The 216,002-nt window shown below is 39.2% G+C and overlaps 2 protein-coding genes and 1 long non-coding RNA gene across 4 annotated transcripts; 2 read left to right on the forward strand and 1 right to left on the reverse strand.

The window, feature by feature from the left end:
• Nucleotides 1–8,283: 8,283 nt before the first annotated feature.
• Nucleotides 8,284–11,840, forward strand: LOC115894822. Its single transcript, XR_004055012.1, has 2 exons — nucleotides 8,284–10,498; nucleotides 11,367–11,840. It is a non-coding gene; the product is annotated as an uncharacterized LOC115894822 (long non-coding RNA).
• An 8,349-nt stretch (nucleotides 11,841–20,189) lies between these two features.
• On the forward strand, nucleotides 20,190–67,283 carry FBXL5 (F-box and leucine rich repeat protein 5). 2 transcript variants are annotated; one of them, XM_030923360.1, is made up of 11 exons: nucleotides 20,190–20,330; nucleotides 35,733–35,948; nucleotides 39,802–39,897; nucleotides 41,994–42,180; nucleotides 44,308–44,490; nucleotides 50,131–50,256; nucleotides 52,850–52,998; nucleotides 53,940–54,022; nucleotides 54,913–55,638; nucleotides 59,464–59,612; nucleotides 66,020–67,283. In XM_030923360.1, the coding sequence occupies exons 2-11, from the start codon at nucleotides 35,814–35,816 to the stop codon at nucleotides 66,094–66,096; spliced, it is 1,911 nt and encodes a 636-aa protein (XP_030779220.1). In that variant the 5' UTR covers nucleotides 20,190–20,330; nucleotides 35,733–35,813; the 3' UTR covers nucleotides 66,097–67,283. The 2 variants fall into 2 exon arrangements, with proteins under 2 accessions (XP_030779220.1, XP_010356421.1); XM_010358119.2 differs by lacking the exon at nucleotides 20,190–20,330 and adding an exon at nucleotides 24,666–24,868.
• A 2,893-nt stretch (nucleotides 67,284–70,176) lies between these two features.
• Nucleotides 70,177–205,021, reverse strand: CC2D2A (coiled-coil and C2 domain containing 2A). The gene is made up of 37 exons (XM_010358116.2): nucleotides 204,861–205,021; nucleotides 198,783–198,839; nucleotides 195,935–196,018; nucleotides 193,840–193,963; nucleotides 167,627–167,715; nucleotides 167,224–167,325; nucleotides 159,611–159,712; nucleotides 158,423–158,599; nucleotides 154,975–155,137; nucleotides 153,821–153,957; nucleotides 153,071–153,202; nucleotides 142,841–143,050; nucleotides 141,778–141,884; nucleotides 137,680–137,820; nucleotides 134,208–134,364; nucleotides 133,149–133,387; nucleotides 129,997–130,174; nucleotides 121,984–122,140; nucleotides 119,604–119,751; nucleotides 117,704–117,842; nucleotides 115,407–115,610; nucleotides 113,580–113,672; nucleotides 112,184–112,275; nucleotides 109,300–109,467; nucleotides 105,009–105,114; nucleotides 104,707–104,816; nucleotides 103,106–103,202; nucleotides 101,992–102,090; nucleotides 98,218–98,394; nucleotides 91,672–91,875; nucleotides 85,540–85,629; nucleotides 83,816–83,929; nucleotides 82,112–82,246; nucleotides 75,581–75,703; nucleotides 74,310–74,368; nucleotides 72,085–72,262; nucleotides 70,177–70,552 (listed from the first exon to the last, which is right to left on the reverse strand). Exons 2-37 carry the CDS (start codon nucleotides 198,819–198,821, stop codon nucleotides 70,364–70,366), a joined length of 4,863 nt encoding a protein of 1,620 aa, XP_010356418.1. The 5' UTR covers nucleotides 198,822–198,839; nucleotides 204,861–205,021; the 3' UTR covers nucleotides 70,177–70,363.
• Between the last annotated feature and the right edge of the window lie 10,981 nt (nucleotides 205,022–216,002).

Here is a 216,002-nt window from a genome sequence, read left to right on the forward strand (position 1 = left end):
AATGCAAAAGATCATTTTTTTGGTCAAAAAGTTGTTGCATTCTTGTTATTTAGCAAATATTTCAGACAAGGACTATTTTGAGACTATATAAATGTGTATTTAGTATACCTATGCATGAAAGTAGCATTGTAGCTTTTCTTAGTTTGCATGAATTGTAGCCCCTTTTGAGTTATTAAAGCCTTCATTCTGAACTTGGGGAAAATCAAGCAGTTGTTATTTATAATGCCACTTGGGAATAAGTTTTCATTTGTTTTTGTGTCAGTACTGCGGTAAACAGCAATGAAGTTTTTGATGTGCCAAATTCTGAGTAAGTTATTGGGAAATAAGCCAGAAAATGCCCAGATTGATAATGTTTTGTGTAAAAAATTAATGAGGCCATTCTTATTAGATTGAAAGATAAAATTGCAAATGAGAGAATCCAGGCAATCCTGCCTCTTTTGAGACTTAAGACCTATGAATAATGACTTGTCCCATAAGTTAAAAAGTATGTGCAACTTCATCGTTTTTTGTTTGATTTTTAAATTCACAGTAGTTGAATTATTCCTATTAAATATGTCATTTATAAGAAAAGAAAGTATGGGCCGGGCGCCGTGGCTCAAGCCTGTAATCCCAGCACTTTGGGAGGCCGAGACGGGCAGATCACGAGGTCAGGAGATCGAGACCATCCTGGCTATCATGGTGAAACCCCGTCTCTACTAAAAAATACAAAAAAACTAGCCGGGCGAGGTGGCGGACGCCTATAGTCCCAGCTACTCGGGAGGCTGAGGCAGGAGAATGGCGTAAACCCAGGAGGCAGAGCTTGCAGTGAGCTGAGATCTGGCCACTGCACTCCATCCAGCCTGGGCGACAGAGCGAGACTCTGTCTCAAAAAAAAAAAAAAAAAAGAAAGTATGTATGAAACACACCCACCCACCCATTTAATGATACATCATTCCAATAGCAATTCCCTGACACCAGCTGGATGTCCTACAATGCAATTCAGTTTTGATACTAATTGCCTGAAGTTAGCACAGATGCCACAGGTTAAGTGCTCAGTCCCACAAGACTGCCTCCATTTCACATGCCCGGCCACAAGTCTCAGGTATTCCCAACGTACTTGGACTTCTTCCAGGCTGACCCCATATTTGGGCATTCCTATGACCTACCCCCCAGGTTTGATAATTTGCTAGAATGACTCACAGAACTTAGGAAAGCACTATTTTACTACTACAGTTTTTGTGTAAAGGATACAACTCGAGAACAGCCAAATGGAAGAGACACATCGGGGAAGGTATGGGGGACAGAGGGTGCAAAACTTTCATGTCCTCTTTATGTGTGCCACCCTCCCAGCACATTAATGTGTTTGGAAGCCCCTTAAGCCAGATGGTTTCAAAGTTTTTATATAGGGTTTCATTGATCAGACATGATTCATTAATCATTAATCACTAGTCACTTATTTGAACTCAGTCTCCAGTTCTTCTCTCCTTGTCAGAGATAGTGAGATGGGCTAAAAATTTCAATCCTATGAATACCTAGTTGGTTTTTCTGGTAACCAGCCTCCATCCTGAAGATACCTAGGGTCCCTCTCTATCTCCCAACCCTTATGAGTCATCTCATTAACATAAACTCAGGTATAACTGAAAGGGATACATTATGAAGTATAAAAGACACCTCCTATCAGGAAATTTTAAGGGTTTTAGGAGTTTCTTCCAGGAACCAAGGACAAAGAATAAATATATTTTTTTATTATACCACAGAAGAGTAATAAGATGAACATATATACCCAGCATCCAAATTAAGAAACATAACATAAAGGTATCTTTTAAGCCTCTTGTGTTCCTTTGTGAATATATTTCCTCTCCTTTCCAGGGGAAACCATCATCTTGAATTTCATGTTATCTATTACCTTGCTTGTCTTCAGAGTTTATTATAGTTTTAAGGCTGTCTAGCGGTATATCCGAAATAAGCCTCTTTTTGACCTTAATATAAATGGAGTTGTATTGCATGTATGCTTTCAGTGGTTTATTTTGTTAATAAATATAGAACGTATCATTTGTTAGATAATTATATTGGGCCATTAGTGACTACATTTTTTGTCTTTTTGTTTTCTTAAGATTTTCTTAGCTTCGAGAATTTCATTTCTTTAACATAGACTAGTGATATATTAGGTAACGTGTACTTAATAGAATTGAAAATCATACTTTAAAATTATTTATTCTGAAAGTGTTCAAATATACACAAAAGTAAAGAATTGTATAATGAACCCAACAACCCAACACCTAGCTTCAACCATTATCAAGTCTTCCCCTCCCCCCACCGTAATACTCATTCACGTATACACGCACTCTACCCTTCTGTCAGCCAGAACTATTTTGAAGGAAATGTATGACACTGCAACATTTTTATCTAATATCTAATATTGAGTGTTAGGATTTTTATAATTATTGCCAAAAAATGTTTTTACACTTGTTTCTTTGAATTAGAAGCTAAACTATGTCCACATATTTCATTTTATTGATATATCTTTGTCTCTCTTATACAGAGTCCCCTTTTTTTTGTTGTTGACATTTATTTGTTGTAGAGGTTAGGTCATTTGTCTGATTGAATTTCCCATATTCAGGATCTGGCTGTTTCCATCCTCATACAATCATTCAACCTATTCTCTCATGTTTATTTTCTGTAAACTAATAGTAAAATTTAGATGCTTGATTAGGTTCAGGTTTGACTACTTGGGCGCAAGGGCAAAAATACTTCTTATGTGGTAGTTTATAAACATCCTATTGCATCATATCAGGAGGTTAAAGGCTTCAATAATATTTTTGAAAGTGTCCTAATATATATGGATTAAGGATTATAGAGCAATAATGCATAATTTCCATAAGCTGTGTTCTGCTATAGTCATATCTCCTCTAACCTCCTTTCTGGTTTAAGATGGAGAAACTAAGGTCCCGAAAGTTAAGTATTTGCCAAAGGTCAGACAGCTAATTTAAGAGTAAAAGTAGGGCTCTTTTTCACCTTTCGCCCTTTTTAAAATTTTGTCTCATAAACCTTTGATATCTGTGGATCAGAAAGAATTCTGTTTGATGTAGTCAGAATAGCATTTCTGCCTATTCAACTAGAATAGAAATAGGAGTTTTGGCCGGGTGTGGTGGCTAATGCCTGTAATCCCAGCACTTTGGGAGGCTGAGGCAGGCGGATCATCTGAGGTCAGAAGTTTGAGACTAGCTTGGTTAACATGGTGAAACCCCATTTCTACTAAAAATACAAAAAATTATTGGGGTGTGGTGGAGGGCGCTGGTAATCCCAGCTACTTGGTAGCCTGAGGCAGGAGAATTGCTCCAACTTGGGAGGCAGAGGTTGCAGTGAGCCGAGATGGCGCCATTGCACTCCAGCTTGGGCAGCAACAGCAAAACTCCGCCTCAAAAACAAACAAACAAACAAAAAACAGAATAGGAGTTTTGTGACTGAGAAGTTAAGACATAGTGAAGGTTCAACTCCTTGAGTGGTTCTGTTTTTGCACTGCCTGTGTGGTAGCTGAGACTTAAGTTTGAAAGCAATAGTTAGAGGGGTTAGATAGGATCTAAGCCTGAAGCCTGGTAAATCCAGGATAGGAACAATGCAAGAAAATCTTTATAGACTATAATAGTAGTAGTTGGTCATTTAGTTCTAAATAAATTTTATTTGTGGTACTTATTCACCTCATTTTTATATACTAGTATGCTTTGCTTCCCATGTTAATTTCTACTAGTCTTATAAATGTTAAGTGTAAATTAATCTTAGTTTGAAGAAAATGAATTATGGAACAAAATATAGGAAGTGAAAACTAGAGGGAGGTAGCTTTCCTTTATAAGTTATGTGACTTAACATAAAAAAATCAACGATGTGGAAAAGTCTTCTACAAGCCTGGTTACACATCACAGAAATACCTTACGGTTGCTTCATCTGTTTGATGCATAAAGTGTTTTGTAGTGGCAGACCCACTGCTTTTTTTTCTCGTGATTCCTAGTGAACTGATGGGAATTTGTGCAAACGATGATTGTAGGTATATGACAAATTAATTTATCATTAAAAGCCATAACTGGCCGGGCATGGTGGCTCATGCCTGTAATCCCAGCACTTTGGGAGGCCAAGGTGACTGATCATGAGGTCAGGAGATCGAGACCATCCTGGCTAACATAGTGAAATCCCGTCTCTACTAAAAATACAAAAAATTAGCTGAGCGTGGCGGCACATGCCTGTAGTCCCAGCTACTCCAGAGGCTAAGGCAGGAGAATAGTGTGAACGCGGGAGGTGGAGCTTGCAGTGAGCCAACATCACACCACTGCACTCCAGTCTGGGCAGGAGAGCGAGACTCTGTCTCAAAAACAACAACAACAAAAAAAATTGATAATCTTCTAAGATGAAAGAAATGAGTTGATAAGGAGAAAAGAAGATTTTATGATTAAAATGAAAGTTTCATGAATAACTTTATTTTGTAAGGAAAAAGGTTATGATTACATATAATTTCACTAATTTTTAAATGTAAAATGGAGAAATAATCCCAGATAAATACAATATAATAAAAATTGGGGAACATTTTATTTAATGTGATGAGTGTGCTATGTATTCATAAGTTTATTTCAGTTTGGGATCTCCAGTGCAATTCTCACATACCTGGTGCAGTGTTAACTCTGTTTCTTTGTTACTACATTCATTCTACTTAGCAATGAACAATCCTGCTTCCTCCAAAAGAATGATACATCATTATGACATAGGGCTAGAAAGTTTAAAAAAAAAAAAAAAAAGATGCATTTGATGTTTCATAATCATTCTTTAATATTTACAAAGAAGTAAGCTACATTATTTCTTATTCTTCAGGCACCAAGTATAAGTCAGTTTTTGATTCAGAGTGGTGGAAAACAAATCTATTCAGTTTTTTTCTTGAATGCATCAATTTTTGTTCTGGCATGTAATGGTTAAAAGTTTGAGACAGGCCAGAAACAATAAAAAATGGACAAAATATATAAAACAATGTTTTCTAAGATATTGGATATCAGGCAATGAAGGACAGTGAAGTTTGATCAACAGGAAACAAAGTGAGTCCTATGTTTGCCTCAGTTTATTGCCTTGGGAGAATTTCTAAGCCATAGTACAAGGAGAGAGGAACATATGGAGCCTGGTGGAATCCCTCTGTTGATAGAGCCCAGAGCCTGGTGAAACTAATGCAGCCAGAGTTTGCTAGAAGGGAGAGAGCTGCATAGAGAGAGAATTCTCGTGGTCTGGAATGAATCTCTCCTGATTCTTCAGGTAAGTATTGACCACTGTATGCATGTGAGGAAATGACCTGAGGCCAAGGAAAGGATCATCCAAAAATATTACAGTACAGTCTTGGATCACATAAAGACATTTTGTTCAATGATGGACTGCATAAGATTATAATGGAGCTGGAAGATTCCTACCACCTACCTAGTGATGTCATAAATCTCAATCATGATGTCTTATGTGTCTGTGGTGATGCTGGTCTACTGTCTTGCTGGTAATATTTATTCTTATTTTATCTTTTTTTTTTTTTTTTAGATGAGGTCTCACTCTGTTGCCCAGGGTGCAGTACAGTAGTGCAATCTTGGCTCACTGCAGCCTCTACCTTCCGGGCTCTGGTGATCCTCCCACCTCAGCCTCCCAAGTAGCTGGGACTACAGGCACATGCCACCATGCCTGGCTAATTTTTTGTATTTTTTGTAGAGACGGGATTTTGCCATGTTGTCCAGGCTGGTTTCAAACTTGTGGGCTGAAGTGATCTGGCTACCTTGGCCTCCCAAAGTGCTGGGGTTACAGGTGTGAGCCATTGCACCTGCCCTCTTGTTATTTTAGAGTATACTTTTTCTACTTATATATTTTTTCAGAAGTTTACCGTAAAACAACTTCAGGCAGATCCTTCAAAGTATTACAGATGAAGGCATTGTTATCATAGATGACAGCTTTGTGCGTGTTATTGCCCTTGAAGACCTTCCCATGGGACAAAATCTGGAAGTGGAAGACAGTGATATTGTTGATTGTGACCCTGTGTAAGTCTAGGCTAATGTGTATGTATTTGTGTCTCGTAAAAATAAAGTTTTTAAATACAGTTTATAAAATAAGGATATAAAAAATATTTTTAGGCTGGGCGCGGTGGCTCAAGCCTGTAATCCCAGCACTTTGGGAGGCCGAGACGGGCGGATCACAAGGTCAGGAGATCGAGACCATCCTGGCTAACACAGTGAAACCCCATCTCTACTAAAAAGTACAAAAAACTAGCCGGGCGAGGTGGCGGGCGCCTGTAGTCCCAGCTACTGGGGAGGCTGAGGCAGGAGAATGGCGTAAACCCGGGAGGCGGAGCTTGCAGTGAGCTGAGATCCAGCCATTGCACTCCAGCTCGGGCAACAGAGCGAGACTCCGACTCAAAAAAAAAAAATAATAAAAATAAAAATAAAAATATTTTTATACAGCTGTACAACATGTATTTTAAGCTAAATGTTATTACAAGAGAGTCAAAAAGTTAATTTAAAAAAATTTTTTTAAGTTTTTAAAATAAAAATTTTCTATTGAAAAACATTTTAAAAATAAATTTAATGTGTTTAAGCCTAAGTGTGCAGTGTTTATAAAGTCTACAGTAGTGTTATAATAATGTCCTAGGCCTTCATATTCACTCACCACTCACTGACTTACCTGGAACAACTTCTAGTCCTGCAAGCTCCATTCATGGTAAGTGCCCTTTACAGGTATACCATTTTATCTTTCATACTGTATTTTTACTCTGCCTTTTCTATGTTTAGATACAAAAATACCATTGTGTGACAAATTCAGTATGGTAACTGAATGCTGTACAGGTTTGTAGCCTAGAAGCTATAGGCAGTGCCATATAGCCTAGGTGTGTAGTAGGCTGTGCCGTCCAGGTTTGTGTAAGTACTCTATCATGGTCACATAATGATGAAATTACCTAAAGGTGCATTCCTCAGAACATATCTCTTCATCAAGCAACACATGACTGTAATTGTGTTGTGTTCAGAGACAGCTGGGAATATTGGCTGTTTCCACAAGACGGAGTGGAAAGCCTCATTTACGGAGCATTGGGTAGAGTACATATAATGGGTCTTGCCTCAGTCGTGGGAAACAGCCCTAGCCTGAACACTGTCCCTGTTCTGCCTAACAAACGTTTAAAGCAAGGCCTGAAAGCATCAAACTATTTCTAAGGAGCTTAACTGAATTCTAGAACAGAGCTCAAGAAGATTTATAGGGATACAAAAACATCCAGCACCTAGAAAGGTAAAATCCACAGTGTCATCTCCAAACTAGCAAGGATGCAAATAAGCAGTCAAATAGGACCCATAATGAGACAAAAAGTGACATGTTAGAATTCAGACAGTATTCCTTATGTTCAAAAAGTTAAGTAGGGGCCTGGAAGATAGATGCCAATCCAACTTTTAGAGATGAAAACTGCAATGTGTGAAATGTAAAACATACTGTATGGGATTAATGATAGATTGCACCTTGTGGAAGAAAAGATTTGTGAGTTTGAAGAAGACATAGCAATAGAAACAAATCAAAATCACACCAAAAAAATAGTCTATCAGTGAGCTGTACACAAGTTTAAGCACCCTAGTGTGTAATGGGAGTAGGGGAAGAGAGCATACAAAGTATTTAAAGAAATGATAGCTTAAAAGTTTGATAGAAACCATAAACCCACAGATTCAAGAAGATATGCTCTCCAACCACAAAAAAAACCCATACTAAAACCCATAAACCGCATAAAAAACCCATACTACCCAGGCATGGTGGCTCATGCTTGTAATTCCAACACTTTGAGAGGCTGAGGCAGGAGGATTGCTTTGAGGCTGGGTGTTTGAGACCAGCCTGGGCAACGTGGAGAGACCCTGTCTCTTACACAAAAACCCAAACCAGAGTACACCATAATCAAATTGTTTAATACCAATGATAAAGATAAAATCTTAAATGGACTAGTGGCAAAAAGGTACTGTTTTCAAGTGACTTGGAAATAGTTACAAAGGTGAGAAGTTAGATTTCTTAAAGGGGACAATTTGAGAAGCCAGTAGAGCAACATATTTCAAGTACAGAACAGAGAAAAACCCTGTCAACCTAAAATTATGTGCCCAGGCCAGGTGCGGTGACTCACGCCTGTATTCCCAGCACTTTGGAAGGCTGAGGCTGGCAAGTCACTTGAGGTCAGGAGTTTGAGACCAGCCTGGCCAACATGGAGAAGCCCCATCTCTACTAAAAATGCAAAAAGTAGCTGGGTGTGGTGGCGGGCACCTGTAATCCCAGCCACTCAGGAGGCTGAGGCAGGAGAATCACTTGAACCCAGAAGGCAGAGATTATAGTGAGCTGAGATCACGCCACTGCATTCCAGCCTGGGCGACAGAGTGAGACTTGGTCTCAAAAAAAAAAAAAAAAAAAAAAAAAGTCTATGCCCAGAGAAAATATCTTTGAAATAAAAAAGCAGCATACTTTTTCAGACAAGAGCTGAAAGGATTCATCAGTAGATGTGTAGTACAAGAAATGTTAAAGGAAGTTAAGTAAGGCAGGTAGAAATACACTAGGGACCAGCAACCCATGGTCTGCAAGCTGCTATTTCACTGCCTGCAGGCTAAGAAAGTTTTTGTTTTTCCCCTTTTTTCAAGGGTTATAAAAGAAAACCAAAAATAACTCCTGACATTGCCCACTGTTTCTTTTGTGGGGGGAGGGAGGAAAGGGGCAGGGGACATAAAACTGCCTTCAGTTGAGAACCACTGGCTATATATGCATCCCAGTTAAAAACTAGAGGTTGTTGCATTGAATAAAACAAGATCCAATTTTATGCCTCTTATAAGGCACACACTTTAAACGTAAAGACCCAAATAGGTTAAAAGGATGAAAAAACATACCGTGGTAATACCAATTAAAGCTGGAATGTCTGTATTATTAGACAAAGCAGATTCTAGAGCAAAGAATATTGCCAAGGATGAAGAATGCAAAACGGAGCAACCACTGGAAAACACTTTGACAGTTTCTTGTAAAGTTAAACATGCATCTATCATACATGTGATCTAGCCATTCTACCTCTAGGTATTTACCCAAGAGAAAATGAAATATTTGTTCATGCAAAGACAAATGTCCATTGTAGCTCTATTTGTAATGACCAAAATTTAGAAACAACCAAAGTGCCTATCAAGTGAATAAACTGGAATACACTGGAACACATATGAGAATACTACTCAGCAATGAAAAGGAATGAACTGTTGATACGCATGTGCAATTCATTTCAAGTACATTTCCATAAAGCTTGTATAAGTTTGAGTCAGGAAGTGAGATATGACAATACAGTAGCTCTGATTTTATTTCAAAATTTCTATAATAATGTCCTTTTCCATATGTTGCAAAATTTTGGGAGCATGTAGTGCCTAGGGTGATTACTGCCTTTAACAATAATGTCTTGGAACCCTTGGATAAGTTGGAATGTTGAAATCCCTGTAATTATAAATATAGTTCATAAAAAATGCTGAAAATATCAGTAAAATATGTGGTATTATTACTTAGATATTGTCTTCGGAAATGTTTGCCAAATAGTAATTGCTTTTCAATAAGAAAACAAGTACTGAACAAGGAGTATTGAGTATTTAATAAAAATAACTTTTCATAATGTAAAATCAGCAGACTGGATGCCAGAGTTTTGTTACATTTTCTGTGGGCTGATGATCATTGAAGCCAGGTATTGGGTAAAAGGGGAGTATTTATTATCATTCTTTCTACTTTTATGTTTGTTTGAAATTTTTTATCATAAAGCTTTTTTTTTTTTTTTTTTTTTTGAGATAAGGTCTCTGTTGCCCAGGCTGGAATGCAGTAGCACAACATTTAAAAAAATTTATATTATCTAGCAATAGATATTCTATTCCTGAAAATACATTTCTGTTGTCTGATATATAATGACATTCTGTTAACAAAACACTGCATATATGATGGTGGTCCCATGAAGTAATACTGTATTTTTACTGTACCTTTCCTAGTTTTGAATACATTTCGATACAGAAATACTTAACCATCGTGTTACAATTGCCTACAGTAAAGTGACATGCTGTACTGGTTTGTAGCCCAGGAGCAAGAGGCTATATACATAGCCAAAGTATGTAGTAGGCTATACCATCTGGGTTTGTGTAAGTATGCTTAGATGTTTGGGCAGTGACAATCGCCTAATGACACATTTCTCAAAATGTATCCCTGTTGTTAAGTAACAAATACTTAACTGTATATCTAATTCAGTTGTGTCTGAGGTTATATTTAAACAACATGGTGTATCCTGTACTAACGGATCTTTCTCTACAAGTGTTATGCAGCTTATTTTCTTTTTTTTTTTTTTTTTGAGACGGAGTCTCGCTCTGCTGCCCAGGCTGGAGTGCAGTGGCCGGATCTCAGCTGACTGCAAATGCAGCTTATTTTCAATGAGGTGGATTATGAAGTCTGTACAGACTTATAGTAAATATTGCTTCCAAATGTTCTGCAGTGGTAAAAAGTAAATAAGCTACTGTGTTGTCACTCTGGATAGTTTTTAATTAATTAGCTGAGATTTAAAGTTGTACATACCATATCCAGACATATTAGAAGAAAATATGTGAGTTGTTTTGTCTCACAGTATGCTTTAATGATGATAATAAGGCTTTATCACTAACAATAGTGCAATAACTAAGAAATTAGTCTAGGAACTTGAATGTATTTTTTTCCTTTGTCAATAAGTTCAGCTTCTTGTGTCCAAATAGCTTTTTTAATTTTGAAGATTTTATGTCTTTATTTCAAGAATACCATTGACACATTTGATAAATGCACATATTAAATTAACTTCATTATAATCTTTTATACTTTCTTTTTTCTTTTTAGAATGTGATTTGTATGATGTTGGCTGTTGGTTTGAAATAAACAAAAGAACAATACAAAAACCAAGTACAAAAAAAATTTTAAAATGTGATATGAATAAAGTCAAAATTTGCTGTTTAAAAACTCAACACCTTTCTCTGTTTTGTCACTTATTTTACATCCCAGATCCAGCAGTTGAACTTGAGCGGTTTTTACTTCATAATTCTTGATTATCTTTATTTTTAAAAATGTGGTTCAAGTGTAATTTGTAGTTGGATTAAAATGTTACAAGTTATAAATTCGAAAATAACATACTAGATAATGTGTTTTGACAAATGAACTGACCATTTACAACTGATACTTTTTTTTGTCTTTATACTTCTGTTAGTAGCAGATGAAATCCTTCACACATGAAGTCACAAATAATTGAATTTTATTAACCAAAATTTTAATTGTTACAATCATTGGCTTTTCAATTAAGTTGATAGTTACATTGACTATCTGTTTTTGTTTGTTTGTTTGTTTTTTAGAGATGGAGTTTTGCTGTTGTTGCCCAGGCTGGAGTGCAATGGCATGATCTTGACTCACCGCAACCTCTACCTCCTGAGTTCAAGCGATTCTCCTGCCACAACCTCCCTAGTAGCTGGGATTACAGGTGCCCGCCACCATGCCTGGCTAATTTTGTATTTTTAGTAGAGATGGGGTTTCTCCATGTTGGTCAGGCTAGTCTTGAACTCCCGACCTCAGGTGATCTGCCCACCTTGGCCTCCCAAAGTGCTGGGATTATAGGCGTGATAAATTGACCATCTTATACCAGGAAATCAAATGAGTAGACATCAGTAAAAATATTCTGGCCAACTCATGTTTTATTTATCATATCCTCTTCATTAATTGCTTCTCATAATGCCACAGTTTGTCATGGTATTTGTGGCAGCAGGCAAAGTCCTTGCTTAGACTTTGATTAAATTGCTGTGGCATTTTTCTATTAAAAAGATATCCTGGTTTCAATCTGTAATTTGCCTGTGATCTACGGGTTAAAAAAAAGCACTATACTATTCCATTTGATTCAGTGTTTTCAGATAATACATCATTTTGCTTAGTCTCATTTGGATGAAATGAATATTTCCAGATCTACATGTCAAATAAGAGGATACTACAACTTAGTATGTAACTCCTAAAAAATAGAAATTATTTAGTATGAGTTAAACTTCAATTTTAACAAATGTTGAGTGCCTATATCATATGCCAAGCATTGGACTAGGTACTTGTACATGTTTTCTCATGGACTGCCATCAAGGTTAAAGAGGTTGCCCATGATCATGTGACTGTTTAGTGAAAGAACCAAGAACCTAAGTACTACGACATGTATTCAGGTGCCCTTTGCACTGTCCCATGTTTCAAATCATTAAAGGTGGGATGCAATTTTCAAGATTATTTAATAGCTGCAATTTGTAATGGGTACAAATATGGTTTATAGTGTTAACATTAAACTAGAAACTATGCAACATTTAGTAATTTTTAAATTATGATTTTGATTGATAATTTATAATTGTATACATTTATAAGATACAATGTGATGTTTTGATATATGTCTACAATGTGGAATGATTACATCAAGCTAATTAACACATCTAGCACTTCATTTGCCTATCTTTTTTTTTTTTTATGGTGGGACATTTGGAATTTACTCTTGGTTTAGTTTGTTGAGACAGGTGGCAGCTCTGTCACCAGGCTGAAGTACATTGTTGGGATCACAGCTCACTGTCGCCTCAACCTCCCAGGCTCAAGCCTCAGCCTCCCAAGTAGCTGGAATCACAAGCACACACCACCATACCTGGCTAGTTTTTTTGATGTTTAGTAGAGACAAGGTCTCACTACGTTTCCCCGGCTTCTCTTAGTTATTTTGAAATATTCATTATTATTGACTGTAGTCACCCTGCTGTCCAATAGATCTCAGAACCTATTCCCCTTGTCTACGGGATACTTCACATCCTTTGATCAACAACTCATTCCCACCCCCACAGCCTCTGGTAACCATCATCCTCTCTTTACTTCTATGAATTTAACTTTTTTAGATTCCACAAATGTGAGATCATGTGGTATGTGTCTTTCTGTGCCTCGTTTATACTAATTTCTTTTTAAATGAAGTTTATTTAATACCATTGAATGAAAACACTACCAGTATTTCAAACCATAATCTAGTCAGCAATTGTATGGGTACTACACTAATACTACATTCCCTAAAAGTCTTCAGTTTCACCAAACCCAACACAGCACAAAGCAACAAAAACTCATATTTATTTTATTTTGTTTTTAGAGGCAGGGTCTTGCTCTGTCTCCCTGGCTGGAGTGCAGTGGTGCCATCATGGCTCATTGCGGGCTGGACCATCCTGGGCTCAAGCAATCTTCCCACCTCAGCCTCCTGAATAGCTGGGACTACAGGCATGCACCACCATACCTGGCTAATTTTTTAACTTTTTTGTGGAGGTGGAGTCTCCTTATGTTGCCCAGGCTGGTTTTGAACTCCTGGGCTCAAGTGATCCTTCTGCCTTGGCCTCCCAAATGCTTGAAGTATAGGTGTGAACCACCATGCCCAGTCCCAAAATTCATATTTTTAAACTGAAAAGCCAAGTCACCCTAAAAGGTTTCTATTACAGGAACAAGATAAGGAAATGGTCATTAAAAAAAAAAAAAGGTGTCAGTAGGAAATTGAGGCAATTCTGTTTGTATGCATTTGGCCTCAAGGAAGTGATTCAGCTTCCTCTTACATTAGCCCAAGGGTGTGGCTTATGGTCTTGGACAATTCACTTGTGATCCAGATTTGGAGGGTGTCAGAACAGGTGCAGGTACACTAGTCATTGGATTCCTACCAATAACCAAATCCATCTCAGTTGAGAACCATGTATTTTACTGGGTTCTTTTTTCCTCTTAAATTGAAGAATTTTGGTGTAGTTTTGGACTTGGGCCAGATACTTTCATCCTAAGTTTCTGTTTCTTTTCTCAGATAAACTAGTTCTGCTCAACTAGCATAGAATTTTATTTTTTATTACATATTAAAAAACACATATTGGGACTCTAGTATGCACAATGCTCTAGGCGAGGCAGTGGAGTTGGGGAGAGGAGTGGGAAAGAGTGAAACAAATATAAGCTTGGTTATATTTGAATATTAGATGTGGATGCTTTAGCATTCAAACAATTTTAGATACATCTCGCAAATTTGTAAGGTAGTCCCAAATTAAGTTTTACTGAATTGGTTGGGGTAACTCCTGCAAGGTAGACCATCCTAAGGGTAGAAGAAATGAGCTGTACTAATAATAAGCCGTTGTTGGAGTGAAGGAGGGATTCTGATTATAATGGTATGGCTGTACCTCAAGTTTGCCTTGACTAAGATCCCTGACACCATATCTGATGCCCAGGGAGGTAGGGGGCTCTAAGTAAATACGGTTGAAAGCTACTTCACATAAACACATGAGTTGAAACAACCCGCCACTGGAACCCCTTTAACAATATGTCACAAGAAAGCCATTCTTTCCTACATTGGCAGCTAAGTTCATAATGGCTACCTGAAAATATAGGGTTCAAGGAAGAATGGGAGAGAGAGAGAGGCTCAGTTTTCATCTGGGGTAGCAATGTAGCTGTAGCGGGAGTGAATTTATGACTGAGGACATGCAAAACATTTCTGATAATTCAGAAGCCCTTTGCATTAAGGGTGGGGAGATTTTGCTGAAGTTTAGGTTCTAAACTTCAACCTTAATGAATCATTAAGATTCACATATTAATGATATTGTGATCTCATTTGTACCTGTAGGCTGTTGGGGACTGCAGAAATAAGGGTTATATAAAGATGAGCAGGCCGGGAGTGGTGGCTCATGCCTGTAATCCCAGCACTTTGGGAGGCTGAGGTGGGCAGGTCCCCTGAGGTCAGGAGTTTAAGACTAGCCTGGGCAACATGGTGAAAACCCGCCTCTACTAAAAAATACAAAAATTAGCCGGGCGTGGTGTCAGGTGCCTGTAATCCCAGCTACTTGGGAGGCTGAGGCAAGAGAATTGTTTGAACTCGGGAGGCAGAGGTTGCAGTGAGCTGAGATTGCACCATTGCACTCCAGCCTGGGTGACAAGAGTGAAACTCTATCTCAGAAAAAAAAAGACGAGCAAAACTGTGTCCCCACCTTCAAAAAGGGCCCACTTTGGTGAGGGGAAAAATATGTTTGTGTCAATAAAATAAAAAGCAGTATATTCAACTTTATAAGTGAGGTACTGTAAATAGGAGTGTCTGAGTCCTGTTCAATAGGAATTAGTATGCCAATATGTTTTTAACTGAGCGAGAGTCATTAGATTTTTTGTTTTAGAAACATTGCTGACTAGTTGGTTTGGTGCAAGGATTGAAATAAGCAGCTAAAAGCAGGGAAACTAGTAGTTCAAGCAGAAGGTAAGTAGGGCCCATACTAGTTCTGTATTAGTGTAAGCAGAGAAGGGATGAATTAGAGATGTTTGAGAGGACTATGTGTCTTATTAAGATACTGAATGATGGAAAAACAAAAGCTTTTAAGATAACTCCAAAATCTCTAGAAGCAGTATTGTGTGTTTACCTAAAAAAATAGAAGCTCTGAAGCCAGACTGCCTAAGTTTGAATCTTGGCTCTGCTATTTCTTTCTCTTTTTTTTTTTTTTTTTTGAGACAGTGTGTCGCTTTGTAGCCCAGGCTGGAGTGCAGTGGCCTGATCTCAGCTCACTGCAAGCTCCGCCTCCCAGATTCATTCCATTCTCCTGCGTCAGCCTCCCAAGTAGCTGGGACTACAGGTGCCTGCTACCACGCCCAGCTAATTTTTTGTATTTTTAGTAGAGACGGGGTTTCACCGTGTTAGCCAGGATGGTCTTGATCTCCTGACTTTGTGATCCACCCGCCTCGGCCTCCCAAAGTGGTGGGATTACAGGTGTGAGCCACCGTGCCCGGCCTCTGCTATTTCTTAATGGGGTAGTCTTGGGCAAATTATGTACCTTCTTTAAGTTTTTCATCTCAAAAATCACGATAAGAGTGCCTACACTTCATGCAGTCATTCTGTGAATATAAATACTCTAAAACCAACAAGTCTTTAGAATGGTGATTTGCACTCAGGTTTGTTTGCTATAATTATATTAGCCAGGGTAACTAAATGAACAGTGATAAAAATGAGATGAGAATACAGAAAGCTTGGCAAACTCAGAGGACAGAAAATGGTGAGTTCACTTTTGGACTTAACTGAATCTGTAGCTTCTGGCAAATGATAGTCACCTAGTAAGTGTTTGTTGAATAGTGACAGAAATAAGCAGATTTTTCTTTAAAAAAAAAAAAAAAAAAAAAAAAAAGGCCGGGCGCGGTGGCGCACGCCTGTAATCCCAGCACTCTGGGAGGTCGAGACGGGTGGACCACGAGGTCAGGAGATTGAGATCATCCTGGCTAACATGGTGAAACCCCGTCTCTACTAAAAAATACAAAAAAACACTAGCCAGGCAAGGTGGCGGGCGCCTGTAGTCCCAGCTACTGGGGAGGCTGAGGCAGGAGAATGGCGTAAACCCAGGAGGCGGAGCTTGCAGTGAGCTGAGATCTGGCCACTGCACTCCAGCCTGGGTGACAGAGTGAGACTCCGTATCAAAAAAAAAAAAAAAAAAGTGACAGGTATTGTTGTAAGCTCTTTGACTACAGAATCTCATTTAATCTCTACCACAATCCAGTAGGATAGGTAGTATTATTTCCATTTCACAGATGAGTGAGCAGAATAGTGAACAGGTTTATGGCTTAATGGTACTGGCAAAATCCTCATTCCCAGAAGGCAAAAGAGGTTCTCTTTTACCCTGCTGGTAGTAAAAAAGTGGACCAGCTGAGATTTGAACCCAATCAATGCAACTCCAGTGTGCTGAACCACTACAACAGGTCAAACCATTTTGAAACCTCTGGCCCCTAATATCTTAATAGAGATACTGAGACTAGAGTCTATTATGGTATGCTGTATCATACAGTGTTAGGTGTCTAATAATAAATATACCTATCATTTATTGAATAGCTACTATGTCCCATGCAGTGAAGTACCTACTGTATTGTTAGTTTTTGAATAATTAATGACTAGTATCTATATATAATATTACCCCTATCTTTGAAGAGGAATATCATAGAAATATTATGGTATATGTAAAGGAAAGGATATCATTTCTAGGAATTTTCAGTAAAAGACTGGCAAGAATAAACATATGTGAACTTGTAATTCTTCATGAATAATAGCATTCCTTTTGACCCATCCGAAAGCTACCCAAATTAGAAAGTTACATTTGGTAAATATTTTACAATCATTTCTTATTTACTCATTGCTTACCCTGCACACTAGGTCAGTATGCCCTACTGTTTTATGGTCAGTTATTCAGTGACAGAAAGATTATTTTGACAAAGATCTGGTAGTAACAATTGTGCACACTTACATTTTTTAAAATCTGGGAATAATGTTTAGCCACAAACTTGTTCACTATTCTGCTGTTCCTTGTCAGCAACAAGAACACCTTTGCAAAGACAAACAGAATTACATCTTACTATAGTATCAGCTACCTAGGAATAGATTACATAAAGATAATGGATTGAATGGATTGATGCAATTTTAACTCCCTCTAGAATGATACTGAAGAAAACAATTTTTATCCTTCACCATTTCTGGGCTGGGAATGGTGATGAGAGGCTTGCTTGAATTATCCAAGTAGAGCTTTTTTATTACCAGTGATTTCTAAGCTTGACCTTTTCAAGGAACAATGCATATCTGATGATCTCTTGGGATATTCTCATTATTTAATGTATATAGCAATATTAAAAGATAGTATTGAGTGCTTAGTATGCCAGGTACTGTGAAAGCCTATTACACTTATTCAGTTAATCTTTACAACAACACTATGAAGTATGTTTTACTCTTTTTCATAATTTATTAAGTGAGGACCCAGAAACTCAGAATACATAATTTGCCCTGGGTCACACAGATGACACCACCTTTGAACTTACATATGAAGACTACCCTCTAGAGTTGGTAGAGCTGTGGAAGGAGCCTATGCCCCTAAATAAAGTAGAGCTGTCAAACCAGTTCTGGACCACTTACATGGTGTATATGTAAGTTTAGTAGCCAGCTTCAAAGATAGCCCTCAATTAATCCCTGCGTTTATTAGGTACACTGTTGTGTAAGTAATCCCCTCCCACACTGTACTGGGGTTGTTCTGTACCACCAATAACATAGGCATGAATGATGGGATGTCTCTTCTGAGATTACATTATAAAAGATTGACTTATCTTGGGTTTGAAATCACTTGCTCTCTCTCTTTCTTGGCCCTCACCTTGAGGAAAGCAAGCTACCATATTATAAGTAACCCTATAGAGAGTACCATGTGGTGAGGACCTGCGGTCCTTATTCTAATAGAATCACCCACTAAGCCACTCTGTAATTCCTGATTCTCAAAAACTGAAATAATAAAGCCATTTAAGTTTTAAAGGGTGCTTAAGCCATTCAAGTTTTGGGTTAATCTGTTATGCAACAACAAGTAACTAACACATGAGAAAAAGGAAAAAAAAGACCCTATCTTGTTTAAGGCACTGTTATTTTCTATTTCCTGTCACTTGCAACTAAATGTAACAAGTCCCTTCTCCAGTTAATTTGTAGAATTAACCTAAAGAAACAGCTTTGAAATACTATTCCTAAGGTTCCCAAACACTGAGAATTGGCAGAGACCAAAGAGAACATCATGTCCAATCTGCTCATTTTACAGGTAAAAGTAATAGCTAACATTTAGTGCTTCCTATGCCAGGCTCTGCTAAATTCCATAAAACAGTTAATTCTCAGGATACTTTGTGAGGTAGAAACTCACTATCCCTTTACAGATGAGGATACTGGTTCCACACTCCAACCCAATTTTGCTTTACTGTCTCTTCACTGTAAAAGCACACTTTTAAAACAGTGCAATTATAAGCACATGCCAAAGTTTTGTTACAACCCCGCACACAGGGGAAACACCTATAGTAGTCCAAAGAATCACCCTGGTAGAGACATTTTAGGGAAAGTGAATGGAACTAATCACAGTTAAATCGGTTACACAAATAAAATAATGATTCATTAAAGGTTACCTCTTTTTTTTTGAAATGGAGTCTTGCTCTGTCACTCAGGCTAGAGTGCAGTGGCTTGATCTAGGCTCACTGCAACCTCCTCCTCTCAGGTTCAAGTGATTCTCCTGCCTCAGCCTTTCCAGTAGCTGGTACTACAGGTGTGTGCCACCATGCCTGGCTAATTTTTGTATTTTTAGTAGAGATGGAGTTTCGCCATGTTGCCCAGGTTGGTCTCAAACTCCTCCTGACCTGAAGTGATCCACCCACCTCGGCCTCCCAGAAATTGTTGGGATTACAGGCGTGAGCCACCGTGCTGGGCCACCTAACTCTTCACTGACTTATCTGGATGACTGGTGACTGATCTCCCATAAAAAGTCAGCCTGAGAGAGTCCTTTTTACACGTGTTGTAGATTAATTAATACGTATTCATAATTTAGCACCTTTTATCACTCAAAAGTGTCCCAGACCAAGTCTGCACAGTTGAGGAAATGAAGGTTCCAGAATGGCCAAGTGATTTGTCCTAGATCTTGTGGGTAGGTAGTGAGAACTGGGATTAGAGTTCAAATCAATGTTTATGTATTAGCCAGGCTATTAGTCAGTGAACACAAATGAGATGTATACATGACATCTCTATTTTTAGGTAGCTCTCAGCATTTAAATTTTTTTTTAGGAGGTGTCTTGTGTAATTGGGGATGTTTTTGTACTCTGTTTTGAGTTTTTAAAACAATGTCAGAGGCTGGGTGTGGCAGCTCATGCCTATAATCCCAGTGCTTTGGGAGGCCAGGTGGCAGGATTGCTTGAGGCTAGGAGTTCAAGATCAGCCTGGGCAACATTATGAGACCGCACCTCTACAAAAAATAAAAATAAAAAATTAGCCTGGTGTGGTGGCACATGCCTGTAGTCTTAGCTATTCTGGAGCTGAGAAAAGAGGATCATTTGAGCCTAGGAGTTTGAGGCTGCAGTAAGCTATGATTGTGCCACTGCACTCCAGCCTGGGTGACAGACTGAAACCCTCCTAAAAAAGAAAAAAAAAAAAGTCAAAGGTAGGGAGGAAGGAAACAGAACTGATACTTTCCTAATACTTCTTTTTTCCTCTCTGTAGGCAGGGATTAAGCAATTGCCTGCCAGATTTCATCATTACAATGAATGTAACTCTGACACTTTACAGGAAACTTATCATTTCTTTCCATTCCAGAAACTTGTGATACTTTCTCACTACATGGTGCAAACAGCTGAGTCAAGTTGTCCTTGAGAGTAGCCACCTTTCCCTCAGGTCATACACATGGAACCATTCTTTCTCCCTACAACTCAGCCCATAATAGAGCCTTTGACTGAAAATCAAGATTTTGGTGTTCACTTGGCAATATTTACTAAGAGGTAAATGACACAAGGTAGGTGACACAAAGGTATATTTGGGAAATGGAAGGCTCATCTCTGTCTGAAAATTTTGCAAGGAAACTTTATGGACCACTATACACATTATATCTCCAGATTTAAAATGAAAGAAACTATGGTTTTAGCATTATTTAAACTTCTCTTCAAAAGGAGATCTAAGGCATGGGACTACTCTATATTTGGACAGTTAACGTAGTTTGTGGTGCAGCTCACATTCTCCTGGTAGAAGGAATCGGAAATTTGAGTAAAGAGGTTCCCAGAGCTGAATCTCACCCAGTACCCAGTTTAGGAATCAAGTTTTGCTTATGAGGTCAAAATGAGAACCCTTTAAAGGAGGGTAACAATTGTTGAAAGTAAGAAGGACGTTAAATACAGCTTGTTTGGGTTAGTTTTCCTTAAAAACCATATATGTATATTACTGAATAACAGGAGTATTTTGGTTTGTAAAAACTTTTTGAATTATCATTCATGCAGCAAGACATATTTTATGCTTGCTATGTATGCCTACTAGTTCAGGGAATGTAGATAAGCATTATTACATAATGTCAGGTACTTAAAATGGCTAAGAAATTATTTTACTGGATACCTTTTCATTTATGACATTCTTCTGATTTTTTGTCATTAAATATATTTAGTTAAAGCACAGGAGGGACTGGAATTAATGAGGAAGAAACATTGATCACTGCAGCTCATTCAGGATGGGGTGGATAGTATGAAACTTTGAATCTAAAAGCTGAGAGATTTCCAAGAACAGTAATCTGGATTTATTCAACTTTATATCTCAAGCTCCTGCTGCATAGTGGGTGTCCAATTTAATGCTGAATATGAGAAAATTAAGTCTCTGGAGTCCCAGATGGATAATTTTTCTGAATATTTAATGCTGAGCTTAAGGGCCATTTCCACCAGAAAGCCCTCTGTCGCAATCTAGAAAGTTGATTAAGACCATCCTATATGTGCCCATCTTAGTCCGTTTTCTGTTGCTTATAACAGAATACCTGAAACTGGGTAATTTATAAAGAAAAAGAATTTATTTCTTACAGCGTGGGGCTGAGAAGTCCATGGTCGAGGGGCTGCATCTGATGAGGGCCTTCTTTCTGGTGGCGACTCTGCAGAGTCCCAAGGCAGTGTAGGACATCACATGGTGAAGGACTGAGCATGCTGGCACAGGTCTTTCTTCCTCTTGTAAAGCCACCAGTCACACTCCTATGATAACCCATGAGTCCTTTAATCCATGAATGAATTAAGCCATTCATGAGGGCAGAACTTTCATGACCCAATCACCCCTTAAAGTCCCCACTTCTTAATACTGCCTTATTGGGGATTAAGTTTCAGCCTGAGTTTTGGAAAGGACAAACATTCAAACCACAGCAATTCCTAAATCATCTTAGCTGACTGCAGCAGTTGTTGACTGACTATTTTAATGGACAGTAAGGATCAACTCTGGTACTGAGAGAGGACTATGATTCCAGCTGGGTCAAAATGGAAACATTCTTTCATTGCTTATTTTCACAACTAATCCGCTATTGGGGAAAGTGCTGTGTCACATACTCAAATAAATGGAGTTAAATGCCTTAGAATTGACCTTCCCTGGCCAGTAACCCTTTCCAGGGTTCCCAAATTAGGCTTGGAAACTACTATAGAAGAGGCCTATTGATAACAGAAGAAGTTATATTTTTAGGTTGCCAGAGAGAGAGTAAGAGTAGGTAAGAGAAATGACCAATTCTACCAGTCATTCTACAATGTGGGTTTTCACTGCTCTGTTCACATGCCTTATTCAGACTTCTTGTGGTGGTCAATTGCTAGATGGTCTGTTGGAATTATCTGCTGTCATATATCCAAAGAGGTCTCAAAGAGAGGTAAAATGACAACCTTAGCCTTTATAAACGTTCCAATCTGCTGTAGTTGCAGTAACCTGTGGTAATGATGCTACATTGATCAATGACCTCTCTAGAGCTAAAGTTCAGTGTAAGTCAGTCATTTATTTTGGATATATCAGGTGATTAATTGCTAACATCATTCAGCGTATGGAGCTAATGTTAACAGCTTTCCATGGGAAAAATTACTCACAGGGCTTATTTTTAAAATCACTTTCTTTCTTTCTTTTTGTCATCTAAAATAAATTCCTTGAAATGGCCAGTGTCCAAAGTGGCTGCTATTACTTTTCAGCTGACTATAGAGCTTCAAATCTGGGTGACAGTGAAACTGTGTGGATGGGCTTTTTTTGTTGTTGTTGCCAAATACCTTTTTAATGTGTCTGGTTCTAGAGATGGATACACTAGTGAACAGCACAAACACAAACAGTTGATTGGAGAAGACAACATATCATATTAAACGTTAGTAAAAATGAGGAAATTACACAGTGCTATGAACTATCCTCATTCTTTTTTCCAACAAGTATTTACTGCATACTCACTTTATGACAGACATCATTCTAAGTGCTGAGGATAAAACAAAGTGCATGTTCTCATGGAGTTCATTTCTCTATATAACTGGTTAACCTGAGGTCTGATTCTTCATTCCAAGATAGCTGTAGTGAAAGATTAGCATGAGGTAAAGAAATAGAGGGTAAATAAGAAAATGCTCTCTGCGGGTTATTAAAAAATACAGAGGCAAAGTTCTGGGGAAAGAACAGAGAAAGAGTGAGAAACAGGGTGAAAGGGAGAAGGAGGAAGAGAGAAATGAGTCAATATCTTTATGAAGGACTTTATTATTCTATTAAGCATTATTTCTGCTTCTTAAGACACACTGTGTATAAACCATCTCTGTATCCCAACTAATGCAGTGCCTGTGGGGGTATTGTCAAATCCAGATTTATATGACCAGATTTTTCACTTACTAATTTCTGGGACCCTAGACAATTACTAGAACGTCTTGAAGACCTAAATTTCCTGCAGCACTACCTCATAGAGTTGCTTTTAAAAAGTATTAATAGCTTACAGACGGTACTATTATAAGTGCTTCAAATATATAAACTCAATGCTCATAAAGATTCTGAGGTAGGTATTACTAGCCTCATTTCATGTAAGAACAAACTGAGGCACAAAGAGGTCATATAGCTTGTTAATGATTGTATAGCTAGTGTCTGGCGAAACCAGGAATCTTAACTTCATTTCCAGAGTCTGTGGTTTAACCACTGTTTACACTGTCTAGAATAGCATATAGTAAGATAAGATTAGAACTAAATAGGGTGCATTCCACTGCAAAGTTCTTTCTCACCTCCTTCTACTCCATTATTTGTTTAATATTTACTGATCCCCATGTTGTCTTGCAACTGTGATAGATAACAGAGAACAAGGGTGAACACAGCATATCTGGTTCTTGCCCTCCTGGAGGTTCTGGCCATTAAGCAAATAACAATTCCTCCCAAGGTTCTCAGGCTTCCCTGTTTTCTCCTGTTTCTCTATCTGCCCAGCAGTACTCCAGCCAACGAATCTAAGACTGACAAGCGTGACAGGGTCTCCAGGAGGTCTGTGGCGAGGGCCAGGCTATTTATGGGGAAGAGACAGACATTTCCCTGGCTTAGTGATCTTGTTTTCTCTCCGAACCTCCGCTTAAAATGGCGGGATTTGTACCAAGGTTCTTCACCGCACTAACCTTCTATTATTCACCCTTATCCCCACCCCCAAGGCCCGTCGGGCCTATCCCTGACCGTTCCAGCACTTGAGGTGCATTTCCGCACCTGGATCCCCAGATACTGTTTTTCCCCGCGTTGAGACTTCCGAATTCCACCAGGTCTCTCTCTCGCGGTCTCTGCCCCGCCCCTCGCACCCAGGCCCCGCGCCCGCGGTGGGCTGCCGCCCGGGACCGAAACTCTCAGAGCCCGCAGCCCTGGTTCACCAACCGCTGGGCAGGAGCCAGGCCCGACCTTTGACTGGCGGGCGGGGTGGTCTGCACTTGTCCCCAGAAAAAGTCTGGCACGGGCCAATCGCAGGGAGGCAAAGGGTAGCTCTGGAGATCCCGGCCAGACGCACTGGTCACCCAGGCCAAGCAGGCATCGGGGCCTGGGCACAGGCAGAGCTCGCGGCCCCGACTGCGGCCATCGTGCTTGGCTGCCTCTCCTCAAGGCCTGGTGGGCTGGGCAGAAATGGGAGAAGCGCCGAGAGCGCCACTGAAACGACTTTCCCCTACTCTCAGATACTGTGCTTTCATGTAGTGAAAGAGACAGGGGAAAGGTTTGGGTTCTTTCTGCTGCATAGGAAGAGGACAAGAAACGAAAAGAATCGGGACGGGAGGCAGAAGCCGCGAGCCTCTGCGCGCGGTCACGTGGGCCGCAGGGACCGCATGGCGGCGGCCTGCGCGTCCCCGCCTCCCCGCGGGCCAGGCTGACTGGGCGCGCGCGCCGACGGGGCGGGCGCATGCGCAAGGGGGCGCGCCGCCTCTGCCCCGCGGCGAGGGTGTCTATGGAGAGGCGGCGGCCGCGGCTGCTGAGGCGGAGGCTGAGGCAGTGGCGATGGCGCCCTTCCCTGAAGAAGTGGACGTCTTCACCGCCCCACACTGGCGGATGAAGCAGCTGGTGGGGCTCTACTGCGACAAGGTAACGGAGCGCCGAGCCTCCTGCTGTGGGCGGTGCGGGCGGCGATGGGGAGCTGGCTGGGTTACTGGGGCGGCCTGGCCTGTGCCGCGCCCGCAGCCCCGTGCCGTCGCCGCACGAGTAGCCGCCTGCGCAGCTGTCAGCGCCGCCCGTTCCCGCAGCCTCCCCGCCCGCTGCGGGGCCCTAGCAGAGCCGGCCTCCCCGCCTGGCCGCCGCCTCGGACGTGCTCTCGGGGCGGGCGGCGTCCCCTGCCGAGGGCCTGGCGCCTGAGGAGGGGCGCTGCCGGGGTCACTGGCCGCCCTCGCGCCGGCCCCACCGCCGCCCTGGGCTTCTCGCTGCTGCCTCTAAGGAGAGCGGCTCTACCTCCCCGAAGCCCTGGGTGCCCCGGCCGGCCACCTGCGGTGGACTCCCATCCGCACCGAGCAGTTGTTCCCGTTCTCCGTCACTCCCCTGAGCCTGTTCGGGGCTCTCCGTGCAGACACCCACCCATCCTCTGAACCTCTCGCTGGCTTCCTGGCTGGAACTGCAGCGTCTCCCAGCTACCGGGTTCCTTTTACCCCCAGCTTTTTTCACTGGTTTGAATTGGGGGAAAAGCCAAGTTTAGAACTGAAGAACCTTCACTCTTCATATGTCGTTATCGTTTTCTTTGCAACTTTTATTGCCTTGATCACTTACTAGATGTAGATTTTGTTATAAGACAGCAATTCTTGGAATTCTTTACATAAGCTCGAATAAAGGGGGCCTCGGGAAAAGTTGGTTTAACTGTGAGAACCATTTTGGGCTCATGGTGCAGCATAAGCTGAAGAGGCACTTTTGTGGAGATGGTTCAGGGCCCTTTGCTAATGATTTTAAAACAATATTTAACATTCCACATATTTGTCAGTTTATGCTGGGGAAAGTCACATGGATATCTGCAAACCTCAGGCAGTCCCGTTTCTTGTGGAAATGATCCAACTACATAAAGCATTCAGATGACTACTGTTTAAGCATAGAAATCAACTTTTAGGAATTCTCAGAAATTGCATAGCATTGTGCAGAACCATTGTCTACAGAAAAGAGGGGTGTTTCATAGTTCAGCCAGGCGATTGGAGAATGCCCAGGGTGTTCACTGCTAGGCCACACTCAAGACCAGCAATTTAAAGCAGTGACGTTGAATTTCAAATCTTAGCACTCCATCTTCTCCCTCCCTCCATTCTGAAAATTTAGAAATACGCTAGTTCACACGTAGTTGGAAACACCAGGACTGTCTAGGACAGTGGTTTGCAACCTCGGATGCTTATTAGCCTTAACCTAAAAACTGTTAGAAATCCTGATGTTTATGTGACTAAAATTAGGATTTCGCCCAGACATCAGGTATAGATGATTAAAGCTCTCAAGTTGAATGCAGTATGCAGCTGAGGGTGAGAACCACTTATCTAGGAGAAGCATGAGGAATGGTTAAGCCATTAATCGAAAGGGTATATCCCTGAATTTTTTAGTTAGCAGTATTGTTGTGTTTTTGAATTTGGTTCATTCAGACACCATTCTTTAATAGCAGGAAAGAAAAAAATTGGTCTCAAAAATCGAAAGTGGAAGTTGAGACTGACAGAATCCAAGTTTTCTCTCCAGTTTAAACTGTGGAGAGGTAGCCTAGGATCAACTGAAATTATATGGAGAATTTTGTGCATGTGCCCATTTTCCTAGGGGGTTTGTAACTTTCATCGATTTCCAGATGATTGTGACCTCCCAAAATAAAGAATCACAATTTAATTTACTTGCAGACTAGGCTAACCAGTCTTATTTTAAAATTTTCAACAAGTTAGTCACTCTTTTTCTGTGTCTCTTCCTGGTGGTTGAGAATATTTGAAAAAATTTTGAAAATGCAGTTGCTGTTTTACAAAATATCTGAGTCAAGTAAGATTCTTTTCAGTAATGTTCCTATTTGCATAACTAGTTTAATAAAGCATTTTCAATTTGACATAGCGTAAGTCAAAATTATTACTAATTCTGAATTGATTAGATATAGTTAATGAGATTGTTGTATATGTTTATGAAGAAGATTAAAAGTCCAATTTTCTGAAATGAGACTGAGGCGATTTAGGGAAAAAAAAACTGCATAGGAATTTTACATCCAGATTTCTTCTTGATACTGATAGCCAGTGGGAATCTCTCTTAGGATGTCCTTTGGGAGCTAGAGTGGAAAATAATTATTTTGTAATGGCTCAGTAATCTTAAAGGAATTAAAGGAAGAGTACTTTGTTTTTATTCATTTATCATCTCACCTTTTGCCATTATCCTTTGGTTGTATAGACCAAGGATATCCCACCGAACACAGTTTACAATAAAACTATACAAAATGAGAACTAGTTTTTATGCTCAAACTAAAAAGGTATAAAATAGTTATTTCACTGTACTGTAGTCCAAATTTGGGCTCTGAATGCCCAGTTATTATAAAGAAGTCAGTTACTATTTTCAGTACTGAACTTCTCAAGTACAGTGTATTTTAGAAGCATCCATTTATTTACTAGGATCAAGTAAACCACTTATATGCTTAAACTAGTTAGTATAATGTATTCCAAAGTTATCTTAGTCTACTTATTTTTTAGGTAGAAAGTTGAATAGGATGAGAAAATAAAACAAATTTTCAAAAGCTGATAGATGTATGTCTTAGACCATTTTAAATATTGCAGTTTAATACCTGATTTAATACTTTGCCCATAGATTTCTTTTTACATTTGTAAAAAGTTTTATGGAAAGGTTTTTCACCTTTGTTATCCAGACAACAGTGCTTTGAGTTATGTAAAGACAAAATATTTATGTTTTATTGCTGGGGACTTACAGGCCTAGATTAGCTAGGCCAAGGTTACATAAGCAGCTAGTGGTAGATCTGGATGGAAACCCAAGTCATTGTTAGGATTCCTAGTTTAATTTTCTTTATATTAAACCATAGTAGTTTATTTTTTGGGGAACAATCTGCTAAGAAATCTGCTAATTCACTGACCTTTCAAAGTGGGATGGTGTTAGTAAATATTTATATTGAATGACATCCTTTTTCCATTTGACTTCAATTTATCAGTCTTTTCTCCAGTTCTCTAAGGTTAACACCATTAATTCTGTCAGTGAGCATTGGAGTTTCTACCGTCTACTCTGTAGTAGCTTGTACTACAGAAAGATGTTGGCAATGTGACATGTGGTCTCTACTCTCAAAAAGTTTACAGTCCAGTATGTAATAACATCTATGCTAGGATGGAAGTCCAAATATGGTATAGTGGGAGCAAAGGGAGTTATATGGTCAGTTCCACATTAAAGTGTCAGGAGTGGTCTCTTTGAATTGATTTCTGAGAGAAGAGTAGGCTGTGGTTGTAAGGATGTGGTTAGTTCAGAGATTCCCAGGCTTATATATAAACCAGTTATTAAAAACTCAAGTAATGGAAACCTTAAGGCGTGCCCAGATTTTTCAGGTAACGGTATTAAAAGTGCTGTTTACTTTTATTAATTAATTTATTATTTATTTATTTATTTTTGAGACAGAGTCTCGCTCTGTCGCCCAGGCTGGAGTGCAGTGGTCGGATCTCAGCTCACTGCAAGCTCCGCCTCCCGGGTTTACGCCATTCTCCTGCCTCAGCCTCCCGAGTAGCTGGGACTACAGGTGCCCGCCACCTCGCCCGGCTAGTTTTTTTTTGTATTGTTAGTAGAGACGGGGTTTCACTGTGTTAGCCAGGATGGTCTCGATCTCCTGACCTCGTGATCCGCCCGTCTCGGCCTCCCAAAGTGCTGGGATTACAGGCTTGAGCCACTGCGCCCGGCCTGTTTACTTTTATTAGAGGATTTAATATATTTATACATTTATTTATACATATAGGACATTTTGTCACCCAAAACTCTTAAGTGGGAAGAAGCGTAGAGTAATTTGGATATATTCTTTTTTAAAAAAATGAGTGAGTATTAACTTTATGGTCAGTTTTCCTTCCCCACCCCCCTGACCCCCCACCCATTTTTCTGCATACCTGTAACAATTTATTGACTGGCATTTGAGAAGATTGGCTTAGTGGAGAAAATATTGAATTGAGACCTGTGGAAGAAGTAAAAGGGAATTTAATGAGTTCTTACTACATGTCTACATTGTTTCTTTTAATCTTCACAAGAACTACGTAAGACAAATATTATCCTTCATTTAAAGTTGAGGAAACAGCCTTAATGGTTAAGTAACTTACCCAACTCATTCAACTAGTAATTAGTAGAGCCTCAATTTTAATCTTAGGATTTTTTTTCCCCTTCAGAAGCCCATGGGTTTTGCATTACCTTACTAGTTCGGCTACTTATTGGGAGCTCTATGATTTTATGCAGAACAGTTTACCTGTGGGTCATTTTTTCCATCTGCAAATTTGATCAGATACTTACTAAGGTTTCTTCACTGAGTATAAGTCTCCCTTGATTAAATTAAAGCATTGTCTGAGTGAGTAGACAAAGTAAAAATGTATTTGGGTGAATAATATTGGTGTTTTTGTTATGCCATTTTCTTATCTATTTTTGAATGTGCTGTATTGTCTTTAAGTGACATACCACTTTTGAGAATCAGTTTGAAACCAGGCTGTAATACTTGATTTATCACTATAGAATGTCTGAGACAGAAAGTCAGTTATAGGTTGGGTGCAGTGGCTCATGCCTGTATCCCAGCACTTTGGGAGGCCAGGGCAGGTGGATCATGAAGTCAGGAGTTCAAGACCAGCCTGGCCAGAATGGTGAAACCTCGTCTCTACAAAAAATACAAAAATTAGCCTGGCGTGGTGGCGGGGTCCTGTAATCCCAGCTACACGGGAGGCTAAGACAGAATTGCTGGAATCCAGGAGGCAGAGATTGCAGCGGGCTGAGATTATGCCATTGCAATCCAACCTGGGCGACAGAGCAAGACGCTGTCTCAAAAAAAAAAAAAGAAAGTCAGTTATAAATCCTTTTAAAATGTGGAAGATACCATGTTACTATTTGTTAATTATGTGTGTCCTTGTATATATATAAGTTCTTTGTTGAATTTGTGAGGCATCAGAGTATATAACTTTATAGGTCATAGGAACCTTTATATTTTACTGTAGAAGAGTGCTCTTCAAAATGTGACCTGTGACCTATTAGTAGTAGGTCATAAATTTCTTCTATGGGTCAGGAACAGCATTAAAAATTTAAATGGAAAAGTAAGTATTAGAGTACATCACAGATTAGAGAGGGAAATACTGTTCCCTGAAATTTGAGTGTTTGTGATGGGTGTGAATCTGGATTGCACTATATTTCATACTAAAGGTCATGGTTAACAGTGTTTGAAAAACAGTTTTCTAGAGCAACATTTCTTAACCAAAGCACTGTTGACATTTTGAGATAGATGCGTCTTTTTTATGGGGGCTGCCCTGTGCGTTGTAGGCTGTTTAGCCACATCCTTGACTTTTATCCACTAGGTGTCAGTAGTACGTTTCCAGTGGTGACAACCAAAACTGCCTCCAGATTTTGCCTTTTATCTCTGGGGGATGGGTAGGGGGGTGGCAAAATTACTGCCTTGGTGAGAACTGTTGCTTTGGAGCAAATGTTCTAACAATTTACTCTCTTGGATCTGAAAAGATAGCTTTATTAATGGGACTAACATTGTATCTGTAGAAAAGTCATAGATGTTAGAGTTTTAGGGACTTGGTCTTGGTTTTGTTGTTTACTAGTTGTATGATGTGGGGTAAATTTTTTTCCTGAGCCTGTTTGTTAGACTGTAAAATGAGGATTTTAATACCTACTCTTTAGATTGTTTTAATAATTAAATATATAACAACACTAGGGTAATTTCTCACACATCTTTGGCTTCAGTATGTCCCAGAAATTATTAGTGTCCAGATTTTTTTCCTCTATAAAGTCTATATGTGAAGGCAAACAATTTTAAAAACTATTCATATAAATAGATGTCAAAAAAGTTAAATTGTGTATATTCTGGTATATTCTGGTTCTTTTTTTTTTTTTTTTTTTTTTTTTTTTTTTTTTGAGACGTAGTCTTGCCCTGTCTCCAGGCTGGAGTGTGGTGGTGTGATCTTGGCTCACTGCAACCTCTGCCTGCCAGGTTCAAGCCATTCTTCTGTCTCAGCCTCTCGAGTACCTGGGACTACAGGCGTGTGCCACCATGCCCAGCTAATTTTTGTAGTTTTAGTAGAGATTAGTAGAGATGGGGTTTCACCATGTTGGCCTAGATCTCTTGACCTCGTGATCCACACGCCTTGGCTTTCCAAAGTGCTGGGATTATAGGTGTTAACCACAGTGCCGGCCCTGGTTATTCTTTTAACTGCTAAATTTACTAACTTTAGGTATCAGGTTAAAAACATTTGCACTTTTCATGTGGAGAAAAACTGAGTTGGGTAATATCTTTAAGGACTTTTCTGTCTGTTTTTTTTTTTTTTTTTGGCTTTGTTTTCACTTCATCAAATCAACAAACATGTTGAGGATTTAATGTAGATAAAAATCTTATTTCCTCAACCTGTTGTACAAAATATTTTATATTCTCCACCAATAATTTAACTTGATCTGTTAATTTGTTGATTATTTTTTCCCAGCTTTATTGAGGTATAATTGACAAATAAAAATTGAAGGCCGGGCGCGGTGGCTCAAGCCTGTAATCCCAGCACTTTGGGAGGCTGAGACGGGCGGATCACGAGGTCAGGAGATCGAGACCATCCTGGCTAACATGGTGAAACCCCGTCTCTACTAAAAAAAATACACAAAAAACTAGCCGGGCGAGGTGGCGGGTGCCTGTAGTCCCAGCTACTCGGGAGGCTGAGGCAGGAGAATGGCGTAAACCCGGGAGGCGGAGCTTGCAGTGAGCTGAGATCCGGCCACTGCACTCCAGCCCGGGTGACAGAGCGAGACTCCGTCTCAAAAAAAAAAAAAAAAAAAAAAAAATTGTATATATTGAAGGTGTACAATGTGATGGTTTGATATACATGTACATCGTATAATGATTACCAAAATCAAATTAACACATCCATCACCACAAATAATTACCCTTTGTATGGGAGTGGTAAGGACACAGAAGATGTACTCTCAGCAGATTTCAAGTACATGATACAGTATTATTAGCTATAGTCATTGTACTGTACCTTATATCCCCAGAATATACTCATCTTAGAACTGAAAGTGTTCTTTGTTCGGCATCCCCCATTTTCTCCATCCCCTGCTCCCTGACAACCACCTTTCATACTCTCTGCTTCTATGAGTTCTACTTTAGATTCCATATATAGTGAGATCATACATTATTTATCTCTCCGTATCTGGCTTATTTCACTTAGCTGTTTTCCAGGTTCATCTATGTTGTTGCAAATGACAGGATTTCCTTTTTTATGACTGAATAATATTTTGTTATATGTATCACATTTTCTTTACCCATTCGTGGTCAAGCACTCCGGTTGGCTCCATATCTTGGCTATTATGAATAATACTGCATTGAACATAGGAGTGCAGATATCTCTTAGAGATCCTGATTTTATTTACTTTGAACATATACTCAGGAATGGGATTGCTGGAACTTATGAAAATTACATTTTTGATTTTTTGAGGAATTTCCATACTGTTTTCCATAATGGCTGTACCAATTTCTTTCTAATGATATTTTATTTTAGTCTGAATACAGAATTAATAACAGAAAAGCCTACTAAGTAAGGCTTGCAGATGCCTAGGTAGTGTTTATATTCTGTGTTCTTTATATTAACTTATTAAATTATCACAGGTAGCCAGGTGCAGTGGCTTGTGCCTATAATTTCAGCAACTCAGGATGCTGAGCCAGGAGGATCACTTAAAGCCAGGACTTTTAAGACCAGCTTGGGCAACATAGTGAGACTCCATCTCTAAAAAATAAAAAAGTAACTGGGTGTGGTGCACACCACACCTGCAGTTCCAGCTATTCGGGAGGCTGAGGCCAGCAGGAGGATCACTTGAGCCCAGGAGTTTGAGGTTGCAGTGAGTTATGATCATACCACTGCACTGCAGCCTGGGCAACAGAGCAAGACCTGTCTCAAAAAAATTCTCACAAGAACTCTGTGAGGTAGTTAATATTATTAGCCCTGTTTTACAGATGAAGAAACTAAGGTACAAAGAAATGTAATGACTTGCTGGCAGAATGGATTTACACCTAGGCAATCTTGCCCCAGAGTCAGTGCTTTTAACTACTGTGCTAGATTAGCTGGATATAGATTCTATATATAATTTAGAATCTCTTTATATAGTTACCATAGTTAATTTGGCTGTCAGTTTGTGGCATGAAACTAATCTTTACCTTAATGTGTTATTAGATCTAAAAGAATTTCTAATAGTCTAATGAGAATATATGCAAAATTCCCTGTATGTCTTTTAAGATATTGTTTTTCTTAACTCATGTTAGGGCCTTACAGTCTTCCTTTGATATCCTCCTATTTTGTGGGAGATTGTTTTCAGGACACCCATGGATACCAAACTCCATGGATGCTCAAGTCCCTTATATAAAATAACATAGTGCTTACATGTAACTTACACATGTCTTCCCGTATGCTTTAAATCATCTTTAGATTACTTATAATACATAATACAGTGAAAATCCTATGTAATATAGTTGTTATATTGTTTTTTATTGTTATTTTTACTTTTTATTTTTTTCAATATTTTCTTTTCTCTTTTTTTTTTGAGAAGGAGTCTTGCTTTGTTGCCTGGGCTGGAGTGCAGTGGCATAATCTCGGTTCACTGCAACCTCTGCCTCCTGGGTTCAAGTGATTCTCCTGTCTCAGCCTCCTGAGTAGCTGGGACTACAGGCATACATCACTACTCCCTGCTAATTTTTGTGTTTTTAGTAGAAACAGGGTTTTACCATGTTGGTCAGGCTGGTCTCGAACTCCTGACCTCAGGAAATCCACTCACCTCAGCCTCTGAAAGTGCTGGGATTACAGGTGTGAGACACCATGCCCCCAGCCTTTTTCAATCCACAGTTGGTTGAACCTGTGGTTTCTGTATCCCCATGGAGGCTGACTGTGTTTACTTTTTGCCATTAAAAAAATAATATCTAGCGTTAATTGTTTCTTTTGATTTGTGTCCTGCTTCTACTAAGGCTATTTTTAAGTTTGCTTTTTTTTCCCCCAAAAAATGATACATGATAATATTTGCAGACATTAGCCACTAATGGATTTTATTGTAATCTTGTGGGGCATTTCTTATGATTTAAAAAAAATCTATAATATATATTTAACCAAATCTGTCTTACCTGTGTTTTTTGTGTGGCTTAAGAACCAAGCATCACTTTTACATTTTTAAATAGTTGGAAAAAAGCAAAAGAAGAGTAGTATTTTGTGACATGTGAAAAACATATAATTTGGAATTTCAGTGTTTACAAAGTTTTATGAAAATACAGCTACAGTCATTCATTTACATATTGTCTATGACTACTTTTGTGCTACAACTGCTGAGTTAAATAATTGCTACAGACCACATGGCTTGCAAAAGTTAAAACATTTGTTATCTGTCCTTTTATAGAAAAGTTGCCAATTCTTGCTCTAGATGATTTACTTATGTATTGCAGTTAACTGTTCATTGTCTTATTTGCCTTCACTGTAATGGAAACTCCATAAAGGCAAGAAATCTTTGTTTTGTTCATTGATATATCCCAAGTACCAAAGAACAGTGCTTACGTCATAATAGCTACTCAGTAAATATTTGTATACAGTAAAAAATGTATGACTTTATAAAAAATGAATATTTAATTTTCAAAATGATAATAGATAATGTTTATTGAGTGCCAACAACCATGTGAAATACAGATGTTTTATTATACCCATTTAACATCAAGGTTAAACTAACACATTAATAAAAGTAGGCTGGGCGTGGTGGCTCCTGCCTGTAATCCAGCACTTTGGGAGGCCGAGGCGCGTGGATCATGGGGTCAGGAGTTCAAGACCAGCCTGGCCAAGATGGTTAAACCCTGTCTCTACTAAAAAATACAAAAATTAGCCAGTCGCGGTGGTGGGCACCTGTAATCCCAGCTACTTGGGAGGCTGAGGCAGGAGAATCGCTTGAACCCAGGAGGCGGAGTCTGCAGTGAGCCGAGAACATACCACTGCATTCTAGCCTGGGCGACAGAGCAAGACTCCGTCTCAAAAAAAAAAAAAAAAAAAAAAAAGAAAGAAAAGTAACTTACCCAGGGTTAGTTACACAGTTAAATAATGGTAGAACCGGTATCCCATCCTAGAGAATCTGACTTTAGAACTGGTTCACTGTAAGTGACTCTTAAAATGCATAATCCACACTACCTTTTATAGAAGATAGTTAATTCTGTTATGTATAGTAGGAATAATTTTGTTTTAGGAGCTTGTATGTCATCTGTTTTGATGCTCTGTCATCAGACTGTCATTCCAGCTGATGACAGGCAATAAGACAGCTTAGATTATGTTCCATTTTAGGAATACTAGATACTTTAGAAAGCAAGTCTAGGAGGTATGGTGTTAGTAGCTTTTCCCCTTTCATCTATCTGTCTGTTGTATTTAACCAAATCAAGTTTCCCTCTTTAAAATTTCTGCCTGCCTGTATTTAGCATACATATAGAGTAATGAAATTTTAGGTTTAGAAGGGGTGTGTTTTAATCTCTTCTATTTAAAGAAACGATGATTTGTGCATGTATCGTTTTTCTGTATCACCAAGCCCTCCAGAATGCAAACCAACATCTTCCTGGCCTAGTGCACTTTTTATTATACTATTATAACTTGTTAATTTATGAATTTCCTTTATTTGTACTTTAACCAAGTGTAAGGGAAGTATCATGCTGTGTGCAAAAGTGAATAGGGATGTATTTGAATATTTTTTATTTGTGCATATTTGCATGTATTTATTATACTTTTCTTTTTAAATTTTTATTCAGCTTTCTAAAACCAATTTTTCCAACAACAACGATTTCCGTGCTCTTCTGCAGTCTTTGTATGCTACTTTCAAGGAGTTCAAAATGCATGAGCAGATTGAAAATGAATACATTATTGGTTTGCTTCAACAACGCAGCCAGACCATTTATAATGTACATTCTGACAATAAACTCTCTGAGATGCTTAGCCTCTTTGAAAAGGGACTGAAGAATGTTAAGGTAAGTTTGCAAAAATGGATATTTAACTGTCAAAACTCGTGCCATCTTCTGGTATGTCATTGGCAAAACTTGTCACTGTTTTATAGTAAATGATGTAATGTTAAAAAAAATTATTGCTGGGCGCGGTGGCTCACGCCTGTAATCCCAGCACTTTGGGAGGCTGAGGTGTGCAGATCACGAGGTCAGGAGATCGCGACCATCCTGGATCCTGGCTAACATGGTGAAACCCCGTCTCTACTAAAAATGCAAAAAATTAGCCGGGCATGGTGGTGGCAGGTGCCTGTAGTCCCAGCTACTCGGGAGGCTGAGGCAGGAGAATGGCGTGAACCCGGGAGGTGGAGCTTGCAATGAGCCAAGATTGCGCCACTGTACTCCAGCCTGGGCGATAGAGCGAGACTCCGTCTCAAAAAAAAAAAAAATATTTTGTCACTTGTTAAAGATGGCAAGGAAGACTATTTAAAAAGAACTACTGCAGTGGGGAGTTTGCAGTAGTGGAGAGAGAGATCAGGCCCAACATTGAATACAGTAAGGACAAGTAGGGATTTATATCCAAGTGGCAAAGTGGGAAGAGTGGGTGGAAAACTACTGAGGAAACATCAAGGCCAAGGGGATTCTTGCTAGACTAACTATAAAATTCTTGTTGAAGGCAGGAGGATAATATATTGAAGGATGAGTAGTTTGATCAGATGTAGAAAGTGATCAGATACTAAGACTGAGAGATTTTCACTAAACCAATTCAGCAGGATTTTTGCTAATACTGGACTAAGCAGGACAAGAACAGAGTATAAGGTCAGGCCTAAGTTGAGAAGAGGGCCCAGAGGAGCCTGATTCAGGTTTGATGAGAGTCTTCATCAGTTACCTCTTTATTACTGTTTAATAAAATTTTATAATGAATACTACTCACCAAGTCTTAAAGCTGTTTTTGTAAGTTGAAGTTTAAATTATAAAATTTTTACATTCTGTTAACATTTGCTGAATTATTAAAGGAAAGCTATCAATCCAGTTAATGGTGACCAAAGGTATAATTATTACTTAGAATGAATAAACACTTTAATTTTATACATTGTACTTGTTTTAGAATTGAATCCCAGCCAGGTGCAGTGTGCAGTGGCTCACACCTGTAGTCCCAGCACTTTGGGAGGCCGAGGCTAGTGGATCACTTGAGGTCAGGAGTTCTAGACCAGCTTGGCCAACATAGTGAAAACCGTTCTCTCCTAAAAATATAAAAATTAGCCAGACATAGTGGCAGGTGCCTGTAATCCCAGCTGAGGCAGGAGAATTGCTTGAACCTGGGAGGTGGAGGTTGCAGTGAGCTAAAGATGTTACTGGGTATAGTTTAGGATAATGATGTAGAGAGACTTTCTTCTTAATTACATTTATATATTATAGGATTTTGAAATTTGATCGTAGTTTATTTCCCTTCTGGCTTGGTGAAGCGTAAGCTTAAGTTACAACTCTTTTAAGCCACCATATACTCTTCGCCTAGAGATTTATGTTCCGGAAAGGCTGTTCTGCACCTTAGGGAGGATGGATTAAAGATAAAAGACTAAAGGAGGAAGACCATTATTAAACATTATTCTAATAGTTTCTGGAAGAATACTCAGTAGCTACTTGGTGGGGAGGTGTGGGAGGTTTGGTAGGCGTAGGGTACTAGATAGTAATATTAATAGAAGGGAGGTTTACTTTTTTATTGAATGTTCTTTTATATTCTTCAAATTTTGTATCATATTATGTATTGCCACATGAATACACCTTCAATAAGATCTGAACTAAAGTCATGACTAGTGGAAATAAAGGGAGGGGATCAGACTTGAGAGTTATGTAGGAAATAAAATTGATAGAATGTAGTGATTTTACTTAAAAGGGAGGAGGAAAGAAAAGAAAAGAAATAAAAATGAGGATTCAGCCTGACTTTCTAGAGTATATAGAAGAGGGTCAGGAAATAAAAAAATTCATTCTTGACATATTAGGTTTGAACTGCTTGTGTATCCAGATGGGCATTTATTAATAGGAGGTGATAAAGATGGATTTCATGGTCAGAAGAGTGACCCAGTATGAAAAATCAAATTTAATAGTTATTATCAACATATAAGTAGGAATGGAAGCCATGTGGAAATGCTTAGGGAAAATGTGTAAAGGCATAAGAGAATAAGACATTGGATTGAATATTGGGAAGCAGTTGAATAAATATTTTCATATTTTAAGTTTTCATAGGCTGGACGTGGTGGCTCATCCCTGTAATTCCAGCACTTTGGGAGGCTGAGGCGTGCAGATCACTTGAGGTCAGGAGTTCGAGACCAGCCTGGCCAACGTGATGAAACCCCATCTCTACTAAAAATACCAAAAAAATTAGCTGGGAGTTGTGCACCTGTAGTCCCAGCCACTCAGGAGGCTAGATGGGAGAATAGGTTGAACCTCAGGTTGCAGCAAACTGAGATTGCGCCACCGCATTCTAGCCTGGGCGACAGAGCAAGACTTGTCCCCCCAAAAAAAGTTTTCATTATTTTGTTAATTTCCTACATGCTTTGAGCGGGCTGATACAGAAGTGGGAAAACGTAATTTTAGGTTATGAGGAAGAACTTTATAGTTCCTTAGAATTGCCCAGAATTAGAATGATTTACTTCAAGATATAGTGAGCACCTTGCCTTTAGAAGTGTTGATATTGATATATATGACCTTACATCAAGTAATTTTTTTTTTTTTTGAGACAGAGTCTTGCTGTGTCACCCATGCTAAGATGCAGTGGTGCAATCTCGGCTCATGGCAACCTTCTCTCAGGTTCAAGCAATTCTCCCTGCCTCAGCCTCCTGGGTAGCTGGGATTACAGGTGCCCATCATTATACCCAGCTAATTTTTGTATTTTTTAGTAGAGATGGGTTTCGCTGCATTGGGCAGGCTGGTCTTGAACTCCTGACATCAGGTGATCCACCTGCCTCTGCCTCCCAAAGTGTTGGGATTACAGGTGTGACCCACCGTGCCCAGCAGTATAATGTTAACAGGTACAGTTGACCGTTGAACAACATGGGGATTAGGGTTGCCAACACCCTGTGCTGTTAAAAATCCATGTATAACTTTTGAATCTCTCAAAACTTGACTTATAGCCTGCTACTGTTGACGGAAGCCTTACCAGTAACATAAAACGATTAACAATTATTTCATATATCGTATGTAATATATATATATATACTGGATTCTTACAATAAGGTAAGCTAGAGAAAAGAAAATGTTACTAAGAACATCATATGAAAGAAAAAAATATATTCACTATTTATTAAGTGGAAGTGGATCATCATAAATGTCTTTATCCTCATTGTCCTCACATTGAGTAGGCTGAGGAGGAAGAAGAGGTGGGGTTGGTCTTGCTGTTGCAGGGGTGGGAGAGGCAGAAGAAAATTGGTATTTAAGTGAACCCGCACAGTTCAAACCTGTGTTGTTGAAGGGTCAACTATATTCTGAATTTTTTAGTGGAGGAGACACTAGATGACCATAAAGAGATTCTGTAATGATACAGTTCATTAGGCTTGGAGATACATTAAGACAACTGACATTTAGAAATTATATAAATATATAATTAGAAATCAGATCAATAGAAGTTATGGGCAGATACTTGCTATTTTTAGACTTTTTATGATATTTTAAAAATATGGGGTTGCATACATTACTAAAGTAATCCAAAGCTTACTGTTTTATGGACATCTTTTATGCTAAAAGTACAGAAACCACTTTGCAATTTCTCTATTTTTTTTTCCGGAGGTTTTATGTCACATTTTAAACTGCCTTCCTGGGACCAAACATAATTAATGAAGCAACACTTTTATAATTATAAAAGTGTATTTTTTTTTTTGGTTTCCAGAATGAATATGAACAGTTAAATTATGCAAAACAGCTGAAAGAGAGATTGGAGGCTTTTACAAGAGATTTTCTTCCTCACATGAAAGAGGAAGAGGAGGTAAGCATACTTTTTCCCTCTTGTGATTTAGATTTATAACATTCTTAAAATACTATTTTGCTTTAGAGCATCTTCAAAATAATGCATAGGAAGATGTGTCTGGTTGATGGAGAGAAGAACCCAGTTCTTTTTGGGAACTGAAGAAAACCCAAGGGAAAAAAAAAAACATTTGTTTTGTTTTCTCAGAAAAGTTGTTGCTTTTCATTGAATAGATGATTTAATTAATTTACTCAGGAAATAATTTTCTTTTTTGTAAATGGCTCTGTCTTAAATGTTAATAACTTATGCTACCCTAATGTCTTTTCGGAATCTTTAGAGGTTTCTTTAAACTTCTAAATTTTTTTTTACATTTTCATGCTGTGTTTAAAGATTTTTTTAAGTTTTTTTTTTTTTTTTCTAGCAGTGTACTTTAGTGTTTAAATGGTGGTTTTAAATTTATTAGCCTTGGCTGGACATGGTGGTTCACATCTATAATCCCAGCACTTTGGGAAGCTGAGGCGGGAGGGAAGATTGCTTGAGCTCATGAGTTCAAGACCAGCCTGGGAAAAATAGCGAGACCTCATCTCTGCTAAAAATTAAAAAAATCAGCTGGGCATGGTGGCATGTGCCTGTCTTCCCAGCTACTTGGGAGCTTGAGGTGAGAGGATTGCTTGAGCCCAGGAGGTTGAGACTGCAATGAGCCGTGATCGCACCATAGTACTTCAGCCTGGGTGATAGAGCAAGACCATGTCTCCAAACAAACAAAGACATTTATTAGTCTTAAGCCTACTATACATGTATTAGGGTATCATTGAATGAATGGGCAAAACGTTTTCCCTTTTTCTTCTATCTCTAATTTGGGATGAATATCAGAGTTAGAAATAGATAAATGATTTTATGAGGAACTGAATACCTGTTCAACTGTAAATCAATTATTGTAGAGATTCTCAACTATAGCTTCACCTTATAATCAAATTGATGTTTAAACAAACAAACAAAAGAAACCCCAACAGTATTTTAAGCCCTTTCCAGACAAATTACATCAGAGTTAGATCAGAGGACATGCATTGACTTGGGTATTTTTCAGGGCCCCCCAACTCATTGTAATATACAGCCAGTGTTGAAACCACTGAATTTTAGTAGACCAGTGTTTTTTAACTGTATGATACCCATCACAATTATCTGTGGAAGTGAAAACAAAACAAAAAAAGCCTTGTTTCCAACCTCTAAAGATTCTAATTCTGTAAATTGGAGGTTGGGACTAAGCATCTGTTTAGCAGAAGAAATCTCCATGGATAATTCTTACAGGAACCACTGTTGTAAAATAATGATTTGAGGGAACATTTCTAAAATCCAGAAACAGTATTGAAAAGTTAAGTGTTTCAGTAGAGTTCTGACTTTTATGGTTCCAATACACTGGGAACCATTCTCATGTGAGGCAGAGGCCCAGTTTGGGTAGAATTCAGTTACTGTAGTACCAGAAGGCAGTTAACTGACCTAAACATCTAACAGAATGATTAAGAGTGTTTGACAGATTCTATAAAGGGAAAGCCTTCTGGTCCTCATGCTTTAAAATTGTTTTGGGATTGATTTATTAACTGGAGAAACCATAACAAGAGGGATTTATTTTATTTATTTATTTTCTTTGAGATGGAGTTTTGCTCTTGTTGCCCAGGCTGGAGTGCAATGGCACGATATCAGCTCGCCGCAACCTCTGCCTCCCGGGTTCAAGCGATTGTCCTGCCTCAGCCTCTTGAGTAGCTGGGATTATAGGCATGCGCCACCACGCCCGGCTAATTTTGTATTTTTAGTAGAGACAGGGTTTCTCTGTGTTGGTCAGGTTGGTCTCGAACTCCTGACCTCAGGGGACCTACCCGCCTTGGCTTCCCAAAGTGCTGGGATTACAGGCGTGAGCCATCGTGCCTGGCCAGGATCTTCTTGATGTACTTTTCTTTGCAGTTTTTAGATAAACTAACTCAGTGGTAACAACTAAAATTTTTATCTTTTTGAGATACATGATCATAATACGACATTCGAGCCGTTAATAATTTAAAAGGGTGTAGAGTGAAACAACACGAATTAAGCATCTTTCCTCATGAATATTTTGTTTAATTTAGGTTTTTCAGCCCATGTTAATGGAATATTTTACCTATGAAGAGCTTAAGGATATTAAAAAGAAAGTGATTGCACAACACTGCTCTCAGAAGGATACTGCAGAACTCCTTAGAGGTCTTAGCCTATGGAATCATGCTGAAGAGCGACAGAAATATTTTAAATATTCCGTGGATGAAAAGTCAGATAAAGGTGAGATTCATATATATAGATAAACAACAATTTATTAGTTATAAGGTCATTGACATCTTACTGATATGAATTGTAGATTTCGGTTGAGGAATAATTTAAGTTAGGCCTGTACTGTGGTCAGTTAAAGGCGTTATTTTCATGTATCAATTTAATTGAAGACAAAGGTTCTCATTTTAGAATTCAGTGTTGTGTATGGTAATTTAACATATACTTGGGACATATTCAGTGTAGTGTTTCTTGAATGAATTTATATATGAGTGAATCAGAATTATTGAAAACTACCAGTACAGAGCACTGGCCTGCTCAAAACTGATCAGTCAAAATTGTTGAAAACTACCATTACACAGAGCACTTTTGTGGTTATCATCCTGCTTCCTGAGCTTTATTGACCATAGTGGCTGCTTTTCTCTTTCCTTGTGTTTTTTTCATTGGTTTTCAAAATCAGTTATATTTATAATTTATTTTCATCCTTTCCTGTGTATCATTTTTTCAGCTTGTATCCAGTAATATTCAGAGGAACAAGTACTAGAGGCAGAGTTTTTCTGTATTGTTACTCTGAGAATACAAATGAGAAATGCAAATAAAACATGCTGCCTTTTTTAAAAAATAAACTACTTCCTCAGTAATTATTTATGTTCACGTCTTCAAGATTGGTGGCAGCAATGGGATTTCTGTTAAAATAGCTTGGAGTTTTTTGAAATTAGTCCTTTTATTTTTATTTAACAAAGTAGATGAAATGCATGTTGAAACAAACTGTTTTACAAGTTAAGCTATAATTAATCCCATAAAGCTTGTATGCCTTACTCTGAAATATAGCTTGTGCTTTAGTTACCAAGCTAAGACTTGTTGTGTCTGGTTTAATTGTAATTATAACATGGGATTTAAAAGCATCACACGACGTTTTATTTTCCCACTCCTTCAAAGCAAATTGTAGCTGTATTATGTTTAAAATATTTGGCCTTTTAAAAGTGGTAGTTTAAAGAATGTGATCATAGCATTTCTATATTTAAGTTGCTTTGTGAAACAAATCAGATATATAAAGTACTCAAATTCTTCATATGACTTTAATGATGAATCTGTTATATTTTTTATGGTAACACCTCATTTTCTTTCTTTCTTTCTTTTTTTTTTTGAGACAGAGTCTCGTTCTGTCACCCAGGCTGGAGTGCAGTGGCCGGATCTTGGCTTACTGCAAGCTCTGCCTCCCGGGTTCACGCCATTCTCCTGCCTCAGCCTCCCGAGTAGCTGGGACTACAGGCGCCCGCCACCTCGCCCGGCTAGTTTATTGTATTTTTTAGTAGAGACGGGGTTTCACTGTGTTAGCCAGGATGGTCTCGATCTCCTGACCTCGTGATCTGCCCATCTCGGCCTCCCAAAGTGCTGGGATTACAGGCTTGAGCCACCGCGCCCGGCTGACACCTCATTTTCATTTTTATTTTGGAAATTATTACTGAAATAATAGGTTTATACATCCATAAGTACTTCCTGCAGTAGTTGCTGATGAAAGATTCCTTATCAATGTGAAACAACATCAGAAATATTTGCATTTTGTCGTTTCACCTGCGACATAAATAATTGAAGTAGTTTAAAGCACCTCTAGGTTAAGGCAGTCAGATTTCACGGACCTCTTGTATGAAATGTGAAAATCAAAGAGGGAATACAAGAAAGATTATTGACAGGAGTCATAATGCATAAATGGAAAAGGTCATGAGATTTGTGTGTGTCATTAAAAATGCCTTGGAGATCTCATAATCTGGCTGACTCTATACTTGTTGATTTAAAGCTGTATAACCTGTTTGGTTCCTTTTTCAAGTGATGCTACTTAATGCTACAAAGTGAATATTGTTTTTTCTGTGATGCCTTTGTAAGAGGAAGTTAATTCTGTGTTCGTTATTGTAGCTCCCACTGATGAAGTATGATTTGGGCCATGATAGTTTAACCCTACTGGTTCTTAACAAGTTTAACATCCCCATGTTACCTCTAATACATGTTATTTCATTTTCACATCTTGCAGGCAGGAAGGAATTGACTTCAGGCACTGGATTTTGTTTATAGAAATGTGATTGTAATTTCTTATTGCATTTGCTCTTTAGCCTTTACTGGTAAAGTTTTTCTTTTTTATTTCAGAAGCTGAAGTGTCAGAACACTCCACAGGTATAACCCATCTTCCTCCTGAGGTAATGCTGTCAATTTTCAGCTATCTTAATCCTCAAGAGTTATGTCGATGCAGTCAAGTAAGCATGAAATGGTCTCAGCTAACAAAAGCTGGATCGCTTTGGAAACATCTGTACCCTGTTCATTGGGCCAGAGGTAGGTAAATGGGTTTTAACAATATTTTCATGTATTTTTGTAGATGAATATTTATTTACATTAATCAGCAACGCCAGGGAGGGAAACTCTGAGAGATTCATCAAAAAGTAGATTTTATAGTTAGATGATGTGTTTTTGGTATATATGTTTTTGGGAAACTAGCAGTGCTGAAATTCATGGCTAAATTATAATGGTGTCTGTAATTAAAAAAAATTAGGAAAATATATTTGTGGCAGGGGATGCAAAAAGATTGACAAAATGATAATTATTGAAGATAGGTGATAGATACAGGGGATTCATTATGCTAGTTCTTTCTGCTTTTGACTGTTTTTCAGAATTAAAAGTTAAAAATAAAATTAGTAAGCTTTCAAAACTGCTTTAAATAATTATGTTTAATAATAATTATATGAATATTTTAAAAATACAGAATAAATTCTATAAAATTTAAGGGTGATATACCATTATGGCTCTATTTTGGTGATGGCTCAAAATAATTGTGAATCTGTTTCTGTCTTTGACCTATCTTTATTTGATTGGTAATGCCACATTCTCTGAATCACGGTTTCATATAATATCATTATAGTAAATTACTTTCACTTGTGAACAGTTAAAGAAAATTTTCTTTTCATCAACATATAATGCAGTTATGGGTTAAATACAACTAATATAGCATACATTTTTTCTGTCACTGAATTACACAATTTCTGCTAGGTGATTTTTTTTTTTTTTTGAGGCAGAGTTTCGCTTGTGTTGCCCAGGCAAGAGTGCAATGGCGCAATCTTGGTTCACTGCAACCTCTGACTCCCAGGTTCAAGCGATTCTCTGCCTCAGCCTTCCAAGTAGCTGGGATTATAGGCATGTACCACCAAACCTGGCTAATTTTGTATTTTTAGTAGAGATGGAGTTTCACCATGTTGATCAGGCTGGTCGCAAACTCCTGACCTCAAGTGATCCACCTGCGTCGGCCTCCCAAAGTGCTGTAATTGCAGACATGAGCCACCGTACCCAGCCCAGGGGAATATTAGCTTCCAAATTCACATAATTTTTAAAAATTGTTTTCTGTTTATGACTTTATGTCTGATTTAAATTATGAGTCTGATTTAAAAGCAATTTTATTCATTACAATAACATATAGCACTTTTTTTTTTTTTGAGACGGAGTTTTACTCTTGCCTGGTGGAACTCAGTGGCACGATCTCGGGATCACTGCAACCTCTACCTCGCAGGTTCAAGCGATTCTCCTGCCTCAGCCTCCCGAGAGCTGCGATTACAGGTGCCCGTCACCATGACTGGCAAATTTTTTTGTATTTTTACTAGAGACGGGGGTTTCACCGTGTTGGTCAGGCTGGTCTTGAACTCCTGACCTCAGGTGATCCACTCTCCCAAAGTGATGGGATTATAGGCTTGAGCCACTGTGCCCAGCCACGTATAGCACTTTTAAAATAAGCTGTCAGATTTTTTTTTGAATGAAGCTATTTGGAATATTAGGTAGACTTATATCATCTAAATAATTTAGAGTTGTTATGTGGGATAATTTTTTCTGTTAGTTGTAAGATAATGAAATATTTAGGAAAACGTCAAGGCAAACATGGATGCAGAAAATATTTTCTCTAGCTATTCTTAATTCTTAAGAATTCTTAAGAATTATGTCATGATTTGATATGAATGTCAAATGTGATAATGCTGTGCTAACTTTCATGAATTCACCTAAATCTCAAATATGCTGCTTTTTTCTGTTTTTAATATGTTTAAACAAAAAATTCCAATAAGCCTGGGCTCTACTAAAAAAATAAAAAAAATGCCTGGGCACAGTGGCTCACACCTGTAATCCCAGCACTTTGGGAGATTGAGGTGGGCGGATCACCTGAGGTCAGGAGTTCGAGACCAGCCTGGCCAACATGGTGAAACCCTGTCTCTCCTAAAAATACAAAAATTAGCCAGGCGTGGTAGCAGGCACCTGTAATCCCAGCAACTCAGGAGGCTGAGGCAGGGAGAATTGCTTGAACCCGGGAGGCAGAGGTTGTGGTGAGCTGAGATGTGCCATTGCACTCCAGCCTGGGCAACAGAGTGAGACTCCGTCTCAAAAAAAAAATTTAACAAAAATAAAAAAAATTCGCCAGACATGGTGGTACATGCCTGTAATCCCAGTTACTTGAGAGGCTGAGGTGGGAGGGAGGATCATTTGAGCATGGGAAGTCAAGGCTGCAGTGAACCATGATCACGCAATCTGGGTGACAGAGGGAAGACTCTGTCTTAAAAAAAAAAAAAAAAACAAACCAGTAGAAATCGGATTTTATTTATTTCTAGTATGTGCTTTGAGTGGTTCTCAATCAAATTGATTTTTCCCCCTTCCAGGGGATATTTAAAATATGTGGAAGCATTTTTGTTTGCCCCATCTTTGGGTATCATACTAGCATCTACTGGGTAGAGGCCAGGGTTGTTGCTAAGCACCCTGTAATCCACAGGACAGCTTCCAAAAACAATTACCCAGCCCAAAATGTCAGTAGTGTCAAGGTTGAGAAACTTTAATTTAGATATAAAGAGTTCAGTAAATTGGCTGGGCATGGTGGCTCATGCCTGTAATCTCCTAGCACTTTGGCAGGCCAAGGCAGGCAGATTGCCTGAGCTCAGGAGTTCGAGACCAACCTGGGCAACAACAAGGTGAAACCCAGTGTCTATTAAAATACAAAAAAAAAAAAACACAGGTGTGGAAGTGTATTCCTGTTATCCCAGCTACTTGGGAGGCTGAGGCACAAGAATCACTTGAGTCCAGTAGGCAGAGGTTGCAGTGAGCCGAGACTGTGCCATTGCACTCCAGCCTGGGCAACAGAGTGAGACTCTGTCTCCAAAAAAATGAGTTCAGTAAATTGATTCTGCATAATCTGTCATTTCATGATCATATAATTTAGTTGCAGTACATTCTCCAGGATCTATAAATTTATAGTTTAGCTTTACATTAATCTTTCCCTTTGCTTCTGTTCCCATCTACTTCTGACTACTGGTTGACTACAGAGTAGACAGTCCTGCTTCCTTTTATTTATTAGCTGTTATCATAATGAGGCTATTGTAGGAACCAGTGTGAAACAACAGCAGGGGAGAGTGTTTGCTCCTTGTGATTTCTAAAATTTTATGCAAGACTTGATAATCATTAAGCTTATTTCTGTAAAAGATAAAATTGAAAAACTTCTGTATAGAGAGTAGGATACATAGCAGGTACATAACAGACTCTATACATTTTTGTAGTTATTGTTCTGTTTCCATAGTTCGAAAGAGAAGGATTTACTTCAGGAAAATATGAACTATTGGTTAATTGATTATTATTGTTAATTGAAGCCACCTGTCATAGTTCTTTTCAGTATGTCTGAAATGGAATCCTTTGCTTATTTCAGTGTAACTTTTTTTTAACCATAATTAAATATTTTTAAAAAATTGCCCATTGCCTGGGCAAAAATTGGAAGCGTTCCCTTTGAAAACCGGCACAAGACAAGGAAGCCCTCTCTCACCACTGCTATTCAACTTAGTGTTGGAAGTTCCGGCCAAGGCAATCAGGCAAGAGAAAGAAATAAAGGGTATTCATTTAGGAAAAGAGGAAGTCAGATTGTCTCTGTTTGTAGGTGACATGATTGTTTATTTAGAAAACCCCATCGCCTCAACCCAAAATCTCCTTAAACAGATAAGCAACTTCAGCAAAATCTCAGGATACAAAATCAATGTGCAGAAATCACAAGCATTCCTGTATACCAATAACGGACAGAGAACCAAATCATGAGTGAACTCTCATTCATAATTGCTACACAGAGAATAAAATACCTAGGAATAAAACTTAAAAGGGCCTCTTCAAGGAGAACTACAAACCACTGCTCAACAAAATAAAAGAGGACACAAACAAATGGAAGAACATTCCATGCCCATGGATGGGAAGAATCAATATTGTGAAAATGGCCATACTGCCCAAGGTAATTTATAGATTCAGTGCCGTTGCCATCAAGCTACCAATGGCTTTCTTCACAGAATTGGAAAAAACTACGTTAAAGTTCATGTGGAACCAAAAAAGAGCCTGCATTGCCAAGACAATCCTAAGCAAAAAGAACAAAGCTGGAGGCATCATGCTACCTGACTTCAAACTATACTACAAGGCTACAATAACCAAAATAACATGGTACTGGCAGCAAAACAGAGATATAGACCAATGGAACAGAACAGAGGCCTCAGAAATAACACTACACATCTACAACCATCTGATCTTTGACAAACCTGAGAAAAACAAGAAACAGGGAAAGGATTCCCTATTTAATAAATGGTGCTGGGAAAACTGGCTAGCCATATGTAGAAAGCTGAAACTGGATCCCCCCTTCCTTACACCTTATGCAAAAATTAATTCAAGATGGATTAAAGATTTAAATGTTAGACCTAAAACCATAAAAACCCTAGAAGAAAACCTAAGCAGTACCATTCAGGACATTGGCATGGGCAAGAACTTCATGTCTAAAACACCGAAAGCAATGGCAACAAAAGCCAAAATAGACAAATGGGATCTAATTAAACTAAAGCCTTCTGCATGGCAAAGAAACTACCATCAGGGTGAACGGGCAACCTACAGAATGGGAGAAAATTTTTGCCATCTACCCATCTGACAAAGGGCTGATATCCAGAATCTACAAAGAACTTAAACAAATGCACAAGAAAAAATCCCGTCAAAAAGTGGGCAAAGGATATGAACAGACACTTCTCAAAAGAAGACATTTATGCAGCCAGCAGACACATGAGAAAATGCTCATCACTGGTCATCAGAGAAATGCAAATCAAAACTTCAATGAGATACCATTTCACACCAGTTAGAATGGCGATCATTAAAAAGTCAGGAAACAACAGATGCTGGAGAGGATGTGGAGAAATAGGAACGCTTTTACACTGTTGGTGGGAGTGTAAATTAGTTCAACTTGTGGAAGATAGTATGGCGATTCCTCAAGGATCTAGAACTAGAAATACCGTTTGACCCAGCGATCCCATTACTGGGTATATACCCAAAAGATTATAAATCATGCTACTATAAAGATGTATGTTTATTGTGGCCCTATTCACAATAGCAAAGACTTGGAACCAATCCAAATGTCTATCAGTGATAGACTGGATTAAGAAACTGTGGCACACATACACCATGGAATACTGTGCAGCCATAGAAAAGGATGAGTTCATATTCTTTGCAGAGACATGGACGAAGCTGGAAACCGTCAGTCTTAGCAAACTATCACAAGGACAGAAAACCAAACAGTGCATGTTCTCACTCATAGGTGGGAATTGAACAAAGAGAACACTTGGACACAGGGCGGGGAATGTCATGTACTAGGTCCTTTTGGGGGGTGGGGGGCTGGGGGAGGGATAGCATTAGGAGAAATACCTAATGTAAATGATGAGTTGATGGGTGCAGCAAACCAGCATGGCACATATATACCTATGTAACAAACCTGCACGTTGTGCACATGTGCTGTAGAACTTAAAGTATTAAAAAAAAAATTGCTTATTGCCTAGGGCTCAGATATTGTCTCTGTGTAGAGATTTTTATTGTAAATAGCTTAGTTTTCCATTATTGCAGGCAATCTGATATTATTTTGATCCTTTTACTTGTTTATTCATCATGTAGGTGACTGGTATAGTGGTCCTGCAACTGAACTTGATACTGAACCTGATGAAGAATGGGTGAAAAATAGGAAAGATGAAAGTCGTGCTTTTCATGAGTGGGATGAAGATGCTGACATAGATGAATCTGGTAAGCTTGTTTGAAATTAAAATTATTACATAGTGTTTTAATAATTATATATTAAGTATTTATAGTTAATAAGTACTAATAATTAGGTATTAGATTTATGTATTTTGTGTTTTCTAAAGAAACTGGTGTTTCTACGCCTACTACTTTTTAAAATTTGAAGGAATAATAATAACATTTTAAATTTAATTGTTTGAAGTACTTTAAAGAGTGCATAGGATTATTTCTCTTGTTTTTATATTAAAATAAAAAACCAGAAGATGGTACCTTTTTTTCTTACAGAAATAATGTACATTTATTATAGTGCTTTATAGTTTACAATGTGATTTTAGCGCCACTTTAAGTGATCAGTTGTGCAGCATTTATTGAGTCATATGTGGCTTGAGGGAAATAGGATGAAACTGTTGAGTTGACTTACTCATTTGTAAATAGTCTTAATATTTGCCTAATAAGGTTATTGTAGAATTAAGAGGTAATATACATAAATATTCTTTGTAAATGGTAAGGGATTACAAAAACTAATGTAGCCGTTCGTTAAACACTGTGGGAGAGTTCAAGGGTGAATAAGACTTAATCGCCACTCCAGAGAATTCACAAAGGAGAGAGGATTTAGAAAACATACAATTTTTAATTTAAGGTACGTGATAGAAAAATGCTGTCATACTTGTGCAGAGAGATGCTATTTGAAAGTGTGAGGAGGAAGACAAATTCTGTCTTGGATATTCTAGATAATAATTACTAAAAGATGGTAAAATAGTAAAAAATGAACAGATGAGACATTCTTCTAGTTGGTAAAACTGAAACTATAGGAAATTTTATTTATAAAGTTACCTGCTTAAAGTAATTTGGTCTGGCAAAAGAACTAAATGTGGAAAAAAGAAACATGGAAAGTAACAGTGTAAGTATAAAGATTGTTATATCAGTAGCTAAAGTAGTTTATTTTTATGAAAAGCAGATGCGCCACATTTTGATATAAAGATTCAGAATGTCCTATATAAGGAAAAGGTCTATTCTAGTTATGATAGATTTGTCGATGTGCTTACCTGTGGCAGGCATTGTTTTAGGTATGAAGGATCTAATGGTGAACAAAATGGAAAAAAAAGAAAAAACTGGCCCTTGTTGAGCTTAAAATTTAGAGACAGGAGGCAGACAATAAATACAGGTAAAATATATTCTGTATTAGATGGTGACAAGTGTTGTGGAGAAAAATAAAACAAGGAAAACATGCCAAGAAGAATTTAAAATTGCAGTTTTACATTGAGTGATTAGTTAAGGTCCTTTGGGAAATTTGAGTAAAGACCTGAAGGAGATGAGATATTTGCTTAGATGTCAACTTAAGGAAGTCTCAGTTTATTCATTCTAGAAAATTAATTCATAATACCTGTGGTAAGAATTTTGAAGGTTCTAACAAATTCAGTATATTTGTCTCAATACTTGAAGACAGAGCAAAGACTGTCGATTTCCTTGATATCAAAAAGGAAAAGTTAAGGGTATAAAGATTGAGCCTTTTTAGATAATATATCTGTTGATTATTAAAGACTAAACTGCTATTTACTTCAGTGCTTTTTTCAGTTTAGCTGCCTTGTCTTTATTTATCCTAAGAAGTTACTGTTTTTCAATGAATGTTTTAACTTTCCTAAAAAAGATTTCACAGTTCCAATTACCTTGATTTGATCATCACACATTGTATACAGGTACCAGAGTATCACATGTACCCCCAAAATATGTATAATTATTGTATATCAATAAAAAATTAAAAATTTAAAAATTTCATAGTAAATAGTGTACATTTAGATAGTGAGGGCCGAAGTAATTTTTATCTCCTTATATTTTATCTTCCTGTGTGTGTGTTTGTGTGTGTCTGTGTCTGGCTAATGGACGAATTTAGGATAATATCTAAACAAGGAACCATGAGTAACAAATTCTTTTAGTTTATATCCTTTTGTCTGCTATACTTAGTTTTGTTTTAAATGAGACTTCCTTAACTTATTCTGTTAAATCATTTTATGTTTAAAGACATTCAAATTGGTCTTTAGGTAAGAATAATAACAATAGGATCCTGAGAAAGGCAATACAATACAGTTATTCATTATTTTTAGTGTAGTGTGTTTTTTCCTTTTTTCGAATTGGAGTTTATAGTGTTTTCATGGTGGATGTTATAGTAGTACATTCTGTTGTAAACATCCAAGCTTTACAGAAGTTAAGTAAAACCAAAAGCCATGTCATTTTTAACTTCTTAGAAATTCTAAACTACCTTCTTTTGCTTGATTCATTATGATCAGGCTAATTGAGTTGAGTTTCAAATCTTTTCTAGCTTTGTGTCCTTTTTAGTTATGTGGAATCAATGATAGTACGTTTTACTATGGATCATTTTTCTTTTGATATCATATTTTCTTTTCTTTTGAAAACTTTTACTGTTCGTTTTGGTTTTCACATTTTTTTCCGAAACTTTCTCATTGCCTAAAAATGGGATTATTTACATAAGAAAGTATAAGGATAGCACAAAGTATTTCATATTTAACAATTTGGTGAGTCCTTGAGTAGCTTAATTATTATCAGTTTATCAAGTTCTTAGACTTTTTAATTCATGTTACAGAAGAGTCTCCGGAGGAATCGATTGCTATCAGCATTGCACAAATGGAAAAACGTTTACTCCATGGCTTAATTCATAACGTTCTACCATATGTTGGTACTTCTGTAAAAACCTTAGTATTAGCATACAGCTCTGCAGTTTCCAGCAAAATGGTATGTTTAAATTAACACTAGTTTGGGTATTAAGAAAAATTGCATGATAAGACTTTGGTTTGCTCATTCCTGAGTTTAATTAAGGACAAACAAACCCCAAAAATGATTATCGAGTGCCTTCCTATGGGTAGGCATACACTGCTAGGTTACTTATTATTTCATTGCGGTTCTCACAACAATCTTTGTAGCATAATTATCATTACCTATATGTTATAGATGAGGAAACCGACCAGAAGAGGTTAAACATTTTATTCAGTTTCACAGATGTTAAGTGATAAAGCCGTTTTATGTGATTTTTTTAAATAATATGTAAAACATGGTAAGATGGGCAAATGAGATGAAATCACTGTTTTATAAAAGTAGATCTTATGACTTCCTACATCAGAATCTTGAGTGTTACTTAAAAATGTAAATTTCTTGGTTTAGTCTCATAACTGCTAAAACAGATTCTTGGGCGGTTGCGGTGGCTCATGCCTGTAATCCTAGCACTTTGGAAGGCTGAGGTGGGCGGATCAAAAGGTCAGGAGTTCAAGACCAGCCTGGCCAATATGGTGAAACCCCATCCCTACTAGAAATACAAAAATTAGCCGGGTGCAGTGGCGCACACCTGTAGTCTCAGCTACTCAGGAGGCTGAGGCAGAAGAATTGCTTGAACCTGGAAGGCAGAGGTTGCAGTGAGCCGAGATCCTGCCGCTGCCCTCTAGCCTGGGCGACAGAGTGAGACTCTGTCTCAAAAAAACAAACAAACAAACAAAAACCAAAAAGATTGTCAGGGATTTGAGCCCAGAATTTTTTTTTGTACTCTTATTCAAGTTTTTTTTTTTTTTTTTTTTTTATATTCACGAAAGTATGTGAACTAGATTATGTTTACTAATAGTCATCTGTTACTTAGCTAATTGAAGTTCTGCAGGTCTTCACGGTGACAATTTTTTCCCTCTTAGGTTAGGCAGATTTTAGAGCTTTGTCCGAACCTGGAGCATCTGGATCTTACCCAGACTGACATTTCAGATTCTGCATTTGACAGGTTAGTTATTTTAAACAATTTAAGTATAATGAAAAACTATTTTATAAAGTTTCATTTATGTAATTGCAGTTTAATCATACTATTATTTTTTACTATCAAATATCAGTCATGTCTGACTATAATTTGATAGCACCCTCCAGTTCTTTACCTCTTGTTCATAGGTCCCAGCTGATCCAAAAATTCCATCTGTATCATCTTGCAATCTGTATAGTCCTATATTTTGTCTAGGCCCTTGAGCCCTGCTGTGCAACCATGTAGATTGGTATTATATGTTTTTAAGACATTTTAGTTTTAGTTGGGCTCTAAGTGCCATTTGGCAAAGCTCCCTGTTAGATTCTTCACAGTTACTCTGAAATAGTATAACTTTCTTCAAGCCACCTCCTTCCCAGAGTATATCTCTTTGACCACCAATTCTCTGTATTCTTGCTCACTCCTTTCCCACCCAACCATTTATATCAGCACCTTTTTTCCTGCTGCAGAGGAAGAGGTATACTCTTCTCTGGTTAAAGCTAATGCTCCATCTTCCTAGAGCTTGTTTCTTAACGGATCTTCCTCATTAACCATTAGTTATTATTCTCTTTCTTTCGTGTGTTTGCACCCTTACTTCTGCTGATTACTTTTAGGGTAATAAACTTAAGTCTTCCCATCCTTACCCCTCTCACATCCTATCCTTCTGTTAAGTTAGGAATACTCTGACTTCCTAATTACTCTCATTGAGGTTTTGTATCCCTAGCATTAAGAATAGTACGTTAACAATAGATATTCAGTAAATACTTAAGTGATTATATTAGATGTAAAATCTTTCTTCTAGTTTTCATCACATACAGATAGTCAAATGCTTTTGAAAAATTTAATAATAATTCATTAATAGTCTTGTCTTTTAATTATAGTTGGTCTTGGCTTGGTTGCTGCCAGAGTCTTCGGCATCTTGATCTGTCTGGTTGTGAGAAAATCACAGATGTGGCCCTAGAGAAGATTTCCAGAGCTCTTGGAATTCTGACATCTCATCAAAGTGGCTTTTTGAAAACATCTACGAGCAAAATTACTTCAACTACATGGAAAAATAAAGACATTACCATGCAGTCCACCAAGCAGTATGCCTGTTTGCACGATTTAACTAACAAGGGCATTGGAGAAGAAATAGATAATGAACACCCCTGGACTAAGCCTGTTTCTTCTGAGAATTTCACTTCTCCTTATGTGTGGATGTTAGATGCTGAAGATTTGGCTGATATTGAAGATACTGTGGAATGGAAACATAGAAATGTTGAAAGTCTTTGTGTAATGGAAACAGCATCCAACTTTAGTTGTTCCACATCTGGTTGTTATAGTAAGGACATTGTTGGACTAAGGACTAGTGTCTGTTGGCAGCAGCATTGTGCTTCTCCAGCTTTTGCGTATTGTGGTCACTCATTTTGTTGTACAGGAACAGCTTTAAGAACTATGTCAGCACTCCCAGAATCTTCTGCAATGTGTAGAAAAGCATCAAGGACTAGATTGCCTAGGGGAAAAGACTTAATTTACTTTGGGAGTGAAAAATCTGATCAAGAGACTGGACGTGTACTTCTGTTTCTCAGTTTATCTGGATGTTATCAGATCACAGACCATGGTCTCAGGTGAGTTATAAATTCCAGAAAATTAAGAAATAGATGTGTTCTCATTTCCAAATGGAATATAAAAATTTTGATCTAAGTCATTCTTTTCAGTTGATTTACTTAAGCAAAAAGGGTTAACCAAGATCTGCCCTACTTCAGTGTTGGACCAATGTAACCTCTGTTATTAGTATGAAGTTTCATTTCTGTCAGTTCAAATCCATTGTGATATATGGAAGAACATAAATTTGAAAGTTTAATAAATAGTAAATGGCTACATCATATTTTAAGGTACTTTAGTGGATGAATAAGGTACAATTTTTACTCTCAAGAACATGTAACAAGAAAATACGCATGTTCTGTTGCTGTGTATTATTTCTGTATGTTATAGTTTTATATCAAGGGTTTTGGAAAATGTAGGCTGTCTATGGAAGTCATTTGGTCCAACTACATGGCTGTCAATTGTTTACAAAAGCCAAAGCTGAGCTACAGTTTCATATGTAGCTAGAGTTTAGAAATTTTGGTCTTTGATCATGATCAACTTACCTTCTGATGCTTTTTAAGTCATAAGGAGAACATGTGGAAGAAGTTCTGCATTTTCTTTTCTGTTTTTTTTGGTAAGCATAATCTTTAGCAGATTAAACCGACTTTCTTTGTTTGTTTTTTAACCTCCTAGAGGAAAGAAGGGCTGGAGGTGACACATATATCAGCCTAGACAGGTAGCTCTTTTCAGCAGCTAGGTTCTATATGTTTTATAGGACCCACTTCAAGATGTGTTAGGTTATGAGTTACTCTTATGCTCTGTTGGAGAAAATACCATGGTGCACTGACTTGGGAGCATGGCAGACTTGATGTAGATTGATCTTGCTTTTTTCTGTATAACTGGCTTTGTGTACAATACTTAACCTTATACTTTGAGACTTATGTAAGAGGAATACATATAAGGCATCTAACAATGATACAGAATAGATTTTCAGTAAGTGGAAGCTGATGTGCAGTAAGCGATTATCTTTGACATGAGCCTTTGGAAATTGGATACATGTTTTTCTTTGATAATGGGATGTCAAATATTTTATAATGAAAAATTCTACCAGCATAAAACTTAATACCCTCTACCATTATAAAATATACTTAATATGAAATTATTATAAAAGTTTTTCATAAGTCATATACAGTAACCAAAAGTGTTTTCCCTGAGGTAACTGGTATAACTGTGCTTTGACTGCTGTGAATCATTTCATTAATTTTCAGTTTTCTCAAATCCAAGTGCATATGTTGTAGTTTTTAAAAAATAAAGATAACTTTATTCTGAGTTTTATTCTTTAAAATAATTTTATTACAAGTATGTATGTATTCCTAACTGTAATATGATTTTGTTTTTGAATGCAACTTGATTTTAGGAAGTAAAAGCAATTTTTAGTTCAATTTAGAACCTAGTAATTCATTTTTCATCGTCATTTTTTCACTACCATCATACCTTGTTAAAATTTATTTATAACTCTGTTCAGTTTGCATTTTCAATATGACCAGTTTTTGTTTTTTTTTTTTTTCAAAGAATGCAGTAATACATGTGACCTCTCAGAGCCGCAATGACTTCTGACCATGTGGCAGTTTTCTTATCTTTTAGTTTTTTAGGATGTTTTAAAAAATAACGCAGAACTTATTAAAATTTTATATAATTAATTGATTTCAAGGTTTTTTTTTTTTGCTTTCAAAGTATTTAGAAACTCTTCTAGTATAAGGTTTTGGAAAACACTAGAAGGGAGCACACTTTTTAAAAGCAGGTGACCCCAGGGCAAACTTGTACCCTCCCTGAAGTACTGCAGCTGATGCTTTCTTGAAAGCAGCACCTCCTGGCTGGAGGCCAACCAACACACTAAACAAAACTACACACAAGGACCTTCACAGAGTCCACTTCACTCCTGTCCTATCTCCACTGGAGCAAGTGCTGGTACTCATGGCTGAGAGACCTGAAGACAGATCACATCACAGGACTTACCACAGACACTCCCCAGTACCAGCCTGGAGTCTAGCAGCTCTGCTGGGTGGCTAGACCCAGAAAAGAAATAACAATTACGGCAGTTTGGCTCTCAGGAAGCCCCATCCCTAGGGGAAGTGGGAAGAGCACCACATCAAGGGAGCACCCTTGTGGGACAAAAGAATCTGAGTAATAGCCCTTGAGCTAGATCTTCCCTCTGACATAGTCTACCCCAATGAGAAGGAACCAGAATAACAATTCTGGTAATATGACAAAACAAGGTTATTTAACACCCTCAAAGGAACACACTAGCTCACCAGCAGTGGATCCAAATGAAGAAGAAATCTCTGAATTGCCACAAAGAGGAAATCAGAAGGTCAATTACTAAGCTACTCAAAGAGGCACCAGAGAAAGGTGAATACAAACTTAAAGAAATAAAAAAAAAAAAAAACAAAAGTTATAGGATATGAATGGAAAAATCTCCAGAGAAATTTATAGCATAAATAAAAAACAATCTCAACATCTGGAAATGAAGGACACACTTAGAGAAATGCAAAATGCACTGGAAAGTCTCAACAATAGAATTGAACAAATGAAAGAACTTCAGAAGTTGAAGAGAAGGTTTTCAAATTAACCCAACCCGACAAAGAAAAAAGAATTAAAAAAAAAAATGAGCGAAGCCTCCAAGAAGTTTGGGATTATGTTAAATGACCAAACCTAAGAATAATTGGTGCTCCCAAGGAAGAAGAGAATTCTGAAAGTTGGGAAACCATATTTGAGGGAATAATCAAGGAAAACTTCTCTGGCCTTCGTAGAGATCTGAACATCCAAATACAAGAAGCCACCTTTTAATTTTATCCTGTTTATGTAAATACTGCTTTTATTCTTTTAGGTGTGCCATTAGGTTTTATTTTTTATTGAAATGTAATTAACATACCATAACATTTACTGCTTTTTAAAAGTATACAATTAATTCAGTGATTTTTTAGTATATTTACAGGGTTGTTCAACCATCCACCACAGACTAATTCAAAACGTTTTCATCATCCCAAAAAGAACCCCATACTTAGTAGTCACTTCTCACTCCCCCTTTCTCCAGCCTCTGATAACCATGAATCGACTTTGTGTCTATGTGGATTTACCTATTCTAGAATGATAATATTAATGGAATCATTCAATATATGGCCTTTAGTATCTGGCTTTTTAAAATTAGGTTTATGTGTTCAAGGTTTAAGCTTGTTATACTATGTGTCAGTACTTTGTGGCTGCAGATTATTTAATTGTATGGATATATCACATTTTATTTATCCATTTATTAATTAATGGACATTTGAGTTGTTTCCACTTTCTAAGTGTTATGAATAATGCTGCTATGAACATTCATGTGCAAGTTTTTGTGTAAACGTATGGTTTTAATTCTCTTGGGTATATACCTAGGACAGGAATTGCTGGGTCATATGCTAGGTGTATCTATACTTTTTTTTTTTTAGAAACTGCCCAACTGCTCATTAGGTTTTAAGCTTCAGTAATTTTCTTGATAATTTTTATTTACTGATACAGTTGGGTAGGAGAATGAACATTACAACTCCAGGGTTCAGTACTTCCTCTAAGAATTAAGTTACCATGATGTTCTTATAAAGAACAGTTTTATAGATTTCTTTATTGAATGTCATTAGAAAAATGTTGAACATTTTCTTAATTAAATGTATTTCTGCTTAAGGATGAGATTAGTTATCAGTGTTTTGCAGGAATTCTTACATTTTCTCATTACCATATTGAAAAGTATGTATAATAGTGGTTCAGTGGACCATAGGAATACAAACGTTTTTTTAGATAAATATCTTTTAACTGTCAAATTATTTTTCTTACAGGGTTTTGACTCTGGGAGGAGGGCTGCCTTATTTGGAGCACCTTAATCTCTCTGGTTGTCTTACTATAACTGGTGCAGGCCTGCAGGATTTGGTTTCAGCATGTCCTTCTCTGAATGATGAATACTTTTACTACTGTGACAACATTAACGGTAATGCCTTTTAACAATGCAATAATTTTGAAGGAATTAATTTAAAATTTTTTAGCAGTTCTAATAATTTTTCCATTTAGTTTTCTAGATTTCTAATTACCAGACTGTCTTACTTTCAGATTTAGTTAAATTTTATAAAATTTCAAAATTACATTTTCATTAATTAATATCTTGAAAGGTAAGTTTTTCTTGCAGATGTATATTCAAAATATCCATTGTGTCAGACTTTTGAGGAGTGTAATAGTGTAATCAAAAATGGTAACTTAATAGAAGTACTAAAATTCTTGTTTAAAAGTTTTGGATATTCCTCTAGAGTTTTGTAGTGCTCACTTAGAATTTAGAACTATTTATGTTCTAGATATACTGCTTTCTTAGGGCTAATAGACTCATTTTTCTTGTAAGACGGCTTTATCAAATGTAGAAAAATGAGGGCTTTAGTAATGTGGACTTCCAGAGTTTCTGGATCTGATGTCAACTCTTACTGAAGATTGAGGGGAGTTGTAGTATTGAGAAGAGGCTGAGATGCTTTAGAATGATTAGAATTCCTATAGTGTTTTGGAAATTGATTCCTGAACCTACTTTCAAAAATCACGAGAACTATTTCTTGATTTTGTTCTTTTAAACATATTCTACCCTACAGTGGGCTTATTGAACATGCTTTTTCAAAGTATGTTCAGTGCCTTTTTGCACATTTGATAGTCACTGATAGAGATTGAATTTCCCAGAAGTATAAAAAGCTGCTCTTCTGTTATTAATAAGCAAATCAACCTCCTGTATTTATAACTGGAGAACATTTTAAGTGGCTCAGACTACTGTGTACCCGTCTTTTTATACTACGCCCTATTGTCTTTGAGTGCCCAATTCACCTTAAGATGACAGGAAAATCAACAAAATTTTTCTCAGGCGGAACAATTGACAGGAGTCAGGAAGACCAGTGGGAGTAATGACATACCAGAAAGTGGAGAAATGAACAAATCTGCTATTTCTCGAGATTAGATTTTCCTTAAAATATATAAGAGGAAACTGAAGATTGCAGCTCTCTTACTTCTGGAATCACATTGTTATACAGGAGATGACCTCCCATGTTCTTGATATATCAACACTAAGTTGGACATTTCTTCTTTTCTGTTGCCTTCTGTGTCTAATCAAGGAATGGCCAAGGGGAATGTTATCGTAGTTGGTTAAAGTGAATGTCACCGTAGTTGCAACATGCTAAGCCTATGAAAACAAAGTGTGATTGATGCAGTGAAGCTGTTACTTTTGGGGATGCTGTGGATTTGAGATGGGAGTTTTGTTAACATAAAGTTATTTCATTGTAGGTTTAGTGCTATACTTTCTGAGACTTACAGGACGTATTATCAAGAGTAATTAATAAGCAATTTTTTTATCAGAAAAAATTTTATTTGTATGTTGCACTTGAATTTTTCATACTGATTTCAGCATAGGTTATGCTTCGGAATAAATCTCAGTATCAAATTCATCATTTATTTTTGGGTACATAGATGTTATTGGGTAGAGGGAGAGGACTGGGTTTCAGTTTGTTTTTATGCTTACTTGTTTTATGTTTGTATGTTTTTAAACTTTGAAATAATTTAGATGATGGGATAAAATGAAATACTTAAAGTCTTCTGCACTTTGTCCTTATGCATTTCCTCTAAACTCGTTTTGAATATGTAGTTTCAGAGGAGCTACTATATTCCTTTTGTTGAATGTAAAAGTTTTTTTGGATAAATGATTGATTTTTTAAAATAAATGAATTGTAATGAAGATATCTGACTTTGAAAGATTTGAAAGGAAATTGCAGTGCTTGTATAATCCAATATTAACTCTCCTTTTATAGCTTATTGAAGCATGATTTGGGGGAATGGAAAGCCTTTAAAATTTACAGGGTGACTTGTTATATAACTTGTGTCTGAGTTCCACATAGGTTGTTCTTAAAGCAATGCTCTCCTATAGTCTTTTCCTTAAAAGGATATGTGGACAGCCTAGAAAGTGTTAGAATGAAGTTGTGTTGTATCCAGTTTTGCAAGATGACACTTGTTCCAGTATCTTTCAAAACAGCTCAGCATGTATAGTAGATATCTAGTGAATGCTCAGGGTCCTCCTTGTTACTATTTTTATTATTTCTGAAAGTAGTCAGTGTGTTTTAATACGTGGTATTAGAGCAATGGAGAAATGTATTTAGGTGACAAATTATATTTCCAATATTTGAAAGTAACATTTAACTAAAAATACATTTTTTAAAAGAAAATGTATATAGTTAACTATCAGATTACTAAATATAAAAGAAGTAAATACTGATAAACATTAGTCATTAAGTAATACATGATAAGTAAAGCAGAATGCACTAGCAGAGATTTTGGAGATGATAAGTTAGTTATCATATATTCAAGCAGTAACTACCTTGAGCAAGACACTGTACATAAAGTGTCTTGATATAAAATGCAAATCTAGATTCTTCTGAATGATTCTTTATGACTTTTAAATTTATTTGATAAGATTTGAATATAAAAGTCTTCTTAGCCATAACATTAAAATTTTTTTTTAACATTTAAGAAGTGTTAAATGGAATAGCATAGTTGTAGAGCTGTGAAGAACATATGAACAATGACACAAACTTTTTTACTGATTTGCATTTCAATGTGTGTATAATTTATAAATTAAGATAGATTAGCTCATAGTTTTGGAGGTGACACAGTTTCAGATGATGTGCTCTTTTATGTTTCTAATTTAAGTTAAAGAGGAATTAAAGGTAAGTGAAGGTAAGTGCAGATATACAGCATAAGTAATATACTTAGAACCCAGTGAAAACAAGTTATTCAGTAATAAAAATCTGGAGAAATAATAGCTAACCTTATACTTCCTATCATCTGATACTTAAAAATGCTTTCTTATAAGATTATTCCTTACCATGCATTTAAATATTTTAATGATTATTCAATTATATTTTTCTATTTTCTTTATTATTCTTTAATGTAATTTAGGCTTTATATATCTTAACCATTTGGGTTCTCTATCCTACAGTGAGATGGAAGTTTGCTGGTGATAAGTCAAATATTTAAAGGGAACTACCTTGTGAATTGTCTTTGTCTATTAAAGCATAGTTGTCTACCTGGCAATCCATCATATCTTAGTCATATTTCTTTCTAATGCTCCCTCACCTTTTCTGTTGTCCATTTATTCTGTTGTCCATTTATTCACTTTTCTGAACAGTCCTGTGTTACTTTAAGGATTTTATTGTTGATGTTGCTTGTACTTCCCATGCTTTGGAAGGTGCTAGTCTCCTGTTTCTACAATGTGATACTGAATTTAAAACAGTACTTGTCTTCATTTTTGTTTTGACTCAGGCCTTCAGCAAATCCTTTAATGGATACAGTCACTTTTACGATTATTGGAATCAAATACCAGTAACTACTCTGTTATTAACCTTATCAAAGGATTGTAGTTTTGAGTCATTTAATATTACAGTTACTGATTAAGTTCCTATAGGCTTCTTTAAACAGATTCCGCTTTCAAATTTGAAAACAATATATTAATTCTCTCTCTTTACTCTGTACACTTAGAATCTCACTGAAACTCAATTCTAGTGAACTTAGAATGTATTCAGAGTTCTTGCTTATATTCATGTAAAATGTGCCTACTCAGTGAGTGGGCACATTTTACATGAATATAAGCAAGAGCTTTGTTTTGTGATAAATAAGGAGATACTGACAGTAGGTTTGTGCTTTTTACCTAATACAGGGTAAGAACTTTTATTCCTACATTTTTCTTCACCCATTATCTCTGCAATCATCCCTTAGACTTCAAGAGCAAAATGACCCAGGTAGCTAGGGTGGAAACTGAGCATGTGGACCCTACATCTTTTGGGGAGGATGGGGAAAAACTGTGTCGTGTCAGGTTAGATCTGAATCTCTAGGAGAATAGCTTTTTTGATCTGTTTGCTCCTTTCAGTCTCCCTTTTACTTTATCCTTTGAAAACCAGTTGCATACTTCACTTCTATTGCTTGCAGGCATGGCGTATGATTTTTCTCAGGCTAGTGTTGAAATTTAGCATAATATTTCTCCTTTACCTTTCTGTCCTTTTTAAAAAAAAATAGGACTATAGTAAGTCCTCAGTGTCGGTGATACGTTTTTGGAAACTGACTTTAAAGAAAACAACATACAGGAAGTCCTCAAATAGTGTCATTTCATTATAATGATGCAAACAAAACAACTAACTTTGTTGTACGTTATTTTGCTTAGTCGCAGTTTCTAAGAATCTATCGATGTTAAGTGAGAACTTAACGTTATAGACATTTTGAAATATTTGAGGGAGTTGCAGTTTGGAAAAATTGTATGAGAGTCTTCATGTCTCTTCTTTAAAAAAATTTAGAATGGAATTTTAATCTGATAAAATGATAATCAGATCCATTTTGGCAAAACCCAGTGAATCTGGCATTTCATGATGGACTATGGGTCAGAGCAGGGGAATGGCAGTGAGGCAGGGCTTGTGTCTTGAGGAGAGGCACTAGGTGATTGGTGGACAAAACAGCAGTATAAGGGTGAGGAAAGACAAGCGAAGAAGGGGAAAGATGGGGATTGGGTGGTGCACAGTAGGTAAAGCTGGCATTATATTCAAAGGAAAAACTTGGTTAAAGATTGGCAGTGGGAGAAGAATTTCAGATCATAGGGTTCCTTCTCAGGGCATTTTAAATAAGTATTCAATATATACTAAAACATTTTATCTTGAGTTTGTGATTAAGATGATTAACATTGTATCTTATTTTAAGGGAAAATAATTTTAACACAGTGCCGCTTTTTGAATTTTAAATATTTGACATATTTCACTTTTCATTTAAAGACTAGAACAGACTGTTATTTTGATTAAATAAAAATTGGCTTTAGTAATTCAACTTTATATTTAAAATAATTTTAAACTTCCTGTTACAGAAAAATTTAACATCGAATAATATAATGAACCCTCATGTACCATCAACTTCAGCAGTTATAAATCTGTGGCCAGTCTCTTTTCATCTATACCATTGTTCATTCCCATATCTGCTCCCTCATTAAGCTAATCACAGGTGTCACATCAACTTAAAAATTTAATATGACCAAAAGCATAAGCTGTGGTAGTTCCACATATGTGTGTAATGTTTATTAGTTTCTTTCCTAAGACTGTATGTCTTAAGAAATTTGCCCTTTGTATTTTGTATGTGCCATTTGGGGAATATAAGGAAAAGTTAAATTTCTGGAAATTAATGTGTTCTGTGTGTTTAGTTGGAAGTAATTATTATGGTGGTATTAGCCTAGTTGCTTTTTTTTTTTTTTTCAATTGAGTGCTGTTTTAGAAAACAAAAAGTAAATTTAAAATGCGTTTTTGAGTTAAACCTAGATATCATCCCAGAGTACTGTGATTTTTCAGTTACAATCCATTTGATATATTCTGTAGTAAAATTATATTTCATGTACAGTTTTCATTTTGTATTGTTCCTTATATCACAATTGCAAGTATTTTGGGTGTTCTTGTTGATATGTAAAGAACTAATTAACTATTCCTTATTTGTTCATGGTGCAGACATACTGAAAGACTTCAATATAGTTGAAAGAATCTTTCCCACATGTGCCTGCTTTTATAAAAATATTCATTCAGAGTACTTGACATTTGAATATGTGCTATGAAACTTCTTCTTTGATACTTTCTAATTCTCAGCTATGTTTCCTAATGGATCTTGTATCTAGTGCCTGGGTAGCATAGTGTGACTGGGATAAAATGTCAGTTATTCCACAAATGTTTTCTTATTCTTTGTAAGTGAATGATAATTTTTACTATGTCTTAGATAAAGTTTAATTGATCACTCATTATATATTTAACTTTGGAAAATAATTTCATTTAACCCTGCCATATATAGATATTTTTGGCTACAAATACTAAATAAAAATATGGCAAATATATTAAGCCTTTGTCCATATAGTTTATTTTGCTTTAAAATTTGAATGTACTATTTATTGTAATTGCTCAATACTGAATTCTTTAGCTGATCAATTAGTTAGGGCTGTTTTTTTGCCTTTATTACATTTCTAGGGAGGATGTTCAGATTATAAGAATCTTTTTATAAGTTAGCTTTGCAATCTTCTGTGGATTGTCTCCTTTCCATTTTGGATTTTTATATTGTAAAGTTGTTGCTAAAAATTATTTTTTTCCCTTCCACTTACCTTTTGGACCGTGAAGGATATATTAATTAAAGTCAAGCTGCTATTGGTTTTTGTGTCTGAATAATTTCTTATACACTCATCATGAGATTTACTTCTGTGATATAAGTACTGCTAGTAAAACCAATGAATATTTTGGCTCCTTCATAAGCAAAATTTTTTTTATGTGATCTCTTAAGAAATTCCTCCTTTCACATTTTTCTGTTTTCATACAGGTCCTCATGCTGATACCGCCAGTGGATGCCAGAATTTGCAGTGTGGTTTTCGAGCCTGCTGCCGCTCTGGCGAATGACCCTTGACTTCTGACCTTTGTCTACTTCATTTAGCTGAGCAGGCTTTCTTTCATGCACTTTACTCATAGCACATTTCTTGTGTTAACCATCCCTTTTTGAGCGTGACTTCTTTTGGCCCCATTTCTTACAACCTCAGAAATCTTAATTTACCAGTGAATTGTAATGTTGTTTCTCTTGCAAATTATACTTTTGTTTTAGAAACGGATTAGGTCTTTTCAAAAGGGTGAGAACAGCCTTACCAGTTTTCTTTTATATGAAATGCTTTAAAGAATGTTGGTAATGCCATGTCATTTAAAGTATTTCATAGATTATTTTGAGTTTTAAAGTCCATGGAGGTGATTGGTTCTCTTTATACATTAACACTGTACCAAGCTTTGCAGATCTTTTCCGACATACATGTCTGAAGAGTTATTTTCAAAGACAGCACATTTTTGGAAACTAATCTGTTTTCTGTAATATTTCCTTTATTTCAGCAATTCTCGGAAGGCCAATTCAAACAAACCCACATTTAAGATTCTTTAGGATTATAGAAAAAATTGGCTTCTGGGTGTTAGCTCAGTGAGCTAGGAAAGCACCAATCCATATTTGTTTCCGTTAAGGATACCTTGTTCTCACCACTGTCCCTATATCATCAAATTTGGGAGAGATTTTTTAAACTACCACAATCATTTGAAGAAATGTATAAATAAAATCTACTTTGAGGACTTTACCAAGTAATACTGTTGTGTTGTGATTTTTATTATAAATCTCAATCCAGGTTTACTTTAGTATAGAATAGGACTAAATACTTTGTCTTTGGAGCTCGCATGAACTCATTACCCTGACAAATAGTTTTAGACAGATACTGAATTTTGTTGAGCTGAATTTTCTTTTTGAAATTAGTCAGTAGTCAAAATTTGAATCTGTAAGTTTATCTACTTTGCTTTGTTAAAACATCATGAGAGTGGAGGCCTGCCACCCAGAAAGGCACATACTAGTGCCTTTTAGTACAATTTTATGTCATGCAGAAGAAAATGGCTATGTTCCTCCTATTGATATAGATGTAGGCATATGTCATTTTATTGCGCTTTGCTTTATTGCACTTGGCAGATAATGCATTTTTTACAAATGGAAGGTTTATGGCAACTCTGTGTTGAGCCTGTCTATTGGTGCCATGTTTCTGATAAAACTTGTCCCTTCACGTCTCGTATATTTTGATAATTCTTGGAGTATTTCATAGTTTTTCACTGTTATTAAATCTGTTATGGTAATCTTTGGCCAGTGATTGTTGTTACTATTGTAATTGCTTTGGAATGCCATGAACTGCGCCCTAATAAGACAGATAACTTAACTGATAAATATTATATATGTTCTGATTGCTCCACCGACCAGCGGTTCCTGTCTCTCTCCTCCTCAGACCTCCCTCTTCCTAGAGACACAACAATATTGAAATTAGGCCCCAGCTAATAACCTTGCAGTGGCCTTAAAGTATTGAAGTGAAAGGAAGAGTCATGTCTCTCACTTTAAATCAAAAGCTAGAATTGATTAGACTTAGTGAGCAAGGCATGTTGAAAACTTAGGCCCAGATCTACACTTCTTGTGCCATACAGCGAAGTTGTGAATGCAACAGGAAAGTTCGTGAAGGAAATTAAAAGTGCTACTCCAGTGAACACCCAATGATAAGAAAGTGAAACAGCTTTATTACTGATATGGAGAAAGTTTTAGTGGTTTGGATAGATGAAACTAGCCATAAAATTCCCTTAAGCCAAAGCCTAGTTCAGAGTAAGACCCTAACTCTCTTCAATTCTATGAAGGGTGAGAGATGTGAGGAAGCTTCAGAAAAGGCTGAAACTAGCAGAGGTTGATTCATGAGGTTTAAGGAAAGAAACCTTCTCTATAACATAAAAATACAAGGTGAAGTACCAAGTGCTAATATAGAAGCTGCAACAAGTTATTCAGAAGATCTAGCTAAGGTCATTGATTTGAAAGTGGCTACACTAAATATCAGATTTTTAGTGCATAGACAAAACAACCTTCTATTGGACGAAGATGCCACCTAAATCTTTCATAGAGAGGAGAAATCAGTGCCTGGCTGAAAAGGGCAGGTGGACTCATGTTAAGAGATTGGTGCAGCTAGTGACTTTGTTGAGAATGCTCATTTGCCATTCTGAAAAACCTAAGGCCCTTAAGAATTAATGCTAAATCTACTCTGTGCTCTATAAATGGAACAAAGCAGCCAGTATGACAGTACATCTGTGTACAGCATGGTTTGCTGAATATTGTAGGCCCACTGTTGAGACCTGCTCAGAAAATTTCTTTCAAAACGTTAACTGCTTATTGACAAGGCTCTTGGTCACCCAAGAGCTCTGATGGAGATGTACAAGGAGATTAATGTTTTCATGCCTGTTAACATCTATTCTGCAGCTCCATGCAGAATTACTCCATGGATCAAGGAATAATTTTGATTTTCAAGTCTTATTAAGAAGTACATTTGGTAAGGCTATAGTTGCCATAGATAGTGATTCCTCTGATGGATCAGGGCAAAGTGAATGAAAATATTCTGGAAAGGATTCAGTTAGAAAGATTCACCATTCTAGATGCCATTAAGAATATTCCTGATTCATTGGAGGAGGTCAGAATATCAACATTAACAAGAGTTTGGATGAAGTTGATTCCAACTCAATGGATGTCTTTGTAGGGTTCCAGACTTTAGTGGAGGAAGTCACTGCAGATGTGGTAAAAATAGTAAGAGGACCAAAATTAGAAATAGAACCTGAAGATGTGATTAAATTGCTGCAATCTCATGATAAAACTTGAATGGATATAGAATTGCTTCTTACAGATAAGTAAAGAACATTTGTTTCTTGGTCAGGCGCGGTGGCTCACTCTTGTAATCCCAGCATTTTGGGAGGCTGAGGCAGGAAGATTGCTTGTGTCCAGGAGCTCAAGACCAGCCTAGACAACATAGTGAGACCCTGTCTCTACAAAAAATAAAAAATTAGCTGGGTGTGGTGGCGTGTACCTGTAGTCCCAGCTACTTGAGAGACTGAAGTGGGAGGATTGCTTGAGCCTAGGAGGTTGAGGCTGCAGTGAGCCATAATCACACCACTGTACTCTGCCTGGATGACAGAGCAAGTACCCTGTCTCAAAAAAGGTTTTTGAGATGGCCTCTACTCCTGGTGAAGATGCTGTGAACATTGTTCAACTGACAACAAAGGATTTAGAATATTACATAAACTTAATTGATAAAGCAGTAAGGGAGTTTGAGAAGATTGACTCCAGTTTTGAAAGACATTCTGTGGGTAAGATGCTGTCAGCATTTCATGCTACAGAGAAATCTTTCATGAAAGGAAGAGTCAGTCAGTGCAACAAACTTGATTGTCTTATTTTAAGAAATTCTCACAGCCACCCCAACCATCGGCAACATCGAGGCAAGACCCTCAATCAGCAAAAAATTACAACTTACTGAAGGCTCAGATGGTCATTAGCACTTTTGAATAGTGAAGTATTTTAAAATTAAGGTATGTACATCTTTGAGATAATGCTTTTGCACAGTGAATACACTATAATATAGTGTAAACATAACTTTGCACTGGGAAACCAAAAAAATCGGTGTGACTCATTTTATTGCAATATTCACTTTATTGCAGTGGTCTGGAACCAAGTGCACAGTATCTCCGAGGTATGCCTGTACATGCAAACCTGTGGAAGATGAAGTAATCTTGCAGTCTTGGATATTTATTTGTTTTATTTATTTGGAGAGAGGAGGAGGAGTAGCAATAAAAATGGGTAAACATTCAGTTCAGGCAAAGTGTCTTAGTGTTGTCTAAAGATAAAGGAAGAATCATTTGATGGAATATAAATAACTCATTACTGCTTTTTATTTCTACTAACATTTGAATTAAACACGTCAAAGGAGGAGGAACTCTAAAGGCTCTAATGATGCTTTCTTTAAAGCTTTACCTTGCTCTGAGGTAAAACTCGGTAAGTTTCTCTCACTTTCATTCCATTGCTGTTAATATTTGCCCAAGCAAAAGGTAAGTAAGTACAAAGGAATAGAGGCAGGAAGCTCATAATGTACTCTACTGTGGGTAGTCTCAATTGAATTTCAGGGTCAAGTAGCAGAGACAAGGCAGACTACTAAACAAAACACTTTGCACAGTTTGAAAACAGATGATAATTTTATTATTTGCCAATAATATGTTCTTCTGATGTGATGCATATAATTTTAAATTTTCTCATATCCTGTGTAGTTTTTACATGATACAAAAAGTACAGTGAAAAAAATTACCTGTTGCATGTAAGAGAGGCAACATAGATCCAAACAGACAAAACATTTTTGGGGTATGGGTGTATGTATACAGCTAAAGCAAATTCAACATTAGGAACATCAATATTATGTACTCCAGTACTATACACAGCGTCAATTAAAGGCTTCACTTCAGAATAAGGCATGTGAAGAGGAAATCCAGAGAACTGAAGGGAAAAAACATTTGTAGTCATTAGTGAAGTCTGAAGATCTAATACATTGTTTCCTATGTAAATGTATGAAATTAATTTAATAAGTCTTCTAGATCTCAGTTATTTGCTTGTGTTTTTCTACTCAGCTATTTATTAGCAATACAGAAAATGGAGAGTTGCTTAATACCCATTTTGTTTTCCTTGCTAGCATATAGGTGTCAGTCACCCCATCAGTGTTCCCTTTTTGAAAGTACCTAGTACGCATAGTAACCATTGTAATTCCAGAAACATAGGTTAAACTAACAAATACATTTCTTTTTTCTTTCTTTCTTTTTTTTTTTTTTTTTTGAGACAGGTCTCACTGTCGTCCATGCTAGAGTGCAGTGGCATGATCATGGCTCACTGCAGCCTTGGCATCCTGCTGGGCTCAGATGGTCCCCCCACTTTAGCCTCCTGAGTAGCTGGGACTGCAGGCAAGTGCCGCCACGCCTGGCTACTTTTTGTATTTTTTGTAGAGATGGGGGTTTGCCATGCTGCCAAGGCTGATCTTGAACTCCAGGGCTCAAGCAATCTGCCCACCTCAGCCTCCCAAAGTGCTGGGTTTACAGGTGTGAGCCATGGTGCCCGACAATAATTTTCGTCCCCTTGGCTACAATGATTGATCCATAGGGATGGGCAAGTGATCAAAGGGAGTCTCAGAGGGGATCTCGGGAAACTTGTTAGGAATAATGGCACACGATGTTCTCCTGCTTTGGGTAGTATGTGAGCAGATGTGAATTCTGTAAGTGTTCCAGCATTTGCTAACATGAGGAAACCCAGTCTCAGGATGATGCCATCATAGAGAGGAGGAGGGCAGAATGGGAGGACTTGAAGGAGAGTGGGAAAACCCTGATAGCTACCCTCTAAGCTTTACTTAAGCTGGTGAATTCTCTATTGCTCAAGCCTGTTTGAGTTTTCTGACACTTGAACTGAAAATATCCTGACTGAGAACCTGCCTTATAAGTTAAAGGATAAATTTTACTCTGTGAGTGATCTAATTTGACCTGTTTAGCTAATAAGGCTTACTGTTAAGTCTTAGTTACAAGTCTGCTTTCTAGGTTTTATTATCCAGCTATAGCATGTGAACACAGTACTACAAGCAGGCAGTAGAGAGGGTATATCGTCTGTTAATAACCACCTTTCTTAGCAATGAAAAGCAATCAGTGTAAAACCTTATATCCTTAAAAAAAACTGTTCTAGAGTGTTTTGATTCTTATGCACAGTTGAGTCTAACATGATTTAGCCAGATGTTTTCATTTTATTTGATACGTAAATGTATTTCATAAAAGGTATTTTTCATGGGATACTTACATGAAAAATGGTGGTATTTTGCTATTTAGTGATTATTGAGGTTTAAAACTTATAATCACAGTTTTTAGTTTATGCTGCTTTAAATATGTACTTCTGGGAGCAATGTGGGTCTTTTGATTCCAGAAACCTGTTATTGGCTAATTTCCAATTTGAAACAAGGAAATCCACAGTCAGTTTAGGATCCATTTGTAACTTACCCTGTAGTCTCCCAGCTGCTTTAGCAGTTCTGCTCTGTGGTCATCTTCTACATCTTCTCCTTGACTTTTTTCTAACAGAGGCAAGAAGTGACGCAGAGTAGAGGTACAATATCTATTCCACCGAGTCAGATGGCGTGGCCTCCAGTCCATGATTTTTTCTTTTAGTATTTTTTCAATCCTGGTCACAAAACATAAACTCCATTTTTTGGTGACTCACTTTTCCCTTGTTAAAAAATGTATGTTGTATGTAGTGGGGATTCAGATGATTGTGTAACTACATTTTTGTTGATGGAGTTGTGATCCTCCAGGCATAATTAATGTCTAATGGCTACTCCCTGGAGGTTCAGAATTAACATACAGTCCTGTCCTTAAGGGTTGTATATGAGTTGAGATGGGAAATAGGCCTATAAATAGAAAGCATGTGTATCCTAAGAGCTATAACAGATGCTTGAAATGTAACACAGAAGCACAGAAGAGGGAGTTCTGAATGACTTGGGGATAGCAAAATTCAATACATGCAGCAAAAGTTTATTATTATTAATTTTTTTTAAAGGCAGGATCTTGCTCTCTTGTAGGCTGGAGTGTAGTGGTACAATCACAGCTCACTGCAGCCTCAACTCTCGGGCTCAAGTGATCCTCCCACCTCAGCCTCCTTGGTAGCTGGGACCACAGGTGCATGCCACTATGCCTGGCTATTTTTTTTCTTTTTTGGTAGAGACATGGTCTTGCTATGTTGCCCAGGCTGGTCTCAAATTCTTGGGCTCAAGCGATCCTCCAGCCTTGGCCTCCCAAAGTGTTGAGATTACAGGTGTGAGCCACTGCACGTGGCCATGAAATGTTTTTTGAAATGTTGTACTGTACGACTATACTTATTGGTAGCATATGTGCAGACAGATGAAGTAGACACAGGCATAAGAAGTAGGGCTTATGTTGAAAGCCTCAAGTGTTTGTGGGGCTGTTAGTGTCTTGTGATTTATTCATATCATGAATAGTGAATTCTATTCATGATGATGGATTTTTTTTTCTAAATTGCCTTAAAACTGCCTTTAAAATACCAACATCATGGAAACTTTATTTGTGATAAGTACAGGTATTGGGTTCATAGGGTGTGAAGTTTAAGCATAGAATGAAGGAAAATAGCTACTATTTATTGAGCCATTATTTACTAGATACTGCACGAAGTGCTCTTTGTAGATTTTTATTTAATCTCACTAATAACCTTATGAGGTAGGGATATTGTCCTGATTTTACAGATGAGAGGACAGTTTGAGGCAGGATAAGTGATTTGACTAAGGCAAAGGAGCTGGGATTCAAAGCCTCTTGTACATTCCCTAACTAATTGCATGGGTTTAGAGACCTAGATAGCTTCTCGTTGTTCAGTAGTCATAGGGATCATTTCTTTTTTGGCACTTAATACATCTTTGTTTTGGGTTTCAAGACGGTCTGCACAAGAAAGTATGGACGAATTGTCAGGCATTTTAATATTGGAGAAATAAATGACTTGGGTCCAATCAATAGCATGTTGAAGCTATCAGAAAAAAACAAAATGTTTGGCGATTAGTTGTCCTAGTTGGGGATCTTGAATAAGGCATTATGGAGAAATTGAGAGTAAATGAGAGTAAACCAATATTTTCTAGTAATAATGCCTCAAGAGGAGTCACACAGCTTCAGTAGAAACAGTACACATGCCTTGAAATCAGAAAGGTTGGGCTGGGCTCAGAAGCCCCCTTTAACACTTAAACAAGTATGTGGACCTCTCTGACCCTCAATTTTCACACTGTGAAACCAGGAGAATAATTTCTATTTTACAGGGTTATAAGAATTATGGAGACTCACATAGGCTCTTACTGATCTTCTCCATGTGTTAGGTCCATAAACTAGCTGCAGTTCAATAGGACCAAAGAGGTATATTTAAGCTAAGGATTATGATGTACCTCAACAACACCTATAACATGATGTTAAACTCATGTTTCACTCAAAGTGAAGTCTCTGTAGAAGTATGTATTACTGGTGTTCCACTCTGGTTGGTTCCACAGCATGGTGATGCTAAAGGTTCCTTTTGAGTCATGGGATTTAGAGATCACATCTGTGTTTGGAATCTATAAACATGAATTAAAGTTAAGTTGCCTAAATTGTTTCACATTCATTCAGGCTGACAGTGGTTTAAAGTTTGGTATTATACTCCTAGTGACAGATTACATGTGGATTTATGGATGTTACGTTACCTGTCTTGTAGCTCAGCTGCAGCCGCTTTGTCTGAGCGCTGGTAAATTAGCTCTTCAGGCTATAGAAGAGAAAATAGTTCAGAAAGTATAAAAATCACCTACAGTTAATTTGAACAGCTGTCCATTTTAAAAATCTTTCAAAAAATCAATGAAATCTCAGACATCAAGATACAGAAAATAATATAATGCATGCTGCTGATGGACACATGAACCACCATAAGTAAAACATCATAATATAGTGCTCTGTAGTTCTTTCTCAGTTTCATTTTTCTTCTCTCTTAACACAGAAGTAGCCATGACCTGAATTTGTTTTAGCACCCCTTCATTCAACAAGTACTGATTACCTGCTGTGTGCTAGGCACTTTCATAGGTGAGAGGGATAGGGATTTGGCTATGAATAAAAATTCCTGTCTTCATTAATACAATGTGTTTATGTTTTTATTACAGATACATGTACCCCTAAACATTTTATTGTTTTGTATGTTTCTAAACTTTATCTAATTGTTTTATGAACATGCAACTTGTGCTTTCTCCCTTAACTTTATATTTAACGGCAGCAACAAACATATTTTTAGAGGGCTTATTACTAAGATTCATTAATGCTGATTGTTCTAACTGCTGTAAAATATTCCATCATGTAACATAATTTTTCTCTTCTGTCATTCCAACTCTTTTGCTATTTCAAGCAATGCTTCTATTTAAAATGTTGTATATATACATCACGTTATACACATACGGGAGAATTTCTCTAGGGTCAAAGCATTTTCTGAAAGGTAGATTCAGAGCATAAAATACATTTTATTACAAACCTAGTACACACGTACATGTATCTATCGAATGAAAAAAAGTTTTAGTAAACTGCTTATGCTTACTACTTACAATCTACTACTGGTCAGGACCCTGTAAGTTAATTTTATGAGCCCCTAGTGGATCACACCCTGCAGTTTAACTTGATGTTTCATTAAAAATCATGAAATCTATTTAGTAAATTGAGATGAGCATTTAAAAAATTTAGATGGAATACATTTTGTGGTACTTTTTATGTCATGAAACTTTTTATATCAAAACTTCCACATATGTGTAAGATGTATATACTGGTCCTTTCACATATATGTACACATATATATACGTTTCTTGTTGTGAGCTGAGCTCAGATGCATTTGATAAATACTGTTCTAGACTACCCAGGAGTAAAAAATATCTTGTAAGCCAGTAAAAGATTTCCTGTCTTTTACTTTGTCTACATTTAATTGTTAATAAAAGATTTATACCTGAACACTGGAAAGGCCAGGATATGGAAGGCTTCTTGAAAAGAAAGATTTCCACAGCTTGGGCTTGGTGACATCAAAATTTATCCTTAGTGGAGAATCATATCGTTGAATATTAAACCAAATCTAAGAAATACAAGACTATATTAGCATATATGTTAGTATATATACATACACATGTATGTGTGCATGGATGTATGTGTGGCAGAGGCAGCAGAGAGACAGCAAGTGTTCATACAGGCTGCACACTTTTTGTCATTTTTTGATTACAAAAATTGTGTGCATTTTATAATCAGTGGCATACAGTTGTCATTGGCCATTTTTCCACATTTTTTATCTGAAGTTGGGGGTGGACCTTAGTGTTGACTATAGATTTGATAAGGTGAGGTGGTTTTTTGTTATAAAAACCAAGGCCACTTCTTTCTTAGGCTAACCTTAACTGACCCTTCTTTTCCTAGCCTCCTAATTGAATTGAGTGTTCATCTCTTTGCATCCACAGCAACCTGCAGTCTCTGAGATAGCCCTTGTCTTGGTGAGGCAGCGTAGCATGTTGGTTCTGGAACCAGACCACTTGCGTTTTAATTTTGGCTCCAACATTTACTAATTGTGTGACCTTGGATGATTTATGTCACTTCTGTATGCCTCAGTTTCCTTCTCTATAACAGTGGGATAATAAATATTATCTACCTCATAAGGTTGAGTTGATTCAGTGAGTTAATCTGTACCTCAGAAAAATGCCTGGTATGTAGTAAATGCTCAATAATTGTTAGCTACTTTTAAATTATTATTAGTTAACATTGTTTATAATTGGCTATTCATGTCCACACTAGGCTGTTAGACTTTTGTCCTGAGGACTTTCACTATGTGCCGTATTTACCATTGTATCTTTAGCACCTAGCATAGCTCCTGGCATACAGTAGTCATACTGAAAAGCTATGTACATGAATCTGTCCATTCAGTATATTTAATCAGCTACCTACTATGTTGAGGCTCAGTTCTAATTACTGGGGATAAAGCAGTGAATGAAATAGATTTTTTACCCTCATGGAGTATCTAGTAAGAGAAGATAGCAAACAAATAAGCAAACAGGCAGGCACTGAGGCTCACACTCATAATCCCAGCAGTTTGGGAGGCCAAAGTGGGAGGATCACTTGAGGCCAGGGGTTCAAGACTAGTTTGGACAACATAGTGAGACCCCCATCTCTAAAAAAATGTTTTTTTTTTTTGTTTTTTTTTTTTTGAGAAGTAGCCAGGTGTGGTGGTGTGTTCCTATAGTTGTAGATGCTTGAGAGGCTGAAGTGGGAGGATTGCTTGAGCCCAAGATTTCGAGGCTCCAGTGAACTGTGGTCACACCACTGCACTCCAGCCTAGATGACAGAGCAAGATCTTGTCTAAAGCAACAACAACAACAAAAACCAAGTAAACACATGGGATATCAGATGATGTTGCATGATGTGGCAAATTGTATCGTTAGCCCCAATTCTGCACTCCTTTCTATATGCGTACCCTTTCTCACGTTACTTTCCAGTTCCTCCCACTAAAAGAGAAGAAGTATACTTTTGCATTCCTTGACTTTTGGCCAGTGGACTGGGACAGAAGTCAGTGCATGGCTTCTGAGTCTACGCTTAAGAAGCTTTGTGTGTTTCTGCTTGTCCTTTTGTGCCTCTGCCATTGTCATTGCACTGCATGCCAGAATAAACACACATGAAGCTGAGCTCTCCCAGTTGACTCACAGATCTACTGTAAGAAGCAGAGCTTGTCTTGCTACCACAACTTGCAGCAGAGTTGCCCAGCCTCAATTAGCAGAACCTCCCCAGCTGACTCAGATCCCTGAGAATAAATGTTTGAAGCCATTTAGTTTGGGGGTGGGTTTTTACTGTCTTTATTGTGGCAATAGTTAATTGTGCAAGGGCTATGGAGGAAACAAAAATGGAACATTTTAAGGCAGGCAGGGAAGTTCTAACTGGAAAAATGACTTTTCATCAGAAATGCAAGAAGTGAGGGAGAAATCTATGACGATATCCAGTAAGGGGGCAGTGGTCATTTATGCCTAGGAAACAGCAAATGTAAAGTGTGCTTTGTTATGTTTGAGGAATAGCAAGGAATATGAAGTGGTTTTAAAGAATGAGCAAGCTGGAGACAGCAAGTAAGAAATGACATTATCAGATGAAGGGGGAGAGAGGTGGGTAGGGTGGGTATCAGATCATGGAGGCCCCGTGGGCCATTTTGAAGATTGAGGCTTTGACTCTTAAGTGAGATAGGAAGTCACTGGAGTATTTGGGTAGAGGAGTGACATAATTTGCCTGTTATTTTAACAGGAATTTTCTTTGCTGTTTTGAGATTAGACAAATGAAGGAGGGTCAAATCGTGAAACCTTAGGATGCTTATTTTGAATAATCTGGGTAAAAGCTACAGTGACTTGAATGAACATGCTAGCAGTAAAAGTGGAGAGATGTGGTTGAACTCTGGGTGTACTGTGAAGGTAGAACCAGCAGGATTTGGTTTGGATGTAGGAGAGAGAGGAATCAAAGATGACTCCAAGGATTTTGGCCTAAATAACTGGACTGATGGAATTGACATTTATTGAGATGGGAAAGACTGCAAAGGGGAATCAGGAGTTCAAGTTTGGGCATCTTAAGTTTGAGTTATCTGTCTGACATCCAAATGAGGATGCTGAGTAGGTGATATTTGAGTCTGAAGTTCTGGGGAGCTAGGTGAGCTGGAGATATAAACTTCGGAATCACTGGCATATAGTGTTTCCTGGGAGGAAGTATAGATAGAAAAGAGGTTTGATGAACTTTGAGGATCTCTAATGTTTCAAGTTTGGAGAATACAGAAAAAGTAGCAAAGGACATAGAGAAGTAGAAGCCAATAAGGTAGGAGGCCTTGACTTGGAATCCAAATCAGAAAATTGGCTTAAGACAAGATCTTTAAGAACTACAATTTGGCTATAGAGTAGGGAATGTTCAGAAAAGTAGTGAGAAATTGCACTGCATACATGGGGCTTTGAAATCCAAGGTGTAAAGTTTACTCTTAAATCTGTATGCAGTGAAGTTCCCCTAGTACTTTCTGAGCCAGAAAGTGATGAAAGCGTAATCAGGTATCAGTGTATCAAAAAGTGAACTCAATTGGGGATACTATTTAGTTAGTCATTTATAGAAATGTAGGGCAAGACCATAATGGCATGACCTTGGAAATAGCAGAGATGGCATCTATAAGATTTGTCCTCTATAATTAGGATTGAAGTAGAATGAAGTAAGGGAGAGGGAAAATCAGGAATAATTCTAGGGTTTGAATCAGGATAAGTGATATCCATAGAAATAGAAAGCCAGGAAGGGACCTGGTTTTGGGGGAAATGATTTGAGTTTTGCATGTGCTGTGTTTGAGATTTTGATAAGGCACCTGGGTATCTAGCAAACAGTTGAAAATTCAAGAGAAAGGTTCTGGGGCTGGTTACAGAATTATGACTTCTCTACCAGGATAAACTAGATAGAGCCACAATTAATAATAATAGGTGTGGTCCTAGAAGAATCTAAATACAGAATCTTTAGGAACTTCTATTTTTAAGGGGTGGGAAGAAAAGCCAGTGAAAGAAACAATTGCAGAGTAATGAAGACCAAACTATCCTTTATTAGTAAACTACGGAGGGGGAAAGTGTTTTTTCATGAAGAAAGTTAGCGATTTTAATGTTAAATGACAGAAAAGGAGAGGAGTGAAAATGAGAAGCAGCTATTGGATTTATTTATTCATTAGTAAGACAATGGTGCTTCTCAGTTTAATTTCTGCAATATGGTCAGGAAGGAAGAGCTAGATTATAGTAAGTTAAGGTCTGAGTGTGCTTATAAAGTGAAAGCAAGGGATATAACTCGTATTTGAAGAACTTGGGGAGGAGAGGAAAGAAAGGCAATGCAGTTTTGGGTGTATAGCCAGGTTGGGAAAAGGGTATTAGAATTGTTGGACCCCTGAGCATATCAATAGATAGAGAAGGAGAGAGAAAAAATAGAGGAGCTAGTTGGATGGAATAGTGGAGCATGGAATGGGAATGGAAACAAGCACAATTGAAAGGGAAGAGACTTATTCCTTGGAAAAGGGATGAAAGGAGGAGAAAGACTGACATCCAAAGAAGTGTGGTGGAGTAGAGGGCAGTTGAGGTTTTAGAGTGTCAGGCCAACAAAGCCAGGAGGAGGTCCTCTGCTGAGTGGCCAAGACTTAGAGCAGGTTTAGAAGAGCTACAATAGGGGATGCATAACATCATAAGCTACTATTACCCATCTCAGAGAAGAGGAGAAAATAACATTCTTTCTTCCTCACAAAACCTTAGCTTTATGAGAATTAGTCAACTATACAATAATTGTTTTGAGAGCTGGTAATAATTTTGACAGATAACAGAGTTATTTGAAGGCTTTTTCAGTGCCTGTTAACCCTGCTTGATTACTAATGACCTTAAAATGATCCCCTAAATGTAGATGAGGCTTAGCAGATCACTTTTGATTATGATAATGGCTTTAATTAAAAATAATAACGTGAGAACAGTGTTCCACTGTGCTCTTTACATTTGTAATTAATGCTGTAGTTGCTATTTGCTGAACACTTATCAAGGACAGATATTTTACTGGGTGCTTGGCATATATTATCTCTAATTTTAGCAGTAACGCTTAAAAAAATAGGCTGATGGGACTGGGCACGGTGGCTCACACCTATAATCCCAGCACTTTGGGAGGCTGAGACAGGCAGATTACCTGAGGTCGGGAGCTCAAGACCAGCCTGACCAACATGGAGAAACCCCGTTTCTATTAAAAATACAAAATTAACTGGGTGTGGTGGTGCATGCCTGTAATCCCAGCTACTCAGAAGGCTGAGGCAGGAGAATTGCTTGAACCCGAGAGACGGAGGTTGCGGTGAGCCGAGATCTCTCCGTTGCACTCCAGCCTGGGCAACAAGAGCGAAACTCCGTCTAAAAAAAGAAAAAAAATAGACTGATGGTCTTCAGAGAAGGGTGCATACCTCAGGAGGATGGGAAGAAAAAATTACATTTTCTAATTATTTCTTTTTATGTTTAAAATAGTTTTTGGTATATTGATCCAAAAATATATATAATTCATAAAAATATGCATGTTGGGATGGATGTGCAAACAGTTTTTATAGACAGAAGCACATAAAAACCATCATTCAATAATTTGCCGGGTGCGGTGGCTCATGCCTGTAATCTTAGCACTTTGGGAGGCTGAGGAGGCCGGGAGTTTGAGATGACCCTGGTCAACATGGTGAGACCTCATGTCCACTAAATTAGCCAGGCAAGGTGGCACATGCCTGTGGTCCCAGCTACTCGGGAGACTGAGGCAGGAGAATCGCTTGAATGCGGGATATGGAGATTGCAGTGAGCTGAGATGGCACCACTGGACTCCAACCTAGGTGACAGAGCGACACTCTGTCTCAGAAAAAAAAAATTAAAAAAAATAATTAAAAGAGTTGTTACTCTGTTAGGTGTTTAATATTAATTGTCTCATTCACTTCTCACAACTACTCTATAAAGTAATGACCATACATTTCTAAAGTAATGACTTTAATATTACCTCCATTTTACCAACCAAGAAGCTGAAGCTATGAGAGATTGACTTTCCCAAGCTCACACAACTAGTAAATGATAAAATTGGAGTTTAAACTGAGGCAGTCTGATCCCATAACTCATTTTTCTTTGAGGCAGAGTCTTGCTCTGTTGCCCAGGATGGAATGCACTGGCTCCATCTCAGCTCATTGCAACCTCCGCCTCCCGGGTTCAAGCAGTTCTCCTGCCTCAGCCTCCCAAGTAGCTGGGATTACAGTGGCACACCACAATGCCGAGCTAATTTTTGTATTTTCATTAGAGACGGGGTTTCACCATGTTGACCAGGCTGGTCTCAAACTCCTGACCTTAGGTGATCCACCCGCCTTGGCCTCCCAAAGTGCTGGGATTACAGGCATGAGCCACAGCGCCCAGCTCTATAACTTATATTTTTAATCGCTACTTTAATACCCTTAACAATAAAATCACGCAGCCCTTAAAACTGGCTGCAACCAGAATTACCTGGGGATATTGCAGGTCAGGTGAGACCTGGGACTCTCCCTTGAAAATAGAAAGAGAGAGAGAGACAGAGAAACCCAATCTGCTCAGGTGACAAATTTGCCTCAGTTCTTAAAACACTGTGAGTTAGAAATTGTAAACTCTGTTTTGGATGAGAAAACTAAGGCAGACCCAACACAAACTCAGGTCCTCTGAATCTAAATCCTGTATTCCTTTGTCATTCTGCTTTGTCATTCTGCTTCTCAGGCAGGTCAGGTGACTAATTGAACCAAAAGTTTTATTCAGCACAGTTCCACCACTGTGTTTGACACTGCATTTCTTTAACTGGTGTGTGTGTGTGTGTGTGTGTGTGTGTGTGTGTGTATATATTCATTTATATAAATATTTTGGTACACAAAATATTTAAATCGATAGGTCAGTTATTTAAAAGAAACAATAGCTAACCATATTTAAGAAGAAATATTAATACTTACATTATCAGGACCTATTAAACAGCCCACATTTTTCAAGGGACAGAATGTATCAAATTGTCCATAAAAATGTCCACTGCAGGGATTCCATATTAAATAATGACCTTGCTCCCAAGTTAGCACATAGGCAGTTGGACCCTGAAAGAAAATGGCCCTTAAAACTAGTTTTCAACTATTTATGCAATGAAGGCCAATAGTAGTTTGCACAGACAATTCAGTATTTTACTTGGACCCCTAATTTCTGAAATTTCATGGTTAATGGTGAAAACTACTTTGAAGTTCTAGGTTATGCTGAATTTAAAAGTAAAGTTGAATGCTTAGTTTTGCAACATTCTTGCATCTGTACTAGTACAATGACCAAAAAAGGATAGTCATCATCTTACTCAACCAATATATCTTAAGATTGGCTGAAGAACTGTCACTAGTGGAAATAAGCAGTCACTGGCGTTTTCTTCCTAGAGTCAGTAAGACTGCCATTTAAGTCTATAGAAGGCTGATTATGTCTGAATAGAAATATTTTTATTTCTAATATAGTAACTTACACTTGGTAAACATTTGTAACTATGTAAATGCATAGTAGATTTTAAAGGATATGTACCACACAGTTAAGAATGACTGTACCTGGGGAGGGGAGTGGAATTGAGGGTTGGGGAAGTAGAAGTCTTGTTAAGGTATTCTGGGTCTTCTGACAAGGGACTTCTACTTTTTACACAGAATACTTATGTATTATTAGATTCTATTTTTACAATGATAATTTATTCATTTATTCCCCGTGTATGATTTCACTTGATGCTTACAACAGTTTTCTGGGGAAGGCAGGGCAGAAATTATCCCAGTTTCCTATAAAACCCAGAGTTGTTGAGTGACCTACTTAGTGTCACACAGCTAATGAGGAATGGGCACAGAATCTTGAACTTCAGCCTCGTGACTTCCAAGCCCAGTGTTCTTTTGGGACCAGACTATCTGGGAGATAATAATGGAGAATGAATTTGAATATGAATATGGTACTACTTTATTACCTGCCTTGCAGCAACTCATGCTATCGAATTTCCAAGGATTCCTAGAGCCTTGTGGCCTCTTTGGATAAACTGCTTTAATCCATGTGAATTTTCTAAACTTACCTATTTGTATCCCAAATGTAGGGATATTTGTGGTGGGCTTGGGAAAAATTCTAATAGTCTCCAATCTAATAAAAATAACAATGTTAATATAAAAATAAAGCTGCTAATGTTCTTTTCATTCCTCCTTATCTGGCTTATTCCTCTTTGCATGCCAGGCTAGCTGCAGATACCTATAGAAGCACTAGGCATGAAAGGAGAGATCTCTAACCTTACTACACACACTCCTTTGGATCCTCTTCATTGCAAAGCATGAAGAATACCATATCATTAAGGGAATCTGAATTCTTGGGAACATAGTTGGGAAGAGGCCCATACTAAAATGACAGAGCTAGGCGGGGGCTTTGGATGGTAAAGGGTTCGGGTTTGCCAAAAAACAATCTGAAGTGTTGCATGGGGCCCTGAGGACCACTGAAAACCATTTCATGTCTTATCACTGGTAGTTCTCTCTGCTTGTTATGGCATCTGTGGGCCACTTTCCTAGCAACCCAAAGGATTGTTATGAAAATATGTCCTGTGTGTGATCTGGAACACACAACTCGATTAGACAAGTATACTCCTCTGTTAAAGGCAGCCTACGTGGTCTTACCTCAGGAATAGCATTGCCCATCAACAGCCAGGCCTTCTTACCCAGAGACAGAAAGTAATTACACAATAGTACTGCATGTTCTTCTTCATCCCCTGCCAGGAGATCAAGAAATTGCTGACAAAAAGAAAAAATATGTCATATGACTAAATGCTTTATTCTGGATTGGTTGTGCAGGATTCTAATATGTCATAGTTGAGATTAGTGCCTTGAAGTGTAAGACCTATAATCTTGCCCCAAATTTTGATACTATGTTGATAATTCATTTTTTTAAAAAACCACTTTTAGTGGACATGGCGTTTTCTCTGACATTGATGATATGGATTTCTAGAATCAATAGTCACTATGATTGTGGTAGGGTCGGGGACACAAATTTCAAAGTTTCATTTTTATTTTTAATGTATATATAGTTCATTATGTGCTAAACAATCTTTAGAGCATATTACTTCATTAAACTTACTTAATTCTAGAACAATCCTTTGAGGGAGGTACTCCTATTTGCCTATTTTACAGACGAGCAAGTTGAAGTACAGATTAATAAGGTGACACTTAGGAAGTAGTACAGTCAGTCTAGCTCTAGAGCAAGGGTCCCCAGCCCCCTGGCTGTGGACTAGTGCCAGTCTGTGGCCTGTTAGGAACTGGGCTGCACAGCAGGAGGTGAGTAGCAGGTGAACAAGACTTACCACCGTGAGCTCTGCCTCTTCTCAGATCAGTGGTGGCATTAGATTCTCATAGGAGTGCAAACCCTATTATGAATTGCACATGCAAGGGATCTAGGTCATGCAATCCTTATGAGAATCTAATGCCTGATGATCTGAGGTGAAACAGTTTCATTCCGAAACCATCATTCCGAAACCATCCCTGAGTCTACCACTGACCCATCCATGGAAAAACTGTATTCCACAAAGCTAGTCCCTGGTGCCAAAAGGGTTGGGGACTGCTGCTCTAGAGTACACGAATTCTAGTCTTTCAGTAACTTCTTATAGATGGCTCACAGTTGTAGAAATTTTATCTCTAAAATTGTCAACATTTATGTTGCCAAAATGTATTGGGGAATAAAAAATGTAAAGTGCACTTAAATTTCTTCAATTTAGGGCTATACTTCAAAGGAAGTTGTATAATGCAGTTCAATTTTTTGCAAAAGCAGTACAACATGAGATCTAGAAGCAGAATTAATACCTGTGATAATATATGCTTGTTTCATACTACCTATGATCTATTTGAAAGATTATGCAGCATATATAGATTGTAAATTCCATGAGGGCAGAGACTATGTTTATTTCACTTATAGCCAGAATTTAGTATAGCATCTGGTATGTGGTGACCAAGAAGTACATACTGAATAAATAATAATATGCCATGCCTTACAAAGCCCACAAATTAAGGAGTATATCATTTCTAATTATAACATAGAATGTAATTTTGGTATTTTCATGAACAAAACCAAGAAATTTTACAGTAATACTGGGAGGGTAAATCAGCATTAAGACACCTGAAGTGTTATTTTTAAATTTTGTTTGAGTAATTAATTTTTTGTTAACTTCTGAACTTTGGGAAAATTGAATCAGGAAGAAAAAATACTTCAAAATTTAGCTCATATTACTAAACAACAGCCAATTAGATTTTTATGGCTAATGAATGTTAGAACTTAAAATTATGCAAGCCAGTTAGCTAATATTTCATTAAGTCAGCTCAAGTTAGTAAATCTGTGAAGAAGAACTACTTACATCAGATGTGCTCCAGAGGTCACAGATACCACCAAATGAGACAGTGTCAGGCAAGAAGGGAATCAAGGACACGTATCGAGCCACCAGTTCCTGTATAATCAAAATGATCTTTACAAAAATAATTTCTAATAAAACAAAATGCTGCATCCCCTACCTCATTTCTTAAATCTCAGGTATTACAAACATTTACATGTACAAAATGAAACGAATGCTCACTAAATGCTTACTAAATACTGTATTAATATCATCTCCATCCTCACCAAACATCCTATATGGAAGGTTATTGTTGTTACCCATCCTTTACAGATGAAGAAACTGTGTCCCTTTGACAAGTCGTTTTTTTTCTCTTTCATTTTGCAGTACTTTACTTTCTGATGTAACAAAACTCTCTAGAATCATCTTGAATTTTCACTTGGCCCAGTCTTGAAAGCAGTCACTTCTCTAAGGAGCCCTGGTTGAGAGGATGATAGTACTTGGGAACCAAGACATGTGGTTCCCAATAGTATTTGGGAACCAAAACAGTGTGACGTTTCAATGCGCTTATACATTCATTGTATAATGTTGAAATCAGGGTAATTGGCATATCCATCACTTTAAACATTTATCATTTCTTTGTGGTGATAATATTCAAAATCCTCTCTTCTAGTTAGCTGGAAATACACTATACATTATTATTAACTATAGTCATCATACTGTGTAATAGAACACCAGAACTCATTCTTCCTAACTGAAACTTTGTACCTGTTGAACATCCTCTCTCCATCCCCACTCCTGCCTTCCCTCCCCAGCCTCCAGTAAACACTATTCTACTCTCTACTTTGAGATTCCACATATGTGTGAGATCATGTTGTGCCTGTCTTTCTGTGCCTGGTTTATTTCACTTAACACACCCACCAGGTTCACCCATGTTGTCGCAAATGACAGAATTTCATTCTGTTTTGTGGATGATTGGCATTCCATTGTGTATATATACCACATTTTCTTTGTTCATTCATCCATAGATGGGTACTTTGCTTGATTCCATATCTTGGCTATTGTGAATAGCACTACAATACACGTGTGAGTGCAGATACTTCTTTGATATACTGATTTCATTTCCTTTGGATATATACCTAGTAATGGGATTGCCAGATCACATTGTCGTTCTGATTTTAATTTGTGAGGACCCTCTATACTATTTATCAGTATTGACTGTATTAATTTGCATTCCTACCAACTGTGTATAAGAGTTCCTCTTTCTTCAGACCCTTGCCAGCATTTGTCATTTTTTGTCTTTCTGAAAAGAGCCATTTTAACTGGAGTGAGGTGGTATCTCATGGTTTTGATTTGCATTTCTCTGATGATTAGTGATATTGAACATTTTTTTCATATGTTTGTTGGACATTTGTATGTCTTCTTTTGAGAAATATCAATTCAGCTCTTTTGCTAATTTGTAAATCAAACTATTTGGGGTTTTCTGCTATTGAGTTGCCTCAGTTCCTTACATTTTCTAGATTTTAACCCCTTGTTAGACACAGTTTGCAAATATTATCTCCTACAGGTTGTCTCTTGACTCTACTGATTGTTTCCTTTGCTGTGCAGAAGCTTTTTAGATTGATGTAATCTCATTTGTCTGTTTTTGCTTTTGTTGCCTGTGCTTTTGAGGTCTTACTAAAAAAATCCTCCCCAGATTTCATGAAGTATTTCCCTTGTTTTGTCTTTTAATAGTTTTGTAGTTTCAGTTCTTACATTTAATTCATTAATCCTTTTAGAGTTGATTTTTGTGTATGGTGAGAGATGGGGGGCTCTCGTTTTATTCTTCTGCCCATGGATATCATTTTTCCAGCACCATTTATTGACCAGACTGTCCTTTTTTTCAATGTGTGTTCTTGGTGCCTGAGTCAAAAAATCAGTTGGCTGTAAATGCATGGATTTATTTCTGGGTTTGCTATCCTCTTCCATTGGCCTATATGTGTTTTTAGACCAGTGCCATGCTGTTTTAATTACTGCAGTAGTATATTTTGAAGTCAGGTAGTGTGATACGTCCAGTTCTTTGTTCTTTTAATCAAGGTTACATTGGCTATTTGGGATCTTTTGTCATTTCCATATGAATTTTAAGATTTTTTTTTTCTATTTCTGTGAAGAATGTCTTGGTATTTTGAATCTGTAGATTGCTTTGGGTAATATGGATATATTAACAATATTAATTATTCCAATCCATGAACACAGGATATCTTTCCATTTATTTGTGCCTTCCTCAATTTCTTTCATCAGTGTTTGTAATTTTCTTTTTTTTTTTTTTTTTGAGACGGAGTCTCGCTCTGTCACCCAGGCTGGAGTGCAGTGGCACGATCCTGGCTCACTGCAAGCTCTGCCTCCCGGGTTCACACCATTCTCCTGCCTCAGCCTCCTGAGTAGCTGGGACTACAGGCGCCCGCCACCAAGCCCGGCTAATTTTTTGTATTTTTAGTAGAGACAGGGTTACACCGTGTTAGCCAGTACGGTCTAGATCTCCTGACCTCGTGATCTGCCCGCCTTGGCCTCCCAAAGTGCTGGGATTACAGGCACGAGCCACCACGCCCGGCCCAGTGTTTGTAATTTTCATTGCAGAGATCTTTCACCTCATAGGTTAAGTGTATCGCTAGGTATCTTACAAATTTTTGTAGCTACTGTATATGGGATTGCTTCTTGATTTTTTAAAGCTAGTTTATTATTGGTGTATAGAAGCACTACTAAATTTTATATGTTGATTTTGTTTCCTGCAACTTTACTAAACTTATTTATTAGTTCTAACAGTTTCTTGATGGGGTCTTTAGGGTTTTCTAAATTTATGATCACGTCACCTGCAAATGAGAGCAACTTGACTTCCTCCTTTCCAATCTGGATGCCCTTTATTTATTTCTCTTGCCTAATTGCTCTAGCTACAGCTTTCAGTACTATGTTGAATAGAGTTGTAGAAAGTGGGCATCCTTGTCTTGTTCCAGATCTTAGAAGAAAACTTTTCAACTTTTCACTGTTCAGTATGATGTTAGCTGTGGGTTTGTCATATATGACCTTTATTGTGTTGAAATATGTTCCTTCTATACACAATTTGTTGAGTTTTTATCATGAGGGATGTTGAATTCCATTGAATTCTTTTTTACCATCTGTTGAAATGATTAAGTGGTTTTTGTCCTTGATTCTATAAATGTGATGCATCACACTTACTGATTTGCCTGTGTTGAACCATCCTTGCATCCCTGGGATGAGTCCCACTTGACCATGTTGCATGATTTTTAAAAATATATTATTGAATTTTGTTTGGCAGTATTTTTAAAAATCATGAGGATTTTTAGAGCTGTGTTTATCCTAGAATATAAGCCTATAGTTTTGTTGTTGTTATGCCTCTGGTTTTGGTATCGGGATAATGTTGCCCCATAAAATGACTTTAACAGAGTTCCCTCTTCTTTAATTTTTTTTTGGAATAGTTTGAGCAGAATTGATGTTAGTCCTTATTTAAATATTTGGTGGAATTCAGCAGTGAAACCATCAGGTCCTAGACTTTTCTTTGATAGGAGACTTTTCATTACTGCTTTAATCTCATTACTTGTTATTGTTCTGTTCAGGTATATTTCTTCATGATTCAGTCTTGTTAAGGTGTATATTTTCATAGATTTACTTGTTTCTTCCAAGTTTTATAATTTGGTGTGTAGTTGTTCAAATAAGTCTCTTATAATCATTTGCATTTCTGTGGTATCAGTTGCAGTGTCTCATTTTTTATTTCTGATTTTATGTAACTCATCTCTCTTTTTTCTTATTCCAGCTAAAGGTTTGTTGATTTTGTTTATCTTTTCTAAAAATCAGCTCTTTGTTGCATTGATCTTTTGCATTTTTACGTCTTTACTTTGTTTATTTCTGCTCTTATTTTTATAATTTCTTCCCTTCTACTTAATTTGGGTTTAGAGTCTCTGTGCTATATTCCAAGTAATTTCTTTGCATGTGTATTCCAGTTCAATAATTCTCTCTGTATTTAACTGTATGTAATTTACCTCTTATTTAACTGTATTCAATGTTTTGTTTAACCTGTTTAATTCCTAATTTTAACTATTATATCTTTTATTGTTATAAGTTCCATTTCGTACTTTAAAAAATCTGCCTGTCAATTACAATGCTCTATTGTTTTTTAATTATACTTTAAATTCCCCAAATTTCTTAAACATATTAAACATGTCTATTTTATATTTTATATCCAATAATTCTCCTGTCTGAAGTTACTAGGGCCTGATTCTTCAGTTTGCTGTTTTTGTGAGTGAACTCTTACCTTCTTTATGGTGACTTACTTCTTCATTGATGATCTTTCATTGTATGTTCATGTTGCTTGGAATTTTTTTCTGTGGAATTTTTTTGAGGCTGAGTTAAAGGGGCATTCTTCTAGGAATATTTGTGGTATTTGTGTTTGCTTTTGACAGGGATCTAGGGGCATTACCAACAGGAAATACTTTCAACTAGATTTTCAGTTGAGGTTTTTTTTGGGTTATACAGGTGGTATAAATTCCAGTCTCAAATGTGAGTAAATACAGAGTGGGGGTTAGAAAATTTTCTTTTTTTCTCTTCCATCCAAAGTCAAGACTGAGACAGGCAGGGTTTCTTCTGAAGACAGGGCATTTCCTAGTTTATCCATTGACAGTATTATCCTGAAGAGTCCCAACTGTGTATTTGAGTCTCTAATTCAATCTTCCAGGCTGCTCTAGCCTCATGCATTATCCCTGTCTTCCACAGTCTTGTGGCTCATTGAAACCCAGCTATAGTCATTAGGAATTATCAGATGACCTGAGAGCAAACACTGTTTAAAGCTTTCATCCTTGTAGAATCTTGCTTTCTTATTTCTTGTCTCTTATATTTTCCCTTTCACTTTACTTTCATTTCAGCCATGACTTATTAGATATTTTATTCATCACTCTTAAGTGTTCTCTACTGGGAGACGTTTTCTGTACGTTTACTATGCTAGGTAGACTAGAAGTTCCTATTATTGTTTTCTATAAAAATTGAGTAATATAAAAAGCAAATGAAATGTAGAACACAAAGTGGGGTTTTTTGATACATCTATATCTACAATATATCATTACCTTGTTTCTAAATTACTATATTAGTGACTATTAGTAGCAATAACTCCCTATATTATCGACTCTCCAAAGGCAGTTATGGGTTATGGTATCCATGTAAAATTAGCCTGGTTAACATATGGCTTCTGATTCACACAAGTTTGTGATGGGTATGGTGCTCTGAAGCCAGAGAATGGTGCATACATATTTAATGGCCCAGTGTGGAAGTACTTTGGAATAATGGTCTAAATGCTGAAAATACTTAAATATTTGAAATAATTTTTGCTTAATTTGAACTCAGTGTATATATAGCATTAGGCATAATACTGAATAGTTATCTTAATACAGTTGAATGTGTATAACTTCTGAAGTCAGAGGTATCAGTTCAAATCGTAACAGAGTTATTGAGACTACACAATGAAAACATGTTTATGTAATACATTTTGGAAATGTGAAGTATTTTCCATATGTTACTTTTCCAACATATGGAAACATAGTTCCAGGGACACAGTAAGCACTCAATAATTTTTTGTTGAAACAGTGAACTAAGGATTATTATCATCCCTGGTACCTTTAGACTTTTTTTTTTTTTTTTTTTTTTTTTTTGAGACAGAGTCTTGCTCTGTCGTCCAGGCTGGAGTGCAATGACGTGATTTTGGCTCACTGAAACCTCTGCCTCCTGGGTTCAAGCTATTTTTAGGCCTCAGCCTCCCAAGGAGGTGGGACTACAGGCATGCACCACCACACCAGGCTAATTTTTGTATTTCCAGTAGAGACGAGGTTTCGCCATGTTGGCCAGGCTAGTGTCAAACTCCTGGCCTCAAGTGATCTGCCTGCCTTGGCCTCCCAAAGTGCTGGGATTATAGGCATGAGCCACTGCCCGGCTGCCTTCAGACTTTTCTAAAGGAAGAAAACCCCATGTTAATAAAAATGTTTTAGTCATTACTTTTATCGTTAATGATCTTGATATAGTTAATATCTTAAGCACTATGAAATATGGTAATTAAAATGGCAATATATTGAAATGTGAAAACAGTTTTAGCACAGCACTTATTGACTATGAAATACTTACTGCAGTTGCCTGTAGATTATTGGGGTAGACATTAAGGAGCTCCTGAGGAGGGTTTAAAGGTTTGAGGTAACGTGTGATAAAAACAGTTTTTCCACTTATATCAATTACTGTTGTAAGACACTGACGATTTGGAAACTTTAAGGCACATTCAGCTTGAAATTTCTCAGTTGCTTGAAGTAATTTCTCATCTTCCTGAGACTCAAACTTCAAAAAGAAAGACTTCATGGAGTTTATATATGATTACAAGAGAGAAAGTACGTGTTCAGATTCCACAGTCAACATGCATGAAATGTATGATTTGGGAATATGATTGACTCCTTACAAAGCTGTCATGTCCTGGTGTCCCTGCAGCTTTATTTAAATTAAATTTGTAGTTTGAAAATTAGACCGACTTATTAAAATACTTAAAATATATTTGACAGGATTGAAAGAAAGTAGTCAACAAGTAAGCAATAATATGGAAACTACTACATTAATGAAATAATCTGTGAAAATTAAACTGTGATGTACTAATTCCGATTGATGAGGCTAGAATTAGGCAATAGAGTTGTGTGTGTATTTTGGTGGTGGTTTTAAGTGTGCAGGCTGGGGGGTGGCCTCAGAAAATCTAACATCTCAAATGCAAATCTTAAGCAACTCACGTTAAATGGGCAGCAAATTTATGGATCTATATTGATGTGTTAAAATGTTTCAAGTTCATAAGCACTGTAATAACTAGTAGTAGTGGATCTCAAAGGAAAAAAGAGGCTCTGAGAACCAAGATGAGCAAATAATTCCCAGACTTTTTTTTTTTTTTTTTGAGACAGGGTCTTATTCTGTCACCTAGGTTGCAGTGCTGTGGCACAAATACAGCTTACTGTACCCTCAAACTCCTGGGCTCAAGTGATTCTCCCACTTTGGCCTCCTAAAGCAGTGGGATTACAGGCGTGAGCCACTACATCTAGCCACCAATTCCCAGACTTTTAAAAAGTAACTCAAAGCAGATAAAACAGAATGAATGTAAATTTCCTTTACACACATATTGTCATTTCCCCTGCTAAAGCTGCTACTGACAAAAATAACATGAAAAGGAGTGGGTATTTAAATATTTTAAAATGATTTTTTTGTATAAAAATATTTGCATAGTTGGTTACATTTTAAGGGATTTCAGAACAAACTGAAAATTTTATTTTAAAAATTAATTTTTGGGGCTGGGCACAGTGTCTCGCACCTGTAATCCCAGCACTTTGAGAGGCCAACACAGGAGGATCACCTGAGCCCAGGGGTTTGAGACCAGCCTGGGCAACATAGTGGGACCCTGTCTCTATAAAACAAACAAACAAACAAAAAAACAGCCAAGTGTAGTGATGCGTGCTTGTAGTTCCAGTTACTTGGTAGGCGAAGGTAGGGGGCTCACTTGAGTCTGGGAGGCGGAGGTTCCAGTGAGCTGAGATTGAGCCATTGCACTCCAACCTGGGCAACAGAGTGAGACTCTGTTAAAAAAAAAATAATGATTTTAAAATAGAATTTAGAGGCAGTGCTTGAAAATGTTTTTGACATTGTGGTATATTTGTTTTCTCAGTCTTTCTCACAAAGTAAGATTCCTGACTTTTAAGGGATTTTGTTTTTTTATCTCCAGTATGGAGAATACTACTTGGCACATAGTAAGTGTTTAACAAATGAGTGAATGAATGAGGCAATGGAAAACATTTCATTACTTTTTATGACCTCAAATAGAATCTAGATTATCCCAATTGTTCTTGTCTGCCCCTTATATTGGGGCTGAACTGTGGCTTCTATTTCAAATTTGATTACTATACCCTAAGAAGTTGGAGTAGTGGTTGTAGGGGTTATTTAGGATGGAGACATCTCCAGAAGCCTCCTATATATTCTCATAAAATGTTCCTTGACATCTAAATCTTAACATCATCACAATCATAACTGCCTACTGCTGAGCATAGTGCCAAGATACAGTAGCTACCTAATAAAAGTTACGACAAATATATAACTAAGTGAAAGAGGTAAGCTCATACGGCTTTGGTGTAGGTGTATCACAGATTTCTAATGTAGAATGGTCAATCCAGAAGTAATTGTAATTGTGGAAATATGGAGAATTATAAAACAAGCATGATGTGCAAGAAAGCACACAGTTGAATTCATCCTTATTCCTCTAACCTATTTCATTTACTCATTCATCCAAGTTTTGAAAAATGTTTGTTGGGAGTCTGAAAAATTCCAGCACTCTGGATAAATGAGTATGAAAGAATCCTCCAAAAGAACTTTTAGTCTACAGGGGAACATTAATAAGCAATCAGGGACTTGAGACCTACAGTGCTGTGGGAGCATTTAAGAGAGGCAGCTATAGGCACTGTCCAAAAGAACAACAACAATCTTGAATCAGTACTGATTATTGGCCTTCCAAGTTAAAAAAAAAAAAAAAAAAAAAAGTGTGTCTAAAGCTTTTTCTGCCACTTTGATTGGAATGTTCTGTTGAGTCACTTGCCTCTATAAGCAGTGCTTCTTGAGGCCTGTATTTGAATATTCCTTATATACACCTAGCATACACATGGTAAGCATTTAGTCTTCAATACTTGTCTAGGTCACCAAGATGCCATTTTATGGTGTGAAACAGGAATTTAAAGATGAGTAGTATGCTATGTTAGTGATCTAAGAAGTGCCAAGAACAAGTTAAATACTGAAAGAATTTGGGTCATTTATGATGAAAAAATTAAGGTGGAGCTGACTATTCAGTTTGATTCAACAGAAAATTGGAAAGGTTCTTGACTGGTTCAATTCTTTGACCTCTAATGTAAACATGTATAAAAAACTGAATGGGTTTATGTTGCCTTTGAAAAGCTACACTGGCCAGGCGCAGTGGCTCGCACCTGTAATCTCAGCACTTTGGGAGGCTGACGCTGGAGGATCACTTGAGCCCAAGAGTTTGAGAGCAGCCTGGGCAACAAAATGAGACCTCAACTCTACAAATAAATAAATAAATAAATAAAATTAGCTGTGCCTGGTGGCACATGCCTGTGGTCCCAGTACTTGCGAGGCTGAGGTAGGAGCATCGCTTGGGCTGAAGAGGTTGAGGCTGCAGCAAGCCGTGATTGTGCCACTGCACTCCAGCTGGGTGGCAGAGCAAGACCCTCTCTCAAAAACAAAACACAAGAACAAAAAAGAAAAGCTGTACTGAGACAGCCCCAACCCACCAGAAATAAATTCCAGAGATATACTGTAAGAAGCAACTTGTGGATTTTATAGATTTGCAAAGAGTGGAGCTAGCTCCCATTATGCAGGTGACATTCAGACTGATGACTTCTTAGATTCAAAGCTAACTAACAATCTTCCTCGTAAAATGAAATGGGCCAAAAGACAAGGCAGGACATTCCTCATGGAGCTGGAGACATCTGTAATTCAATGCCCAGGCATTACAGATACATGAGGACATAACACCTGTCCTTCAGGTGGCAGTGGACAGAAGCAGCTAATTAAAGCCTAATAACTATTGACCAATAAACAGTAAAACAAAATAGTACCTTCTTAAGCATGTTACTCATCTATCAGAGGCAAGAAAGAAAGAAAGAAAAAGAAACAAGAGGCAGGCTTTATTAACAGAAATAATCTTTTTTAAAAAACGTATTTTTAACCAAGATCATGTAAGTGATATTAAAATAAGAGTTTCAGGAGTTTCCACAATGAGATACTATCTCACACCAGTTAGAATGGCAATCATTAAAAAGTCAGGAAACAACAGGTGCTGGAGAGGATGTGGAGAAATAGGAACACTTTTACACTGTTGGTGGGATGGAAACTAGTTCAACCATTGTGGAAAACAGTGTGGCGATTCCTCAAGGATCTAGAACTAGAAACACCATTTGATCCAGCCATCCCATTACTGGGTATATACCCAAAGGATTATAAATCATGCTGCTATAAAGACACATGCACACATATGTTTATTGCAGCACTATTCACAATAGCAAAGACTTGGAATCAAACCAAATATCCATCAGTGACAGACCGGATTAAGAAAATGTGGCACATATACACCATGGAATACTATGCAGCCATAAAAAAAGATGAGTTTATGTCCTTTGTAGGGATATGGATGCAGCTGGAAACCATCATTCTCAGCAAACTATCGCAAGAACAGAAAAATCCAAACACTGCATGTTCTCACTCATAGGTGGGAATTGAACAATGAGATCACTTAGACACTGGAAGGGGAACATCACATACCGGGGCCTATTGTGGGGAGGGGGAGTGGGGAGGGATAGCATTAGGAGATATACCTGATGTAAATGACGAGTTAATGGATGCAGCACAGCAACATGGCACATGTATACATATGTAACAAACCTGCATGTTGTGCACATATACCCTAGAACTTAAAGTATAATAATAAAAAGAACAACAAAACAAAGACAGAGTTTCAGGAGTTTCTACCCATCTTTAAAAATTTTCCATTAGTATATATGTTTAAAATATCCTGTGGAATGGTTCCATATAGCATGGTGGTAGAGGAGAGACTCTAATCTGCTAATCCGGGAAGTATTGCTGTAAGTGGTAAAACAATTCCAGATTGTGGACCCTATAATTTTAGGATGAGAACTTCTCTTTCCTGAATTGTCTGCAAGTGAAACACTGAGTGGTGTTTTCTGCCACTGCGTGTTTTGGACGTAAGGGTTTTGTCAATCAACATGCCTTCCTTATCAAACAGCCACAAAAAATCTGCCTTCCATAGGGGTTTTCTAAACCCTCATTTTAGAGGTCTAACAGTGCAGAGGCAGAATCTGACTGCCATTTAACAGCTTTAGGGAAGGAAGGTTGCAGGACTTGAGGACTGTGGTTCAGAGCCCTGGAAGCCTCTTAAAAGTCCTGCAGTAAGAAGTCAGGGCCCATGAGGGATGCCTAGTGTGGAGGAATCTTGGGCTTTCATCCTTTCTGCCAGGATAGACTGCTTTCACATGTTTTAGAAACACACCCCCAAGGTGGGGTCCTAGCTGACTGCCTGTTCTTCAGTTATATATACTGAATATATATGAAATAGCAAAATCATCTTTTGTCTAGAAGTATTTTTGTATGTAAACATGTTTGTTGGTGTTCATTTGAATTTATATTATACATGAAGACAAACATTCAGAATATATTTTTCCCTTTCTAAAAATATTTTGAAATGCATATATCTAGAGAAGCACTGTTTTACTGACAAAATATACAATTAATTTAAATTTCAGTGCATTGCAGATGGGAGATAGTGATAATATTTTTCTCTGGGAACCAAATTGTAATACTGGAAAAAAAGGAGTATGTTTATTTTTTTCCATCTCTGTCTAAATCTTAATTATAATGGATAGACTAGAGTAAGCACAATGATCTGTACACTATAGGTTAGTAGTTAACAACTTACGCTTACATGTGAATGTAAGCTTGAAGAAATTTTTATCTCCTTTTCTAGCCTACTGTACCCCCAGTGCCTAAGAAATGTCTGTCACATAGAAGATGTGCAGTAAATATATGCTGAATATATACAGTTTAGAGTCAGACAGACTTGTGTTACCTCTGCCTATGTCACCCTGCATAAATCGAACCTTATTTTCCTCTTCTATAAGTTGGAAACCCCTTGTCCAAGACACCTATGCGTATTCAGGTGAGAACATGTATCCAAGGTTTGACATAGTGCTGAGGACAGAGTAAGGATTCAGTACATTATGGTGGTTGTTGTAGATGTTATTACTGTATTTGTTTACATATGAATAAGAGGTCACCATCAATATATTCTCCCAAATCCAATGAGGGTAGTATGTATAAATGCTGTACAGGTATGTTAGAAGAAGACATTTATTTCTTAACACATTTATGCCTGAAGTTGCAATTTTTTGAATTTTTGCAGTCAGACCTTGGCAATGACCTTGAGAAGTAGGCTGTAAATAATTCCCACATGCTTAGCGTTCCAATAATGGAAGACTAGGCATAAATGGGTTTAATGAAAGTTCGGGGACAGTTGCTAACCAGTGAAAGTTCTGGAAACTCTTTTCTAGAGCTGTTTAAAAGCATACTTGTACATATGTTTATTTGTTTCATGAAATGAATTGAGGTGACTCATGAAGGTCATCTAGTCTTGTGATCCTGTGAATTGATTCAATGCATACCATAGCCAAGGATGTAAGATTAGACATGGAAATGTATTCTTGCCAATACTTGTCAAATAAAAGAGCAATCTGATTTTCTAGTTTGTGATATTTTATTTTCTTCACATTGAGAACAGTCTTCTAGAAGTAGAGCATGTTTATATTTGTCTTGCTTTGCCTAAAAGTCTTAAGTTTTAGGCAAAGCAAGACAAATATAAACATACTGCAGATTGACCCAATTACTGGTTCAGTGAAAGTACAAACCCACACATCTATTTTCTTACCACCATTCTGTCTAAACTGAAAGAATAATAAATGGAGATTGGAGTAAGGAAACCTTTGTGGACTACAGTCAAAGTTCATAAAAGCATAGCCTAGCAAGCACTTCTTGCATTTTATCAAGATAGACATGGGTTTCCAAATTATAAGCAGTTACCTTTTCTCGAATGGACTCTCCGGGAACCAGCTGGGGCTCAATGGTAATAAAGAGGGTAATGTAGGAGCCTTCACTTAAGCTTCGGACAGAATCAAAACCCCGCTCAAGAATCATATTTCGCTCCTTACTGTAGCCCAGAAGAACTGGGGGAATATCTATTTTAAATGTTCCATCAATCTGTGGAGAAAATATGACTTGGTAAACATCCTGATGCTCTTTCCAACAGAAGTTCAGAGGCAAGCGTCAGCTCCTCATTGTCTAATAAACTGAATCAAAACTGCTCAGACTGGCATTCAAAGCCACTCCCATCTTTCTGACCTCATCTCTCTAAGCACTGGCCAGAAAGGGCTCTGTACGTCATTGCCTTCTTTTCATTGTTTAGCAGAGGGTGTACTGAATATATAATTTGCTTCAGTTCAAATCTTGGTTTAAATGCAGTTTTGGGTTCAAAACTTGGTTTACAAATGAGGAATCTGAGGCTTCCTCATTAGTAAAAAGAGACAATAATGGTATCTACTTTGTGGGGTTGTTATGAGTAGTGAGTGAATAGATATAAAACACTAAGAAAAACGTCCAGCATACGGTAAGCAATCAATAAATATTGGCTACTGGCCATTCCCCATTTGTAGAATGCTCAGCTTCCCATCTCCATTTTTCAGAATTTTAATTATTTTCCAAAGCTGAGATCAAATGTTATCTAAGGATACAGGAAAACAAGAGTATAAAAACTATGGCAGGCCAGGCACAGTGGCTCACACTGGATATCCCAGCACTTTGGGAGGCCGAGGCAGGTAGAGTACTTGAGGTCACAAGTTTGAGACAAGCCTGGCCAACATGGTGAAACTCCATCTTTACCAAAAATACAAAAATTAGCCAGGTGTGGTGGCACACGCCTGTGGTCCCAGCTACGTGGGAGGCTGAGGCAGAACAATCGCTTGAACCTGGTAGGCAGAGGTTGCAGTGAGCCGAGATGGTGCTACTGCACTCCAGCCTGGACGACAGAACCAGACTCTGTCTCAAAAACAAAAACAAAAAACTATGGCATGGAAAGTACAGCTGCAATAACCGAGCTTGTTTATTCTGTAAAATAGATTACACAGGAGGGAATGTGTGCCATTTTTGAAGATTTGAAGTATAAGGATTTAAGACAAGGTTTCTCAGCTTGGGCACTGTGGTGGTTAAGTGTCAACATGATTGGACTGAAGGATATAAAGTATTGTTCCTGGGTGTGCTGCCAAAGGAGATTAACATTTGAGTCAGTGGACTGGGAGAGGCAGACCCACCCTCAATCGACACCATCTAATCAGCTGCCAGCGTGGGTAGGAGAAGAGTAGGCAGAAGAATGTGGAAGGACTAGACTGGCTGAGCCTTCCCCCCTTCATCTTTCTCCCATGCTGGATGCTTCCTGCCCTCAAACAGACTCCACGTTCTTCAGTTTTTGGACTCTTGGACTTACACCAGTAGTTTGCCAGGGGTTCTAGGGCCTTCAGCTACAGACTGAAGGCTGCACTGTCAGCTTCCCTACTTTTGAGGTTTTGGGACTTGGACCGGCTTCCTTGCTCCTCAGCTTGCAGATGGCCTATTGTGGGACTTCACCTTGTGATTGTGTGAGTCAATTCTCCTAATAAACTCCCTTTCATATATATATCTATCCTATTAGTCCTGTTCCTTTAGAGAACCCTAATACAGGCACTGCAGATATTTGGCCAGATCATTGCTTGGTATGGAGGGCTGTCCTGTCATTGTAGGATATTCAGCAGCATCCCTAGCCTCTGCACACTAGATGCCAGTAGCAGTACCAACTCTTACTAGTTGTGACAGCCAAAAATGTCTTTAGACATTACCAAATGTAGGTACACTTAAGAACACGCGCTTTGGAGTCAAACTTTTTAAATGACAGAAGTAATAAAGTCATTCTCCAAAATGTACTGAAACATAGAAATCAAAAAGTTCAATAGTTTTCTCTGCTTTTACCAACCTTATTTCCCAGGGATAAGCAATGATAGTATATAGAAAGCCAGTACAAGTTGAATCTCACCTCTATTGTAAACTTTGTGATTTGAGCAAGTTCCTTAACCTCTGTAGGCTTCTGTTCCTTCATTTATAAAATGTGAGGTTTAATTGAGGTGATGTATAAACTACCTAGCAATAACATATAATATGCACCCAATAAATATTGTTATTAATATTATTATTGTTGAATCAGGTTTCTACTTGTTATGTGTGGCTCCAGAGAACTGAGCCAGGACCTAAGAATAGGAATTACAGGGAAGTATATAGATTATGGCATAGTTCAAGGAAAACCTTTATGACAGAGCTATTGGGAAGAGAGCAAACTGCCTCAGAAGGTAGTGAGTTTCAGAGACACCTACACAGAGCAAGATATTACCAGAATATAGTGAAGCAAATTCACTTGTCAAGGAGTTTAGAGTAATTCTTTTTGAATACCTTCCCAAATGTGAAATTTAGCAATGCCAAACAACTATCACAGGCAGTGTGATTTGCAAAATAATGTGCTTTTGAATTTTTCTTTTTTCTGTTTAAAATCTATTCAGAGAGGGAAGTATAAATTCTTTTGACAAACATGTCACTGCATAACCTGTAGCCAGTCCCTTTTGCTTAGGGAAGATTGCATTTCCAATTGATCCTTGGAATACAAACCAATTCAAGCCTCTCAGACTTGAGTTTTGGTCTTGGTCTTTTTTTTTTTTTTAGACGGAGTCTCGGTCTGTTGCCCAGGCTGGAGTGCAGTGGCGTGATCTCGGCTCACTGCAAGCTCCGCCTCCCGGGTTCACGCCATTGGTCTTGGTCTTAATGGAGAGTTTGTGGTCCAGACAGCATTTACCCTGTGTGGACATCACAGTGATTCAAAGCCTCCTGTTGCCATGGACTTAATACTGGTATGTTAAAGCGATTTCAGAATCTTTAACTGTCCTAGATTAGAGCTACTAAGTCGTTCAAGAGTTGTCAACTTAATGGATCCCCTTAATCAAAACCATTAACTCTGCAGAAGGGTGTCTTTGTTAAGCATGTCTCTGCACTTTTCATGTTTTAAATAGTGAGTACTTGTAGAAATATTAATGGAAAGCACTTGATTGAATGGGCTTTCAACTGACCTGATTGTTTTCTTCAAGTTACTTTCAGGCATCTATCCATTCCACCTTTGTTGTTTTGACAAGTTTCCACTTTATTCTACCTTATTCTTTACTTGTATTTAATATTTAAAAATTCTCAGATTTGAAAAGTCATACATTTAACTACTAATTCTAAGGAACATAGATACTTAATGCAAATGTGACAGAATATCAGTGGTTTCAGAGGTTTGTTTCTTTTGAGCCTTCTATGGGCTTTGCATGTATATTCTTCCAGTGTTGAGGATGTACCACACAAAGGAAGTTTTTTCTTTTTTTTCTTTTCGACATGGAGTCTTGTTCTCTTGCCCAGGCTGGAGTGCAATGGGGCGATCTCGGCCCTCTGCAACCTCTGCCTCCCTGGTTCAGGCTATTCTCCTGCCTCAGCCTCCCGAGTAGCTGGGATTACAGGTGCACACCACCATGCCCAGCTAATTTTTTGTATCTTTAGTAGAGATGGGGTTTCACCATGTTGGCCAGGCTCGTCTCCAACTCCTGACCTCAGGTGATCTGCCCTCCTTGGCCTCCCAAAGTGCTGGGATTACAGGCCTGAGCCACCGTGCCAGGCCACAAAGAATGTTTTAATAGGAAAAATGGATAGAGAAATTCCGTGCTGTCGTAGACTTCTGACTTTGATACTTACCCTTGCTTGGAAATATATTGTGCTAAATGGAATTTTCACACATCCCAGCCAGTGTCTCTCAATACGGGTATGGATTCCACTTCCTCTTTCACGGTCATCCTAAAGGAAGGGTGGGAAGTAATAGTGGCTTAAGAACTCCAGGAACTCATTTAATTAATCTGGCAGCAGGAAAGCAGCAAGATTTTAGCTGAAAGCATGTGAACTTACATTAGACGGACCTAATCAAATTCTGGTACAGATACGTAATGGCTTTGTGGCCCTAGGAAAGTCATTTGACCTCTCTGAACCTCAGTTTTCTCATCAATAAACTAGAGATTTAACAATCTATAGGATTATTTAGAATAAAATCAGACAATGTGTGTAAAGCACCTAGTACAATTCCTGGCACAGAGCAGATACTCAAGTGAAAATAAAAAATCTACCTCCTTTTCCCTCTCCCCTTTCCTCATTTATACATGTCAAGTTTCAAATATTTCAAACACAAGAAAGATGGAAAATGTTGTCAGAGGTGTTTGAACCAAAGTGACTCCATCTTGAGTAAGGGCTAGGAAACATGAGGCTGGGACTTGCTGGGCTTTCGCAGAAAGTTAGGCATTCCTGGCCTCTAGATATTTACAGTTAAGGGAACAGACTGATAACATTTACTAAACAGGCCCAGACTTAGGAATGTCCTGATATCCTGATATCTTGAGAACAGAAGCATTCCTAATTTTGCTTTAAATATAATAATATAGATTCTTGCAAAATACAGTAATTTAGAAAATTAATACTTTATCACAAACTCTTGTAGCAGAGCACATCTTCCCGTGATCTTTTTTTTATCCTATATCTAAACAAGGGTTCACCCAGGGTGAATGCATTCTTCCTCTTACTTTCGAGACCACCCTATTCTGTCTATGGAGTAGCTGTTCTTTCACCACTTTACTTTCCTAATAAACTTGCTTTTGCTTTGCACTGTGGACTTGCTCTGAATTCTTTCTTGTGTGAGATCCAAGAATCCTCTCTTGGGGTCTAGATCGGGACCCCTTTGTGGTAACAATGTGATTGGAACTTATGTAGTGGGTAGATGATACGAAAATGAATACAAGTGTCTTTCTTAAAACTGAGAACTTACCTCTAAGACATCATGCAGTACTTCATCAAAAATGTTAATGAACACAGTGTCTTTCACTGACTGCAGACTGGCTGTGCTATAATCTCCATTAGGAGCCCTGCAAGACAGCACATGACCAGGGACTGTGAAAATAGGCAACATAGAAATTATGAGCATTCAAATGTCAGCATTTGAAAAATACCCAAATATGAGCATAGATGTTAGAATTAAAAGCATTGCCTTCATTTCTAGGATTTCTCTTGTACAGGGATACTATAATAACTACATTCAAATAGACAGAGCATTAGATTAGAGAGTGCAGAGACAAACCCTCTGCTGGCTTGTCCTGGTGAGTCTCATATTCCCCCACACCCTTGTGGTAAGCTTTTCAAGGAGGCAGCTTGCCAGGACTGAGCTGGCTCAGTGGACAGGCTACAAGGTGTCCAGCTGACACTGGAGCTAGTATATGGACTTTCTAAGCAACTGGACCCCAGAAGGGTGCTTCTCCAGCAAGACCACTCTCCAGTGATAAACCTCCTACTGGCTGGTTAGTTGCATGGTCCCTGCCTCACACTCACTTTTTCTGTATATAAGTAAAGCAATACAGGGGTGAGGTCTCCTGTAACATAACCCAATCTGAGTCTAGCTAAGCCTGGAGCAACCATGCCTCTGCATGGCAGGGCTGGTGACTGGGGTACTAGGTGTATTTTGTTGAACATTTGCCTTTATGTTTTCTTGTTCTTTTTGCTTGTTCTGTGCATAATAGTGGTAGATGTTATGCACAGCTTCTGACTTAACTAGTTCTTATTTATTTATTTATTTGAGACAGAATCTCGCTCTCTCACTAAGGCTGGAGTGCAGTGGCGTGGTCTTGGCTCACTGCAACTTCCACCTCCCGAGTTCCAGTCATTCTCCTGCCTCAGCCTCCAAGTAGCTGGGATTACAGGCATGTGCCCTGGCCTCAAGTGATCTGCCTGCCTTGGCCTCCCAAACTGCTGGGATTACAAGCATGAACCACCATGCTCGGACTGACTTAAGTAGTTCTAATCCTTGCTCTGTCTCTAATTTACTGTGTGGCTTTAAGTAAGTCACCTTCCCTTTTTGGGTTTTAGTTTCTTCTCCATAAAGGTAGAGGTTGGACTAGATAATCTCCAAGCTTGCTTCAAGTAATGAAATAATAAGAACCATTTAAATACCTAAAATCCTTTGACCAAACTTCTGAAATGCCTATTTATTTCTGGTGAGGAAGAAAGTATGACTTATGGGAACTAAGGAGTTTTAGATTTACTTGAGGGGACAGAGGAAGAAAGGAAAGCAGTGTAGGTCATTGGGGTCAAGGGAATGAAAAACTTTGGACTTTAAGAAGTCAGAGCCTGGAGGAGCATAGGATGTCCCAACAATGAACCTGGGGTTTTAAAAGTTGAACATTTTTCCATTTTTATTCTTGAAGGGAGTCAGCTGTGGTACAAGAGGAAAAGCTTGGGACTTGGTGTCAGGACACCTGGATCTTGTTGCCACTCACTAGCTACAAAACCCTTCACCTTAGCTATTTCTCATGAGCCTGCTTTCTTCACATTTCTTCAAAATGTCCTATAGTTCTTTAAAGAGGAAAGTATGCTTACCTAAATGGAAGTTCTAGTTCTTCATTCCAGCTGGGGTTTGGTCCTTCAGCCGTAGTTGTATGGCAAACTGTTCGTTGAAAAGAGACTTCTACAAAGGGACGTACTAAAACCTTAAAATCAAGAGCAAATTCTGAGTTCCCAATGGTTAGTAATTATTTTATTCTTAGCAAAAATATAGTATATTTACTAAATAGTATGTTTCCAAAGAAAATGAAGCAGAAAGCAGACTATCCATGAAGTTTACAGGCATTTTGTAAAAACGTAAGGGACAAGATGGAAAGTTGAAGTCCAGCATCTCTCACCTGGCCAAGGGGGTAGGCAGCATTGTGGGTTGGGCTATGTGTGCTTGGGGAAGCAGCACGCTTTTCACTGAACATCCTTGAAGACTTTGACGGCTGCTGGAATTTGCTAGGAGGGAAAATGTATGAAGTAAATTAATGATGGTGGAAGTCTAATTATATATTGAGAAGACGATTATTTATTTATTGAGACAGGGTCTTGCTCTGTCACCCAAGCTGAAGTGCAGTGGCATGATCTTGGCTAGTGCAATCTCAGCTCACTGTAACCTCTGTCTCCCAAGCTCAGGTGATCCTCCCACCTCAGCCTTCCAAGTAGCTGGGACTACAGGTGTGAGTCACCACACCTAGCTAATTTTTATATTTTTAGTAAATATGTGGTTTTGCCATATTGCTAAGGCTGGTCTCAAACTCCTGAGCTCAAGCAATCTGCCCACCTTGGCCTCCCAAAGTGCTGGAATCACAGGCATGAGTTACTGCACCCAGCCTTATTTTTATTTTTATTTTTTTAATTTTTTGAGATAGAGCCTTGCTCTGTTGGCCAGGCTGGAGTATAGTGGCATGATTATGGCTCACTCCAGCCTCAACCTCCCAGGCTCAAGCAATTCTCCCACTTCAGCCTCCTGAGTGGTTGGGACTACAAACACACTCCACCATGCCCAGGTAATTTTTAAAATTTTTTGTAGGGACCAGAGGTCTCAGTATGTTGCTCAGGGTGGTCTTGAACTCCTGCGTTCAAGTGATCCTCCTGTCTTAGCTGATATTACAGGTGTGAGCCACCATGCCCAGCTTGAGAAGATGCTTTTTTCCAAAGATGTATGGCCCTGGTGGCTGTGGTGACAAACATTCTCCCTTAAGCTTGTTGTCATTGCAGAAGGCTTTAGTATGCTCTGGTGCCCACCAAGTCACCTAGAGATTGCTAGAGCCTTCCCCAACTTCCATTCCCAGGCCTGTGTGCTAAGAACAAAGGAAAATGTCTCCTTTCTCCTCCCCTCTAGGGGGCGCCTGAGTGGGGGGACCTGCCTTTCCCTCCATAGATGAGAGCCTCAATCCCTCACAGGTAGGAGATCTGAGTTTCCTGACCAGCCTGCCCCATCTCCATCCAGTCCAGGTTCTCCCCACTGTATGTTCTTGGTACCTGCACCCTCCAATAACCCCAAGCTACACGTGTCAGGCAAGGAATCTCTTGGGGCCTGCCAAGCCTCATCAGGAAAGGGAGGTGCAGGGGTTCCTAGCTTGAGTTAGGATCAGCGAGTCTTATCCTCTTCTCCCTTCTCAACTGCTGTTCTAAGGAACAAATGAAGGTCAAATCCAGAGAGCCTCTTCTGGATACCTCCACCATCACTGTAACAACATACTTGCATGTTTGTATTGAACCTTATGGTTTGCCAAGTATTTCACATTCATTACTGGGCAAAATACAAATAGTCTCTTTCTATAGACTATCACCTTTCACAGCTAAGGTTTCAGACAAATGTAAGTGGAACATTTAATGCAACAGCTACCATAGAAAAGCTCTTTTCTCTTTGGAAAACCATCAGTTACTTTATTAAACAAACATTTGTGGCTGGATGCAATGGTTCATGCCTGTATTCCCAGCACTTTGGGAGGCCAAAGTGGGAGAACCGCTTAAGCCCGGGAGTTCAAGACCAGCCTGATCAACAGAATGAAACCCCATCTCTAAAAAAATAATAAATTAGCTGGGTTTGGTGGTGGGTACCTGTAGTCTTAGCTACTTGGGAGGTTGAGGCAGGAGGATCTCTTGAGCCCAGGAGTCCCAAGTCTGCAGTAAGTTATGATTGCACCACTGCACTCCAGCCTGGGTGACATAGCAAGACCCTGGCTCTAAGAAGTAAAATAAAAAAAAAACCCAAAACCAATTTTTTTATTACCTATATTTTAGGCCCCATGTTAGACTTTGGGCTTTAAGATAAAGAAGATAACACTTCAGTGCAGACTAGACTGGAAGGCAGACACATGAACAAATCATCTCAATAAAGTGAGATAGGTATTAGACTAGAGGGATGGTCAGAGGCTGTATGAGAACAGTGAGGGAGGCAAAAAAAAAAAAAAAAAAAAAAACCCTATGTGGATGAATGCAAAGGTAAAGGGTGAAGACTTGGGCAGGTGTAATGGAACAGTTGATGTCTGAGCTGTCTCGATGCATCTGCATTGAATGTGTAGCATGTAGGATCAACTGTGCTCCCTTAATTTAGTTGAATGAAATGATTTAACACTTAAAAATAGTCTATGGAGGTGAAAACTACAAGAAGCACCTCTATGTTCTTTAAAAAATAGTTTTTCACCCCAGTTGAGCTTTGAGGCAATCAGGGTGAAAGGGTAGGCTGTGAGCTCAGGAAAGCAATGCCACAGCAGATTCAAGAGCTTATATGGACATTTACAAGTAACAAAGCATTAGGAATAGTTGATGATGGTAGATGCTTTCTAATAGGTTAAAGACTTATTAAAAAAAAAAAAAAAGACACACACACACACACACACACACACACACACACACACACACAAATGTAGGGGCCGGGCGCAGTGGCTCATGCCTACAGTCCCAGCACTTTGGGAGGTAGAGGCAGGAGGATCACTTGAGGCCAGGAGTCCAAGACCAGCCTGGGCAAAATTGGGACACCCTGTCTCTACAAAAAATAAAAAATTAGCCTGGCATGGTGTGGCACACCTGTAGTCCCAACTACTTGGGAAACTGAGATAGGAGGATCCCTTGAGCCCAGGAGGTCGAGGCTGCAGTGAGCTGTGATAGCACCACTGTACTCAGCCTGGGGAACAGAGTGAGACCCTGTTTCAAAATAAAAAATGTAAGGCAAAATAATGGGGTGAGAGGAAGGAAAGAGACAGAACTAAATTAAACGGTAAGAACCTAGGGAGAAAAGACACCAAGGGCTGGAACAGTGCTCCTCCAAGGAAACAGGTAGGGCTGAATGACCTTAGCCAGGTCACTTATACTCTCTTTACTTCCATTTCCCCTTTTGTGAAATGGAGATAGTAATAGCAGTAACAGTTAAACGAAATCTGTTTTTTTTTTTTTTTTTTAGACGGAGTCTCACTCTGTCGCCCAGACTGGAGTGCAGTGGCGCAGTTTCTGCTCACCGCAAGCTCTGCCCCGCAGGTTCATGTCATTCTCCTGCCTCAGCCTCCGAGTAGCTGGGACTATAAGCACTCACCAACATGCCCGGCTAATTTTTTTGTATTTTTAGTAGAGACGGGGTTTCACCGTGTTCACCAGGATGGTCTCGATCTCCTGATCTTGTGATCCGCCCACCTTGGCCTCCCAAAGTGCTGGGATTACAGGCATGAGCCACCGCACCCGGCCTCGATATGAAATCTTACATGTGAACCTGCCTACCATGGTGCTTGAAACATGGTGAATGCATGTTAAGTGCTACTTTCTCCCATTACACTGGTAAGGGCACCACCAAAAAGAAGTTTCAGGCCAGGTGCATTGGCTCACACCAGTAATCTCAGCACTTTGGGAGGCTGAGGCAGGAGGATCGCTTGAGGCCAGGAGTTCCAGACCAGCCTGGGCAACATAGGAGGACCCTGTCTCTACAAAAAAAAGAAGTTTTAATTTTTGGTCCTTCCTTCTCTGTTTCCTCAGACTCATCTTCCCTATGGCTGAAGGCTCCTTGTTGTCCCTGGTGTAGTGAATTCTAGTAGTCATAACACATTACTCAGAACAGATGAAAGGGAAGCCACATTTTTATGTTCACATGTTTCAGAACCTTGGACAGACACCTTCTGTGACTCTCCCCAGCTCATACCCACTTCTCTGAGATCTGTTCCTATCTTTGAGGCTGGTGCTTCTGACCCTGTCTCTCTGGCTATCGGCGATTAGACCATGGATCAACACCTGACCAAGTTAGCGCCTTCAGATTTCTCTGGAGAAAATGACACTTAGTTGGTGGTACTCTGGCTGCATGGGCCACTTCCATCACATGGAGAAAAATGAAGCAAACTCAGAGTGAGGCAAGTGAGAGGCCATGGGGCCTTAGGAGAACTATCTTATCCCTGTAGTCTACCATGTAGTTCAGCTATACCTCTTGTCCTTGTCCTGAGTTATTCGAGATGTTCCTAATAAATCCCCCCGTAGGCTGAATTGATGGAATCAACTCTATGACTTGCAAACAGTAGGGCCTTGGCTTTGCAATGACCCTCAGCCCCTTGCTGAACAATAACCATGTTAAGAATGAGAGTGAGTGTGCTGTAAAGGAGTGATTGACTTGGCTGGGATGCTGCACACTGCATCTCGGGCTCTTGGGAGGGCTCTCACCTCATTGCCGGCTTCCTCACTGGAATATCATAAGCTCGGACAATGTTCACCAGCAGCTTTATGTCTCCATCAGACAGGTTTTGAGCTGTCACCTTCTTCCGACCTTTTCTCCTTGGCCGCAGTGGTCGCTTTTGTTCTGCCAGCTTGAAAAGGCTTAGGCCCAAAATGCTAATGATTACAGAACAGGATCAGGACTCTAAGAAAAAGAAAGGTCTGCAAAATTGTGAGACAACTTCCTGAACTCTGCCCCACGGTCCTGCACAGACCCCTGAAAAACTCTTTGTCCTTTGAAGGTGGGTGGAAATAGTATAGAAATTTTCCCAAATGGGAGAGATCCTACTGCATGGATTATTAAAACTTACTCTAGCTGCTGCTTATCTGAGGAAAAAAAGCCATGCTCTGGCCCCTATGTTTCCTGCCTAATCTCTACCTTGCTCACCCACCAGTTCCTCAAACATGCCTGTGGTCTCCTACCCTTCACATTTGCTTGGGCCAGTCCTGCAGAGGGAATGCCTCCCTGCATCTTCCTTGTCTGCCTAGTTGGTTGCAGTTTTACCCATCCCTTGGGGCCAGTGTCTTCACCTCCCCCAGAAACTCAGCTACACCGGCTAGAAGGGTTACCCTCTCTTTCAAACCCCTTGATCTCCTATTAGCCTGCTCTCTTCACATGACAGTGGGTGTGTACGGCTGCTTAGGCAGTTGCTGGGTTATCTCTTTCTCTCTGGAGTTAGAACTGGGTGTGAATCCTGGCTCCACTCTTTGCCCTTGGGCAAATTATTTCACCTCTTTAAGTCTCTGTTTCATCATCTGTAAAATGTGGATAATGATACTTACTTCTTTGGGTTGTTGAAGGGATTGAAGAAGAAAGTGTGTGCAAAGCACCCTGACACTGGTCTAGCGTTTAGTAGCTGTCCTAAAATGGTAACTACTGGGTTGAGGCCAGTGATTAAGGTGGAGGAATAGGAGGAGGTACAGGGAGGAGGAAGCGGGTAGGGGAGAAGCAAGAGGCTCCTTCTCTCATGTCTCTACCTTTCACATAGATGATATGCAAGAAACACTTCCTGGAAGATTAAAGCAACAGAGTCAGTGAATCATAGGAGAAAGGTTCATGGACCAAATAAATTCTGACCCAGAAACTAAACAGAAACAAAGATGTGACTTTGTATCTGGAAGCTGATGTTAATGGCTGTGTGAAACAAAGAACAAAGCCAGCTCTGCAGAGCTGGCCACAGGCTACAATGCACATGGTTCTCTGCTTCCTTTTGAGAATCAGAGCTGGCTAAGTGACCTCTTGACTGGAGCCCCTCTTTGCAAGAGGCACATGCCAGCTGAGGCTGAGGTCGCTGCAGCTCCTGTCTAGGCACTGCTGACAGCTCCTATAAGGAATCCCAAGGAAGTTCCAGGATTCCAGAAGCTATTGTTCCTGTTTGTTCTCCAAGGTTTTGCACAGAATAGCTACCATTTATAAGCACCTCCTACGTATTGAGAAGAGTGCTGGGTGCCTTACATATAACATTTCTAATGTTTACACATATGATATTTACCCCATTATTTCAGATGAAGAAATTAGAGGCTACGAGAGGTGTTACGATTTGCTGAAGGTTCCTTAGTAGTAGGAGGGAGAGCAGGGTTCAAACTCAGGTCACTGTGACTACACAGCTCATGTTTTTAATCACTCTGCCAGGACACCTACCTAACCCAAACTAGGGGGCCTCAGAGACAGAACTTTATTAGAGATCCTAACATGACAACGCTTCCACTGTCAATGCTTCCTCCCTCCCCTGGAGGTAAGTCCTCCCTGAGACTTTGATGTCTCCATAGCAGTCAGCATGGGAGCACCATGTCAGCCAGGACCATCAAATACAGAAATATCTTAAAGCCAAGAAGGAACTGAAATTAAAAGAAGAAAGAACATACCCCGAGCCTTCAGAACTTAATGCAGAAAGTAAAGCAGAAAAAAAGGAAAAGAAAAAAAAATATGAAAAATCATCATCTATTCTAAGTGTAATTTTCATGACTTTGAAAACATTCAGTGACTGGACTGTGGGCCTGGAATAGAGAGAGAGGTTTTGCATGGATTTATGTGGGTGTAGCCTCCTTTCTATATGTGGAAAGGGGCTGCTATGGATAGCACATTTTTTTTTTTTTTTGTCTCCTTCCCAACTTGATGGTGGAGAGAAAGTACATGCATAGAAAAAACCTTTTTAGGAGACCAAGAGACTTAATCACAGAAAAGGTCATGTGGCCTGCACAAGACCACCAGTACGGGAAATTATCTTTCATCTTTTCTGTATCCACACCCCTAGTTGAAGCCATATGACAGTTATCCAAACTAATGAGTCAATCAAGCAAATACAGTCAGTTCCCAATATCTATGTGAATATCAGATCTTCCCTGCTATTCTACACTCTCACCAAGCACATGCACTAGCTCCAGCTGTGGTGCTGGAACCAGGTTTCCTCGTGTATCCCAGAAGCTTGTGGGCGGGGTTTCAGCCACGTCTACTGCCATGTGACAGGAGAGGAAGGGAATGTCTGGCACTGGGAGACTAGGAAGACAGGAGAAGTACTTGCAGGAGGGAAATGCTGTCACGTTTGGTTCAATGGGAATGAGAAAATGGCAAAGGCTAATGAAGTTGATTTGGAAGTAGGGGAGGTGAGATGGGCTTTATTGGAATGTGATGGGAGAGGCCCTAGGAAGACTTGTTCTAATAGAAATTCCTCAACTAATGTCATCATCAGGTATTAACCAGGTTTAACACATTATTCCTGGCCCAAATGCATACCATACAATGATTTTTAAAAATCTTATATGACACCTTTCATATAATAGAGTACAAATAATTTTTATAAGAAGTGATAATAATGGCTTTGATTATTTTTACCTGATATTGGGAACTTCTTCTTCTACTATCATATCAGCAAGAAGAAAATACTGTTTTGCAATTAAGAAACGATTTATCACTGATTCTCTAACCTGGGGAAAGAAATCAGCTTATTTAAAATGTTCTTATTATTTAAACTTCATAGTTCACTCTCCACACTCCAAGTTTTTACCCTAATGTCATCTCAGTGTCCCCCCTGACCCTCCAGCCCAACTGTTACTTTCCTCTGCAATGCTGGTCTCCTCTTGCTATAAACCCTCTAGCTTTCTGTACTAGACTGTAAGCTCCCTAAAGTCAGGGGTTTTCCTGTTTTGCTTATTGCAATATTGGAGTTCCTGGTAAAGTTCCCAGCATATAAGATGGCAAAATTTTGCTGAATTAATGAATTAACCATTACAAAAAATAGGGCCAGTCTCAAAACACACATACTTAAGAACTTATTCTTAAATTATTCCCTTATTCAGAATGATTCACTTCCTAATTCCAGAGGACCTCTGGCTGGGCACGGTGGCTCGGCACTTTGAATCCCAGCACTTTGAAAGGCCGAGGCGAGTGGATTGCTTGAGCTCAGGAGTTCGAGACTAGCCTGGGGCACATGGTGAAACCCCATCTCTACAAAAAATATAAACATTAGCCAGGCATGGTGGTGTGCACCTGTAGTCCTGGCTACTCGAGAGGCTGAGGTGGGAGGATGGCTTGAGCCCAGGAGGTGGAGGTTAGAGTGAGCTGAGATCACACTACTGACTGTACTTCAGCTTGGGTGACAGAGCCAGCCAGCCCCCTGTCTCAAATATATAAAAATAAAAATAAATAAATAACCTCTTAAATAGGTTTTTTATATGTCTTTTTTTTTTTTTTTTTTTTTATAATACATGAGCCACAAGGTAGACACACTGGATAGGGAAAATGCACTGTAGTCACTGTGGCATTTGTGGCAAGTTAAGGTTATTGAAGGAAGGAAGGAAAGAAGGAAACAAAGAAGGAAAAAGGACAAATGAAAGAATGTTTCAGCTTTAATTTTTAGTTTTCTAGTGCATAAGGGCAGTTAGTATACGGTTTAAAAACTTTTGTTTTTTTCTGATTACAAAGGTAATCATTGTAATGCAATGCAACATTCAAATATTAGAAAAAACATGACTTAGAAATTGAATCCCTTGTAATTATGCCCCATTAAAAGATAACCACTGATAATAAACCAGGACATAACCTAGTGGTTTCATATATTTGAAAGGTGATGATAGTTGTCAATCAATTGTATATTTGTGTTTATGAGGAAATTTATGCCAGCTAAGTGGCTTGCATAAGCTCACACAGATATTTATGAGTAGAGGACTTCCCACCTTAGGATGTTGGCTCTTTTCTCCCTATGAAGACAGTTTTATATGATTTTTCTTACCTGCTGGAGGTACTTGGCTACTATGGCCCTATGGGTGTCTATGTGTTCCTTGGTTTCAATTACACTTCTGTCTCGTAACCGTTTCTCATAGTCCTAAAATTAAAAAGAAGCAATGATTTTAAAGCACTCTCTGGTGTTTTTTTTTAAGATCAGGGAATTATTTATCACATATGATTTAAGTTATAAACTGTGGTTCTACAACATGGCACATGTATACATATGTAACAAACCTGCACATTGTGCATATGTACTCTAGAACTTAAAGTATAATAAAAATAAATAAATAAATAAATAAATTGTGGTTCTAAATATTTCTTCCACCTTCTTTCTAACTTTTGGTTCAGAATTGGTCTTTGATGCAGTAACCAGGATTCTGAGACAGGTAGCTGAAATGTCTTACTAGTAGAAGAGAATTCTGTACAGTAGTTACAAGTTAAAATGTTAAGTCAGGAAGAAATAGACACCACAGAGAAGCTCTTCCAAGCAACTTAAGCAAAGCCCCTGCTTAAGTTTTGCCTTTTCTATTTTAAGTAAAGTTTCAGTTAAAATATTACCATAATCATATAACATCTGGCTGTAGCTGAGTCAGGTCATCTGCTTGGAGGAGAGTGATGCATACATTTGGCTTTGTCTGCTTAGGCTTCTCCCCTTTTCTGTCAATAAAATTATGTGTGTGTCCTGGGAACTGCTATGTTCTCCTCCAATCCCACTCTCTGGTCACAGTGGAATGCCTGGTCGTGGTACCTAACTCAGGCTCAAAGGACACATCTCTGCTGGCTGAAGATACTAGATGTGAACTTGTATGATGTTGGTGACCATGTGGCTAAGTAGAGAAAACCTGCCTGCAAAGGAGGAGCATGATGCCAACACCTCAAAGAAGCTGAGAGAGGATGGAGAAGGTTCCTGGCAGCAGGCCAGGCACAGATGCGCTCATGCCATTCACACGTTTTTAGGTATTTAATGCTATTTTGAGATTTCATCATCCAGTAAACTCCCCTTCGTACCTAAGGTAGTTCAAAATCGGCTTTTATCTCCTATGATCAAAGTCCAAACTAATACAGAGAAGAACCAAATAACCAACCATATTATTCAAGAATAGTTTTGGCATGAAAAATCTTCATGGTACTAATTCCTGATGGCTCTCCATTTACCTTGTTAAGTATTAATAAAAGTGCATGTGTCTACAGCTCATGAAAAGCAGGAAAAAAGAAAAAAAAAGTGCATGTGTCTGGTTTCACTGGCCTGCCCCACCTACACGGGCATGTTACCTGCAATTCTTCAAAGGCTCCTCTGCCCTACGCCGGGAGATGTGATCTGCCCTCCTCTGAGTCTTTGTTCCTCCTGCTGCGCTTGACCAGGATGGATGTCCAGCCCTGTTCCTTTACCTCCTTCCTGCCCCACCCACCCCATGGCTGTTCAGATCCTATCCCTCTAGTTTTCCCTGTAGTGCTTTACCAGTGTGCTGAGTACACGACACTTAGTAAATACTGCATTAAAATGGAATTGAATTCCTAAGGCATTCAAATATTATTAGCCATATTAACCCCTAAGATATTTTTCAACCCTACAATTCTAATTGTACGCAGTTCAGTTGACTCAGAATCCTGGTTACTGATTAGTTTATATATCATTATATTGAGGCAGAGAGATTATTTAAATGGTGAATTCAAGAAAAAGCATAGAAAGGTTATGTATAAAAGTGCAATAAAAGAGAAACCGCTATTGCTAGTGACAACATAACAAACACAAAATACATATACAGTAGTATACCTAACAGCACAGCAGGTACTTTATTATTTTATTAACCCCTCTATGGCAATTTCTTACCTGGAATACCTTTTCCATAATTTCTCGGTCATAGACTGGAACTTGCTTATAATTTCGGAATTCTGGCACCTTTTGGCTTCTAAGACGAAGAAGCCTAAATCGTTTGGATCTATTTAATTCTTGATCTGAAACAAAGTTAAATTCCTGTTGCAGCTGCTCCAGTCTAAAGAAATCAGGGACATAGGATTCACCACTGGTAGCAACCTATAAAAAACAGAAAATGCAAAACTCCAGATGACAGTCAGATCTCATCCAAAGAAATTTGGCACTGAGTGTCAAGGAACATTTAAAAGTTTTAGATTACAAGATTTGAAAGAAAAAATACTTTAAAATGTAGTAATAATGAGTCACATGCTATTATATTCATTTAGTAGCTGTGAACAATACCACAAATCATTTTTCCAAACAATAAAAATTATGTTTCACTTTTGGTGTTCATGCTTCCCTAGTAGTGTTATTATGCAAATATACAGACTGAAAAAGAAGAGATTTGTGCCAGACTGCAGTGTATTACTAGGTGCCTACTAGAAATAAGATTACTCTTATACATATTGTATATAAAATTAAATATATGACTTTTTAATGTCATGCACATATGCAGATAAAGGCCTCAGAGGCAGCTAGTCAGCTTTACTTGGCTCCACAGCCATGCTTTCCTGTCTCTGAAGAGCACCTCACAGCCTTGGTCATTGAGAAAAGTGAGCCAGAGATGGATCTAGGCCAGACAGCCTCCAAGGCCCCTGTGCATTGTTTCAAGATGGCCAGGTCCAACACCTCTGAGAAGCTGAGCAGATGGGGACTGCACCTCACCCAGGTGCTGCCTGCCCCTCTGCTTGGTGCTTTGCTGGCTATAACCTCCTGAGCAGAGGGAAAGCCAGTGCCCCAAGATGTGCTGGGGCCTTGCATGGGAAAGGCAGTTCTGCTGTGAAAATCCTGGTTCATAACAAGAGACCAGTCAAGAAGGCAATCTCTGTTTTGTTCTTTGATGGGAAAACATATAGTTAAAAATAAAATAATGAAAGTGATGTGTCTATTGAAATGTGATTTGAAAACTTTACATGGAACAGACTACATTTTAGGTAATAATGACCCACTCTTCCTAATATTTCTATTAGGCACACTAAGGTGTATCATGTTGAAGGAGAGTTCATAAAAGTCAGAATAAACCAAGGTTTGTTACGGGACTTGGAAAAACTAGAACCAAAATGAAAATGATCATACTGGCTACAATTATCCTATTGATAAACGCATACTGATAGCCATAAGGATGTGTTGCTAGGGCTACCCTCTGGATTACCTACTTGTTTATTATGGTTTTGTGTGAATAATGAAGTTGCCAATAAAACCAATTGTATTTGATACCAAGAAAAATAAACTGATGTTCCAATTTATTCATAAATTCACTGAAGACAATTCTGAATATTATGGTAGATATGAGCAATTTATCTGGTAAATACTTAAGTGAAACCTAAATAGTAACCTAATTAATCAACAACAAGAAAACAAAACAAAGTTTTCTTAAAATGCCCCATCAGTGCTTTAAGTTATGATGAAAAAAGCAAGTGTCCTGAAATCGGATCAACTTACTAGCTGTGTGACCTTGAGCAAATAACGCTGAGTTTCTGAACTCAGCTTCCTCTCTGTAGAAGGGAAAATAAAACCTTTAGGAGTTTTACAGAGGTTAGAGGTAGGAGTGACAACAACAACAATATTTACTGCTCACAAATTGTGTGCTCAGATAAAGGGGTTTTGTTTGTTTGTTTTTGAGATGGGAGTCTCTATTGCCCAGACTGGAGTGCAGTGGCAAGATCACAGCTTACTGAAGCCTCAACCTTGTGGACTCAATTGATCCTCCCACCTCAGCCTCCTTAGTAGCTGGGACTATAGGTGTGTGCCACCATGCCAAGCACGTTTTTACATTTTTTGCAGAGATGGGGTTTCGCCATGTTGCTCAGTCTGGTTTCGAACTCTTGGGCTCAAGTGATCCTCCTGCCTTGGCCTCCCAAAGTGCTGGAATTACAGGCATGAGCCACCATCCCTGGCCAACTTAAGTGTTTATATGCAGCTGTTCATTTCCTCATGACCACACTATGACAGCAGACAGCAGCACAGGGCTTAGAAGCACCGAATGCTTGCCTTGGTCCCGTAGCCAGGCAAGAAGCAGAGCTGGAATTCAAACTTGGCATTCAACCCAGCACCCATGTTCTTAAACAGTATTGCATAGGAGAAGATGGCGTAAAGGAAAATTGTGTAAAAGGCCAAGTCAAAAAATGGCATGTGTTCCTCCTGCTACATACCGAGATTAGCTGCATCAAAGGGGCATTGTTGGGGTCATTTGGGTCGAGCTTGGACTCTGCTGCCCACTTGGCCAACTTTTTCATGTCCGTCAGTCCTGATGTGCCAATAGATGAGATGGCATCTGCTCTCTTCAAAGCACTGAAAAGAACAGTTGATTCCATGAGACTGACTTGATCACAAAACAGTTTGCATCAGGACCTCAAATTCTAGAGATAGCATCACTTAGGGAAACTATTATCCTCCATGAGAGAAAATGTTATCGTAAGGAAGAATTTTGTCATTTTTCTTTACTTGATGATGGCTATTAAACATATGATAAGGACAATAAATAGGAATGGAAGGAGTGCAACTATGACTAATTCCTACACTCTGTCCAGTGCACAAAAGTGTCCCTCAGTCCCTGGATTCTGGCCAGTAAAGAGGAGCCTCTGTATCTGGTGCTGGAAGCCCACAAACCCTCACATCCCAGGCCACTGAGGCCCACTATAGCTGAGGACAAACCAAAAGAAAAAGAAACAAAACCAACTCTTTTTTTGAGACAGTCTTGCTCTGTCGGCTAGGCTAGAGTGCAGTGGTGCAATTTCAGCTCACTGCAACCTCCGCATCCTAGGTTCAAGTGATTCTCATGCCTCAGTCACCCAAGTAGCTGGGATTGCAGGCATGCGCGACCACGCCCAGCTAGTTTTTTTGTTGTTGTTGTTTCAGTAGAGACGGGGTTTTGCCATGTTGGCCAAGCTGGTCTCAGACTCCTGACCTCAAGTGATCTGCCTGCCTCGGCCTCCCAAAGTACTGGGATTATAGGCGTGAGCCACCATGCCCAGCCTAAAACCAACTGTTAAACAACCAACTTAAGCACCAGCTTTGGACACACGGAAATCAAAGGAAGCCACTGTCAGCAAGGCTGAGCTGGGGCTTTATTAATAGTCCTGCATATCTTGTTAATCACATTGTGTTTTACCTTTTATCCTGAGGAGTTGAAAGCTTTACTCCCCAGGAGATTTTTCTAACACTAAACACAAGTGAAATGAATGCAGACTTCTTACATTCAAAGGCATAGTCAAGCCTCCACTGGAAGTGGCTTCTGACTTAGCACAGAGCAGCATCTCCTTGTGGTTTTTATCCCATGAACATGGGTGGTCATTATGGGGATACAGAGGGCATCAGGGGAACTAAACGAGCCCCATTCTGTTTTTCCACAAGTTGAACATCACAGCCTGTGACTTGGAAAGTGTCTTCTTGATGATTACAATGAATCCTTTTATTTTAGAGGTGAGGCAACTGAGGCCTGGAATGGTGAAATGATTGACTGTAGGTAGACACATTTACTGTGGAATGACAGAGAGAGGCTCTGACAGAGGAAGACCCAGGCCACGGGCTAATATAATCCAGGCTTCAGGGACAAGCATCAAACACAGGGAGGGGCTGGCCTAGGTTGAGGCCCAGAGTGCCTTTCTTCTGTTCTGAGTAGACTCAAGGATCTAGCAATCAAGGGAGGAGACTGGAGAATGGGTACTTTCATGTAAATAGCAGTTCCTACACCAATCATCATTAGCAACAAACCTTTACTAAGGGCCAAATATATACAGTTCTGTGCACCTCCCCCATCTGTAAAATAGGGGAAAGAGTACCTCCTAGAGTTACTGTGAAGATTAAGTTCTTTTCACTGTATCTAATACTGATAAACATTTAATATTTGTTAGGTTATTAATACTTTAATTTTTTTTGGACTAGAGGTTGTTATAAATTTTTTTTGTTTTTACCTTAAGAATAAAAAACTCTTAAAAATACTGGCACCTGACAATAAAGGAAAGAATATGATATTGCAAGCTTTCTTTCCCCTTCATTATCTTTAATGCTGACACTGACATTGCTCATCAATTTACTCTCACCATGTATTACCTCCGAAATCCGATGTTCTGCTGTGACAGTGGAGGAATTAAAGGTATCCCGTTTTCTCCGATGGCCCATGCCACACTATGAGACACTTTCCCTGAGGTCATCAGAATCAGCTGGTTACTGCCATCAGCTTCAAATGAGAAGGGCACTCCTAGGGAAACACCAGATTAAACAGGATGTTGTTTAGAAAGAGGAACTGAGCCTAGTCCTGGCAAGAAAGCAGATAGTAGACAAATGGAACATGGAGTGGGTGGGAGTGATGAAGATGGAGCACGTGATTCAAGCTGGTGTCACTGAATTTCTTTAGGTGATGATGCTGACAGCTGCTCAGCTCTGTCTCTGATGGCAGAGAGTAGACGTTCTCATGACGCACTCTCGAGTGGGTCCACCTGCTTCACAGCTTTGTGACCTTGGACAAGTTAGTTAACTTCTCTGATCCTTAGTTTTCAATGTATAAATCAGGGATACTAAATCGCACCTTCTTTGCAGAGTTATTTCAAAGACATTTATTTACTTAGTCATTCAAAATACTTATTTGAGCTTCTACTTCATGCCAGGCACTATTGCAGGCACTGAAGATAGCGGTAAAGAAGCAAAACTGGTAAGAATCCCTGTTCTAAAAACTGAGAAAGAAAAGAACTTCTGTTCTCATGGAGTGTATATATGAGTCAGGGAGAGAAGCAATACTAAGAGAAATGCTTAGTATGTTAGAGACTGTATGTAAGTATGTTAGTATACTAAGAGAAATATTTAGTATGTTAGAGACTGTATGTAAGTATGTTAGTATACTAAGAGAAATACTTAGTATGTTAGAGACTAGTATGCAAGTGCTAAGGAGAAACAAATTAGGGAAGGTATATAGAAAATTTGTGCTTTGGAGAGTGGAGAGGGGATAAACTTTTAGATGGGGTGGCCAGGAAAGCCTCAATGAAGGTGACTTTTGAATAAATGGCTGAAGAAAATGAGGAAATAGAGGTAGAGGTGTGTTATTTTGGGAAAGAGCATTACTGGCAGAAGGAACAAGTGCAAGCACCCTAAGATAGAAGTGAGGAACAGGAGTTAAATAAGTTAATATTTGCAAAGCACTTACGCAATGCCTGGCAAATAGTGATCGCACAACACATGTTAATTATTACTAAGCTATTGTAGCTACAGTAAAGTCTCATTGATTTGGCCTCTAACAATTGGAATTTAATGGTAAAAACACTCTGGGCAGTTATTTAATCAACTAAAGGAGAAGATTTTCAAGCACTAAATGAAGTAACTCTATATCTTTCCTTCATATTGAACATCCTATCTTGATCTTCAAAATAACCTTGTAAGACATTAAAGGAGTTATTAATAGATCCATTTTATAAATGAGGAAAATGATATGCAAAGAGGTTACATGACTACCAGAGTCTCACAGCTTGCCAATATCAGAGCTGGAACTAAAACCTGAGTCTCTAGACCTGAGGATTGGATTTGGCCTCAAATAAATAATGCAAATAAAGTTCTAGATATAAGTCACAATAAAAAAAATCAACAGATACATGAGGAAGCAAGCCACCATAAACAAGTGGCAACAAAATCAGACCAGTAAGTAGATAGGTATTGGAATGATCAGATATCTAATATTTAAGAATATTTTAAATATATTTGAATAAATGAATGAATGAATGTATAAAAAGAAATGATTGAGAGTCTGAGGAAAGGAAAAAAGCTGTCAGAACTGATAACACTGATTGGGAAAAAACCAAACATAATTTCCAGAGTTGAAATACACAGTAATTGGAAGGAGAAACAGAAAGGATTAGTTCCAATAATAAGAGACAGCCAAAAAGTGAATTCACGGCTTGCAGGACAAATTTAAAGAAATTACATAGATTGTAGCAGTGAAAGAAAAAGACATCAAATGTAATAAAGAAAGGTTAAGAAACATGGAGGAAGGAGTGAGAAGATCCATCATATGTCCAATCAGAATTATAGAAGGAGATGAGGGAATATTAATAAAAATCTCCCTATTATAATTATTTATTTCAAACTTTTTGAGCTTATGAACAACACTGTGATGTACATTTTTATGCGCAAATCTTTGTCCCCATTTCAAATTATTTTCTTAGGAAAGATTCCTAGAAATAAAAGTAAGGCACCAAAGGTCATTTTCAAGGTTCTTAACTCACACTCTCAAACTACTTAGTAGTTGCATAGTTATATGCACTTACATTGTCACCAACAGTATATAAAAAGTAACTTGGCCAAAAGTTGCATAGCATTATTGTTTGAATTTGAATTTTTGATATCAATTTTATAATTCTCTGGTTGTCTGGGAAGTGAAATAGATATATAAACATTCAAATCTGACAATGAAACAGTGACCATTGAAGATACTAGCTTTCCATACCACTTCCAACTCCCTCGTGGTCCAGTGTCACATGCTGATTACTGCTAAACTCCACTTCTTCAATAGGAGCCCTTCCAGTGACAACAGTAGTCTCAGGAATAGGCAGAAACACTTCAGCTAGCAAGGTGGGACTACTGTGTCCAATAGTTTCATAGACCTGAAAACCAGAGAAGAGAAATAGCCAATAAAAACAGCAAAAGTGTGAGCTCACACTCAGATAATCAGTCCATGTTGTTAGTATTTGTGCTGGTCACTGTTCCAGCCCAAAGGACTTATCTCTGTGGAAAGTTGAGTTGTGTTACTATGGTTTCCATGGAGACGAGCTTACACCTGTTTGTGGTCAAGTTGTTGACACCCGGCTTTCTTGTCTGAACTAATCTTTTGGGTAGGGAGGTTAATCAAAGCAGCAGGCAAGTATAATTGTTTTTATTCTGAACCAATATACAGCTTACTAGGAGAATGGGCCTCCTCCTTTTCCAGGTTCAGGTTGTATTCAGACAATAATGCCATCAGGAGGAATGGGTGGGACAGTAAGGACATGCCCCCAGATGGCTTATTATCTGTAGCAATCTCCAAGTCAGTCAGAGAAGCTCTATATGCAGAAGTACTCAAGAGTGTTACATTTTTAGTAAATCTATCAGGTTCTTCTCTTTCAGGCCTCATTTTATTTGTTAGCTGCTGAAACTCCAGATTTTTCTCAGACCTTCTCCTAGATGGAGCCAATTAGACCACCAGCAGCTCTGCTACCGATCACTGTGGTGTGTCTCATTATGATGCTATCACCATGAGGAGAAGGGCCCCACTGCAGGGCAACCATGGTTTAAGAATACACAATCCAGCCTCAGTTGAACTCTTGGCTCCATTCGATCCCCTGTATTCTTGGTACCTCACTTTTGTGACAATATGACTTAATATTCCACAGTTCTCCTGGCTTCTTTCCTGTGTTTTATTCTTTCTCTACATGAGGTCTCTGTGACTGGTTTACATTTTTTGAAAAATGCTGATTTTGCTACTTTTATTTCTACTAATTAATCTTTATATTTTTCTTCTTATGTAATAGTCCCCCACTAGTCAATATTTTCCACTTACCAATTGAATGCACAAAGATGACACCATGGATCCTTTCCGCCCGCCCTCCCTTACAGGGCATATGATCTGAACTTTTTTTTTGAGATGGGAGTCTCACTCTATCACCTAGGCTGGAGTGCAGTGCCGCGATCTTGGCTCACTGCAACCTCTGCTTCCAGGGTTCGAGTGGTTCTCCTGCCCCAGTCCCGCTAGTAGCTGGGATTACAGGCACCCACCTGGGATTACCCACCTTACAACTATTAGTAAGTTTCAAATTTCCTTGTGAGCCTCAAAAAATTCTGTAACATTTTGTTTGAATCAGGATCAAAATGTATTCCATATGTTGTAATTGACTGATATGTTCCTCAAGCCTCTATTAATTTATAAGTGACCCCTCCTCTTTTAAAAAATTTTCTCTATATTTTTATTGGTTCACAACTCTGAAGTGACAAGGAGTGTCATTTGTTGCTTGACGCAACACTCCTTAAGAGGCTATAATTCTATAATCTTAAAGAACTATAAGCTTAAAGAACATGTAGTAGTTATCATTTATTGCAGTGGAGACCTTGGTTTGACCTCTTAAATTACAAACTCATTGGCATGAAGTCTTGTCCCAAGAAAATGATATGTTTTATTTAATTTTGTTTGAAATGAAAGAAACCACATTTTTAAAAAAAATTTTTTGCCAGAATTAATTGGGACAAAAATTCATTGAGACTTCCTTTTGTAGGAAGCACAGGGACTTAAGGGGCTTTCAGTGTGGTACCCTGTTTAATTTTCACCACAATCCTATGAAAGGCTATGAAAGGTGGCTTTTATTCCTCATGGGTGTTCCCTGGGCTGGTCACCATGCCTAGTGATGACCAATAAAACATAAGTGATCACATAAAGGGTGTTTCTGAGGACATCAGTGGAAGGCGGCTTATTCCTAGTTTCTGGAGCCACATTCCTAGCTGGTGTCTAGAGAGGAACTGAATGGGGGCTCTTGGTGCCAAGTCTGTAGGCAGAGGCAATCATGGACTCTAGGGGAATGGAGGGTTTGCTAGTTGGTGTTACTGTCTTAAGAGATAATTATCAGATTTTTTTAATGAGAAAAAAATGGATTCCATCTGACAAAGCCAAAAAAAATCCAGAATTTCCCCAATCTTTATTTCCTACTCTCTTAAGATAGCAGAAGTTATTTTATTTATTTTTATTTTATATTTTTTTGGAGATGGAATTTCACTCTTGTTACCTAGGCTGGAGTGCAATGGAGCGATCTCGGCTCACAGCAACCTCTGTCTCCTGGGTTCAAGTGATTCTCCTGCCTCAGCCTCCCGAGTAGTTGGGATTACAGGCACGCACCACCATGCCTGGCTAATTTTCTATTTTTAATAGAGACGGGATTTCTCCATGTTGGCCAGGGTGGTCTCGAACTCCCAACCTCAGGTGATCCACCCACCACACCCTCCCAAAGTGCTGGGATTACAGGCGTGAGCCACCGCACCTGGTCCAGAAGTTCTTTTAAATGCTAGGAAGAAATGCTATTTTTAAAAATTAAGAAATGGGTATTTTGGGCTTTAAGTAGGCATTTATAAGTAGATCTCTCTATGATTTAGTTTCATTTTTGTTTTCTCTCAGTAGTGCTGAGGGTTCTCAGTCTCAGCATTATTGACATTCTGGGCCAGGTAATTCTTTGTTGTGGTGAGTTGTATGCTGTAGGATGCTTAGCTGCACCCTGGCCTCTCACTCATATGTGGGAGCTTAAAAAGCTGATCTTATGTAGGAAAAGAGTAGAATGATGGTTATCAAAGGCTGAGAAGGGAGGAGGGAGAGGAGGAGGATGAAGAGAGGTTCATTAATGGTATAGAAATATAGTTAGAAGGAATAAGTTCTAGTGTTTGATAGCACAGTAGGGTTACTATAGTTAACAATAATTTACTGTATGTTTCAAAATAGCTAGAAGAGAAGATTTAAAATGTTTACAACACAAATGATAAATGTTTGAGGTAATAGATATTCTAAATACCCTGATTTGATCATTATACATTCTATGAATGTATCAAAATACCACATGTACCCCATACATATATACAATTATTATGTATCAATAAAAAAGTTTTTAAAATCACAGAATATTATAAAGGAACAAAAGAAAAGTAATCACATGTTTTGTTTTTTCCATCTAAAATGATAGCATGGAACCAGCATGTTTTTTCCCTGCAGACATTTCTATACCTGTTGTTTTGTCAGAGAAATAAAGCAAGGAATATATATATTTTTTTAATGGGAATTCTCCCATTTAGTACCCGTGGTTTTCTTCAGGATAACATGAGATAACATGTAAATATTGTGGTCATGCAGTAGACACTTAGTAAACATTATTTCCTAGAGATTTCCCAGTTTCACAGGCCCTGTCTCATTCAAGCCCTCATCGTCTTACCTTTAGATGACCACGCCTGTCTTCTTGCCTCATGTAACCTGTCCTCCCTGCAGCCGCCACCTGGCTTCCTACAGGCCCTCAACCACCTGACCTTTCCAACTGCACACAGCAGGGCTTTCTGGGATCAGCAATCTGACTTGCTATCATCCAGTTTAAAGCTTGGCAAGTAAGATGTATGTGAAAACATCTGTTTTGGACTTGGGTCCATAAAGAACCAACAGCAACCACAAAAGTGAGGTAGGCGAGGGTAAACAAGGACAGTTCTCCAAATATGACTGTTATTCCCCCTCCGATAGAAGAGTTATTCCTCAGATCAGCCAGAGAAATTAGGAAAGGCCCTGAGAAGAGAAAGTCGAGCCATCACCAAGTAGGTTAAAAGGAGAATTTCCCTATCTCAATCCACATGCCAGGAATATAAACGCTTAACAGGATTGACTAATAAGGAAATATGATAATGTTAAAAATGTAAAAGGTACCCAGCAATATTACACCACTGTTGCTAGTTGTTTTGGTGTTGAGAAGATTAATGTAGGATAAAGTTACATATGTGAATGACACAAAAATGAAGGCAAAGCTTTTTAAATTTCTAAGCCAAATTTCATTTATAAAACCCTACACATTTATTTTGGAAAGGCCTCCAAAGCCAAGATTTTCAAGACCTTTCTGGAAGGACTGTGGCCTGGCTCCAACTCGCCTGTCCCATGAAGTCCAATATCATCCTTCTCTTGGGGACAATGGTTTTTTTTTTTTTTTTTTTTTTTTTTTGAGACAGGGTCTCACCCTGTCTCCCAGGCTGGAGTGCAGTGGCGTGATCATGGCTTACTGCAGCCTCAAACTCCCAGGCTTAAGCAATCCTCTTGCCTCAGCCTTCTAAGTAGCTGGGACTAGAGGTATGCACCACCATGCCCAGCTAATTTTTAAAAATTTTTGTAGAGATGGGGTCTCTATGTTGCAAAGGCTGGTCTCAAACTTTGGGTCTTTTAGTTTAAAGTAAGACTTTTAGTTTAAAGTAAGACTTACTGCACACAAAACATTGTCTAAGCTAAGAATAAAACTTGACTGAGAAAGTAAAGAAAGAAACGCAAACTCCAGAAGCACACTTGCTGCTCCTCTGTCACCTGCCCTGAATAGAGGAGGAGCTGTAGGGGCCCACAGGAATCCCCCGCTTTCTACATATCAATAGTGAAGATGTCAGTATTCAGAGTTCTGCCTCCTAGTTTGACATCCATCATCAACTCATCCTCCCTGTTCCTCCCCTACAAAGGAAAAGATGGTATCAGGAAGACCAAGATTAACATGAGAAGACCAGAGAGAGAGCTAGAAGGGAGAGCAGAAGACAGTAATGAGGCAGGCAGGAAGGAGAGGAAGTGGGCCAGGAGACACCCACTGGCAAAGTCAGAAAGAAGGGAGAGAAGGCAAGAAGGCCTCCCCTGCTGCAGGTGCCCAGCCATGCCTCCACTGATGGATGAGAGCTCAGACTACCTAGGCAGCCTGTGAAACACACTCCCACTATGGGCACTTCTGAATGTTCTGAATTACTTTAGAGGGAGAGACTATTTTCTGTCTCGCACAGCACAACAGTATTTTATTTCACATGTATTCTAAAATGTAAATAAAGTCTCCAATACTATCTCCTGCTTATTGCCTTGAATATTAGCTTGCTCTGGATGTTATAGTCAAAATAATTTTTGAAAAACCAATGTGACAATACTATGAAATAAATTTTTAAACCAAAAAGCAAAGTTATCCAGAATATTATCCAGAATATATGCATAGGCAATACGCGACCAAGTGTTCCAGGCCATCAGCCTCAGCAGAAGCTCCAGAGGAGATGGAATAGAGTCCACGTGGACCCCACAGGGAGGGCAGGGACCTCACAGGGGCTCTGTCCAGCGACCACGTATCTGAAGGCTGCCCCAGCTCTCCAGTACAGAGTTGGGCAACTCTCTACTTTTACATTCAGACAAAATCACCTCATTTCATTCTCTGTGTTCATTCAGAGTTATACATCAAGGAAGAAGTAAACATTAATAGAAATTATTTTCCCCCGTTTGATATTCAGAAAGGGAATTTCCAGGCTTAAGAAAATCTCAGGTTTTCACCAAACCTCCAACTCCAATCCCCTTTCTAAAACCATTTTATACTTGCTTTCTCCTCTCACCCATATTACGTTTAAGTTAGCAGTCAAAAATTTTGTTTTTTTTTCAAGTTTTAGAATACACAGACATTTAAAAAAATTAGATGGCATTTTAAAGAGTTATCTGAGTAATAAGACTAAACCAAATTCTAAAGTTCTAAAATTTCAAGAAAAAAATTTCAGCTGTGCAGATATCAATCCTGTTATCAATACAGCAAAGGAATTTTGCTTGAGTCTTGATGCTTGGCGCTTTGTAAATGAGGACCACCCTGCCCTCACCCACCCCCAGATCACAGATGAAAAGGTACAGGACAAAACTGCCACAGGCTCTGGAGAAATTCTAAGCCAAGGCGGTTGACCTTGGGTGTCCAGTGCCAGCCCTTTCAGGTTCTGCCTCCCATTTCTTGGCACCACCTCCTCTCTTTCCATGCAGTTCTGTGCTTCCTTCCCACTGTCAAAAGAACACATCCCAGCTGTTGCAAATGTCCTCTACAGATCGTAGAAGATTTTTAACTACTGAGGTCTAGGCAGGGCTTGATATTCAAAATACTGAACTATACACAGTATTGAACCCACCTCCTGGGTTCATTAGAATAGCGGCCCACCACAGCTTGGGAACAGGACCCTGGAAGCACTGGCCTTGGTCAGCCACCCCCTTTAATTGGTCAACTGTGGGAAGGGCCAGGGGATCTTTGAAGTGGGGCTTATGTGGCCAGGATGGCATCTGGGAAGGTCAGGGCAGCAGCTATTTATCAGTCAGTACAGAAGTATGTAAATATTTTATTAATTATACAGCCGTGATGGTACCTGCAGACTTTGTCAGTTATACTCACTAGGAATAGGTAGTGGCTGCCTGAAGTACTGTATTGAGAAGAGTTCTAAAATTATATTCAGGCTCAGTGGGAAAACACAACAAAAATAGCACCATCAATTATTGCTTTCTGGCAAGGGTGGTGGAGGGGAGTGAGACATTTCTGCCTGAGTGAAGGATGAGGATCTGTGATTTCTGCTTGGGTGGTGGTGGGGAAACAAGGGCATGCATGCCACAAAGTTGCAATCCTTGTTAACAAGCCTGTTAGGATTATAAGAGAGACCCGTTAGCATTGTGGGAGAAGAGTCACCGAAAGAACAAGCAAGACTGAAGACACTATAATGGGTTAAATAGCATCCTCCACATATTGATGTCCACCCAGAAACTCAGAATGTGAACCTAATTTGAAAATGGAGTCTTTGCAGATGTCATTAGTTAAGGATGAAGATAAGATCATATTAGATTAGGGTGGGCCCTAAATCCAATAAGAGTGTTCTTATGAGCGACAAAAGAGGACCCACAGAGAGAGAACAGAGAAGGCTATGTGAAGATGGAAGCAGAGATTGGAGTTATGCTAACACAAACCAAGGAACTCTAAGTGCCAGGAGGAGCTGGAAGAAGCAGGGAAAGATACTCCTCTAGAGCTTTTGGAGGGAATATGGCCCTACTGACACCTCGATTTCAGACTTCAGGCCTCCAGAACTGTGAACAAACACATTTCTGTTGTTTTGAAGCCACCAAGTTAGTGGCTCCTTGTTAAGGTTTAGTTTCCCCAGGAAACTAAAATAGACTCAAATAAATATGTTGCTAAAGGTGGGATTTAGGCTAGTGGGAAGATTTATTAATTTGGGGGGGGAATCCTAGCACCTGTATCTTTCGGACATTATAACCTCCCATGATTGTGGCGTAATTGATTTCTCTGTTATATGATGCTAGAGTCCCTGTAGAGGGTGATATTGAAATATGTCTTCAATGAATGAGCTGGAGATCTCCCTGTGCCCCACCCCCTTCAGCACCCCTCTCCCATCTCAAGGCAGACACTCCAGAGCACTGTGGCCAGAGTTATTCTGCCAGCATTTTCAGTAGGTGAGTTGGGGAACAGATCTCTTTCTTCTAAGACTTTAAGAACAGATGTGCCAAGGAAGAGGCTTGAGACTCTATCAAGACGTATGTATAACCCATGGATGATTTAAAATCATCTCACACCTGTAATGAACAAAAAATTATTGGGGCAGTAACTATAATAATATTAATTATTATTACTATTGTTTTGAAACAGAGTCACAGTCTGTCGCCCAGGCTAGAGTGCAGTGGCGTGATCTCAGCTCAATACAACCTACACCTCCTGGGTTCAAGAGATTCTCCTGCTTCAGCCTCCCGAGTAGCTGGGATTACAGGCGCCCGCCGCCACGCTTGGCTAATTTTTTTTTTGTATTTACAGTACAGATGTGGTTTTTGCCATGTTGGCCAGGCTGGTCTCGAACTCCTGGCCTCAAGTGATCTGCCCACCTTGGCCTCCCAAAGTACAGGCATGAGCCACAGTGCCTGGCCAGTGACTATAATTAAAATGTGTACCTGAAGTGTTAAACTCTGCGGCCAGTTGACTATTTGCAAATTGAAAATCTGCCCAAAGTGAACTCGGAAGTCTGCTCCTAGTGGCCGACTGACTGTCCTGGACACCTCCTTGTTGTTGAAGAGCACTTTTAAGTACACTGAGCGCTTCTTTACATCCTCCCTTCTCGAGACCTCCGCTCTGCAAAAGGAGACCATTCACAGTTGGAGTTAGTAATCATTCACTAAGATCACCAAAATATATGATAAATAAGAACTGAACAGAACAAGGCACACTGCAGGCAACTCTCCCAGTCATGTCAGCCCTCATTTAACCAGAGGAGCCACAGGTCTTGCAAAGTAACATGGAATTTATGGAGAAACCATTAACAGACACTGAAAAGGGCACAGAGGATTTAAGAACTAGAGTCCATTCATCGTTGTACTACAGTCTCCTCAGGTTTTTGAAGCAAGCTTTACATTTGTGTCCCAAAGTTTTAAGTTCACATATTCCTTGTTAACTGGAATAAATTTAAGACATAGGGGATAATAACGATTTATATTTAGGTGAGAAGTTTTATTCTAAAAATACAGCAGCATATTGTAGCAGTTAGATCAAGTTCACTTTTCCAAGATACCAAGTTTTTCTCAGCGTTTTCAGACAGTAAGTGAATGTTCAATGGATGCAGAGTATTAATACATGTTCCTTATTTTTAAAGATAATCTGACTCAGAAAGTTAAAAAAAAAAACAACCTGCTGGGCACGGTGGCTCACGCCTGTGATCCCAGCACTTTGGGAGGCCGTGGCAGGCGGACCACAGGGTCAGGAGATAGAGACCATCCTGGCTAACATGGTGAAACCCTGTCTCTACTAAAAATACAAAAAATTAGCCAGCTGTGGTGGCGGGCGCTTGTAGTCCCAGCTACTTGGGAGGCTGAGGCAGGAGAATGGCGTGAACATGGGAGGCGGAGCTTGCAGTGAGCTGAGGTCGTGCCACTGCACTCCAGCCTGGATGACAGAGCAAGACTCCGTCTCAAAAAAAAAAAAAAAAAAAAAAAAAACCAACCTCACATTGGTCTTTAATTTTATTGTACATACATGTACAGACGTCCACCAAAAAATGCCAGTTATTTGTTAAGTAAATAGCAATTCAAGCTAATTAAGGAAAGCAAAAGGTTAGGACATCAAAATTTGAAATAAGCTCAGGTTTTTTTGGGGGGTGGTAGTTTACTAAAAATTGTTCCATTGTGGTAAATATATATAACATAACATAATGTTTATCACCTCAACCGTTTTTAAGTGTATGTTTCAGTGGCATTATGTACAATTACTATGTTGTGTAACCATCACCACTATCCATCTTCAGAACTTTTTCATCATTCCAAACAGAAATTATCTACTCATTAAAGGGGGTGGTAGTTTTAACTGTTTACATGTCTATAATTTAGACTTATTCTAGATGAAATAGCTCAAATTACTCCAGCATTTTTTTAAATAAAGGATACTTCACAGCAAATTTGCAAGAAGTATCCAAGACACCCTAGACTTAGACTCCACTCATAAAAGATGACCAAATCAAGCCCAAATTTTCCTTTTAGAAAGCATGCTCTGTCATCACATATTTTGAACGTTCATGTCGAAATTATAGGGTATGGTACTTGTGCCTTGAAAACAGCTTACTTAGTGCAGGGGAATAGTTTATGTATAACGTCTTAATATGTGAAGTTGAGAGAACACATGAAAATGCACAAAAAGCTATAATTTAAAAATAAACATTAGAACATTAGCAGAAGTTTGAAACCAAGACTGTGAGAAGTCTTATAATGACATCCTAATTAACTCCCACATTTTAATGAACTCAGAGGCTGACTGACTTCATTTGAATTCTCATTTTTCATGTTGGGAGACTGAAGATTCCAGTGTACAATAGTCCCTGTCTTCACAATAGATCTTCTGTTTACTAGAGAATTAAGTCTGGGATTTTGTGGTATTGATGATTTTAATGGACTCCCTTTAATTAATGATGATATACCATAACATGCATCAGAATCACTTGGAGACCTTGTGAGAACAGTTTTCTGGGCCCCACCTCAGGGTTTCAGGTTCAATAAGTCTCAGGTAGAACTTGCGAGTTTGCATTTCTTTCTTTTTTAAAATTATTTTTAAAATTTCTGTTTAGTTTATTGCCTTTAAATAATTGTCTGGCTAGTTTTTATTAATCTTTCTTAAACACATTTATTTCAACGTGAGGTATTAAAAATGTTTGGGGTATTTATTTATTTATTCAATAGAGGCAAGGTCTCATTTTGTTCCCCAGGCTGGTCTCCAACTCCTGGCCTCAAGCGATCCTCCCACCTTGGCCTCTCAAAGTGCTGAAGTTATAGGCATGAGCCACCATGCCTGGCCTGAGTTTGTGTTTCTAACAAGTCCTCAGTGATGCTGATGCTGCTGATTCCAGGGCTATACTTTGAGAACCATGGCTATACAGCGAAGGAAAGAATAAATAGGAAATATAAAAATATTTTTATTATGTTATAATTTTAAAAAAGAAGATAAACTTATAAATGTATGTTTATGGATTTATTATATGTACAAATGTATATAAATCAAGTGATGTTTCTCAAGAATGACTAGACATGTATTTTTATCAAATCTGGAGGGTATGCTTCAGATGGTCTGACTTAAACACAAGCTATAGGGCATACCTACAATGTTTTGGGGGGTCTTCAAGGAGACAAGCTGATCCCTGGAGCAGCTGCAATCAAGGAAGGGGCAAGGAGAGGCATCCATGCCTCTGCCAGAAAGGTGGGACATGCTACCAGTGGACCGAAGACTCATTGAGGTTACAGATAAGGGACTCAAATCAGAAGCCACACAGCCAGCCACTGTGAAGAGCAGGCAGAGATTTGCAACTGGGATGCTTCTCCTACAGGAAGCTTTCCAGTGTGCTCCTGAGTGGCCAGTGCAGATGCATGAGGTAGGTGAATCAATGAAATCACCTAAAGTGGGCAAATGCCAGCAATTTCATGTGGTTCAACCTAATATTCATTCAGAGTTGATGATTCTCCTGATGCTAAAGTAGGTCAGTAAGTGTACACTCCCCATAGTGTGCATGTGCCCACATGAACATGTGTATCAGATGTCAGCCTCATTTATGGTCAGAGCATCCACTCACCTGGGGCACTGATCATTGGGTGTTACACTTCCCGCCAGGCTTAGCTCTGGAACCAGCGTGGGCTCCCAAGGCCTCCTCCTGCTCTGGGCTGCTCTCTCCCTCACCTCCTGCTCTATCACTGCCCGATTAGTGGGCTCCGGAGGGGTGGGCTTCACAAAGTCCTCCTCAGGGTGCGGCTCCTCAATCTCATCATCGGGATGATCTTCTGCTGCTTGTTTCCTTTTCTTCTTTTTGGCCCTCTGTTGGGTTTGAGGCAACATGACATCAAACAGGAATTTTGGAATTTCATTTAAGAGCACAGTCTTCAGAGCCAGATGGACCTGGATGCAAACCCCAGCCCCATTTCAATCAGATATGTGTAATCAGGCAGGTCACTAAGTCACCTGACCTCTCTGTGCCTCAGTTTTTTCATCTACAGAATGGAGCCCAGGAAATATCTCCCAGGGCTGTTGAAATGAGACTGTTGAAATGCCTAAAAAGCATTTATCATATAGCCTGGTCCCTAGAAAGAGCTTAAAAAATGGTAAGTATTCATGTGATCATTAATTTTGGTTTTCAAGGCTAAGGACACATCTTGAAATATTAAAATAAGGTGTGTAAGCACAATGAGCATTGCAGGTCCACCTGATCTATTATTTGTTGCCCTTGGACTCAGTTTTGTAGGGTCATGTCCATAAAGTTATATAATTTTCTGAAGGAAACTCCAAAGCATCAATCCCTACATTTAATGGAATAATGCATGTAAGATACTCAGCACAGTGCTGGACACAAGCATTAGTGATTTCTACACTATTTAAATAGTCACAGAGTGCTACCATAGCATTCTCTATGGACAAAGCTGGCTCTGGTATCAATTAGCTGGGTGGCTTTTTAAGCGAATGCATTAGCCAGTCAATTCATTCATCCTTTTATCCCTTAGCCAGGGGACAGGGGAAGAGACAGAGGGAGCCACAGGATACCCTAGTCTGCCAGTCTGGTTTCCCCACTCCTGTGCTGGAGGCTGTCCTCCCAGACCCTTCCTGGCCAGCCCTATTCCAGGCTGAGTGTTTGTTTACACACTTGCGCTTTCCTCCAGGCCTTCCACTGGTGTAACGATGTTCTGTACTCTTCCATCTTCTGTGCGTACTCCTCCGTATGCTCTTCTAACAGTTCACTTATTTCAGCTTGAATTTCTGCTTCATATGCTTCTTCATCTGCTTTCTGGTCAGCTTTTTCCCTTTAAAATAATTTGTAGTCCCTTGGTTATTTCTGGAAATTAAGAGAGCAATAATAACAGCAAATACTTATATTGGACTTGCCATGTGCCAGTTCCTCTTCTAAAAATATCACACATGTAAACTCACAATCCTGTGAGGCAGATATCCGCCTCTTATACATGAGGTGACAGAGGCTCATAGAAGTTAAGTAAGTTACCCAAGAACACACAGCTGGTGAGTGGAAGGGCTGAATATGAGCCCAACCCACTGAACACTAAGCAGCCATGCCTCTCTGCGTTAAATGATCTGTGTGGTGTGCTGACACGGGGCCTGTAAGTTCTCAACTGATAGTGGTGGAAATTTCATTAGTTATTTTATTACTTCTTCAAGTCTCTGAGGAACTGCTTCATTTTGTTGCTACTGAGTCCCTGAAACCACTTTTTAAAAATTTTAATTTTTTAAAATTATACTTTAAGTTCTAGGGTACATGTGCACAATGTGCAGGTTTGATACATAGGTATACATGTGCCATGCTGGTTTGCTGCACCCATCCACTCGTCATTTACATTAGGTATTTCTCTTAATGCTATCCCTCCCTCAGCCCCTCACCTGCCGACAGGCCCTGGTGTGTGATGTTCCGCGCCCTGTGTCCAAGTGTTCTCATTGTCCTGTTCCCACCTATGAGTGAGAACGTGTAGTGTTTGGTTTTCTGTCCTTGTGACAGTTTGCTGAGAACGATGGTGAAACCACTCTTTTGACTTTGGATGGAGGATTTGGGTTTTTCTCTGATGATTTTGTTTACACTCCACCAGGAGATCAGCCCCGTTCAAACCACTGTTTTCCACAGTGTGTTCTGTAGGACATTAGTTCTGTGAGATGTCCCATCAGGAAAAGATATTGTGTCCATATCAATGCTGGATTAAATAAGTGTGAAACGTTCCTTGCTGGTCATCTTTTCAGAGCCCTTAACATGTTGATGAACAGCATGGCTCTCCTGGTGGGCGGCGGCAAATGTGCGGTGACTGCATCCATCCCACCCAGCACTTTGGAGATGGTGCCGAATACTGACTGCACTATTTTCCCCAAAGCAGTTAAGCTTCGTAATCCATTTTACAAAAACCTAGACAAGTGCATAGAGCTGACAAATATTTGCTTATGGACACATGTTTCCTGGAGTTTAAGCAGTTTACAGTCCCCCAAGCACAAGCTCTTACAGCTCTCTAGGATGACTACCAAATAAATCACTTTGGATGCACAGTGGTACCCAAAATTTATAAACATCAGGGGGAATTTGGCCTCAAAATTATGTCCCATCTCTGATATACAGAAAACCGTTCACTTTTCTCATTGCTATTCAAAAGCATGAATAAACTTGAATATTCTGTGTGTGGCCGGGGGGCGGAAAAACTATGCTTTCTCATAAGGTGGCTAGATGAATCAAGAATGTGAGAAAAGGGTTTTGGAAGATAGCTACTTATCAGGGGAAGGAGTGTTATGACCTCATGGGTAAAATGCCTGTAATTTAGTTTACCCTATAAACTCAAAAAGAAGGAGGGGAGGGATGGAGGGAGAGTTAGCAGCAGGGATGATGGGAGGGAGGGAGAGAGAAAATAATCTGGCAAGGATTTCTGTACTGCTTCTGTGGGAGGCTCAGCCTAGGAGATAGAATTCGAAAGCACAAACACTGCAATTTCTAGGAGACAGCCATTATTTTGTGAGGTAGCATATTTGAATTTGTCAACCAATATTAACTGAGCAGATACTAAGTGGCAGGTGCTCTGGTAGGGACCAGATATACAATACCAATAGGGCCCCTGCTCTCAAAGATCACACAGTCTTATACTTGTCCTGAAAACTACCTTTTTTTTTCTCGATTTTGTAATTACAGCCAAAGAAAAATCACAATTTGCAGCTATCTTTGGCTGTACTATGGCTGTTTTCAAAGCAATATGTCAGATAACTGCCCAAATTTGTTACTATTTGTGTCAGTATATAGGCACAACACTTATCCAGGTGAAACAATCAGAAAGGGACCAACACCAGCAGCACAGATGCTCTTGCATTAACACATAGAACATGGTTGTGTTGTGATAAACTGTACTCTTAAGCATATATAAAAGTCTAGTGAATTAGGTAGCAGAAATATTATCAAAGCTTACTTTCTCCACACCACAAATGAAGGTCAATTCCAAATGAATTGAAGATGAAATGTGAAAGCTAAAACCATAAAGGTTATAGGAGACAATATCATAGAATATCTACATGACTCAGGGGAAGAATTTCTTAAGAAGCACACAAAAAGCACCAACAGTAAAAGAAAAAATGAATGTATTTTATCTTTTTAAAGTTAAGAATTTCTATCCATCAAAAAGCAACAAAAAGAGAGTAAAAAGACAACTAACGAGTAGGAGAGGATATCGGCAATACACACTACTAACAAATTCCCATGTTATATGTAGAATGCCTCCAAATTACCAAAAAAGATAACAAGGTAAATAATCCAGTCCAAAAAGTGATCAAAGCCTTGAACAGACACCTCACAAAAGTGGAAATCCAGATAGTCAGTGCATGTACAAAAAAATGCTCACCTTCATGAGTAGTCAGGAAAATATAAATTAAAACATGTCAGCAGGTCGGCAAAATGTTAGTTAACACCACCAAGTAATCGGCATGATATGGGTGATATGGACCTACGAGAACCCCTGTGAAGGCATGAATCAGCACAACTTCTGGAATACGTTTGGAATCAGCAATGTAAAGTTGAAATGAAATCTTGGGCACATGTACCCTAAAAGACAAGTACAAAAATGCCTACCCTACAGAAGTGGTTTCTGTAACAGTTGAAAAATGGAATAAACTCAAATGCCCATCAACGGAAATGGACAAGTTTGGCTATATTTGTATAATGAAGTATTATAAAGCAAATAAATCTAACTACAGCCATGTGCTGTTAAGTAGATGAATCTCACAAACACAGTACTGAAGAAAGGAAACATGTATGTATTCACTAAAGAATACACACAACATACTTTCAGGTATGTAGAAGTCAAATACAGGCAATATTAAACTGTATATTCTTAGGGATTGCACATAGTTGGCAAAACTATAAAGACAAGAAAACAATGATCACAAAAGTCCAGGTAGTTGTTATTTTGGGGATTGAGGAGGATGCTATATGGGAGGGGCTGCTCAGGTACGAAATGTTCTATTTCTTAATCTGGGAAGTGGTTATATGCATATTTATCTGTAATTACTTTTAAAACTGTATCCAAGTTTTATACATTTTTCTTGATGTGTGATATATCCCAATAAAATAATTTTTCAAAAAAGCCTACTTTCTCAAAACAAGTTTCAAGGGAGTATTTGTAAATCTCTGGAACTCTCGAAGGGATTTCATCTCTTTCCAAACTTTTATGATGGTCTTAAGCAATGTTCGATCTTTTTCTTGTTCAGCATCACGGAATTTTCTCGTTTGTCTGCAACATATAATAACACATGAGTATATATTAAAAAGTTAGGTGTGTTTGTTTGCAAAAGAAATTAATAATGCTACAGTGATTGTATATTCAATTTGATAGCTACCATATTTTGAAATAAGTACAGAAAACTAAATACAAATGCAAATGTAAAGACAATAGGATGTCAACCTGTTTTGAGAGGTTTACTTGATTTTGTTCTCTGTAGGCAGATCTGACTTTAATTAAGTACTGAAAAAATTTGTATTAAAAAACTATGCATCCTTCAACAAATAGTCACCTTTGAAGGTAAGAAAATAAAGGCAGTTCTCATGGACTAAATTATTGTAAACATAGCAAAGTACACTGCTGTCCTAGTTAGCAACAAATACATTTAAAATCTTTCTGTGTTAACACAAATCACAAGTTCCACACTGAGGAGATGAAGTATTGTTATTGCATGCCTTGGAGATTTTCAATATTCACTAGATTACCAATATTTTTGGTTTGATCTGAAGAGACATTATTTGAAAATTCTTTCCTCTTCATTTTATTTAATACCTTACTTTAAGTTCTCTTTATAAATGATAGCCATATTTAGATCCCAAATGCATTTTACTGCATAATGAGACAATTGTTAAATTTTTGAACAAGTGCCATGAGTCATTCCAGGGAATTTAGAAGTGTCTAAGAGACAGAAGATGTCTCTGTCCTCAGGGAGTTTATAGTTTAGCTCAGGGGACAGACACATATGTAAATGATATCAGTGTGAGGTTTGTCTAAGAAAGTATCATGAGAAACCAAGCATGTAGCATTTCACAAATTAGCACCTCATGACCTCCAGAAGGCAGGCCTAAGTCTGGAGGTTGTACGTGTGATGACTTAGTGGTACAGAGAAATAAGGGGGTCTAGGTTTCTAAGATCAACTGGTAGCTGTAGAAAAGGAAGATGGCAGAAAATGATAGTAGTTAGGTAGTCAAGATCTGGGACTCTGGGAAGCCCTTAGAAAAGCAAAAAAGCAACAAACTAGAATAAGAAACATTCTCTTTGAGGAGCAGTAAAACATTGTGGTTAAGGGTGCAGTTGTTGCAACCAGACTACCGAGGTTTGAATCTCAGCTCTACTATTTACTAGCTGGATTGGATAAGCTATTTCCCTTTGCTGGCTCACATCTGTAAAATGGGTATGGTAGGAGTTGACTGCACTGGGTTGTTGGGAGGAGTTAATGAGATAATCCGCATAATTGCTTAGAACCTTGCCCGATACCAAGCAAGAGGCCCACAAATGTTATCTGTCACCATCAAGGTGATCAGTTCGTCTCCTATGCCTTTAGCTGTTATCACCCCTGCTTCAGTTTTAAAAACCACAATATAAAATTATTTTACTAGTTACATGACACCTTCAGGCTTTCTGATATATTTTCTACTTTCTTTTTTAGTACCTAAAAATAACAGTTTCCCAGAAATGCTAAAAAGAGCTCTTAGCAAGAAAAATTTGCAACGAACTAAAGAAGCAGAAAATTACAAAATAATATTTAATTAAAATTTGTGACCAGAGCTGGGGAGGAAGAGGGAAAGGCAATTTTGATTAGGGAGTCGGCAACAGTTTTCTGAAACCTGATGTAGATGGAGTTTAGACCGTGCAGTGGACTCCTGCTCAGAGATGAAACTTTGGGAGCCACTGGCATCTGGATGATGTTTAAAGCCAAAAAGTGGATTCATTTCAGGAGAAAATGCAATTTTAAACAAGGTTAAAAAGAAAACAACATTAACACCTGAGACTCAGAACATGTATAAGCTGGACAGAGGAGAATGATGGTCAAAGAATGATGAGAAGGACAAATGGCTGGAGAGGGATGAGGACACCCAGGAGAGGGTGGTGTATGGAGATGCAGGATGTCCTGACAGGCAATGTGTGGGGATGGTGTCTGCGTTCAAGCACTGAGCAGGCCGAGACGTTCCATTCCACTTTCCTAGGTGGAGGTCCCCAGGGGCTGTGGCAAGATTTGCTTCAGAGGAAAGGTGGGCACAGGAATGAGACAGGATAGGTTGGAAATGGGAGAGAGTGGAGATAGTATGAATAGCAAATGTTTACCTGGTGTTTGGCCGTGAAAGGAAATATAGAGATAAAATGGTAGCTGGATGGGTACTTGGGGTCATAGAATTTTTATGTGTTCAAGACTGAGCACATCTGAGGGCAAAGACCCTACAGAGAGGTTAAGTAAAATGTTCCTATGTTGCATGACCATTCACATTTTCTTCCTTCTATATCCCGGTTCCCGTTCGGAGGACAAGGAATGTAGTCATGATGCCGCTATGGAAAATAAAATGGAAAATGCTTTATGGTGCTGGCCGGGGTTAACTGCAACCAGTGGAGGGCTCAGCAGATGCTTGAGGTGGGGAGTTCTTGGGGGTGGCTGATCAGATCCCAGGGGGCTTGAGGAAATGGATCCATGTGATGAAACATCCAGCAATAGATCATCTACTTAGAAATTGTTTTACCACCTAGTGAAAAGTCAGCAAAGGATGGAAATCTCTTTTACTGGGTCAGAAATGCTAAATCTCAAAGGCTTTCATCTCCAGGGGCACAGAATTATTGTAACAGGTCTGCTGTCCATGACTCTGCTGGGTATTGTCTCTAGATCTCACACACAGTTCTGGTGTTTTTCAAATAGTGACTAATAAATACAGTTCCATATAAAATCACATTTGCTTTCAGAATAGCTTTTTGTCACTTTTTTCTTAAAGTATGCCAAAACAAAAATTGTTCTCACAAGGAGATTGCAATATGTTTTCCTTTTAATATAAAAAATAATTTTTATTTAAAAATATACTCCATACTTTTGCAATTATAGGTTACAAACTTCACTAATTTCTACTTTGCTGGAAGAATTTCCAACTCATAGCTAGACTGTAAAAAGAAAAGTATACATTGAAATGCCTTCATTTATTATTTCCTGTTCTAAGGATTTGTTCTGTGGAAGTACTCATACAAATATAATATTTAGGAATTTTAATTACAGTAGAATTTAAATAATAAAAAACAGAATAGAAATGCAAATACATATCAGTTGAGAATTATGCAAACTACAATAAATCTACATAATGCCAGGCTTTAAACCATGATGTAAATCTACATGCACTGTGGCAGGAAAATGTCTAAGATGGATTGTATATAAAGAAACAAGTTGCATGATTCATGTTGATACCTGCAGATCTGATTCAGTCATTTTAACTGTGGTACAGAAATTCACTGTAAGCCTATACCAAGATGGGTTTACTCTGATACTGGGTTATTTCTAGTGGCTTCCTTTTTTTTTTGTCAAGATCTCACTCTTTCACCCAGGCTGGAGTGCAGTGGTGCCATCCTAGCTCACTGCAGCCTCAAACTCTTGGGCTCAAGTGATCCTCCTTCCTCAGCCTTCAAGTGGTTGGGACTACATGCATATACTACTATACTCAGCTAATATTTAAAATTTTTTTGTACAGGCTAGTCTCAAACTACTGGCTTCAAACTGTCCTCTCACCTTGGCCTCCCAAAGTGCTGGGATTACAGTCATGAGCCACCGTGCCCAGGCTGTCTTACTTTTGAATGATGCTGTGCATATCTTTGCACATGTCCCCATGTACATATGCACACATAGCTCCTTAAAGAACATCTTGTATCTGAATCAGAATTGCTGGGTCCAAACTGATGAGCCTCTTCAACACTTTATGAGTTAGGGCCAAGCTGCTCTCTAAAGTGGTAGCTGTAGCAGTTTTCCCTTACACCTGGGCAGAGTGACCATTTCCCTCATCCTCATTCACATTACTGGACTTCAAATACTGTGCTAATATGATAGATGTATTTCATTTTTTTATTTGGCATAATTTCACATGTATTCATTGCATTCAGAAAAAGTACCTGGAAAAATAAACTCTAACAAGTGCACATCTAACAGGGGGAAAAAAGTAGTTACACTTAACAAACTTTACTCACCGAATTTCAGATTTATACTCATTGATGGTTTTTTGGATGGTATCAAGGGACGAATGAGGTTTTTCTGGATCAATACCAGTCTGAACAGCATTTCTTAGAGCTTGGAGCTTAAAAAGATATGGATACAAGTTTTGAGTTACACTCTATTCCCTACTGCACTGCAAGTGGACCCAACCACTTATCCTGGGCAAAATGGTGCCAGCAGTCTGTGAATGGATGTTCAAGCATCCAGCTGTCTCCAGACTTTCACATAAATGAATTATGATGGAGAACTGTTTCATCTGTTCTTGAAGAAACTGGATTAGTAAAGAATAGTGTGTGTCCATCCTTGTTCCATAGCCCAGATAATCAAGCTGCTCATGAAAATATTATTTTTATGTGTGTATCTTAGAACCAAGTTTTCTTCCAAAGCTAGCAGTGGGTTTGCCTGGGTCCAGGACATACGATGATATTCTTGTGATACAAAGAAACTATAAAATTACAGACTCGTAAAATGAGATATTGTGAAGTTATCTCTTCTTTGGGCAGTAAGGTTTTAAAGTCAGGGCATGAGACTAAAATTGCCTATAGTCAAAATTACCCACAAAAATCCCATGGGATAGTGTCACACTGGGAATAAATCCAAATGCATAGCCATTCCTTTGACCATCAGTTGAAACAACTGACTTGTGTTTAAGTGCCATACTATGGGATAATAAATATAAAGATGAGAATGTTTCTAACGATAGATATTCTCAAGCCACCAATGGTTTCAAGTTCTGAGCTCACGTAAGCAAGTAATAACCACATATCTTCCACCTAACACCCACTTCTGGTGGGTGCTGTAGTGTTTACAGAAAGCCTTCTGTTTAGGGCAAGTGTGTGCCAATAAATTTGCACACATTACATATATACCAACTCTGTTTTTCCCTTTGTCTCTAGCTGGATAATGCATCACACATCCTAGACAGAGAAAACATGTGAAAGAGGGGCATGAACATTTTGCTGTTAGAAATTTTCATTGTTTGGGCTCATTGGAAGAACCAACTCCATTGACCATCATTATGGAAGAAATCACATGTACCTTATCAGTAAGAAATTTTGCCTTGTTTCTCTGGTGTCTTGCAAGGTACTGGTCATGTAACTGGGCCAGCTTGGCTGCCAAAACATGCTCTCGGCTAAAACAGGGATGATGAGTGAAGATTAACCCCGAAATATCAATGTCCAGTTGGAAATTTCCAGGAGGGTCTCCAGATCTGATCATATGCTGACTACTGTGAACATACTTTACTGCCTGCCAAGGAGAAAAGAGTGTAGACAGAACACAGTTAAAGCACTTACTAGATAATGATTCTCTAATCCACAATGGGAAAACAGTTAGATGCAAAATACCTTCTATCCTGGACAAGTCAGGTGAAAAATGCTTGATTACCTATTTTCAGGTTTTAGACGCCAGCTCTTTTTTGAATAGTTGAACAGCAAAATGAAAGACTGGGAGTTAGAAAAGAAACCATTTCAATCTTGCTTTCTTAAGTCTTTTAGGTTTTATTACTCGCCCAAGTTGTAGTTCTAATCCTTTTCATGCGGACTATCTTGTTTCTTGGAATCTTGGGTTTTGTAGCTGGTGACCTTGAAATTCTTTGAACGGGAGGAGCATAGATTCTAGTTCAAATCGATCATTATTTGGATCCTGGGCATACCCCATGTATTTACATTTTAAAACATGTGGAGAAGGCTTCATTTTGTAGACAGCAGCAAGAGATATTTACCTAACTGGCATCATGCTCTACTCAGTCTTCATGGGGAGGAGAGATATTGGTTTGCAAAATAAGAGTGGGGGCTGTGTAGCTGAGCCAAGCAATGTAGAAAACAAAACAGAAGTATCCAACAGGAATTTCTTGGATCATTTGCTATATAATGTATCAGATACATCTCTTTGCTTTTCTTCCATAAAATCTTCAAGATATTTACTTTGATTACTACAGCTACTGTGGGTGGGAGCTCAAGGGTGGAGAGGAGACATCTTGGATTTTGTGGCTTTATTTTTTTCTTATTATAAAGACTGACTACAGTAAGGATACGGTGGTTGAGACATCACTTGATCCTCCTTTTTGCAGAGATGAGCTATTTATCTAGAAAATGATAATGTGGCATAAGTAAATTATTTATAAATCATGAGCTTAAAGGAAAATTGTAAAAATTCTGATCAGAATAGAAGCTTTTATCTTCCCTAAATTATGGGTAACATGTTCAGCAACTCTTCATTTAATTATTTTGCATGGTGTTATGTTAAGATGCTAGATCTGGGCTATGAGACTTGGATTCTAGGCCTGGCTCTACCTTGAACTTGCTCTGAGACCTCGGGCAAGTCACTATACATCTCTGGGCCTCTAATTTTTCATATGTAGAAATAGGAGGCTAAGGAAAAAGATTAAATTAGCATTTTGTAGATCACTAGGTATCATATCAGGCATTTCACATGCATCATCTCATTTACTCAACAAAGATTAATGGATGTGTACAGTGTGGTAGAGCCTGTCTTCAAGCAGCAATCAATTTAGAAGGGAAAACAGCCCTAGGATCTAAAAGCATGAAGTCTGGGATGTGCAGAGGGAGGTAGGGAAGCCCAGCCCAGAAGAGGGGATTCCAGCATTAAAATCTTATGTTTATAAGATTTGAACAAATTGTTTTATTTTAAAAAGGCCCTTGTAAAACTGGAATGTGTTTACCAATATTTTAGGCTGAAATCAGGATGAATTAACTATACTGCAGTACTTTCTGGAATATGCTGTATTTCCCAAATCTGCATTAGCCCACATTACAATAATTGCTGGTGGTCTCTGCTTTTTGCTTAGCCCAACCAAGTGAAAAATCTTCCAGGACTCGTTGCAGCCACTGGGCTAGACTGCTCAAAAGACCACAACTCCCATACTATTAGAGAGAAAGACCTCTAGTTCCTTGTCTCTTTGTTGTATCTGTTCCCTTTCTTATATATTGAGAACTATTATGAACGCAGTAGCAACAATTTCTTTCAAGAATCTTCACTTGAATTTATAGGAGGAAAAACCACTGGGACACGGATCAGCTTCCACTGGTCTTTTGCATCTTATGAAAGCCCTGAGTGGCCTTTAAGAGATCAGATCTGGTCATTAAAATACCTACACTTCAGATTGCAACAATGGACGGCCACTTTTTTTTTTTTCTCTTTCATTAAGGTAAAAGTATTCAATTATAAACTGCATTAATATTAGAAGCTTTTAATCTCCATGTGACCACTCTTTTATAATCCAGATTACCTGGATTAATGAAAATTTTCCACCTCACAAATATGTGTACAACTAGACTTCAAACCACAGACATAATGGAAAATTCTTCTCTAATTGCTTTGCAGCTGCTCATTCTTGCCTTGCCTTGCCTCTTACCTATGGGGTTCCAGAGTTATGAGATCACTCAGGGTGTGGCTCTCATACGCTTCTTGGTATGAGTAAGTAACATGGGTAGAGTGGTTCTATTTACTTGTAATGTAACTTAAGTCACCTGTACTTTGCACCTCCTGTCACAAATCTGCGTTAGCCTAAGTTCCAAAACCTGCTAGTGGTCTCGGCCTTAGGCTCAGCTCAACCAAGTATAATGGTGTTTCAGGACACTTAGTAGTCATTGGGCTAACCAGATCAAAAGACCCCAACTCTCTTCCTATTAGGGAGAAAGACACCTAGTTCCTTGTCCTTTTTTTTGTTGTTGTTGCATCTGTTTTCCTTTCTTATTTATTGACAACTATCATAAACACAATAGCAACAATTACTCCCAAGGAGGGATAATATTTAGAGTATATTTTAACTTTAAAATTCATTTGATTTTTCAGTCTTCAACTGAAAACTGAAACTCTAAGAGTTGATGAGTATGGATTATCTATTGATGTTCTCAGCATGTGCAGAGATGCATACCAAAGGAGAAAAAAAATTAAAAATTGTACAGAAGACCAGGTGCAGTGGCTCACGCCTGTAATCTCAGCCCTTTGGGAGGCCAAGGCGGTGGTTCACGAGGTCAGGAGTTCAAGACCAGCCTGGCCAAGATGGTGAAACCCCGTCTCTACTAAAAATACTAAAGTTAGCTGGATGTGGTGGCAGATGCCTGTAATCCCAGCTACTCGGGAGACTGAGGCAGAGAATTGCTTGAACCCAGGAGGCAGAGGCTGCAGTGAGCTGAGATTGCACCACTGTGCTCCAGCCTGGGCAACAGAGCGAGGCTCTGTCTCAAAACAACAACAACAAAAATGTACAGAAAATTAATAATCCTTGGTAAGTTTACAATGCAAGTTTCTACATTTGCCCTGAGAAAATAACAGCAACAAAGTCGGGGTCCACCTCAGAGCCTGCAGTAGATTCTAGAATTATTATTCTGGTCTTCCCTGGGAAGCCTTCTCATTTCCCATCTTCTGGAAATATGCCATGTTTCCTGGACATGAGGTTAGTGCATAATGATCCACTTGCCACTGACTAGAGTTTATTTTTTGGTATTGATAATGTGAACCGTGGGGAGAAATATGATTCTTTCCTTCTGGAGTTGTTAAGCTTAGGCTATCAAAGGACACATCCCCTAATATGTAGAGACTTCTGTCCTACCTGCAATTGCAGAGAATGAGGCCCACCAGTATTCAAGATGAACCAGAGAAAAGAGAGGTGGAAGAGAGGCCTACTGGCATCACATCCCTGGTCCTGGCCCCTGAGATCTTGTTTCCTAAAGGTCCTCCTTCATTTTATGATTTATTCCCAGATCCTTTCCAGTTTTTTGAGCCACTAAGTTCCCTCTTTGCTTAAGCTAGTTTGCAATGGGTTTCTGTCATGTGCAACCAAGAGAATCCTGTGTCGTGCAGTGCTTAGAATGCAGGAGATTAACAATGCTTTGGTGAAAAGCTGGTGAGAATAATGATGGGAAAGTGACACTTCTATCTAGTGGTACCTCTGCAGGAGCTTTGAATCATGACACAGTCCTCCAATGGGTATGCAGTTCTGAGAAAGGGGGGCTCCTACACGTTGCAGGGGCTTTAACACTTGTTTCCATTTCTGTCTTTCCAGCCAAGGCACAAAGTCTCTCTATGGCCAAGCTAAGGTTGCTCCCTCTGTATTCCCAGAATTTAGTACAGCTAAGAATATAGTAGACTTTTAGTTAGAGATGGAAGTAATAAAAAGGGAAGGAAGGAAGGAAGGACAAAGGAAGGAGAGAAAGAAGAGGGATGTTTGTACTGCTTTTCAACAACTTTTGTTTTTTTTGAGATGGAGTTTTGCTCTTATCACCCAGGCTGGAGTGCGAAGGCAGGGTCTCTGCTCACTGCAACCTTTGCCTTCCAGGTTCAAGCAATCTCCTGCCTCAGGCTTCTGAGTAGCTGAGATTACACCCACCCACCACCCCCGCCTAATTTTTGTATTTTTAGTACAGACGGAGTTTCACCATGTTGGCCAGGCTGGTCTTGAACTCCTGATCTCAGGTGATCTGCCCACCTCGGCCTCCCAAAGTGCTGGGATTACAGGTGTGAGCCACTGCGCCAGGCCTGCTTTTCAACAACTTTAACCCTACTTTGCTATCGTGATTAGGCAAACTGTATTTTATATTGTTTATGTTTTACCTGCAATGTCCTATCTAGCATTTTAATTTTTTACTTTTGCACTAATTACTTCTTAAGATGTGTTAAATTGTGTTCTTTCTTATTTGATGATGACAGCTAATTCCTTTTTGCATTTTTCTATCTTTAATTGTCTCATCTCAATTTAAGAACATCCTAATATTGAGACAATATTAGGAACAGAGTATTTCACTTTTAAAAACTACTTGTTTCCCCCTCTGTAATTAAAAAAAAAGTTCAAAAAAGCAGGGCTGAATACCAACTCCCTTCTAAATAAAACTCTTAAATTCTCTAATGGGAGGGTGCACAATCCATCATTTGAGTCAATAGCGTAGTATTCCTAACCAAAGAACAACTGGGCTTGACTCAAACGGGTGATCAGTGCTGGTTGATCCTGCTGGGTGAAGTTAGCATCAGACCCAAGCGCTCTGAGGCATAAATTCATCAAGGCTCTATTAAGGGCCCAAGGAAATGCCGACTTTTATTTTCTTAACATTTTTCCTTCTATGTATGTATGTATGCATGTATTTTTTAGAGACAAGGTCTCACTCTGTCAACCAAGCTGGAGTGCAGTGGTGTGATAATAGCTCACTACAACCTTGCACTCCTGGGCTCAAGTGATCCTCCTGCTTGAGCGTCTTGAGTAGCTGGGACCACCGGCCTGTGCCACCACGTCTGGCTACCTTTTTATTTTTTGTAGAGGTAGGGGGTCTCACTATGTTGTTCAGGCTGTTCTCAAATTCGTGGCCTCAAGCAATCCTCCCATGTTAGCCTCGCAAGGCTTTGGGATTACAAGTGTGAGCCCCTGCTCCTTGCTGTAATTGCCAACTTTTGATTTGGCACTCTGACTTGGTTTTCCATTATGTGGATGCCAGGACTAAACCAGAACCTAAGAAAAGCTAGTATTTTGCAGGAGAGACAGCTGAATCAGAGAGAGGCATAGAAAAAAGGAATTTCTTTTAATACACGCAGCAAAGTCATTTTAATGACATTCAATTTGCACTTTTATTGAGGCATTTCTATGTGACAGGCACACTGCTAAGTACGAGTTAAGAAGAAGACTATAACTCAGTTCTTGTCCCTAAGTCACGTTCAGCATAGCCAGAGAGGGAGAAAGAAAATGGATTAACAGTACAAGAGCAAAACAATCTTTGCCTGCCGACCTATTTCTTTGCTCTTGCATCATGCCGGAAACTCCTAGGTGGAAGATCTGTTTGGAAGTAAGACTGAAAATAGAGGCTGTAGGCATTTAATTATTTAATATTTTTTTCTTAAAGGCAAGCCTATTTCATGGAATAATGGAAAAACTGTTTTTGGCAAGAGACAGTCTGAATAAATGAAGGAAAAGGTTAAAGTAAACATGTTTTTTTTAAAAAAACAGTAAAAATGTTAATTGTGAAAGAAAAGCACTGTGTTTTGAATAATTGGAAGGTTATATAATTACATTTTTAAAAAAGACTGAGGTATACAACTCAACAATAAACTTAGTAGGTGACCTGTTATGGAATAACAGATAGATATAATATCTCCTCCATTTAAGTTAATCCCCTTTGCTTCTTTCTTGTGCAGTCTAAGACTTTCTTCATGTTTTGTTGTGTTCAAAGCATAGCCCTCCAATAAATGCCCTTGGAAGATGTCAGCCCCTTTGGACTTCTTCCTTCTGTAACTTCCTTTGCTCTGTGATGCTTTATGACAAGCCCCTTTCAGTAGAACTCTTCTTTCTTGATTTTCCTATTTCTGCTCGTATGATAGGAAGATTTTGCTTCTCAAAAGTATTGAAAGGAAACCCTCTGTCCTTCTCTACCCGCCCTTCCAGCCCTACTGGCTACTTCCCAAGAGAGAAGGAAGGACATGTCTGACTGGACAGTCAGCTGGAACCCAAGATCCTTAGTCCAGGTTACCTGCAAAGCTAAGCAGTGGCCCCTGGCTGTCCTGTCTTAGCTGTCTACAAGGAGAGGTTGTTCACTGGCCTGCATGGTCTGCTTGGCACTCCACCTGGTAAATACACCAGAGCCGCTCAGCTTGTGTCTACATGGGGAACAAAATTCGTGAGAAATGGAACAGGAAACCATCTGGTCTCCGGTTCAAGTGGCATTCTGCCATCTGGTTTTACCCTTAGTGCGAGGGATATCTGGATCCCTCTCTGACTCCAGTGTATTTCCAAGTTGGTTTAGAATTTCAAAAGGAGACAGATGAGATCCATTGGATCCCTCATGCCCTACCCTCCATATTAATTACTCTTCTGTTTTCTAACTTTAACCCATAATTCAGTGTTCATCATATCTGTGTTTAATGGAATGGATGGGTGGATGATGATACAGACTGGTGGATTATTCAGTAAATGCATAAGTTGATATTGTTTTGATCACTAATTATATCATGTATTTTTGTCATGTAACCAAATAGATGATAAATTCCTCATGGACTGGAACTTATCTTTACCCTTGTTTTGTAAATCTGCTTCCAGGATCACATTTCTGTACAAAGCAGCCATCCACTGATACTTGTCTGTAATAATATTTTGTAGAAATTTATAATTTTCAAAAAGGTCATACTCATATATCATCTCAGTACTCATGATGACCCCATGAGGGAGAGAAAATGATTATTATTCCTATTTTTCAGTTAAGGAAAAATATCCAGAGGGGTAAAGGAACTTGCCCAAAGCTGCAAGCTAATTAGTTAGTAGGACAGCAGGACTGTACTCAGTCTGTGTCTGGGCCTATGTTTTCTCTGTTCATCATTCCTCTTTATAGACAAAAATGGTGATTGTTATACCCACCCCATTCTGTTTCACGTGATCAGTGCTGAATGTTACAAATTTAAAATTACACAGGTTTCTGAAGGAGGCAGTCCCAGTGATATGGTTTGGCTGTGTCCCCACCCAAAACTCATCTTGAATTGTAACTCCCACAATTCCCTCATGTCATGAGAGGAATTGGGTGGGAGGTGATTTAATTATGGGGGTGGGTCTTTCCTGTGCTGTTCTTGTGATGGTGAATGAGTCTTATGAGATCTGATTGTTCTAAAAATGGGAGTTTCCCTGCACAAGCTTTCTCTTTGCCTGCTGCCATCCATGTAAGATGTGACTTGCTCCTCCTTGTCTTCCACCATGATTGTGAGGCCTCCCCAGCCATGTGGAACTGTAAGTCCATTAAACCCCTTTCTTTTGCAAATTGCCCAGGTTCAGGTATGTCTTTATCAGCAGCATGAAAATGGACTAATACAATAAATTGGTACAAGAAGTGGGGTACTACTGAAAATATACCCAAAAATGTGGAAGCAACTTTGGAATTGGTAACAGACAGAGGCTGGAACAGTTTGGAGGGGTCAGAAGAAGACAGGAAAATGCAGGAAAGTTTGGAACTCCCTAGAGACTTGTTGATTGACTTTGACCAAAATGCTGATAATGATATGGACAATGAAATCTAGGCTGAGGTGGTCTCACATGGAGATGAGGAACTTGTTGGGAACTGGAGCAAAGGTGACTTGTTATATGTTAGCAAAGAGACTGGTGTCACTTTGCCTCTGCCCTAGAGATTTGTGGAACTTTGAACTTGAGAGAGATGATTTAGGGTATCTGGCAGAAGACATTTCTAAGCAGCAAAGCATTCAAGAGGTGACTTGGGTGCTGTTAAAGGCATTCAGTTTTATAAGGGAAACAGAGTATAAAAGTTCAGAAAATTTGCAGCCTGACAATGTAATAGAAAAGAAAATCCCATTTTCTGAGGAGAAATTCAAACCAGCTATAGAAATTTGCATAAGTAATACGGAGCTGAATGTTAATCACCAAGACAATGGGGAAAATGTCTCTGGGGCATGTCAGAGGTCTTCACAGCATCCCCTCCCATCACAGGCCTGAAGGCCTAGGAAGAAAAAAATGTTTTCTTAGACCAGGCCCAGGGTCCCCATTCTGTATGCAGTCTAGGGACTTGATGCCCGGTGTCCCAGCTGTTCCAGCCATGACTAAAAGGAGCCAAGGTACAACTCGGGCCATGGCTTTGGAGGGTGCAAGCCCAAGCCTTGGCAGCTTCCACATGGTGTTGAGCCTGCGAGTACACAGAAGTCAAGAACTGAGGTTTGAGAACGTCTGCCTAGATTTCAGAGGATGTAGGGAAATGCCTGGATGCCCAGGCAGAAGTTTGCTGCAGGGGCAGGGCTCTCATGGAGAACCTCTGCTAGGGCAGTGCAGAAGGGAAATGTGGGGTTGGAGCCCCCACACAGAATTCCTACTGGGGCACTGCCTAGTGGAGATATGAGAAGAGGGACACTGTCTTCCAGACTCCAGAACGGTAGACCCACTGACAGCTCGCACTGTGTACCTGGAAAAGCTGCAGACACTCGACACCAGCTCATGAAAGCAGCCAGGAGGGAGGCTGTACCCTGCAAAGCCACAGGGGTGAAGCTGCCCAAGACCATGGGAACCTACCTCTTGCATCAGCATGACCCGAATGCGAGACATATTTACCCAATGCCTGTACCTCCATTGTATTTAGGAAGTAACTAATTTGCCTTTGATTTTACAGACTCTTAGGCAGAAGGGACTTGCCTTGTCTCAGATGAGATGTTAGACTGTAGACTTTTAAGTTGATGCTGAAATGAGTTAAGACTTTGGGGGACTTGCTGGGAAGGCAATGACTGGTTTTGAAATGTGAGGACAGATTTGGGAGAGGCCAGGGGTGAAATGATATGGTTTGGCTGTGTTCCTACCCAAATCTCATCTTGAATTGTAACTCCCACAATTCCCAGGTTTCGTGGGAGGAAGTGGGTGGGAGGTGATTGAATTATGGTGGCGGATCTTTCCTGCACTATTCTCATGATAGTGAATGAGTTTCACAAGATCTGATGGTTTTATATATGGGAGTTTCCCTGCACAAGCTCTCTTTTTGCCTGCCACCATCCACATAAGACGTGACTTGCCCCTCCTTGCCTTTTGCCATGATTGTGAGGTCTCCCCAGCCATGTGGAACTGTAAGTCCATTAAACCTCTTTCTTTTGTAAATTGCCCAGTCTTGGGTAGGTCTTTATCAGCAGCATGATAACAGATTAATACACCCAGGAAAGCAAGAGCAATGTAATTAAATATGAGGGCAGGCAACTGTAATGATAGCCAGCAGTTACTAAGCTCTGTTTTAGGCACTTACGTGGATTACCTCATTCAATTTACACAGCAAGCCTAGGAGGCAGACACTGCTATCGTGCCTACATTACAGATGAAGACATTGAGGCATGAGAGACTAACGGCCAAGTTCACCCAGTGAATGGTAGAGCAAGGGCTGGAATTAGGCAGTTGGTTACCAGACTTAGGAAAATACGATATAAAGGATTTGCAAGGATAGAAAATCTCTAGTTATATAATAAAGAGACAACAAATGGGAAGTGGTCCTGCAGCAAATGTGAGATGACAAGAGAAAAGAGAGGGCAAAAGAAGGAAAATAAGGGTAGTTAACCAGGATGTGTGAAAAAAGATGCAAACTCAGTCATTCCTAGCTAGGAAACACGCTCCTTGTTTAAGAAGGGATTCATTGAGTATAATTAGACTTACTCTTATGTAATATGCCTGATGTTTGTTCTTTATGTGTAAGGTAGTGAATTATTTTAAAAAATTAAAGTGGAATGTTATAAACATAGCTATTCAAAAAGCAAAGCACTTTCAATTTCATGTAATAAAAGTGGAGAGAGGGGAGTGTCTACCTTTTTATACAGTGTTTCAAGCTCTGCCTTAATGCTCTGCTCCTGTGTTAGTACTGGCCGCCTTGAAGGAAATGGCTTGATGGGGTTTGGCAGAGCTAGGATCCTACCGTCATCTCCAAACCATCTTCTTTCCTGTAGGTGAAGCAGAGGGAATGACAACATTTTCTTCTAATTGAACAGAAAATGGTTTACAACACAAACAACGTTTCTTGAAAATTCTGTGTCAACATATATATTTCATGTACCTCCTCCCCCAACAGAACTGTAAAAGTCTGTTTCCATTAGAAATCAAGTCTTCACTAACACCTCTCACAACTGATTTAAAATATACACCCTGGCTCCCTAAATAGTATTTTAAAGAACTTAAATGAATGCTTAAGAAAAATTTATTTTCTATTCATTAAACATTTAAGAAAAAAAAAAACACAGGATAAAAATTCAAAATTGAGACTATTCTACCTATGGATAATTTAAAATTCTGTCAAGTACGAAAAGGTTGCCAGCATCAGGTTTAGCAGGAAAAACACAGATTCAGCTAGCAAAGATGGATTTTGAGCAGTTGAGAAGTTATATTATTTGAGGATCAATAAATGTACTGAGAGAGAAAGTTAAAAAAAAAATTGAACCACTTTCTGTGGATAACCTCAAGAGGAAATGAGTACAGTGGATGCAATGACTGCCCTGTTAGGAAAATAAAAGCTATGTCTAGTGCACCCAGACCACACTTGGGAGCAGAATGTGCACACTTACGGGATCCTGCATCAGCAATCTGTTCTCCATGATGTTCTGATTGGTGCGTGCCACCTCTGGTCTTACCCCAGTGTAAAGGCCTTCATCTTCCAGGAACCTGGGCTGTACATTCTCAGGAAGCTTTTTATATGTAGGGACTAGATAGTTTATAAATAAATAAAACATTAGGGCCAATCTAAATATCTCAAACTGCAATTTGGTGAATTAATCACTGGAGATTTCATTTACATTCTTAGAAAATGCAAATTTTCCAAATTAATTTTTAAAAGCAGAACCAAGGGAAAGATGAATGTGCTCACTTATAGGAGTATGTTGTAAAATCAGGTATTTAAAGAAAATACCTAAATAATTTAATATGTAACTCATCAGTGTGGCATACTGAGAAGAAGGTAGTATTCAAATCATAGGACGAGGGACAAGTTTTAGCTTTATTACTTTTCAGCTGGGTGAATTGGGGCCAGGTACTTCTTTGAACTCTCTCCTCCTGTACAAAAGAGATAATAATCTACTTAACTGGGCTTCTGGGAGAATTAAATGAGGTGAAGTATGAGGACGTGCTTTGTAAATGAACAAGTTGATTTGAGTGAACGTGATCATTACCTCATTTATTCATTCACTGCTTTATTCATTCATAGAACACATCTTTACTGAGAGCCTCCTTGTGCCAGGCACAGATGAGACTCTGGGAATCCAGGCCAGTCCCCTGCTGCCTTGGAGCTTGGATCGTAGTGGGAGTGACAGGCAGCAACAGGAAGCAAAGGTCTCTACAAGATCACGCCATAGAGTAGTAAGAAAATACACAGGGGATGGTGATTTAGAGAAGGGTGGGGATAAACTTAAGATGAAAGAAAGGCTGTTCTCATAAACTCTCAGCCCCTGTAACTGATCACTGATTTGATAAAAGGGTTCCCACAGTACTTTGGTGTATCTTCCATTAGTCTATCAATAAGTGTTTGTTGAATGGATATTTTTCCATGTTCTGTGTTTTTTGTTGTTGTTCTTGTTTGTTTGTTTGAAGATATTTCTTGATTGTTAAATCAGATTAGAAACTGGAATCAGATCTGGAGATGAGGCATCCTTATGCACTAGCCATATTTCATTACAAGGTAAGTGACGATTTCTAAACTGAACAAGAAAATAAAAAGAGCAAGTACCTGTCTGCCTACTGGGTATGAAGAGCATTTCTGTTTCCATCTGCAGCCGATCATGAATGCTTTCATAATCTGCAGGTCTGACTGCTACAAAATCGTCAGCCATGTGATCTAAGCCCAATAGGAAGTCCTCGGCATCGTCACCATTAAGCAGTTCTTCCTCATCCTGCATAATGTTAAAAAGTAACAAGAAAAAATCATGCTAAGATTCTTAGTTAAAAAATAATTAACAATACCAAACTCATGAAACTTAACATTTCCTACAACTTTATCTTTTCCTTTTTAAAAAAAATAAAAGCATAGAACTATATAATCTTTCATATTTAACAAGTGGGTTTTAAAAAAATTGTTTCACACTATTCTACACACCTGGAAGATGTCAAAATCAGAGATGGCTGTTTCAGAAGAGAAGTGGTAAGCAAAACAATCAAAATCCCAACAAATCTGGCCTCCTTTGAGGGTGCTTACTTTTGGCCATTTATGTAAAGAATTGGGCTCATAATTTATGTAGCAGTTTAACCTTCCACCTGGCACTAAACCAAGGGAAAAGGCACCAAGTGTATAGATGCACAGACTACACACCCTGTTCAGACTGCCTGGGTTTAAATCCCAGCTTCACCATATACTGTCTGAGGACCTTGAAACTGCTTATTTAACCATCTGATCCTCAGTTTCCTCACTTACAAGATGGTTATAGTAATAGAGTTTACCTCTAAGCACTTTGTGGGGATAAAATTAAATGATGCACTTAAAAATTCAAAGCAAAGAGGCTATAATCACAAATGTTAGCTGACATATATTGATTTTGTTTGGATATTTTCCAAACGTCGTCTCCTCCTTCCTCTTTTTCTTTCTCCTTCTTTTAAAAATTTAAACCTGGTATCCATTTATGAGCAACATCTTTTAAAATCCTGTGGAGACTTTCAGGTAGCTGAAGACAACGATGGCAGTCTAGCTACTTGCCTCTTAATATTTCCTCCCCATGTACATGAAACAGTAGGAAGGAAAAAGGGAATCTATGTAGAAACCGTGCTTTTAACTTAGCTTGAAGACAGAGAATGTCAAAACATCGAACAAGTGAAAAGAGAAAGATCACCAGATGGCAGTGTGTAATCTTCTTTCTCTTGCCCCACCTCTGCTTCGTGGTGAGCAAAATCACCCAGAGAAAAACTGCAGAGAAGACAGAAAAGGGAAGCTAGCAAAAGGGGCTACAGAGGATCTAAAACTTTGTTCAAAAAGACTAAATCAACCTTGAAGATGAAAATACTTTAAAAGTGTCTGGGCGGAGTAGAGCATGGACTATAGGGAAGGGGCTTCAAAATGTGTGTGATTTAAAATGTGTGTGATTTTAGGAAAACAGAGCTTCTGGGGCAGTGAATAGGCAAAAGGAAGGGAGAAGTGGCCTTTGGTGGAAAGTGTCATAATTTCAGAAGATGTTCACAACTGGAGACTTCTATCAACAGGTGAAGCCCAATTCTCCTCCATTTGAGAGTGCACTATGCCTCGTGACTTGCTTCTCCTGAGTAGAACATGGCAGAAGTGACAGTATGTGGCTCCTGAGACTAGGTCATAAAGGAAGTGTGGCTTCCTTTTTGGGTTCTCTCCTAGATCATTTGCTTTTGGGAAGTTAGCTGTCATGTCAGGAGGACACTGAAGCAACATTGAATGAGCTGAATGCTGATTTGCATAACGATTGTTATAGAATAAGCTAAAATATTCCCGAGCTTCTATAAATCTAGGTAAAAGAAGTGCATTTCTGGGAGGCATTTTTCAAGGGAGGAGATTATAAGTGAAGCAGAGAATTAAGCCAATTATGTGAATACTAGAATATCCTAGGGTGTTTTTGTTATTTTAATGTGGCAAAATATATATAACATAAAGTCCACCATTTTAACCTTTTTTTTTTTTTTTAGACAGAGTCTTGCTCTGTCATCTAGGCTGGAGTGCAATGGCACGATCTCGGCTCACTGCAACTTCCGCCACTCGGGTTCAAGTAATTCTCCTGCCTCAGCCTTCTGAGTAGCTGGATTACAGGTGCCTGCCACCACACCCAGCTAATTTTTGTAATTTTAGTAGAGACGGGGTTTCATCATGTTGGCCAGGCTGGTCACAAACTCCTGACCTTAGGTGATCCACCCTTCTGGGCCTCCCAAAGCTGGGATTATAGGCCACCACGCCCAGCCCATTTTAACCATTTTTAGGTGAACAGTTCAGTGGCATTAAGTAAATTCACATTGTGGTTCTACCATTACCACCATCTGTCCATCTTCCCAGACTGAAATTCTATACCCATTAAACAACAACTTTGATTCCTTCTTTCCTCTAGCCTCTGACCACCACCATTCTACTTTCTGTCTCTATGATTTTGACTATACAACGTAGCTCATATAAGTGAAAGCACACAATATTTATTCTTTTGTGACTGGCTTATTTTTCTTAGTGTAATGTCTTCAAGGTATATCTGTGTTGTGGCATGTGTCTGAATGTCCATGCTTTCTGAGGGTGTATACTATTCCATTGTATATTTATGTTTATCCATTTATCTGCTAATGAACACTTGGGTTGCTTCTACCTTTTGGCTTTTGTGCATAATGCTGCTATGAACATTGATGCACAAGTATATGTTCAAGTTCTTGTCTTCAATGCTTTTGGATATAAACACAGAGTGAAATTGAATTGCTGGATCATATTATAATTCTGTAGTTAACTTTTGAAGAACCACCATACTGTTTTTCACAGTAGCTGCACTATTTTACATGGCTGCAAGCAATGCACCAAAGTCCAATTTCTCCATATCCTCTATGATACTTGTTTTGTTTTTGGTAAGAGCCATTCTAATGGATGTGCAGGGGTATCTCATTGTGGGTTTGATTTGCACTTCCCTTATGATGAATGGTGTAAAGTATCTTTTTATGGACTTATTGTCTATTTGCATGTCTTCTTTGAAGAAATGTCTGTTCAATACCTTTGCCCATTTTTAAATGGTATATTCTCCTTTTACCTCACACATACCACCCACAGTTGCAGAATTTGAGTTGTAGCCTGGGTGTGGTGTTTGGGCACAAAAAGCTGCTTACTTTGTAAAGTTGTGGTAAGAGAGAGACTGAGGTTTCATTTGCCTTGCAGAGGAACATACTTTGCACATGGAATAAATACTAATCATTATGTGGAGTCTAGCAAGAAAAATCCACAAGCCACATTATTTAATTTTTTTTTTTTCACAAAAGAAAGATAAACAGGTTTAATCAAGGTTCTTCCTACTACATTGTAGGGTCTAACCCAGAGCACAGGGAGCCATGTGAATTCAGTACTTGGGATTTCAACTCATGTGGAGTGTCATTCTCCTGGTGGTGGCGGGTTTTCTCCTCAGCCACTTTCTTTCTTGCAGGTATATCACCCTTTTCCTCCCAGCCCTCCACCCACACCTCATTACCATCCTGATATTAAATACCATTTCCTTTCCTCTTCCTCGTGCAGTTGGTTCTTCTTCTTCCCCTTCCTCCTCCCCTTGATTAGTTCCCGCTCTATGTCTTGCTTTTGGCTTTTCCTCTGATTCTTCTGGTTCGTGATCAAAGTTGAAAGTAAAGAAGTTGTAGGCCTCTTCTGGAGAAGGGAAGCCAGGTGGAACCTAACGCAAAGCAAGGAGCAATCGCAATTTCCCATTTAAAGCTGTAATGAGCTCTGCACAATTAACTGACAGCTGGCTTGATGCTAATGGGATCAGGCGTATTCCAGGCCTCTGAAGCATACTGTCTTAGTTAAAGGTGTGAGATTACTGGTAATAAACTTTAATACCTGCCACAGGCAGTGGGAAGCCTCCTTTAATAGTAACTCTAATCAGTGACTTTAAAAAAACCCAGCAATTATTTACATTCCAATAAGTACATAAATATATTATTTATAGTAGTAAACACTTTAGATAAGGTTATTAAAATGACAAACAGTGGATTTATTGTTTTATCAGCTAATGCTGAGATAGTTTTGTTTTATTATGAGAAATATAGAAATTTTTAAACAAATAACCTTTTTTTGTTGTTTCTCTTTTTGAGTTAGTACTCTCCTTTTTTCCTATAATGAAAGCTGGGGCAACTTCAGAGCTGAACAAATTGTCTTATCACCAACATTTCCTGTCTTTCCATGCACCGCCTCTTCCTCAAGTCAGGCAATATTCTGATCTCTCCAGCTAGTATGAAAGTTGGAATCACTTCTCAAACTTTTTTCTTGCAGACTGCATGGCAACAGCAGTCAAGTTATGTATGTAGTCATTTATTTATTTTTAATTTAGAGATGAGGTCTCACTCTGTCACCCAGACTGGAGTGCAGTGGTGCATTCATGGCTCACTGCAGCTTTGACCTCATGGGCTCAAGTGATCCTCCCATCTCAGCCTCCCAAGTAGCTGGGACCACAGGCATGTGCCATCATGCCTGGCTAATTTTTGTATTTTTTGTAGAGATGGGGTTTCGCCATGTTGTCTAGGCTGGTCTTGAACTCCTGTACTCAATCGATCTGCCTGTCTTGGCCTCCCAACGTGCTGGAATTGCAGGCATGAGCCACCACAACCGGGCTGTAGTCATTTCTCATTGGATATTTGTAAAAAGCACAAACGAAAAAATGATTTAAAAAGACAAGATTTCTCACCTGGGGTTTAGGCTTGATTTTTCGTGCAGAATCATGGAACTTGACTCTTGAATAACTTTGGGAATCAATTTCTTGTTGAGTCCTTTCTACCTCTTTCCCTGGCTGTATGAGTGGAAAAAAATGATGCATAAGCCATTTAAACCAAGAAACTTGGGCTGTTCTAAAATGAAGGTTAACCCCCTGCCCCAAAGGCTTATCTTCTGACTGCTATTGCATCTTATCATTCCTAAGGCACGGAATGCTGGCAAATTTAAAATGCAGTCATGCCCTCCATAGCAACAACCTACAGAACTGCATGCATGACAGAGGTCGTACAGACTATAAATATGGTATTTTTACTCTACCCTTTTTATGTTTACATAAAAAAATACTTACCATTGTGTTACATTGCTATGGTATTCAGAAAAGTAACATGCTCTTCAGGTTTGTAGCCTTGGTGTGTAGTTGGCTATGCCATCTAGGTTTGTGTAGGTACATTCACACAATGGTGTTCACACAATGACGAAAATGCTTAAGAACACATTTCTCAGGACATATCCCCATCATTAAGTGACGCATGACTGTATATTTGAAGGTTGATGTTGCTGAATATTTTCTTACTCAACTGGTCTCTCTCAAGACTAAACAAATTTAAAATTGTATACTCAACAAGCTTTAAAATGAAAACTGTTGGCCAGAGGCAGTGGCTCATACTTGAACTCCCAGCACTTTGGGAGGTCGAGGCGGGCAGATCACCTGAGGTCCGCAGTTTGAGACCAGCCTGGCAAACATAGTGAAACCCCACCTTTACTAAAAATACAAAGATTAGCCAGGTGTAGTGGCGGGCACCTGTAATCCCAGCTACTCGGGGACTGAGGCAGGAAAATCCCTTGAACCTGGGAGGCAGAGGTTGCAGTGAGCTAAGATTGCACCACTGCACTCCAGCCTGGGAGACAGAGCAAGACTACATCTCAAAAAAAAAAAAAAAAGTGTTATCTGATCCTATAAATTAAGATTATATACTTTACAGAGGATCGTTTCCAAATAGTCTCTAAAGAAAAACATTAATCATGTCTGACTGTAAATAAGTCCAACATACCTCCTCCAGGGCACACGGCCTGTCTTCACTCAGCCTCTGGTCCCGTTATCCACCCCGGGAAGCTGAGTCCTCTGCTTCCACTTGCTCTATGTGATAGTTATCATATGGATATTCCCTTTTGCCTCTGAAAGCTAATCTGCAAGCTGCTGTTTCCAACTTCTTACCCATCTCTCCTTCTAATCCACCCCTTTTAAAACCCAGATACTCCTCCTTTTTCATGAAGCACAATCTAAATGTCAAGCAATTGTGAGCAATTCTAAGCCATCCCAGTAGTACATATAGGTGTTCATAGCAAGAAGGAACATACTTATTCTACCTATGACAGAAACCTCACCATTATTATATGGACTGAGAATTATTTCATAGCATGGAGTAACTGTCACCCAACAACAGTAATGTAGTGTGCCATCTTCACTGGGGGCCTTCAGTATATCCTTCCCAAGTCCTACCTGTTCCTCAAGACCACACAAAACTTCCTTTCTCCATCCTAAAATTAACTCTCTTTTTGGAATCAAATTGTTTGATTCATATCAGGCACTGTCCTGTAAAGCTTGGCAATTGAAACCATCGGCTCTGAAGTCTGACTGTCTGGCTTTGAATTTTAACTCTACCACTTACAACTTAGGCCACTTGAGTAGAGCATCAAATAAGGAAATGTACATAAAATATAACCAGTTAGGTACATTAATAGTAGCTATTATTATCACATTACTAGCTTTTTTCTTACATGTCTTTTGTTTTGGTCTATAGTTTGTATGCACGTGATATGACTAAACATTTTAGTTTAGCCCATGGGAAACCAGAGCCTGTGACAAGGGTTTTCCTATGCCTGTAGTTGACTCTGAGAAGTGACACCAAAGAACAGGAATTGGGGACTGGGAAGAATAAAGCAAGTGGAAAGTGAGTGCAGGAGAACTTGATTGAGAAGGCTACCACCGTGGGCAACAGAGTTTAACCCACAGGGATCCTCTGAGGAGTCATGCAGACTGCTTCTCAGAATTGTCCGCCAGGGACACAGGAGAGGGGAATATTTGTCTAATGGCTTCTGTCCCCCAGGTGATTGGAGGGGCTCAGAAACAGATGGCCCAAAATAAGCTGCTTTAACATGCTGAACTGAAGAAGAAGCCTCAAGGTCTCTCTGACTTCCCCTCCCTTGGATGCCAAATTCCCTGTCTCTCCTAAAGCACAGGATGAGGTTGTTCTCTGAAGTTCCCTTAGCTGCCTGAGTCCAAACCTGCCAAAGAAGAAGACAGTGACCTTTAGTCCCTCCCTTGAGTGTTCATTAACTGTACCCATATCGCAGGAAGAAAGACTGAAGTTCATCAACACACTTGGACAGACTTTAGTCAAAAACCATTGTCTGCTCTGCGGGCCCAACAGACTTTGTCCGAGGCCACTGTTATGCTCTTCGAGCCCATAGAATTCCCCTAAAAATCATTTGCTACTCACTAAAATCACCCACACTTCTCCACCTCTGTTTCCTCTAGGATGAAGGGTACATAACTCTACTCCTTGCACATTTATAAATGTGTATGCCTTTTCTCCTATTAATCTTCCTTTTGTCAGCTGATTTTCAGTGAACTTTCAGAGGGTGACAAGGAAGTTTCCCCTTGGCCTCTACATAGTTGGTGATTGCACCAGAGGGTGTTAAGCCCCTGGTGCTTCCAGTCTCATGTATGTGTCAGAATACATGAGTGGGCCTCTGCAAACCTTCTGGAGAGGCAGGGATACACCTGGAATGAAACCTGGAGGTACGGCTAAAGTGAGGTGCTGTTAAATTTCACTTATGTGCAGCTAGATGTCCAGTAATGGCCAGAATAACAATGAGGGTGTCAGTTGGGTATAATCTATCCTAATATTGAGTGACTATATACAGTTTCCTTTTATGTTGATTTTCTCATTTTGTAGTGTTAAGGTTAAATAGTTATATACCAACTAAATTGTATAGAAGTTGAAGCTGTGCTAATCAATACATTCCACAATGTAATGCTAAATGAAGTTATTATTTTTCTTGGTAAATTTCAGTATTTTAAATGTTTTTGAGGATGAGGAAAGAAGCAGATGAGTATTACCCAATGTAAGGATTATTTTTTCTTTTTTTTTTTTTTGAGATGGAGTCTCATTCTTTCACCCAGATTGGAGTGCAGTGGCACAATCTCGGCTCACTACAACCTCCGCCTCCCAGGTTCACGCGATTCTCCTGCCTCAGCCTCCCGAGTAACTGAGATTAAAGGCGCCTGCCACTACGCCCAGCTAATTTTTTTTGTATTTTTAGTAGAGACGAGGTTTCACTATGTTGGTCAGATTGGTCTTGAACTCCTGACCTTGTGATCCACCCACCTCAGCCTCCCAAAGTGCTGGGATTACAGGCATGAGCTACCGCACCCAGCCTAGGATTTTAAAAAACTGCAGTAGAATAAAGATCAGATTCCTGTGCTTGGTCAGGAAGGCTTTTTAAGATTCTGCCAAGTCAGGTCCTCTTGTAAAATAGGGCTAAAACTTTCTCATGCATTGTCGATGATGCCATTCTATTCCTGTCTGCTCCACCTCCTATACCACAGGAGAGAGACTGATGTGTTTGAAAACACACAAAACAAACCGAGAAGTCAACCCATGAAAGAGAAACTTGGCTCTGCATAGGCAAGCCTTGGGCTTTAGAGATCTGTGAAGATGATGATAATAAAACAGAAGACCAGGCAGAAAGCTTAACATTAGTAATCTAGAAAATAATTAGGTTAAATTCCATGTGGCAAAATATGTGGAAATTATTATTTTTGTTTCTTTCCATTGGGTTGGTATAGAAAATATGCTCAGATAATATAATTTCATTGATGTGATTTATTGCAGTATTGATGGTTTTATTGCAGTATTTATGGACTTCATAAAAAAGTATAAATGTAATTTTTGTCAAAATCTTAAAAAGTTTTAAAGTCAATTATATTAATACATTTAAGGCCATTAATTATACTTAAATACATTGAGCATGCTGAATTAAATTTTAAAGAGCTATAATACATTTATATAATCATAATGTAATAATTACATTGAATATCAATCCAGCAATAAAATATTGAGTGCCTATCATATGTGCACATATCCATCTAGGAATTCTTTCTCACCCTTAAATTTTTTGTATCCTACAATAAGGCTTTAGGGCCCTCTTCTAACTTGAGCTAGACCAATTCAAGTCTCACTACTTTTGTTATAGCATAATTACAAAATATAGTAGCTATAGCCCTGATCTCTCTTCTAAACCATAATCTAAACCAATTTCTTAAAAGACACCCTAATCTGATTGTCTTGTAGACCCCTCACATTTTTATATATGCTTGATACTGGTCCTGATACTAATGAAGATACATTATTTGCAAATAACTTCTCCATTTTCTGTGTTCTTCTTACCTTGTTCAACGGTCTCCTTTGAAGCACAAGTTTTAAATTTTGATGAAGTCCAATGTAGTTATTTATCCTTTTGCTACTTGTGCTTTGGGTGTCAGATCAAAGAAAGCCATGGACTAATTTTTATATAACCTGATTTTGAGGCTGGGATGAGGTGCCATGTTGTTGGGCTGCTAACAGCACCCATTACAGAGCTGAATGCCCCTATATCCCCACTGGCCGTCAACCCCACTGAGCTCCTCAAGGGTGAGATCTCACTGTCATCACTGTGTGTTCTGAGCCTATCAGACACCTGGCAGGAAGGAGTTTCTCATAAATGCTGGCTGGGTGACAGGTAGATTAGGTTCAAGGATCAGATCTTGGGTAATCTGAGACAGGGAACCAGGGCCACATGTAGAAAAATTTTGGTCATATCTAGTGGAGGCTAAGTTTTCAAGGTTCTGTGTTAATTCTACTTTGATGTTTATGTGTTCTTAGAGATTTGCATTTGTTCACGTATCACAAGTCTGCTGAGTATAAAGTGAAAGGAAATACAAAACAGATTAAGCAGTGGTTTGCGTTGGTAAATTTGGATTACTGACCAAAGTATTCCTAACTGGTTTCCCCTTTTCTCTCTGAGTATACAGCGTCTAACAGTCACTAATACTTAAATAGAGAGGGCTGACCATGTGCCTGGTACTATGTGAAACACTGTAACATGTATTCACTCCTTTAATCCTCAAAACAACACTAAGAACTAGGTTCTGGAATTACCCCTATTTTATAGAGGCGGGAAGTGGGGTCTGTAGAGTAGCTAAACGCAAAGGTCGCATCACTAGTGAGTGAGGTTGGCAGCCTTTAGCCCTGGGCAGCTGAAGTTCAGCATCTGTGCTCTTTGTGTACTATATTTTTTGATGAACAGGATATTGAACCATTTTTTAGATATTCCTTCTAGATTTGAGGTATATACATGAAGAAACGTGGTTGTGAGATGTTCTATTATGAATATGTGATGTGGTCTAAAGACAAAGCAGTTGATGTTTGCCTCAATACCATAAGAATGGTACTTAGGGAATATGGAATATTATGAACATACAAGCCAAGTCCTGATCACAAGGAGAAATAAACACCCTAGTAGCCAAGGGAGTATATTTTTACTTCTACAACTTCCAGCTTTATTTGAGATATCAGTATTTGTGGCCCATGGACTGTGACAGCTACATGAATTATGATATCTATTTTTTGAAATGATGTTGTGAAATGGTTTTTAGTCAGAAGGTATAGAAAAAGCCACATATAAAAGACCAGAACCTCCTATCACTTAGCCAACATGACTAGATGCTTAGCCTCACATGCCCATGAAAATAACCAAAGTACTTGTGTCAAGCTGATGGGATTATAGATATTTTTCTTTATTTTCCGATATTTTTAAGTTATGGCTTTTGTAGTAAGAAAATAAATGGGAATTAAAGGAAAGAAATGCTTTTTCAGTAGAATGGATCATGAAGGCGCATAACAAATAGTCATAAAGCCATTTCATTGGACTGACTAGGATTCCTACTGAAGACCACAAAACATAAGCAAGGCTGCAAGATTCCTTATAATTATGCAACTTATGACTTCTTTGGGGTGAATATAGGTAACATTTTATAACACCTCATCACAGAAAAAGAAAAGGCATCATTTAAAAAATCAGAAATATCCCTAGAGCCTGGGCTTCTTTGTCTTAATGGTTAAAAACAACCCAAACCAATAAAAACAACAAAAAACCAATTGGGTTGGAGTTGCAAACACCTCCTGAGCTACCTGCTGTTTTTCTTTCTGTTCTTTTTTCTGCGTCATAGCGCTTACCCCTCTGTTTTTCTTTTCCGGGCTCCCTCTCCTCCTCAAGGGCTTTAACTCTAAGGTTTTCTTCAAAGGCACTCTCAAAACTTCAACACTCACCACAGTAGAAATACTTCCTAAATCTGTTTCTCCAGGTCTAGGCCCTTCCTCTGTGTCTCTGGAGAACACATATTGAGATTCCTCACCAGCACCTCAAATGCAAACAAAATTCACTCTAGTGCATTCACACTGCCTCCCCTTCCTGTTGTCAATAGCTTTCCATGGCTTGTAGAAAACTACTGAGGCTCCTAAATGTGACATTCAAGGACCCTTAGCATCTGACTTTATTTTTGTACTGCATTTTTATCTCTCTCCCTGCTTTCCAGGAAGATCCATGGATCCAGCAATGCTGACCCAATGAGACAGACTGGAAATGATATAGAGCTGGGATCAAATCCCGATTCTTCCACATGCATGCTCTGTGACCCGGGGTGGTTTCACATCTACTCTGACCCTCGGTTTCCTCATCTGTTAAATGTGAATGAAAATAATAGTACCTGCCATGTAGGGATAATGAAATATGATAACATGGGACAAAGGTGGCAAAATGCCTGGCACAGAGTAGTACCTTATAAATAGTAGCTGTTGTAATTATTAATATTTTTGAAATAGGGTCTCACTGTTGCCCAGGCAGGACTGCAGTGGTGTAATCATAGCTCACTGCAGGCTTGACCTCCTGGGCCTAACTGATCCTCCCACCTCAGCTTCCCGAGTAGCTGGGACTACAGGCATAAGCCACCATGCTCAGCTAAATTTTTTATTTTTATTTTTAGTAGGAGTGGGGACTTGCTCTGTTGCCCAGGCTGGTGTTGGACTCTTTTTTTTTTTTTGGAGACGGAGTCTCATTCTGCCTCCAGGCTGGAGTGCAGTGGTGCGATCTCGGCTCACTGCAAGCTCCGCCTCCCGGGTTCACGCCATTCTCCTGCCTCAGCCTCCCGAGTAGCTGGGACTACAGGCGCCCGCCGCTACGCCCGGCTAATTTTTTTGTATTTTTAGTAGAGATGGGGTTTCACTGTGTTAGCCAGGATGGTCTCGATCTCCTGACCTCGTGATCCGCCCGTCTCGGCCTCCCAAAGTGCTGGGATTACAGGCGTGAGCCACCGCGCCCGGCTGAACTCTTGGACTCAAGTGATCCTCCCACCTCAGTCTCCCAAAGTGTATTATAATTATTAATCAGCATTTAATATCATACCTCTGCTCTAAAAACTTTTGCTGGAAACTTTATATTCTGCTTTACTGGTTTTGATCACAAAGTAGAGAGGGTATTTCTCACCTCTGTGCCAAATTCGGTCTCCAGTTCTTTCTTACTGGGACTTCGTAAGCGCCTGGGCCGAGGAGTGGGGATTTCCTGCAGCAATGCACTTTCTGCTTTGGACTAAAAAGTCAAACAGAAATTTACTGCTACATGATGTCAAGAATGCTGAGAAATAATCAGTAAAATATACATGCTATCCTTTAAGGGGTAAGAACAAGGAAAATGGTTTAGAAAAGTGACATTAAATTCTGAAGCATAATTTTCATCTGTGCCAATGCAAAATAAGACATTAACATTTAAAACTTGAAAGACAAATTGAATGGTATTCAAATCCATGCAGTTTGGAGCATAAAAAGTAAGCTAGACAAGCCCTGGAAGATTGCAGTCAGCACTGAACAGAATATTCATGTGGTTCTCTCACCCTCGCAGCCTGCAATTTCTCCCTCATGCGTCCCCTCATGGAAAATTCTGCAAAGCCTGTTCTGGAAGTTGAAGGAATTGGAGGTAAGCCTAAAAAACAAAAACAAAAACAAAAACAAAACAAAAAAGAAAAGAAAATAAGGAAAGAAAAAGGAAAATTACTTTAAAACAATTCTCTCCCCACAAAAGGGAAGATTAAATTTAAAAAGAAATAAGAGAACATAATTTTATTTGGCACATTTAGAACTTCACATAAGCAAACATGAGACCATGCTGACAACCATCCTTTTGACATAGTAAGTACATGTCTTGGCTTTTCTGAAACTGAGAGCCAAAACCTCAGTCCTGCCTGGCACTGTCATCTTGACTTAACTAAGAATGAAATGAATGACACTTGACTGTTCAAGGCACACGAATACTTACCAATTCAATTGCCACTGGGAAAAGGCTCTCACATTTGTTGATTTGAGAAACAGGCTTGTCAGGTGAATGGTTGGCTAATGAGTTTGGGGTTTCCGGGTTTAACTGTCAATTGCACTGGTATCTTTGATCAGAGAAACCTTTTCTAGAGGCCCAGACCTAGCCCTGGGCTATCATAGAGACAATATACATTTTGTATATCTTATTGAATTTACCCATAAATATAATGAACTATCAGGCAGCTATTGTGTGCCAGGTTCTGTGATACCTGCATCAAATGCATTTCTCAACAGTTTTTCTGCTGTCTTTGTGAGGAGTACCCAAGGTATTATGATCACCAAGTATCACAAAGATGAAGGCTCTGCAGCCCTGTGTGATAAATGGCTCTACAATCACACACCTAGGATGTGGAATTCTTGGGATTTGGTCCCAGTCCCACATTCCCCAATTCTCTAAACCATTACAAAAGAGGTGGAAGTAAAATGGAGTCTTTGGGGAACAGAATGTTAGCATGGGTGGAGCAGAGTGTCTCTACTAGGATGAAGAAGGACTCAAGATTACAAAAGGATTTTGGGGTCAAGTTAGGGAAAGCTTCTGATGTCACATTAAGGTGTCTCGGGTATATTCCCTAAGCAGTGTGGATGTCGTGAAGAATGTGCAGGGAGGAGGACGTGAATGCAAGCAGTGTTTTCAGAAGCTGCACCACAGGATGGTTGGGGTGGAGTGGGTGAGGTGCCAGGGACCCCAGCCAGGATGCCCTGGTATGAGTTAGGAAGGAAAGGGGGTCAGTGTGAGTCAGTAAGACAGGCCACACAAGGGAAAATACAATAGGGCCTAGTGGCGATTGGTAGGTATGGAAAAATGATCAGTAGCAGCGGCAGCAGTAGTATCTTCTGGGAACTTTTTAGATACACAGATTTTCAGGCATACTCTAAAACCTGGAGGTACAGCCCAGACAACCAGGGAGTTTAAACACACACTCAACCTGGAGGACCCCAGTATAGAGGAATAAGGAAAAAGTGAGGGAATCTGAGGTTTCAACACAAGGAGTTTGATGCTGCTGAGAAAGAAAAATGAGAGGGGGAAGTCAGACTGGGAGGTGTCGGAGTGAATTTGTCTAGGGCCAGATGAGTCTGCGGTGCTTGTTCAGGACACCAAGCTCTGGGACGGGGCCAGACTGAACAGTAAAGGCTTGGGAAGGCTTTCAACCATGGTGAGTGCTGAAGCTTTAAGAAAGGAGTTTCCTGAGGAGAGAAGGATCCTCACACTTGTAGACAATGACACTATCTTGGGAGGAAGGAAGCAAGTGAAAGTAAGAGAGCTAGGAGGAAAAGTGGCAGAGAGAAGGCAAAGATAACAGGTCTGCAGGTTCCTCCTGAGCCTGCTTTATGCAAGCCAAGACACCACCTCAACGCCCATTTCTGCAGCACAGCCACTCTGTTTCTTGGGTTGTGCCTTCTTCCATATGTGTGATAGAAAGCTATAAAATACGACTTATATCATGCCCCCGACTATCACTTAATGCCTGTATGGAGGCATGAAATATTTATGGTAATGATTAGAGTCTGGCATGCATGTGTTGAGGTTCAGAGTTCTTTAAGAGAATCTCCATTAGCTTAATAAAAATTTTTGGCATTCTTTTAAAACTCACTTAAAATCAAGTCATTTTTCGTTTTAAAGATAATATAACTATGGTAGATTATGTTCCTGTGACATATGCACAGAGTCATGAGACTTCCTTCATCTGTCACATTTTGAATTTATATACAGTTATGTACTGCACAAAGAAGTTTTGGTCAATGGCAGACCCCATATACAATGGTGGTCCCATAGGATTATAATGGAGAATATGTAGAGATCTGATCTATGGCACCTGATATTGGCTTTGCAGATCGAGTAGGAGAAATAACTGATAGTCAGTAATGATGCTGGGACATTTGGTTTTCCATATTTAAAAAATACAGATATATATACCACACCTAGGTTTGTGTAAGTATGCTTTATCATGGTCCCTTAATGATACAATCACTCAGCTATGCGTTTCTCAGAATGTATCCCTGTCATTAAATGACACATGATTGCATTTGTTAGGCTATTTGATTAGTACCCGTTTCCTCTCCAGGTTCTAATGTCCCCAGCCACGCAGGGAAGGCACACTGTAAGTATCACTAAGCGTGTGTGGAATGCCTGAGTGGGTAAACAGGGGCTTCTAGACTGAACCCGTGCTTCTTGCCAATGCTTTCCTCTGGCTGACCATTTACTGTGCCACTGTCCCTGTCACCAACCCCCTCCACCACCAGTGAGAAGCCTTTTTCAAAACTAATAAGTTTTTATGAACATGAAAAATAATCTTATTTACACCCCCTTAAAAAATTCAGGGTTTTTTTTAGTTTACATAAAACAGTTATTACTTGTACATGGTTTACTAGAACAATTTTATGAATTATTCTTTAAAAGAGAGACAAGATATTTTATTAAACACTATCTCTTCTGAATAAAGAAACTGAAGTAGTCTTATTATTAGTTTAAAAAACATTGACAATTTTTGAAACCATAAAAAGTAGCTCTTGCCTGATTCTTTTTTGAAATTATGAAATTTATCACTTTTAATAGACGTTATTTTTTAGAGCAGTTTAGGTCCACAAAAAAGTTGAGGGCAAGTTGCAGAGACTTCCCATATATCCCAGTCCCAACATGCTTAGTTTCCCTGATGCTTGTACCCTCCACGAGAGTGGCACATTCATTACAATTGATGAACATACATTGACGCATCAATCACCCAAAATCCATAGTTTGCCTGGGGATTTAGTTCTGGTGCTGTATATTCTACAGATTTGGATAAAGCTATAATGATACGTATCCAGCATGATCGAATGATACAGAGTAGTCTCACTGCCCTTCAAATCGTCTGTGCTCCACCCGTTCAGCCCTCCCTCCCCTCTACTTTCTGGCAACCACTGATCTTTTTACTGATTTTGTTTTTAAAATCTGTGCTAGTAAAAGACATGTAAAGGATTTAAAGATTTACAAATCAGGTCTGTACAACTAGCTGATGGCATGTCATCTTCCCAACTAGACTGTGACCAGCTGAGAGCAAGAAACGTATTGGGGGACTTTTGAACTCGGTTTTTGTAGTATTAGATCAGTGAAGGAACAACATAGAAAGGAACCATGATGGTGTGAGGGATATTACACTTAAAAAGGTATTTCAAACAAGAAGAATGTAATCTTCATTTGTTTGAAAACAGTAATGATGAAGACTTTTTAAAAAAGATAGTATTACTAACATGACATCCATGGAAGCCAAAGGTACCAGTTCACTCCTTTTGACATCAGAGCTAATGGGGTTAAGTACTTTCATTTTTGTCTTGGTAGAATATGGCAAACAGGGTTTCTTTAAACAGCTGGAAATACTAAGACAACCCTCATTAAACATTTTTCTTCTAATTTATTGTCAGTTGCTCCACTCCATTACTAATCAGCTACATGACCTCGAACTGGATCTCCCTTTCAAGCCCTGCAGGTGAGAACTGATCTGCCAGGCTCGAGGAAGGGCTTGATTTCACATTTACAAAAAGAGGCATATTCAGAAAATGGCCCTTTGACCCAGCTAAGAAAACCTGACATGAATAAAGTTTCTGTAGCATCAAATGCAAAGTCTGATGAAAATTTTTTTTTAATTAAGATGTGATTTGAGGGCATACAGGAACTTATGGATAATGACAGAATTTTAGGACATTCCATTAAAAATATATACATAATGTCAATGTAGTATGAAATGTGGATTTCTTTGGCAAAGTGATGTTTTTCATCAGACACAGCAAGAGGCTAGATGTTCAGCAATGTTGCTCTTGCTGCCTAGCAAACCCATTAACCCCAAGGCTACGTGAGCCTTATGTTTGAAATGGCTTTCAGATCTTCTCTGCACTCTCTCTCCTCTTTCCTATCACCCATACTCACTGTTCCCCAGTTATTTCTCTTTTCAGGCTTGGTAAAGTAGTGGACACTCTCCATTTTTCTCCTAAGCACTTCAGTTATACCTGATCCCTCAGAAAACACAACCATGTTTTCCTAACAAACAGGCATTTCATTTCAGATAATTTTCTGTTCCTCTCATGTTATGTCCACAAATTGATGTGATCCAGAATTCCGATGCCTCACCTACATTTTTCATTAAAAACAGTTTTATTGACATATAAGACATATACCACAAAGATCCTGCTTTTAAAATGTGCAGAACACATGAATAGGCATTCTCTGAGAAAGAAGTACAATGGGCTAACAAGCACACGAAAAGATCTTTAACATCATTAGTCATTAGGAAAATGGAAACCAAAACCGCAATTAGGTACCACTTCACCCCTATAGGATGAGTATAATAAACAAGAGAGATAATAACAAGTGTTGACAAGGATGTGGATAATTTAAAATTTCTGTGCTGGTAGGAATATAAATTGCTGTAGCTACTCTGGAAAACATTTTGGTAATTCCTCTAAATCTTTGGCAAATATTTAAAAGTATGATAATAATTTATGTCAACTTAAAAATATGCAAGGAAAACCTAGTATTTCCATAATTATTGCAGGGGTAGTGGAAAAAAGAGTTACAGGGACACAGGCCTGAACTACCTTTTACTTCTGCTTCTCCATTAAAAATGCTCAAACCTCACCACAAAATTATCTTTCCCTAATGCAAAATTCCAGGATAGACTATAAAATATAGAGAAAAGGGGGTAGGAAGAGCATGGGGCAAAAGCCAGCTTGACTTCAGTAGCAAAAATGGGAGAATAACAGGGCTGAGAGGAAAAATGTATTTCTGGGCTCTCTAGCCTGTTCCATTGGTCTGTATGCCTGTTTTTGTACCTATACCATGCTGTTTTAGTTACTGTATCCTTGCAGTATAGTTTGAAGTCAGGCAGTCTGATGCCTCCAGTTTTCTTCTTTTTGCTTAGGATCATGTTGGCTATTTGGGCTCGCTTTTCCTTCCAAATGAATTTTATAACAGTTTTTTTCTAATTCTGTATAAAATGTCATCAGTAGTTTGATAGGAATAGCACTGAATGTTAAATTGCTTTGAGCAATATGTCCAGTTTAACAATATTGATTCTTCTTATCCATGAGAATGGGATGTTTTTTCATTTGTTTGTGTTATCTCTGATTTCTTTCAGCAGTGCTTTGTAATTCTCCTAGTAGAGATCTTTCACCTTCCTGGTTAGCTGTATTTCTAGGCGCTTTTTCTTTGTGTGGCTATTGTGAATGGGATTGCATTCTTGATTTGGCTCTCAGCTTGGACATTATTGGTATACAGAAATGCTACTAATTTTTGTACATTGATTTTGTATTGTGAAACTTTGCTGAAGTTGTTTATCAGATCTAGGAGCCTTTGGGCAGAGACTATGGGGTTTTCTTTTTCTTTTTCTTTTTTTGTTTGAGATGGAGTCTCACTCTGTTACCCAGGCTGGAGTACAGTGGTGTGATCTCGGCTCACGGCAAGCTCTGCCTCCTGGGTTCACATCATTCTCCTGCCTCAACCTCCCAAGTAGCTGGGACTACAGGTGCCCGCCACCATGCCCAGCTAATTTTTTGTATTGTTAGTAGAGATGAGGTTTCACCACGTTAGCCAGGATGGTCTCAATCTCCTGACCACGTGATCCGCCCGCCTTGGCCTCCCAAAGTGCTGGGATTACAGGTGTGAGCCACCACACTCCGCCGACTATGGGGTTTTCTAGGTATAGAATAATGTCACTTGCGAAGAGAGATAGTGTGACTTCCTCTCTTTCTAGAAATAAAGCCACACATCTGCAACCATCTGATCTTTAACAAAGCTTACAATAACAGCAATGGGGGAAAGGACTCCCTATTCAATAAAAGGTGCTGGGATAACTGGCTAGCCATATGCAGAAGACTCTTTCCTTTCACCATATACAAAAATCAACTCAAGATGGATTAAAGACTTAAATGTAAAACCTAAAACTTTAGAAACCCTAAAAGAAAACCTAGGAAATATCATTCTGGACACTGGCCCTGGCAAAGACTTCATGATGAAGTCTCCGAAAGCAATTGCACCAAAAACAAAAATTGACCAGTGGGACCTAATTAAACTAGAGAGCTTCTGCACAGCAAAAGAAACTATCAACAGAGCAAACAGACAACCTACAGAATGGGAGAAAATTATGCAGCTGACAAAGGTCTAATATTCAGAACCTATAAGAAACTTAAACAATTCAATAAGCAAAACACAGACAGCCTCACTGAAAAATGGGCAAAGAATGTGAACAGATAATTTTCAAAAGAAGACGTACTTGTGGCCAACAAACATTTGAAAAATGCTCAATATCACTAATAATTAGGGAAATCCAAATAAAAATCACAATGAGATTCCATCTTACACCAGTGAAAATGGCCATTACTATATTAAGATGTCAAAAAATAACGATGCTGGCAAAGTTGAGAAGAAAAGGGAACCCTTATACACTGCGGGTGGGAATGTAAATTAGTTCTGCCACTGTGGAAAGCAATCTGGCGATTTCCCAAAGAACTTAAAATAGAACTATCATTTGGCCCAGTAATCCCATTACACACAAAGGAATATAAATCATTCTACCATAAAGACACATGTATTCACATGCTCATCACAGTACTATTCACAATAGTAAATACATGGAATCAACGTAGGTGCCCATCAGTGGTGTACTGGATAAAGAAAATGTAGTACATATACATCATGAATACTACATAGCCATAAAAAAGAATGAATTCATGTCCTTTGCAGCAACATGGGTGGAGCTGGAGGCTATTATCACAAGCGAATTAATGAAGGAACAGAAAACCAAATACCGCATGTTCTCACTTGTAAGTGGGAGCTAAATATTGAGCTACATATGGACACAAAGAAGGAAACATAGAGGCTGGGCATGGTGGCTCATGCCTGTAATCCTAGCACTTTGAGAGGCTGAGGCAGGAGGATTGCCTGAGCTCAGGAGTTCAAGACCAGCTTGGGCAACATGGTGAAACCCCGTCTCTAGTAAAATACCAAAAATTAGCTGAGTGGGGTGGCATGTGCCAGTAATCCCAGCTACATGGGGGGGCTGAGGCAGGAGAATCACTTGAAGCCAGGAGGTGGAGGCTGCAGTGAACTGAGATCATGCTACTGTACTCCAGCCTGGGCAACAGAATGAGACTCTGTCTTCCAAAAAAAGAAAAAGAAACAATAGACATTGGGCCTATTTGAAGGTGGAGGGTGGGAGGCAGGTGAGGGTTGAAAAACTACCTATTGGATATTATGCTGATTACCTGGGGGACAAAATGATCTGTATACCAACCTCGCAATATGCAGTTTACCCATGTAACAAACCTGACATGTACCCCTTGAACCTAAAATAAAAGTTTGAAAGAAAATTAAAAAAATAGATAATTTGTGAAGTCACCATTCTTTGTTTTTAAGTTTATATATGCTTCACCCTGTTACATATTGTAACTGTATGTTGTCAATCAAAGCATGTAGTTGATTCACACTAATTAAAACTTTCAAATTTTGAGGATTAAAAATGTAATTAGTGGACAATCTGATGCAAGACCCTAGGATAGCCTGTAAGCCACAACTAATGCTCTGGGTACATAGGACACAACTTTACTGTCAGGCAGGTTTTTACCCAGGGCAAAAAAAGGGTCCAAAAACCTATTGGTGGCTGTAACTAGAATTTAAGAAAGTAGGTCATTGATTTTTTCTCTTGATTTTCTAACTTTTATGAAATAGACCAGTATCACTTGTGAAAGTGTCACTACATAAAAAGAAAGTCAAAATGGGCTGAGAACAAATTGGCTGTCCCTGTATGAGCCCCAGCACTGCTGATAGTTCACATTTGCTGAGGTGCTCTGGAGGGACTTCTCTGATCACTGTCTTTTTTGCTAGTTCTCCCAGGCTCACTCTTTCCGAGTCCCACCAGCATTTTCATTTTATGTTAGCTGAAAACTCAGGAACCCTTGCTCTGGCACATGCGTCTCTTTCTCATGTGTGGTCTTGGGATCCTGGCCCTGTCTGGTGCCCCTTCCTCTTCTTTGTGCTTCAGCAGATGGTGCAGACTTGGGGACCATCAGCCTGGACAAGACTTGGTGCTCTCATGCTGTTGTGTTGGTCCACAGGGCATGAGGCTCCAAACAGGACTTTCAGAGACTCTGAGAGTTGTCAAGAATATCACAGATATATTTTGACATGGAGATTCTACTTAGGATTGAGTCTTCCACATTGTCTTCTACAGAGTGGAAAAAAATATTAACAGGTATTCAGGAGGACCAAGAACTGTGTGAGAAATGCTGGGTGAAGTGTGTGTAGTCTCAGAACAAACTTCATGAATTTCCAAGAGTAGAAATGATATGAAAAGTTTCTCAAGTTGAAGTCTTTTTTTGGAGCAGTTCATTTCTAAGAGGATACTAGTATTCTACAAACTCCAGTTTTGGAAATGCTGGATTACAGAATCTTGTCTTGACTCTTCAATCATTCAACCAACAAATATTCTTTGAGCACCTGTTATGTGTTCAAGGTACTAGGGATGGGGCAGTGAACAAAACAAATGAATGCCTCCACCCTCATAGAGAGTGTATGCCAGTAGGGGAGATGGACCACAAACAAGTTCTGTAGTTAGTATGTCAGATGGTGATATTAAGTGTAGAGACAAATAACACAGGATCAGGGGATAAGGAGGGCCAGGAGGGAGGGGTGAATTGCAGTTTTAAATAGAGTAGGCCAGGCGTAGTGACTCAAGCCTGTCATCCCAGCACTTTGGAAGGCTGAAGCAGGCAGATTGCTTGAGCTCAGGAGTTTGAGACCAGCCTGGGCAACATGGTAAAATGCTGCCTCCACAAAAATTAGCTAGGTATGGTGGTGCACACCTGTAGTCCTAGCTACCTGTAGTCTCAAAATTAGCTAGGTGAGGTGGGAGGATGGCTGTGCCCAGGAGGCAGAGGTTGCAGTGAGCCAAGATTGCACCACTGCACTCCAGCCTGAGCAACAGAGCTAGACTTTGTCCCAATAAATAAATAAATAAAGTGGCCAGGTAAGGGCCTCCAGGTGAGATAAGAACAGGTGAAGAAAGAGGGGGATCAAACCATGTAGACACCTAGGGGATGAGAATTTCAGGTACAAGTAGTACTAACTGATGCAAAGACTCTAAGATAGAGCTAAGCCTGATGTGAGGCCAGAGCAGAAATGGGGAACCCAAAAATTGAGGGAATGGAATAGTAGATATTAGGTCACAGAAGTAAGGGGAAACGCAACCACATAGGTCATCCTAAATAATTAGGCATTAACAAATATGATGACATCAAGAAGGTGGTGAAGCAGGCATCAGAGGGCCCCCTCGAGGGCATCCTAGGCTACATTGAGCACCCAGGCTGTCTTCTCCGACTTTAACAGTGACACCCACTCTTCCACCTTTGATGCTGGGGCTGGCATTGCCCTCAACGACCACTTTGTCAAGCTGATTTCCTGGTATGACAATGAATTTGGCTATAGCAACAGAGTAGTGGCCCACATGGCCTCCAAGGAGTAAGATCCCTGGACCACCAAACCCAGCGAGAGCACGAAAGGAAGACAGAGGCCCTCAGCTGCTGAGGAGTCCCTGCCGCCCTCAGTCCCCCACCTCACTGAGAATCTCCCCTCCTCACAATTTCCATGCAGACCCCCTGAAGAGGGAGGAGCCTGGGGTGCCCCACTTTGTCGTGTACCATCAATAAAGTCCCCTGTGCTGAAAAAAAAAAAAAAATGGCATTAACTCTGAGTTGAGTGAGAGCCATTGGAAGGTTTAAACAGAGAAGTGACATGACTTTATTTTCATAGGACCACTCTGGCTGTTGGGTTGAAAATGAAGGTTGAGAATGGAAGCAAGAAGATCAGTTAGGAGGCTACTGCAGTATTCTAGATGAGAGGTGAAAGTGGCTTAGATCAGGGTGGTAGCTGTGGAGAGAGTAAGAAGTAGTCATTAGATCTATTCTGAAGGTAGAGCAAACAGGATTTGATGGTAGATAGGATGTGGGCAGACAGAAAGACAGGGGTTAAGGATGACTCCAAGTTTTTGACCCAAGCAATAGAAAAAAAATGTAAAGTCCATTTAATGAGGTGGGATGACTCTAGGAGAAACAGGTTTGGATTGATAGAAACAGATCAGAAGGTCAGTTTCAGTTAAGTAAAATTTGAGTTGTCTCAAAATACATAATAGATCTAGAGAAATGTAAGAGCTAAAACTATAAAATTTCTAGGAGAAAACATGGGAGAAAATTTTCATAACTTTGAGTTGGGCAAATAATTTTTAGATACAACCCCAAAAGCACAATCTGTAATAAAAATATAATAAATTTGAGTTTATCAAAATTTAAAACTTTTGTACTTCAAAGACACCATTAAGAAAATGAAAAGACAAGCCATTGACTTGGAGAAAATATTTTCAAATTATGTTATCTGATGAAGTACTTGTATCTAAAATACATAAAGAATTTTTACAACTCTCTAGTAAGACAACTCAATTAATAAATGAGTAAAAAATGTAAAATAGCTGGGTGTGGTGGCTCACACCACCCAGGTGGGTGGGTCACTTGAGGTCAGGAGTTCAAGATCGGCCTGGCTGACATGGTGAAACCCTGTCTCTACTAAAAATACAAAAATTAGCTGGGTGTGGTGGCGAGCACCTGTAATCCTAGTTACTCAGGAGGCTGAGGCAAGCGAATCACATGAGCCCAGGGGGTGGAGGTTGCAGTTAGCCAAGATTGCACCACTGCACTACAGCCTGGGTGACAGAGTGAGACTCTTGTCTCAAACTAAATAGTCATTTTACTAAGAAGATATACAAATGGCTAATGAGAATATGAAAAAATACTCAAATCATTAATCATGAGGGAAGTGCAAGTTAAAAGCACAAGACACCACTATACATCTACTGTAAAGGGTATAATTAAAGACAGATAATACCAAGTGTTGGAAAAGATGTGGAGAAACTGGAACTTTCATACACTGTTGTCAGAAAAGTAAAATGATGCAGCCACTTTGAAAAGTGTATTGACAGTTTCTTAAAAAGCTACACATAAGTTTATCATATGACTCAGAGATTCTACTACTAGGAATCCTCCCAAAAGAAATGGAAACATAAGTTTACACAAAGACATGTTGCAAGTGTTCACAGCGACACTGTGGATAATACCACCAAACTGAATATAATCCACATGTCCCTCAACAGGTGAATGAATAAACAAAATGTAGTGTGTCCGTATGATGAAATATAATTCAGCAACCAAAGAAATGAAATTGAAATGTGGATACATGCTATAATATTTATGAATCTCAAAAATCATTATGCTAAGTGAAAGAGGTCAGGTGCAAATCACTACATATTGTATGATTCCATTTACATGCAATGTTCAGAAAAGACACACTTCCAGGAATAAAAACCAGATCAGTGTTTGCCTAGAGCTAGGGCTAGGAGTGGAAGCAAATAGGCACAAAGGAACTTTTTGGGGTGATAAAAATATTCTAAAACTGGATTGTAGTGTGATATTGCACGTTTATATATCTGCCAAAAATTCCTTAAATTGTACACTAACAATGGGTGAATTTTATGGTATGTAAGTTATATTTCAGTAAGCCAAAGATATGGGTTGTCTTATTAGATGTGCAAAAGTGGATGTTGAGTATGTGGTTGCATATTTAGTCTGGAAGAAGTCCACGCTGGAGATAAAAATTTGGAACTGGTCAGTATATAGATTGAATTTAAAGTCTTGAGATGACAACAATAATCGAATATTGATAAAGATAAGAAAGCCAAGCACTGAGCCTAGGGTGCTCCAACATGGAGTCGTCGGGATGTGAATAAGAACATGCAAAGGAGAAAGAGGTACAGCCAGTGGGGCAGAAGGAAAACCAGGCAAGTGGAGTCCTGGAAGCCAAGTGCAAAAGCAGGAGAGAATGGTGAGCGCCATCAAATGCTGTGAAAGTCAAGTAACATAAAGAACTGACTATTGAATTTAGCAAATGTGTGAGTCATTGGTCACCTTGGCAAGGACATTTTCAATAAACGGGTGGGTGTGTGAGTTACACTGGAGTGATTTCAAGAGAAGACTGGAGACAAAAATGAGAAAAAATGAGTTTGAAAGAATTTTGCTCTAAAGAATTTTTGTTTTTTTGTTTGTTCGCTTTAAAGGAGGGTAGGGAATTAGGACTGAGTACAGAGTAATTGCGGCCTTGGCTTTCCTCATAACTAACAATAGGTAATATTTATTTATACGTATTAGTACTTTAATTTAGTCTTCCCAGTACTGTGTGAGGTAGTGAACGGCAGCGTTGGTGAACGTCTTGACATTTCCTACATTCTCCAGTGTGCATCCTTGGACTAGAATGTTCATCCCATTCTCCAGCTGGTAGGCACTAAGGTAACTCCCAAGGCCCGGCTCCTTCAGGCAGCTTCCCTCTTTGTCTCATGCTGTGCCTTATAACATTCTCCGCCACCCCAGGCCAGTCTCTCCAGGTCCTCATGACTATTAAAAAGTATACCTAAAATAAACACTTTATTTCCTTTCATTTACATCATATTTCACTGGATTCTGAACTTTCTTTTCCACCAATACTGACAAATTGGCTCCGAAATGATGGTTTAATCAGAGAAACTAACATGAATGAATGGAAAACAGATGGTAGTAATGAAGAAATTTATGTTCCTAAGAAACTACTTAATGTGTGATAGTTACTCCCTCAAGAGATGGTGCAAGATGAAATCATGGGGGAATGTGTGTACTTTTAAACTAGATGTTTATTTTATTTGGAACTATTCCACATTCAGTGAAATGCTTTCTTTATTTGGAATGTCATGACTATATATATGTTTGAAGAGCAGATTAGAAGCCAAGCTTTCACTGCATGGGTTTGTGGTGTGGTTCATTAGGGAGGTGGCGCCTCCAGACATGTGCCCGAAGCAGTATGTGAGGCCATAGGTTAGGGGTGCTGGTCTCTGCGTCTCTAAATGCAGCCTGACGTTGACAATACTTGGAGCCTTGTAGGACAGAGGGTCACAGGTTCAAGGTGAGGGCCTGGGCTGGTATCACTGAGGGGCAGCCCAGACTCATGAGAAGTTTGGGAAGTAAAAGGTCAAAGGAGTAATCAAACATGTGGATCCAGATGTTTGAGCAGACTTGGTTGAAAAGACACAATGGGCATGGTGGTAAGTAAGCACACCTAAAGCAGAGCAATGCCTAGAGGGAAAAGCAGAAAGGTCACTTGGAGATACTGTTCACTCAGAGTGCCATCTGCATGCCAGCACTATGCTAAGCAGAGCTGAAAGTCAGGCTCTGCCCTCAAGGACTGCTAGTTTGGTGAAGGAGGGCAGGAGGCGTACCAATGAAAAGATGCCTCTGGATACTCACTCAGGTGCAAGGGCCATGGGAGCAAAGAAAATATCTACTCAGCTTACTCTGGGGAATAGGGGATGTTTTCCAAAGGGGGTGACATGTATATATTGATTTTTGAGAGATGAATAGTTAGAATAAGACAAACAAATAAATGAAAACCCCAAACAGGAAACAGGCTGTTCTAGGGAGGCAGAGATAGGTAGATGGTCTACCTGAGTATCATTCTGTTTTTTAAAAAATGAAGCACAGTCAGATTATCGATCTGGTGAACACTCTAAATTTGCTTCATGCACCATGTTAAGATTCCTCTGTGGGTTTCTGGATTCACTGTTGACAGTGCTGGCTGGGTCATAGCATTGCCATTGTACCTTCCATGGGTAACTGTAAACCATCAGCTCCAAAGATCAAAGAGGGTTCAGTCTGAAGCTATGGAATGATGCTGGAGTGCAGCAATTAGGAATATAGGTTTGGATGTCAACATATTGGAGTTTGAATTTTGGCCTCACCACTTCTGGCTGTTGGTTTTCTCTGGACTTTAGTCTCCTAATAAATGAAACAATGCCTGACAGTAGGACTGTTCTGAGATTTAAATAACATAATGAATGTAAAGACCTTAGCACAATGCCTGCAAACTTTTTGCCTAACTCAGAACACGGTCTTAAGTTCTCAGAGTTCAAGATGTCAGATTCATCATCTGTTTGCCTGTCTGTCTGTTTATCACTGCTTCCATCCCCTACTCTGTGAGGGTAAAAGCCTCAGGTAAACCAGTAAGTGCTTAAAGAAGAAAAATAAAATTGAACCATACAAGTTTAAAAAGTCCCATAGCTTTCTCAGCACCCATCTGTGAGCAAAAACTTTCTTGTTGTGGCTGAGGAGACTACTGAATCTGAGGCTCCACCTTGGAAACCTCACGTAAAGTAAGCAGTGTTTATAAGCTGGTCATGAGAAAGAGCTTCATGATCCATTTATAGAGTATTAATGTTAGCTCAGGTTACCAAGTCTTAACCTGCAGCATGCTTCCAAACATGCGACTGTCCCCTTAACATGTAAAAAAGGGGAGAGGAGTGCAAGAATGGGCTCAACATTTGAAAATCAGTAAATGTAATACACTGCATTAACAGAATGAAGGACAGAAAGTGCACGATCTTCCCAACTGATGCAGAAAAGGCGTTTGATAATGCTTTTTATAATTTAATGGCTTTTCGTGATAAGAGCACTCCACAAACTAGGTATAGAAGGAAACTACCTCAATAAAATAAAGGCAATACAAAAAGCCCATCACTAACACAATTCTCAGTGGTGAAAAACTGAAAGCTGTTTCTGTAAGATCAGGAACAAGGCAAGAATGCCTGTTCTTACCACTTCTATTTAACAGAGTACTGAAAGTCTGAGAGCAATTAGGCAAGAAAAGGAAATGAAAGCCATCCAAATTGAGAAGGAAGAAATAATATTATCTTTGTTCATGGTGACATGATCTTGTATATAGAAATCCTAAAGATTCCACAAAAACATTGTTAGAACTAATAAAGAATTTAGAACTAATAAATAATTCAGCAAAGCTACAGGATATAAAATCAACACAGAAAAATCAGTTGCATTTGTATACATTAAAAATGAGCAATCCAAAAACAAAATCAAGAAAACAATTCCATTTACAATAATATAGAAAAGAATAAAATACTTAGGAATAAATCTAACCACGGAGACAAAGAACTTGTACATTCAAAACTATAAAAAATTGCTAAAAGAAATTAAAGAGGCTGGGCACGGTGGCTCAAGCTAGCACTTTGGGAGGCCGAGATGGGTGGATCACGAGGTCAGGAGATCGAGACCATCCTAGCTAACACAGTGAAACCCCGTCTCTACTAAAAAATACAAAAAAACACTAGCTGGGCGAGGTGGTGGGTGCCTGTAGTCCCAGCTACTCGGGAGGCTGAGGTAGGAGAATGGCGTAAACTCAGAGCTTGCAGTGAGCTGAGATCTGGCCACTGCACTCCAGCCTGGGTGACAGAGAATGGAGACTCAGTCTCCAAAAAATAAAAAAATAAAAATAAAAAATAAAGAAATTAAAGACACAAATAAATGTAAAGACATTCTGTGTTCATAGATTGGAAGACTTAATATTTTTAAAATGTCAGTACTACCCCCAAATTATCTACAGATTCAATGCAATCCCTATCAAAATCCCCATGGCTTTTTTTTTTTTTCAGAAATAGAAAAATTCATTCTAAAATTCTTATTCAGTATCAAAGGACCACAAAGAACTAAAACAAATTTGAAAAAGAAGAACAAAATTGGAGGTTTCACATTTTCTGGTTTCAAAACATATTACAAAGCGACAGTGATCAAAGCAGTTTGGTACTAGTAAAAGGCAGACATATAGACCAACAGAATAGAATTGAAACCCTGAAAATAAACCTTTGAGTAAATGGTCAAATGACCTTCAGCAAGAGTGTAAAGACCACTCAATGGGGAAAGAGCAGTCTTCAACAAAAGATCTTGGGAAAACTGGAAATGCACATGGAAAAAAAATGAAGTTTGTCCCTTACCTTATATCATATACAAAAATTAACTCAAAATGAATGAGAGATCTAAACATAATACCTAAAACTATACAACTTCTAGAAGAAAAAGGAAATTTTTATGACATTGAATTTGGCAATAGTTTCTTGGACGTGACACCCAAAGTACAGGCAATGAAAGCAAAAATAAACAAATGGGGCTATACCAAACTTAAAAACTTCTGTGCAAGTATCCCTCCCTTAGGAACAACAAATTGAACAATTATCTGTGCAAGAAAATAGCATTATAAGAACCAAAAAATCAGGTGAGTGATCACAGTATCTAGTATTAACATAATAACAAGGAAAGATGCATTGAGGAGGGTAGGAAGGGCAGTCTTGCATTGCCTGCACCACCCTTCCCCCAAGCCCAAGCAGCACAGCACAGAGAAAGAATCTATGTACTTGGAAGAGGAAGAGTGAAGTGAGTGTGGGACTTTGCATTGGAACTCAGTGCTGTGCTGACACAGTGTAACACAATACTGAGCAGAATTCTGCTGGTGCCCATGGAGGGAGCATTTAGATCAATCCTGGGCCAGAGGGGAATCCTCCCCTCTTCCCAGTAGGAAAAACCCGAGTCCTGACGAGCCTCATGACCTGCTGACTAAAATCGTCTACTTCTCTAAATAAATTGCAGTGGCAGTCAGGCTACAAAGACTGCGGTCCTTGGGTAAGCCCTGGTGCCATGCTGATCTCAGAGGGACTGGGTTTGGCATGCACCCAAGTGAAACATCAGCTTCAACAACTATGGGAGTGCTTCGTGACTCCTTCCTAAATCCAGGTAGTGCAGTGTGGAGAGAGACTCCTTCCACTTGGAAGAAGGAGAGGGAAGAGTACAGAGGACTTTGTCTTGCAATTCGGGTACCAGCTTAGCCACAGTAAAATAAAGCATGAGGCAGGTTCCTGAAGTCCTCGATTCCAGGGTTTTGCTCCTGAAAAGTGTTTCCAGACCCAGTTTGGGCCAGATGGGAATCTGCTGCTCTGGTGGGATATACCCAGTCCTGGCAGGATCTACTACCTGTTGACTAAAGTTGTCTTGGGCCTTGAATAAACAACAATGGCAGCCAGCCAGTAGTGGCTGTGGGTTGTGGGCAAGCCCAGTTCCATGCTAGCCTGAGAGCCTGTAGCATTCAGATGTGACCCAGCAAGTGTGATCAGCAAGGTGCCAGCTGTGGTGGCCACAAGAATTCCCACATTACCCTCCCCCAACTTTAGGTAGCCCAGTGCAGAGAAAGATTCCTGCTTTGGGGAAAGTGAGGGAAGAGAGCAAGAGACCTCACCTAGGAACCAAGGGAATTCTCTCTTATCTTCCCTAAGTTTATCAAAACTGTGTTCTAGAAATGTGCAAGAGTTGCAGTGTTATTGGACTTAGGGCTCCCCTAGTACTGAAACAGCTGCAGTGGCCTCAGGCTTAGATAACTACATTCAACCCCCTTTGAGTTTTTGGAAAGCCCTCTTAAAAAGGATGGCTACAAGCAAGCTCAGAATATGAAGATTGGAATAAATATCTAACTTTTTGATGCCCAGACATCCATGAGCAAGCATTAAGAACATCCAGGAAAACATGACCTCACCAAACAGACTAAATAAGGCACTGACCATTCCTGGAGTGATAGAGATATGTGCCCTCTCAGATAGAGAATTCAGAATAGTTGTCTGTAAGAACTTTGTCTTGCAATGGACCTTCAAGATAACATGGAGAAATTTAACAAAAAGATTGAAATAATTTTTAAAAATCAAGCAAAAATTCTAGAACTGAAGAATTCAACTGACAAACTGAAAAATGCATGAGTCTTTTGACAGCAAACTTGATCAAGTAGAAGAAGGAATTAGTAAGCTCAAAGACAGACTCTATGAAAATACACAGTCAGAGAAGAAAAATGAAAATAACAAAGAATGAGATATGCCTACAAGATGTAAAAACTAGCCCCAAAGGCAAAAGCTAAGAATTATTGACCATAAAGACGATGTAGAGAAAGAGCTCAGGGTAAAACATTTATTCAAAAAATAATAACAAGTTTTCAAACTTAGAGAAAGATATCAACATCCAGGTATGAGAATGTCAAAGAACACCAAAACATTCAACTCCCCTAAGACTACTGCGAGATCTATAAAAATCACACTCTCAAAAATCAAGGACAAAGAGAGGATCCTAAAAGCAATAAGAGAAAAGAAACAAGTAACATATAAAGTAGCTCTGATACATCTGGCAGCAGACTTCTCAGTGGAAACCTTATAGGTCATGAAGGAATGGGATGATATATTCCAAGTGCTAAAGAAAACAAAGAAACAAACAAAGAAACAAACAAAACTTCCAACTTAGAGTATTATATCCAGCAAAGTTATCCTTTAAACATAAAGGATAAATAAAGACTTTTCCAGGCAAGGAAAAGCCAAGGGATTCCATCATCCCCAGACCTATCTTACAAGAAATGCTAAAGGGAGTTCTTCAATCTAAAAGAGAAGAATGCTAATGAGCAACAAGAAATCTGAAGGTATAAAAGTCACATAAGCACACAGACAAATACAGAATACCCTAACACTGTAATTGTGGTGTTTAAATCACTCATATCTTTAGCCTGAAGACTAAAAGAAAACCTATCAAAAATAACTACAATTTGTTAAGAGATAGACAGTACAAAAATATATAAGTAGAGACAACAAAAAATAAAAAAGCAGCGGGGGAGACAGGGTTAAAATAGAGAGTTTTTCAGTTTTTGCTTCTTATTTTCTTTTCATTGTGATCAGAGTTAAGTTGTCATCGGCTTAAAAACTGGTTATAAGATGTTATTTGCAAGCCTCATGGTAACCACAGAGCAAAAACCTGTAACAAGTACAAAGAAAAATAAACAGCAAAAAATTTTTAACATACTACCAGAGAAAATCACTATACACTAAGAAAGACAGGAAGAAGACAGAAAGGAATAGAGGACTAACAAAACAACCAGAAAACAAATAAGAAAATGGCAGTAGTAAGTCCCTCCCTATGAATAATGATGTTGAATATAAATGGACTAAATTCTCCAATCAAAAGACTTAGATTGACTGGACGGATTAAAAAGATTAAAAAAGAAAAAAAAAAAAAAAAAACAAGAGCCAATTATATGCTACTATAAGAAATTCACTTCACCTGTAAAGATGCACACAGACTGAAAATAAAGGGGTGGAAAAAGTTATTCTATACAATGGAAATGTAAAAAGAGCAGGACTAGCTGTATGTATATCAGATAAAATAGATTTCAAGACAAAAACTGTAAAAAGAGACAAGATCATTATACAATGATAAAGGGGTCAATTCAGCAAGAGGATATAATACCTGTAAATACATATGCACCCAATACTGGGACACCCAGATATATAAAGCAAATATTATTAGAGCTAAATGCCAATGCAAAAGTCTCCCATTAATAATAGTTGAGAATCTTAATACCCCCTTTCAGCATTGGATAGATCATTTAGAGAGAAAATCAACAAACTAATATTGGACTTAATCTACAAATAAACAAATGAAACTAACAGAGATTTAAAGAACATTTCATCCAACAGCTGCAGAACACACATTTTTCTCTTCAGCACATGGAATATGCTCAAGGAGAGACTATATCTCAGGCCACAAAACAAGTCTCAAAAAATTCAAAAAAGTTGAAATCATATCAGGTATCTTCTCTAACCACAATAAAATAAAACTATAAATCAATAACAAGAGAAACTCTGAAAACTACACAAATTCATAAAAATTAAACAATATGCTCCAGAACAGCAATTGGGTTAATGATGACATTAAAAAAAAATTGACTGGAACAAATGATAATGGAAACACAACATACCAAAACCTATGGGGTCTAGCAGAAGCATTACCAGAAGGGAATTTTATAGCAATAAATACCTACGTAAAAAATATAGAAAGGTTTTAAATAAACGACATCACAATGCATCTTAAAGACACACAAAATCAAGAGCACATCAAAACTTGAAATTAGTAGAGGAAAAATAATAAAGATCAGAGCAGAAATAAATGAAAGTGAGACTTAATAAAAAGTAGAAAAGATCAATGAAATGAAAAGTTGTTTTTTGAAAAGCTACACAAAATCGGCAAAACTTTAGCCAGATTAAGAAAAAGAGAAGACCCACATAAATAAAATCAGAGACAAAAAAGGAGACATAACAACTGATACCACAGAAATTCAAAGGATCATTAGAAACTATTATGAGCAACTATATGCCAATACATTTCTTTTAGAAAGCTAGAAGAAATGCATACATTTCTAGACATATACAACTTACCAAGATTGAAACATGAAGAAATATAAAATCTGAATAGACAAAAAACAAGTAATGAGATAGAAGCAGTAATAAAAAGTGTTTATCTTCAAAGAAAAGCCCAGGACCTGACGGCTACCCTGCTGAATTCAACCAACCATTTAAAGAAGAACTATTATGAATCCTACTCAAACTATTCCAAAAATCAGAGGAGGGAATACTTCCAAACTTAGGATACAAGGGCAGTATTATGGTGATACCAAAACCAGACAAAGACATAACATCAAAAAAACCCTACAAGCCAGTATCTCTGATGCACACTGATGCAAAAATCATCAACAAAATACTAGCAAACTGTATTCAACAATACATTAACAACATCATTCTTCATGATCAAGTAGGATTCATCTCAGGGATGCAAGGATAGTTCAATATATGCAAATCAATAAAGTCATACATCATACCAACAGAATGAAGGAAAAACGACAGAATCATTTCAATAGATATGAAAAAATTTGCAAATAACTCCTCTGAAAGGGGACTAATATCCAGAATATACTAGGATCTCAAATATCTCAACAGATAAAACATAAATAATCTCATTAAAAATAGGCAAAAAACATTGATAGACATTTCTCAAAAGAAGACATACGAAAGGCCAACAGGTATATGCAAAAATGCTCAAATTCACTAATCATGAGGGATATGCAAATTAAACCACAATGAGATATCTCACTCCAGTTAAAATGGCTTTCATCAAAAAGACAAAAAATGACAGATGGTGGCAAGGATGCAGAGAAATGGGAATGCTTGTATACTGTTAGTGAGAATGTAAATTTGTACAGCTGTTATGGAAAACAATATGAAGGTTTCTCAAAAAATTAAAAATAGAACTACCCTATGATCCAGAAATCCCACTGCTGGGTGTATATCCAAAAGAAAGGAAATCAGTATATCAAAGAGATATCTGAACTCCTGTTTTTATTGCAGCACTATTCACAACAGCTAAGATATTGGATCAACCTAAGTATCCATCAGTGGATAAATGGATAAAGAAAGCATGCTACATATACACAATGGAATATTATCCAGCCATAAAAAAGAATGAAATTTTGCAGTTTGCAGCAACATGGATGGAACTGGAAGACATTATGTTAGTGAAGAAAGCCAGGCACAGAAAGACAACTAGTACATGTTTTCATTCATATGTGGGAGCTAAAACAATTGATCTGATAGAGATAGTGAGTAGAATGATGATTACCAGAGGCAGGACCCTGTCTTGAGCATTTGTTGTTATGCCCATGGCAGTTTTTCAACATATGTTTATCAAGCTCCAAATATTGCACTGGGGAATAAGCAATTAATACAGTAGACAAAGTCTGGCTCTCAGGGACCTTTCCTTCTAATGATCAAGATAGTCAGCTGATTGGAAAATGCCAGGAGGTGATGAGTGCTCTGAAAGAAAATAGAACCAGCTGAGAGGAAAGAGGACAGAGGTGGGAAAGGGACATTCTAGATAGAAGGTCAGGGAATCCCTCTCCACTCTCCACCTCTCCCCAACCACCAGATCCCTATATCCATACATTCATGTCCACTTGGATATTCAACAGCCATCTCAACTTTGCATGTCTATTCAATTTCTACCTTCAAACCTGCCCTTTCTGCCATCTTTTCTTTCTCTGAAACTCTATTGGGAAAATGGCAACTCCATTTTCCCAATAGCTCAAGTCAAAAACCATGGAGACAACCTTCCTGCTTTCATAATTCTTGTTCAATCAAGAAATATAACTGTCTGTCTCTAACCTTCTAAATACCCAGATTTCCCACACTCTTTTGTCCCCTTCCACTACCCACTAGTCCCATTCCTCAGTAACTCCCACCTGGATTTTTGCTGTTGGCCTCTACCTGGTCTCTGTGCTTCTGCCCTTGCTCCTTCTAAAGTCTACTCTCAGCACAGCAGCCTTCAGCCTTAAGTCTGATTATATCAGTCCTGGGCTTGAACCCTTCAATGACGCTCATCTAATTCGGATTAGAAGTCTAAGGGCCCACTAGGCTGGGTACAATTCCCCTCCTCCCTTCTGATTTTATTTTTTTCCTTTTCCTTGTTGTTCACTCTCCACCACCCTTGCCCCCTGGCTGTTGCTGAACATCCCAAGCACATTCCTGCCTTAAGACCACTCACTGCCTGGAACATTCTCCCCTTGGCGATCACTCATTTCCTTTCACAAATGCACTTCATCCTCTCACTCCCACTGCAGTCCTGCCAGCTTATTCTTTATCTTTCTCTTCGGCACTTCTCATACCTGCTATACTCTATGTTTATCTAGTTTACTTCATTTGTTTTTCTCTTTTTTCCTCTCATCCCTCCCACAACTGGAGTATAAATTCTGTGGCAGTGTTCACCCAATCTATTATTGTTCCTATTTTACAAATAAGGAAACTAAAGTTTAGGGAGGTTGGAGAACTTGCCCAAGGGAGTGAGCTAGGTAGAGACTGGTACCCACAGTTGTCTAAGTCGTCTCCCACGGTCTTAACTGGAACAGCTCAATTGCCTTTACAATCACAAGCTTAAGTAGAGAACTCTCTTTAAGTGGGAACCAAAGCCCAGGAATGCTCAGATGGTCATGAGGCATTCAGAGGCCAGTAAGGAGTCAATCAAAGTGGAGCACACTGGAAAAGACTGAAAAATACAACTGGAAGGGGCCCAATTGCATAAGGTCTTAGAGCCTGGAATAAATAAGAGAGTATGGATTTTATGTAATGTAATATAATAGATTTCTGAGTAGAAAAGTGAGATAAAGAAGAGTTTTAAAGAAAAATTAATGTGGTAGTAAAAATGTCCATACATTCTTTGACACTCTTTCTTTCAAAAGAAGGAGGCTGATTTCCTCCCCTTAAATGTGGGCTGGATTTAGGGACATGCTTCTAACAAGTATGTTGAAAGCACTGATAGGTGATTTCCACGACTGGGTCATAAAGCACATGGCGGCTTCTACCTTGCTCTCGACCCCCTCTATGTTTTCTGCACATACATCTGTGTGTTTCCAAGCCCTGAATCTGGAATCCTCCTCACCCTACAATTGCCCATGCAGACTCCTCCGTATGTGGAGGCTCCATTCTTCTGTCACCTCCCTTGCTACCCTTGCCTGCCTAGGGCAGTCCTGCGCTCTGCCGTTTCTCCCAGCACTCGTCATTCCTTTTTACTTGTCTGTCTCCTGCTCTAATGCCACTGGTATAATACTTCCTCTGCTCTCTTGACTCTGTCTGCTGGCTTTGACTTCTCATTTCTGACAGATGCCTGGCTCCACAGGCTCCTTATCCACCATGTGCTCCACCCCTCATTTCTGGGGATGTTTTCTCTTAGTCTTGGTTCATCAGTGCTGCCAATTCATCAGGAGCTTCCAGCTCCACCCAGGGCTTCCCAGACACTGGCTGGTCATGGTGTGGCTCCAGGAGGCAGGTCTCAGCCTTCTGTCCATTCCATACCTCTCCATTCCCCAATTCAGAAATAGTGCCTTTTGTGGGGGAAGGGAATAATGGATAGATCATCTCCATGGTGACAGTGGACAGTATCTTCTTCATTTTAGAGATTAGAAAATAATCCACTTTTTATGTCACAGAGCCTTGACTGGTGGCCAGCTCTTCTGGCAGTTTTTCCCTTCATTTTAAAATAATTAAATATCCAATAGTTGTGCTAAGGACTGAATTGTGTTCGCCCTCTGAAAATTTGTATGTTGAAGCCTCCTCCCCCAGTATGACTGCATTTAGAGATAGACCCTGTAGGAGGTAATTAAGGTTGAATGAGATCATTAGTAAGGGGCCCTGATAGGATTAGGATTAGTGTCCTTATAAGAGGAGACACTAGAGCCTCCCCATCCCCCAATGCAGGCACACAGAAGAGGTCATGTGAGCACACAGGAAGATGGTGGCCACCAACTAGCCAGAAGGAAGGACCTCACTGGAAACCGGCCATGCTGGCACCCTGATTTCAGATGTCCAGCCTTCAGAACCATGAGAAAACAAATGTTGGGTGTTTAAGCCCCCCAGTCTATGGTATTTTGTTATGGCAGCCTGAAATGACAAGTTGTAATCCTTGGTAATAAACATTTTTGAGCATTTAGAAAAAGAAACAGCCATCTGAGATACATTTTCGTTCTGTTTTTATTAATTCATAACAGCTCTCATTGTATCACTGCTCTTAGATTAGAACCACATTTTTCCAATCTAAGAGTCAACTTGCTTCCAAAGTCCTCTAGTTTCCAACAGTTACTTATTTCCCAACTTTGCCATAGGGAAAACAGCCTAACAATTATGTAACAATTAAAAAGTGTAACTACTTTTCCTCTTGTCTGATCCACTTTTCAAGAAAAGCAATGCCTGAAGGGTGGTCATTTTCCCTACAATGAGCAGGTAATTCATGATGTTCATTGTACTGGGGAAGAAGAAGAGGCGTGTATAGGGGGAGAAGTGTAGGTGTTCTCAATGGTAGGGTCACCAGCAGCCTCAGAAACCTCCCTCATTTCTTCCAAACATCTGATTCAAGCCTCACTACGTTAACACATACGTCTTCCCTAACAATTCCATCTTCCTTTGAGTTTCGGCATATTTAATTTCTATTCTAATCAACACTCCCTAACTTATGTACTGTTAGTCCATTTTGCATTGCTCTAAAGGAATATCTGAGACTGGGTAATTTATAAAGAAAAGAGGTTTATTTTGGCTCACTTTTCTGCAGACTGTACAATAAGCATGGTGCCAGCATCTGCCTCTGGTGAGGCCTCAGGAAGCTTTCACTTATGTCAGAAGGGGAAGGGGAGGCAGGTGTGTCGCACGGTGAGAAAGGAAGCAAGAGAGAGGAGAGGAGATTCCAGCTCTTTTTTGTTTGTTTGTTTTCTGAGATAGAGTCTTGCTGTGTTGCCCAGGCTGGAGTGCAGTGGCCCGATCTCGGCTCACTGCAACCTCTGCCTCCCAGGTTCAAGCAATTCTCATGCCTCAGCCTCCCAAGTAGCTGGGATTACAGGCATGTGCCACCACACCTGGCTAATTTTTTTGTATTTTTAGTAGACATGGGGTTTCTCCATGTTGGTCAGGCTTGTCTTGAACTCCCAACCTCAGGTGATTCACCCGTCTCAGCCTTCCAAAGTGCTGGGATTATAGACGTGAGCCACTGTGTGTGGCCTGCCCAGGCTCTTTTTAACAACCAGCTCTCCAATGAGCGAACAGAGCAAGAACTCACTCATTACTAGAGGATAACACCAAGCCATTAATGAGTTGTGCCCTCATGACCCAAACACTTCCCCCTAGGCCCCACCTCTAACACTGAAGGTCACATTTCAGATCTGGAGGGGACAAGCATCCAAAGAATATTATGTGGTTATAGAAACACATTCTGAAGCTATGTGTCCCATCTCCTTGGCAGGGATTAACCTAGAAAGTCACTCACCAAGTTGGGATAAAGTGAGTGGAGCAGCAGTGGCAATGCATGAAAAATAACACCCATAAAAATTCCCCATACTGCTCTGTGCTGAACTCACAGTAGGCAATTAACAAGCACCAGCGAACCAGCTGAATGGAAGAGAGGCACTTACTCCGTGGGCCTCTCCGGACTGTCATGCTCAGGAGGTGGGTCTTGGGCTCCTCCTGCACAGGCTCCGGCTGGTTGCCAAAGTGGGACTCTTTGGACACCATTTCCTTGGGGACAGCAGTTGGTGGCTGGAGGAAGAAGGTCAGAGGTTCAGAGACTCCCAGGACTTCATTTGAGTCTGTTCCTCTCTTGGGAAGATGGCTTACCAGTGAGGGGACCTGCCTTAGTACTATTCACATCTGGATAACCACAGTCCCCATCACCTGACTCACTGTGGGTACCCCCCAGGGAAGAGGTGCCAACCCAGAGTTTCTCTAGAAATGCTTTCGTGAAATTATCAAGGCATCCCCAAATAGTGTGATTATTTTCACTTTTTCTAGATAAAATGTGTAGAGCTCTGCAGGACTTTGGAGGAAAGAGAAAGGGGAAAATCACAGTTGGTTCTCAACTTCAAATAGTTTGCAAACAGCAGCTGAAGTGTCACTGGGTAATTTAGGGCAAATATTTAGTCCACCCTTTGGGCACCCCCAAGAATAGCCTCTGGTTCCTTCCCCAAACTCTCAGTGAAGGAAAACAAGGAAGCAGAATTGGCAATAACAGCTTTGAGGACAGATAGACTAAAGCTTGCCTCCGAACTCAGACTGACTGTGGGACTTCGGGCAAGTTATTTAACTTCCTTCTACACTGCTTTCTTATCTGTAAAAGGAAAATATAATAAAAAGAGCCCATTTGTTGAGATGCTACAATGTATGAGTCATTGTAGAAAGCACAGAGATTCTGATGTAAATAGATGGCCCGGGGTGGAACTTAAAAAAAAAAAAAAAAAAGTCCCCATGTGATTCTGATTCTGGAGTGCAAGTACATTTCTTGCAATGCTGCCAACCTATGAAGTTCCAAGCCTGGCCCATAAAGTGCTCAGCGTTTGAGAGCTGTTACATTCCCTTCTCCATCCTTGCCCCTTTCTCCTCTTCAGTCTAAGCTCCATGGCAGCCTTGGCACTGGTCACCCACTGCTCACCCTGTCTGTGACTCTGGAGCTAAGGGCTGGAACCCTTTTCATCCAGTGCCTCCATGGCCCCTGGCCCTGGGCTGCAGAGCTGCAGACTGACCCCACAGGAAGGGGTTAAAGCTTCGGAGCTGTGTCTGGCTGTGGGTCTTTTCAGTCCCCAGGAGTGGCCAGAGAGCTAGCCCACGTGGCCAGGCAGTACCTCCCCGACCGCCTGTACCCTCCCTTGGGCGGCTTCATCCCAGCCTTCAGGAAAGGCTGAAAGTGACTCCTCTGCCCAGATTACCCCAATGAGTATGCTGAGCAAGGGGGTAGCTAGGAGGGAGGTCTCTTCTGTCTCCCTGTGACCTCCTCATCTCTCCTGGCCACCCCTCTCTGCATCCCCTTCACGTGACTACTGGCTCAAAATGGCGCTTCCCTCCCCTCCCTCCCCTGCTGGCATCTCGATTGTTCCAAGCAGAGCTCCCATCCACAATAGCTGCTTCCCTGCCTCCCTTCTCAGAGGACAACTCCTTACCAAGGGCTTACCTGGAAAAGATTTACCCTGCACGGGACGCTCCCAGCCTAGGAGGGGAACTCCTGTGGAGAGGTGGGGGAGGATCTGCCAGCAGGCTCGGGAGAAAGGAGTTGGCTTCTGCCTCAAAGACGGAATTTGGGCTTGGCGTTGGAAAAAGAGGGAGTTTTCCAAGATTTCTAATCCTTTACTGCCATCTACTGCCCATCATAGTCTATGGCCTTCAATGAAGCACTAAAACAGGCTCCTTTCGTCTTTTCTAGACTCCTCTCTCAGGAGATGGGAGAAAACTTAGAGTAAAAATGCCCCAAGTGTGGACCCCCGCCTTACTGTGAGGCTCATCTGTAAGTCTCTGAATCAGGCTCCTGCACCCTGGACTATCCCATCTGCATCCTGGACCATCCCATCTGCATCCTGGACCATCCCATCTGCATCCTCGCCTCACAGTCCCCCAGAGCAGGCCAAAGGTTGGTACCAAAAGAAGGAAGGCTGCCCTTGTGGATACTGTATGGTCTGAGGATGCAGGCAGGTTGTTGATGAGTGACACAACACACAGACACAGTTTCTTGTCACTTCCTACCTGTTTCTTTCTTGGCTGTCTTCGAACCTTTGAGTTCCTCTTCTGTCCTCCCATGTCTGCATCCTCATCATTTTCAATGAACTCCTTTGTTAAAATGCAAGAGGGAGAGAATCTTAAGACAGGGAGAGAGGTATGACTTTCAGGTATTAAAATTAAAACCCCCATCTTGACCCAGGGCTTCTATGCAGTAATGCTCAGTGGGAGTGGGGGAACAGTTAACAATCTGTGCGGCTATTATCATCCACTCTTCTCAACACAGACATGTTTTCGAAAAGTCATATCCATATTGGAACATCATACATAAGATGATGTTGGATCTTCCATGGTTCCAGGTCCTCATTCATGCATACAACATTTACTGAGCATTTACTATGTTCCAGGCTCTTGCAACACAGAATTGAAAACCACATGCTGTCTGCTCTTAAAAGTCACAGTCTAAGAAAGGCGACTAACAAGTGAATCTGCTAGGACAGACAGAGAACCACAGCCCAGGACAGACATCAGAATCATATTAGGGATTTCACGGGTTAAGTTTTTCTGCTTCCCGGCCTTACTGGCACAGGAAAAGGATAATAAGGATACAATGTTACATCATCACAAATGCTTCAGATTAAAGGAAATTTTGGCAGATTTTTTTTTTGAAAAGGAAAAGTATCCTTTCATAGCGCAAACTTCATTTCCTCTTTCCACCTTACACTTTCTAATGTTTTAGTCATAAATTGTTAGAGCTCAAAGCTCTAAAGTCTACTACAAGCTGTAAAGTTTTTTAGTCCTAGAGTTTTATAAACTGGGGCACAATTGTCCCTGGGTGAATAAGAAGTTGCAAGATAAACACAGAACCTCTCTGGAGTACACCAAACTTACTAGAATTTTTTTCCTAAAACTAGAATTTTTTGTTTTGTTTTTATACTGAAACAAATTTGGAACACAAAGTATGAATTTTAAAGATATATGATTTCAAAGAAATATCATGCAGGTTTCTGGGCCAGACCGCAATTACTCCTGACTTCCCTTGGCCAGTGGGGTTAGGGTAGACATGAACCGCAATAACAGAGGAGGGAAGTGAGGTCAAACGAGAGAATAGCCTTGGTTTGGGCCTTTCCTTCGTGTGTGTGACCTGATCTCTGACTTGTCCTCTGAGCTGCATCCTCACTCTGGACTCCTTCTTTGGACCTGCCAAATAGGAAGTGTTCTTAGTTCAGAGGATTTGCCAACTTAGATTACAAGAAGATAATTATATTGTGGTGTGCAAGCATGGCTTTTAATTCAATTCTAAGTTTTTACTGACTTAGAATGGACTTGTGAGAAACCTATGTAATCTTTTGCTTTTCTGTGATGTTTTCATCCTCTATTCTAACTATCCAGTAGGACTTCAAATAAGATAGAATGTAAATTCCATGAGGGCACAAGGTTTGTTTACTGCTGTATTCCCAGGGACTACAGGCACAAAACATATTTGGTTATATGAATGAATAAGCAAATATAAATTTATGTGGGTTTGTCGGTACTTGATCTTGCTTAAAGTTATTTATTTATTTATTTTTGAGATGGAGTCTCACTCTGTCGCCCAGGCTGGAGTGCAGTAACATGGTCTCGGCTTACCGCAACCTCCGCCTCTCAGGTCAAAGTGATTCTCCTGCCTCAGCCTCTGGAGTAGCTGGGATTACAGGCATGCCCCACCACGCCTGGCTAATTTTGTATTTTTAGTAGAGATGGGGTTTCTCCATGTTGATCAGGCTGGTCTCGAACTCCCAACCTCAGGTGATCCACTTGCCTCAGCCTCCCAAAGTGCTGGGATTACAGGCGTGAACCACCGTGCCCAACTATCTTGCTGAAAGTTAATCTGCATGGTTTTATAATGAGTTTCCTCAGGCTTTTTGGAGCACTGCATTGGACAGCACATATCATCTCCATTTTTGTCTTTGTTGTCTCAAGCCAGTGAGCCCTTGAAATGAGAGAGAAGTAAGGATTGAGAGGAATACTCTCTTTTGTTGGATGGTCTGCAGTCTCCAAATTAGACAGCCTCCTTTCTCTGGTGTGGGCAGTGCTTTAATGAGCTTTTACGTACAATGAGTCAGAAATTGCAGGACTCCACGGACAGAGGCTTGTATTAGCGGGTGTCTACAATTGTTACCTTCACTCTGAATGTCTTCAGGCAGAGCTAGGCCCAATAATAGGTAGTAACTTAGAGCTGTTATGTGTCAGAGTTCATAGAACAGTGATAAAACAGCTTCAGAGCATTCAGGTAGAAGTAAGATCTCCGAATGTCAGCAGGACTCTATTTCCTTCACCATCCACCTCCCCTTCGCCACCACATATCTGATAGAGCACCCTCAGGGTGCATTTAGTAGGTGTGTGTTAAACTAAATGTGGCTTGAGGATACGTCTACTTTGAGTTCTTACATAACAAACTGCAATCTTAGTAAACTAACTGAAAGCCTGACTTAGGAGTGTACTTCTGTAGCAGATAGCTGAGTCTCAGCCAATCACAGCAGCTGAGCTTCAGTCAATCACAGGTGGCCTACTGATCAGACCATGTTTAATTAAGGCAACGCTGAGGTGTAGTTAATCCAGCTGTGTCTGTACTCTACTTCCATCTTCAGTCCATAGATGCTGTCTGCCCACAGAGCAGAGCAGAGCTCTCTGAGTCTCTTCAGGTTCTGAGGGCTGCCCAATTCACAAATTGTTCTTTGTACAATTAGACTCTGCTGAATTTAATTAATGTAAAGCTTTTCTTTTAACATGTGCAATAGATGCTGGTTGGCCTAACTTCCTCATTCACAAGCAAGTGTCACATAAGCGTGCACACACAAACACATCCCTAGAGGACATCGAAGCGGCCACTTACCTCTGTAATTATTTTTACTTTTTCTTCCCTGGGATTCATTTTGGCTGGGATGGGTACCTGACAAAGAATAATGAAGAAGTCAGGCATTTTGAAATCAATGAAATACTGCTTCTCTTACTATGGATATATATGAGGCTGGCCGTGATGGTAAGTGAAGTGTTTGAGCTGAGTAGACTTTCCACTCACAGGAACCCTGGCAGACCGCAGGACTGGTGGAGATAAGTGCCAGAGGAAAGGAAGGATGCCAGGTCTCCCTGTCCCCAGGAGCCTGCCTTTACTGTACCCATATTGTTGGATGGCACTGGTTGGAATCCAGCTCCAGAAGGACTGTTTTACAGCTCCTCTCCGCTACTGCCCCTCCGCACTCTCTGCCCTTGACCTTGGCCCTTATTTCACTAAGTAAAAAGACAAGACCAGAGAGGGCTTCTGCATCCCCTTCCCCTCCTACCACATTGAGCCACCGCCACCTCCTCTGCTTCCACTTGCTACTATGAACCCCCATGTCCCCATGGGGCCCCTCCTTCAATAGTGCACGGGGTCCCATCATTCCTTCCCCTCCAGGCCCTTGATCCTGACAGTTCTTCACTTTCACTTGGATTTTCTTCCTGCTCTATTGGCTCATTCTTACTAGTGGAAAAAATGCTGTAATTTTTCCCTTCCTTTAAAAAAGCCTCCCACCAGTTTTTTTTTTTCTTTTTCTTTTTTTCTTTTTTTTTTTTTTTTTGAGACAAAGTCTCACTCTGTTGCCTAGGCTGGAGTGCAGTGGCATGATCTTGGTTCACTGCAACCTCCGCCTCCCAGGTTCAAGCGATTCTCTTGCCTCAGTCTCCTGAGTAGCTGGGATTACAGGTGCGTGCCACCATGCCCGGCTAGTTTTTGTATTTTTAATAGAGTCAGTTTTACCATGTTGGTCAGGTGGGTCTCGAACTCCTGACCCCGTGATCAGCCTGCCTTGCCCTCACAAAGTGCTGGGATTACAGGCGTGAGCCACCGCTCCTGGCCAAAAAAAGCCCTCTCTTTACTTCTCTTTCTAGCTGTTGCTCAAGTTTTCAACAATTACAGAAAAATCCCTCAAAACAGTCCCTCTCTTTCTAGTTTGTTTTTATTTTTGGGGTCTAGCATGCTCTTCAACTCCTCTTGCCAATGATTCATCTCCAGTGACCCCTGCCTTGCCATGTCTGGTGATCAATTCTCAGTCCTCATCTTACTTGACTTGGTCAGTGACATTTAAAACATTTTCAACATTTTTAATTTTTGTGGGTACATAGTAGGTGTATATATTTATGGGGTACATGAGATATTTGGGTACAGGCATGCGAAGCTTAATCACATCACGGAAAATTGGGTATCTATCCCCTCAAGCATTTATCCTTTGTGTTACAAACAGTCCATTTATACTCTTTTATTTTTAAATGTACAATTAAATTATTATTGACTATAGTCCTTTCATTGTGTTATCAAATACTAGGTCTTATTCATTCTTTCTATTTTTTTTTTTTTTTTTTTTTGTATCCATTAGAGAACATCCCCCAACCCCTGACTACATTTCCCAGCCTCTGGTAGATAGAGAAGAGAACTATCCTTCTCTTCTCTATCTCCGTGAGTTCAATTATTTTGATTTTTAGATCCCACACATAAGTGAGAACATGCCATGTTTGTCATTTGCATCTTCTCACTTACTTGTGGGTGAAATCAGCCAGGCATGGAAAGGTCAGAAACATTTAGTGATGAAAGTCACCCATCCCTTTCTTTGGAGATACTTTCTTCAGTTGGCTCCTGGGACAAGTTCTTTCTTGGTTTTCCTCTTACCCACTGACTGCTCCTTCTCAAACTCCTTTGCTGGTTTCTCCCCATCTCTGAGACCACCAAAGGTTGGAGTGCTCTGGGGCTTAGCTCTGCCTGTTTTCATTCCTCTGGCCGTCTCATCATGTCTCTTGGCTTTAAACACCATCTGCATGCTGATACTTCCCAAATTTACATCCTGGGTCCAGACATCTCCCCAGAATTCCAGACTCAAGTATCTGCTTGATGGACACCTTCACTTGGCTTGACATACCTCAGATAAAGTTCTTTGCTTTTATTCCTGAGCCTGCTTTGTACTGCAGTTTTCCTGTTGTAATATACAAAAATCCATTTTGCCCAGGCCAGAAACCTTGCAGTCATTCTTAACTCCTTTCTCAGTCTCACATGACACACCACACTCAATCCATCAGAAATCCTGCCAGTTGTGGCTTCAAATTATATTCAGGATCTAATCACTTCTAAACATTTCCACTATTATCACCATGGTCAAACACCATCTTCTCTCTTGAAATCTACTGCAAGTACCTCCTAATTTCTCAGCTTCCCACATTGCTGGGCTACCATATTCTCTGTACTGAAGCCAGTGCAAATTGATAAAAATTTGAGTGACATCATGACGTTGCTTCACTAAAAATCCTCCAGTGATTTCCCTTTGTCAACAGAGTAAAACCAAAAGTTTTTCCAAGGCCTACAAGCCCTGTGTGATTTGCACTTGAATCCTCTTGCCTCAGGACCTTTGCACCTGCGGTTCCTGCTACCTAGTTCTCCTTTTCCCCAAGATATCTGCATGGCTCTTGCTCTTTCACTTTCTTCTGGTCTCTGCTGAAATTTTATTATCAGAGAGCTCTTCCCTGACCATTCGCAACACAATGATCTCCTCCCAACACCCTCCTGGAATTCCTTAACTACCTTACAATGATTTTTTCATAATACTTATCACCACTCAACATACATACTTGTTAATGTCAGCCTATATCCATTAAAATGTAGCTACAAGAGGGCAGAAACATTATTTTGTTTATTGTTTACCTCCAGAGACTAGGATTATGGGACATCATGGACATTCAATATATACTTGTCAAATGAATGACTAAGTCACTGACTTATTGCCTGTGGTTCCATAGCCACATTCTAGGACTATTTAAAGCTCCACTGTTTTTTCTAGTCTTCTGTGAGGATTAAGTGAGAAACCATGTGGAGAAACAACAGGCATATGGCTGACAAATCATAAGCCCTTTCTAATATCCATGGAACCCAAATCTTAACTGGGACTTGGTCAGGTCATTTAAGCAGCTCATCTGAGCTCAAGGTTTCACTGACCCGACAGGGGAATTACCATGTTAAAGGGAAATAAAACATCTGAAATTCTATTGTCTTCTCTACAAACTTCATCACAGCGTACAAAAAATAAAGGAAGGAAAATGTAAAAGCAGCTAAGAAAATAGAGAGGCAAGAAAGTAACCTAGAGTGAATGAGGGGGCGGATAATAAGGATGAAATGTAAAAGTACACGAGAGTTCTCTAATAAACAACTCCGGTCATTGCAAACTGAAAAAAACCAAAACAAACAAACAAACAAAAACCTGTGAAATATTTTAGTAACTAAAAAAAGTTCTCTATAAGTTAAAAAATGCTTTATATGAAATAAAAAATAGAAGTAGAAAATGAAAAATGTAATGGGCTTTTCTTTTCTCCTCATTCTTTCCTGATCATTTCCTTTAAATGAGTTTCTAAGGAAATCAAATGACAACAAAATTTACTTTTTATATGAACACTGTTGCTAAGAAAAGATAAATCAATACTGCCTGGTTTTAATATGCAGCTTGCCATCATCTTATGCATTGGTACTTGTTAATATATTCCTACTGGCAACATCAAAATAGCTATGATTTACTGCACACTTATTTTGTGCTAACTCTAGACATATGTTCTCTTTAGTCCTCACAATAACATGTCTAGCTTAGCAGTATGTGCCCCAATTTGCATATAAGTAAACTGAGGCTCTGACAGTTTGCATGATTTGCCCAAGGTTATAATTATTAAATGTCACATCCAGAACTTGACCCCAAGACTCTGATTCCCAAGTCCTCCCTCAATCCACTCTACCCCTCCGTCTCACCATTTATTCTTGCTTTTGCAATGGCATCAATAATTATTCTGTGCTTTCCAGAATAGCCCACTATTCTGGAAATATTTACAGTTGAAAGCTGTGAAGCACTGGTGAGAAAAGGCTTAGGCTATATTAAGTCAATTATTTATTTTACTCAGTGCAGAAAACCAAACATTTTTTTCAAGGAAAGTACTGACACCTTCATCTGAATAAATGGTCTATTCTTAAGGGTCATCAATGGATCAGAGCCATACCTGGAGGTTGAGATACAATGCATCTCAACTCCACACTGGTTGCTTAAAAAATCATGCAATATATATGCCCTACTCCAGGATGGCAAAAACATGGGTTTATAGGAAGAGTGACCCACGTATTTCTTTGCCAAGGAATATGTGGACCTGAGTTCCAACTTCAGCTTTATTTATTAGCTGTGTGATCTTGGAACAATGCCCTCCCTTCTCTGAGACAGATTTTTTTTTTCTGCAACATTGCAATCATACTTCCTAGCTTGAAGGATGATTAATTTATAAGGGCTAAATGATGAAATGTGTGTAGCAAAATGCCTAGCACAGACCGGGCTCTCAATACTGGTAGGTTTTGTTAATAAGAAAAAGTGATTGTGAGGAGGGAAAGTGGAAAAAAGGAATGAGGAGGGAAAAAAAACCAAAACAAACAAACAAACAAAAACCTGTGAAATATTTTAGTAACTAAAAAAAGTTCTCTATAAGTTAAAAAATGCTTTATATGAAATAAAAAATAGAAGTAGAAAATGAAAAATGTAATGGGCTTTGGGGATAGAAGCTTGGGGGATAGAAGAGGAGTCATGAAAGAGACCTTAGATGATTTTCAAGCCCACCCACCTTTGGCTCCAATCCTCAGCCCCCAGCTACCATAACTCATGTTCCATCTCTCCTTGCCTTCAGCCAGGCCCAGGGCAGTTGCTTTGCTGTTTCCATGTATGGTGCTTCTGCAACCTCCTGCACTTCTACCCAGGAGTATTTTCTTCCTCACGCCCTGAGAACATTTTTCTGTTCCATCCTGGAGCTTGGACACCTGGGGAGGTGCCACATACATTCTTTTGGAATACATTGTCTTATTCTATAAGTTATTCCAGCTGCAGTTTCCCTTAGCATAAGGTTAGTGACAAATAGCTTTATAGAATCATTGAATCAGCTCAATATAATATACATTGGCTTTGAAGAGTACATATGGGGACCATATTTGAGCTGTGTTATGTAATATATGGCCAGTACATTTACACGATGTGGTAAATGCTGGAATCCCCTCCCTGGATGTCATCCCGCTGTGCTTTCAGTGTTTTATAAATCTCTTATGGCACTTAGCTCATTGTATTCTTATCATGTGTTTATAGGTCTATTTTCCCAGCAAACTCTGAGCTTCTGACCTGGTCTAATTTATGTTTGCACCCTCTAAACTTAAGTTCATTGCCTGGTGCATTGTTGATGCTCCATAAATGTTTGAATGAACGACTCTATAAGTGAGCTCTAGGAGATATATATATATATATATATATATATATATATAGAGAGAGAGAGAGAGAGAGAGAGAGAGATTTCATGCTGGCACTGAATTTATTTGCAGAAAAGGTTATATGAAAATGCAATAGCAAACATATATCTTATTCGACTTTATTAGCTTTTCATAGCACCTCTTTGCAATGAGGGGAAACAAACAGTCAGCTTAAGTTGTAGCCAGTAGATTTTCTTGAAGTCTTTGGAAAGCACAGCAACTCTCAGCACTGTGGTTAGTAGCCCTTTCTCTGTCTAATACCAAGAAAAGTGTATTTCGCAGTAACTAGTGCTTCTTCCCTTAAGCCAGTTTGAACTAAAAGTCCCGTAAGTGCAACATGCAGCTAATGTTTCACAGAGCTTTAGTCAGAGAGCATTTTCACTTAGGGCTTGTGATGAACTGGACTTAACATTTCCTGCAAACCAGATACCAGATAGCAGCTCAGATCAAAGCTGCCAAGTAATGGTCTATGTTCCCATTTCAGAAAGTAAAAACATAAATAATGATGAGAGCCCCTAAATTTACAATTCATTAAATCCAGTCTCATGGTATCCCGGAGAGGCTGAATTTCAAGGCGGGTAACTGAAAACAGGAAATCATTGTTGCAGCCCAGAGTCCGGTTAGGGACTGATTTACCTTAAGAAACTTTACAAAAGGCACTTTGCAGATTCTGCTTTCTAGGATGGAAGTGGAGAGAGATGGTGCTGTAGAATCTTTTAAAAGGGTCCGGAGGGAAAGGCTGAGTGTTGGAGATGCCCCTGGGCTCCTCCCTAGGAAGCTGCAGCCATGTCTTGGAGCAAAAACATCAGCTTAGCAACCCGTTCCTAAGGAAGGTCACTCGGTGGCTTTTTTTTCTTTTAAAGTGACAGGTTACTTCCAGTAGTGGAGTACAAGCATGCTGGGTAAGCAGAGACGCACAGCCTGCAGGAGAAGGACTGAGAGAAATCAACATGGACAGCACCGGAAATTAGATCAAGCCTTAAGAGCGCCCCTCCCTCATGTCATCTGGTTGTTTTGCATTTCCAATGAAGAACAGGCTCAGAGGGGGGGCGATTTAGAATCTTAAAAGGTCATCATTACATGGTGAAGCTGTCAACGTGGCAGCAGCAAAAGCTCTGTGGAGGTGCTGCAGGGTACCAGCAAATGTTGCGCTCAAGTGTTTTCCAGTTAAAAGTGGAAGGTTGAATGCACAAGTTTAATCTTTGCCTATTCTCTGAATCCCACTGCCAATTTCTGAAAATGGATATAAATGTTATGGCTCAAAAAAGTTGAAAAGAAAGAAAAAAAAAGAGAGGAAAGAGGCAAAGTAGCTGGAAGAGTAATAGAATGAATGCAGCCAAGGAAACCACACTCCAAATAGACTAGTGTGTAGGTGCACATGTGTTTGTGTGTATCTGTATCTGTGTGTATTTTGTGTGTACGTTTGTGTGTATGTGTATTGACTGTGTTTCCTCATTTTCTGTATTCTTGATGCTCTGGCATTTGGAGCCTTGATCCTGGAGAAACTGATTCTCCTAGGTTAGCTAATTTCTAGAGATAGCAAATGATTCCCCTGAAATATGCAAAGTCTCCTTTGATATACAAGCCAACCAATCCAGAGCCCACACAACCAACCATCTCCATTATCAAACTCTCACACACTAAGCCAATATTCCTCCTGTCCCAAGTCACCCCAGGTCCAGATACCAGACCACTATAGCCCAGAGAACACCACGATTATTCAAGCTATCTAGTCCTAAATTACTCAGCACCCTACCCTGTGTCACCTATTCCTTCCTGGGAAAACCCTAGTAAAGGCTCTGCTCTGTACTCTGCTGTCTCCCTTCTGCCTTCTGACCAACACTGGTTCTTCCCTATGTGGTCCTGTGTGGCATTCCATGTTCTATGATTCGTATGTGTCTCCCCAAAAGCATGTATTGGAAACTTAATCCCTAACACAATGTTGTTGGGAGGCGGGACCTAACAAGAGGCGATTAGGCTGTAGGGCTCTGCCCTCATGAATGTATTAATGCCATTATTGCAAGAGTGGATTCCTTATAAAAGAAATGAATTTGACCTCTTTTTCTCTCTTTCTCTTTCTTGCTCTCATGTTCTCTTGCCTTGCACCATAGGATGGTGCAGCAAGAAGACCCTTGCAGGATGCCAGCCTCTTGATTTTGGACTTCCCAGCCATCAGAACTGTGAAAAATAAATTTCTGTTCATTATAAATTGCCCAGTCTGTGTATTCTGTTACAACAGCAGAAAACTAACCAAGACACCATGCTTCTTGTTTCTAGGGATCTGTTAAGTATAAACTTCTTCTTTTGTGCCAGTCGTGTTTGTGTCTGTGTATCTTACCATACCGAATTAAAATAAATCCAGAATACATTTTTTGACACAGCTGTATGCATGCGTATGTGTCAGTGTATTTGTGTTTGTGTCTCTGTATGTGTATGTATGTTTGTGTGTCTGTGTGCGTGTATGATGGAGTGTGCAGGTGCGCATGAATACAAGGAAATGAGCTGATTTACTCTGCAGAACTTCAACAGCTCAGGATTTGGGGCAGCAGTGTCATAGCTGAATTGTGTTCTCTCTCACCCCCAAAGATGCTGAGGTCCTAACCTCAGTATTTCAGAATGGGACCTTATTTGGAGACAGGGTATTTACAGAGGTAATCACATTAAAATGAAGTCATTAGAGTGAGATCTAATCCAAGATGATTGTGTCCTTACAAAAGGGGAAATTTGGATTCAGAGATAGACACAATAGAAGAAAGGCAACGCGAAGACATGGGGAGAGCACCATCTCCAAGCCAGGGAACACTCAAGGCTATCAGCAGCCAGGAGAGAGGCCTGGAACAGACTGTCTCTTGAAGCTTCACAAAGAATCAACCCTGCAACACCCTGATTTCAAATTTCTAGTCTCCTGAATTGTGAGAAAATTTCTGCTGTTTAAGCCACTCAGTGTGTGGTACTTTGTTACAACAGCCCCAGGAAACTAACACAACCGTAGACTAAGGAAGGTGGGGAGAGCTATGGGGCTGAAAATGCAGGAAGATTTGAAAGTCTGTATATTAAGGGATTGATCCTCAGGATCCTTTTTCTTGGCAGCCTGAAAAATGCCCATTCCTCGGGCATAATTTCTGTCCTCCACATCTGCCTCCTCTTCTGCTGCCCATAGGAGATTTTCTTTTTTCCCCTAGGGAAGTTAAACCAGAGACTCTCTGGTCTCAAGTTCCCAGTTACTGCAGAAAGTGAGTGTGTCTCGGGACTGAAAACTGGTATGAAATGGAGATGTTGCAGACACTTTTCTGAACTTTTCTCAAGAACTTAGACAACCAAGAACATACCACTGGCTCCCCCATCCTACCTCTACCTGTACAGAACTGGAGAAAGTAGAAAATTATTTTCTGGAAAACCTGAAGGATTATAAAGCACAGACCCTACATACCAACGTTTCTGGATCCTCCAATAAAAAAGCTAGCATATTGCCCTTACGGAAAGGCATTACAAAAAACATTAAAGGATCTCAGGCTATGAAATTGAATGCTTATAGTTATAAAAAGAGAGAACAATGAAAATGGAAAAGTGTAATTTACCAAAGGAGTAATACAAGAACAACTGTATGAAAGAATATATTTTCCAATTGAAGGGGATGATCTACTGTCTAATGCTGGTACAAGAAGACAATAAGAAAACTTGTCTGTATTGGCTTGTATTCTGCATGTGGTGAGAAAAATATGAAGAATTTACAACCATTGGTTTGCACCATGCAGTTTGCTTTATTTATGCCCCTTATATCTTTTAGGAGGCCTCTAAGTGACAACTTTTGAAAAGTGGCCTTTGGTTACTGTATCCCTGTGGAGTGCCAGGCAGAAGTTATTACAAAACTTTTCTGGAGGAACACACCTTCAAGTGGACAATTCAGGATGTCCACAAATAAGTGTAGAGGAAGATGAGCTCACAACCCAAAATTAGAAAACACAAGAGAAACACTCAAGAGTCCACAGACAAACCAGAGGACACTATTAGATACTCAAGAGTTTCTTGCAATACAATAATCAGATGGAGAATGGAAAAATAACAATGACCAGCTATTCAAGAAGATAAAAGGAGGGTTTGAAAATATGAAAGAAGAGTGAGACACTATCAAAAAGATCAGACAAACTCAAAAAGGAACCAGATAGAACTTTTAGAAATAAATAATACAATCATGAATTTAGATAAAAGTCAAAGAATGTGCTAAACTGTAGAGAGAGCTGAAGAGATGCAAAAGATAGGTTTAAAAAATTGAGGCCGGGCGCGGTGGCTCAAGCCTGTAATCCCAGCACTTTGGGAGGCCGAGACGGGCGGATCACGAGGTCAGGAGATCGAGACCATCCTGGCTAACATGGTGAAACCCCGTCTCTACTAAAAAATACAAAAAAACTAGCCGGGCGAGGTGGCGGGCGCCTGTAGTCCCAGCTACTCGGGAGGCTGAGGCAGGAGAATGGCGTAAACCCGGGAGGCGGAGCTTGCAGTGAGCTGAGATCCGGCCACTGCACTCCAGCCTGGGCGACATAGCGAGACTCCGTCTCAAAAAAAAATAAAAATAAAAATAAAAAAAATTGAAATGTGGCACAGAGAGATGGAAAACAGGAAGGAGTAGGTAAAAGATACAGGAAGAAATTGATGAGATCCACCATATCCAGTATAGTACCAGAAGGAGAGGAGAGAGAAAGAAGTTGAATGCTCTATCTTACAACTGAGGGATCTTGGTCAACTTCCTTAACCTTTCTAGGTTTCAATTTCCTTCTCTGTAGGAAACTGAGGTTCAATAATAGTAACTATTCCAGAGGGTTGTTAGGAAATTTGTTAAGTTAATAATTGTAAAGTGCTTAGGACAGTCCTGGTACATAGTAAATGTTGCAAGGTTTATTAAGTGAAGAAAAATACCAATGTTTACTGTAAGAGATTATCTACTTGAAATGGTGAGCTATGAGAGGGAGGACTTGTTCACCACTCTTTTGCTAATTAACCGTCTGATTATTACCTCCCTGATCTTTTAAAAGTTTCATGCTCTGCCAGCTGAGCTAGCTGGGCATGTCCTCTTTGATCTTTAGTACTGAACTAATTCATAAGAGTTATACAACTTCTTGTTAAGTTCCAAAAATATTAAAAAGTATCATTCCAAAACACCATTACTTGCAAAAGTTGTTATGTAGCAAAATAAATGAATCTAGCAAATTTATTTTAAATCATAACGCAAAAATCTCATTCTTTTGGTTAAGTGTTCCTAGTTGGCTAAGGAGTTTTTAATCAAGAATAAATGTTGAATCACATTATCACAAGCTTTTTTCTACATCTTTCAAGATAATTAAATATTATTTTTATTCTTTCATCTGTTAGTGTAGAGAATTGCATTCTCAGGTTTTTCAATGTCAAATTCTGCTTGCATTCCTGGGATATACTCAATTTTGTCAAGGTACTTCAAAAATTAATGTTGGATTTAGTTACCACTTTCTAGAAATTTTTGCATTTATGTTCTTAGCTGAGATCAGCCTTGTATTGTTCTTGTCTCATTTTAGGATAAAGGATAGTCTAAACTAAAAAAAAAAAGCAGACTAATATTTCTCTCTCGCTCATCTCTGTAACAGTTCAAGTAAAATTAGCTTTATCATTTCTGTGAACTCTATACAATTGTCTGGGTCTAATAACTTTTTTAAAATTATGGTAAAATGTATATAACAAAAAATTTGCCAGTTTACCCATTTTAAAGTGTATAATTTGTTTTTTAGCACAGTTGCAATGTTGTGCAACTGTCACCACTATGCTTCCAAAACTTTTCATCACTCCAAACAGAAACTCTACACCCATTAAATAATAACTCCCCATTCTCCCTTCCCTCATTACCCCTTGGTAACCTTTAAATTACTTTCTGTCTCTATACATTTGCCTATTCTAGATATTTCACATAAGTGGATTATTACAATATTGTCCTTTTGCATCTTGTTTAGTTTACTTAGTATAATGTTTCCAAGGGTCATCTATGTTGTAGCATATATCAGTATGTCATTCCTTTTTAAGGCTGAACAATATTCCATTGTATATATAGACCACATTTTGTTTATCCATTCATCTGCTGATGGACATTTGGGTTGTTTCCACCTTTTAGCTATTTTGAATAATACTGCAGTGAACGTTTGCTTCAAAGTATTTGTTTGAGTATCTGTTTTCAATTCTTTTGGGTAAATACCTAGAAGTGGAATTGCTGGATTGTATGGTAATTCTGTTTAACTTTTGAGGAACTGCTGAATTATTTTCCACAGTGGCTGTACCTTTTTACATTCCCAGTAGCCCTGTACAAGAGTTCCAATTTCTGCACATCCTTGCCAACACTTGTTGTTTTTAATTTTTTTTATTATTTTCTTTGAGACTGAGCCTCTCTCTGTTGTCCAGGCTGGAGGGCAGTGGCACGATCTTGGCTCACTGCAACCTCTGCCTCCCAGATTCAAGCTATTCCCCTGCCTCAGGCTTCTGAGTAGCTGGGATTACAGGCACCTGCCACCATGCCTGGTTAATTTTTTTTTTTGTATTCTTAGTAGAGACGGAGTTTTGCCATCTTGGCCAGGCTGGTCTTGAACTCCTGACCTCAGGTGACACACTCACCTTGGCCTCCCAAAGTACTGACATTACATGTCTGAGCCACTGCACCTGGCCATTTTTAGTTTTTTAAATTATGGCCATTATAGAAGGTATGAAGTGGTATCTCACTGTAGTTTTAATTTGCATTTCCCTGATGAGTAGTGATGTAGACCATCATGCTCCATTGTATGTATTGGCCATTTGTATATCTTTTTTTGAGAATTGGTGTATGTGTGTGGGTGGTTGTAACTCGCATTCTGACCACAGACTCAATTTCTTTAGTCCCTACAAATGTATTCAGGTTTTACATTTCTTCTTATTTCAGTTTTAGTATATTATATGTTTTTAGGAAATTGTCCTTTTTCTTTTTAAATTGATTAACATATGGTGTTTCAAAATATTCTTTATTATTTTAAAACTCTGATAGACTTTCAGTCATTTTCCTTTTATTATTCCTAATAATAAACATCCTGTGCTCTATCTTGGTATACCTCTATGGTGGCTTTATAAACAAAACCCCACATTCTTTGACATCCCTTTAATCAAGAAGTGGGGTCTATCTTTTCTCTATTTGTAACTGAGTGGATTAGTAACTGTGTTGACCAAGAGAGTATAGCAGAAGTGATGCTGGCTTTCTGGCTGAATCATGAGGCTAAGCCATAAAAGATGATGTGGTTTCTATGTTATTTGCCCAAACTTTTATACTTAGAACCCTGACCCACCATGTGAGAAGTCTGACTACTTTGAGACCACCATGCTATGAGGGAGCCAGACCACATGGGAAGGCCACACATACACACTCTGTTGGCAGTCCTAGCCTGAATCGTCCTAGCCAGGGCTCTAAACATGAGAGTGAACAAACATTCGGATGATTCCAGCCCCAAGTTGTTTAGTTGCCTCCTCAGGTTCAAGTTCTCTCAGCGAAGACTCCAGACATTGTGAAGCAGAGATTGGTGAACTAGGTGTGCTCTGTTCAAATTCCTGGAATCCGTGTGCATTCTAAAATAATTATTTTAAACCACTATATTTTCAGGTCATTTGTTATGCAACAATGACAACTATAGGAGTTACATCTTTAAATAAATGAAACATATGAACGAATGAATGAATGAATGAATGAAATACATTCATGATTTTTTTACATGGAATTCTGAGGTACATACTTTTTACATGTTGCTATAGTTTAAATGTTTTTTTCCACAACTCATGTTGAAGTTTAATTGCTATCGTAACAGTGTTGAGAGGTGGGACCTTTGAAAGGTGATTAGGTCATGGAGGCACCACCCTTATGAATTCATTAATGCTATCATTGAAGGAGTGAGTTAATGATCACAGGAGTAGTTTTCTGGTAAAAAGGATGAGTTCTGCCCCCATCCTCTCTCTCTCACAGTTTGCTCACCATGTGATCCTTTCAGTATGTTATGATGCAGCAAGAAGACCCTCACCAGATGCCACTCCTCAATCTTGGACTTCCCAGCCTCCAGCACTGTGAGCCAAATAAATCTGTTTTCTTTATAAATTACACAGTCTGTGGTATTATTTTATAGCAGCAGAAAATGGATTAAAGGACATGTTGTCTTAGTTGGCTTGGACTGCCATAACAAAATACCATAGACTGAGTAGCTTAAACAACAGACATTTATTTCCTGCAGTCCTAGATGATGGAAGTTTGAGAACAGAGAGCAACATGGTCAGGTTCTGGTGAGGGTTCCCTTCCTGGCTTTTAGATGGTCACCTTCTATCTATGTCCTCACAGGCTAGAGATCAAGTGAGCCCTGCTCTCTCTTCTTATAAGGACACCAATCCTATCATGGAAGCCCCACCCTCATGAGCTCGTCTGAACTTAATCACCTTCCCAAGACCCCAACTTCAAATACCATCACATTTCGGGGTAGGTCTTCGACATATGAATTTTGCAGGGAACACAAACATTCAGTATGTGACACACGTATACCTAAAAAAATAAGCAAATGCATTCAATGCCTTCGAGGATAATGCCACTAAAGCATGATGCATTTGAAGCCTCTTTGGGAGACTAGGATACTGTACAACATTAAAAATTATAGAGCCCAATATGAGACTACTATGCTGTATTCTCTTTGGGGTAAAGCTGCAATGGTGCATTATTTAGGTCAAAAATGGCTAAAATATGCCTTTCACACCTGTACATGTGAAACACAATCATAGCTTTGGATGAATGGTCATTCTTACTGGTTCTTTGAATTTTATACTACTTTTGATTGTAGTTGATTCATTCTCTCTGAAAGAAAAATTTATCACAAGGGAAAATCTCACTAAAATAAGGTTTAGGTTGGATGCTGAATAATGACTTTTGAATCATAAATTTTGTAAAACTATGCCTTTCGATTTTGGATTTACCTTTTCCAGTTTACTAAATTATATACCTCTCTCCCTCAAACATAACTTGAACTCTAGCAAATTGGAACCTCTTGTGTTTTTAGTAAATAGAGAGAAACACTTATTGACTCAGATACATTGACTGTGTAGCCCATTTTTATTTTATGGATACTAAAGCATTTAATTTGCTTCCTCTAGTGCTATAATTTTCAAACTGTTTTGAATTGCACACTTTCTTCTTATTTGCTGCATTTCACGACATTCTCACTTTCTAAGAGAGCTGTTGGAGCTATGGAGAATAAAATGCTGTAAGACTCATTTTATTTAGAGAGTCATGTCATAATTTGAATTAACTAGAGATGCTCTTACATATCAGAGAAAACTGCTGTTCCAGTATAAGTAGTGAATTTTTATTATTTTTGTTGAAAAGGATTTTTTTTACAATTTTTATATTCTCTTCTCTCCAGCTACTTCCCTTAAATGCATCTCACTGGCAGGACCTGCTTCACCAGCTTAGTGTACAAATATCTTCACAACTCTTTCATCTTCTGTGTGGTTGCTTGAAAATGTTCTTTCCTTTTTTATCAGGACATGTAATGTCTCCGTCTTGAAGCTTCATTGCTATCTAGAACTGCTCATAAATCTTGAGGGGCTCACTTGATTCAAAGGGTAACCCTTCATACAAATGCCAATGGAGAGAGAAGTAGCTAGTCAATTACTGCTGGAAATGTTTCCCAGGAAGTCTAAGCAATTTTGCTGTCAGCTACACGTATACGCCTGCTAGTCCATATACTCATACCAGCTGCCTTACATTTGAGATTCCAGGTTTACCCTCTTTCAGGTTATACTAGTGCTTTTCAACCAGTGTTGACCCTGTTGGGCATTTGGCAAAGTTTGGGGATATTTTTGGTTGTCACAACTTAGTAGGGGGAAAGGAGTGCTACTGACATCTCGTGGGTAGAAGCCAGGAATACTGCTAAACATCCTACAATGCATAGAACTGTCCCTGCACTGCCATTCCAACATAAAAAAATTATCTGTCCACGTATGTCAAGGGTGCTGAGGTTGAGAAACCCTGTTTCTCCAATATGGTTTACACCCATATGATCTGCTTCTGCTTCCAGAATTTGGCAGGTTTTAAGACCTCAATCCCAGGTTACATTTAAACCAGGAATGGACCCTCCTGGAGCCCAACATTCTCTTAGTTCTAGTTTGAACTATAGTCACCAATCCACAGCCCACAAACCCCCTTTTCTCATGTTGCATTCCCCTCCACAGAGGCACGTATCCTTTTTGGCTGATCGATCTCAGTTTTAACCAACCAAGTTTATCATTGAGTTTTTAATGCTATTGAAACTCAGCAGAAAAGAAATTAGTATCAAAATTTACTTTTCCCCTAGGAGGTTTCTTGGCTTCCTTTGCAGTTGTATTCAATGTATGTCAAAGAGCACAAGGGGCATTTGGAAAATTGGGGAGCATCAGTCATGCCACAGAAAATGATGTTATATTCCCATTTTCCAGGGCAGTGGGTGTCCACTTGCCTTACATCTGCATAATCAAGATGAGTTGCTCACAGGACTCTCCATTGAAACAAGATCTTGTCCAAGGATACTTACTGAGCTTACTAGACAGAGGATTAGCTGATCATACCCTCCTGATTAAAAAGTAGGTTTTGCTTTCCTGCACAGCCTGATCCATCTTTCATTTTCTCGTGCCCTGTGATGCCACAAATTGTACTGTATTTCATTCCAATGCAGCAATTGCTAAAGATACTTGGGAAAAAGGCAGTTTGCTAGATTCAATATAAGAATGACTTCTCTGCTCTTCCAGCTCAAGAATTTTCAAGTCTTTGCTGTTTGTAGCCACAGCTCCTGGTTGAGACAACTTTGCTTTACCCTCTGATGCAGAAGCTTGGGGACCTGTGAGGGTTTGGGGGCTTATATTGGTACAGAGCATAGATTGGTTTTAAAAAAGTACCCAAGAGCATCTATACTTGTTTCCTGAGTTCTGCTAAATTGAGAAGCTATGTTTCCAACATCCTTAGATGGACTAGGGTATAAATAGAATTTTCATGGACTTGCCTCTGATCTCAGTCACTGTTGATATTTTTGGAAATGAATGGCAGATTCCAAAAAACTGACTAGCAAACAGATTTCTGGAGTAAACTCCATCCATAAATTGGTATCTGCTTGTGTTCTCACTATTTGAGAGATGGAATTTGGAGCAGAGGACAAAGGGTTGCCTGCCACTATGCACCATTCTGCTCTCTGGGGCTTGGACTCTGAGGGGATTTGCCATAATAGAGGATTTTCCTGGCAGGAAAAGATGGATACTGCCATGTACTGTCCAACTAGGGCCAGACAGAAAAGCAGTAGCACTAGAGGGACCCAGCCAGCTTCATGAGGGTGGACTACATTTTGTGGATCACAAGTGCCATCATATCTAGTTGCCAGCTTTTAGTAATTCTCTGTGTTATAATTTTTCCTTCTTATCTCTGACACATCTGTAAAATCTTATAATTGTTCCCTTAGAGACTCATCTATGCTGTGGGGGAATTACAGAAAGAATTTATATCCATGCTCGAAATGAGAGGGTAAAGTAAAGAATAATTTTGGGAGCAAGAATGATGGGATCAGTGGAGATTGCTAAAATTCTCAAAAGGCAAGTAAATTTTAGGAATAATGATTGGGGATCAGTGTTGAGCCTAAGTTTGCCCCTTCCTATATGGAGATTTTCTCTCTTCACTGCCAGCCTGGGTTATTTTTCCAAGGGATCCTGAGAATCACTCACACTTTCTCCATGATACTAATGTATGCT

The sequence above is a fragment of the Rhinopithecus roxellana genome, chromosome 2 (genome assembly GCF_007565055.1).
Source record: "Rhinopithecus roxellana isolate Shanxi Qingling chromosome 2, ASM756505v1, whole genome shotgun sequence".
NCBI lineage: Eukaryota > Metazoa > Chordata > Mammalia > Primates > Cercopithecidae > Rhinopithecus > Rhinopithecus roxellana.

What these genes read in the sequence shown, in the direction of transcription:
- FBXL5 (XM_010358119.2), top strand. Translation starts at nt 24,785, where the DNA reads ATGGCGCCCTTCCCTGAAGAAGTGGACGTCTTCACCGCCCCACACTGG. An exon ending in CCCTGTTCATTGGGCCAGAG is followed by an intron (nt 44,491 to 50,130) that starts GTAGGTAAATGG and finishes TTCATCATGTAG; the next exon opens with GTGACTGGTATAGTGGTCCT. An exon ending in TGCTGACATAGATGAATCTG is followed by an intron (nt 50,257 to 52,849) that starts GTAAGCTTGTTT and finishes TTCATGTTACAG; the next exon opens with AAGAGTCTCCGGAGGAATCG.
- CC2D2A (XM_010358116.2), bottom strand. Translation starts at nt 198,821, where the DNA reads ATGAATCCCAGGGAAGAAAAAGTAAAAATAATTACAGAG. An exon ending in AGGCCTGGAGGAAAGCGCAA is followed by an intron (nt 133,388 to 134,207) that starts GTGTGTAAACAA and finishes CAAACCCAACAG; the next exon opens with AGGGCCAAAAAGAAGAAAAG. An exon ending in TTATGGAAAAGGTATTCCAG is followed by an intron (nt 113,673 to 115,406) that starts GTAAGAAATTGC and finishes TTTTAATTTTAG; the next exon opens with GACTATGAGAAACGGTTACG.